Here is a 288,358-nt window from a genome sequence, read left to right as displayed (position 1 = left end):
TTCCTCTTCACAATACCTATGGGGTTAAGGTCAGGTGAGTTTGCTGGCCAATCAAGAACAGGGATACCATGGTCCTTAAACCAGGTACTGGTAGTTTTGGCAATTTGTGCAGGTGCCAGGTCCTGTTGGAAAATGAAATCTGCATCTCCATAAAGTTAGTCAGCAGCAGGAAGCATAAAGTGCTCTAAAACTTCCAGGTAGACGGCTGTGTTGACCTTGGACCTCAGAAAACACAATGGACCAACACCAGCAGATGACATGGCACCCCAAATCATCACTGACTGTGGAAACTTTACACTGGACCTCAAGCAACGTGGATTCTGTGCCTCTCCTCTCTTCCTCCAGACTCTGGGACCTTGATTTCCAAAGGAAATGCAAAATTTACTTTGATCAGAGAACATAACTTTGGACCACTCAGCAGCAGTTTTGTCTTTAGCCCAGGCGAGACGCTTCTGACGCTGTCTCTTGTTCAAGAGTGGCTTGACACAAGGAATGCGACAGCTGAAACCCATGTCTTGCATACGTCTGTGCATGGTGGTTCTTGAAGCACTGACTCCAGCTGCAGTCCACTCTTTGTGAATCTACCCCACAGTTTTAAATGAGTTTTGTTTCAGAATCCTCTCCAGGGTGCGGTTATCCCTATTGCTTGTACACTGTTATCCCTATTGCTTGTACACTTTTTTCTACCACATCTTTTCCTTCCCTTTGCCTCTCTATTAATGTGCTTGGACACAGAGCTCTGTGAACAGCCAGCCTCTTTAGCAATGACCTTTTGTGTCATGCCTTCCTTGTGCAAGTTGGCAATGGTCGTCTTTTGGACAACTGTCAAGTCAGCAGTCTTCCCCATGATCGTGTAGCCTACAGAACTAGACTGAGAGACCATTTAAAGGCTTTTGCAGGTGTTTTGAGTTAATTAGCTGATTAGAGTGTGGCACCAAGTGTCTTCAATATTGAACCTTTTCACAATATTCTAATTTTCCGAGATATGTACATAAGTATTCACGGCCTTTGCCATGAAGCTCCAAATTGAGCTCAGGTGCATCCTGTTTCCCCTGATCATCCTTGAGATGTTTCTGCAGCTTAATTGGAGTCCACCTGTGGTCAATTCAGTTGATTGGACATGATTTTGAAAGGCACACACCTGTCTATATAAGGTCCCACAGTTGACAGTTCATGTCAGAGTACAAACCAAGCATGAAGTCAACGGAATTGTCTGTAGACCTCCGAGACGGGATTGTCTCGAGGCACAAATCTAGGGAAGGTTACAGAAAAATTTCTGCTGCTTTGAAAGTCCCACTGAGCACAGTGGCCTCCATCATCTGTAAGTGAAAGAAGTTTGAAACCACCAGGACTCTTCCTAGAGCTGGCCGGCCATCTAAACTGAGCAATTGGGGGAGAAGGGCCTTAGTTAGGGAGTTGACCAAGAACCTGATGGTCACCCTGTCAGAGCTCCAGAAGTCCTCTGGAGAGAGGAGAACCTTCCAGAAAGGCAACCATCTCTGCAGCAATCCACCAATCAGGCCTGTATGGTAGAGTGGCCAGACGGAGGCCACTGCTTAGTAAAAGGCACATGGCAACCCGCCTGGAGTTTGCCAAAAGGCACCTGAAGGACTCTCAGACCACGAGAAACAAAATTCTTCAACTCCTTGGTGTTAATGCTAGGCATCACGTTTGGAAGAAACCAGGCACCGCTCATCACCAGGCCAATACCATCCCTACAGTGGAGCATGGTGGTGGCAGCATCATGCTGTGGGGATGTTTTTCATCGGCAGGAACTGGGAGACTAGTCAGAATAAAGGGAAAGATGACAGCAGCAATGTACAGAGACATCCTGGATGAAAACCTGCTCCAGAGCGTTCTTGACCTCAGACTGGGGCGACGGTTCATCTTTCAGCAGGACAGCGACCCTAAGCACACAGCCAAGATATCAAAGGAGTGGCTTCAGGTCAACTCTGTGAATGTCCTTGAGTGGCCCAGCCAGAACCCAGACTTGAATCCGATTGAACATCTCTGGAGAGATCATAAAATGGCTGTGCACCGACGCTTCCCATCCAACCTGATGGAGCTTGAGAGGTGCTGCAAAGAGGAATGGGCTGAAACTGGCCAAGGATAGGGGTGCCAAGCTTGTGGCATCATATTCAAAAAGACTTGAGGCTGTAATTGCTGCCAAAGGTGCATCGACAAAGTATTGAGCAAAGGCTCTGAATACTTATGTACATGTGATTTCTCAGTTTTTTTATTTTTAATAAATTTGCAAAAATCTCAAGTAAACTTTTTCACGTTGTCATTATGGGGTGTTGTGTGTAGAATTCTGAGAAAAAAAATTAATTTAATCCATTTTGGAAAAAGGCTGTAACATAGCAAAATGTGGAAAACGTGATGCGCTGTGAATACTTTCCGGATGCACTGTAGATTTGGGCAATTCATTTTAACTTCATATTAAAAATTACCTTTTATGAAAATTATATATTTGGACTTAATATTAGCAAGGTAGACACCAGCTGGTGCCATAGAACAAGTATAAAGACATAACAATGTTTTCTATTGATATTTACAGGCAGAAGTTGAAAAATTGAAACTAGAGCGGGAAGCACAAGTTAATATGAAACTGGAGTCTAAAACAAAAGGAATGGAAAAAGTGCTTGCTGAAAATGAGAGGCTACGTAAAGAGCTGAAAAAGGTTTAAATTTGCAACTTTTTTTAATATAACAAGTATCTTAATAAAACAGGGAAGAAAGATAACATTTCTTTCTGATGTAAAACTTGTAGCTTCAAGTAAGCAGTATTTTAAACTTATATGAAAAAGCACAATGCAGTTATTTTTAAAAAAATAATCTATATAGTTTGTAAATGTTGTATTCTTAAAATTTAAAATAGGAGACAGAAACAGCAGAAAAACTCAAGATAGAAAAAAATAATCTGGAAATTTTAAATGAAAAAATGATGACACAGCTGGAGGAAACCAATAAAAGATTATATTCTGCAGAAAACAGAGAATTATCCTTTGAAGGTGCAAACAGCAAAAGCTCAAAGTCAATTGTAGTGACAAGGTATGATTTCGAGCTACTTATTTGATGCAAATTGAAATTGTATTTTTTGTTTTAATAGTGATTATTATAGAATGCGAAAAAACTACTTGTTTATTTTACTTTTTGTCAGTGTATCTGTAATAAGATTGTTTCTGCAAGCTTACTGTAGTTTGCTTTCCCCTGTTACTGTTTTAGCATTGTTTTGTGTTATAGTTGTTTTATGTGTTTTGTTGTAATTTCAGCTTTATGATACTTATAGCTATCATATAGCACATTAGGCTTTTTAATAGAAATATGCTTATGAGAATAAACTAAATTGACTTTGTGTTTGTAGTTCTGCAAATAGTTAAATATAATATTCTTTGGTTATTTTTGTTATGAAGAATGTATGAAAATAAAATGAAACAGCTAGAGGATGATATTAGCAAGAAGAACAAGCTTATTGCAGATCTACAGCAACTTTTGCAAGAGGGGACTCGGCGAGAACAGTTAATGGAGAAAGACATCATTGAATTAAAACAACAGGTTTGTATCTCTTTTTTTATATTTAAGTTAGTCTAAATGTAGTCCTATACTTATATAAAACACGTATGAAATGCTGTCCACCAAACAGTGGAATGGGCAGATATGTGTTTTGGACAGTACATCTTCTGTCCAGGTTCAGAATGATTCTACTTAAATGGTTATTTTTATTTTCATAGGACTTCTCCCCACCATATTCTTCTGGATGAGCACTGTGCTGTCTAACTAAATGAAGACAGGGACAAAATATCATTAACACTACACTTTTAGTGATGAAACATTATGATTGCTCCTGAAAGACAAGAATAAAAACATTACATCTGTTAAGCTTTTTAAACCTTTGAATATACTAATATATTAAGCATTGAAATATAAAAATATTATTGGTAGCAGGCTTATTTATTTATTTTGGGAGGGCTTCCCTTCCATACACTGTCTGGTCAATTTACATTCATACTGGCACAGACATCACTGTGTACTTAACATTTGACTGGAGCTCTATCTAGTCCTGCTTCTGCCTTTCATTAAGCACTTACCAGGATAATCTGGAAAACACAACCCCAAGAAATGAATATGTATGAATAGGTGGATATCTGTTCAGAGATTGAGGAATCAAGGTTGCTTGATTGGTGTATTGTTACAACAGTGTTTATGCTAGAAGGCTAGATATCAATATTGAAAAACACAATAAGAACAGGTAATAATTTAACAATTAAGACATATATTATAAAGGGTTATAAAATTATATTTTGAACCATTTAAGCATTAATAATAAGCCCAGAACTCTTGAGGAGAAAATGTTTACACAGTGTACAGTACAATCAATGTACAGTACAATACAATTCATCCAGAAGTTAATGTACTGATTAGTTCAGGCTGCCAATCATATACAGTGACATATACTGCACATGTCCTGTAGGCTTTATGCTTAATCAGTTCTAACTGGGTCTGGGTATAGATTAAAAAAATAAACTATTTAAAATCACACGATTGATCACTTCTACCATTAAAACATAAAATAAATACATAAATCATTTTAGTAAATATACACTGAATCACAAAATTAATTTAGAATTAACACAAAGGAATTTTTAAAAAAATGTATTGGCATAGTTTAAACTTAAACAATGACCTGCAACCTGACCTTTTAATAAAATACTACTTGAGCAAGTACAACCTGAATTTAAATTCCTTCCTAAAATGCAAGTTGAAAAGAAGGCATTAAGAAAATAAGTCCAATGTATTGATTCTTAAATTGGTATGGCCCATGAGAAACATAGACATGTCAAAGTAAAATGAAGCAATTGAAACGACTGTTTAGAGTTTGCCTGCATTGCTAAAGACTGACTAAAATAAGCATCTCTTAAATGGGCATAAATTAAAAATCAGCAAATGACTTTATAATTATACCCGAAGCGTTTTGCACCTGGAGCACAATGAGAGCTACACTTTTGTGTTGTATAGTACCGCCTGTATAAGTGGGGAAAATGGAGGAAGCAGCTGGGAAAATGTGTTCAAAGGTCTCACTAAGTGCTGTGTCTGTAAATACCAACCTCCAAGCTGATTTTTTTTTTTTCCCCACAAACCCATGACCCCCACCCCCAATGGGTATCTATGATAGTCCTATCCCTTTGACAGTTATGCAAGTGTATAGATTTAATGCTTTTGTGGTTAGTAGAATCGTGATGAGCCATGAGATTTTTTGGGTTCCATAAAGTGTTTCATTGCAGAAAAATGGTTGGAAAGCACTGCTTTACCTACATATTTGTTCCTGGAATGCTAGAAACGTTTGCTATTGTTGGTATCTTGCTTAAAAAGTGATACCATGCATTACTTGGGTGGTTATGTTATGCTGTTTGCATAAATTGGCAAAGATACTACAAACTGCAATAATGGGTAAGGATAATCATTACACTTCTGTTTCATAGAATTTTGTCATTATATTAGGGCATTATGCACTGTAAGCTACCTGGCAAACTGGCAAGTTAAATACAGAGATACTAAAGACTTATTTTGGTTTTAGTGCCACTTAAAGAAAACATATTGTGCACATACGTGATATGACATTAATTCAATCCTTTTACAGAAATATGATATGAAAAAAAGAGAAAGCATAATTTTTACCTTCACTAGTTTCCTTTAGTATTGCTCCAGAACTAGAGTAACACCCCCTTTCTCCCACTCCCCTGTAAGTGTACATAAATCAAGGAAATGAATACCAGTACAATGTACTGACATGTAGCGAAGTGTATGTGTATGTAATTTTTTAGGATCACACTTAACTTTTTTGTATTATTGTTTCATAATGTAAAAAAAAAAATAATTTGCATGAAAATGCCACCCTGACCAAGGCACTGCCAGATGCGATCAACTCGTTGCTGGCCGGGATGCAACAGTATTTTTTAACACATTAAACAGGCCACATTAATTACAAACAATTAATACATTAACTTTCCCAGGCCTAGTTATAACATTTAGTTACCTCAGATAAATTAATTCATGGGCATCTTTAACCACATGTATACTTGGTATTTAAATTTCAAATACCACAAAAATGCTGCTGTTCAGGTTTTTAACGAAAAAACACAGGACATCCTTTCTTGTGATCAATTCTATGAGATCTAGTAACAATAGAATAATGTGGTATCTGTTAACTGTTTGTTTAAAAAATGTTTAAGAAAATAAATGCTAATTTAATTACTAGCCAATGCTTTCCCAGCCTACTTCTCGTGTTAATCATTTTTTTTAATCTGTTTATCCTTAGATTGAGCTACTGAAACATTTTCCTGAGGAAGCAAAGACAGAATCTGGTCGTTTTACCGAATTGCAAAATATCAGGTATGATTTTAGTTTTTCCTTTTTGTTTGAGTTTTGATTTATTTTTTTGTTAATTCATCTGTACCAATAAATATATATTAATGGAAAGAAAATTGGTGTACTGATAGATTAGTCTTTCCACTTTTATAATGTACTAGCTGTCCCCCGCAGCTCCACCCACATAGTAGTGAAACAGGAAAAACTTTAAAAATCAATAAACAAAGCAGAGGCAAGGTACACCCCAAAACTAGGCTAGGTATAGGTATAGAACAGTAGTTAAAAGAAACAATGTCTTGTGGGGCTTTCAATTTCTTTAACCCAGTAGAATGATATTTCTAGTGCAACTGGTTGAAATGACATTGTGATTAACTGGAATGATATGGAAGGAACTCAAAACAGAACAATAGAAAATAGGTGTTTGTGACAGACACAATGTATTAAGCTACAAGCACCAGTCAGAATAAAATGTCAGCTGAATAAAGTAAAAATAAAGCTAATATGGTGAAAATCTATCAAAATTTTGAGATGCAGTACAAACACCAAAGGACAGTATTAAAGATATCTTAACATTAAATTCTCAACACTGACAGCTAAAATTACAATGGATATTTATAAATTAATTCTAAATTGTGTTGTTACGTAAGTATTCAATGTGAATCATAATAATAATGACAACTATTCCAAAATAATTAGACACACAATTCTAAAAACTGTTAAAATTGTGTCACAAAATATTCGCCAATGGGCTGTAGCTGAAAGCCACAAGGCAGAGCTGAAACATTCAGACTATATATATGGGCAAACATGTGCAAGAATAATGCCTAGAACCTAGACAATTTGGAAACCTGCTACCAGCACCAAGTACAAAGAAAATTTCACATACTTCAAACCAAAATATTTTTAAATAGGAAATTACGTTTAACAAATCATAGAAAAATGGAAATAATTTGATTATGACAATTAAGTTATGTTGCTATAAACAGTGCATTCAATTATTGAGGCATGTTTATTCCTTATTTTGTTTTTTCAAAACAACTGGACCTGCTGTTACTAAAGTCACTTTATAAATTGACTTAAAATGGCTTTCCCTTTGTTCTTTGTAGTAATGAGTGAAAAATAATTAAAAAAAACAGCTTTTTGGGGGGATATTTTGGCACTGCATGCAGGTGAGATGCCAAAATGAAGATTGGTTTTATAGGTTTGTGGTGATAATTGACTTATGTGTCAAAAAGACACATAAAAGGCATATTTTTTTCTTTGTTGTAAATATTTTTGCTGTCAAGTACTTATGCAATAATTAAAGTATTATGAGAATGTTAGTTTCATTCTAGTGTATTGGGTGAGCAGGCATCTTGCACTGATTTGCTTGCTGAATTAACTTGTATCTATCTTGCATTAATTACATGACTGAGAGTTAGGGAGAAGATGTACATTCTTCACTGGATAAATAATCTCTGCTGACTGGAAATAATGTATAGATACATCTCATAAGGCACAGTTGGGAGGAAGTTGGGCTTTAGTCGGACTCTTCCAACTAACTTTAATTCTGGCAACAGCAATTTAAGAAGTACAAAGCATAATTGCATTTCAATCATTTTTACTTTGAAGGTATAAATGATTTTATCTACAACCTGCTGCTCATAGATAATTCAGAATGATGCTGCTTATTACATAATGGATGTTTAAAAATTATAAGCAGTTTTACAAAAATGCTTGATTACAGGAGCTTAGGAGCATTTCAGGTTTGCCATCTAGCCAATTTTGGAGGTGCTTTACTAAGTTAAAAATCATTGCTGTACACACAGTACAGTCTGGCCGTGGTAATTTGTTGTATGTGATATTATGATTTCTTTGCCATATAACCATTGAATCCTAATGAAAACCTGTAGTCTTGTTTATTACTCTTTTAATTTATTCTGCTTTTAGTAGATATCCGTGTATATAAGTGATCAAGGCTGTACATTTATTTACTAACATGATGAATATCATGCTATGCATTTATTGTGCTTAACAATGCATAGCCTAATTTTGTTCTCAATTTTAATGTAGGAAAGAATAAACTTTAATCTCGAAAAATGTCTTTGTTCCAGACTCAAAAACAGTCAACTGGAAACGGAGAACTCTCGACTCACACAGCTGGTAGAGACTTTTAAAAAACAGATGGATACAGTGTCAGATGGGAAATCCGGAACTGGTAACACATACAGAACAGTTTTTTGTTTTTTTTTGTTTTGTTTTATAAATAATGTATAACCAGATTAATCAGCAAATCTGAATTGTCCCAGTGTACGTCAGTAGGGTTTTATGAGGTTGTATGTGTTTACATTATATAATTGATGCTCAGTTCAGTGTTGGTTTGTACTTTGAATATCACATGGATGAGATTTTTTTTTTTTCCAGTGTTTTTGAAAATTTGAATCAACGTATTGTACAGTAAATCTCAAATGCAGATCTCATATAATCAAGGCAAAAGTTGTTAAAATTAAAAGATGTTAAAATTAAGCAAAGGCAAAACATTCCTTCAGATTTTTTTTTTTTTTCTTTCTAATATAGATTAGTTTCCATAATTATTTATTTTCTTACTGATGCTGTAGTTACTGTCATGGTGATTTTCATGCTTAGGAAAAGGCTAAAAGCCACATAACTACCTTCATTTCAACCCTTGAATAAGTTTGAACACTATTTCATCACTCAGTGTTAAATATACATATTATTTTGTCATTTCACAAATGTGCACTTGTTGACCAAACTCTTATAACAACTTCATAACTAAGTTTTCAGCTGTCTTATTTATCTTTAAATCTGGTGTGTGATAATGCACCTTACCTAAATGTATTATCTAAATCTTAATAAAAGCTCCTTATTGGCTGTAATTTTGCTGTATAGACTATGACGTATCGTTCACCATTGGTTCTGTAAATATATGAATTGTTTCAGAGATCTATATATATCTGAAACTATTCATATACAGTATTTACAAAACCAGTGGTGAACGGTATATAGTGCATCTGGAAATTATTCACAGCGCATCACTTTTTCCACATTTTATGTTACAACCTTATTCCAAAATGGATTAAATTAATTTTTTTCCTCAGACTTCTACACACAACACCCCATAATGACAACATGAAAAAAGTTTACTTGAGATTTTTGCAAATTTATTAAAAATAAAAAAAACTGTGAAAATCTGATGATGTTTTAGGTCATATTTATGCAGAAATACAGAAAATTCTAAAGGGTTCACAAACTTTCAAGCACAACTGTACATTGATTTAAATAGAATGGTTTTCATCTACAAGCAGGCATAGTGTGGCCACCTAAATTTAGTATTTCAGTTTCACTTCATCATTGTTTCAGCATTTCCAATAGACTTCAGCAAGTTAAAGGTTTTATTCAGTACAGAAGAGATAATTATGTGTTTCAGTAATTTATTTTTTTCAGTAAATTTAATTTCAGTAATTTAATTTGTTTTTCGGTTTTTTAGTAATTTCTTATTGATTATTACACAGTAACGTTTAATGGAAATCCTTTGTCTCTAGAGCATACTGGCTTACTTGAAAAAGGTATGAAGCATGATGAATTGTCGGCAAAACTAGTAGAACTTCAAAGCCAATTGAGAGCAACTGATCTTCAAAAAAGACAATTGGAGGTACTGCTTAATTTTTTTTCTTTATTGAGTGGGAAATATGCCATTGTTTACTTTATTCATCAGGCTAGACAGTAAAACCCTGCATTGTGTCTACAGTATAAGTACAGTATTCAAAACATATTAACCTTGTATTTTGTACAGCATAATTATGTAGGTAGGGAATGAACTATACCATTACTAACACTTATTGCTTAAATGCTACTTTACACTTGTGTGCTTGCACTGAAGTTTGTAGTTAGTTAGTTTTCTTGCTTAGTTGATCAATGCCTTTATGTGGGACTTGGGAGATGAGGATATAGATGTTTGCTTAACATATTTTATATTTGGAATAAAATGAATTTCTCTGAGTCACATAGTGAGTTGGAGGAGTACTTTAATGTGCAGAATCTTGGCCAATACAATACACTGTACTACTTGGCCGCTTTAGATAAATAAATTAAAATTTTATTTTGTTGTTCTTGGTTCCAATTTCTGTACATATTTTGATTATAATTTTGAAAATAAGGGAGTGTAGAAGACCAAAGGTGACATGAAACTAAACACATGAAATGGTGAAAGTTGCAACTAAAATATTTATCAGCTGTGTGTTACTGGTGGAATGTTAGAATTGTTTTAGAATAAATGATTTTTTTTCTTTGAGAGACATCTTTGATTAACTTTAGACAGATTAATATGTCTTCGAACAGACCTTTAATTTATGCAGTTCTCGTAATTTACCCTCAAACATTCATCTTCACCTATGGATGTTTGGCTCCTTTCCAAAAAAAAAAAATAGAAAGGGAAATAATCTCTGAATGGCCCAGTATTTGCATCTGAAGCTGTGACTGGAGAGCAAAGGAACTGATTCAAGCAAAATCTTAATATATTCATGTGCTTGTTTATAGAACTTTTGCTGCAGGTTGACCAGGACACCAACTTTGCTGTTTTTCAAGTAGACTGTTTTTATTTGTTGAAATGAAAGCGAGGACACAGTAAAACAACACACAATAGCATCTAAGTTTGTTTAGAGGTATTCTTTTTATACAGTTTGAACAATTTTGTTCTCGCTCCCAGCTTTGTATTATATAGCTGGATTGAACATTATTGTGTTACATTAGCTGTTTTGCTTTATGCTTAGGAAATTTAAATTCAAAGGCTTGTAAAAAGTAGACATACAAAACAATTTGGGCAGTAAGTTTCCCTTTATGCATTAAAGCTCTACTTTGCCTCCTTAGGGTTGCATCACTGGCTCAGAGTATGATAAGAGGCTGTTTGTGAATTCAAAGCAAAGCACTAAGTAGAACTCAATTAAGAACAGTGAGAAGGGTAGGGTGTTGCACATCTCATTTTTAAATGTATATTCTTCTGATGGAAGGTTAGAAAAACAGAGAAAATTTTTTAATAAGAACAGGCCATTTAGCTCATTAATAGTTGCCAGACCTATCCACTTTTTTTTTTTCCAAAAAAGTTAAAATTTTGAAGGTCCCTAAAGTTCTCCTCTATACCACACTTCTTGGTAATAGCATAACAGAAGCATTGAAGAATTGTGTGAAGAAAAACTTTATATTTGTGCAAAATGAACCCTTAACGACTTTGCATCTTTTTCAGAGTTTTCTTTTGATGACTTTAAAATAAATAAAGTAACATCTTGGATCCACTGTACTAATTCCTTGTACTTTTCAGGTTTTGGAACTCCCATTTTGTATTCAAATCTAATATTTTTACTTCATATATGTAATAATTTAAATATGTTTCATTTGGTACAAATATACCTAAACCTGTAGCCTAAGCCCAAGTCTCTTTATAATAATTTGCTTCATTTTAGATTATTTGCCATTCCACCTAGTTTGGCATTACCTTCAAACTTAATTGTTATTTATATTCTTATCTACAGATCATTTCTCTCTATTATAAAAAAAAATCCTCTGGGAGGGAATGTCAAGGAGACGATACGTGATCTTCACGTTCAGATCACAGAAGACAAATAAAAGCCCACGAGACAAAAGATCGCAGGGATATTGAATATGAGATTCTTGCAAGACAAACCCTAGTTACAAGCAATATCAGAGCACAGCCAGCAAAAAAATCAGTAGTGTAAAGGGAAGCAGCACACACAGATACAGGTGTCTCAGTGCATATAAAGCGTATAAAGGACAATACGTTATAAATAAAACATCAACGATTAAAAGATCGAATTTGCGCAAACAAAAGGAAATTAATCATCAGGACCAAGTGTAATTGAAAAATAGAAGGACAAAGCATGGTCAGAAATAAAAGGCAAAGAGCAGAAAACAAAGTCTTTTCACATTCGCATCATTCAATGCACAAAACGTAGATTTACTCAATAATGGAATATACGCTATGAGAATCTGTGGTCCTGCAACAGTTAAAGCAACAAGTTTAATTTCAAAGAAAACGCAATTCGGTCAGGTGTATATTTACGATCACGGAGAAGTGAGCACAACGCGAGCAGCAGAGACACAAAGTGGCAAAAAGGATAGCGGCTGTACAGGCTTTAAAATGATCGAAGGGCAGTGCAACAGCAGCTGCGCAACCCCCCCAACCAACAACGCGAGCAGCGTTATACATCCTGCAAGAAAGAGATTAAACCACGCCCGGGGCAGGAAATAAATGACAATTATTGTTTTTACAACATGACGCGAGACAAGGCAGTGAGCCATCATTTAAAACAAGCCCTCAGACATCTAACCTAGTAGTTGTTGGATTGCATTTGGCAGACAAGCATCATGTGCTCCTAGCTCCTAAAACAACGACATGCGACAAGCAGAACAGGCAGCTCGCAAGCAGCAACAAGACAGCAGATGATTCAATGGCATATCCTTAGCGTGCGTTCAGCTGCTCCAATCCCCCGCCCCCCAACACACGAGCAGCATTATACGTCTGGCGAGAAAGAGATGTAACCACGTACGGGGCCAGAAATAAAGGACAAGTATTGTTTGAATCCTTTGCTTCCTGTGTTAGAGCCAGTTTTGAATCCACCTACACACAGCACCTTGAATTCCCACTTATTTTCCTGTTTATGTGAAATTATAAACCTGACCTGTCCTAAACTCCCTGACCTCCCATTCCCTAGTTTAAACAATACTTGATTAACTTCCTGATATGTATTGCCAATACATTGGTGCCCCTCTAATTCAAATATATCTAATCAGAGCAGAAAAGACTCATCTGCTCCAAAAGTAACCCCTAAACCCAAGTCCCTGCTAATTAGTGTGATATCAGACTCTTTAAATTGGAATTGCAGAACTGATTCTTATGTATGTTGTCATTTGTTCCCACAAGGGCAGTGACTACTGGATTGATCCTCTCCCCCAACCCCCAACAAAAACCCTATCCATCCTTCTGGGCTGGACTACTACCTGCGCACCCAAGAGTTAACACACTATGTGAAACATTCTGTGTCTGGAACAGACCTGCATCTCAGTCCCCCTTGTGACTGAGTACCCCACTACGACAACTACTCCCTTTTTGGGAAAATTTTAAGGTGACATGTTGGGGCTCCTCATACCTGCCTACCACTACAAAATTGTCAGAATCACTGCCCATCTCTGCAAGTTCCAGAAATACTTCAAACGCTGGAGGTGATACCACTGGATATTGTGCACCCTTTATCTTGTGTATATGTCTGACTGTAGTAAAACTATTTCTACCTCTCTGGTCTGTTATTTGTGCCACCTTGATTATGGATGCTAGGACATTCACATCAACATGTTATTTTAATGAACAAAAAACTGAACAAAAAAAAATCATTCAAATTCAGTATTATTCAAGAATCCCAAGAATAAAAAAATGCGCTGTTTTGCCTTTTTGCAGAATTTTTTTTAATATGAATAAAATTTGAAAGTGCACATAAGTTTACTCTGTTACATGCTGGTGACGTACGTAGCACTTGATGCAGCCAACAAAACTCGACAAGGATACATTATTATATAATATTGCTATTATTAAATAATTACTAGTAGAGTGATCATTCATGAATACTTTTGAAATCTGCAATGAATCTTGGTTAAGTCTGTAATTAAATGTGCTTTGAATTTTTGTTTTCAGGATGAAGTGAAAAATCTAAGAAAGGAACTTGAGAACTTTGACCCAGCATTCTTTGAAGAGATTGAAGATCTAAAATACAATTACAATGAAGAAGTAAAAAGAAATATTCTTCTTGAAGAACAGATAAAGAACCTTTCTGAGCAAATTGGAGTTCAGGCTAACGTTCCACCTAATGATTCTATGGAATAGTTTTGTGAATTCTTTAGTTTAGACACTGTAAATATCTCATATATTTATAATTGTTGAAGTATTAATGAAGTAAGGAACTTATTGATGTTTTTTTAATTATATTTGAAATGTTTATTTTAATACATTGAATTGATACCTTTTCTATCACCTGTTATATTTTATGTAAATAAAAGAAACAATAAAAACATTTTTTTTATGTTTTTTCAACTATTTTCTTTTTTAAATCTAACAATCAGGATAGTATACATCAAACTAAAGTGTTACTCCCAGGAATTTGGTCTCGTCCGATGCGAGAGATGGACGTCTGAAGTGGAGCTCCGCTAGCAGTGGTGCCATTTTTCATATTATTTGCTTATTATTCTGAGATATCCTGTATTTATTCAACCCGAGAGGGACCGCTACAGTATATGTAAACACATATAAACATGGCCAACAAGAAGGGGGGTCCAAAGAATCGAAGACTAAAGCTACATCCAAGCTGCGATCAGCAAGCCCTAGCTCGAGATACGGCCTCTCAGAGACAGACCTGGATCAGATGGGCGAAAGTACAGACTCCTCGGGACCACGGTCCGCTACATTGTCGCCGGCTGAGAGCGAAAAGGGGAGCGAAGGTGCAATCGTGAGTGCAGATGTGGATAGCTCGCCGATTGGAGAGGATTACCTGAAACTGGAAAAGGCCGGGAGGTCCGCGGCTTCAGTTACGCAATTACGCGGGACTGGAGCAGCGGGACACCGCTTCAGCAGAGTCTGCTGCTTCATCTACGTACAAGAAGGCACATTTGAGCTATCTGAACTGAAAGTGTTGCTCGCTGAGCTCACGCAAGATATAAAGAAAAGCGAGAAGGCTAATGAGAAAGCAACGGCAAAGGCACATGAGAGACTGAAACAGGAGATGAAACAGGCCAATGAATGGCTGCGACAGGAAATCCAACAGGCAAATGAAAGGCTGCGTCAAGAGGTACAACTTGAACTTCGACAGGTGCTGGGTAAAATTGAAGAGCGCATTGAGAAAAACTCGGTTAAACTGAGCACGCTTGCTGATCAATTGGAGCATCTTAATGAGACATTCACGAATCGGATCGAAATGGCCAACATCTAGCTGCCAGTGCCGAGGAAAGAGCAGTAAATGTCAGTTCGAATGTAAAAACTCGAGAAAAACTTGGAGACAGACTGGCTGCTTTAGAAGATGGGAGTAGAAGGTATAATGTCAGAATTGAAGGCCTGCCGGAGAATCGAGAAAGTTTAAACCCTGTGAAATTCGCAACTGAACTTTTTTCTAAAATAATCGGGGGCGACTTTAAAGCAGAATCTGAGATAGCAGCGCTTACACGACGCTGATCAAACACCGCCAGACCCGACCAAGATCTTTTATAGTTCGTTTTGAACGATTATCATTTAAGTTAGAGGTGATGGAACTCCTCAGAAAAAGGAAGATATTATATATGAAAATAGCCACATTCGTGTCTTCCTGACTTCTCTCCAGCAACAGCTATTAAAGCGCAGCCTTCTATAATATTAAACAGCGCTACGGCAAGCCAATGTCAAATACGCCTCCTGTATCCGCAAAACTGAAAGTGGAATGGCAGGGTCATTTCTATGTTTTCGCTAGCAAGGAGGAAGCAGAAAATGAATTAAGAAAGCTGATCCCGGACTATTCTGATACATAATTGTGAGTCATGGCGGTAAATGATAAAGCTAGGATTAATAATCTACTGTCTGATCTATTTGTTTTAAAATACGGGTTTTTTATCAGCATATATTCTCATATTCTTATTATTACTTACTTATTATTATTACTTATTACTTATTATTACTTAGTATTACTAGGGCGCTAAATGTTTATGTTTTTATTGTGCTTAATTACGTTTTCCTCCTCTTTTTCTTTTCTAATTATTTCATGTGTACCCTAAATGAGACTGTTCAATATCATACCCTTGGTTTACTGTTATTGCTATTACTGCATTAAGACTTGTTATGCTTGTTTTGGACACATCTTTAACACCATCACCTGGGTTTATTATCTGGGGTATCATCTTAATGCACTAAAATTGCTGAAGATATATATATATATATTAAGTGCAAAATTCTTTTCTTTTTTTCTTTTTCCTCTTTTAAAGACTATATTGGTAACAGATATCTCTATCTTTTAACCTTAAAGCGCCACTGCATGGGGGCTTGATGTGCTTTGGACGTGCTCTGTCTCTGGGTATGTCAGAGGACTGGGACTGCGTGAAGTGGGTTTTAGCCTCACCTGGGGAGGCAAAAAGGAGGGTGGGGGTTAAGGGGAAGAGAAAGAGAGCAGGCTTGATCTATACCTAATCTATCATCTCAATCTTTATAATTACAACTATCAACGTAATAATAAGCTGCATGGCAACAACTCTTGGGGAATAGGAAATTAAGACCTAAACTATTTCACTTCCAGTTAAGACTATAAAATGACATCAAAAACTCAGAATCAGTGTCTCCATGATGGGACAGTTAACTTCGTAAGCTGGAATGTTAAAGGCCTGAATCACGAATTAAAGAGAAAGAAAGTACTTTCTCACCTAACAGGTCTAAATGCTAAAATAGTATTTTTACAGGAAACCCACTTACTAAGTAAGGATCAGTTCCGCTGCAAAAGACTGGACTGGCCAAATGTTCCATTCTAGTTTTACAAAGAAAACTAGAGGGTGGGAATTCTCATACATAGAACAGTACCATTTGTAGCATCAGATGTAGTATTGGATCCTGAAGGGAGATATGTGATGGTCATGGGAGACTTATCTAACTGTAAAATGATTTTGATAAATGTTTATGCACCTAATGTTGATGATAAGGAATTTATACAAAATTTATTTGCATCCATTCCCAATCTGAACACTCATAAACTTATAATGGCTGGGGACTTTAATTGTGTTCTAAATCCACTTTTAGATAAGACTTCCTCCACAGGGGAACGCAACTAACACCGCAAAGATAATTACAAAGTTTATAACTGATCACAACTTATCAGATCCCTGGAGGTTTTAAACCCAAATTCAAGAACATATTCTTTCTACTCACCAGTACATCATTGCTACTCAAGGATTGATTACTTCTTTATAGATAATAACTTCTTGCCTAAGATTAAATCTTGTAAATACGATGCTATTGTTATTTCAGACCATGCTCCATGATCTTGGAGCTGAAATTACTAAGCCCCATACACTCACCCCAGAGATGGCCTCAATCCGCTTCTATTAGCTGACGAGAATTGTACTGAATTTATATCCAAACAAATGAATTCTTTCTAGAGACAAATACATCCCCTGAGATCTCTGCAGGAATACTCTGGGAAACTCTTAAGGCCTTCTTAAGAGGACAGATTATCTCATATCTTTCCCACAGAAATAAATCCGAAGCAAGAAAGTAGCAGAGATAAAAAGCGAAATTACTAAAATAGATGAAGAACATGCCAGACTACCAAGCGAGAATCTACATAAGAGGAGGCAGGCTCTACATTCAGAATTAAACCTCTTGACAACTAAAGAAACTGAACAACTAATTTACAAATCCAGACATCATTATTATGAACATGGAGAGAAAGCTAATAAGCTTTTAGCAACAAATTCACAAGCAAGATGTGCAACGCAATCTCGTAATCACTAACACTAACGGAGATAAAATCATCGAACACAAAAATATAATGTACACTTTTAGAGACTACTATAAATCCCTATATACTACTGAGTTTAAAGAAGACAATATACAATCTAATGCATTTCTGGATACATTACAGATACCACAAATTGACGCTTTTAGTGTGGAGGAACTCGATAAACCTCTGTCATTATCAGAATTACTGGATGCTATAAAGTCACTCCAAGGTGGAAAAGCAGCAGGCCCTGACGGCTACCCTGCAGAGTTTTACAAGAAATTCTCCGCTCAGCTAGCTCCCTCCTATTAGCAACATTTACAGAAGCCAGAGATAACCAATCTCTTCCACAAACCTTTCGCCAAGCACTAATCACTGTCTTTCCAAAACAAAATAAGGACTTATTACAATGTGCATCATACAGACCAATTTCACTTCTGAATAACGACGTTAAAATACTCTCTAAAATCATAGCTAGAAGGATGGAGAAAGTGCTCCCTCAGTAATATCACAAGACCAAACTGGATTTATTAGGGGCCGACACTTATCTTCAAATCTTCGACGCCTGTTTAATGTAATATACTCACCAACTAAATCAAACACCCCAGAAATATTATTATCATTGGATGCAGAAAAAGCATTCGACATGATTGAATGGAAATACCTTTTACTATTTTGGAGAAGTTTGGGTTTGGCCCAACATTTGTGCATGGATTAAATTACTGTATACTAACCCAGAAGCTTCAGTTTGCATCAATAACATTTGCTCAGACTACTTTAAACTAGAACGTGGCACAAGACAAGGATGCCCTTTGTCACCACTGCTGTTTGCAATTGCCATTGAACCACTGGCAATACATTGTCGAAATACTGATCAGATAAAGGGGATTAGCAGAGAAGGACTGGAACAGAAAATCTCATTATATGCAGATGACATGGTACTGTATATATCGGACCCAGAAAATTCTGTGCCTGCAGTCTTAGCAGCACTCACAGAATTTCAAAAGCTCTCTGGTCTCAGAATTAATCTGAATAAAAGTGTACTCTTCCCGTGAATTCTCAAGCATATAATATTAGATTAGACACCCTACCTTTTATCATTGCAGAACAGTTTAAATACCTCGGGGTAAACATCACAAGTAAACATAAAGCTCTTATCAACAAAATTTCGTGTCTGCATGGAAAAAATTAAACAAGACTTGCATAGATGGTCAACCCTTCATCTCACACTAGCTGGAAGAATTAACACTGTTAAGATGAATATTCTTCCTAAGCTCCTTTTTATTTCAAAACATACCAATATACATTAATAAATCGTTCTTTAAGCAATTAGATTCAACAATAACCTCATTTATTTGGAATTCTAAACATCCACGCATCAAAAGAGCGACCCTACAAAGACAAAAGGCAGAAGGCGGCATGGCTCTACCTAACTTCCAGTTTTATTACTGGGCGCAAATATACAGTCGATAAGAACCTGGACACAAATAGAAGAACATACACAGGCATGGACCGCAATAGAAGTAAAATCCTGCAGTACTTCTTTGTATTCCTTGCTCTGTGCTCCAATAAACACACGCTATCGGCAATACACTAATAACCCAATTGTGCTCCACTCACTTAGAATCTGGAACCAATGTAGAAAGCATTTTAAGACGGAGAAGCTTCTTTCTGTGGCACCCTGCAAAAGAACCACCTCTTTCAACCTTCACAAACATATGCAGTTTTAATATCTGGAAAAATTTGGAATTAACTTGCTTAGAGATCTTTATATAGACAACGTCTTTGCATCCTATGAACAATTACATTCCAAATTTAACATTCCAGCTACAAATTTCTTTCACTATCTTCAAATCAGGAACTTTGTTAAACAGAACCTTCCAGATTTTCCTCATCTTGCACCCTCATCCACGCTGGAAAAATATTGCTCAATTTCAAGGAGTTAGACTCCATCTCTACAATATATAAAATCATTTTACAATCCCTTCCTTTCAAAGATCCAAGAGGACACTGGGAAAATGACCTCTCAATTAATATATCAGAAAAGGAGTGGAAAGTAGCAATGCAGAGAATTCACTCAAGCTCCATATGCAAAGCATACAATTATACAACTCAAAATTATATATCGAGCACATCTGTCTCGACTAAAACTCTCCAAAATGTTTCCAGGGCATGATCCAACCTGCGAACGTTGCAACCAAGCCCCAGCCTCACTAGGTCACATGTTCTGGGCCTGCACCAAATTAACATTATTCTGGACAAAAATTTTTAATTACCTCTCAGACAGTCTTGGACTCACAATCCCTCCTAACCCATTAACAGCTGTGTTTGGGGTTCTTCCAGAGGGTCTTAAAGTGGAGAAAGACAAACAAATTGTGATTGCATTCACTACACTGTTGGCACGCAGACTTATTCTGATAAACTGGAAGAACCCAAACTCTCCTCTTTAAGTCAGTGGGAAACTGATGTGTTATATTATTTAAAATTGGAAAAATCAAATACTCAGTTAGAGGATCTGTACAGACTTTTTCAAAACATGGCAGGATCTAATCAGTAATATTTTAAAATAAGTTTATAAAGCACAGAGAATTTGTTAATTTAGGTATTTTTACAAGCCTTAAATTTTACACCGTTTGGCTTGCTCTCTCTCTCAAGGGTGGGGATCGATCTGTTCTTAGCATAATTCTTTTTTTTTGTAAAAACTTGATTGCTATGTATTGATTGTAATAAAATTAATAAATAAAAATTAAAATAAATAAATAAATAAATAAAGTGTTACTCCCAGTATGATTTTATGTGTATGATCTATTAATGATCTATTTTTTTTTTTTTTTTAATACATCACTTTGAAAGTGTCCTTAGCATTGACTATGTACCAAAGCAGACCTGCAGTCCATTCTTGGTACACTTGTCATTTTAAGTGCAATCCTTCATTCAGGAATACTTTTCATACAGGGTTGCATAGCAGGAGACTGGTCAGAGTGCCCATGCTGACCCTTGTCCACCACTAAAATCACCAACAATAGGCACGTGAACATCAGAACAAGACCATGGAGCAATGAAAGAAGGTGGCCTGTTCTGATGTGTCATGGTTTTTTTTTCAGTCATGTGGACTGGCAGCTCCTGTGTGCATCATTTACTTCAAGAAGAGATACAGTAACAGCTGAATGCACTGAGGCCCTGGCATTCATGTGGATGTTACTTTGACATGTACCACCTACCTAAGATTTGTTGCAGATTACATATAGACATTCATGGCAAGTTCACCCCTAGACTTATCCAGGCTGGTGGTAAGGCTGTCCTGGCATTGTAAGCAATCTTTGCTTCCATTTGGGAGACAGGCGTCATCCCAACTGACTGAAAAACAGGACTTGTCCCTATCTGGAAAGGGAAGGGTGATTCCCTGGATTGCGGCAACTACGGGGTATAACACTGCTCACGGTATGGGGTAAGGTCCTTGCCATGGTCATCCTCAATAGGATCTGTGATCACTTACTCAGTCACCAGCAACAAGAGCAGTCTGTGTTTACGCCAAAGAAGTCTACTATTAACCGCATCCTGGCACAGAGGGTTCTCATGGAGTGCAAACGCAAATATCGTCAGAGTTTCTTTGCAGCCTTTGTCAATGTTCGTAAAGCATTCAACTCAATTGATCAAGCTGCCCTGTGGGACATCCTGAGACTTTGCTTGATCCCGTCAAGGTTGCTAGATATAATTTCTGGACTGTACACTGGTACTGTGAGGGCTGTGCAGGGTAGAGGCATAATCTCTGCGTTTTTCCCCAGTTGATTCTGGGTTTCGTCAGGGGTTTGGTCTTGCTCCTACTGTGTTCAATGTTTGCATGGACTGAGTGTTGGGAAGGGCCGTGGCATACATTGACTGTGGGGCATCTGGAGGTGAAGAAAAATTCACTGACCTTGATTTTGCTGACAATGCTGTGATCTTTGTGGAGTCAATGGAGGCTTGGATCTGGGCTATCAAGAGACTGAGCAATCAGGGTCTGAGTGTCTTGGCTAGCAAGTGTCCTGGATAAAAACCAAGATCCAGGCCTTTAATGACCTCTTACGCACAGCCATCAGCAGTGTATCTGTCTGTGGTGATAGTGTCAACCTTGTCGAAAGGTTTACATACCTTGGCAGCGACATTCATGTCTCTGGTGACTCTTCCTATGGGAGATTATGGGGGGTCATGAGGTTGCTGGAAAGTGGTGTGTGCCGCTTCCGATATCTATGCAAAAGGATGAAGGTCCAAGTCTTCATAGAGTCCTGGTGCTTCCTGTCTTGCTATGTGGTTGTGAGACATGGATGCTATCCAGTGACCTGAGACGAAGACTGGACCCCACCAGTACTGTGTCTCTTCAGAGAATCCTTGGGTACCGCTGGTATGACTTTGTGTCGAATGAGTGGTTGCTCATGGAGTCCCAAATGAGGCACATTACCTGCACTGTGAAGGAATTTCAGTTATGGCAGTACGGCCATGTGGCACAATTCCCCAAAGGTGATCTGGCTCACAGGATCCACATTTGTGAGGACCCAAGTGGCTGAACCAGGCCAAGGGGACACCCACGTACCACCTGGCTGTGGCAGATAGGTGGTGATTTCCAGAGGGTGGGACTTGGTGTCTGCCTGGGAGAATGCCAACCAGGATCCTGAGCTGTTTTGTTGTATGGTGTGTGCAGCAATGTGCTGTACTAGTGCATGCTCCCCATCCTGACCTGACCTGTAAATCTTCAAAATAACGCCTAATTTAATTGATAAAAAACAACACTAAAAACGTTTCAAGGATTGGGACCATTGAGAGGGGATAGCACAGTGGTAGCACTGCTGCCTCACAACAAGCAGACTGAGGTTCACGTCCCAGGTCCTCCCTGCATGGAGTTTGTATGTTCTTCCCATGTCCAAGTAGGTTTCCTCCCACAGTCCAAAGACCTGCAGGTTAGGTAGACTGGTATTGCTAAACTGGTTCTAGAGTGTGTGTGAGTGTATTGTGCTGGCCCGAAGTTCTTATGGCCCATTACTTGCTGAGCTTACCAGCTATCTCACAACCCAACCCTGAATAAGCAGGAATAGAACATGGATGAATGGACCAGTAAGGTATGAATTTCTTTCAAGTTTGTGATGAAATCTGTGCTCCCTGACTGTTTACCCACACTAGACCAGTGTTTTGAGGCCAATATTGCCATAATGTGCAAATCCCAATTAAGCCATTGTTGACTGCCCATATATGGCCAATAGTGTTGCCCAAACTGGGCCTACACTGGCCCAATCTCAGTTTGTTTGCCGAGTAGGATTATATTTTTACTAAATGGCGCTGACCTCTCACCCATTATGTTTTGTGTTGTTATTTTCCATATCTTAAAGAGCAAGAATCATCTTCTATCACATTTATTACTGCTACACCTTATAGCAGAAGTAGCTCATCTGATGGAAACAGTGAAGATTCAAATAAGTAGCTAATTTCAGCCTCGTAGATGAGTCGCACTTGGTGAGAATATGATAATAAACAAAGTTCAACTTGATTAAACTTAGTTGAATTGCCGTTGCTAAATTGATCTGAACCTGGTGGTGGACTGACATTCTGTCCAGCGATCTTTCAACTTTTGCTTGCAGCTGCCCCTCTATCCTGTCCTCATGGATGGATGGATGCCTATAACCAGGGCTTGAAGTGGGCTTACCAGCGTGTACCGCCACCTTGCGGTCTGATACACTTCAAACAAGAGTACTGCCAGCTATTTCCACTTTAAGGACTGCCTAAATGGCCATTCAGTTCTTATTAAAAGTTTTTCTTATTGAATTTCCCTGAGGGGATGAATAAAGTATCCATCCATCCATCTATCTATCACATGTATTACTGTTGCACCTTATAGCAGAAGCAGCTTATCTGAAATAAATAGCTGGTTATGACCTGATATGATTAGATGGAATAGAAAAGACAGGTAGGGAATTGGAAATGAGCATATGAGTGAGATGGATCCAGCAGCAGACCTCTGCAGCTCCTTGATTCAGTAGCTCTGCTGGACAGCCAATTGGATTGCAGGTTTTTGTCACGTGGTTTACTTGATTTGAGTCAGACAACCATTTTCAAACCCAAATCTTACCAATAGTGTAACCAGGCGTTATCACTGACGTATAATAAACAAAAGCAAAACCTCCTCAGTGGAGAGGAGCTGTGAAGGTCCATGGCAAGTATCTGTTGGAGTGAATAATGGTAAAAATGCAACTACATCACAATCTAAACTAAAATGTGTTATTCAGTCACTTGACTGAATTCATCCATGTCAGAGTCTGCATCCAGCCCTGCAAGCAGGTCCTCAGACTTGCAGAAAAAACCTCACACTGTTCGATTCCTTTTAAAATAGGGTGGTGCTGGGTTGTCACCTGTTGCACGGCTGTGATTGGGTCCTAATTTGGGATCCTGAGATGGTTTGCCATGTGGTGGGTGCAGCAATTTGCTTTATCAGTGCATGCTTCCAATTGCCTAGGCAGATAAGTTACATCATCCTGATTAACATTTAACAAATCAGGAACAAAAATGATTTACTTTGTACTAATATTCTTTCCAATGAATTAATCATTCTGGCCCTAGAATACTGGCGCCTTAACTAGGGAGCCATTGGCAATCAGCATGCTAAACCAGCTCTATTCGAATATCAACATCTTCACATATAAACCTGTAGTACAACAGAGCAGATCTGAGCATGACTTACTTTCACCATAAGACTGGGGTCGACAGCAGTAAATCTCTTATTCAACCTAAACGTTTTTTGTGTGTTTTTTACATCAATTTTTCTTTTTCTTTAACTTCTGTAACAAAGTATTCCACTTCAATTTGCACTATGTGTATAATTGTATGTGAGAAATCCATCCATCCATCCATTCATTATCCAACCCGCTATATCCTAACTACAGGGTCACGGGGGTCTGCTGGAGCCAATGTGAGAAATCAAATCTAATTTGAACAACAGTAAAAGAACTTTTTTTAAGGTCATCACCACTGGATAAGTCCACCCAGGAGGTGTACAGTCAACAGAAATGTACACTTTAAAATGAGGAAATTGGTTAGAAGAAAACTTGCATGGGTGACAAATCTCCTGGACCAGGGTTGTCTACCCTAGTATAGTCATTAGTGATGCTTTCTTAACTAGATCATACATTTTGGGGCTGAACTTGTGTTAAACCGAAAAAAATATTAGGCTATAGAATGACACTTTAACACAGAGCTACAAATCTGGGTTAAAAAATCTGGACTATGCACCATCTGTGAGAATTATGCACTTATTGTTCCTCATCCATCCATCTCTTCCACTTATCTGAGATCGGGTCACGGGGCCAGCAGCTTGAGCAGAGATGCCCAGACTTTCCTCTCCCCGGCCACCACTTCTAGCTCCTCTGGGGGAATCCCAAGGCGTTCCCAGGCCAGCCGAGAGACATAGTCCCTCCAGCGTGTACCGGGTCTTCCATGGGGCCTTGTCCCGGTTAGACATGCCCAGAACACCTCACCAGGAAGGCGTCCAGGAGGCATCTTGATCAGATGCCACCTCATCTGACTCCTCTCGATGCCAAGGAAGAGTGGCTCTACTCTGACCTCCTCCCGGATGACCGAGCTTCTCACCCTATCTTTAAGGGATATTTATTGTTCCTATCCAGAGATATTTTAAATATGCATATCTTAGTTTTATTGGCACTTTTAAACATGCCTGTTGTATTTATCCTACAACTAAAAAACTATTTCGGACTCATACACTACAGAAACTGGAAATGCATGAATTTCAAATGAACAGAGATATTATTTACTCACAGTGAAACTGTGGTCATCCATAAGTTGAGAAGCCCTACCCTGGAAAAAATTGTTCTGAAATGTTTGTAAAATGAAGCAGTACCACAGGTAGTATTTTCAGACCTGCAAGGTTAATTTTTTTCCATTTTGCTTCCTATATGGATCTCATGTCAGTTTTTTTTTTTTTCCATCTGCCTACAACATGAATGTATAGGAAATACAAAGAAGGGAAATGAGTTGCCTGACAGAAGAGCCCATTATAGTTACAGGTTGGGGTGTACCATTTCAAGCATCAACACTTATTTAACAGTTGATCATATACACAAGATAATATCAACATTATCTTAAATGCACATAACTATTAGTATTTGAGACTCTATTTAAGTATTCTAATAATAGGTTGCTATTATTTTGTTGCAGGTTAATGGATAGTCTGACACCCCTTAAAATGAAATTTTCCAGGAATTGCAGTACACCCTCCTTAACATTCTTGGTTTGGTCTCAGTGCTGGTAAGGCTAAGCGAGGTGAGTACAGTTTATGGTCAAGTGTCTTCTTTTATATTACAAAATAACAGTATGTTTGATGAATAAATTCATTTTCAGTGAATAATAATCAGGCTTGCCACCTAATCTTTGAGGTAATTAAAGCTCAATTCTAATTTGTAAATATCTTATTTAATTATTATTAGAACTTTATTTGTCCCTAGGGGGAGAATTATTATTTTTTTTTTTTTTACAGAAGCCGTTTTCAAAATGAAAAACAGTGAATTTATGAGTTATATAGATATTTATTTTGTTAAAATAACTTTTCTTTTTTTATTAAGGTATATGTTAAGATCCCATATGAAAGGATATTTCAGCCCTATAAAGACTGTTGAGCACCTCAGCTAGAATATCCTGGTTAGACCTGTGTTGGCTGGGATTGGCTCCAGTAGACCCCCTTGACCCTGTAGTTAGGATATAGCGAGTTGGATGATGGATGGATGGATGGATGGATGGATGAATACACCTTCAGTATTTATGTCTGCCTGGAAGACATGGCGTATCTGAATTATACCATTATGCTAAGGAGGGGTGGGGGGGTACAGTGTAAATGGCTGGGGTAATGATTTCACTTCAATGTTATCTTCTCTCTTAACAATATTGGATATGGAATTGAATGTAAGTGCTTTGGTTTTTTCCCATTGGAATAAGTTACTGCTTAGAGGTTGATCTTTGATGGCTCACGAGATTTAAAAGAGATTGTTATTTATCTTTCATTTAAGAATCAACTTTATCTCCTTGGGAGAAAAATGATTTTGACAGAAAAGAGACATGAGTCACAACTGAGTTAAAAGAAGTCAAAATTAGGAATGAAATGCATGTTACATTTTGTTTTCAACTCTTTCAATTATTGGACTGACACCTTTATCCAAGGCAACTTCCAATGTTTCTCACACAATCAGTTACATTTCCAATTGGAGCACAGGCAGGTGAAGTGACTTTCTTGTGGTCACACAGTGTCAGTAGCAGGACTTGAACCCACAACCTCAGGTCTGATGACCAAAGTCCTTGACCACTATGCCACACTGCCTGCCTTTTCTTTTAGAATATTGTATGATCTAACTGGAGCACAACTATATAGAACTGACAGCAACTAATAGACTTTTTCAGAAGCAAGGGCTACAGTAAAGTGTTTTAGTATCACAAACAACCATCCATACATTTCAGCATATATTACTGAGCATACAATGCAAATACTTTCAAACAGCGTAAAAATATCAACACAATGTTTGGAAAATGTGAGTCCATTCATTGTGTGACTTTACCGAGACCTCAAAAGGATTGTGAGACAAAAGAAAATGTCAGTCAGTCATTTTCTAACCCACTTAGTCTTGAACAGGGAGCCTATACCAGCTAGCATAGGGAGCAAGGCAGGAACAAACCCTGGACAGGGCACCAGTCCATCGCAGGGCAAACATAGACACAGTCCAGCTACACACCAGGGCCAATATAGCATCGCCAATACACCTAACCTGCACGTCTTTGGACTGTGGGAGGAAACCCACACAGACAAGGGGAGAACATGCAAACTCCTCGCAGGAAGGGCCAGAGACGTGAGCCCTGGTCTCATTACAGCAGCAGCACCATGGCAGTCAAAAGAAAATGTCATCGTTTTACTTCTTTCTAATCTCATTGTTGTCTAGTAGAAACCAAAAAGATATTAAGGGGATGTCTTTTATGATTTTTCATTCCTATGGGTGTCCAGCAACCACCATCTGTGTCTTGCATCCTATGAGCGAACATTAAGGGAAAATTATATTATTATTTTGCAAACCATAATATAACAGTAATCAAGAGTAGTCTGGGCATTCTTTACTGATACACAAATTAATCCAAAAAGTAAACAGTACCAGGATGTGAAGATGTGGGTTCTGCTCCATGCTCCCATTGCTGTTTGGGAGCCCTTGAACCCTACACCGTCGGTAATGTCACCGATGAGCTAGTCAGTGGAGGCAATAACAATCGAGCAAGGGGATGGTACAAAAAGTGCAGAAGTGCTTTTATTAAAGAGACAATCAAAAACAAAGTGTTCAACAAGTGCAGTGCTTTTCAAAGTTCAATAAATAAATAATCCTTAAATAAAAAAATAAATAGAAACTCTTCTTAAAACAACGAGGTTAAAACTTTCATCAGGAAACAGTATTTAAAATCGATAACAAGCCCGGTGTCTTTCACTCCAGCGTCTCTCCTGCTTCACCCATCTGGGCCCCGCAACAAGTGAGACGCTCACTCTACAGCTGACCTTCTTTATACCTGCTTCTGCTACTACTGCTACTGTCAGTCACCTTCCCGATCCTTGGCTCCGGTCGGCTACCCCTGACAGTGACTTGGGAATCCCCTAACGGCCAAGGCTCTCACGTTGGGGACACGACGTCCCAAGATCCGACCCCCGCTACTAGAGTACTGCACCTTCCGGTCACTCCTGCCCTGCAAAACAAACTCTGCGGGAGCGACCACAACTGTTGGCCAATCACCCAGGCTGCCTTCAGCTGCCTGTGAGCGTTTGCTCGCCTGCTTCCTGCTGCACCAACTTGCTCGCTCTCTTGCTCCCTGTAACCTCCATCCTTTTCATTCTTTTTTTCTCTCGTTTTTTTTTTCTCCCCCTTATCCGACTCGCACTTCTTTTTATTTAGCGAGGAGCCATACCTGCTGCAGCAAATTAGCCACAGGAACAATCACGGATGTGGGCAGTACTTCACCTCTGCACTCGGTGAGAAACGCCCGCACCGCTTGCTACAACCACTATGCCCCCTCACGAAGCCGCCTCTAGTGCTGTGATTATTTATTTAAAAACTGGCCCTTATACCACACAGGAAAAATACAAAACTGTGTACATTTACATCTTTAAACATGCCACTACCAATTTGAATGTACTTTCATAAAAACATCTCAACCAGACCCAAAGGATCAATTTAAGAAACCATTCTGAAGTAAATAACAACCAAATTAAGCTAACAGTCAAGTCAAGTTGGGGAGCAAGCAGTGCTACAGTGCGTTGCTGCACCCACTACACGACAAAACAACTCAGGATCCCTGTTGACAATCCCCCAGGCAGACATGCGGTCCAGTCCCACCCTTCGGAAATGACCTTCTATCTGCTGCAGCCAGGTGTTACGCGGGTGACCCCTTGGCCTGGTCCAGCCACTCGGGTCCCCAACAGTGACGATCTTATGAGCCGGATCGCCCTTGGGGAAACGTGCCGTAACTGACGCTCCCTCACAATGCGGGTAATGTGCCTCATTTGGGACTCAATGAGCAACCGATCATTTGACACAAAGTCAAACCAACAGTACCCAAGTATTTTCTGGAGAGACACAGTATCAAAGGAGTCCAGTCTTCGTCTCAGGTCACTGGATAGCGTCCATGTCTCGCAACCATATAGCAAGACAGGAAGCACCAGGACTCTAAAGACTTGGACCTATGTCTTTTTGCATAAATATTGGGAGCGCCACACACCCCTTTCCAGCGACCTCATGACCCCCCATGCTCTCCCATTCCATCTACTGACTTCATATAAAGAGTCACCAGAGACACAAATGTCACTGCCAAGATAAGTAAACCTCTCGACAAGGTCGACGCTCTCTCTGCAGACAGACACACTGCTGATGGCTGTGCCCAAGAGGTTATTAAAGAATATACAGTATGACTTGTCAATAACACAGAAGAGGAGAACAGTTACCCAGATTCCTTGACGGAATAACCATGTTGTCAGTAGGCCAGTCTTTCTGGCTCAGTTTGGCCACCTAGCCACCTTCACTCTACTGGCTCTCTGGTACAGGAGGAACTGATTTCAAGAAGCCTATAAAAAACTCACATTTTATTACTATACAACATTAAATCACAGTGAATTTCATTTGGCTTTCTGGACTCTGATCAGCAGAAAAAGACTCTTAGATGTCAAAATTAAAAAGGCTCTCTTCAAAGTGGGCTAAATTTATTACTAATTTTGAGCACAAAATAATTGATCACATAAGGGGGTGAATACCCGTTATGCGTAATGCATTTATACATACTGACTATTGACCAACTTCAACTTCATATCTCCTTCAAGCACCAATGGCTTCTAGCTTACAAATTAGTCTTTGTTGTGTAACAAATCACAGAAGCTTTCAAAAACTGGCGTCTTGTGAATTGTTTTTATGGACTCTCCAAACCAAAGTGAATCACTTCTCCGTTTAGGCTATGGGATCACACAGTCCTCTTCAGTAAATGTGGAGGTCCTTAACACAGAGGCGCATTCAGAGCCATTTCACATTTTCACTGAATCCAAGTAAGAGTCTGCTGCCTACCCTGGTCACTGCACTGACTGCTAAGCTGCAGCACCCACAACACGAGGGCACAATACTCGAAGCTTGCAAATGTGATTGAAAATCATTTCATTTCGCGTTTAGAACATTTCAAAAGTGTTGTGGTTTTCTGATTGATGTAGCCAACACATCCAATACATCTACTGTATAAGACGGTTTACATGAAAAATGCCAAGTACTGTGGCAAATCAAGATGGAAGTTTAACTAAATTCTGCGAGATACTTTTAATTTAATTGGGTATATCTCTCCTAATTGAAAAATGGATAGATGGATTATTGTTTAAGTAGAGTTGCGTCACTTGTTGAATTGGGGCAAATATAACACAGTAATTTGATGCCTGTTTATGTAAAGCAGTTAGTTGGTCTGGCGTGAGTTTAGATTTGTCTGTTGTTTTAGACTGGCGACCTGTCCGGAGATGGCTTCTCACTTTTTACCAGATGAAATGAAAAATATAGAGCCTCATAACAATCCCAGTACTTTCTGTGCATTTTTGGGGACTTTAATTTGTTATTACAATGGTATAGAAACATACAAATTGATACCTGCATGCATATTTTGGTTCTGATGTAATTTAGATTTAACTAATGTTCCGAATACCTCGGCATTAAATTCATCTCTGAAGCCATTCTCCATACATATTCCCAAATGACAGAAGTATGTATGCATATTTGTTCAGAATAGGGACCAGAGCAAGAACAAAACCTGAAAGATGTGACAGTATATCCCTAGATAAAGTAATACATAATTGTAACACAAGAAAATCCTAAAAAGTACTGGTAGGAATATGATTCTGTAGTATCAGGGGGGAAAATTCAACCTCTTAACCGGAAAAATGATAAAGAGGCTTCACCTTAAACCCATGCATTGTAATGTACTACATTTTTAACAAAAGCAATGTGCCATCTGGCAGGCATTTTTGTGACAGTGAACACACTTAAAAATCACATTTTGTGAACTTGGTATGTGTGGCTGTGAGGCAAGATGTGGCAAGGAGCAAATAAAATGCCACAGAAAAGCACAACAAATTCAAGAGTTGTACTGTACGTGATGTACTCCTTCTGACAATTTCACTACACCTTTTAGCCATGCTTCCCCAAACATCTTCTCTCCAAATATCTCCAGCTTGGAGAGTATGTCACACTTAATGACTGCAGACATTGGATTTTGCACTGTAGATGATGTCAGATATCATGACAAAGAATTGCTATGAAATATAAGACTCACACCACAGTTTAAGGTTTCTTATTGCAGTCCAAAATAAGAGGAAGGTTCATATATTTTGGCAGCCAATTAAAGTGGATAATCTTGCTCCTTTCTTCACTTTGTTGTGGTATTACAAAGAGAAGACGCCAAATGGACATTAATGTTGGTTACAATGTTCCACAAGCCTTTAGTCTGCTTGCACGGTCCTGACCACCCATCTTCCTTCATTTCTTGAGTGCTCTTCTTTGTTCTTCGTTTTCTTGTAGATTTCCTTTGGCTCTTCTTTATTTTTGTACATTTTATGTGTAACTAGCAGGAACTGAACTAAAGTAAATATATAGAAATCAGTTGTATATATGCATATGAATCTAGTAAACTAGGAGTGAATACACAGCAGAGAGACCAAAATATAGTTTGCAATAAAAAAAAGACATAGATAAGCAGGATTTTAACAAACCAGATTTTGAAGATATTTTTTGTTTCTTTGTTGATACAGTGATAAATATATATATATATATATAAATGGACATGTTATAATAATCTTAAGCACGGAGAGAGAAGTGGAACACTAAAAGTGACTTTTATTTTGATCCTGCAGTTTGCTTTTTTAATTATCTGGAGTGATATTGAAAGAGAAACAATTTTTTAGACACCATTTGTTTAAAATTTGGGCTTTACAGTCATATGAAAAAGTTTGGGAACCCCTCTTAATTCTTTGGATTTTTGATTATCATTGGCTGAGCTTTCAAAGTAGCAACTTTCTTTTAATATATGACATGCCTTATGGAAACAGTAGTATTTCAGTAGTGACAGAGATATTACATCAATACTTAGTTGAGCCTCCTTTTACAAATATAACAGCCTCTAGACGCCTCCTATAGCCTTTGACGAGTGTCTGGATTCTGGATGGAGGTATTTTTGACCGTTCTTTCATACAAAATCTCTCCAGTTCAGCTAAATTTGATGGCTGCCGATCATGGACAGCCTGCTTCAAACCATCCCATAGGTTTTTGATGATATTCAAGTCAGGGGACTGTGACGGCCATTCCAGAACATTGTACTTCTCCCTCTACATGAATGCCTTTGTAGATTTCGAACTGTGTTTTGGGTCATTGTGTTGTTGGAATATCCAACCCCTGCGTAACTTCAACTTTGTGACTGATGCTTGAACATTATCCTGAAGAATTTGTTTATATTGGGCTGAATTTATCTGACCCTTGACTTTAACAAGGGCCCCAGTCCCTGAACAGCCACACAGCCCCACAGCATGTAGCAGGTGTTTTTCTTGGAATGCGATGTTCTTCTTCCACCATGCAAAGTGCTTTTTGTTATGACCAAATAACTACATTTTTGTCTCATCAGTCCAAAGCACTTTGTTCCAAAATGAATCTGGCTTGTCCAAATGTGCATTTGTATACAACAAGCAACTCTGTTTGTGGCGTGAGTACAGAAAGGGCTTCTTTCTCCTCACCCTGCCATACAGATGTTGTTTGTGCAAATTGCACTGAATTGTAGAATGATGTACAGATACACCATCTGCAGCAAGATGTTCTTGCAGGTCTTTGGAGGTGATCTGTGGGTTGTCTGTAACCATTCTCATAATCCTGTGCATATGCCACTCCTGTATTTTTCTTGGCCTGCCAGACCTGGGTTTAACAGCAACTGTGCCTGTGGCCTTCCATTTTCTGATTTCATTCCTTACTGTTGAAACTGACAGTGTAAACCTCTGAGATAGCTTTTTGTAGTGTTCCCCTAATCCATGATACTGAGCAATCTTTGTTTTCAGATCTTTTGAGAGTTGCTTTGAGGATCCCATGCAGTCACTCTTCAGAGGAGAGTCAAAGGGAATTACAATTTGCAACTGACCACCTTAAATACCTTTTCTCATGATTGGACACACCTGTCTATGAAGTTCACGGCTTAACAAGCTAATCCAACCAATTTGGTGTTGCAAGTAATCAGTATTGAGCAGTTACATGCATTCAAAACGGCAAAATTACAAGGGGACCCACATTTTTGCACAGCCAGTTTTTAACATTTGATTTCATTTCATACAACTAAATACTGCTTCACTAAAACTCTTTGTTCGGAAAACACCCCAGTACTCCGATGTTCCTAGGAAATGAAAGACATAGCACTGTTCACTTTTTTGTTGAAGCAGAGTAAATTATTATGCAGGCTGAGAGGGGTTTCCAAACTTTTTCATATGACTGTATAAACATTTGTGTACATCTGTTGAATGCTTTGTGTAAATAGTATAGTATACAGTATATACATTGTTTTTTTTCTCCTATTAACAAGTTTGCAGGGAATTACAAGTCCTTGTGTGTGTTTATGTGTTATTTTACTCAAACAAAATATATTAGGGGCTTCAGAGAAAATAACAGTAACATTGGATATTTAAACGCACACCCTATAATTTAAAGGGGTGTTATATATGCATTGTATGTACTGTACTTCCAGATAAGTGCTCATTGGTTGTCAGTTTTCACACACACAGGAGCTCCTCCCCTCAAATCTGTTTGAGTTTGTCATGGCTAGACCCAAAGCTCTATGACCGACTTGCTGGGGATGTCACACTGTACGATTGTGACTCTGGAATCATAAGTCACTAGAAAAGTTGAGTAATGTGGTGAGAGTTTTTATGCTTCAAGTAATCAAGTAATAAGGAATTAAGTCAGAGTCCATACTATATGTACTAAAAAATAAAATGTTTTCTTTAAATTTTCTTCCAATACTGCAGGCTGAACCAGAATATACCATTTGTATGGTTACACAAAAACCAATATCAAAATGGCTCCTAAATTTGATTGGGATGAACTAATGCACACTGACCCAGAATTTCTACCTGGTCAAGAAGAGCTGTCGAGCAAACTGCTGGAATCTTTGTCAAAGGTAGTGTACAGATCTCTGCTCAACAATTTAGAAAGTCATAAAATTGTTCTAATATTTCCCATTATTCTCACTGTTACATACTTGGCATTTAATGATTGAGGAAAACAAGTGTTCAAGGGCAGATATTTAATGGAACTCACTACATACATGTTTCCAGTGTCTGTATTCCTTTTAAGATGTCACCTTCATATGAACCTTTTTTCGGCCATAGCTGGCTTGGGAAGTTGAAACTCAAGAGTAAGAGTAATAATGGGAATATCTCTAAAAGAAAAAGCCTATTAGGAAAACAAGCATTTGAGATGGGGAGTGGAAATTACGAAAACCCAAGACATCTAACATAAATGTTAAAGGTTTCCAGAGCTTATGAATGACTACTTTGTTCTGCATGGAGATTGCTCTCTCAGACCATTTTTAAGACCTATTGTAGCCCTAGTTGGGAGTTACCTGATATAAAGGCAAATCTAGCAAAAGCTACTATTATGCCAATGAATTGAGGAGGTGTGCAGCCACTTCAAAAACTGACTACATTTTTAGAAAGACCAGAAAACCCTATCTGCTTTTGAATAAAATATCCTAATATTTGCAGTAAAAGGATAATGACAGGTAAAAAAAATGCTTTAAAAGTTTTTGGAAATTAAAAATAAAACATGATTCTATAATACTAGATAGAACATCGCTGAGGGCATCATTAACAAGCATCTACTGTATAATAAAATCCTAAAGTCTGTGTGTCCAGTCTCCCTGAGCAATCTGATTGGTCAGTTTGGCTTTGGTGACGAGATCAAAAGAGGAACTGCAACTGTGAGACGCACATGTAGGAGTAAAGGCACAGAAGGCACACTGACAGAGTCGCCTTCAAAGATAACAAGTATAAAACCGGACAGGAGGTGAGAAAGGTGGCTCAAAAATATTAACAGAGTTTGAGAAGCAGGCTTTATGGGAACACACGAGAGAGAGAGAGAGGGAAAGTGCTGGTGATGAGATATTAGGAAAAGCGTAAGACGCACACTGACAGAATCACCTTCAAAGACTGAAAGGCTAAATCCGTATAGAGGTGAGAAAGGTGTCTTGAAAATAATCAGAGTTTGAAAACAAGTCTTTAAGGAAAGGCACTTGAAAGGAAAAGCATCGGTGAATTGACATTCACACACACAAAAAAAAAAAAAAAAAAACAAAGGAAAGGCCCTGAAAGTTCATGCAGGGCAAGAGATAGCAAATATTTTTTAACTATTCTACTGCATGTCTTCGACAGGTGCCATGTCTAGTATAGATCTAAATGAAAAGGTGTATTTCAAAAGGAATTTGTAATTAAAACTAAGTACACAAAATCCTGCAGCCCATACACTGATTTTTAAACCAGTTCAGTGTTGTTTTGGATTTGCTTTGCCTAAACATTTGAGGCCTATCCCATACAATATGTTCTGGCTTAACCTCCCTGACAAGATGGCCATAACAGGCCAGTGGTGTAACCAGGATATGTGTGTTACCAGGAATCCTGTTTTGGCGTTCCATTCAGGCAAACCTAAACAAAGCCCACCTACTCATTTATATGTTAGATTCCTTGGGCTGGCTTCGGGTTTGAAGCAGAAATATTGCCCTGGACAGGGTGCCAGCTCATTGTAGAGCATACTCATTCACACTGGTCCAATTTAGAGTCACCAACTAATGAAATCTGCTTGTACTTAGCGCTACTGTCTTACAGATCCGTAGTCCTGGTTCAGATCCCAATTTTGTCGTTATGAGGTTTGCACATTCTCCCTGTGTCTGTGTAAGTTTTCCACTCACTCCCTCAGGTTAAGTTAACTTGCATCTCTAAGATGGCTCAGGTTGAATTTAAGTGTTATTTTCTGCTTTGTGCTTCCTGGATCAGCTCCAGTCACCAAAGGTGGAGTATGTACAGTAAATGATGGAATATTATGTTAGATTTGTCTTTGGAATGCCAGAAAATATTACTACATGTCTTTATAATACCAGAAGCAGCTCACTTTAAGGTTGACTGATGAAAGTGAATGACTGTCTGGGAACAACAACTCTGATGTTGTTTCAGTAACAACCTAAAACCAGCAATGTTCAGCAACTGATCTTTACTAGGAGAGGTGTTGTGTTTTCTTTTTACATATCTTATTTATATTTGTAATTAATTTAGACCATTTTGCAAAGCTCTGCTTTCAGTTTAACATTAAAGAGTCTATTTTGGTTGATCAGTGTCAAAAGAGACCTAAAAAAATCCACTTTGAGTCAAAATTTTTCAACCATAAAATGTGAAAACTGTGTAGGCTGTATATGAGAAATGGAACCTGGAAGTTTTGAGCTCGTTAATTTGAACTTGTTATGTTCTGAGATCATTATTTTATTACATAGCTTGAAGATAATGAGCTGGCACAAGATGATCCTAATAAATTAATTCACCTTTTCAAGATCACAAGGACTCTAATGAAGGTATGTCTTTACTATTTTTCACTACTTCAAATATTCTTTTCTTGTTTTGAGCTTTTATTTCTTCATACTATGCATCTTGTACGTCTTTTGCAGTGATCTGTACTCACTCTTAAACTCAAATTACTTATTAATGCTTCCAATATTTGTGGTCCGAGTTTCACACTAACCATATATCCCTTTGCGTCTGATGTGCTTATGGAGCTGCTCTGTCCACCATCTTTTTCCATACAGGCCATCCCTTCTAAAGGGAACAACAATATGAAACTCTTTCCCAGGGCAGGCCATTGCTATCAATTAACTTATCTCTGTGCACAAAAATGTCTGATACAACAAAACACAGGATCACCACAGTAGAGATTAATGGACAAAGATGCCTGGTCCTGTGACAATTGACTTGACACTGTGTGTTTGATGGAGACCCCGAAACGCTTATGCCCAATGCACACAAATCACCCCAAATGGGTGTCAAATTACATACCAATCAATATGAAGCAACACTGATACCCATGACCCACCTTCATTTATAATTATATATATTATAAAGATGGACGACATGATGGATTCTAGTGTTTCCCCTCAGTTACATGGATATCAGTTTGATTTCTAGTCTGATCATTTGGTTGAGATTTTAGGTGACTATCTGCAGTTTCTAGGGGTACTCATAAATCTGACATTTGTATTTAAAGAGTTAACTGTGGATTCTAAATTGATCTTATTTGGGAATGATAGTGATATTCGGTTGACTAGCATTCTGTCCATATTGGCCCTGACAGAGAATTCAGAGGACAGCAACATATCATCTCAAACACATATCAGTTATTTAGTTTAAATGATCGATTCCAGCGCTTGTTTGGCGTTCTTCAAAAGTTTTAATATTGTTTTGCCAGGTGTTTTTCAAGATTTTGGAATTTCCAGAGTTCTCAAATAGGCATTTTTCAGGGAAAATAAGATTAATATAATTGATCATGATATCATTGATATCGTTTCCATTTTGTTGGTTGTGAGGTGTTGTAAAGTGATTGCTGTTTTACCAGAACAACTTCTACTATCACAGCACTGAAGAGCAGCTGTCACCAGCAATGTGAGCACAAATGTTACAATGCCTTGTGAAAGAATTCATTCCCCTTGGTGTTTGTCCTGTTTTTTCACATTACAGCCTGGAATTAAAATGGATATGGCGGGGGGTTGGGTTAGCAACAAGGTTATTATAGTTTTGCCTTTTTATATTAGGTTTTACTTCTATGTTCTTTCTATCCTTACTTGGATATTCAGTTTAGTTTTAGTTTTCCTTCATCGTGTATTTTTAGTTTTAATTTAGTTTTTATTTCACAAGGATATTTGTATTTTATTTTGATATCTATTAGTTTCAGCTTTAGTTTTAGTTAATAAAGCATGGAGCTACTATGGAGTTTAGTTTTGTGTCACAGTCAGGCAGAACAGTACACTTAAATGGGTTTGGATAGATTAGTTTAATGTTAGTGGAACCTTTCTACACTACAAGGTTTACCATCTGGTTTTGTTTTTGTCTGATAAAAACAAGGGTAATCAAAATCAGATACTGAAATATGAACAATCTTACACAACTTTATAGTTTTTAAAATATTTTCTATATCATTTGTGCTGAACAAATCTACACTGACTATTGGCACTTTTTATCTTTTCCTTTAATTGCCTAGAATGAGCCAATTTGTATTGAAATTTAGATGAATTTTATGGTTTGAATGGTTTTTACTCTAAATGTCTACAGCACACAACATATCCTACTCCAAAACAATGTGCTTATAATAAATTCCACATACAATTTTGTAGACAGAATTTTGCCACATGCAGGCCTGTAAAGATATAAAACATCAGACAACAGATTCTACTGTGTTCTGAAAGGTGTGATCATGGGGGCTTAGGAAGAACAGGGATCTTAAGCTTGAATCAGTGTGCAGACTCCACCTGGCTGTATTAAGGGAAACAAAGAAAAACAAGCACGTAGTGTAAAGGTTAGAGGTGGTGAGACTTGAATAGTTAATGCATAAGAATGGCAAACCCTTAATGAGGAAATTAAGAGCAATTAATAGGTGTTAAGAGGCAGTGCAAAATGCAATATGTACGATATGGCTGATTTTAAGAAAAAAAAGAATACGATGTTTCAAGTATCTATTTTGAGAGAGGGAGAAACATTGAAAAAAGGGGAACAAATATTTTAAAAAATAATTCTGCTGCTGGATTATTTTCACAATCATGTGACACTTTGATTTCACACAAGTGAACTCTAATCAACTAATTATGTGACTGCTGAAGTTATTTGGGTGGACCAGATCTTTTTTAGGGATTTTATAGCAAAACATATGCACTCACAACTTTTCAGTTTTTATATATATATATATATACAGTGCATCGGAAAGTATTCACATTGGATTAAATTCATTTTTTTCCTCAGAATTCTACACACAACACCCCATAATGACAACGTGAAAAAAGTTTACTTGAGGTTTTTGCAAATTTATTAAAAATTTAAAAACTGAGAAATCACATGTACATAAGTATTCACAGCCTTTGCTCAATACTTTGTCGATGCACCTTTGGCAGCAATTACAGCCTCAAGTCTTTTTGAATATGATTCCTCAAGCTTGGCACACCTATCCTTGGCCAGTTTCGCCCATTCCTCTTTGCAGCACCTCTCAAGCTCCATCAGGTTGAATGGGAAGCGTCAGTGTACAGCCATTTTAAGATCTCTCCAGAGATGTTCAATCGGATTCAAGTCCGGGCTCTGGCTGGGCCACTCAAGGACATTCACAGAGTTGTCCTGATGCTACTCCTTTGATATCTTGGCTGTGTGCTTAGGGTCGTTGTCCTGCTGAAAGATGAACCGTCACCCCAGTCTGAGGTCAGGAACGCTCTGGAGCAGGTTTTCATCCAGGATGTCTCTGTACATTGCTGCAGTCATCTTTCCCTTTATCCTGACTAGTCTCCCAGTTCCTGCCACTGAAAAACATCCCCACAGCATGATGCTGCCACCACCATGCTTCACTGTAGGGATGGTATTGACCTGGTGATGAGTGGTGCCTGGTTTCCTCCAAACGTGACGCCTGGCATTCACACCAAAGAGTTCAATCTTTGTCATCAGACCAGAGAATTTTGTTTCTCGTGGTCTGAGAGTCCTTCAGGTGCCTTTAGGCAAACTCCAGGAGGGCTGCCATGTGCCTTTTACTAAGGAGTGGCTTCCGTCTGGCCACTCTACCATACAGGCCTGATTGGTGGATTGCTGCAGAGATGATTGTCCTTCTGGAAGGTTCTCCTCTCTCCACAGAGGACCTCTGGAGCTCTGACAGATTGACCATCGGGTTCTTGGTTACCTCCCTGACTTAAGGCCCTTCTCTCCTGATCGCTCAGTTTAGATGGCCAGCCAGCTCTAGGAAGAGTCCTACTGGTTTCGAACTTCTTCCACTTATCGATGATGGAGGCCACTGTGCTCATTGGGACCTTCAAAGCAGCAGAAATTTTCTGTAACCTTCCCTAGATTTGTGCCTTGAGACAATCCTGTCTCAAGGTCTACAGACAATTCCTTTGACATGCTTGGTTTGTGCTCTGACATGAACTGCCAACTGTGGGACCTTATATAGACAGGTGTGTGCCTTTCCAAATCATGTCCAATCAACTGAATTTACCACAAGTGGACTCCAATTAAGTTGCAGAAACATCTCAAGGATGATCAGGGGAAACAGGATGCACCTGAGCTCAATTTTGAGCTTCATAGCAAAGGCTGTGAATACTTATGTACATGTGATTTCTCAGTTTCTTTATTTTTAATAAATTTGCAAAAATCTCAAGTAAACTTTTTTCACGTTGTCATTATGGGGTGTTATGTGTAGAATTCTGAGGAAAAAAATGAATTTAATCCATTTTGGAATAAGGCTGTAACATAACAAAATGTGGAAAAAGAGATGTGCTGTGAATACTTTCCGGATGCACTCTCTCTATATAAATATATATATAAACTGCTCAAAAAAATTAAAGGAACACTTTGATAACACATCAGATGTCAATGGGAAAAAGAAATCCTCCTGGATATCTATACTGATATAGACTGGGTAATGTGTTAGGAACGAAAGGATGCCACATCGTTTGATGGAAATGAAAATGATCAACCTACAGAGCCCTGAATTCAAAGACGCCCCAAAAATCAGAGTGAAAAAATTATGTGGCAGGCTAGTCAATTTTGCCAAAATTGAATTGCAGCAACTCAAAATTGTACACAGCACTTTGTATGGCCCCTGTGTTCTTGTATACATGCCTGACAACATCGGTGCATGCTTCTAATGAGATGACAGATTGTGTTGTGGGGGATCTCCTCCCAGATCTGGACCAGGGCATCACTGAGCTCCTGGACAGTCTGAGGTGCAACCTGGTGGCATTGGATGGACCAAAACATTATGTCCCAGAGGTGATCTATTGGATTTAGGTCAGGAAAGTGTGGTGGCCAGTCAATGGTATCAATTCCTTCATCCTCCAGGAACTGCCTGCATACTCTCACCACATGAGGCCAGGAATTGTCATGCACCAGGAGCCACTGTACCAGCATATGGTCTGACAATGGGTCCAAGGATTTCATCCTGATACCTAATGGCAGCCAAGGTGCCTTTGTCAAGCCTGTAGCGGTCTGTGTGACCCTCCATGGATATGCCTCCCCAGACAATCATTAACCCACCACCAAAATGCTCATGTTGAATGATGTTACAGGCAGCATAATGTTCTCCATGGCTTCTCCAGACCCTTTCACTTCTGTCACGTGCTCAGGGTGAACCTGCTCTCATCTGTAAAAAGCACAGGGCACCAGTGGTGCATATGCCAATTCTGGTATTCTATGGCGAATGCCAATCGAGCTGCATGCTGCTGGGCAGTGAGCTCAGGGCCCATTAGAGGACATGGGGCCCTTGGGTCACCCTCATGAAGTCTTTCTGGTTGTTTGGTCAGAGACATTCACACCAGTGGCCTGCTGGAGGTCATTTTGTAGGGCTCTGGCAGTGCTCATCCTGTTCCTCCTTGCCCAAAGGAGCAGATACTGGTCCTGCTGATGGGTTATAGACCTTCTATGGCCCTCTCCAGCTCTCCTAGAGTAACTGCTTGTCTCCTAGAATCTCCTCCATGCCCTTGAGACTGTGCTGGGAGACAAAGCAAACCTTCTGGCAATGACACGTATTGATGTGCCATCCTGGAGAAGTTGGACTACCTGTGCAACCTCTGTAGGGTCCAGGTATCGCCTCATGCTACCAGTAGTGACACTGACTGTAGCCAAATGCAAAACTAGTGAAGAAACAGTCAGAAAAGATGAGGAGGGAAAAATGTCAGTGGCCTCCACCTGTTAAACCATTCCTGTTTTAGGGGTCATCTCATTGTTGCCCTCTAGTGCATCTGTTGTTAATTTCATTAACACCACAGCAGCTGAAACTGATTAACAACCCCTCTGCTACTTAACTGACCAGATTAATATCCCATAAGTTTCATTGACTTTATGCTATACTCTGATTAAAAAGTGTTCCTTTAATTCTTTTGAGCAATATATATATATATATATATATATATATAATGTATATATATATATATATATATATATATATATATATATATATATATGCCTCCTGCTTGCTTTGCTTGCCAACCCCCAATGCGAGCCCTACACGCTAGTCATTTCTCGGATCTGCCGCTTGCGACGAATCGTGCTGTGCTTTTCAATAAACATGAATATCAACTCTGTCTTTGAAATCTCTGTCTTTCAAAGCTATTATCGTTGACAATTCGTCACATGTTGATGTATTTTATATGTGAGCGTGATCTTTCAGGTTCATATAAAAATCCAAGAAAACTTCTTTGTTCATGTTTTTCAGATAAATCTTGTGTAAAGTGCGATAATTTTGGAGGTATGGATTTGTATCCATTATTGGCTGTAGAATTTCGAATATGTCCGATCGTTTAACTCTTTCTATTCCATCGCTTCTATGTGATTATAAATATAAACCTGACCAAATTGTGGTTTCTTTGAAATTAAACTTGAAGTAGCTTTAACTGCTGTGGGACCACAGAGTCTCATAGTGTATGGTCCTGAATCATGTAAATCTACGTTTTAAGCATTGAATGATGTGAACACGAACAGATTATTGTAGATGTGGATATTTTGCCTGTAGTGTTTGTGGATTTCACTTTCACCAAATAACAAATCTTTTATTTCTCGTGGATACGCCTCTTTATTGGAAAGAAACACTACTTTTCCCAGATGGCAACACGAATTAGACGATCTACAAGTCTCCGACTTAAACTTTAAAGCCAAACAATATCTACATACTACGTCATGTCACCTATGTCCATATATTCAATCTGTTTTCGTTGTTCTGTTATTTCACCGAGTAATAATTTCCATTTGTTAGCACTAATGTGACCTTTACAATCAGTTTTTTGAGACTTTCAAATTTTAGTACTTTCTTAGTCTCTAACCTGCTCTGCATGTGTATTACGCCAACTTTTTTAACCTCTTTACGACGTTCTACTTTGTCTTCTACTCTTTGTCTTTTATTTCTGCCTCCACTTAGACCTGTTAGGTTTTCAGTTCCACTTGGTCCAGGCTGATTATAATTTTCCTTATTTTCCAAATTTGCACTTAGATTATTATTGTTCTTTTTTGAATTCTTTTCTCTCCAATGCTTTTGGGCCTGTTACTTCTTCACTTAGTCATTGACGTTTCATTTAGAATTATTGTCCAGAAAAGGACTACATCGAAGGAAACGAATAGATTGTATGTCTGGTATTAAAATGAGGAAAACATAAAAATTTACACGAATGAGAGGTGAGTGGACTGTGGGCATGGTTAAATTTCCTGGCACAAAGTTTCGTCCATTACATAAAATTCAAATGAAAATCCATTTTAGTTCCAGATTATAATGTGACAATATAGGACAAACACAGAGAGGGATTGAATACTTTCACAAGGCATTGAGGTTCACCCTGTTCTGCAGCAAAGGAAGCCCAGAGGACAGTTCTGGACTCTCTTTAAACTCAGCAGAATCCTAAAAAATTCCAGGATTGCACATGAGTGTCAATAAGCAGGTAAGCATGTAAGTAGTGATATGTGAACAAACAAAAAACATAATTGTGTTACTTTTCCAAAAAAAGCCTGCTGCTGTTGGTGAAACATCATGCAATTGCGTGAATTGGTCAGCTTGTAACAGCTAGTGAGGAAGTGGTTATCATGCACAATGGTAATCAACTGAAAAGTATTGAACAAACATATCCATATACATTTAATCTTGCATAGACTGAGAGATAAATTTAATTTGCCCAGTTTAGGGCCATTCAGAGGCAGTGATCATCACAGCAGCACTAGGTATATGGGAAGAGGTACACGCGGTGCACAGTGCTGGTCATTTTCAAAGCTCAATTTCACAGCCAAGCAAAAAAGAGTGGACTGTGTGCAATCTAGTAACAGAAACCTATTAATAAAGTATATGTGTAGTTTAAATCCAGTTATTTCCTAATGATATTTTTAAAACAGTTGCAATATGGCGGTGTAGCAGCTAGTGCTCATCTGGGGGCTTTGGATTGCAGATGAATGTTATTTACTATGTGATAGACTAAACACATTTTCTTAATTGAGAAGTTTCACTGACCCAAGTTTTTGGTGTCAAAACCAGATAAAAATACTAAGTTCAACACGCTCAATAATACAGATCAATCCAGAAATGCACAGGCACATGCAAATCGCATGTGGCGCTATGAGGAAGAAGTCTGCACTACCACTCTGCCAATTTTTTATACTATCAGTACTAAACTTTTAACTTGTTTAAAACTAAATGTATACCTATAACATTTGAATTCTCTTCACTTGATTGCAAGCTATGTACCTTAATCTGTCAACGACATTTTTCTTTTTTTTAGTTTCAATGAGCTGCTTCATCATCCAAGAAGAGATACTGACTTCTTGTAAAAAATACTTCCAAAACACTTGTTTTGCTAGCATTTTATGAGCATGGCAAGTGACTATTTTTAATAGAGCTAGTGTTTGGCCAAAAACTGCTTCATGTAGGAGTTTTCTGAATCACTCACTGGTAAAACGTATAACTGTGTATTATAATAATACCTTGGCAAGTTGTTTAGGAGTGCTCTGGTCTAGTGCTTAAATGCTACAAAAACACTTAAGTGAGAACTGGCCCTAAGACTTTGTTCTGTCTGATTTAGCCAAGCTGCCTGTTATGTAGTGATAACCTGTACTGTGAAATAATGAGAATTGAAAAACATGATCACAGAATTTTATTTTTATTTTTCGAAGATGAAAACTCAAGAAGTGGATCTAGCAATGGAGGAGTTAGAAAAAGCAGGTGAAGAACAAGCAAAAACAGGTAATTAGGAGAAGACCACGCACATATGCTAATGCTCTGTTATGCTCTGTTGTGTCCTCCCAAGGCTGGGAAATCTTGCCACTGGATCCTTTTTTCTGTATTAATTACTTTCTAGACAAAAGTTGTGTATAATTAGAAGGATTCATTGGGATATGTTTATAACAGGCAATGTGGAATAGTGGTTAAGGACAATGAGCAAGTCACATCCTCTGCTTGTGCTCCAATTGGAAAAACGAAAAAAGAAATGCAACTATTAAATTGCAAATGCAATAAATCATCTTAGATAAAGGGTGTCAGTCAAATGATTTTTAAAGTCTCTGTGTTTTCGTTGGGGAACGCCTTTTATAACTGTAAAAGAAAGAATTGCTATACTTACGGTATGTGACCTCCAACTTCTGGACATTTTGTTCAAAAAGATTTGGAGAAGAAGTAGCTTCTAGTTTTGCATAACAGCTTCAGTTACTTGTTTTCAGATCTCAGCTGGAAAGTGGAGAATTTGCCATAGCTGCCTCTAAGATCCAGAGTCTCAGATTTAAATCCCAGCCTGGCCATTGCCTTTGTGGGTTTATAAGCACAAAATGAGGCTGGTGACAGGATCTGGAAACTGGTTAGTTTAAGATTATGCATGGATGTAAGAAGGGTTTTCTTCACACAAAGAAACATACAAAACACACAGAAACACACAGCCAAAAGTACCAAGTAGTGTGGTAGACAGTAGAACTTTAGGAATCTTCAAATCTCGACTTGTTAGTTTGGACAGTCCAGGTGAATAGGATGGACACAAGTCTTGGGCAGAATGGCCTGTGCCCAACATAACTATTGTTCTAAAGTACTAAAACCAGATCCTTTCCTCCCTCATCCCTAGTTGCTCTTCTTCTTTGCAGAGATCTGAATTTGGTTGCTTTCACAAAATACTTTACAGTATATTAACCAAATTAAGTTAGATTGGTTAGTGGTGCTTAAACTGTCTCACTATGAATGAGTCTACCCCGTGATTTACTTACTCCCTGTCCTAGACTGGTCCTTGTCCCGCACCCAATGTTGTGTTTATTGACCATAGGCCCCCTTGATCTAGAGTGGATTAAAAAGGTCTGAAGATAAAACGTCAAGATAAAGGTCGAGTATATATCCATTTTATTACTTGCTGGAGGTGTTAGGAATGCACCAAATATGATAATTTATAATATATTCCCATTACTCAATACCTATGTGACTACAGTTTTTCTTTTTTTCAGAAAACTATTTCAAAACAAAAGTTATGAAACTTGAAAAGGATCTTGAGGTAAGTCATTACATATTTATGTTATGAATACAAATGTGTATTGTGACAGGTGTCTGGTTACACTCACAGGTAATCTAACTTAGACACCAATATCCGACTACGCCGTCCAGTTTTATTAAGGTACTGGGAACTCTTGAAATTTACCGATAATAGCACACAGGTTTCTTTAAATTGGATAGTGAGTAAACACACAATGAAAGACAACAGTAATTTCAGGAAAAGCAACACTAACTTCTATTACACCAGACAATATAAAGTGCATTAAAAAAATAAATGAACATAACAAAATCTAACAATATCAGGAACGAAATTCTGTTTTTTAAAAGGAAAACACAGTTCACACTCTAAAAGTCCGTTAAAAACAAGAATTGGAGGATACAACCTTTAGTGCTGCAGAGTCCAGTTTGTGCACTGTGTTACCCCAACAATTAATCATCCAACTGTCCACGGATGCACTCTGTTCACCGGACACTCGCTTCCCAAGAGAAGTTTTGTCAAAATCGTGGAATCCTTGTCTGCGTCTCTTCGTCGTTCTTTTGTTCCACTCTGGGCTCCTTGTGTTGCTGTGACCTAGGCACGCCTCACTTCTCATCCGCCAGCTTTGCTCTGTCCTTTCATGCGGCTTCCCTCTCTCGCTGGACCCACAACCGTCTTCTTGTGGAGCTGTCTCTTCCTCCCTGGGGGTAAGTGTTGCCATCCTTGTGCCTCACGTCTACCAGCCACGAACCCTTGTCTGCCTGCGAGCCCCTGTGGTCTGTGCGTCTCAGCAGCATTCCCCGTGGACTGTCCCTCTCACAATTACAACCACTCTGGCTGGTAACTTCACGGTAGCCACCTCAAAATCCAAGGTGGCATACCCAGTATAGGGGATATCCAACCCATTGGCAGCTTTCTGGGTTAGAAGAAATGGGGTCTGCCCAACTTCTATGTTATCTGCAAAATGCTGCTTGAAAACACTCTTTTGCATCAGGATAACCTGGGATCCTGTGTCTTAACAGTCCATTTAATGTTTTGCCTTTGATGGCGACCTGTACCACGGGACACTCACCAATAAGAGGGGATATGGCCTTTCGGGGATCACTCTCCAACCCTGCTACCCGGCCCACAGATGCAGGGCTTAAAGCAGAGGATGGACAGTTCTGTGCCAAATGACCTGCTTGTCTGCATTGATTACAAATGTGCCTACCTTGTGAATCCCAGGCATAATGGCTGTTAGTGCGAGGCCTCCTATCTGGCTGAGAGTGTACTAATGACTGGGCAGCATCAACCTGTGGAACTGCTGGCTTCAGTTCCTTCATCAGCTCTTGAGTCCATTCCTTCATCTGTGTTTTCAGGTCACCCAGAATCTCTGTGATGAATGCTAGTCTCCAGTCTGCCTGTGAATGAGAGTTAGTTGCAAAGAACTCACCAATAGCTCTGCAAGTTGCTTCCCTGTGTCCCGCATAATTACATTCCCTTTTCAGCAGCAGGGCTTCTTGATGCACTTCCCCAAAAGTTTTATCTGGGTTGTGGCGCACAAATGTCCGTAGTGCTTGTTGTAGTCCACTGTCTTGAAGGCCCAACAAGAGCTGACCTCGCAGCTGTATATCAGAGGGGGCTTTGGCTGGGCTATGCCGCTGTAACCTGCAATGAAGTTCCCTCTGTCTAAGAACAAATGCCCTAAAAGGTTTGTTAATCCTTTATGCACTACTGTAAAATTGGGACATCAGAGTAGCTAACGGGACCTGGTCACCATATAATCCATCTAGAAAAATAAAAATCTTTGTAACCCTATCTCTTTCTTCCACACTCAACACACTAACTTCCCGTTTGGCATCCTCAGTCAATGCTTTCATCACAATACTGACCTTTTGAGATTCTCCATATTCAGCTGCTTCTAATAACCCCTGCATCTGTTCTTTCCACTCGGCATATTTATATCATAAAGTTGGTAAATGCAGATACTGTTCATTATAGGAAATAGCAAAATTAGTTGTAACCATGCTACACAGAGGATGGAATAATGTGCATCCGTCTGTGGAGTCCACCTTTTAGGCCATTATAGGTTTATAGGGTCATTATTATCTCACATACAAAGTACAGTAAAATTTTTCTTTTCATGTGTTTATCAACCTGTAATGCTGTGACATTATTAATAGGTGAACCCGAAATGTAGCACCCACATATAGCCATCATGCTGCTTCACTAGCTGTGAGATCAGTTCCAACAGACCCAATTGCCGTTCTGTACTAATAACGCTGTCTATTGTGGGAATTAACTAGAAATGGTAAACTTGGAAAGATGAAATGGCCGTGCACTTCAATAAACAGTAATTTATCATCTAGTGCACATAGTTACAGGCTTGAAGAGGCAGAATACTAAAGATGAGCTGATTTGCTGTGAATGCTGCTGTAGTGTTCCCTCATGTGCTATCTGTCCCATCCTCTAAAGCTGACCATTCTGGTTTCTCTAACATATGCAGCTCTGTAGTGGCAATTAATTTGTTGTACTACAGTAGAACTAAATTAATACGGAACCCTGGATTTTTGGTTCATTTACACTGAATTGTCCATCATTAGAAATATTCTATTGAGAAAAAATGATATGGAAGGAATTATAAAGAAATGCATGGTTTCCTGCAAATTGTACGATACATTTACTAGCGTGAGCTTGCATAGATAAGTTCCTGTTGAAAACATCATTGTTAACAGGAAGAACTGGGTGAGATAAAAGGGGCTACAACTACTGCATGTATGCTAAGCAGTAACTGCCATTGCCCAGGATTAGAGCACCTGTGGTGTTGTGGTGTAGCGCATGATAGGGTGGAGGGTGAATCGTGCATTCTTGGAAAGGAGTCACTCGCTAGCCCCTATTCTCTCTTACACCTTCTTGAGTCGCTCAGCTATTGTATCCAGTTGACAGCTGCTGCTACTAGCATTGTCCCGGTGTACACCTTACCTCAGTTCTTTACCTGCTGCATTGATTTGTTTTTACTTGTGTTTTTATTTTTTATGGTTTGAGTTAATTCAAATAGATTCAATTAAGGTCATTTTATATCACTCTTCTCTGAGTGCAGCTGCAGAGCATCGAGCAAAAAATGTATAAGGTGGTCCAGATCTAATTACCGGTATGCAACTTTTAATGCAATGCAGGAAAACAATACAAGACAAAAAAATTGTTTGAAATATCTTGTAATAAATTAAAATGGACTTGCATTGAATTAATTCACTGATTTTCCAAGTAATGTCCCACTTGTCCTCCATTCAGTTGGATACGGGCTCAGAGTAATAAACTTAATAAGTTATAGCGTAATGAAAATTTCATAATTAGATCTGGACCACCCTGTATATACTACAGGCAGGGACTAATGACAGAATGAATCATGTGACCTGCAGTTGGCATAGCCCCGCCTTTTTTAGTTTGATTGTAGTACTAGTCTTATGGTTAGTGTTTTGGATTTATATTTTCATAGGTTTAAGGTTCTGTTAAGAGAGTCATTCTTTTTAATTTGCTTTTGGAGTTTATTGTTTGAATTAAGTTTTTTTAGTATTTTTGTTTTTTTGCTTAGGATTTGCTTCTTTCAAGTCCCCCTATTCCCCACTAGTTCTACATTTTTTGTTTATTACAGAAAGTGTATTTGAATTATCTGTTTAAATATAGTTTACCTCTATGTTCAACCCAAAAACAGAGAAATTGAGGACTGATTTGTGAAAACCTTTCCCAATTTATGAATTTTCTTAATAATTTGAAACATATTTCTGCACAGTTCTGGAATCTTGGCTGGAATATGAAACAGAAAGTGATAATTACTGCTGTCCTCACACTGTATATGTTTATATTGATGTTTAATTTGTATAAACATCATTAAGTACCAGTCTATTCAAAATAAAAGGGCAGGTTTCAAAAATATATTTCAAACAAACTGTATAAGACAGAAACACATTCCTCGCATCATTGGATACAGGAAAGGTGAAAGTTTTAAAGCCCACCTAAAAGTACCAGTGAGTACCACCGAGTGATGTCTCTCATTTTAGTAAAATGGCGACAACTCCACAAGAGAAATCATTTTGGAGATCCGGCGTTACCTGAACGACACTATTCCAGGACAATGGATTGGAAGAGGTAGACAAAAAGATCTTGCTCATCGTCTTTGGCCTTCCAGGTCTCCAGAACTTACCCCTGCGATTCTTATCTGTGAGGGTATATTAAAGAAAGAGTGTTTGTTCCACCTATGCCCGCTAATCTTCAAGATTTGCGACACTGAATTGTGGAAGCTGTGAATTCAGTAACTAGGGATCAGTTGACTCATTTGTGGCAAGAAATGGCCTACCATATTGATGTTTGTCACACTACACATGGTGCTCATGCTGAGTGCATGCAACCTCAAATACCATACGACCAAACTTTGAACTATCCTCTATCCAGTGATGTGCAGAATGTGTTTCTGTCTTACAAACAGTTTGTTTGAAATACATTTTTGAAATCTGCTCTTTCATTTTGAATAGCCTTGTATTTATTGAAGAGCTACATGATACCAACAAAGGTCTTTGGGCTGCAGCCATGGAAGAAACCACAATGCCATAGTAAATGCTCTATCAATTCCTATTTCCTTGCTGTGTTTGATACATCACTCAGCTGAGATTTACAGTTTTTAAGATGCGATTTTCAACTACATTGCATAGCAGTTAATTTCACGTGTCTCCAGTTTTCTACGTGAAAATATATTTTGTAACTTTTATGAAATTCAGGCCACCTCTTAATGTCTATTTGTTCAAACTAACTCTAATAAAATAAACATTGATTTTAAGATTAAGTTTATTATATTCTATTTTAATGATTAAATAAACTATGAGATTAAAATGGAAATTTTAACATTTCAATTCTAATCTCAACATAGACAAATTTTTGACTTTACGGTGTCCCTAATACTCTACCATAACACTCAGACATTCATCTTTTCATGTCGACTTTAAAATCTGACCACTTCTTTGTTATTTTGGACACTGTGCAACTTTCTGAACTTGAACTTTTGAGTGCCGCTCCATCAATTTAATTTTGTTGTCTAAGCCTCCTGTCCTCCACTTTTCTGAGAAGGACCTCCACTCTGCATTCGGTGAAATTCTTCCTTTTTACACATGCTTTTACCATTGTCTTTTAACAAAATACTAATTGAAGGGGCTATTTATATTAACTCTTTGAGGGCTGAATATTTTTTCTGAAAAACAATGGTTTCACACAGAAATCAACATAAAATGTGTGTTGCTGCATGCCAAGGGTGCCAGTTTGCCACAAATGTGCGGCAGACTTGCTGCCAGGCTGTCTTTGTGTGGCTGGGGCAGCTGCAGCAGCGGTCATGATCGCAGTGCATTGCAATCTGGTTTCTACCTCTTACCATTGTTAAATGGCAGTCCTCCCTGGCACACTTTGCCATAGGAGTGTCAGCTCAAGCTGGAACCTCACATTTGTTTTCGATCACTTGTATCAAAATCGGAGTCCGGCAAGTCATAGTCCAGTTCAGAGATAATAGGCAAAACGTTGTCCATGGAGTATTTTGCTTTACACATTTGCTTTGATCTCTCGCCATTATGTCAGTGCCATTTTTGCTCTTGTTTGCACCTTACTACTCAAGCGAGCGCAGAAAATCTCGGTCAAACTAATGAAGCTAACTTTCCTTCTAGCAACAAGAGTCCAACTAAAACAAAACGGTTTGTTTTGGCACAGTTTACAGTTGATTACCATCGTCATCTCCTCCTTTTGACAAAAGTTGACATCAGCCCTGAAAGAGTTAATCTGCATATTCACATAGTTGAAATTCTGTGAGGAGCTGGGGTGGAACTGTAGGTGCATGCATGACTATTAAAATTCACGTTGATTGGGTATTAAACAGTGGAAGTGCGTGGGGCTAAACCACAGTTTTATGCATCTGAATTTTTTTGTTTTTTTTGCACATTTCTGTTTTTGTCTGTACACCATGTTTTACTGTGAATTTGGTGCATGGCCATTATGCATGAGGCCCAAGGTCTTACAAATGCATTGTAGTAACTCTCGATGCACCATATGATCCACCATGTTATTAACGTGTTTAACTGCTTTTGTGCAGTGTTGGGTTATGGACTGTAATGGATCTACTCTATGAATTTGTTACTCTTGACCTACTATTGTATGACTCTAGCAGACACTATATATAAGTGTAAGATTCACAACTTGAAGGTAAAGCAAATTTGTGAGTTCTATATATTTGACTAAAGTAAGTTCCTAATGAATCATTGCATCAGGTCAAAAGTAATCAAATTGAAAATAAAATTGCTCATCTTCCATCCAAGAAGAGCTTTAAGAAGTTAACATTTCATAGATAAAATAAACAGGAAACATCCCAGAGTTATCTTTTTAAAAGAATACTTTGCACAAATTGCAATATGTCAGAGAAGCCAGTCCAAAAAAAAGGATTATGGGTGCAGATATGTAGCTCAGGACAGGAGTGAGGTTCTAAGGTGGATGGCCCCAGAACTTCCATAAAACAGTTGGGGTAAACGCAGTGGTGGTCATAGTCTGAGTCTAAAAAGTCACTCAATCCCACTGGTATCTGGAAGGGTTTTTGTTTGCAGAGGCTAAACTGGTGAGGGGAACAGAGGCTGGAATCTGTGGAGAAAAGGTACAGGAGGTGAGAATAGAGAATGATACTGTGGTGCGTTAACTGTGCTAGGTGTCCCCTCTAATTAGATGTGCTAGGTGTCCCCTCTAATTAGATGTGCTAGGTGTCCCCTCTAATTAGAAATGGTTCCAAAACCTGTTAGTCAGGCCATAGAAGCAGCACATTTACTGTTTTCTTCGGATTGTTACTTTAAGATTTCCCTGCATCTTTACCTTCCTTGTGCTGTTATTTAATTTTTTTTAAATAAAACACTTTTATTTGTATTACTTCTGTACTTTTGGTGCCCATTCTGTATTCGCGAGTGACCCAATAGTATTCTCTTGCTTTAGGATGGTGGTGGTGGACTACTTTTACCAAGGTCTGATAATCGGAAAATATTCGCCATGTCACCATTAAAAACTATAAATCAATTTATGTGGAACAATTTATATTTTCTCATACTGTCATAAAGGTTTAGCACACTATGTCAGTAATGAATCAATAAAATGATATGCATTCCTTAACATACTTTGTTTTATACTACTGCTCTGGTGTGATTAAGAATAATTTTATCTAAAAAACCAAACAAATAATAACGTATTTATTAATTTTCTCTACATTATTTTGTTACTGTTGATGAACTTGATATTTACATCCAAATCCTCTGCTTGGTTGAACTTTCCATCATTTATATGTAATTAACGCTTTAGATTGTATTCCTTAAACCTAATGTCAGTTTATTTATTATACAAATTATTTCACTTAATAGGCATCCAAAATGGTCGCCGGTGGACGAGACATATGCTTTCTGCGAAATGAAATTCGTCAACAAGAATACGTAATAAAATGCAAAGACAAGAAGCTAGCTGAACTGGACAAGGAGATTAACAAGGAGAAGAAGAGTATTGAAATTGTATGATTATAAGGTTTTACAACAAGTTTAACAGATTTTAACAAATAATCAGCATGTTTGTGATAGTAAAAATTACAGAAACTAACAAACAGATGTTTCTTAAGTGCTGTATAAAGGAAATGAAATATTATTTCATATTAGTACTCTTTATTCCCTTCTCATATATGCAAATATTAATTGTATTGCTTTTACATTATTAGTTATTGCTTCGAGCAGAAGAAGCAGAAGTTGAAAACAGCAAACTAAAGCGAGAGGTTTGTATAATTTGTGTTTGTACTTGGATGGTTAAATGCAATTTTCATTTTGTCTTCTTTGCGCACTGTATTTTTTTTTCGATTGACACAGAAAATAACACGAGGGGGCAGACAGCATTTTCAATTCATTTTACCTTTCTGTTCGAGATTTATAACTTGTATTATTTGCATAAGATCATCATGGCAAAAAAAATCCTTGCAGAATTTGTCATAATATGATGACTGGATGCCTCAGTTATGGGCTGCGTGTTCCAGTGTCCTCTTAAATTGCAAGAAAGTGAAATACTCTTTCAGATTTTATTCTGATTTGCCCCAAGGATCCAGCCAAGTTAGATAATGTCAGGTTGAATTACAAGTTATAACCTGTCTCAAAATAAAAGGACAAATGCACACTTGCCATGTCCTCCATAATCTCAAACCCTTTAGCATTATTTATATCCCACAATGCCATTTCAAGTTTCTGGGGCCCTCTTTCACCTGATGTTTTACATTTAATGAATATGGCACACAGCCTTCACAATGCTGTAAGCTTTGCAAAGGCAACACTTTATAAAGATGTCATAAACAGTGCCCTCCATAGTGTTTGGGACAAAAACTAATTTTTTCCCTAATTTACCCCACTGCTCCACAGGTTAAAATTACAAATCAGACAATTTAATTAAATGACAATACTTTTTCTACATGGTCCCTCATTTCAGGGCGCCATCATGTTTGGGACAGTTGGCATCACATGTGTTTGTGATTACTCAGGTGGGTTTCATTGCTTTATTAGTGCAGGCATAAGATACCTAGGCTTGTCTTCTTACCCTTGAGCCTGTAGCTGCCATTGATCAACATGAGGATATGAACTCTGCCAGTGAAAGTCAAAGAAGCATTGGGGGCATTGGGACTCCTATTGGAACAGATGGTACCTGTTCCACTGTGACGGGTTACATCTGAACTGGAGGGGCACCAATGTATGTGTAGGCCGGTCGAGGGTTATTTAAACTAGGGAATGGGGGGCAGGGAGTTTAGGACAGGCCAGGTTTAGATCTATACATGGAAGAACATACAATGGTGTAGAAATAAAAATGCATAGTAATGTAAATTCTAAGCAAACATTTAAATGTAGAAGGATTAACACATTAAAAATAGCTTGCCTTAATGCTAGAAGTATCAAAAATAAGGTAAGTGAGTTGGAGTTGTATGTAGCAGAGCATAATTATGATATTATAGCAATAACGGAAACCTGGCTAAATAACAAAGATGGGGATGAGTGTAACATAGAGGGATACACATTTTTTAGGAAGGATAGACAGAACAGAAAAGGAGGTGGGGTTGCTGTTTATGCCAAACAGGGTTTAAATGTAAGTCATCTTCAGTTGGATGATGAGCCCCATCTTAGTGAGGACATGTGGCTTCGCCTGGAAAATATTAGGGAAAGAGGCCTTATTTTAGGAGTGTGTTATAGACCACCCAATTCAGACAGTAATTTCAACACACATCTTTTTAGTAATATCAAAAAGGCAAGTTTACAGGGGATATTATAGTCATGGGGGACTTTAATTATCCAAATATTAACTGGGATAACCTTGCGGATGGAGGAGCACAAGAGCAGGAGTTGTTAGAAGTAATCAGCGACTGTTTTTTAACACAGCATGTTAAAGCACCAACAAGGGGTGAAGCCTGTCTGGATTTAGTATTCTGTAATAATCAGGATAGAATTGAGGGTGTAGAGGTGATTGAACCACTAGGGTCAAGTGACCATAATGTAATACAATTCTCAGTATTTTGTAAGAGTACAGATGCAAAGACTAAAATTGTTAAGTTGAACTTTGGTAGGGCTAATTTTGAGCAGATGCGACAAAGTCTAAGTAGGATAGACTGGGATAAGCTTTTAAATGTGGAGACAGTCGAGGAGCAGTGGAACAGGTTTAAAATGTTTTACATGTAATGCAGGACAGATACATACCAAAATTTGGAAGTAATAGGAAACTAAAAAAAACTCCACGATGGATTAATAAAGATTTAAAAAAGAAGTTGCAAAGGAAAAAACTGCTGTATAAGGCATATAAGACTAATGACTGCAAAGTGAATCATAGAGCGTATGAGAAAATGAGGGCAACCATTAAGAAGGATATCAGAGAGGCTAAAAGACAGTTGGAGAGGAATATAGCAGATAAGGCGAAAGAAGACCCCAAGAGATTCTTTCAGTATTTTAGTAGTAAAAGAACAGTTAAGGAGGAGGTCAAGTTCATCAGGAATAGTAAAGGTGAATTAAAAGATACAGACAATGAAATAGCAGATGCCCTAAACTTACATTTTTCTGAGGTGTTTACAAGTGAGCAAGTGGATAACCTGCCAGAGGTAAACACGACTACTAAGGAGGTACTGAGGGATTTGGAAATTGTAGAGGGAGAAGTGCTGCTCAGATTAAATAAGATGAAATCAAACAAATCACCAGGCCCAGATAATATTTATCCTCGTGTTCTTAAGGAGGCTAGTGAGTACATATATAAACCCTTGACACATATTTTTAGGAAGTCACTGTGCACTGGAGAGATTCCAAAGGACTGGAAAATGGCAAATATCATCCCATTATATAAAAAGGGTGACAGGGCAGATCCAAGCAACTATAGGCCAGTAAGCTTAACAAGCATCACAGGAAAATTAATGGAAGGAATTATTAAGGATAAGATTGAGCAACACATGGCAAGGACAGGAGTTATTCTGAACAGTCAGCATGGGTTCAGAAGAGGGAGGTCGTGTTTTACTAACATGTTGGAATTCTATGAGGAGGCAACAAAAGGATAAAATCAAAGTGGAGCTTATGATATTATTTATCTGGACTTCCAGAAAGCATTTGATAAGGTGCCACATGAGAGATTGGGCATCAAGTTAAAAGAAGGAAGAGTTCAGGGTGATGTTTTTAGATGGGTGCAGAATTGGCTCAGACACAGGAAGCAGAGGGTGATGGTGCGAGGAACCTCATCAGAACTGGCGATGTTAAGAGTGGTGTTCCACAGGGGTCAGTGCTAGGGCCGCTGCTATTTTTAATATATATAAATGATTTAGATAGGAATATAAGTAACAAGCTGGTTAAGTTTGCAGATGATACCAAGATAGGTGGATTAGCAGATAATTTGGAATCCGTTATATCATTACAGAAGGACTTGGATAGCATACAGGCTTGGGCAGATTTGTGGCAGATGAAATTTAATGTCAGTAAATGTAAAGTATTACACATAGGAAGTAAAAATATTAGGTTTGAATACACAACGGGTGGTCGGAAAATCGAGAGTACACCTTATGAGAAGGATTTAGGAGTCATAGTGGACTCTAAGCTATCAACTTCAAACAGTGTTCAGAAGCCATTAAGAAGGCTAACAGAATGTTAGGTTATATAGCACGATGTGTGGAGTACAAGTCCAAGGAGGCTATGCTCAACCTTTATAATGCACTGGTGAGGCCTCATCTTGAGTACTGTGTGCAGTTTTGGTCTCCAGGCTACAAAAAGGACATAGCAGCACTAGAAAAGGTCCAGAGAAGAGCGACTAGGCTGATTCCAGGTCTACAGGGGTTGAATTATGAGGAAAGATTAAAAGAGCTGAGCCTTTACAGTTTAAACAAAAGAAGATTAAGAGGTGACATGACTGAAGTGTTTAAAATTATGAAGGGAATTAGCACAGTGGATCGAGACTGTTATTTTAAAATAAGTTCATCAAGAACACGAAGACAGATCCGAAGCAGTCTTCAGGAGGAAGATGTGGACATGTGAGAGACTACTATCTGCAGAAGACTACATGAAAAGAAATACAGAGGCCCCACATCAAGATGCAAACCACCAGTTAGCCACAAAAAATACTTAAAAGAGCATGCAGAATTCTGGAAAACTGTCAAAAAGGTTGTTTGCGGATAAACAAGACAAAGATGAACCTGTGTCAGAGTGATATCTTCTTCATAATGTAAGAGGGGGTGTTAAGAGTCCGCTACTCTCCTTACCAGAATTCAGCGTTGGTTTTTCTTGGCTTGCAGGTGACCTAGGTAGTGTAGCAGACTGAGTTCTCGATGTGTGGGAAGGTACGTAGAGATGGTCAACCCAGTTTGTGCACTACTTGTCAATTGCACTTTTATTTCTTTAATAACACAATGGTGGAGATACAACACTGAGCTACCCAAAACCACTTCTTTTTTTTTTCTTCTCTACTCCACCCACCAAATTTCTTCTCCCTTAAATAATCCATCAAGAAACTTTATTAAAACATCCTGAGAAGAACTCCTGCTTACAATAACTTCTGCAATTCGCTCTGGCATGCTGGATATCAGATTCTGGGCCAAATCTTGAAGGATGGTGATCCATTCTTTATGTGTTGAAGTATACAGTGTGTTACACTCCATCAAAAGGACTGCTGTTAAAAGAACCGATAATGAAGACCCACAGCAGATGCAGATTCCAGTACTCAGAACACCCAAATAGGCAAATCTGCCAAACAACCGCAGTAGATGCACAGATGAGGCTGCACAACATCTGCCTCCAGACTGCATGTCTAAATGAGTAAGAAATGTAACATTGCTGTCTAATTGGAAATGTAAACATGCCATGATAAAATAGACACTGTGTTTTAACACGTTGTGTCACATTTGTAAAGACGGGCCAAATGTTTAAATATTAATCCTTTCAATTTTTGTAAACTGTTGTCATGTTCAAAATATGCTTGCTCTATCATATTTGTCCTTGCTGAGCTGCCTTACAGTACGGAGTTCCCAATGTAAATAGTGGATCTGAGGCAAGCACATGCAACAAAGTTCATCCCTCTTCTTTAAGAGTATGGTAGCATAGCCAGTAAGTTTATATATGTAAAATTTTACCGTTCTGTATTTCTACTTATAGATTTAAAGCTGTTACCAAACTATTTTGTTACTTGTGTGCTGCATACTTTGTTTCTTAACTCGTTGTTTCACACCTGCTCTTTGTTAATAAACTGGATATTTGTACACCTCGTGTCAAGCCAGTCTTCAAGATGTTATATTGATAAAGAGCAGAGTTTAGTTGCCTGAATATCTATTACATCGTAATAGTGAGATCAGAACACGTTGAATATCTATAGACCACAATGCACATCTAAGCTCAGTTTGCTAATTTATATAGTGATGTAATAGTTAAAATGACGGAAAGATATGATAGCAGACAGAGACACTTGTCAAATGCGTGAAGCCCAGTAGCTATGGGGGTTTAAGTGTGTGTGTCTGTCTGTTTCTACTGTCACAGTGCTCATTACAACATGCTGATTAAGTATTATTACGCTTCAGTTAACCTTGTACTACTCAGCCCCTGAGTGGATAGCAGCAATTTTAGCCTCTTCTCTCTGCAACAAATCTTTTGCTCTCTCACTGAAACCCCGGCAGTGGTTTAAAACACACGGACTGGAGAAACTGGGGGTGAATATTTTAAGAAGTAGATGCCCTGTCGGTGTAGCCTTTGAGCACACACTTTTTAATTGGTTGTCAAATCTGTGAAACTAGCATAATGGAGGCTAATGAATCCGTCTTCAAAATATAAATTTCATTTGCGGCATTATCTTACTCTGTAGTTTATGTTTATTATGTGTTCTCACCTGCAACCTACTGCTATACAAATGGAGTCACCGCCTCTTCCTTACTCTTGCTCTTCTTCAGAAATAGGCAATTTTTCCATCAGTTTAGAGTCATGTGTCTTGTTTACTTTATACAATTTAAATTTCTCTGTTGTCATTGATTTTGATGGACAGTTAACACGTTATTTTTAGAGTGCTCCTGTCCTTTTTAGACCGTTGTCCCAAAAGGGAACATGAAACAAATTAGTGTTTTAAACTATGCATTAACTGCGGTGCGCTGGCCCGGGGTTTATTTCTTGCCTGTGTTGGCTAGGATTGGCTCCAGGAGACCCCTGTGACCCAAGTAGTTAGGATATAGTGGGATGGATAATAGAATGGAAAAACTATGCATTAAAATCTTCACATTTCACAGTGTTCTTAGTTTACAATCATCATTACAATGTTCTTAGTTTATCTGTTTTTTTAGTTTTAGTCAATTTATTTATACATAGCAATTATTTTAAGTTTTTTAATGTATAAGTGTTTTACCTATAGGATTTAATGCAGACATGGCCACCATTTGTGTGAAGTTTGCCCAGATGTCGTGTCTACACTACCTTTATTCATATACTCTGGTCTTTCTCTTCCTTATAAACATGTGCAAGGTGGACAAATTGACATTATTGCTACATATATGAGGACTGGTCCCTGCCCTGTGCCTAGTGCTACTTTGAAATGTTCTAGCTCCTTGTGACACTGTAATGGTAAAGTAAGTTTCAAAAGTGATTTATTTGTTGTGTGTGTGTATTATAGTTGATCAGAATTATGTATTTCCACAGAATGAAGATCTCCGCCAAGACATTATTGACTACCAGATGCAGATAGATGCCCAGAGAGACAATTTGCTTTACAAAACAGAGGATGATTTTGATATTCGTGCAGAGCTGTCAAAAAAGAACAATGAGATATATGAGTACCTTGATGATATTCAGGTATTGTATTGCATATATCAGGTTGATAGAACTTCAATGATAAAAATTCACTATTTATGCAACCTTCTTATATTTGCCAGTTATAATCTGTCACCCAAAACATCTCCATTCATTGCTTATGGCAATGTACACCACCACTTTATTTCCCTTATAACATTTACGATTAAATTTTGAAATAAAACAAGCTTTATATGAACCTTTTTTGGTATTGGTTTGAGTGACACACTGGGTAAAACTATTGCCTCATGGGTGTCTAGCGTTTTGGATGTGAATCCCATACCTGGTTGTTGTATGTGTACAAATTTTCTCCTTGTGCGATGTGTTTTTCCTGTGACAAAATCAGTTTATCTCCCATTCCAAAATCATGCAGATTAAGTTTGCTGTGGATTCCAAACTGGATCTTGTGTGAGCGGACCTGTGATGGTCTGAAAGGCTTTTTGTCCTTCCTTGCACTCAAGTGTTGCTAGAACAGATTCCGGCCCTTCACATCCCTGAATTTTATTAAATTGGAGAACATTATTTGTTATATTTGCTACAGTATGTGTTCCATAGTAGAGAGAGTCTACCATAGGGTGATAAACTGGACGTTCTTGTAGATTATAGGTAACCTACTACCGGTGATTATGCTCATCTGCTTCGTTATTAAATAGCAGTTTTTAGTAGCACAGTGACACAGAGTGAAACTAAGAATAAACAGTTTCTGATATTCTTGGACACTACTTTTCCATCTTTTACACACAAGAATCCTTCTCACTGCTTGAATTTGCATTTTCAATACTAAAGGAATTTCCAATGAGAATTCATGTATTTACATTTATTTGCCTAACAGATGCTTTTTATCAAAAGTGAGTTATAAAAAAGGTCAACATAATTGAGTAACATCAATCTGGGGACTCTTTGGGAACAAGTGTCACAGGACAAGGGTACAAAATTGAACACCACAAGTGAAGAGCTCAGAGCAAAATACGAACAATTTACAATTCTTAGTTTACAAAACATAAAAGACAGAAATTCACCAAACCAAACAGAGTCTTCAAATGCTTCTTAAACATATTGAGGCACTAAACAGGAACAGAGTCTGGACTGGGGTTTGATACCTCACAGAAGTGTCTTCACCAGATGCCATTCAATGGCAGACCTGAGTGTTAGAAAAGGAGCAAAGGACCTCACAAGGTTGGCAAGGAGGATCTGGTGGTTGACTGTGTCAAAGGCAGAGTAGAGATCAAGCAGACCGAGCACAGATGGAATGCTGGTAGCTCTGGCCTGCCATAACATATCGACAAAGGTGAGTAGAGTAGTATCCAAATAGCAGCCGCTCTTTTTGAATATTGACTGATTAGGCTCAAGCAGTCTGTTGTTAGAAGAAAGGAAGAGACTTGGTTAGAGACGGCATGTTCCAGTGTTTTAAAGAGAAAGGACAGGAGAGGGACTAGTCTGTATTTTCCTCTTTGAGATGGGTCAAGAGTAGGTTATGCGAGACTGTTTGAACAATGCAGGAAAAGTGTCTATTCTGAGTGAGGTTATTGATGACATGTGTAATTGCAGAAATGAGTGAAGAAGTGATAGCTTGAACAAGATGTAAGGGGACGGGTCAAGTGGAGAGGTAGAGGGATGACTATAGAGGAGGATGAAAACTTCTGTGATAGATGGAGAAGACAAAGAGTAGAATGTTGTTCAGGAGGCAGTAGGCTAAATGGTGGAAGGAGGAAAAAAAGATTACCAAGTCATCAACAGTCAAGGAGATTGAGAGTACAGTAATCCCTCGCTATATCGCGCTTCGACTTTCGCGGCTTCACTCTATCGCGGATTTTAAATGTAAGCACATCTAAATATATATCACAGATTTTTTGCTGGTTCGCCGCTTTCTGCGGACAATGGGTCTTTAATTTAGGTTACATGCTTCCTCAGTTTGATTGCCCAGTTGATTTCATACAAGGGATGCTATTGGCGGTTGGCTTAGAAGCTACCCAATCAGAGCATGTATTACATATTAACTAAAACTCCTCAATGCTATAAGATATGCTTCCCGCGGGGTGCTTGTTTGCTTCTCTCTATCTTTCTCACTCTCTCTGCCTGACGGAGGGGGTGTGAGCAGAGGGGCTGTTTGCACAGAGGACACGGACGCTCCTCTACAAAATGCCGCTTTATCGCGGTGCTTCTGTATACTTAAAAGCACGTATTGATTTTTTGATTGTTTGCTTTTCTTAGCGAGCGCTCTCTCTGACATTCTCTGCTCCTGAGGGCGCTTCTTTATGACGGCGCTCCTTTGAAGATAAGATATGTTTGCTTTCTTTTAATTGTGAGAAAGAACTGTCATCTCTGTCTTGTCATGGAGCACAGTTTAAACGTTTGACTAAAGGGTGTTATTTCATGTCTAGAGGGCTCTAATAATGTTAACAGGGTGAGAGAGTTTATAAGGGCTTAAAATATATAAAAATAACCATACAAACATATGGTTTCTACTTCGCGGATTTTCACCTATCGCGGCGGGGTCTGGAACGCAACCCCCGCGATCGAGGAGGGATTACTGTAAAGGCAGTGGAATGCTCAGGAGAGAAGTGAAAGCAGAGAACAAGCCATGGGTGTCAGAAGTGTCAGTAATTCTATTTTGAAATAAACTTATCTTAGCATGGGTGGTAGCAGAAGAGAAGGAAGATAGAAGGTATTGCTATCCTAAACTCGGTCTATATACTGCGTAGAGCTTCTGAAACCCAAGGTCTTTCATGTGCATGCCTAGTAGAGAGAGGACAAACAGTATCAAGGGATGAGGGCACAGTTGAGAATAGATCATCAGTGGCAGCATTTGTGTCAAAAGAATTCTTCACTTTTTTCCCCCTCATGTTGCAGTGGATTTTGTGACCAACTTCAAGTCTAGTCAGGATTTAGGCCAATAGTAGCAGTTCATGAATTGAGCAGTGTTATTCTAGAAAATGAATGGGTTCTGGAATGGGCTGTAATTTTAAGAAGTAATGACACTCATTTGCAATCCCAAAATCAACCTGATGTCTATGTGTTTGACCTAAGATGACTGAAGGCGTCAGGGGAAGTAAGTAGAAGCGTCCATTTGATACTATAGTCTTTTAGAATTCAAATTAAATGGCTGCCTCAGGAATGACATTGTACCTGAATATAATGCTTTTCTTTTTTCTTTTAGAATCTGACAGAAGCAAATGAAAAGCTGGATGCTCAAAACCATGAAATGCAGAAGAACCTTCAAGAATCTGCACAGGAAATGGAAAGAATAACTGACAAATATAATAAAATAAAAGTAATTGTTCAAAAGAATGATGTGGTCATGGATCAGTTGCGAAAAGAAAATGAACATCTAAAACTCCAGGTGAGGATTCTTAAAAAATCCCTTTAGTTGCACTTCTTGTCTCATGGATTTCAACGGCTAAAGGAAAACAAAAGTCATAGTTTATATTGCAGATATGTTGATATTAGTCTGCTGGATTCAAAGTTTTGCCATATACCAATGTGACAGATAGGGTGCGCTATCGCTCTCTTGAACCCTTGTCCAATACGCCAGACACCAGATAAAAGTTCAAAAGTTGACTTTATTAATAATCCACAGTGCACAAAGCACTCTCCACTCCACTATACTCATTAATAAACACACAATAACTACAATAATACAATCCTCCACTCCCAGACGTGTTGCCACCCTTCCACCCAGCTCAGCTCGCTGTCTGGGAGCTGTCACAGTCCTTTTATAGTCCCTGACCCAGAAGTGTTCCAATCGCCAATTCATGTGATCCTTATCACTTCTGGGTCAGATAAAAAGTCCTTTTCTTCATCCCGGAAGTACGTCACTTCTGAAGTCGCTCTGCCTATGACGCACTTCCAGCTTATAGGGCACATATGACTCTCTATGCCTCCCTGCAGCATCCTCTGTTGGCCCTTGGGGTATCCAGCAGATTTGTAAGGGAAAACTCCATAGTCCATGATTCCCTGCTGGCATCCGGGGCACCTCCATGCTGCAGGGAGAGCTCCATCTGGCGGCCTGGGGGTATTGGCCGTGATGACAAGCCGGCCATAGACCACACCAGTTACAAACCCGTGACCCCAAACTCTGACTCTGCCCTGTCCAACGCCAAGTCACTAAACTTGATCATCATAACCATGAACCTTGAACCATGATTCAGTGACCCATGTTGAAATATCTAAATTAGTCAGATAAAAATGTTTTCAGACTGTGAGAGTTCCATAATCGTTCCAGTAAAACCAAACAGAACTGTGGGAATATGCATTGCACAACCCAGCTACTGTAGGAGGTTGGAGGTGCTGGTCACTGGTAAGGAGCAGGGCTTGCTGACTGGATGACCCACATAGTCCTCAAAAGCTCAGTCAAAAGAAGTTAAGTGTAAGCCACTAAGGGTTTCATTACTTTCAAGCTCAAGATCTGGGAAAGATGTAATACAGTGACTGATAGCCATGCATGGGACACATTGGTAATATGCACTGTCTTTTAAGAAGTGGAACAATATTTCACTAGCAAAGAAGGATATTTTTGAGATTATATGAAAAATAACTACTAGATACAAGTGCACTTAAGATTAGTTGGCTTTAGAATTGTACTTCCTTATAGAAGGAATATCTCTTGGAGTTGTCCCATAAGACAAACTGTGGAGGTGCTGAGCTCTCAGAAAATTGATAACCCAGATGTTAACTTGTCTTCAACAAGGATGAGTAAACATTGACAACACTCTGAGGATGTTCTTAATCTGGTGGTTGCATTCAGTTTCATAGGAAAAAAGTGGTGGGTGGGGTGACATTCTTACACCACCCTGGAAAAGCTCAAGCTACTCTATGTTACTGAAAAGATGACCCTAGCCAATAAATGAATCTCAGATTCATGAAAAGATGTCAGCAGATCACAGTTACTCTGAACCAGATTTAAAAATTTGTCCACTTATCTTGAGGGATGAGGGAGTATACCAGCCTTGTCCAAATATTTTTACATGTTTGAAAGCAGATAGATGACTGTTTTCTGCAGTGAGAGGCATTTTTAGCATATGGGGTTGATATTATGTGTTTTGTCCTAACCTTCTTAGTGCTGGAGTGGTGTCTTCATTAAAGATGGGTTGGTGTTGAACTCTGCTAAAAGGGCTTCTTGATCTATTTTAGGTCTTTGTGACTCTTTTGATTTGTTGGTCGATTAAGATCACCATCCTCCTCCACTGAGGACAGTGGGCATTATGATCATTCTCTGTGGAAAAGGTTGAGATGATCCAAGCCAGGAGGTTTAGCCATAATATAAAAATGCCTTCTAGTGCTGCCATGGCCCAGTTTGAGCACACCCAGAGACAGACTCCAACATACTTCAGGAATGATATGTCTCAGCTGGGCCTATTCCCAAAGAAAGACTTTGAAAATGATTAGAAGGTCTGACCAGCTTATTCTGCTGCTGCTCTTATTAACACAAATGGAGTAAGTGGATAAATCGGTTTGTGTTTTTTGCTTTCTGAATAATTATACCTGTTTTTAATTTTGTTTTTGTTAATAGTTGTATGAAATGACTGAGCAACTGCATTCGAAGTTGGACGAGGATGATACTGTAATGGAGGTTGTCAAGTCAAAAGTAGAAGAGTGGAAGGTAAAAATTGCCCCTTAAATGTGAATTAAGAATTAAAGTAATGTTGCATATAGTATATATATAAAAAAATCAATGCTTGCCTAAATAACATTAAAAAAAATCAGCAGTCAAGTTGATTGGTAACTATTTAATGGTAAATAATTAAGAAAGCACATCATAATAACAAAAGTAGATAACAGTATGCTGTCTAATGCTTACCCTATTGCACCCATGGTTCCAGTGATAAATGCAAAACTAAAAGACCGATTTGTTATTAGGAGTAACTTACCACAGGCTCACATTAGTAAATGAACAGTATCACTTAATACATATATACTGTATATACAGTATGTATATATAATACATATGTACATATAGAGCTTATAAGCTGTCTTAAAACTGAAAGACTAAAGACAAAATTTATAATTTTTATCCAAACATAAAAGCAAACCAAAAATGTCAAAGTGCCATTTGCATAAATTAATTCTAAAGTTGCAATGGCGTCTCGGCCATTCACAGCTTACTATTGGTATTTTAGTACTAGCGCCCACAAAAATATCTGCACCCCATTTTCTTTCATTCACGTATTTTCCAAATCTATCTGCCCTTGATCTGAACCAATTCTATAGAACACAATTAACAAGTTTTGTCACGGACCTTTTAAAAACATCAACAACATACAGTAGGACTTTGGACAATTTCTGGGACCATCATTACAGTGCTTCTATACTCTGTGAGATTTGAATCCTAGAAGGTTTTGGAATTCATTCTTAAAGTGTGGTTCTTCAGGAGACATCATGGGATATTTTTATTTATTTTTTAATCTATTATGCCAAGGTTAAGTTTGTGGGGCAGCTGAAGCTGGGAGTTCTGGGTACAAATGAACAGCCAACAATAAATGGCGGGGTTTCCATCTTCAGGTGCAGCTACATGTGTCCACACTGCCTGAGACCAGGAGTGGACTGGGTCTCAAAACCATCCCAGGCATCTTTCAACGAGTGAGGTGACGAGGTTGACCCACTCGGCCAATGATTCATTGTAATTTTCTTAAAATTTGTAATGAGTACGCTGCTCGCTACTTGCTATGAGCCTATGATATGAACTTTATGTAAACTTTTGCCAAGCTTAATCTGTACACTGTTGTTTAGAAACAACTTAAAATTTGATGACATGCTTAGAAATAAAATTTAATGAATGTCATGTCCAAGTGCCATTACCATCGTAGGCTAGTAGCTGCTCATTTACAATGGAATAAATTATAACCAAGGTGATAATGAAAACTTCACGTGACTGAAATGTTCCATTAACGATAAACTATAGATGTTCTGTCCTAATATGAAAAATTCCTATCCTGTGCTTTATAACTTTATTTCATCATACTAATAATCGCAGCTGAAACCCACTAATTATCACTCACGCCAACGACCAGAAAACATTAAAATGCATAATACATAATCTAAACTAATTATTAGTACCAAAGAATTTAAATACTAGATATGAGTTAAAATAAATTGCAATAATGTATATGCTAACCGAAATGTAGCAGTATCAAAACAGAAATCGTCAAAAGGTAGTTTTGACCAAATTTTTCGCTGCAACGTTGTGTACTGACAACTAAAACAATTTGATGATGTAATACAGTGTATTATATAGGACTATACTGTATAAATCGCAGTAATGCTTAGTAGTTTAGAAAATTTAATTTAATGTCAAACAGTAACCAGAGCATAAAATGTATTTCATGAAACTGCTGGCCCATGACCAGACCACCGTCCACGGCCCACCAGGCATTGCCCAAATGCCCTAATGGCCAGTCCGCCCCTGCCTGAGGTGGAATCTTGACAAATTTTGTTGACATGGTCCCAATTGTAACAATGCTATACAGTAATTAGAATATATTAGAATATTTAAATCTATTTCACAAGGTGCTTTACAAAGCACACAAGAATATATAAAACAACAATGATTAGTGCTTTAAAACTAGTAGAGAGAATATCCTAATACTCTGAAAAATTAGTTTTGTACACTCCTTAGATTTAAAATTACATTGAAAAGATACCTGTCACTTGATAAATGTTATCACTCGTATAAAATTTTATTAATTTGACATAAGTTATTTTGAATATATGACTTTTCAGAAGTGGTTAAAATTAGGTCTGCATTATAGTAACTCCAAACACCTTTAATTCTGCATTCTGGGAACAAGAACATTAACACATTTCAGGAAACAGACATAAAATGTTATATAATTTTCTATTATTCTGCTTCTGCTTAATGTAATGGGTTAGTAAAGCATACTGGTGGTTTTTAATTCAGTAAGATGATTTCTCTCTAGACTGGCTAGCTTTTATTAATTATACATAATGCTGTATATTGGCTGAAAATATTAATAATCCCTAAAACCAATGATTTGATCCAAAGTTACTATTTTATGTTAAAATGATCAGACACATTTTACAAAATCTCAGGGTTCAAAATTAATTTGGATAAAGAGTACTTTTTACAGACATGGACAAATTTGTTGCTCCCTTACAGCTCATATGCCTCCTAAAAAGTGATGTCCCCTGTATATACCTGCAAGCCTTTGATATGTCACTGAGTAAAGTCAGCGTTGACCAGAATACTCTAAAAACGCATTTAGTCACTGAATACCAAATATGTAATACTTGATGTATTCAGATTTGTATTCTGAGTGAATACTCAAAATGTGTAATTTATACTAAATACTTTTAGGAATTGATTCTTATAGCCTAGTTCATAAAAATAGTATAACAAGTTAACCTATTTAAATTAAATTGTGACCTGAAAATGCACTTCGGTCTCACAAAAAATAGAATCTCTGTTTTAACTATTCATCAAAAACAAGGTAAACTGAATTTTTCATGAAAGTTTTATTAATAAAAGTTGAATATTTGGATAAAAAATTAGCTCAGAGTGTGTTTTAACCATTTCATATTCTTTACTTATTCTTTTTTTAAGAAACAAATTTAACAAAAGTATTGACAGTTAAGCTTCAAAATATCCAAAACAGATAAATGAAAAAAATTCAAGCAAAGCTACAAAATTTTTAAGGAGGGGTTCCTGTTCTTAACACCTGAAGTCTGCACAAGTGAATTTGTCCCGCAGTCTTTACTGCCATCTATTCAAAGAATTCTTGGAATTTTTTTTCTTGATGTTTTAAACCTTCTAACTCATGACATTGACACCCATCTTGAATGGGTTAAACAGGAACAGCTTATGAACATGAGGAATTTGCAAAATTAAACTGCATTTTTTAAATTTTTGATTTATTGGCATTCTTTCATTTTTTATGGGCAACAAAAAATAATGAGTTTGATTTCGTTTTCAGAAAGTTTTTTCTGCAAAGGATGAAGAAATTCTGAAATATCAGGAAATGTTAACTGAAATTACGGAAAAACTTAAAGCAGCACAGCTTGATTGTGATAAATCTAGCATCATGGCCCTTCAGCAGGTATTATTCAGCTACATTTTATATCAAATTATGTTAAAAAAATAGAGAGCTAACCCAAAAATTAATTAATTAATTTGTGACAAACATGCCATCATTTGTTATACTGTAAGAGTCTTTCTTCATTTTTTCAAAATTATGATTAATGATTTCTAATGACCTATTTTTATATTAATATGTACAGCAGAGTTAACAGATTAGATTAAGTGTCTGTCTTAAATGTTTTGTGTGCAAATCCTAATGGCTTTTTGAAGGCGATCATGTACAGTTGTCCAGGTTAGCCTCCAGAGTCTCATGTTTTTGGTGGGGAAACACAAAAATGGAAAATGAATGGATAAACTAGGTTAAATCAGGTTGGGGAGCATGTATGGGTACAGCACATTGCTGCACCCGCCACACGACAAAACAGGCAGACACACGGTCCAGTCCCACCCTCTGGAAATGATCCTCTATCTGTCACAGCCAGGTATTACTTGTTGGCTCGGTTCAGCTACTCGGGTCCTCAACAATGAGGCTCCTTTGAGCTGGATCAACCTCAGGAAATTGCGCCACATGGTCGTAGTGCTGTAACTAATGCTCCCTCACAATGCAGGTAATCTGCCTCATTCAGAACAAAGTCAAGTCAAGTCAACACAAAGTCAAATTAGCGGTTCCTAAGGTTTCTCCGAAGAGACACAGTACCAAAGGAGTCCAGTCAGGTCACTGGATAGCGTCCATCTCTCGCAACCATATAGCAAGACAAGGAGCCCCAGGACTCTAAAGACTTGGACCTTCATCCTTTTGCATAGATATCGGGAGCGCCACACACCCCTTTCCAGTGACCTCATGAACCCCCATGCTCTCCCAATCCGTCTACTGACTTCACAGGAAGAGTCACCAGAGACATGAATGTCACTGCCGAGATAAGTAAACCCGTCAATGTGGCTGGCATTCTCTCTGTTGACAGACACACTGCTTATAGCTGTGCCCAAAAGGTCATTAAAGGCTCGGATCTTAGATTTTATCCAGAACGCTCAGTCTCTCGAGAGCCTCCATTTGACTCTGCAAACATCACAGCATCCATCAGCAAACTCAAGATCATGAATCTTTCTTCACCAATAGATGTCCCACAGCCATTGGCCCCCATGACCCTGCCCAACACCCAATCCATACAAGAACTGAACAGAGTAGAAGCAAGAACACACCGCTGACGAACCCCAGAATCAACTGGGTTAAAAACAGAGGTTCTGCCTCCATTCTGCACAACACTCGCAGTACCAGTGTACAGGCCCGCCTGGATAGAGTAGTCCAAGATAAAAAAGTAAAAGTGGAGACACGACAAAGCGTCTGGGTGAACACTGTATAATAATTTTCAGCATGTCTTTCCAGACATGAGTTCAAAACAGACTGAAGTAGGGTAGTGGCCCTCTTTGTTATATAGGTCTTCAACAGGAAGGGGAGGGTCCAGGAGGGCAGACAATGGAAGTGACGTCAGCACTGGAGTGGCGGTTAGGCTTCTGTTCTGCAGAGGGAGGAAGAGAAATGGCATTAAACCTCAGTACCAACCCCTGGTCTGGCGAGTTATTACTGTCACCCGAGCCCTTAAGCTCTCCCCCATGCAGTCATAGGTGACAACATTTATGTACATCTCTTTTTTATTTCTTATTATGTAGGGTGTGCTATCAAACATTTTATGCTCATGGTTTACATTTATTACCTTTTTTATATGCTATGCATAAACAAATTCAAACAGAGGTAGTGAAAAATGTGTTATCAAAATGTATTTTTTAAAAAGAGGACTAAATGTTGGTGTGCTTTTTATTTTGATTTTTAATACAGAAATAATGCTCATAGGTTATGCAGGACTTCATTTTTTATTTTTGGAAATCCCTCTGTTTAATTTCCTCTGATTTGCCTTTTCTGACATCCCAATTGTTGAGTTTTTATTTATCTTTTTAACACAGGAATTGCAAAAACGAGACGGCCAGATAAAGATGTTGAGCAATAAATTAGAGCAGTGCACACACGACATGGAGAAGAATACGTTAATTATTGAAGAGCTCCAAAAACAACTTCAGACAGATGCAGGTACAGTTTCCACTGCAACCAGAGGGATTCTGATTAAAGGGTGACATATTTTAGTTACACGCATTACCTAAAAATACTAGTTGGATCAAAATATTTGTGTTACTGCCTTTTTAGTTATTGTGGTTATATTTTCATTACATTGTATGAACTCTTTAATTTTAATGTGATGTTTTAACCGTTTAGTTACCAAGATTTAGTTGTTTTATTTTTCATGTGGTTGCTGCAATTTGGTGTGCTTGATTCATAGTCCTTACCTGATGCCAGTGGTACCTATTGCTTGTCTCATCAACAGAAAAATGATCTTCTTGGATTTCTCAGTGAAGGATGTGGCCTGTTTTCAAGTCCTGTGGCCAAGGTTATAGATGGTTACTGAGATATACAGTAATCCCTCCTCGATCGCGGGGGTTGCGTTCCAGAACCCCCCGCGATAGATGAAAACCCGCGAAGTAGAAACCATATGTTTTTATAGTTATTTTTATATATTTAAAGCCCTTATAAACTCTCCCACACTGTTAACGTTATTAGAGCCCTCTAGACATGAAATAACACCCTTTAGTCAAAAGTTTAAACTGTGCTCCATGACAAGACAGAGATGACAGTTCTTTCTCACAATTAAAAGAATGCAAATAGATCTTCTCTTCAGGAGCAGAGAATTTCAGAGGGAGAGAGAGAGCGAGCGCTCGCAAAGAAAAGCAAACAATCACAAAATCAATACGTGTGCTTTTAAGTATTCCAAAGCACCGCAATAAAGCAGCTTTTTTTAGAGGAGCGTCAGTATCTTCTAAGCAAACATCCTCTGTGCAAACAGCCCCTCTGCTCACATCTCCTCCGTCAGGCGCAGAGAACGTCAGAGAGAGAGAGAGAGGAGCGCGAGATTAAAGCAAACCATCAAAAAATCAATAAGTGTGCTTTTGGAAGTACCGCGATAAAGACATTTCTTAGAGGAGCGTCCATATCTACTAGGCAAACAGCTTCTGTGCAAACAGCACCTCTGCTCACAGCCCCTCCGTCAGGCGCAGAGAATGTCAGAGAGGGTGAGATAGAGGCAGAGACAAGCAAACAATCAATCACCGCGCGGGAAGCATATCTTATAGCATTGAGGAGTTTTATTTAATACGTAATACATGCTCTGATTGGGTAGCTTCTAAGCCATCCGCCAATAGCGTCCCTTGTATGAAATCAACTGGGCAATCAAACTGAGGAAGCATGTACTATAAATTAAAAGACCCATTGTCCGCAGAAATCCGTGAACCAGCGAAAAATCTGTGATATATATTTAGATATGCTTACATTTAAAATCCGCGATAGAGTGAAGCCGCGAAAGTCGAAGTGTGATATAGCGAGGGATTACTTTATATATATATGCCCACTTACAGAAACTTGCAGATTCTCATTTGGTGGAAGATGACATTATCCACCATCCATTTCATAACATAACATTCTCAAGCTTGCTTGATTCAATTCAAGGCTGTAAAGAACAGCTGACTCCTGTCCCAGTAGCACAAGGCAGGATCGAACTCTCTCTGGGTGCTTTAAAGCAGCTGCAACACTAAGGGCTCATTTATACTTCAAGCTCAGAATGCGTACGCATCATGGCTGCCTCGGCAACATTCATTTGACGCTTCCTCTGAGCAGGTCCACGCAACGCGTGTGCGAGTTGCAGTACCAGCAGAAAGTCGGGGGGCACAGTGTGATAAAAGTACGTAATGTGAGAGTCTGTTTACTGTCTACATGTGACAAAACGTTGCTACGCGGATCCTACGGGATCGATGTGCAGGTTTCGATGTTAGATTAATGGTTCAATGTGGTGAAGCAAAATGCCAACATACAGATGCATTCGTAGTGCTTTTATATTCAAGGGTCGCATATTCCTGTCGTAGTAACACAATACATTTTAAAAGTCTCACATACCATCTTTTGTGCTGTCTTTTTTTTCCTGGGGCTTCCTCCTGTCCTGACAGCAACAACAACAACAACATTTATTTATATAGCACATTTTCATACAAAAAGTAGCTCAAAGTGCTTTACATAATGAAGAATAGAAAAATAAGACACAATAAGAAAATAAAATAAGTCAACATTAATTAACATAGAATAAGAGTAAGGTCCAATGGCCAGGGTGGACAGAAAAAACAAAAAAATCCAGACGACTGGAGAAAAAAATAAAATCTGTAGGGATTCCAGACCATAAGACCACCCAGTCCCCTCTGGGCAAGCAGCAGTTGCGAACAGCAATAGATCACCACATACAGAACACATTAAATGTATAATATTCCAACTCTCTGCACATTTAGAATCCTTAGATTTATACTTGATATCACCTTCATGTTGAAATGCATTAAAGTATGTATGTTACATTTTACAGATAAATCATTAATTTCATTTAAATAATGAATACTGTTAATAATTACACACATGAGCGTGACACGGTGGCGGAGTGGCAGCACTGCTGTCTCGCAGGGAGTCACGTTTCTGGTATTCTCTGTCTGGAGTTTGCATGTTTTCCTGCTGGATTTCCACAGTGTGCTCCAAAGATATGCAAATTTGGTGACACTAAAATGACACTAGTGTATGTGAGTGCTTGTATTCACCTTGCAATGAACTGATGCCTCATCCAGGGATTGTTTCTGCCTCGTGCCCAATGCTTGCTAGAATGGACACATCCCTGGATTGATGGATTTAATCATTAAACATCCTTTACTGAGATGTTATTGGAATTTAATGGCTGTTCCAGGCAATTCACAACACAGCGAAGCCAAACCTGTTCTCACTGTGATGATATCTCGCACTGCCACCTGGTGGATTCTTCCAGATTTACATAAAGTATGCACGCAAGTATAAACAGTAAAATGCTTGCGTAGCAGGAGTGTCCGCTGGAGCATGTGTTGCGTCGCAAGAAGTATAAACCTGGCCTATCTAACCACTGCTCAGCTCAAGGTTACAACAGAATCTTTGAATTCCTGTCACTCTGAAGTTGCCATGGCATGTTTCACTGGTGACCACTAGATTCCAGTATGCTTCCTTGACATTATGATGAGCAAAGGGTTTCTCTTTATTTTGTGCTCCCCAACACACATTATGTGCAGGAATTACAGCCTAAAACACTCTTTTTTTCAAATTTACAACCAGTGAATTAGATCAGCAAATATTCTTAGTGAGGCACACTTTATTCTTTACAGGCCCTCCAACAAAAAGAAAGAAAACTGAAACATCATTACATTTTGAAGTATTCATTCTACAGGGTCAGAACGGTCTACATTTGGTTCTTGGATCAGTCTCTATAAAAATTATGGAATTATAATAGATGAAGGTTGATCAGAATTGTGTACGACAGGTATTGAATGAAGGTTGTTTGGCACCTTTGGTGGGAAGGAGTTGGAACACTTGGTAATCGGAGTGCACAGTTAGCCTAATGAAACATTGCGAAGTGTCCTGGGTGCTGGGTCACCTTGGTGATTTTATGCACACAGTTGGTTGTGTAGATCATTGAAGGGCGCCCTTGTCCCCTCTGGAGCATGCAGATAGTCCTGTGGGACTTCCAGGGTTGGAGGATACAGTCCTTCTAGTTGACAGAATCATGAGATTGGAGCACCTAGGGAGGGTTTTCCAATTGGTATTCAGAGCACATAATTAAGTTATTTTGCCCCTTAATTTATCTAAACAGTACCCCTAAAGATGACATTGCCCTAGGCGGTTGCCTGTGTTGCCAAATGGGTTGACCATCTCTGCAGGTAGTGGTGCCTGGGAGATTATTATCCAAGTAACAGAGAAGTTCTGCACATGTTATTGTGTGTAGGGAGTTATGCTACGCAAATGTGCTAGTTGCCCTGGTAAGACAAGATATAAGAGCACAAATCTGAATCTTGTGCTCAGTCATTGTTCGTGAGTTTGCATGTGTTTGTGTAGGTTTTCTCCAGGTACTCTAGTTGTCCCAGCATCCCCAAAGATGTGCTTGTTAGGTGAATAGGTGGTTTCAAATTGGTACTCTGTGGATATGTGTATGATTGGCCTTGTAACAAGCTGGTGTTCTGTGAGGGCATTTACCTGCATTTTTCTATACTGACTGCACTTGGAAGCAAAAGTTTTTAAAGAATGAAATCTGGAGATAGTGTCTGGTTGATACCAGGAAGGCAGTATTTATTTATTTTTTATTAATTTTATTACAATCCATACAAAGCAAACAAGTTTTTACAAAAAGAAAAATTGAATTAAGAACAGATCGATCCCCACCCCTGAGAGAGAGAGAGCAAGCCAATTTTAAGGCTTGTAAACATACCTAAATTAATAAATTCTCTGTGCTTTATGAACTTATTTTAAAATATTACTGATTAGATCCTGCCATGTTTTGAAAAAGTCTGTACAGATCCTCTAACTGAGTATTTGATTTTTCCAATTTCAAATAATATAACACATCAGTTTCCCACTGACTTAAAGAGGAGAGTTTGGGTTCTTCCAGTTTATCAGAATAAGTCTGCGTGCCAACAGTGTAGTGAATGCAATCACAATTTGCTTGTCCTTCTCCACTTTAAGCCCCTCTGGAAGAACCCCAAACACAGCTGTTAATGGGTTAGGAGGGATTGTGAGTCCAAGGCTGTCTGAGAGGTAATTAAAAATTTTGGTCCAGAATAATGTTAATTTGGTGCAGGACCAGAACATGTGACCCAGTGAGGCTGGGTCTTGGTTGCAACGTTCACAGGTTGGATCATGTCCTGGAAACCTTTTGGAGAGTTTTAGTCGAGACAGATGTGCTCGATATATAATTTTGAGTTGTATAATTGTATGCTTTGCATATGGAGCTGAGTGAATTCTCTGCATTGCTACTTTCCACTCCTTTTCTGATATATTAATTGAGAGATCTTTTCCCAGTGTCCTCTTGGATCTTTGAAAGGAAGGGATTGTAAAATGATTTTATATATTGTAGAGATGGAGTCTAACTCCTTGAAATTGAGCAATATTTTTCCAGCATGGATGAGGGTGCAAGATGAGGAAAATCTGGAAGGTTCTGTTTAACAAAGTTCCTGATTTGAAGATAGTGAAAGAAATGTGTAGCTGGAATGTTAAATTTGGAATGTAATTGTTCATAGGATGCAAAGACGTTGTCTATATAAAGATCTCTAAGCAAGTTAATTCCAAATTTTTCCAGATATTAAAACTGCATATGTTTGTGAAGGTTGAAAGAGGTGGTTCTCTTGCAGGGTGCCACAGATAGAAGCTTCTCCGTCTTAAAATGCTTTCTACATTGGTTCCAGATTCTAAGTGAGTGGAGCACAATTGGGTTATTAGTGTATTGCCGATAACGTGTGTTTATTGGAGCACAAGGCAAGGAATACAAAGAAGTACTGCAGGATTTTACTTGCCTGTGTATGTTCTTCTATTTGTGTCCAGGTTCTTATCGCCTGTATATTTGCTGCCCAGTAATAAAACTGGAAGTTAGGTAGAGCCATGCCGCCTTCTGCCTTTTGTCTTTGTAGGGTCGCTCTTTTGATGCGTGGATGTTTTGAATTCCAAATAAATGAGGTTATTGTTGAATCTAATTGCTTAAAGAATGATTTATTAATGTATAATGGGATGTTTTGAAATAAAAAGGAGCTTAGGAAGAATATTCATCTTAACAGTGTTAATTCTTCCAGCTAGTGTGAGATGAAGGGTTGACCATCTATGCAAGTCTTGTTTAATTTTTTCCATGCAGGCGAAATTTTGTTGATAAGAGCTTTATGTTTACTTGTGATGTTTACCCCGAGGTATTTAAACTGTTCTGCAATGATAAAAGGTAGGGTGTCTAATCTAATATTATATGCTTGAGAATTCACTGGAAAGAGTACACTTTTATTCAGATTAATTCTGAGACCAGAGATCTTTTGAAATTCTGTGAGTGCTGCTAAGACTGCAGGCACAGAATTTTCTGGGTCCGATATATACAGTACCATGTCATCTGCATATAATGAGATTTTCTGTTCCAGTCCTTCTCTGCTAATCCCCTTTATCTGATCAGTATTTCGACAATGTATTGCCAGTGGTTCAATGGCAATGCAAACAGCAGCAGTGACAAGGGCATCCTTGTCTTGTGCCACGCTCTAGTTTAAAGTAGTCTGAGCAAATGTTATTGATGCAAACTGAAGCTTCTGGGTTAGTATACAGTAATTTAATCCATGCACAAATGTTGGGCCAAACCCAAACTTCTCCAATGTAAGTAAAAAGGTATTTCCATTCAATCATGTCGAATGCTTTTTCTGCATCCAATGATAATAATATTTCTGGGGTGTTTGATTTAGTTGGTGAGTATATTACATTAAACAGGCGAAGATTTGAAGATAAGTGTCGGCCCCTAATAAATCCAGTTTGGTCTTGTGATATTACGAGGGAGCACTTTCTCCATCCTTCTAGCTATGATTTTAGAGAGTATTTTAACGTCGTTATTCAGAAGTGAAATTGGTCTGTATGATGCACATTGTAATAAGTCCTTATTTTGTTTTGGAAAGACAGTGATTAGTGCTTGGCGAAAGGTTTGTGGAAGAGATTGGTTATCTCTGGCTTCTGTAAATGTTGCTAATAGGAAGGGAGCTAGCTGAGCGGAGAATTTCTTGTAAAACTCTGCAGGGTAGCCATCAGGGCCTGCTGCTTTTCCACCTTGGAGTGACTTTATAGCATCTAGTAATTCTGATAATGACAGAGGTTTATCAAGTTCCTCCACACTAAAAGCGTCAATTTGTGGTATCTGTAATGTATCCAGAAATGCATTAGATTGTATATTGTCTTCTTTAAACTCAGTAGTATATAGGGATTTATAGTAGTCTCTGAAAGTGTGCATTATATTTTTGTGTTCGATGATTTTATCTCCGTTCGTGTTAGTGATTACGAGATTGCGTTGCACTTCTTGCTTGTGAATTTGTTGAGCTAAAAGCTTATTAGCTTTCTCTCCATGTTCATAATAATGATGTCTGGATTTGTAAATTAGTTGTTCAGTTTCTTTAGTTGTCAAGAGGTTTAATTCTGAATGTAGAGCCTGCCTCCTCCTATGTAGAGTCTCGCTTGGTAGTCTGGCATGTTCTTCATCTATTTTAGTAATTTCGCTTTTTATCTCTGCTACTTTCTTGGCTTCGGATTTATTTCTGTGGGAAAGATATGAGATAATCTGTCCTCTTAAGAAGGCCTTAAGAGTTTCCCAGAGTATTCCTGCAGAGATCTCAGGGGATGTATTTGTCTCTAGAAAGAATTTGATTTGTTTGGATATAAATTCGTACAATTCTCGTCAGCTAATAGAAGCGGTTGAGCGCCATCTGCGGGTGAGTGTATGGGGCTTAGTAATTTCAGCTCCAACATCAGGTGCATGGTCCGAAATAACAATAGCATCGTATTTACAAGATTTAATCTTAGGCAAGAAGTTATTGTCTATAAAGAAGTAATCAATCCTTGAGTAGCAATGATGTACTGGTGAGTAGAAAGAATATGTTCTTGAATTTGGGTTTAAAAACCTCCAGGGATCTGATAAGTTGTGATCAGTTATAAACTTTGTAATTATCTTTGCAGTGTTAGATGCCATTTCCCCTGTGGAGGAAGTCCTATCTAAAAGTGGATTTAAACAAAATTAAAGTCCCCAGCCATTATAACTTTATGAGTTTTCATATTGGGAATGGATGCAAATAAATTTAGCATAAATTCCTTATCATTAACATTAGGTGCATAAACATTTATCAAAATCATTTTACAGTTAGATAAGTCTCGCATATCTATTATCAATATAGTCTTAAAAAAAATTTAAAAAAAGAGTTTTGCACTTAAAATATAAAATATATATATATAGTCTACAGCAATTTTAGTGCATTAAGATGATACACCCAGATAATAAACCCGGGGGATGGTGTCTATGGAAATGTGTCTAGAATAAGCATAACAAGTCTTAATGCAGTAATAGCAATAACAATAAACCAAGGGTATGATATTGAACAGTCTCGTTTAGGGTAGAGATGAAATAATTAGAAAGGAAAAAGAGAAAAAAAAAGAGAAAAAAGAATAATTAAGCACAATAAAACATAAACAGATAGCGCCCTAGTAATACTAAGTAATAATGAGAATATATGAGAATATATGCTGATAAAAACCCATATTTTAAAACAAATTGATTAGACAGTAGATTGTTAATCCTTGCTTTATCATTAACCGCCATGACTCACTATTGTGTATCAGAATTGTCCCGGGATCAGCTTTCTTAATTCCTTTTCTGCTTCTTCCTTGCTAGCGAAGACATAGAATTGACCCTGCCATTCCACTTTCAGTTTTGCCGGATACAAGAGGCTGTATTTGATGCTGGCTTGCCGTAACCGCTGTTTAATGTTGTAGAAGGCTGCACGTTTAGTAGTTGTTGCTGGAGAGAAGTTAGGGAAGATACGAATGTGGTTATTTTCATATATAATATCTTCCTTGTTTCTGAGGAGTGCTATCACCTCTAGCTTAAATGATAATCGTTCAAAACGAACTATAAAAGATCTTGGTCGGGGTCTAACGGTGTTTGATCTGCGTACACGGTAAGCGCTGCTATCTCAGATTCTGCTTTAAAGTCCTCCCCGATTATTTTAGAAAAAGTTCAACGCCGAATTTCACAGGGTTTGAACTTTCTCGATTCTCAGGCAGACCTTCAATTCTGACATTATACCTTCTACTCCCATCTTCCAAAGCAGCCAGTCTGTCTCCAAGTTTTTCTCCGAGTTTTTTGCATTCGGAGCTGACATTTACTGCTTTTTCCTCGGCACTGGCAGCTAAATGTTCGGCCATTTCAATCCGATTCGTGAATGTCTCCTTGAGATCCTCCAATTGATCAGGAAGCGTGCTCAGTTTAACCGAGTTTTCCTGAATGCGCTCTTCAATTTTACCCAGCACCTGTCGAATCTCAAGTTGCACCTCTTGACGCAGCCATTCATTGGCCTGTTTCATCTCTCTGTTTCAATTCCTGTTTCAGTCTCTCATGTGCCTTTGCCGTTGCTTTCTCATTAGCCTTCTCGCTTTTCTTTATATCTTGCATGAGCTCAGCGAGCATCACTTCCAGTTTAGACATTTCAATTGTGCTTTCTTGTACCGTAGATGAAGCAGCAGACTCTGCTGAAGCCGGTGTCCCCACTGCTCCCAGCTTGCGTAATTGCGTAATTGAAGTCGTGGACTTCAAGGCCCTTTCCATTTTCAGTTGATCTTCTCTGCGAGCTATCCCGATCTGCACGCACGGTTGCACCTTCACTCCCCTTTTCACTCTCAGCCGGCAACGATGTAGTGGACCGTGGTCCCGAGGAGTCTGTACTTTCGCCCATCTGATCCAGGTCTGTCTCTGAAAGGCAGTATCTTGAACTTGGGCTTGCTGATCGTAGCTTGGGTGTAGCTTTAGTTTTCGATTCTTTCGGACCCCCCTTCTTGTTGGCCATGTTTATATGTGCTTACATATACTGTAGCAGTCCCTCTCGGGTTGAATAAATACAAGATATCTCAGGATAATAAGCAAATAATATGAAAAATAACACAGCTGCTAGCGGAGCTCCATTTCAAACGTCCATCTCTCTCATCGGATGAGGAAGACAGTATTTTAATAAACAAGCCTAGAATGTGAAACCAAAAAACGTGAATCAAAAAATGTAGCAGAGAAGTTGATAACTAAAAAATGTTCACCTGACCATAGCCAAATGTAAGACGAGAGTTGTACTTAATTAACAAGAGAATTAATTTACAAAAATCAGACACGGGGCAGCACGGTGGTGAAGTGGTAGTGCTGCTACCTTCCAGTAATGAGACCATGTTTTCCTTATGTTTCCATGGGTTTCCTCTGGATGGTCTGGTTTCTGCCCCATAGTCCTAACATATGCAGGTTGAGTAGATTGTCGTTACTAAATTGACCATAGAGTGTGGTTGGGGTGTGTGTGTGTTTGCCCTGTCGTTGCCTGTTGCTCTGTCCAGGGTTTGTTCCTGCCTTATGCAATGTGCTAGCTGGGATAGGCTCCAGCAACTCCTGCAACCCTGTTCAGAACTTGGTGGGTTAGACAATGGCTGAATGATTGAAACACGAGTGAGACTGCTAGTCCTTTCTTAGTTGTATCCATGAACTTGGACAAGCCAGAAAGTGCCCAACACTGACCTTACACCTGTGACCTGGTGACATCATGCATCACTCTCTGCCAACTGTGATTGCCAAACAACTGCTTAGCAACCAGACCAAACAACTCAAAAAATGGTGGTGCCCATATATCACAGACAAATGGCCCCACCACAAAAAGGAATATACTTTTTAATGTAATAAATAAACTAAATGTGTTCCTTGGCCTCCCAAACGCCCAAAACAATTCCTTGGTTATTTTGAAAGGCCAAAGAATGATTGCAGAAAAGTACAATACAATTCAGACCATGACAAGGACTGCCTAAAATATACTCCAGCCAGCATCCACCAACCTTGAATTACTTTAAGTGTGTTTGAGAATTTTATGTTACACTTATAACAGCAGCCACATTAGGGACTGAAGTGGAGAATACAACTACCCAAAGACCCATTAAATTAAAAAGGGCTGCTTTAAAGTATATAAACTCTTATTATAGTATTTCAAATGTTAAACCTTAATTAAAACTAGTCCTGACTTTTCTAAAAGAAGTGGTTAATATACAAAAATTATATGGAGAAAATAAAGTATTCAACAGATAAAACAGGAATAAGAATTATTAGTTACTGTGTATCATTAAGTCCTATGACAGGATTTCACTTGCTTTTAAGAAGCACCTTGCCTCCTAAATTTCCACTTACTGTATGTCCCACTACCTGAGGTTCTCATAGGTTGTGTGCATTAGGATGTGATTATAAGTGTTTAACATCCTAATGGGGGGTGAATTCTCATTAACAGTGAAGTATGTTCAGCTAAGCCGAATAGACACCAGAATGCTTTTGGACCATTGTAGTCAATAGAGAAAACGAGGGTGAATACCAAAAGTACGTGCCAACTACTCAAAAATAGAAACCAAACCAAACCAAAGTGATGTGAGATGGTGGCACTAACCAATGAAAAAAGTGTAAACAGTTGCAACGAATCTTGACTTTTTACTCTTTCTCTCTGATTTATTTTTGGACGTTTTCAGAATTGCTTTTCTTGTTGTTTATAATTTCAATAAGTCATTGCTTACCTGGTTTGTGTAGTAATCACCATTCTTTTGATGCCTATTATTTAATGAAGTCAGCAATGTTACTTATAATAATAGTACCCATTTCCAATCATATGACTGATGAGTCAAGAAGTGAATAGGTTGAGCTTAGTCCAATTGGCAAATGTGCAACTTTTCAGTCAAGAGAAAAAAAACATATGTTTGGGTTCTTAGTCATATTGAAGGAATAACCCCGTCCAGCGTACTTTCTGCAGGTTAAATTCATGTCTCTGGTATGGTACAAGAGAAGAAATTGCAAGGCTCTAACATAGTCCCATCAATAAATAAACCAGTGGATCGATTGTATACTAACTCACCACAGGTATGAGGGGTATCTTGTTCATTTTCAGATAGACAGTGAGCAGTAGTGACATTATAACGGGTGGTAGCATTAAAATTGAATTGTTTCAGCAGACCCATGAGTGTCTTTGGCTGTAATGGTGTTGGCTGAAAATGACTGCCATTTTTCATGGTTTGCAGAAATGCAGAGCAGACACAGCAGGGAGAGGCATGGAAAGTGTTAATGCCATGTATACATGTAAATGGTCTTTAACAGTCTATTTCTGTACTATCTATAGATGAGTAAACCTCTACTTCCATTATACAGTCATCCGCCAACTTATGGCTCCATTTGGGACCAGCCATTTGGTTGTACAGTGGAACCTCGGGTCATGACTGTAATTTGTTCCAAAACTCTGGTCGCAACCCAAAGTAATTTCCCCCATAGGATTGTATGCAAATACAATTAATCCGTTCCGGACCATACAAGCTGTATGTAAATATATTTTTATTAAAGATTTTTTAGCAAACACTTAAACAAACATTTTTAATTACCTTTCAGATAGCCTTGGACTCACAATCCCTCCTAACCCATTAACAGCTGTGTTTGGGGTTCTTCCAGAGGGGTTTAAAGTGGAGAAAGACAAACAAATTGTGATTGCATTCACTACACTTTTGACACACAGACTTATTCTGATAAACTGGAAGAACCCAAACTCTCCTCTTTTATGTCAGTAGGAAACCGATGTGTTATATTATTTGAAATTGGAAAAAATCAAATACTCAGTTAGAGGATCCGTACAGACTTTTTTCAAAACATGGCAGGATCTAATCAGTAATATTTTAAAATAAGTTCATGAAGCATAGAGAATTTATTAATTTAGGTATGTTTACAAGCCTTAAATTTAACGCCGTTTGGCTTGCTCTCTCTCTCAGGGGTGGGGATCAATCTGTTCTTAACATAATTTTTCTCTTTGTAAAAATGTGATTATTTTGTATAGAGTGTAATAAAATTAATAAAAAAAAAAAAAAGATTTTTAAGCACAAAAATAGTTAATTGTACCATAGAATGCACAGTGTAATAGTAAACTAAATGTAAAGACATTGAATAACACTAAGAAAACCTTGAACAGAGAAAACTAACATTGCAAGAGTTCACGCTGTAGCCTTACGAACCGCTCTCTGTAAACACTTTTTTAATGAGTTTTAAGCACAGGGAAAAAAATGAACATTTGAAAAGTCTATAATTTATACAAAAACTAACCATAGACAACCAAGAAAACTAACCTTACATGAGTCGAGTTCTGGCATGAAGGAAGTGAGGAGAAACTGGGTGGAGAGGAGATTACAGCTTTGAGGTAAGTCTATGAAGATGCTGGTTCGCTGCATGATCCCATCTTATTTCCAGGAGCCCTTAAACCTGTCACTGTCGGTTATGTTACTGATGAGCATGACAGTGAGGCACTACAATGGAGCAATAGGATGGTGCAAAAAGTGCCAAGTGCTTTTTATTAAAATCAACAAAACAACAATCAAAAACAAAGTCCAAATTAAATAAAGTGCAGTGCTTTCAGAATCCTTCAATAAATAAATGATCCCATAAAAACAGTAGTGAAGTGGAGGTAAAATCCAGTAGAAAAAAGTCTTCATTAAATACAACAAGATCAAAACAATGCTCGAAGTAGTCTCTTTAAAAACAAGATAGGTGCATTCTTTAACTGCCTTCTCGTGCTCTCTCTCTCGCGCGCGCGCTTTCTCTCTCTCTCTTGCTCACTCGCTCGCTCTCTCTCGCTCACTGCACAGGGAATGCACAGGGAGAGACTGAACACGTCTGGAAATCATCGGTGCGTACGAACCGGAAGGGAAAATGGCTTGTTCGTGTGTGGTCGTGAACAGATGCAAAAGTTTGGCGAACTTTTTGGTCGTAACCCGATTTGTACATAGTCCGAGACGTTCGTGACCCGAGGTTCCACCGTATGTCCAATTGGCCGTATGTCAGCTGCAAAGTGTACAGGTCATGGTAACTGAGGCTTTGTGGGTCTGTTGTGGGTCACAGGTAAACAAACTTTCACTAGTGTTTCTGAACCACTAAGAGGGTTGTTGTTGGTGGAACGCTGGTTGCCATCGTTGGTTTGTGAATAAGTCACAGTGGGGTTACTTGTTTCATTAATGGGGACTGTTGGCTACACTTGTTTCACTAAGAGAGCAGTTTGCAGTTGTTGCTAGTGCATCATCAGTAAATTTAAAAAGGCAAAACTGGGTTGTGGGACCATAAAGGTTGAGAAACGCTGGTCTCAGGGAAGAAATTGTGGCCTGAATGCATAAAAATTAGCCACATGGAGCAGTACCGATCAAAGCAAACCTTAAAATGCACTGTATAATAATAATAATAATAATAATAATAATGAAGACATCACAGAGACGGCTAACTCTGTAGCATTATAACCGCTTCTCCATCTATTCCATTGGCTTACATGTGCTGTTACCAATGGATCTTTGCCGGATCATGGAACTGGAGAAAAGTGTGGCAGATTGAGTTGCTACTGACTCCATGCGAGCATTGTGAAGTAGCACTGGAGGTAAGACCGCACAGGCAAAGGATGAAGTAGATTGCACAGATGTTACAAAGGAGCAGTAGAGGGAGAGCCTCAAAGGTGAAATCTGGGCTTGGAATACTGTTTTGCAGCATCAGTTCAGTGAAGGAACACAGCCAAGTGACCAATACATCTGCAGCTCTACACAAGGATGTTCAACTTCCCACACATGATGAAGAGAACACCACACAGAAGTTCAGCGTTTAACGTCCCTGCAGCTTCACATGCTAGCACAGCATTTAACATCCCTGCTGTGTCACCTTGACAGTGCTGCATACAGTGCCTATGGTCCACAGTCATAAACACAACTGGCCTCAAGTTAGTCGACTGTAAACCTTTGCATGACTGTATTAGCTAATACGATTATTGTGATTATGTTAAATGCCTCAAATAATTAATATTACTCTGATGCACGCTCATATTTAACAGTAGAAATCCTCTACAGTAGGATAATGGAAAAGTCACAGTACTTAAGGAGATGTGTTTAATCTCGCACACCTAGTGAATTTCTAGGTTCAATGTTTTCCCCTCCTGCAGTAGGCACTTTATAAATAAATTTTACTTACTTTTACTTTACTTAGTTATATAGCACTGTCTCCAATTAATTGCACCTTTGTGTAATTCATTATTTTGGTCATATAGACTCTTTTCTTTTATGTACTTTGGCTTGCTTGGCTTCATTTAGGTATGATGTCTTCTCATGAGTGCCCCCTACAATCCACACTGTTCTTTCATTTTATGACCCTAATTTTTCTCAAGTAAGAGTTGTGGGGAACTGAAATCTGTCCAGGAAATGCTGAGTGCAAGGGAAGAACCAATGTCAGTTGAAATGTTGTTCCACTATAGGGCACACTGATGCATACAGCCAGACACTGAACAAGTGGTTAGTGAAAAAAAAATGTGTTAAATGTTATTTATGTGAAATTTACTTTGACCAACTCCCATCATATTATTGACTCATTTTAGAGTGACAGCTGCCATGCACTGTCTGTCACCACTTACTTTACATTTCTGTGAAATGAAACTCCTTCAATCTATCCTCATAAGCTCATACCTTTCAGCCTTAGAAACAGTCTAGTAGCCCTTCTATTGACTTTTCTGACATGGACAAATTTGTTGGTACCCTTACAGCTCATTGATAAAGTCCTGCATGCCTCCTGAAAAGTGATAAATTGAAAAGCAAAAGTCCCCTTTGTACATGCATGCCTTTGATATGTCATCGAGTAGAGCAAAACAGATAAAGTATTGCTTATTCTTCGAAGACTCTCTAAAATGGATTGGACACATTTGTTGGTACCCCTGAAAAAGATCATAAGTAACTGGATTAGAGTGATTTTTCAAACTGGCTGTTTTGAATCACACAAGTCTCCAATCGCATAATCAGTCATTCAGCCTGTTTAAACTGAGAAAAGTAGTCACTCTGCCGTTTGGTGTCATTGTGTGTCCCATACAGAATATGGACCAGACAAAGTCAAGGACAGAGTTGTCTGAGGACATCAGAGAGAAAATTATAGACAAGCATGTTAAAGGCACAACCTAGAAGACAATCACTAAGCAGCTTGATTTTTCTGTGTTGCAAATAGTAAGAAGTTTAAGGTCCATGGGACTGTAGCCAACCTCACTGGATGCGGGCAAAAGAGGAAAACTGAACCCAGAATGGGCAGAAGGATAGGTAGAATGGTAAGCAAAAAATCAAGGACAACCTCAAAAGAGATATAAGCTGAACTCCAAGGTCCAGGTCCAACACTGATTGCACCATCTGTCGCTTTTTGAATGACACAAGCAAAGAATATAGAAGAAGAACAACACCCGGAAGTAGAAGTGGTTCAATAGAAGAAGACCCAGGAGGACTCCATAATTTAAAATTAAACATTAAAAAGCCAGACTGGAATTTGCTGAAAGGCATAGTGACACGGGTTCACTTCCCGGGTCCTCCCTGTGTGGAATTTGCATGTTCGCCCCGTGTTTGTGTGGGTTTCCTCCCACAGTCCAAAGACATGCAGGTTAGGTGCATTGGCGATCCTAAATTATCCCTAGAGTGTGCTTGGTGTGTGTGGTGTGTGCTGGCGCCCTGCCCGGGGTTTGTTTCCTGCCTTGCGCCCTATGTTGGCTGGGATTGGCTCCAGCAGACCCCGTGACCCTGTAGTTCAAATATATAGCGGGTTGGATAATAAATGGATGGATGCATATTGGCAAACCACAATGCTTCAGGGTAATGTCCTTTGGGCAGATAAGCCAAAACTGGACATTTTTAGCAAGTCACATCAGCACTATGTCTACTGATGACAAATGAAGCTTTCAAGGCAAAGAACACCATATGTACTGTGAAAAATGGAGGAGGCTTGGTTATGCTTTGGGGCTACTTTGCTGTGTCTGTCAAGATTGTTAAGACATTCTGGAGTGAAAAATACTGTCCAGTGTTAGAATGCTTTGTCTCTGTCGCAGGTCATGGATCCTCCCAACAGGATAACCCAAAACACACAACTAAAAATACCCAACAATGGCTAAGAACAAAGTGGCCTTCTATGGACGCGGATTTGAATCCTATCATTCATCTATGGGAAGAACTTAAACTTTCAGTCTGGTGAAGGAATCCCTCAAGTCTGAAACAGCTGGATTAGTTTGCTCAGGAAGAGTTGACCACACTACCTGTTGACAAGTGCAGAAGTCTCATTGAGTGCTACAGGAACCGCTTGTTTGCAGTGATTGCCTCTAAACATTGTGCAGCAAAAGATTAGGTTGAGGGTCCCATCATTTTTGTCCATGCTGTTTTCATTTGTGTTATTATATGAAATATTCTGTTCAATCAAACTTCTAAAGCAAAGTTTGATTTTTGTTAAATATGGAGTAAACAATGGTGGGTGCCAATTACTTTTGTCAGTTTTAGGTTATTTTAGAGACAATTGTGGGTTCTTCTTTTTTCATTTCTTTTTTCATGGTGGGATACCAACAAATTTGTCCACATCAGTTGGTTAAATAAGCCCACAGCTTTAAAAAGTATTTAAAATGTAAACTTACAAGTAATGGTATAGAACAGGGGTATTGAACTCTGGTGCTGGAGGTCACAGTGAGGGCAGGTTTTCATTCAAACCTGTCTCATAATTAGCATCCAGATCTGGCAGATCATGAAACTTGGTATTTATTTACAGTGTATGGCTTGTAAGTGCTTTCATTCTTTCAAGAGAAGTCTTTATTACATTGCAGATTTTTTATTTTCGGAGGGCATTACCCATCTGTTTTATGGTCCGGAACAGACTTGTACCTCTTAGTCCTTTCCTTCTCTCTCATTTATTTCAGAACATTGTATCAATACAGATACTTCATGATGCACACACACAGGTTTAAATGGAAGCATGTTACCCATTTGCACCTCATTATTAACCGATGGCTGGTTAAGAAAACAGGCAACAATTAAAACCTTAATGCAGCTTCTTAAAACTAAAATAGACAATAAAGAGCTCTGAATCTTAACAAATGAGTTAAATAAAACTAAGACCAAATACACAGTGCTTTAGTAGTAAATAAATGGGTTCTGATTAAAAATTTGGTTAAGGCAAAAACCTGTAGCCACCACAGACCTCCTGAACTGGAGCTGAGTACCGCGGTATAGAAATTCCCTTGTATTCCTTATACAGCAAACATTTTGTTATTTACTCAATTTGTTTCCAGAAAAAAAAAATGTTTTTTTTCATTGGAACACGCAAACCCCTCCACCACGATAAGGTGACGGTTCAAGGAGGGTGTGTTCCAACTATAGAGGGATCACACTCCTCAGCCTCCCTGGAAAAGTCTATTCGGGGGTTCTGGAGAGGAGGGTCCATCGGATAGTCGAACCTCGGATTCAGGGGGAACAGTGTGGTTTCCGTCCTGGTCGCGGAACGGTGGACCAGCTCTTCACCCTTAGCAGAGTCCTGGAGGGTGCATGGGAGTTTGCCCGACCGGTCTACATGTGTTTTGTGGACTTGGAAAAGGCATTCGACCGTGTCCCTCGGGGAATCCTGTGGGGGGTGCTCCGGGAGTATGGGGTACCGGACCCCCTGATAAGAGCTGTTCGGTCTCTGTACAACCGGTGTCAGAGCTTGGTCCGCATTGCTGGCAGTAAGTCGAGCCCGTTTCCAGTGAGAGTTGGACTCCGCCAGGGCTGCCCTTTGTCACCGATTCTGTTCATAACTTTTATGGACAGAATTTCTAGGCACAGCCAGGGTGTTGAAGGGGTCCGGTTTGGTGGACTCAGGATTGGGTCACTGCTTTTTGCAGATGATGTTGTCCTGTTTGCTTCATCAGGCCGTGATCTTCAGCTCTCTCTGGATCGGTTCGCAGCTGAATGTGAAGTGGCTGGGATGAGAATCAGCACCTCCAAATCCGAGAGCATGGTCCTCAGCCGGAAAAGGGTGGAGTGCCCTCTCAGGGTTGGGGGAGAGATCCTGCCCCAAGTGGAGGAGTTCAAGTATCTCGGGGTCTTGTTCACGAGTGAGGGAAGAATGGAGCGTGAGATCGACAGGCAGATCGGTGCGGCGTTCGCAGTGATGCGGGCTCTGCATCGGTCTGTCGTGGTGAAAAAGGAGCTGAGCCGTAAGGCAAAGCTCTCAATTTACCAGTCGATCTACGCTCCTACCCTCACCTATGGTCATGAGCTATGGGTAGTGACCGAAAGAACGAGATCGCGAATACAAGCGGCTGAAATGAGTTTCCTCCGCAGGGTGTCTGGGCTTTCCCTTAAAGATAGGGTGAGAAGCTCAGTCATCCGGGAGGGGCTCAGAGTAGAGCTGCTGCTCCTCCGCATCGAGAGGAGTCAGATGAGGTGGCTCGGGCATCTGATCAGGATGCCTCCTAGACGCCTCCCTGGTGAGGTGTTCTGGGCATGTCCAACCGGGAGGAGGCCCCGGGGAAGACCCAGGACACGCTGGAGGGACTATGTCTCCCGGCTGGCCTGGGAACGCCTTTGGGATTCTCCCGGAAGAGCTGGAAGAAGTGGCCGGGAGAGGGAAGTCTGGGCCTCTCTGCTTAAGCTGCTGCCCCGCCACCCGACCTCGGATAAGCGGAAGAGGATGGATGGATGGATGGATGGATGGATGGTTTCCAGGTACTGGATAGTGATCAGTCTACTACTGTCCTCACCATGTCTTCCTCAAAAAATGTGAAACTTTGACTTGCCATGCATAAGACAAGGCTGTGATCTTTCTCTGATCACTCCAGCCATGTAGCAAAAAATATGTAATAATCTGCTTAGTAAAAAGAATGATAGCTGGCCCTGCTCTTCATTGTTTAACAGGTTCTCTCCTTAACTCTGCTACCGTGCAGCACCGGCTGAAGTAAATGAAAGCTCCACGGCCAGCCAAGCTTAGAAGTAAACCGGTGTTCCCAGCTGTACCACCACACAAGAAAACTTAGAATGTTTAATATTTCATAAATGAGCGTTGACTGTGAAATTTCAACTTTGTTCTTTTGAGAATTTTTTTCATTTATTGTGAAATATTTTAATTGATCTATTTGGAACAATGTTTTTTGTCTTTAAAATTGCATATTCTTTCTCTTTGCTTCAAGGCGATTCTTTGATAGCCTGTCAGAACCAAATTGGGCAATTACAAGCAAAGTTGCAGGCTGAAGAACAAAAGCTACAGGAGATGGTGCAAATAGCCAGTCAAGCAGAGTCTGATGCCAAAGAAAAGGATAAAGAGCTCAGTGAAACACTTGCCAAAATGCGCGCCTATGAAGCTGTACGTACTGAATGAAGCTATTCAGCAATTAAGCTTATTTACCTGACACGTAATATTACATATTCTGTTGTATGTCAGGAGCGCTATATTTTGTATGTCCTCAAGTTCAGTCAGGTCATTTTTAATGAAATATTTTTAAAGTAAATGAACTGGTGACAATTTAGAATAGGAGCTTTAAAGAATCTTATTGCTATGTAACACAGTCTTTTTTAGGCCTTTGTAATATACCAGTCAGTTCCTAACAGACGAACTAGAGGTAGCCCCATTATATTGGCCGATTTCTAAATTACCAGAAAAATATATTTAAAATGTATTATTTTGTAATGCAGTCTATACATGCAAACTGCTGTGGATTTGAATGTAGGATCTGGGTACCAATGATTAGATCTCTATTTTGAAATAAGTATTTACAGTACAAGCAGTCCCTGGGTTAAGATCATCTGACTTACGGAAAACTCATAATTAAGAACTGACTGTTGTAAAGCCTATTATATTAAAATTCTGAGGTAAATTCAACGGTTTATAATGACAAATGCACACACACTACGGTACTTGGTGACACTCATGAAAACATTGTGCGGCTTCCGGGTTTAACAGTTCATCGGCTCTAGTAAGGAATTTGGATCATATTTCCATTGACACTGTGTTAAGTGTGTAACTTTGTATTTGGCTCAAATTTCCCACTTATTTACACTTATATTCATGCGTCTAAACGTTAACCTTATGCAAGTGCTGGTGCTGCATCACAGAAAAGGAAAAGTGGAAATAATAAAGTGGTTGGAAAGACGTGACATTAGGTTACAGTCGGTCAATGATTGGAATGATTTTAAAGGATGAAGATTCTCTATCTCACTGTTTAGTACAGTATTCTATGTACTTTTAATATTAGTGTCTTTTTATTATTACTGTACTGTATTATTATGTTTAAGATGTTTTAGTGTATTTTGAAGTGTTTAAATATTTGATATGCATAATGTGGTCACCACAGGGTACTGCAGCTCCCCAAACTCCCGACACAAAGGGTTGGACACAAGTTCAAAGTGTTTAATTGTTTAATATTCTTTACAGGTAAGTTCCTCACACTACCAACAATACTCTCACACTCAGTAATTCCCTGTTGTCACTCTTTCTTTCTCTCCTCCACTCCTCCAGGCAAGCTTTGTCTTCCTCCTCCCAACTCTGGCAGCTCCTATTATGTAACACCTGGAAACACTTCCAGAGTCCTGAAACTGCATGGCAATGCATCCAGGAGAGGCTGGAGCCCAACAATGTAGGGCTTGCCAGTCCCCCTCAGCGCCCCCTGGTGGCACACACAGAACCCAACAGGACTGTGGCAAAGAACTACAGTTCCCAATGATCCCTATGGGAATCCACTGTGGTGTATTAGCCAAGGGGGGCTGCTATCTGGTGTGTTGGGGAAGACAATGCCCAGAAGAAATTATCTTCCTATGTCCTTCCAATATATTGGTGTCCGAGCTGGGTAAGGATCCTGGTGTGGCTTCAGCTCTTTGCCAGCCCCAGCGTGATACCTCTCAAAATAGAAAAGTAAAGTATATACTAAATAACAAGACAAACATTTGTCTAACTGATGCTACAATTCTTGATGCTAATGGAACTTACCATTTAACTCAATACTCTTTCTGATGCATCTAAAAATCCTGCCATTAGGTATTTTGCTTTTCCAGGATTGGTTGGGGGCTGAAATTAAATAAAATCCCCCAATTCCAAAGTCTTTTCTCCCCAATCAGAGATAATAAATTTCACCTTGATTTTGCCATAAAATGTTGATGTTGGTTGAAATGAAAGCCTTCAATCACTGTTTTGCTTTAGGACTAGGTCTGTTTTGTATTTTCTAGACCTGACACCGCAACAAACTGGTAACTTTCATTACTGTTACATATAAATTAAACAAATTATTAAAATCAGTTAACACACTGGACAATGAAGATTTTGCTTCCTGGACACTTTTGGGTTTATTTTAAGGCTTATCACAAAAAATCACTTTTACATTTTCCAATTATGGACTGTTCTATTGCAGTCACATACTTTTGTGATTTCCTCTCATGTTATAAGTATGCGTACTGTATACAATACAGTATACAGATGACCAAGTCCTGTTATTTCATTTGAGAATTGGACAGCGATACTCAAAAGTCTCATTACATTGAGAGGACCTGACTGCTCCATATGCATTTGGTTCCAAGGCAGAAAAGTGTGGCACATAAACTATTTATTACTCCAACAAAGATACTTTTGCCATGCCATCTCTTCATATAAAACTTGGACCGATAGAAAATTTCAAGAAAGTGATGAACAAGGAAGGTAAATTATTTCAATATTTGAAGCCAATAATAATGAAGATATTTCTGTTGGTCCACAAATCAGACACAACATCAAAAAGTTTGAAGATCTCCTAGTGAGGCCAGAGGAAATCGCATGGAAGGGATTCAAGGATGTTGTTGAGAATCTTCTTGGCAACTATGAGCACCAAACTACACCTATAGTTGGTTGACAACATGTTTTGAGCATAAAAAAAATCATGAAGTGCAACATGTCACCAGTTATTCATTTTCTTACACATGACTTCTTCACTGTTAATCTTAGTGTGGTCAGTGACGAACATGAAAAGTTCCACCAGGACATTGTATCGATGGAAAACTAGTAACAGAGCAAGGGAAATCCATCAATCCTGGCTGACTATTGTGGACATTGACATGAGAAGCATCAGATACTGCGTACAAATGAACATCAACAGCAAAAGATTTTTAGCTCAGCTGAACTAACACAATGTGTCAACAATTAAATACGCTAAATTTAACAAAAGTTACATTTTAGGTTTCTCCAAATTCCTACAGTCAATCTGAAATGACATTTGTTCAACTTGAAAGCTATCCATCGTAATAACCAAAAATATTTCAGGAAGTATTGTCCAGTGTTATTGACTTCTTGAGTTTTAAAAAACTGATAATTAGAAACAAATCAAACATAATAAAAACTGTTTGTATCAGTGCTTTGTACCAACCTCTCTCTCTTTGTGTGTTAAAAAAGTGATAATTGGTAAATAACTAAATCAACACAGTTTTGTCCTAGATATTAATATTTTCATTTTATTTGTAATTGCTCTGGCAGGGTGAATATGGGTTGGAAAGTGCTGTTGCAGAAATTAACAAGTATAAGAATCAAGTGAAACTAAGAGATAAAGAAATTGAGTCTCTTATAAAAGAGATTAACAATCTTGATGGAAAGATCAGCGACTTGTTGTATGAAAATGAAGATTTTAGAGAGCGTTTAGGTAAGATATTTGTTTTCCATTGGATGTTAACTTTTTATTTTACTTATGCTTTATTGAATAAAGTAATCCTATTGAGATTTTCAGTTCTGTTATGAAGGGACACCTGACCTCGAGACAGCAATGCATTTGCACTATATACTGTAATACAATGGTAAAATAATATCAACAAAGTAACAATTTAAAACTATAGTCTGGTTAATTTAATTTCTTTGAAATGCTTTTCTCATATTCAACGAGTGCTTAAGTGACTTTCAATATTCACAAAAAAGTGAATGAAATAATGAACAGAATTTTTACACAATTTCTGTAACACCTGCAGTTCTCACCAAAGCATTCAGCATGTAAAACCGGAGCAGCGTTGTCTTTTCTCGCGTCTCTCATTGCTATGTTTTTCAATCAGGCTGATTTATACAGATAGTCATATTAAATTCTTGTCTTTCGGCTTCGTGCTCCATTAATTCTGTGCTTAGTGTCTCACTAATGCACTCAGAAACTACAAGCAAGTGGTGTTTAGGTTTCACAGTTTTTAATTATTGCAAACTGTATTTACAACAATTTGCTAAAATCACCAATACAATAATATTTAATCATGCACAATAGAAAGGCAAACAAACACTACATACTGTAGTATGCTGGTTATCAACAGATACCAAAAAATTAAAAATAATGAAGGTGTTTAATGTGTGTTTTGCTAGCTTTGGTGGGTGTTCTATAAATATACAGTATGATCACTTCACTGTAATGTTTCATTTAAGTTACATAGTTTGGATTTTGAATTGCTTTGTTCAATCTTAACATTTGTGGTGTCCCTATTAACAATTAGAAACAAGAAAGCAGATAGGATGCATACAGAATCTTACCGATGACTTGGGCCTGTAAGCACGGCCATTAATTTTTTTAGATGGTGGACAGAGGCAAACTAATTAATTGCATTTTTGTTTAATACTATTTCAATTTTCTATGCACCATATTGATGTATATAATTCATTTGAATCTGTTTCATGTGTTTTATTTTTAAAAAACATACAATTTTGCTGAAATTTCCAGTCCATTTATGTGCATCTGAAGTAACAGAAATTTAATCAGCCGTGCTCACGTGTTTTGAAGCATCCTGGCCAAAATGGAATTGTGCTGGTCCATCTGATTCAAGAGTTATTAAAAATACCTACCAACAGGCAGAGATATGGACATGAATTAAATTTTTTTTTTTTGAAAAAGCGTAATCCAAATGTTCTAAAACATCAAGGCAGTAATAAAATGGATTGTACACTTTAATGTCACACAAAAACTTGTTCCTGTCATTGTTATTTTATAGAGTAGCTGCAGTAGTTAATGTGTAATTTTCCTCATGTTAAGTTTTAATGGCCCCTTTATGTTATTTTATAAAGAGCTAGGAATTTCACGGCATGATATTAGACACACTAGTTTCGCACATTGGCTTAATTAAATTACACAATCAGTCTGATATTCAGTGCAGTGTTAGGTACACATTTTAGAAGTTCTTTTCATTATATTATGTAAATAATTTCCTAGTATTTCATGAAGCAATGGATTACACACTTTAATTGTAACTTAATCTGTTTTTCCAACTTCAGGACTATGGAGACTGTTTAGTTATGTTATATAATGTGTCTATCCTGGAGCTCTGCACAAAATGAGTAGAATATTGAAAATATGTTGTGGAGCCGACCCGGACACAGACAGGCGGACATGTTGTTAAATACCACCACACGTTTATTTACAATTCTATTTACAAATATAAAGGTCACACAGACCCAAATAATGGTCACTCAGACCCAGTTAGTGCACAATACCCCAATACAAAGTCCTGGCCACAAATGCCTTTCTTCGGGCTGCCTCCACACCTCCTCTGTGCTTCGTCCTTCCTCCTCCCGACTCCAGCCCTGAATGAATGGAGACGGCCCCTTTTATATGGTTCCCGGATGAGCACCAGGTGTTCCCGGCATTCCTCCCTTGGCCACGCCCCAGCGTGGCAGAAGTGTCGGCTGTCCTCCCGGCAGCTCCCCGGGTGTCTCCCAAAGTCTTCCCCCCAGCACTTCCTGGTGTGGCCGAAGTGCTGGGGCAACAGGTCCCCAAGGCATTGGGGCGCCTCCTGGCGGTGACCACAGGCCCCTACAGGGTGGAGCTTCCATGCCCTGTACCCGTGGCCCACAAAGCAACCAGGAAGGCAGCCCCCACGTGGTCCCAGATGGGCGCACGCCCACTTCCGGTCTTCCAAGGCATCCCGGCCGGGTCATCGCTCCTGGCATTTACGACAATGTATACTTTCTTTCTGTTCATTTTCCCCATTTGGTTTCAGTCTTTGTTGTTTCTTAATTTCATGAGGCAGTTTGTGCTTGTTAATTTGCCTGCATTCACACAAATTAATAACGGTTCACCATTAACTTACCTTGCAGAGTAAAATGTAAAGAAAACTCAGCAGTGTATTTTTATTTTGTGTGGTCTATTTAAGGATGTGCTTAGCCAAGCCACATTGCAGTCAAATACCAGTGCCCATATTTATCAAGTGTCTCAGAATTACTCCAAGGAATTGCACTAATAGTCTGACTAGGATAAGAACTTGTCCTAACCCCAGAATGGGGCATCAGAAGTATTTATGAAGTGTCCTACACCCACTACCAGTGAGGATTAGGAGTTCACATTTGAAAATGATTGATGTGATGATTGTATGGCACACCAAGCCACAAAATGGCACTCATGAAGGCATTTTGTAGTTTTCTTGGAAATCATGATGATGTTTTGTAATTTTCTAATGCTAACGCTGAAGCTTCACTTCAAAGATGATAACAATACAAATTCTACTAATAATAGCAATAATATGCAAAGTGACTATGATTATGTTCAAGTAAAAGGTTTATTCCCCCCTCATGGAGTACCTTAGAGTCATGCATTGAAATGGGCCCCCTGGTAACAACATCCAGAAAAATATTGTAAGAAGCACTGAGATGGAAAGACTGAGACACATGCCGAATGAAAGTTAAGCCCAATAACATGCGAGTTTATTGAACAATAAATGATTCACAGCCATACTCCCAGAAGAATCAACTTCACGCTCTTTAGACCGTGGGAAATGCCTTGTAAAATAACAGTTACTAAAATTAGTGATGGCTATTCTTGTACTGTTTCTGAGGTTGCATTTACGCTTCTGGTGTTCCTGATCGTCTTCCTGAATTTGGTGCTGTGTTTCTTTCCATGATCCTCCTCCCCCATCATCTGCAAGACTGTCTTTATTGAGTGGCCCACCTGCCTTCTTGAACCATCCTAGGCTTGCAAAGTGCGACATGAATATTCCAGGGGTTTATGCCATCTAGCCCTACTTATCGTCAGTGTAACATGCTGGCTATTACAAAACAGTTTGCATCCATGACCACCTGTGTGTTGATATTGTGATATCGCTTCAGGTTCACCAATGCTTGCTCATCCACACTTGGAGGAATGATCTTTATGTGCGTGCCATCAAACACACCAGCAGTGCTGGGAAAATGATCACTTCTCATGAATGTAGCATGCTTTAACATTACCTCACTTGGAGAGGTAGGGAAATGTAATGTATAGCTCTGTGTATTACTGCAAGCATTGTAAGGGCCTTCAAAGTTTGGTGCATTATTTGAGAAATACCCAAATGTGGGTTGTGACATACCCAAAAATCACCATTACAAAGCTGCATTTTCCCTTAAAATAACATTACTAACATTTTAACTGACAACACATGGCTTTCGTGTAGACAAAGCACCCATGTGAAGTCCTCTTCTTTCGACTGCTCCTGTTAGGGGTTGCCACAACGGATCATCTTCTTCCATATCGTCCTGTCCTCTACATCTTGCTCTGTCACACCCATCACCTGCATGTCCTCTCTCACCACATCCATAAACCTTCTCTTAGGCCTTCCTCTTTTTCTCTTGCCTGGCAGCTCTATCTTTAACATCCTTCTCCCAATATACTCAGCATCTCTCCTCTGCACATGTCCAAACGCAAACTTGCCTCTCTGACTTTGTCTCCCAACTGTTCAACCTGAGCCGATCCTCTAATGTACTCATTTCTAATCCTGTCCATCCTCGTCACACCCAACACAAATCTTAGCATCTTTAACTCTGCCACCTCCAGCTCTGTCTCCTGCTGTCTGGTCAGTGCCACCATCTCCAACCCATATAACATAGTTGGTCTCACTACTGTCCTGTAGATCTTCCCTTTCACTCCTGCTGATACCCATCTGTCACAAATCACTCCTGACACTCTTCTCCAGCCATTCCACCCTGCCTGCATTCTCTTTTTCATCTCTCTTCCACAATCCCAGTTACTCTGAATTGCAAAGTACAAATCAATCTCTTTACAAGTCCCCTGTTGACTAGCATTTCCAAACCACCCCACCGTTCCCAAATTGTATGTGTCAGTCTCTGCCAGAACATCGTCTACTGATGGCTCATGATCTCTCTTAAATCTTAGTAAAGTTAGGAGTAGTTTCCTAAATTAGGAAAACTGTTAAAATTCTATTACTCTCACTTCTAAGAGTAGGGCCAAATTTGTGTCACTCTTGAGATTTTTGAGCCGGTGAGGAACATTTTCCTGCTCTTAAATGCTTGATAAATATGAGCACTGGCCACTATGTAGAGATTGCACATCTTCCTCATATCCACTAGGATTTTCCCTGTTTACAATGGTTTTGTCTCACAACCTATTGTTTTATTTTCATGTAATGTTTGGTTTAGGCCTAGATATCAAACAAGTTGATTTAACTGCATTTCGAAGAAGCAAGGTTGTGAGGCAACAGCAATACCGAGCAGAAAACCAAGTTCTACTGAAAGAGGTAATTTTTTCTTTTAATAATCAATATTAACTGCATTTGAACTCTTCTCACTTGTAAAACATTAAATCTGATACTGTGATAGCACTCATTGGTTCCTGTATATGAAACAGAGTGGCGGTTGAGTGGCTGCAACGTCAGTGGTTGTATTCCTATGGATTCTTCTCCAGTCTAAGGGCAGAAGAGAAAAATGGGCCAGTAATGCATAACATCCATTCCTTTCTCTTGAACATTTATAAAATTTTTCACCATAAGAAACTGTCCAAGCTTGTGAATGTGACTATACAGTGTATATATAAAATATATATATATGCACTACCAGTCAAAAGTTTTAAAACTCCCTTTTTTTCCAGTTTTAGTGAAATTTAAGCAGTTCAAGTCTAATAAATAAATTAAAATGTACAAATGTGAGTATATATGTATGTATATACTGTATATCTTGTGAAAGAAACAGCCAGACACACAATTAAGGTTTGGGGCAGCCACCCGTATAGTTTCCCTGGCTGCAAAAGGCTTTAAAGTAGCGTACAATGTGTACAGGTTAAGAGTCCAAAATAGAAATATTTAAGTATGAAGGATGAGGGGTTTTTGGCCGGGACAGGAAGGATTTCTCGTGTTTGGTCTGCAGAGAGAAAAGAGTGGGGTTCAGTGCACCCCACCGCCCCCTGTCCTGCATGGAGTTGTAATTTCCTGGTCCCTTTGGTTGACTCCCAAGCGCACGTGTGTTACAATCTATATAAGGTTAATTTTTTTTTTTCAATTCTGTAAGTAAAAGTATTTACATTTGGAGAGATCATGTCTAAAAACTGACCCATTGTACAGGGGGTCCTCAGGTTACGACACAGTTCCATTCCTACAACAGTGATGTAACCTGAATTTTGGTGTAAGTTGAAACATACCCTACCATAAGTCACTTACCTATCCTAACACATTTGCAAAATCATAATCTAGAACAGAAAAACACAACTAAGCCACAGAAAAAGGAAAAGGACATAAATATACTGTACTGTACATTGTACTGTAGTATCAGAAAAAATGAGTGTAAAAAAAATTCTTGCCTTTATTCCTTCTCACGTCTAAATTTTAAAAATGTTTTTATGGGAGTGAGCGTTGTAAACTTGAAACGTTGTATGTCGAGATGTTGTAACCTGAGGACCCCCTGTATATGAAAACTTGAATGCTACCATCGAGAAAATGGCCAAACTTTAGTTATGGAAAACAAAAAAATTACTACAGTTAATAAAAAAAGCATTATATGGGAGCCATATAAAAACAACACTGTAATTATTTGAGGGATTCCTTTGAAAAATATTTAAGAGCAAATGATTTATATGATTTTTATGACAGTGAGTAGCAGATGAAAGTAGTCAGATATAGCATTATTATCCATAATGAGAAAGAAAAATGAACATTTTTGAAGAAACTAGCTTTCTCTGTTTGAACCAAGCATAGACATTTTCTTGCCAAATGGCTCATACTTTTAAAACTGCTGCCTTGACTATTTAACAACAGCTCTGTGATGTCGCCTGCATACGCACACATAGTTTAAGACCCCAAAGAACATGACATGATAGCAACCCATTCCAAAATGATTGAATTACGACAATGACAATCTCAAATAAGGTGCTCTGATAAATAATATGCACAGTGAAATGTCTGCATAAGTTACTGCTATGGGAAGTTAGTCCATCTAAAATATGGGGCAAATAAATATTTTTTATAATACGTTGCAACACCTACATTTGGATTAAAACACAGGGTTATCCCAGAAACCACAAGACACCTGGTTATAGCCTGCCAGTTCAGCACTTTCACCTTCCTTTAGTGTATGGGTTATTTTCTTACTAAAGATCTCAATATGTCTTTCTTCTGTAGTATGAATTAAGTGCTGTCTCCACTTTTCAAGATTGAAAGGTTAGAAGATGAAAGGCTTGAACTGAAGAAATACATTAGACTGCTTGCAAAAGAGAAAGGGAAGCGACCTTCTGAAAAGGGTAAGATATTTAATTTCATAGTCTGGAAATTGGACCATCTCCTCCATTTGGATAAATAGGTTATAAAACTTATAAATGGTTAAGCATTATTGAAGAAATTACAGTTGCTCTAATTCATTTTAAACCGTCTGAAAAATATCAGTCAAGCCAAAAAACAAAAGCAAGAATTGAACAAATGTAAAGGTTAAATTCATTCATGCAACAAAATGCATGCAGATGAGCTATAACTGATCATATACTGTATTATTTTAAAAATTCTTGTTTTTCTTTTTTTACTGAGAAACAATAAGGCATGTCATGTTAAGAAATGAAATGGTTATTTGTAAAAGTATTTTAAGCGATCAAATGTACAAAGCAGATTTTTGTTATGAGGTACATGATTCTATTAGCTCTTGTTTATGAAGAACTGTTATGGATATTGTGCCCCATTTTTATCTAAATGGACAACATCTTTTATTTGATTTATACAACATATTAAAAATTCTGTCTCCTTTAGATCTAAAATTTGATGATCTGCTGCCTGCTGAGAAGTTTATGAACAGTCTGAAGGGTCACTCTAAGAAAATGTTCCTACTTTCAAATTCTGCAGATCTTGAGGAGATGGTCCAGAAGGTAGGAGGAATAGAAATTAAATGCTTTGACATACAAAGGATTACCTGTGTAATTTATAGTAGATGTACTGTAAGTCTGTGAGGCAGTGTGCAGCTGTTAAATTCTGAACTCCCCCATGGTAGTCTGGAGTTTATTGATTGACATTTTACATCTTTCATGTTTTTACCAAGGGTTCCTTCTAGATCGACATGCAGAGATGATGTAGGCACATCATGTGCTGGCACAATTTTACACATAAGTGACTCAGAATAACATGAAAGATATTTGGATAATACTGGGCATAATTAAGTCAAGCAGTCTAGGGCTCGGGTTCGAGAAGGCCAACACCCTGAATACATTTTTTTATAGATTTTTGTCCTTCTTACTGTCACCTTTTTCTGATGGCTTGCCTCCTAACACCTTCTCTATTACATCAACAACACTGTGTACCTATTCTACTCCTATCATTTCAACTGGTATGGGCAGTGATGAGTCCAATTCTGACTATCAGTATGGGCAGTCCATAACAGATGAGCAAATGAGGAGACAACTGAAGAGGTTACGCATAGGAAAAGCCATGGGGCCTGATGAAACATAGTCTTGTGCTGACCAACTTTGCAGTATCCTCTGCTACTTGTTCAGTTTGTTCGTAAGGTTCCAGAAAGTTCCACTGCAAACTGTGGAAAATTATATTGTTCCCATTCTAAAGACTGCAGGCACCTCTTCACTCAATAACAGCAGACCAGTGGTCCTTATGTCCGACATCATGAAGACCTTCGAGAGGATCGTCTTGAACTATATGAGTCCTCTTGTGAAAGGCAACTGGACTCACTGCAGTTTGGAATTTGGAGTGGAGGTTGCAAGCATTTGTCTTCTCCATGAAGTTTATTCCTACCTGGACAAGCCTGGCAGCACTGTGAGGCTATTGTTTTTTGATTTTTTCCAATGTCTTCAATACCATTCAAAGTTATTGTCTGTTTTTACATGCATTTTTATTACTCTATAATTTAATATTGTTTTTTGTATCAGTATACTGCTGCTGGATTATGTGAATTTCCCTTTGGGATTAATAAAGTATCTATCTATCTATCTATCTATCTATCTATCTATCTATCTATCTATCTATCTATCTATCTATCTATCTATCTATCTATCTATCTATCTATCTATCTATCTATCACTGTTAAGGGGTAAGCTCAGAGATATGTAAATTGGATAAGCTTATGCCATCCTGGAGAATGGACTATCTGCCCGGGAGACCACAGTGTGTATATTTTTGTATAATTCAACACCTATTTAACCACTTAACGATGAATGACCATATACATCTCAGGGGGTACATGTTATCTTGCGATACTAGAATATAGTGAAATTATGAAATGTTTGGTAACTTTGATAAATTATTGCATTTTATGAGCTAAATATAACATTACTGTTATGACTTTTTTCCTTCAGTCATTACTATATTTCTTTTGGGCATTGGAAAGAAGTCTTAATTATGGCTCCTCTCTAATCCTTGTTTTCTTTTTTGTTCATTTGCTGCAGCAATTCTCACTTCCAGTCCTCTGTACCCACTATCACTTCACAGTCAGTCAGTCATTTTTCTTTTAATTGATCTCATCCTTTAATTAGCTGCTCTTTTTTTCTTCTGTCTTTCAGCATTCAAATGCCATTATGTTAAATGTTGAATTTCTAATTTTCCTTTTAATTCACCTATTTCTGTGAAATTAACTTCCTTAATTGTATTCTAATAATGACACTTAATGGTGAGCAGAGTAAATTTGGGGCAAATGACTCTGAAAGGTGACAGTGTACACTTACTAAACTGACATTTCACCAATCAAAATTGTTCTCATTTACACAAATGCACTAAGACTTTCACTGTACTCTGTATGTGAAATATTTATGACCCTATGACCCTTTCAAACTTTTTACGTTAATTTCCTTTGGAGTATGTATTAGTATTTTCCAATGTGTGGACAGAAATATTAAGGCAGTGCGCTTGAAAACTCCACTGTCACAAATCTGCAGCCCAGTCTGGAATGCTATTGAACCATGAAGGCCCTGGCTGATTGGACTGGATTACAAAACAATATTATTTAACTCTGTGATAAGAGAGGTCTGTGGCAATATGCTATTTTAGAGAAACAATTAAAAACAGTGCAGCTCAGGCTCCGTGGGTGTGTGTTTATTAATGGAGTGATTGCACTAGTAGGTGGTTGTGTAATTGGTTCCAATTGCCTCATTTATTTTCTGCAGGTCATAATTGCACAAGGAGGGATAAAAGAGTAGTCTGAGAAGGATAGGGGAGGTCAGAGAGAGAGAAAAAAGAATAAACAAGCAAACAAACAACAACCCACACAAACCACCACACTCAACAACAACAAACCAACTTTCAAAGGAAAATAGAGAAGAACGAAGGCACAGTCAAGGAGTACGAGCCATCTCGTAGATGCGAAGCAGGCAGTTGGCGTCCTGTGGAGGACTGATTGATCGACGCTCCAGAGGGGATTGCCCTGTGCTGAGCCCTGGAAGGAGCAAAGGACATAAGAGGAACCCTCTTAGGGATCCAGTAGGTGCCAGTATGTCATAAGGAAGAAAGAGGGCCTGGCTCGGAGTGTCTTTGCAGACGCCGACAGAGGCAGTCATGGTGGCTGCTGGGGTCTCTGCTGGCTAAAAGACTTTGGTAGGGTGAACTTGTGAGATGGATAGTGGGAGATTCACTGTGCTCGGAAAGGACAAGAAAAAGAGAACCAGAAGATGGCACGGTTTTATTTTGGATTTATTCATGGATATTTCTGATTGACTTAATTTTCACGGAAGAGCTCCTGTTTTAATGGCTTATTTATTAATGATTTTTTTCAGACGACTTATAGCACTTCACTTTAATTTAGAGCACACTTTGTTTTAATAAAAGTATAAATGCACTATATTTTAATGGTTTGTCTTTTGGTCAAATAGCCTGGCTCAGTTCCCAGCTCTCACAGGAATGGGTATTGGGTCCAAAAGGGTTCAAGAAATAGGATGAGGAGATAGGGTTTTCCCCACTTTGAGTGACACTGTAGAAAAAAGTGCACCACCAGTGAGTGGTTAGCTCCGTAAATGTATTTGGTGGTCCAGAGCTGCTGCTCTTTTTGACAGTACAGAGAAAACGTTGTGCCTGACAGGAAAATGTCAGTATTCCCAGGGTGTTAAGGTGCAGGAAAAATCAAATCAAATTTTATTTGTCACATACAAATTATGTACATAGTACAATATGTGCTTAGTTGCTCAATACCAATGACTGTTCCTTTAAGAAAACTACAAAAGAACAATAACAATAATACACGACTTTATAAATATCAAAAATCATTAATTGAATTTTAAATATGTGATAAATAAATAATACACAAATAAATCACTTAATAACAATGTAAGAGAGTTAACAATAGGGCATCTTCTAGTTCTAGACACTTTCTTTATTCAAGATGTGCATGGACTGCGTAAAAACACTCCTTCGCATTCTCTCTGAGCTGGACTTCGGCAGCGGAAGTAAACCTGCTGTAAAGATTAGAGACCCCCTAGGTTGTAAGAGGTAGCACATGGTCTCAGGCTGATAGAATAGTGACTTGATTGTCCATTTTAGAAAATAGAAGATGATTCACTTTGAAGACTGGGAACTGCTAGAGGGAATTCTAATCCGGTGTTTCTGTAGCAAAAGCATCTGTGACACTGTGATGGAGGGTTTTTAAAGCCACCTAATAAAAGAAGAGTATTTGAGTCTTGGGTCAGCAGAAATGTTGGGATAAAGACTTACTGGTGAGAGAAAGAGGCCAGTTTTCAGAGAGAGTGGCTGCAGGGGTTTATTTCTCTTCTGCATTCATTCTCCCTGTTTGATGCAGCCCTTGAGTAATTTCCATTTACAAACAGCTAGCTAACCAGCTAAAAAAACTACAAACTTTTGAGCCTGTTAGTTTAGTAATAAATGTAAATGTATAGGATACCTCTCATTTCTGTTGCACCCATATTAATTGCTTTTATTCTTCACTGTTTTATTAAAATCATTTTAAACCAAAATGTCTTTAAACTAAATTAACTTATGGTTTGGGTAAAACAAATATCAAGGTTAACTTTGATGTATGAGTATATTTAATAATGAGTTTAAAAAAAAAAAAAAAGGGTAACATTTTGAGGTGCAGTGTCTGTTATAAAGCAGCTATGCTATTAAACATACTAAAAGCCATTTTAACCTGATATAAAATAATGAAAAATGACAGCAGCATATTTAAAGAGTGTTGTGATTTTCATGGCCTATCAATAGCTGCTTTTAACCAAAGTAAGCAGTTAAAGACTTTTTTCAAAATGTTCTTTTATGTTTTAACAGAATGAACAACTTTTAAAAGAATTACAGCACAAAAAAGCCCACTCTGCTCAAACTGAAGCAAAGTGTAAGTACTATACCATATACTATTTTTAAAGCCCTTTTAATTCTGATCAGGGACGTTGGGAGCTGGTGCCTATCCAAGTAAGCACAGGGCACAAGACAGGAACAACCCATGGACATGGCACCAGTCCATCACGGGGTTAACACCTACACATGTAGACTGATCTAGTGTCTCCAATCCTCCTAACCTGCAGGTCTGTTGGGAGACATGGGGAGAACATGCAAACACCACACAGAGAAGGCCCAGGTAGTTAACTCTGGTCTACTTACAGCAGTGTTTCCACTGCACCACCATGCTGCCATAATTAGCTCTGTGTTGTCACACCTCCCTTTCTAACCACTTGTTATACTGGCCTCCCAGCCAAGTAAGAAAATGGAGTCCATCCAGGTCGGTATGCCAGTCCATCCATAATAATATATACAGTACATCACAAATGAAATTTATACAGATGCACAAGGTAAGTTAAGCAGTCTTTTAAAATAATTAACAGGTCTTTTAAAATAAAGTAACTTGTTAAAAAAGGTGTGTACTGATAAGAAAGTCTCCTGATACACCCAATGAAAATAAATGCCACAAAAACACAAAGCACGCGAAGCAGATTCACTAGCAGTAGGTGATCCCAGTAAGCAATAACTTGCCCAGGAGCACTTTGGTGTGCAAGTTACTTTAAACAGAAAATCACAGACACCATAAGGCACTATACTATGCTTTCCATGTAGGTGTTTGGACATTTTTGACCCAAAATAATCTTGTAGTCACCCTAGAAATTAACCTTGAGCATAAATGACTACTTGAATCCAGAGACTAAGAACCAATTAGGTTTAAAGCTCTCTATTAAGAACTGTGTGTACTATAAAATGGCGAAAAGGAATTTATTGGTGGAATCTAAGTTAACAGGGTTCAGGAAATGAATGCATGGATGAATAAGATGATAAGCACTTTGAGCTACATTATTTGTATGAAAATGTGCTATATAAATAAATGTTGTTGATGAAGGGAACTCTTCTTCAAAGTAATTAGGTTAGTTTTTTGGCCTACTCATTCAGAGTAGCCCACTTCCTTGTTGTGTTACAAAACACTTTATTGGTATACTATTTGTTTGTCAACCAACTGCTTACATATGGTATTCCCGTCTGTTACTGCTGTACTTTAAATTTGTACCTGTAATTTTAATTTGAATACTTCAGATTACAACTGCTTTTTTAAAATTCTGCCAGACACCTGGTGTAGATGTTACTCTTTTAAATATAAAATAACAGGTAACAGAAATCTCTTACTTTTGTTTTATGCTTATCTCTCTATTATATAAAAAATCCTGTGACGCGATAAGAGTTTTTGGAAGATTTTTTCAGGTCCCGCGAGATGAGACTTTGGCCAAGAGATTTTTTCAAGTCATGCCCACCTCTCAACCATTTTCAACCACGCACACGGTAATCTCACCTCTCATTCGTGTGAATGCTTTTGACAGACACAGTTTCTGCTCCCTCAGCTCTTATACATTTTAATGTTTTCCTCACTTTAAGTTCTCAAGTAAAGAAGCCGTATTATGTCCAAATCTTATTGAAGAATTTCATCACAAAGGATTATCAACAGAAAAAATGAGTACACGGGCAATCCTAGCATAGAGAAAAGATGAAGAGAAGCGAATTAACACCAAAAATGACGATGAGTTACATGGCAAATTGGTTGTGTATCAGTAGACTACAGTGATCCTTCCTTTATCAATCAATCAATCAACATTTATTTATATAGCACATATTCATACAAAAAAATGTAGCTCAAAGTGCTTTACAAAATGAATAGAAAAATAGAAGACACAATAAAAGATAAATATAAGTCAACATTAATTAACATAGAATAAGAGTAAGGTCCGATGGCCAGGGTGGACAGAAAAAACAAAAAAAAACTCCAAAGGCTGGAGAAAAAAATAAAATCTGTAGGGGTTCCAGACCAAGAGACCGCCCAGTCCCCTCTGGGCAATCTACCTAACATAAGTCAAACAGTCCTCTTTGTATTTAGGGTTTTCATGGAAGGACCTGATGATGATGGTCACGTAGACTTCTGGCTTTCAGTCCATCAATGTTGGTGCACCATGATGCTTTGAGTAGGTGGTGGTGGCGCAGGCCGACACCACAAAGAAACCGGAAAAAGAAACAGAAGAGAGAGTAGGGGTCAGTATGGATTTTGGAGCCACTGTGAATAGTTATTATGATGAATTGAACATACAGAGTATCAGTATTAAGTTTAAGTGAAGTTTTTAAGAAGGCCATGTTAAAGTAATGTGTTTTCAGCAGTGTTTTAAAGTGCTCTACTGTATTTGCCTGGCGAATTCCTATTAGCAGGCTATTCCAGATTTTAGCTGCATAACAGCAGAAGGCCACCTCACCACTTCTTTTAAGTTTAGCTTTTGGAATTATAAGGAGACACTCATTTGAAGATCTAAGGTTACGATTTGGAATATAACGTGCCAGGCATTCCGATATAGGAAGATGGAGCGAGATTATTTAAGGCTTTATAAACCATAAGCAGTATTTTAAAGTCAATCCTGAATGACACAGGCAACCAGTGTAGTGACATCAAAACTGGAGAAATGTGTTCGGATTTTCTTTTCCCAGTTAGGATTCTAGCAGCTGCATTCTGCACTCGTTGCAAGTGATTTATGTCTTTTTTGGGTAGTCCTGAGAGGAGTGCGTTACAGTAATCTAGTCTACTGAAAACAAAAGTGTGAATTAATTTCTCAGCATCTTTCAATGATATAAGAGGTCTAACTTTTGCTATGTTTCTTAAGTGAAAAAATGCTGTCCTAGTGGTCTGATGAATATGCGATTTAAAATTCAGATTACAGTCAACAGTTACCCCTGTTTTTTACTTCCGTCTTAACTTTTAATCCTAATGCATCAAGTTTATTTCTGATAACCTCATTGAATCCATTATTGCCAATTACTAAGATTTCAGTTTTCTCTTTATTTAGTTTGAGAAAATTACTATTCATCCATTCAGAAATACCAGTAAGACATTGTGTTAGTGTATCGAAAGAGTCGGAGTCATCAGGTGCTATTGATAAGTACAGCTGTGTATCATCAGCATAGCTGTGGTAGCTCACGTTGTGCCCTGAGATAATCTGACCTAACGGGAGCATGTAGATTGAGAAAAGCAGCGGACCCAGGAGAGAGCCTTGTGGAACACCATATCGGATATCATGCGTCTTTGAGATGTGATTACCACAACTCACAAAGAATTTTCTACCTGCCAGGTAGGATTCAAACCTATCCTACCAATTTATCACGGGAGTTGCGTTCCAGAACCCCCCGCGAAAGGTGAAAATCCGCGAAGTAAAAACCATATGTTCATATGGTTATTTTTATATATTTTAAGCCCTTATAAACTCTCCCACACTCTTATAAACATTTCCCGCACAGTTATACAGCATAAACCCTTTGTATTCTCTTTGATATTAGGTAAGATTTGTTGAAGCTATGTATGTAAACACACTGCTTATATACAGTAAAACCTAAATATTATTTTAAAGATATCGAGCGTCTCCAATATCACATATGTTACAGCCATTACGATAGACAGATCGTTTTGGAGCCATAATGAAGGGCTTGACTATGCACAAAGATAAACACAAAAGAGCACAAAAGTAAACTCTTTACACAGCGAAACACGTTGATGCTGAATGAGCGAGACAAGACTTTCTGGTTGACGCAGCGCAATCGAATTCGGCGCTTCGTCACTGAGCCAGTCAGCACACAGGAACTTAACTGCGTGCTCTGATTGGGTAGCTTCTCAGCCATCCACCAATAGCGTCCCTTGTATGAAATCAACTGGGCTAACCAACTGAGGAAGCATGTACCAGAAGTAAAAAGACCAATTGTCCACAGAAACCCGCAAAGCAACGAAAAATCCACGTTATATATTTAGATATGCTTACATATAAAATCCGTGATAGAGTGAAGCCGCGAAAGTCGAAACACAATATAGTGAGGGATTACTGTATACTGAAACAGTTGGTGGTGATCTTGTGGAAGATGAAAACATCAACTTTCAATATCTGAAAGAATATCTACAACCGTTAACACCGTCTAGTCTTCCACCACACGAATTACTGTAGAAAGAAGGATGTATCCAAGAAAGGTAATGTAGTACATCTTCCACTGAAAACATTACAGAACAAAGGAGATCTTGATGTGCCATTTGTATTAAAACAGTAACAGTTTCCGGTTAGAATAGCTTTTACAAAGACAATTCACAAATCTCAGAGCCAAACATTTGATAAAGTTATTGTATTTAATAGAGGGAAAGAAACAAAATTAAATCATGGGCAGTTATAAGTTGCATTGTCACGATGAAAGTCCAAACACAGAATCAAATTCAATGTGATATTGATGAAAATGTAATTCATCAAGTATGTGCATGTTCATTTCAAAGCCAAACAGAAAAAAAATCATATTACTCAACGAATAACTCTAACGCAAAATGAAACATAATTTACTTTCAAATTATAAAGTTTTACTCTTTTTTAATATGGTTAATTACTCGCTGTAATGTAAAATAGTTCTATTATGTATATGTAAAAATTCCTATTAAAATAAAAATCTGTTTAAATTGTACAACCGCATCCACATACGTGAGAGACTAACTCTAACGCAAAATGAAACACAATTTACTTTCAAATTATAAAGTTTTACTCTTTTTTAATATGGTTAATTACTCGCTGTAATGTAAAATAGTTCTATTATGTATATGTAAAAATTCCCATTAAAATAAATATCTGTTTAAATTGTACAACCGCATCCGCATACGTGAGAGACAGAACGGCAAAGAGGCCAGCGTGTAGTGCAAACCCAGGGGTTGGTGAGCAAAGCCCCCTAGTATTTATATATTTTATACAGATGCACTCTAGCCAAAAAAGGGTAAATTGTTTATATAGCTTAATGTAAAGCTATTTTTTTAGACCTGAGGGCAAGATACACAAAATACAGTTACAAAGGTTTTCATCCTAAGACATGTATCTAAGACTAGATGATTTTGTAGTGTCATTTATTTCTATAATTTATATGATAAATGTTTGTAAATTAATTTACAGTAAGTGAAAAAATGGAAGAAAATAGCCAGCTGGAACAAGGAATGCGAGAAATAATGCAAGCAATAAAAGATGCACAAAAAGGCTCTGGCAAAGAAGTGGAGATTCATATTCCTGTATTAGAAAGGCTGTTAAATGTAAGTTTTTACTTCAAATAACATTAATATTTTTGTTTCACGTTTACAAAGGCTGCTGAAGAATAAGCATCACGTTTGTTCTTAATGTCTGTTTCTGTGAATCCTAGAATAAAACTAATTTCTGCCAGCAGGCTAATGATGGATTGCTGGATGAATGGATGGAGAGATAGACTGAGCATTGTTTGTCTCCAGGAGGAAATTCGGCTTTTTACAGAAGCACTTAAAATAAATTAATTCATGAATAGATAGATAAATAAATATATACACATGCTCTATGATCTGAACACACACCAGAATGACTAAAAACAAAGAAAATTTATAAAAACAGAAAGCTTTTGACTTGTCAGTCCTAGTCACAATGAGACATTATGCATACATATTGTTGTTGGTATAAAGGAGCCCCAGTAATGTTTCTTGACATACGTCTGCTGAATGATTTTTGGCTGAAAGTCCTCAGTGTTAGTGTGTCAGAGATAGGATGAGCAGCATTGTTCATAATGGCACTCAGGTTTGTTTTCATTTTCTCCTTTGCTAGGGGTCCAGAGTGTGTCCCATATCTGAGCCTGTCCTTTTAATTATCTTTTGATTTGGTGGACCTCTCTTGAAGTAATGTTACCAGCACAGCACATCACAGTGTAGAAAATTTTACTGGCCACCACAGAGTTATAGAAGATAACTAGGGGAGATCTAGCCATCTTTGGTAAAACATGATTATAATGTTTGTTAGCATCTTTCATATTGGGACCATCCCATTTGCCTATGTTATGGCCATATTAACCTGCAGCACTTCAGACTGCGCTTGTTTACTCTAATTATTCAACTGAGCATTATTTTACTTGTTTCATTTTATCTCTTTTTTGACTTCTGTTTGCTTTGCCTTATTTGGTATAGTTTTTGATCAACCCATTTACTGATCTGCATTTGCATGATTGTTGGTCTTGATGATTCATCACACTCGACTCTCTTTAACAATTAGATAAGCTAAAAGTAAAAAACTGCATCGCTTCAGTTATACAATCAATAGTTGCAAAAGAGTGCCTTTGGTAGAAGACATCTCCGGTCATGATTACAATGGCTATTCCTAATCCAGAATAACACCAAGGAGCCTAAAAATAAACAAAAAATAACACATTTGTTAACAAAGTGAGGGATAATCAAAGAGAGTTCATCAAAGTATAGTATTTAAAACTCTATTACAAATATGTTCTGAGATGTTTCAGGTAAGGAAGACAAAAGTTTCACGGTAAGGTATTTATGGTCACTAATCATGATGCCAGAATGTGGAGATGATTTGTACATGCAAGGAAGAATTTCACTGTACTCTGTCCATGTGATGATAATGTAAAACAAGCCATGGTACCAATACTACACTAGCTGCAATACTAGTTAGGAACTTTATCCATGATTAAAGCCAGAAACAAGTTTGATGCTCCATTTTGATGTCAGTCTCTTCAATCCATGATCACATTTCATTCGTAAGGGCTGGTAGCATAAAATTTAAACATGTTAGTCAAAGACAACATACATTACTTGGGAACATTAACGCAGGATGCAGCTAAGAAACTCCCTTTGACCATGACTCTCCTACCTCTCAGTTTTTGGGACAAACCACTCCATTCAGCACCTTCCCAAATGTGGTAGATTACTGAATTAAGATACCTTGCAGGTGAGCACTTATTCTTGACCGGCTAAACTTGTGTGAGAAGCAGAATAGGAAAGAGCTTTAAAGACGGAAGAACTTTCAATTAAACACTGTACACGGTGGTAAAATCTTTCACTTAGAAAATAGTGTACCTAATACGGTATCATCACTTCAATGATGGCCTCAGTTGGGAAACATTTTTTACCTCTGTTTTTGCAGCTTGTAAACACAAATTTACACAAATGTGTTTCATAATACAGCATACAATATATGAACGATAGTTCATCTATGCAAGCTCATCTAAAGCGTTGTTAGCATCAGATAACAGAAAAATCTCTCAATGGTGCAAATTGCTTTTCCACAGTGATATATTGATAGTAAACTCAACATGTATACCTTCGTAGATCAGAAGACATGAATCCTTTTGAAATATGCCTCAAAGGAAAGAAAAAACAAAAATGACCTTCACATTGTAAATGCAGACCATAAAATACCATAAAAAACTAAGCTGCATTGTTTAAACAGACAAAGGACTGATACGATACATCAGATTGTTTGGCAATAGCAGAAACAGCTTATAAATTTAACTCATAATGGCATCCGGTTATTCCTTCCTTTTAAATTTATAACATTTAACATTTTCTGTACAATGTAGCAATTTTCTTTTTGAAGTATTGTCATATTTCATAATTACACAAAATATTCAATTTGTATATGAATTGTATAGATTGACTTTACAAATGATAAGATATCTTTCAGCCTTTTCAAAATAAAATGTATGGTCAAGTTAAAAGAATATCATTCTCCTTTTATTTACTTTTTGAAATCTATATAAAAATGCAATATCTAAGAAAGTGTCTATATGAAGATAACTCAGAAACAGTTTGACAAGTAAAAAGATACTTCTCCGCCAGGTCTGTTTGATTAGATGAAATTTAAGTTATTCCTATCCACATACTTCAGAAAGATGCTTCAAAGCTAATAGCTTAGGTGTCAATAACAGACTTCAAATGGCATGTCAGAATCATATAAATAAGACATTTTAAAGAAAGTAACTGGCAGCTACAAACTGGGTGATGGAGAAAAGTGTGTGTCAGTGTGCCCTGCAATGGACTGCTGTTCTGTTTCAGATTTTACTCCTCCCTTGCACTTAATTTGGCGGTGATAGGTTCTGGATCCCAAGATGCTATAATGGAAAAAGTAGGTTCAGAAAATAAGTAAACATATTCATATATGATTATTCCTGTTTTATTGTGTCTGTAATTAGGACATTTTTCAAAAAAACAATACAAAATACATTGCAATAGATTGCCATTAGTTTTAAAAATCATTTTAAAAAAGGCAAACTAGTCAGTTTCTCTTAAGGATGTAGAGTGACACTGACTACACTGGATGCAGGTTTTGCTGCTGAATATTATTATTGATTAATGTATATATTGGCCCTTTTGCCAGAAATATTGGATTCCAAATATAACTAACAAATGTTAATTATTGTTTGTTTAATATTTAGTTTCCCTTTGGGGACATAAAAAGTCTATCTGTCTGTATGATAAATTAAAAATTAAAAAGTCCTAAAATATGACACATTTCTACTGTATATGGCTATGTAATAAAAATACACTTTTTGTTTAGGCAATGAATATTAAGAATTCAGAACGAACAATTCATGCCAATATGTCTCTGAAAGCTCAAGTCGACCAGCTTACAGGGCGTAATGAAGAACTACGGAGGGAAATAAGAGACTCTCGGAAGGAGACGGTACATGCCATTAACCAGATGGAGAAGGCATTAGAAAAAGTAGGTTCATTCGACGAGTATCAAAGGCATATCTGCCTCACACATTTTGGTACTGCAGCACCATCCACTGCTACCACCATATTTTCCACCAGGTAATCCACCCATCCACCCATTCATTTTCTAACCCGCTTAATCCGAATAGGGTCACGGGGGTCCTCTGGAGCCAATCCCAGCCAACACAGGGCACAAGGCAGGAACCAATCCTGGGCAGGGTGCCAAACACACCGCAGGACACACACAAACACACCCACACACCAAGCACACACTAGGGCCAATTTAGAATCGCCAATCCACCTGACCTGCATGTCTTTGGATTGTGGGAGGAAACCGGAGCCCCCGGAGGAAACCCACGCAGACACGCGGAGAACAGGCAAACTCCACACAGGGAGGACCCGGGAAGCGAACCCGGGTCTCCCAACTGCGAGGCAGCCGCCCACCCACCAGGTAATACCAAGTATAAATCAATGAAAAAAAAGAAACTATACTGAGTAAATACTCTCCTTCTGACCACTACAACTGCACTCATTTCAAAAGTTGTCATACTTTTTTACTTTAAAATTAACTCAAATTAATTTTTCCTTTTCAATATATTATGTACAACTGGTATATTACCTTTTGGAAAAGCAAAAAGGTTGAATCCAATTTAGTGTTACCAGATCATTTAGAATTGTTACCCATGCAAGTTGGGGGTATTGCTAGTAGTAGCTCCAGTACAAAAATAGGGCATGGTTATCAAAACTGACAAAACGATACCCTAGACACTCCTTGGTCTGCCTCATATAGACTGGGTGGCCACTGAGCCTTTCCCTTACTCACCTGATTATACATGAGGAGAAATCGGACTTTACAGACCTAATGAGATTTACTTCTGGATGAACTGAGTACATCCTAGGAAATCTTTCCAGACCTTCTAGCATGTTTTTTTTTCATGTTTTCGTCAGTATTTGGTTCTCTGGGAAACTATTTTCAATAATATACCACCTCCTTCCAGCCGAGTCAGTTTACAGTGGTATTCAAAGGAGTGTTTTATTTCCCAGTGTGATCTTTATATACTCAGAGTTCAGTCTGTCTACTTAATGCCCTTTCTATCCTGTCAGACTCTAACCAGGTGAGCAGTGTGACTCAAACGATTTGCAAAATATACTACTTTTGAGATCTTTAATAAACACTTTAATAATAAGTACTTCTCATTTTTTTTCTTTTTTAATGTCAAGGCTGCACTCTTGGAAAATGAAGTGAAATTGATGCAACAGACGAGAAAAAACAGCATTGTCTTTCAAACTCACCACCTCCCTGAAGAAATGTCACCTTCTAGTGCTGAAATAATCAACACATTAAATGAGCACGCAATAAGACTTCTACAGGTAAGCCAGGATGGCAAGACGTGCCAATCAGGTTTGTCAAGCTGTCTTTGAAAGCATCCTCCTTTTCTGCATAACTGCCTGGTATGATAAGCATCTGGGGCCTCATGCATAATCCTGTGCATAGAATTCACACTAAAACATGGCGTACGAACAAAAAAATCCAGATGCATAAATCTGTGCGTTCGCCAACTTCCATGTTCTTCCGCTCCCTAAATCCTGGTTAGTGTGAAAAGTAACGCATGTGCACACGCCAGCTGCCCCACCCCAACTCCTCCCAGAATTACGCCTCTTTGAATTTACAAATCAATAATAAATAGCCCTTAAGCTCGGCCTTCTGTGAAAAGGCAATGGCAAAATCACAGTGGAAAATAGAAACATTTCAGCGAATACCAAGTGGAGGCAAGGAAAAACGTACTATTTGTTGGTTTAAACAGTGGTATAAACAACAAAAGGAAGTTGATCGAGTGACACAGGGTGTCGGAGAAACTTGAAAGCATAAGTTCACAAAGTTGCACAGTGCCCGAAATAAAAAAAGAAGTCAGATATCAAAGTCGCCGTGAAAGGGCAAGTCATAGCACACCGTCTGAGTGTCATATGAAAGCTTATTAGGGTACAGAGAAAAGAAAAAAAAATAGGGACACAGTGAGAAAAAAGATCAAAATGTCAACTTTAATCTCAAAATTTCCACTTTAATCGCGTAGTTTATTTTGTCATTAAAGTAGAATATCATAAACTTTATCATTAAATCATTTAATTTAATAGATTCTCAAATACCATCGTAACTAAAGTAGCACGTTAGCTTTGTTTTGTATGTGTTCTTCTATGTGCTCTAAGTGTGTGAATCACATCAGCTACTGTAGAGCTGTGATTCCACACTCTGATACAGTGGAATAAATACTCTGTTTGGTGCATTTAGAGGAACAACGCTAAAGCAGCTATGATATTTGGAATAGTTTGGCCATTCCGTGGACCATTATATTGTTACAGGTTAATTACAATCAGATGCCTTAAACTAATAAACAATATGAGGTTAATTTCAGTGTATTTGATAAAGTCGCATCAGTGATGTGGATCTAAAAAAGAAAGGGAAACCACACTTGAACAAAAGCACTGCTTTGACGCTATGTGCCGCCAGTTTGCAAAACTGAGTCAAGAACTTGCGTACGCTTAGCATTTAGCTGGCGTGGCTTTACGCCAAGTTTAGGTTTTATACATCACGATTTGAGCGTGAAAAAGGGCTTACACAGCATTTTTGTGCATACACGCCATTTATACATGTGCCCCCTGGTCATTCAAAACATAAAAATGCAGCATGTCATTTGGGTAGAAGAAAGGATTGTGGGCCTGGAATTGCACTTGGTTGAGGACTTGTGTCCATTCAGGTCAGAAAATGTGCGAGATACTGTATATATTTAAAGTTAAATTAAATTTGAAAACTACACCCACCTGGGTAACCATCTCTATCAGTTTCTGATCAACAGTTACTTTCCTACTACAGTTACTCATATTAAACCCGGTCTCTGATTCTCGTATGTCTCTTCCTGATCTCAATCTTCTGCTTACTAAATTTGAGCCTCAGAGCAATTCTGCACTGTCAAATTCTTTTATATTTTTGTGTTTTTAATCAGTGCATTAGTACTCTCGACAACTACAGTATATATAATATTGGGATGGTGTCATGTATCGTATAATGTTCTAGAAACTGTTTACTTTTGTTATTTGTTTCGCCTTATACAATTTCTTGTATTAGGAATTTGTTAGTTTTCGCATACCCCTTGGGATCAGAGCGCAGGGTCAGCCATTGTACAGTGCCCCTAGAGCAATTACAGGTTAAGGGTCTCATGGGCCCAGCAGAGTAGGATCTCTTTTTGGCAGTGATGGGGACTCGAACCAGCAACCTTCGGGATACCTGCACAGATCCTTAGCCTCAGAGCCATCACTCCACCCGTTATGTGGAGTGCAACACCAAGGGAAATAGCAAATGCACTGCTTTTCAATAAAGTTGAATTTCAAATTTAAAAGGTATAATGATTAAAAAGGGTGACTCAAAAAGTATTGAACACTTTTAAAGATGTACTCCCCAGTAATTACAGTGAGTATCGTTTGAACATAAAGCGTTCACCAAATTGTAGAGCTACCTTTTACTTTGTTTCGAGATCTTGGTGCTTGAAAATGTATATATTGTTGTGACAACCATCAGCTGGGGGTCTGAAAATGTATTAAACTGTGGAAGTGACACAAGGGACAGAAATTGTGCATTTGTCAGACTATGAGAGCAGCTTTACAATTTGGTTTGGCCTACATGTTCATGTACTACTTAGTAACTGGGTAATCCATTTTTAAAGTGTTCCAATTCTTTTTAAATTGCCCTGTAAAATTAGAAACATGACAAATGTAAGGTTAGGGTGTTGGAAAGATACCAGCCAAGTCTGTTATAATGGATGCAATTCAGAAAAGCAGTTTTGACTGAACTATGGGTATTTCGTTGTTCACACACAAACTAGTTAACACTAGCTCACTTTGTTAGGTGATACACAATTTGCTATGCTATTAGACCAACTCAAAGAGAAAATATATTTGAAGACTTTCAAATTGCAACATTATTGAAAATGCAAATAATGTCATCATTTTATTATTTACAACTTTTTTAAATATCAGCAAAAAATAGTCTCACTCACGGCAGGCTATGTTAACACTAAGCAGCTATGTAGCATTACCCAATTCAAGCCATGTATTGGGAGTAAAATTTCATCCATCCATCTATTATCCAACCCGCTATATCCTAACTGCAGGGTCACGGGGGGTCTGCTGGAGCCAAACCCATGCTCCAGCAGACCGCCAGCCCACTTTCAGGCATACAAACTATGGACAATTTAGGATCGCCAGTACACTTAACCTGCATGTCTTTGGGAGGAAACCCACGCACAAACGGGGAGAACATGCAAACTCTATGCAGGGAGGACCTGGGAAGCGAACCCAGGTCTCCTAACTGTGAGGCAGCAGCGCTACCACTGCGCCACCCAGGAGTAAAATTTCCAGGACTGAATTTTATTTTATTTTTTTAAGAATCATCACACCCAAGTGACACAGTGGTTAGTGATGCTGCCTTACAGCTTCATGTACCTGTTTCACTTTCCTGCCTGTTCACTGTCTGTGAAGTTGACCATTTGTCTCTGTATTGCTTTGGCTTTCTCCTGTTGTTACACTTTCCTTCAGCATTGTAAAGATGTATGCAATATGTTAATTGATGATGAATTGACTTATGAGGCGAGAGAGATTGTGTGACCTACGGCAGACTGACATGTCAACCAGGGCTGGCCATCCCGTTATGCTTATACTGCCAAGATTTAGTATGCTCACACTCCCAACCACTATAACATGGAATAAATGTGTTTATAAAGTGGATGGATTCATTTGCATAACTTAGCCTTTGTGTAAATATCACCCAAGATATCTAAGAAAACAGAAGGAATGAACACAAATTGATTACTTTAAAACCTATTTTCTTAAAATATGAGTAATGACCCAAAGTGGGTCGTGGGGTGCTGCCTTTTGGGTCATGCAGGTCATGACTAACCGCTGCATGCAATGAGAAGGGGTCGAAGAGTCTCACGATGAGTTGCCACTGACAGCTTTAGGAGTCTTGTATCTCTGCAGCCCATAGCCTCTAACCTGGAGCCTCAAGTAGGTACGGCTAACTTACTTAGCACGACTTGCCATTATTTGAGTCATATAACCCTCCCACAAGCCTAATCTTAACTATAGTATAAAGAGGCAGAGCTCTGGAGGTCTACAGCCAGACTGTAATGGTACCCTTTGGAATCAACTCTACCTACTCGGACTGCCCACTGCAGTCAATTCCACTTACTTGGAGCTACAGGGCAGAGTCTCTGTTCAGAAGAGATCCATACTTGAGTTTAAGCAATCGACATTGCTCTGATTTGACTGTCGCTGGTAATTCTCCAAGGGTGAAGGGACCCTGCAGATCTGACAGTCGTCATGGACTCACTAAGACAGGCAACATGGGGTAGCGCATTTAAAGTTTAAGGAACACTGCTTTAAAATATATGTTTGTAAGCAGCTTATTTTCATTGTATTCACCATATGCAATTTATTCTATTAGGAATTTGACATATCCCAACTTACTCTACAGAGAGTTTTGGGGTCCATACACAGGATCAGCTATTTGTCCACTGCCCCTGGAACAATTGCATGTTAATGGTCTTGCTCAAGGCCCCAATGGGGTAGCACTCCTTCTGTCACTGCTGGGATTCAAACCAGCAACCTTTGAGTTACCAGCCCAGAGCCTTTAGCCACAGAACCGCCACTCTGCCCTTTTAATTGTAGTGCGGACATAGAAAGTTTTCTACACTGTTTTTAAGTTTTTTAATATTCCTTTGTTACATATTGTTTAAAAGAATGACTTTATTACCACTTGGTGTATCAGTAATCCTGAAAATCCACAGCACCTAACCACCCAGGCCACAAAATAAGGCCCATTTCCATTCTAAGGTCTAATGTATACTATACTGTACACTCTGTATTATATCAACTGAGATCAAGTTCACCCTTCGTAGCTGGAATTCAATATCACCCTCGTGCTTATAACCCAGGTGCAAACCAAATATGGAAAAGGCCTAACTGGCTGAGCTATAGAAAGTTAGGACTTGTGTAAGCATTGCTCTCACTGTACTGAACACAACTTATATATAAAATATAATATAAACATTTCACATGATGTTACCATTAATTCATTCGACAGATGGGCAGATGCTAAAAATGTTTCCTGAAAATTTTACTTTGTCTGTTATGATTGGTATCAGGAACTGCACAATAAAGAGGAAACGGCAACAAAATTGGGAGAAGCTTTAGAAGAATACAAAAGGAAATTTGCAGTTATTCGTCATCAACAAGGACTACTTTACAAAGAATATCAAAGGTATGACCATAGTACTGAGACATGAGCTGGAATCCTTCCTGTAGTCAGCACAAGGTTGTAAAATCACAGTATTTTATCATTATAGACTGAACATTCGTATAAATAATGAGTTTTTTTTAGTGAAAAGGAATTATGGGAAAAGGAACTCAAACAAAGTTGTGAACTTCAAGATAAACTTCAGGAACAAAAGGCACATGATGCTATTAAAATAGCCGAGTTTAACGTAAGTACCTGAATAATAAATGTTGATAAAATATTATACCTATCATATTTTTTCCATTTCTCAGTAAATAATGTTAAAATGTTTTAGTCCATATAGCTTGCCATTACAACTAAACTTTCATGTGAACATGAAAGTGTCATCTTTCATTTTATAAAAGGTTCATAATATTTGATTTCAACTTCAGATATCATCATCATTGTTACTTACTTAGTGACTTATCTGGATGCATCCAATGTTTCTTATCTCTCTACATTATTTGGCTTAACAGCATTGGGTGAACATACTGCAAATGGACTCTGAAGAAATAAGGAGGCAGGTGGCAGAAGCTGCCAGGAAAATGATTGTTCTAAAGGTCAATGAAAAAACCCTCACACGAAGATACACAATTGAACTGGAAATGGAGCAACATCTCAGAAAGGAGAACAGCAAATTGAAAAACGAAATAACTGCAATGGAATCGGCAGTGACAAAAAAAATTGGTTACTTGCAGAGATATAAGGCAAGATGATCCTTTCTGCATAAGCCAGTTTAAGCTTTGTTCATTTGTAATTCTATGTCACCAATATAATTTCACCAACCGAGCATACATTGTTTGTGTACTCTTCCAGCACAGTTTGATTTCACTATCTATGTCACTGCTTTTTTCTAAGCCAGTGTATTCAAATGGTGGTGACAAAGGTTAAGTTTTAAAGGAATAACATGTTCTAAAATATTCAAGAAAAGCGGAACACTATAGACCTTATTTACACTGTGTAGTCACTGTAGTGTATTTAAAAATGACTTAGCAATTTTTGTTGTACTTGAATTACCTAACATAGATATTAATGTTCACTGACTTATAAAACTCAAAATGTGTGTACAGCCTGAATCTCACCACTGACCAGTGTCTGACCATGAACAGTAGTCAAGTTTTGTTAAAGCCTCCTTGTTGAACTATTTAAAAAATGTGTCATGTTGAATGGGTGGCGCAGTGGGTAGCGCTGCTGCCTCGCAGATAGGAGACCTGGGTTAGCTTCCCAGAGTCTCCCTGCGTGGAGTTTGCATGTTCTCACCATGTCTGCTTGGGTTTCCTCCCACAGTCCAAAGACATACACAGGTTAGGTGCATTGGCAATCCTAAATTGTCCCTAGTGTGTGTCCTGTGGTGGGCTGGCACCCTGCCCAGGGTTTGTTTCCTGCCTTTGGCTGGGATTGGCTCCAGCAGACCCCTGTGACCTGTAGTTAGGATATAGCAGGTTGGATGATGGATGTAAGAAGACAAATAATCTCTATAACCTAGAAGACAAATAACATTGCTTATGTTATGTTGTAACATTTAATATCCTCCAAAAATCCATATTAATGGTTAAATTAAGAAAAAATAATATACTGTGAGAATTACTGTAGGGTGGCACAGTGGTAGTGCTGCTGCCTCGCAGTTAGGAGACCTGGGTTCGCTTCCAAGGTTCTCCCTGCGTGGAGTTTGCATGTTCTCCCCGTGTCTAAGTGGATTTCCTCTGGGTGCTCTGGTTTCCGTCCAAAGACATGCAGAGTAGGTGTATTGGTGATCCTAAATTGTCCCTAGAGTGTGTGTGTGTGCCCTGTGGTGGGCTGGTGCCCTGCCCAGGGTTTGTTTCCTGCCCTGTGTTGGCTGGGATTGACACCCGTAACCCTGTAGTTAGGATATAACGGTTAGGATAATGGAGGGTGTCATGTTGATATATTACTGATTTTTCAGCTAACATATGAAAATGAATGAGGACTGGGCATGGCTAATTTGCAATGAAGAATCTTTATTCCCCATGCAATCATGTCTTAATTTAACACATATTTATTTTTGTCCTCAGGACATGGCAGCATTTAAAATTGCATCTTTACAGAAAGCCTTGGATGGTAGTGTCCCAGCTGTGGAACTTGAGCGAGTCAATAATCAATACAGCGATTTAACAATCAGATACAGAGATCTTCTACAGAAAGATAATTTGCTTGTCCAGAAGGCCGTCAGCTTGGAACATTCAGAGGTATTTTTACGTTTATTTGCTTAAAAAAATGAAGGATGAAATTTTGGTTTAAAAAGTGCCAATAAAAGTACTCCTTGTATAAGCAAGGTACGGTAAGGTTTACAATGGTGAATCCTAATTTTAACTTTTTAAATTTGAAGGTTTTTTTGTATAAAATTTAACAGCCTCTGTTTTCATCATCATGTCTCTCTGTCTACATGAAGCCACTCGCCTTTGATTAGAACAATGTCGTTAAAATGTGATACATATATTCCTCAAGGAAATTTGGTGGGAAATATCAAGCCTTGTTGAGATATCTTGAAAAGATAGATAGATAGATAGATAGATAGATAGATAGATAGATAGATAGATAGATAGATAGATAGATAGATAGATAGAACAAACTTCTGTCCTTCCTTCCTTCCTTTAGTTGTTATGTTATTAATAAATATGTAGTGAAACTCAGCATACATGGCTTATAAAGATTTTGTAACATTTTAATGACCAGTTGGAAAAATTCTCAAGTTATGAATTCATTTCAGACGTTATTGGAACAACAGGTGCGACACATAAATATTCCTATTATTATTATACTGAAATGACAGCTGACCAACTGCAGCGGTTGTTACGCTAAAAATAATGTAAAAAAAAAAAAGGGTCAAAAATGTATGTATAATGTGCAGAATCATTATCTTAAGTTCTTATGTATTTGAAATTTGCTTATTTTTTATTTAAATATTCTAATTCTAATTTTACAATATTTGCCTACTCTTTTTTCTAATTTGGATACAAGTGTATATAAGAGTTTTAAATTCAAAATCCACTAAAAAAATGCGCAACACAATAACAGTATATGAAAATCAGCCTAATTTTCTTTTTTTTTTAAGAGTGAAAATGCCGTTCTCAGGAAACATATTGATCGTTTGAATAAAGAACTGGAAATTACAAAGGAAAAACTGCATACACTAGAACAAGCTTGGGAAGAAATTAATTCACTGGGTTAGTATGTCATACCCTGTTTTCCACCTTTTTCTACTGCACTTTGTTATGTTTTAACAACTTAAAAGTTTTAAACTGATTGCTGTGTTTGACATCCATTCTTGCAGGTGTTGACTCAATGAATAAAGCAGCTAATGCAATCACAAGGGGTGATTTGTCTGTGTCCAAAAAAATGACCATGTTGGAAATGAAAGAACTCAATGAAAGACAGAGAGCAGATCATGCTCATGAAATGTATGACTGCCTAAGAAATACTCTAAAAAAGGTGGAAGAGAGGAATTGTGAACTGGAGAACAAATTTGTTAATGTAAGTAGGTGACATATTTTAATGCTGCTGGTGGCTGTAATATGCCATCTGAACAAACTCTCAGCTTTCCCGACTGTATGTAATCATCTTGTACCAACTTCAGTAGTATGTACTGCTTAGGCCTTGATGGTCCATTAGTCTTAACTTTCCATTGAATTACTTATTTACCACTAATTAAGTGTGATCCATTTTCTTCTTTTCTGTACCCCATTTGTTAGTAGTATTAGTTTAGCTTACGTAATATGATTGTAATTGTGGTTTAAACTGAGATCTGGATTGTAGTGTAACTGCTGAATCTATTATGGAAACTTTCCTGGCATGAGAAATTCCATCCTAGCATTTTATCAGTGACTGCTTGCTATTGTGCTCTTCCTTCCTGAATCTGGCTGTCAAAATCAATGGTTTAATCATGGTGTAGTGTTGATTCCTGAGGTTTGCCAGTGTTTTTCCCAGTGACTATGCTATATTCACTGGTGACCTTATTTGCTGAATATTTTCCTGTAAGTTTGCTATTGCAGTCAGCTCAGATGAAGATTTTTTTCCCAGAGCCCCATGATGTTTTGCAAAGTCAGCATGACATCATAGAGTTGTAGCAGCCATGCACAGAACATTTATGCATGCGTACTGTACTAACGTTGCCAATCAGCTTTGGGCCACCGTGATATCATTATTCACTTGGTACTCCAGCTTTCCACCCTACATGCATTAAATAAAAAAAAAAAAAAAAAAACTTGCAGTATTTTTATTTGAGGGGTACATTAACTGACTATAGTGAAAATATTAAGAGTAGATAGATAGATAGATAGATAGATAGATAGATAGATAGATAGATAGATAGATAGATAGATAGATAGATAGATAGATAGATAGATAGATAGATACTTTATTAATCCCAAGGGGAAATTCACATACTCCAGAAGCAGCATACTGATAAAGAACAATATTAAATTAAAGAGTGATAAAAATGCAGGTATAACAGACAATAATTTTGTATAATATTAACGTTTACCAAGGGTGGAATTGAAGAGTTGCATAGTGTGGGGGAGGAACGATCTCCTCAGTCTGTCAGTGGAGTAGGACAGTGACAGCAGTCTGTAGCTGAAGCTGCTCCTCTGTCTGGAGATGATCCTGTTCAGTGGATGCAGTGGATTCTTCATGACTGACAGGTGCCTGCTCAGCGCCCATCGCTCTGCCACAGATGTCAAACTGTCCAGCTCCATGTCTACAATAGAGCCTGCCTTCCTCACTAGTTTGTCCAGGCGTGAGGCGTCCCTCTTTTTTATGCTGCCTCCCCAGTGCCACAGGACATAAAACTCTGATCTCTGTGTGCTGGCAGTGCAGTTCTGGATGGTTAATTTGTGTCCATAATTATCAAAGTGCTGCCAAAACAAGCCATTCTTAAACACATTGAATTCCTAACTGTAGCTGGCTTAAAATTAGAAAAGTTGATAGTCGATTAATATGAATGATTTTATCAAATATGCTTGTACTCATATATGATATATATGATACACATTTTGATAAACCATGTTTTACTTCCATTTTATAGGAATTCAGGATTATGTACAGGATGGCTTGGCTGCATTATATTCTTCCTTTTGTTTTGTTTTTTTTTTTAATTTTGTGATTGGGTGGCCTGTTGGCACAGGGGTTAGTGCTGCTGCTACACACCTCCAGGGGCTTTGGTTGGAACACCATGGTGTTTAGGCCTTCTCCCCTTGTCAGTATATTTTTTACTCCTGGGAACTTTAGTTTACTCTCGCTTCTTAGAGATTGATTGGTGATGTTAAGTAGACTGAAAACAAGTGAGTGTGGGTATGTACAGTATCTGGTGCATGTGGGTATGTATGTAAATGTCCCCTCCCTGGATTTGTTTCTTGCCACATCCCCGAAGCTACTGGCACTAAACTATAATGTTCCATGATCCTTTAAAGGAATGAAATGGGTCCACAAAATAAATGGAGGTATAGATATTTCTGATATTCTGAGGTGCCATTTAACTGACATCTATAAAATACAGGTCTCACTTTGTTTCTGCTACATCTGTTAACAGTCTTTACAAATTTTATTAACTGCTATTAGTAATAATTAATGATTTCTAAGAAGAAGGCTCTTGAAATATGTTATTGTCATTTTTCTTTGCTTTCTATCATATTAAGAAGGTTTATAGCATGTTTTATTAAATGCAGACTGTTAATGGCCATTTATAAATGATACCTAAGCTGCAGTATCACCAGATGATATGTGTAACGATTCTATGTTGTTATTCCATTTCTTAGCTCACTAAACAATACCTAGAAGCCCAAAAAGTAGAACAAGAGCTTCGGGATGCCCTTGCACAGAGTGTAAGTAAGGCTGTCAGTGATGCAGACAGGACAAGAATACTAGAGTTGGAAAAAACTGAAGCAGAGCTCAAAAATGAAGTTTCAAAGTAAGTCTCAATGGACTACAGTTTAGTATAAATAATGCATGACATCAGCTTACTTTCATGGTTAGGCTTGGTTTAAGCTTTTTGGCTGCATGTGAAATTATTCTTTCTGGGAGTTTTATTTGTTACACTGGTAATGTAGAACTCTTAGCATGTGTTTCGATACTACAGACATTTTGGTTTCATATATTCAAAAGAATCTTGTATCTTACAGGTTAAGAGAAGTGTCAGATGTTGCCATGATGCAAATAATTACCCTGGAAGCTCGTCAGCAATCTAGAGATAAAGAAATCGAATCTCTGCGTAAACAGCACTTGGATTATCAGGTAAGACTGGCATGGCCACTACATATTCTGAGATTCTAGTAGTATGTGGAAAGACAAACTAACTGGTTTACAGGTAATGTTTTCTATATGTGTATACATTGGTGCAAAATAAGGTGGCTAAAATGGTAAAAGTAGTATGGTTAGTTTACTGGATAGTTTTATTTTTTCATCATGTAAAAAAAAAAAAAAAACTATTTCTAAATATTCCATTAAAGTTTCAGTTTTGTGATATTATGACCATAAAATGATAAATGACATACATACAAATGAATGATTAATTCATGTTTCCATTTTCTTTATAGCCAAAATGATCAATTGGCAGCCATGTGTTAGTTTTCTCTGGCCCCATATCATCCTCCTCTAACCCATTTTTTTCAATAATATTAAAACTATATAAAATTTGTAAATGGTATGCATCTATACAATCAAACACATACAGAGACCTTAAAGAGGGACGGTACTCAGTTCAAGTTAACAAGACCTGGCAGAGAATTTATAATGAAATGAAATGATTAATTCTAGATTTACCTCTTTGATTAAAGAGCACTTGAATTTAAATGTGGGCTTGAAGGTATCACACCTTTTATTTAAAATCCCTGCTTGGTTTAACACAATACTGCTAAAGCCACACTTTTCTTTCAAGACAAAAAAGCTTTAGTTATTGCTACATTTCTTGCCCCGTCAGGCTTGCTAAAGAAAGTTGTTTGGTACTATCAGCTCTGTGTGGCATCAAATCTCAATCCAGACTCTTTTTATGTGTCAGTCCTAGCTTATGAAATGAGCTACCGCCTCCATTTTAAAGCAGAACTGACTTGTTTGGTGAATTTGTATCTAATTCATAATGGCTTAGATAGGTTCTTGAAAACAAGAAGGTATAACTTGCTTGCATTTTGTTCTGAGCGCTTCACTTACGATAATCAATTTTGTAACCTTGTCTTGTAACATTTTTTCCAAAACAGTCCCCAGACTGATGTTTGCTTGATTATGTTAACCTCTTTTGTAAGTTTTGTAAACATCTGCTAATCAAATAAAGGCAAACGTACATTTATCCCATTCTGAATTCATAAATACAAATACATGATTTGTGTTTGCTTTGAGAGGATGAAGATATGACTAAACAGCTGTGAGTTGTAATCGCTTTAAAATGCATCATGCATAAGTCAGTAAGAAATCAGCCAAGTCTTTAAATGGAGTACCACGCAGAGGAAGGAACTGATTATTTTCATTCATGTAGCAGTAGGTTTATCTGAACCTGTGGCTGTTCTACAAAAGGTACCAAATAGTCTGCACAATATGTTCATTCAAAAATAAAATGGATTTTATTTTACTTTTTGATGTTTCAAAATGTCCACATTGATCAGCCATTCATGTGGCTTAGCTCATAATGCTTTATAGCACAAAGTACGTACAACTCTCAAGCTACTCTGAAATGAGTTAATGGAAGTATTTAATCACTCAGACACATAGTTAGCAGGGCTGTTAAAAAAGCATACTCTACTTGGCAAACACTAAATTTGTGTTGTTTGTTGGGTTTTTCAATCCAGAGTTTTTTACATTGGTATAACAAGGAAAATGTTGTGTGGCCACTAGGGGGCACCCAGAACTCAAAAATGAGACACAACTCAGTTGCATACCAGTTCAAGATAAAATAAAAGTGTCACTTATTGGGTACCAGTAAATTAGCACAATAACAAATTAGTCATGTAAAGCACCTTCTTCTCCGTTTATGTCTCCTCTGTGAGCGTCGTCCAGCTTCCTTCCAACTCTGACTCTCTGCACGTTTTAAGTCGGACCTGGGAGCATTTCCAGTGTCATGGCACTATATGCTGTATATGGACACTCCCCAAAATAGGGAGGTCCTTTCCTCTCAGAGCTCCCCTGCCCGCTACCCCTAAGGACCCCAACATGGTAGCCCTTCCATACTGCAATTCCCAGGCAACCCAGCGGGTGTCCAAACTGAGCTCCAGCGGGGGGAGTACTGCCACCTCTCATGCTGGGGAGGAACTGTTCAAAATATCCATTTGTCCCTTGTCCATCCATTATCTGGGCATCCCAACTGGGACAGAAACCAAGGATAATCTCAGTGCCAGTTACACCTCCATTCTGGAACATTACAGCCTTCTGGCCAGGTAGGAAGTCATCCTAGACCCCAGTCAGAATGCCCAGCCATCCAGTCAGGGCACTTGCAGTTGCAGTTGTAGTAGTTATAATATTAATATTGTCAAATATGTGAAATACAGTGAAATTTTTATTTGCTTGTCCAACTATTACGCAAATGTGTCAAATATATTTTAATAGTAAGGCAGAGCATGAGATGCCGACCTCAGTCAGGAGTAATCACTGTATGCATGATCAGTCCAGTTCAGTGGTTCAGTTCTGGTAAAGACCTAGCAGTTGTGTGCAATACCTTGAAAGCAAAGCAAAAAGGGCTTGTTACAGGAATTCTGAAATAACACAGTAATCTTCAACTGGTAAGTTTGATTCAACTGATGAAGTTGATATATGAATATATGAAACATTAAAGCATCAGGAGCAATATGACTTGTCCATTAAATTTTACAGTTAACTAAGTGTTATTATGCATCTAATGTTTCCTCCATATATGATGCAAACATAAATCTCACAAGAGTGAATGTCAGGAACTGAGAAAAAGTGTATTACTGAAAAACTAATTTGAAACATACTATAATGATTGAATTGTTATTTTTAGCATTGATTTTAAGCAATATTTATGTTTCGGTTACTGAATAGAAAAATGCAGTGAATAAATTTTATATACTGTATGCATATGGTAATATAAATAAGAGTCAATAAATATAAATGCTATACTGAAATCTCCAATTCCTTTTCTTAACATGTATTGATGTAAGTGAGTGGGTGAGTTCAGGAGTGAATAAGGCATTGTGGGACTTGTGTGAGTGTGTGTATATTTGTGTCTAAAGGTGGACTTTGTTACAATGGGGACTGGGATGAAGACTAGTTGTTCTGCAAGTGTTTGGCACTTGGTCAAATCTTTTTGATGACCTCTGAATTATAGTAATAATTTTTGACTCCTTGTGATGTCTGGGTGCCAGCAGCTTGGCATCTTCTTGTACGTGGGACATCAGTACTTGTGGAGATTGACTAGTGCAGTGAAGACACATAAGCAAAAAGAGTGGTGCATATGAAAGTGCATTGTGCAGTTTTATTCCACATTAAACAAGGGAGTGTTCAACAAATCAGTGCAGTTCAAGTTCTCTTCAAAATATAAATAAATAATCCCTTTAAAACCATTTAATGTTGAAAATGAAATATGTTCTTTCTATACTGTTTCACACTTGAGATTAGAGCCTCTCTCTTTCTTGCCTCTCCTCGCTCTGCCATCAAGTTTCCGCAGAGGGTCCGCATCACTAGCGAACGTGATTATCCATTAAATGGTTCGCATCCTACCCACCTCAGCTGGTTGCTTCTGGGGACTCCCAAAGCCTGACTCTTATCATCTTACTATCATTGATAGATGCCCATAACCTGGCCATGGAGCGCCGTTCTTTCTTTCTTTCTTTCTTTCTTTCTTTCTTTCTTTCTTTCTTTCTTTCTTTCTTATCTACTCTCTATCCTACTCAGGCTCCTTATGTCGTCAGTAAGGTTAGATGTTCCAGGAGATCCACGAGGGACTGATGCACTAACTGCCTTAATACAAATTCCCTCATCAGACCCTCTGCAGCTGCATAGCTTTTGCAGTGTCATGCAGCCACACTCACCTAGCCTGAGACACACTGTTTTTATTTAAAATCTGTGCACTGCCATATACTGTAATTTATTCATGGCCTTAGATACTTACTTAATTAAAAGACCTATTTGATGTCCTTATTAACAGATGCTGTGCATTCCAAAGAGAACATTCTTAACAGAGTGTATAGATAATATCATGGGTTTTTGTTTAGCATTGATTTAAGTAGATTTTTATTATATTTCCATTGCAATGTGGAAAAAACTTTGCAATGCACTGTCCCAGAGACCTCTCTCATACAAAGTTTAGGAAGAAAATGGATGTGATGTTAAGTTTTATGCAAATGGGAAAAGGCTTAGAGGTCTATTCCTGATTGAATCGTGCTTTGAGAAGTAAGGTTAGCTGTGCCATCAGTCCATAAATGACCTCTTTGGGTTGGTGAGTATGAGAACCTGTCAGGCTATTCTCATTCACTGCTCATCCATCAAAATCAGTACTTGATAGATGAAGATAGAAAGGGAAAGATTATTACAGTGTAGTGTATGTCAGGAGCAATGTCTAAGAACCCAAAAAGTGAAAAAAGTGGTTTGCATCTCCTTATTCATTTGTATTAAAGTAGAAAATAAGAATATTCTCAAACGCTCCTAAATCCAAATCAGGGTGGGTGGTTCTACAGTATATACTTTACATCATTGTTGCAACCTGGTGTAGTACATACACATGGGGCAGAAGAGCTTTGGTTTAATTGGGTGAAAATGGTAACAAAATTTCATAATTAGTGTTACTTAATATCTGACGAGCTTGTGAGATAAAAACAAAAACAAACTCTAGGATGAGACCTCACATCCTGTTCATTGTGTGCCACTAGTGAAATCTGTGAATCTGCCTTTAGAACTTTAGTTTCTGTACCTTAGATGTATTTCAGTTTGGCCTGGACACTCAGAATAAACAAGATAGTACTATCTGGCCAGCATCAGATTGTGAAACTACTGCATTCAAAGTCTATGCACATCTTAGGGGAAACGATGGACACTATAGCCAACATGCCCCTCATTCCATTTGTCATTTAATTATTACCATTAAGAAAACATTACAAGTCAGTCAGAACAAGAACTGCTAAATATATTTTTTTTGTTGCTGTAGCAGTCAAAACATTTGACATGTCTCTACCACCCCACAGATCAAAACCACTGAGTCCTCAACTTAAATTCTTGAGAACTGATGAAGCATACATGGAGTTCAAGTGACCACAGTATTGGTTTAGATATGTGCTTACTGTGTCATGTGTACTTTACTACTGTTGCATATAATGTGGTGGAGTATTATGTATTATACTGTGTGAGAATGGTTTTGTTATATTTAAGGCTGTGACTTAACGTTTCTAGTAATACAGTTTTTGTTAAACATTTATTATAAAGACTGACTTATACCAATAATGCAAATAATACTGCTTTGGGAATATAAAAAGATAATATAAAAATATGAACGGTGCCACATTTGAATATATCTGCTTGTTTTGTACAAATGTCTAACATTGATCAATATACCACTTTTTAAATGTTTGCTTGTGTTCTGCTTGAACATCCTTGGGGTTAATGAGTGTGAATCTCAACTTTCCACTACATTTTCTCCCCTAGGCTGAATCAGATGAAAGTGCTTTGATCGCTAAGCTTCATCAGCATATTGTAGCATTAAAAGTGAGCGAAGCTGCTGCTGTCAGCAAGCTAGAAGTAACAGTGACTAAGCTTCAGAAGCTGGAGGCCTACAACCTGAGACTAGAGCAGAAGATTGATGACAAGGAGCAAGCTTTGTATTATGCTAGACAGGAAGGACGTAATCGAGCTAAGCACTTACAGCAAACTGTGCAATCACTTCGGAGACAGTTTAGTGGTGCTTTACCCTTGCCACAGCAAGAAAAGTTCTCAAAGACTATGATACAGTTGCAAAATGACAAAGTGAAGATCCATATGGAGAAGCAAAGAGCTGAAGAGGAGAGAAGAAAAGCTGAAGAGAAAATGCTTGAGCTGGAATTGAAATTCAAGGGGTTAGAGGAGTTGATCAGCACCCTGAAGGATGCCAGAGGAGCACAAAAGGTAAACTACCCATTCAGCTTTTTATATACTTCATTCACTGTATGGTTGTGGGTAGCCCAAATGTCAATCATCTAAAATGGGTAAAATATAAGAAAAAAACCTGGACATTAAGTCACAGTACGTCACTACATATTTGGGAACACTAATGTTCACCCATGGCAAGTCGATTTACTGTCAATGTATCTAGAATGCATATGTTGGGGATATGGCAAGAAAATGGGAATAAAATCAGCAGTTCTACCTCCACTTTGCCACTACGACATTGACTATAAAAGATAAATGATTTGCAAATAAAGGCAATTATGAATACTGTATATAGTCTTAACATGCTGACAACCAAAGTCTAGTCACTTCTCAAAATATACAAGATCCATTAACATATAATACAACAGTGACTTGCGACCTTGTGTGACATAAAAGTGCCAAAACGCGGCGCAGTTTAGTTTGCAAACTATAGTTTAAGAAACTCTGCACTATAATGTTTACTGTATCTCTTGTATATTTTTTTCTAAATAAAACAGTAAAGATATTTACCCTTTTATTAACCCACGCATTCATTTTTCAAGCCTATTTATTTATTTACTATAGCATATAGATAATGCTTTAGACCTAAGGTGGGAATGAGTAAAGATTCTATTGACTTGCCTGTTTTAAAATCATCAGTAAATGATTTTTTTTTTCTGTAACAATCCATCCGTTTTCGAACTCCTTTATCTCACTATGGGGTTACAAAGAGCAAGAGCTTATCCCAGCAGCATCAATCATAAGCAGTCCATCATACAGTATATTCATGCATGCTCACATCCCATATCATACTGTGTTATACAGAAATAAAAAGAGGTACCTGACAAAAGTTCTTTTGATCATGTCATTTGTACCCTAACAATCCCTGTTTACAACCCCTGCCTCTAGAAAGAAATATTTGTACTATACAAGGTTACACTAGCAGACTCGAAAAGATTTGTAACTTGACTGTTAAAATAGTCATCTGCTTGAATCTGTCATAAAAACTCCCATCGTGTAAGCATGTGCTGTACCAATCACTTGGTCACTTTTATTGTTTGTTTCTTACATGCATTGTCTGTGGTTGTGTTTGCTGCACTCCATCACTGTACATTTGCTGTATTGTTGCTACTTTTCTGATATTTCTGGGCCAGTGGAACTAGCAACAAATATTATTTTACTTGAAAGTTCTAATAACTATAAATTGAATCCAGCTTAATTCAGAAGTATAGAAGAGCAATTTATAGTCACAAAATACCATGTAGGAGGTGGGAAGAAACAGAAGTAACTGGAAACAAAATGAAATGAACAGAGAGAAATCGTGTAAAACAGTGGCCAGGCTAGGAATCAAACCAAAGTATTTCAAGATATGAGACATCAACACTACCCAATGGTCATTTGTCATATATGTGAATATTCAAGTGGAGAATCAAGTAATGTAGGAATTAACTTAAGTAAATTTCCCTACATGCATAGTCAATTCAGTGATACAAGAGCCAAAATCACCACAACATCACTCAATATAGTTTTACACCCCCTTTCCTAATTTGTACTGTCATTAGCTGAAGGAAGATTCACGTAATGTAACTGCTTTCCACTCTATAGTGGACCTCAAATGCAAACTCTTGAGTAATCAAGCACGGTATTGTATTAGCACTGCTGCTCTGCCGTCATCTAATTTACACATCTTTCCAATTCCACCTATTCATCCATCCATCGATTTTCTAACCCTTACTGAGTTTAGGACTAATGGCAGTCCGAGATTTTAAGAGTGACAAGTACCTGGAATGAACCTGTTCAGAATGGGAATTCTATTCTTTTAACGGGTACATGCAGAAATAAAAATAGTCACACTAGACCACTATTTTTCAAAAGTTTTGCCTCCTGAAAAATGTTTTGTGATTATGATAGATTCAAAGTGAACACATTAGAATTTAAGATTGACTCTACATAGGAATTTAGAGAAAGATAAAATTAACTTTCATTGATTTTAGTGTGTTTATCCACTTAATTATGCTGAGACATTGTATGAGTTCAATTAAATTAACAAATGCCTTTTTGCTGATTTTATTTTGTACATAGCATCTGATGCTACTCCTTTCAGTGTCCAACAGTAGTCAGCCAATATCAACGGATTCCATTGGCCCTAATACAGCCTTTTCATCCTTGAAATGTCCCAGGGAAACATTTTATCATGCTTGTCATTGACTGCGCCTGCAGAACCAGAAAGGATGAAGTCCAAGTGTGAATGCAGATATTAATCTTTAGTGATATTTTTCACTTCTGGTTTCCTAGGCTTTATGCACGATGCCAAGCAGCTTTATATAGTTTGGTGCTCTGTAGTTGCCAAGACAATTTTCAACAGTGCCTTCAATGCATTTTACTCTGGGCTCCACCTTTATTTATGACATTTCTGATTTGTTGACCAACAAAAATTTCTTCCTTAATTTTAGTATCAGTCATTTGTGGAGCCATCTGTCTCAAATATCGAAATTCTTCACCTTCTTTCTTTGCTTCCTTAATTTTTATGTTCAAATTTAATAAGAAGAGGAGGAAAAATATCTTTGTTGTGTCAACAAGTTGTTTATCTGCCACACTTACTTGTCCTCCCTGGAACCAAATGCTTTTGGAGTATCCAGTTCTTTGCAATATAATAAGACTCTTTGGCTTGGCTGTCCCATTCACAAATGAAACAACAGTACCTGGTATATCCGAGCTGCAACCCTGGTATAGCAGGAGTGCCACTTCTTTTAGATCAGCATGGATGTTCCAGATGTTATTTGTTGTAATGTATATAGTGGGAAAATTTAATTCCCAGGAACGGCTATGTAGTGTTGTCTATGTGCCTAGAATCTTGACAGATGAACTGAAACAGTTTTGGCTTGAAATGAACATGTTTAACAAGATTATTACAGGTGACAAAACATGGCATTTCAAGTATGACCCAGAAAGAAAATGGCAAAGCATGCAGTGGAAAACACGGAGTTCACACCACAGCTGAAAAAAAAAAACACATTCAACCATAGTCTTGAACTGCAAGTGTGACGTGTGTGGTTTTTAAGGGCCCTGAGTAAGTTCATGTTTTCCACTGCGTGCTTTGCTGTTTTGTTTTTGGGTCTTACAGGAAACACCATGCTGCATCACCTATACCAACCCTGTTAAACATGTGTTCATATGCAGAATGGGAAATGGCAACTGCTTCTGTTCATCTGTCAAGATTTGAGGCACAAGGAGATACTACAACACCAATTTCCATGTTAAGGATGTAAAATCTTTGTTATGAACACCAAGTGCATAGTCATTGGGTAAGCTGGCCAAATGAATTAAAGGTGAAGGAAATCCACAAGAACATGAGGAGTGCATGCAAAAATATACAATGGGCACTCCACCTGATAACAGAATCTGTTATTGTGAGGGCAAAACTCTCACAGATGTGCCTTCTCTTATTTTATTTAATTTACTCTTTTTATTTTTAATTGAAATGTATTTTTTTTCCATAATCTTAACATTTTGTGGAGTAATATGCAAAATTGTGTAGCAAAAATATCAAAATGGTGAGCTACTGTACGTTATGCTTCATTGGGCTGACGAATGTTTGTTTAATGTCTATGAAGAGATACAAACATATTATCTACCTCACATGTTTCATCATAAGCCTGATAACATGCATGCAACTAGAAGACCCAGCTGAAAATCTATACAAACACCAGAAAACGCATACAGAAACACAAAGAGGTTCAGACTTTCTCAGTGTACCACAATACTTCACCCTCCAATTCATTTTTTTCTGTTTAAACTGTATATTGTTCCCAACAGTACTCAAAAGTGATTTACAGTATGTCAGAAACTTTCCTAGCCAACATTAATGATAAACCAAAATATAGTTTATAAGGTTCACATACAGCAATTGATGTCGAATGTCTAGGTCGAGGAACAAAAATATTAACACCTTAAATGTTATAATTTGTCATCAGGTCAGTGAATGGCATAAAAGAATGGAAGAGCTACGTCTTCAGGATCTGAAACAAAGCCGAGAATTGGGAACTCATAAAGAAGAAATCAAATATTTAAAGAAAGTAATTTCTGACCAGGAGCGGACAATCTGTCATCTGGAAGAAGAAATTGTACAACAGAATAATGTAAGACTTTAGAAGCAGGAATTAATCATATTTGTTGATATTCTTCCTGCCAGTTTTGAAGCCCTTGTATCGAAACACTCTGTTGCATTGAGGCAGTTGTATCTGTCCTGGCAAAATTGGGCACAGGACAGAATCCAACCCTACTGTATATGAGGCACCATTCTATTGTAGAGCACACTAAAAAATAAACTAAAAATATTTTATTAGATCCAGTAAATTTTATTGTACATTTGTGCCTTTGTGCAAACGAGACTAGTCTCACTAAGAGCAGTACCTTGGCACAAAAGCAATTACAAATTATTTTTTAAACTGTTCCTTAAACATATCCCTTTTTATTTTATGGTATTAATTTAAGTTTCATGAGGAATGTCAGCTGTCCTGGGAACAGAGAGAAGTTGAATTGGAACGACAGCTGGATAAATACGAACAGCAGCATAATGAGGTGCTCATGACTGCCAAAAAGGTACCCTTCATTCTACACAAATGACTGCATAATGTCAACTCTATTGTCGTGTTCAGTTATTTCTTAGAAAAAACCTCCTCAGGGTATACACTTCTGTCTTGAAGTTTTACACTATGTAGAAAAAATTAACAAATATGCAAAAAAAAAAATATATGAGCCTATGTATAGAATAAAAGTTGCACTGCCACTGAAAGTTTGACACTGAGTATGACTATTAAATTTCAAAAACAATCTTCAACTACTCAACAAGAGATCTGGATCTGATGTTTCAAAAAATGACACACATATTTGCAAAAATGTAAGAAAAGAAGATCCATAATTGCAGTTTAACACAGATGGTTTATTACATTAAAGAATATGGTGTAGTTTTGATGAATGAAATATCTGGAGCAAAATGTTAAGTGGATCATATTGGGATAATACTGGGAAATAATGCCCAGCTTGCAAGAGAATACTAGGTGAACAGCCACCTCCAGGTTGGCACAGGGTAAAGTAAAGACCTTCCTAAGCAGAGGTAGCCACCCTGACAGCTGGCAGGTTCTTCAAATGCTACTGTAGGAATGCAGTGGTTGCCTGGGGTAGCATGTCCTGTGTATGTGCTTGGTACCTATGAAGTTTTATAGACCAGGACCCCCACATACTGTAGGTGAGAGATGAGAGATATGACCAAAGGATGCCAGTTCAGCTGACCCAACAGAGTTCATTCCTTAGATAGGCAAACTGAGGTAGATATACCAATGTGGGGGCAGAGCATGGTCAAGGATAAGGAGAGATTGTAAGTGTTTTAAAGGTGGTGATTAGCTGGTGGGAGGTGCTCAACAGCACACATACATTTTCTTAAACATACTTATCATGGAGGCAGCTTGAGAGACCTGGATCTGAGAGGCAACTAAAGGCTTTAGAGTGTGGTGACACCAGAGACCGATAGGTTCAGTTTTAATTGGAACAGAAGAAGGGAATTTAAAATTACATTAAGAATACTGGCTCTGGGTCTGTACTTAGCAGAAGAGTTTGGGGTGAAGGCTCTGTGGGTGGAGGAAAGGGCAAAGCAGAGAAATTTTGGAAGTGAGAGGTGACTATTTTTTTGCAAATTGAATTTTAGTTGAAGAAGTGTGCATTTTGTCTAACAGTTTGAAGAAGCTACAGGAGCAGTCCCAGATCCCAGCTTGCCTCTTACACAACAACTTGAAATGGCACTTAGAAAAATTAAAGAGCATGTCCGAACCATTGTGGAAACACAGGCAACGTGCAAGAACCTAGAGGAGGTAATGCAGTTATTCCGTATTTATACCCTTTCAAATTTTTTTTTTCTTACATTGAATTTGTGGGGGGAATTTTCTAGGTGTGATTTCCATCCATGTCAATAAATGTGTGGGTGGCCAAAAGATTACTGATTGTGTCTGACTTTGTATGTAATTTTGCCTTCTGTAACTGACTGTGGCTCGCCAGAGGTCTATTTGTGTTCCAGGATTCCTTCTGACTGGAGTGTTTGTTTTCCTCTCTTCCATTGCCAACTGGCCATATTTCAATTATAACATTATTAGACTTATATTGTCATATTTTGCTTACATTCATTCATTTGAAATTCCTATATTTTAACTGTTTAAAGTAATTTGCACTTTAGCTGTGGGCTCTGAGCCTGTACTCAGGCCTAATGTGCAGTGTTAGCCAATAGTGCTTTATCCAAATTATGTTAGATCACTTAGTGACTGACTCTAAACTGTAATAGTGCAAATGAGTCTATCCTTTGATGGACTTGCTATCCATCCTCAGATGGTTTCCACCTTGCACCCAGTGTTGTTTGAATAGGTACCAGCCCTCAATGATCCAGGATTCTATTAAAAAGTTCTGAATGTAGAGGGAGGGATGTGTATACACTCACCTAAAGAATTATTAGGAACACCATACTAATATGGTGTTTGACCCCCTTTCTCCTTCAGAACTGCCTTAATTCTACGTAGCATTGATTCAACAAGGTGCTGAAAGCATTCTTTAGAAATGTTGGCCCATATTGATAGGATAGCATCTTGCAGTTGATGGAGATTTGTGGGATGCACATCCAGGGCACGAAGCTCCCGTTCCACCACATCCCAAAGTCTGGTGACTGTGGGGGCCATTTTAGTACAGTGAACTCATTGTCATGTTCAAGAAACCAATTTGAAATGATTCGAGCTTTGTGACATGGTGCATTATCCTGCTGGAAGTAGCCATCAGAGGATGGGTACATGGTGGTCATGAAGGGATGGACATAGTCAAAAACAATGCTCAGGTAGCCCGTGGCATTTAAACGATGCCCAATTGGCACTAAGGGGCCTAAAGTGTGCCAAGAAAACATCCCCCACACTATTACACCACCACCACCAGCCTGCACAGTGGTAACAAGGCATGATGGATCCATGTTCTCATTCTGTTTACGCCAAATTCTGACTCTACCATTTGAATGTCTCAACAGAAATCGAGACTCATCAGACCAGGCAACATTTTTCCAGTCTTCAACTGTCCAATTTTGGTGAGCTCATGCAAATTGTAGCCTCTTTTTCCTATTTGTAGTGGAGATGAGTGGTACCCGGTGGAGTCTTCTGCTGTTGTAGCCCATCCGCCTCAAGGTTGTGCGTGTTGTGGCTTCACAAATGCTTTGCTGCATACCTCGGTTGTAACGAGTGGTTATTTCAGTCAAAGTTGCTCTTCTATCAGCTTGAATCAGTCGGCCCATTCTCCTCTGACCTCTAGCATCAACAAGGTATTTTCGCCCACAGGACTGCTGCATACTGGATGTTTTTCCCTTTTTACACCATTCTTTGTAAACCCTAGAAATGGTTGTGCGTGAAAATCCCAGTAACTGAGCAGATTGTGAAATACTCAGACCGGCCCGTCTGGCACCAACAACCATGCCACACTCAAAATTGCTTAAATCACCTTTCTTGGCCATTCTGACATTCAGTTTGGAGTTCAGGAGATTGTCTTGACCAGGACCACACCCCTAAATGCATTGAAGCAACTGCCATGTGATTGGTTGATTAGATAATTACATTAATGAGAAATTGAACAGGTGTTCCTAATAATCCTTTAGGTGAGTGTATGTAACCATTTTATTCACTAATCATAGTGCCGGAGAGTTTTAACTTTTTCCATATAGATTAGCACATGTGTGACCAGCCTCAGGCCTAGGGGAATCTGGGACAGGCACAAGCCATTGTTACTACTGGAGGTAGCCACAACGGTAAGGTAACAAAAGTATAAAATAAGCAGGCAGCAAATCAGAACCTCTGATCATACTTGATTTTTTTCTGATTTGCCCATAGGTATATAAATGCTCTGCGGTGGGCTGACGCTCTGCCCAGGGTTTGTTTCCTGCCTTGAGCCCTGTGTTGGCTGGGATTGGCTCCAGTAGACCCCCGTGGCCCTGTAGTTAGGATATAGCGGGTTGAATAATGGATAGATGGATATAGAAATGCTTCAGTCCCTGCCAAGATCAACATGTCAATTGGCTAATCAATAGAACATGCCAATTTCATTTGGTTAACAATAGTATATTGTTTAATACAGTATTCATTGTTAAAACGATGGTACTGTCACTCACTGTCAAGAGGTACATATACCACTGTATGTTGATTAGAGACCAATGTCCCAGAACACGTTCATTTTCAAGCCAAATAAATACAAACATTTTCAAAGGGAGCATGCAGTTCTGTTGTCACAGTGCTGTATGTTGATGAGATAACAATCAAAAAGTACGATCTTCAAAACAAGTGACTCTTTTGAGAGACAGGTGATTTATCTATGTACTGTAGACAGCCATCAATGATAACGTGTAACAGAATTATTCATGAAATTTGCCTCTTCACTTATCATCCCAGTCTCAATCATTAACCCCCTCCACATAGTGGCTATTACATTTGCAACTCCTTTTTATAAACATTAATTTTAGTGCATTAAACACGCAAGAAAGAATTTCACCGTACTTTTAAAGCTATATATGGTAAAGGACCCTTAAACTCAAACATAAATAAAGTTGACTTGACTGCTCCATAAAATAAATTTACTTTATTTGTGATTGGCAGTGATCTTGGTAAAAGCTGTCTTCTTCATAAAAAAAATTCTATCCCTTTTCAATTGAATGTCCATCCATCCATCCATATATCATCCAACCCGCTGTATCCTAACTACAGGGTCACGGGGGTCTGCTGGAGCCAATCCCAGCCAACACAGGGTGCAAGGCAGGAAACAAACCCCGGGAAGGGCGCCAGCCCACCGCAGTCATTTGAATGTTTCACAGTTAAAGCTTAAAAGTAGGCAAAGTAATGTAGGCGCTAAAGTGTTAGACAGTTGACTAGAGGAGAACTTTCAGTCCTCTCTACTTACTCATTGTCTAACCCCAAGTGGACCTGGGCGATTTGTTCAATATTCTGATGTCAGTCACCCCCTTTAACATTTTTAATAGGCAATTTTTGTCATTTATGGAGAGTGGAACGTCACAATTTTGAGTGAGTAAGCCGAATTTGATTTTGTCCAATTCTGCCCCGTGGTGTCCTGATTGTTAGTATTCATGCACTGTTAATAAGGTACTAAAATATCTCATTTAATAAAAAAAATCACAGATGGTTGGACATGTGGCTGAGTAGAAATCAAGCTTGCCTCTTTAGTAGGTTCAAAGTAAATAAGCATGGCAAACCAAGCCATTTAACCAGTTTTTTGTTGACTAAGCAGGAAGGTTGCTGGAGCAAAAGATTCACAAATGACTAGACTCACACAGTCATTTGTGTGTATACTTTCCAGCAGACTATTCAAGTTTAGCCAGTGCTGCTCCCAGAAGCAATAAGAGCTCATCTCAGCACCCATTACTTATTGGTGTTTCTGGATTTAGAAAAACTACAAACTATGCACAGGGCAGTGTGAGATGGACACAATGGTACCACAACCATTTCATGTTATTTTCATAAATACTTCATGTTTGTTTTATGCATTCTCTCTAATGTGCCATTTTAAAGCCACATACATCAGCTTTCAACTCCTCCAAAGCACTCCAACTGTATAAAAAATGATCAGTTATGCTCTGGATTTTAATAAAATGGCATCTTTTTCAATTGTAATAGTCCTTGTCAGATTCTTTTTGGGGTAGTGATAGAGATACACGACCCATTGATTGCACTGCTACATTGAGTCACTTCCTTTGTGGAAGCACATCAGTTTTTCCAAATGCACTGGCTTACTGATGGCTTATTTATTCCAAAAAGAATGGATAAGGTCTGACCGCCAGTGCCAGCTGCAATATCCCATAATTCAGGCCATGACATAAATTTTTAATGGGTTGTGGAAAGCATACCACCAGACACAGACAGACCGACACCAGAATGTCCAAAACACACTTCTTTATTCTTTATTGCACCACAATGTCTACAACCACCAACTCTCTTCCTTTCTCTTTTCTTGTTCTCTTCTTCTTTCTCTTCCTTTCGTGACCTCCTCTCCCCTCCTCACAAGCTTTGTCTCCTTCCTCCCAACTCTGGCTCCTCTACTGGAGGGAGGTGGCCCCTTTTATTATGACCCGGATGAGCCCCAGTTGCTCCCCCTGATGTCACTTCCTGGTGTGGTGGAAGTGTCAGAAGAACACCTGGAAGCACTCCAGGTGCCCTTGGAATTACTTCCGGCAGCACTTCTGTGTGGCGGAAGTGCTGCCATCCAGGATTCCCGAACTGTCCGGGCACCCCCTGACGGTGGCCATGTCCTGTCATGCCCTCTCGTGGCTGAGGAGAGGAATCGTCCAACTCGGGGACTGTCCAGACATCCCGGCCGGGCAAGGTCCCCGCTCATCTGTGACAGTTTGTATATTTTTGAAATCTCTTTTCTTTGCAGCAGCCAGAGACACTGTAGTCTCGAAAGAAGGATTTGAATGTGCTGTTAATTTGCTTTCCTTTGTGTCCCAATGAAATAATGATTTTTAAAATAACATCAGTAGTATAACTCCTTTCATAGACCACAGACCTGGAATAAGTCAGGTAGCTATCTTATGGCCCTTTGTTTACTGTTGATCTGTCCCAGATCATCACACACTTGTCTCTTAAGTATGTTATGCAGCTTAAGCATAACTTGGCATAATTTGCATCCCACACAATACAGTATATACAGTATATATAAAACCCAATATCCCATCTGTATACTATATGCTTGTGGACGGTAACATTTCCACTTCAACTTCCCACTCTTTCTCATTAGTTGTTCTTTATAGCCACAAACCCCTCATTATGAAAGATTTTACTTAATCCCCATCTGCCACAGTCTTACCCTTTCTTCCTCCTAGCCATCCATAGTGCAACAGTTGGACATTTTTCACACGCCAAGGAAACCTTCTTTCTGGTTTCCATTCAATCTTCACTGAACTCTGGTAGTCAGTCATCCTTTAAATCTAAACCAGAATTGAAGTCCCAGGCTGATTCAACCCTAAGGCCACAATACTAGGGTTCTTAGACATATGTAATACTGGAGTGTACCTCTTGGGAATAGATCGTGCTTAATGTCATGGAAGCAAAGCAAGATCCCAAGTAACTAGTCTGTAGTGCCTGTGAAGACTGGTCCTATTGATATGGTCTCTGAAGGAGGGCACATTTCTTTATTTTTCACCAAACATACCATTTAGGTTCTGTTCTATAATTCTGAAAGCATGTCAAGCAAGGAGCATAATTAATTTGTATTTCATGCCAGCCCTCTTGTGGTTTGAAGTGACAATTTAACTCTTTATGTAATGTTTCTTTATTACAGAATCTAAAGAAAAAGGAATTAGATCTTTGGAAGGCTGAGCAGAATATTTTTTCAAGAGACAAAGTAATTAATGAGCTCAGGATACTTCTCCCTGCCTCAGCTAAACGGGATAAACTCATTGAAGAACTAGAAAGAAAGGATGGAGAACCTGAATATCAAGTTGCCTTAAAAGTAGCCCAGCAAACTATTGCAAACCTGCAAGCTAGATTAAACCAGAAGGAAGATGTCATCAAGAAATATCTTCATATGTTAACCAGAAGTAGGCAGGTAATTTAACGTTTATTGTGGGTAGTTTTAAATAAACTTAAAAAAAACTTAAAGGAACACTTTGAAAACACATCAGATCTCAATGGGAAAAAAATCATGCTGGATATCCATACTGATATGGATTGGATAATGTGTTAGGAACAAAAGAATGCCACATCATTTAATGGAAATGAAAATTATCAACTTACAGAGGTCTAAATTCAAAGACAAAATGATGTGGCAGGCTAGTCCATTTTGACAAAATTTCATTGCAGCAACTCAAAACCATACTCATTAGTTTGTATGGCCTGCACATGCTTGTATGCATGCCTGACAACATTGAGGCCTGAGGTATGGTGTCCTCCTCCCAGATCTGGACCAGGGCATCACTGACCTCCTGGATATTCTGAGGTGCAACCTGGTGGTGTCAGATGGACCGAAACATAATGTCCCAGAGGTGTTCTATTCGATTTAGGTTAGGTGAGCATTGGGGTCAATCAATGGTATCGTATCAATTCCTTCATCCTCCAAGAACTGCCTGCATACTCTCGCCACATGAGGCCAGGCATTGTTGTGTGCCAGAAGGAACCCAGGACCCACTGCACCAGCACAGGGTCTGACAATGGGTCCAAGGATATCATCCCGATACCTAATGGCAGTTAAGGTCTAGCCTTTAGAGGTCTCTGCATCCCTCCATGGATATGCCTCCTCAGACCATCCCTGACCCACCACCAAACCAGTCATGCTGAACAATGTTACAGGCAGCATAACCTTCTCCATGGCTTCTCCAGACCCTTTCACGTCTGTCACATGTGCTCAGGGTGAACCTGCTCTCGTCTGTGAAAAGCACAGGGTACCAGTGACAGACCTGCCAATTCTGGTATTCTATGGCAAATGCCAATCGAGCTCCACAGTGCTGGGCAGTGAGCACAGGGTCCACTAGAGGATGTCGGGCCCTCAGGCCTCCCTCATGAAGTCTATTTCTGATTGTTTGGTCAGAGACATTCACACCAGTGGCCTGCTGGAGGTAATTTTGTATGGCTCTGGCAGTGCTCATCCTGTTCCTCCTTGACCAAAGGAGCAGATACTGGTCCTGCTGATGGGTTAAGGACCTTCTACGGCCCTGTTCAGCTCTCCTAGAGTAACTGCCTGTCTCCTGGAATCTCCTCCATGTCCTTGAGACTGTGCTGGGGGACACAGCAAACCTTCTGACAGTGGCACATATTGATGTGCTATCCTGGAGAAATTGGACTACCTGTGCAACCTCTGTAGGGTCCAGGTATCGCCTCATGCTACCAGTAATGACACTGACCGAAGCCAAATGCAAAACTAGTGAAAAAACAGTCAGAAAAGATGAAGAGGGAAAAATGTCAGTGGCCTCCACTTGTTAAACGATTTCTGTTTTGAGGGTCGTCTCATTGTTGCCCCTCTAGTGCACCTGTTGTTAATTTCATTAACACCAAAGCAACTGAAACTGATTAACAACCCCCTCTGCTACTTAACTGACCAGATCAATAGCCCAGAATTTTCATTGACTTGATGCTATACTCTGATTAAAGTGTTCCTTTAATTTTTTTGAGCAGTATACAGTATGTGAAAAAACCTATCTTTAGACTCGAAAGCCAAGCTGTGCCAATCTTTGTTACTTTTTGATTAATATGCTATATTCTTATTGATGCAATAGATGTTGGCAGGTTAAGTGGCTTTTTGTAAGGTCATATATGGAATTGCATTAGACCTCACTGCCTTTTTTAGTGTCAGCAAAATGTAGACTTACTAAAATTTATTGCGGAGGAATTGAATACATTTGTGTGTATTTCACTGGACTATCTTATGGAAAAGTATAAAAAAAATCAAGGCATAACAATTTAAAACATTCTAAAATAGACAACAAACAGTACAGATTGCTGTGGAGTTACCTGGGGAATGGTGAGCTTAATCAATGACCATCAGAGAATGAAAAAAAAATAAAATCCTGTAACATCATCATGGGCAGGCCGCTGCCTTTACTCTTTAGGTTTATGCACACAGGTGGCCACCTTGAATTGAGTCTATTAGTTTGCATATTAGTTAGAGTTAAAGAAGCATAAGAAGCACATAAAAAGTTTTAATAATTTTTATTTTATATTCAGAAAGCAGCAACAGCATACTACTCGATCAAACAAATAATCTAATACATAAGTGCTAATGCCTGTGTGTGGATGTGGACCCAGCCACAGGGATGCACAAACCAGTGTCTATCTTTGTGCCAGTCCCAAGCCCAGATAAATGGGGCGGGTTACATCAGGAAGGGCATCTGGGGTAAAATTTTGCCAGATCAATATGCAGACAACAATACAAATTTCTATAGCAGATCGGTCGAGGCCTGGGTTAACAATGTCCGCCACCAGTATTGTTAGCCAACAGGGTGCTGGTGGAAATTGGGCCACTGTTGGCCAAAGAAGAAGAAGAGGGGGGAAACATGTCCAGAGGCAGGAGGAGAGGAAGAAGGTAAATGGAGTGGAACTGAGGGTAGGAACTTTGAATGTTGACTGTATGACCGGTAAGTGGAAAGAGTTAGCCGATATGATGGAGAGAAGGAAAGCTGATATATTGTGCATGAAAGAGACTAAATGGAAGGAGAATAAGGCCAGGTGGGTCGGAGGTGGATTCAAATTGTTTTATCATGGTGTGGATAGGAGGAAAAATAGAGTAGGGGTTATTCTGAAGGAACAGTATGCCGAGAGTGTTTTGGAGGTGAAAGGAGTGTCAGACAGAGTAATGATTATGAAGCTGGAAAGTGGAGGTGTGATGATGATTGTTGTTAGTGCATATGCCCCGCAAGTTGGATGTGCAATGGATGAGAAAGAAAATTTTTGAAGTGAGTTGGATGAAGTGATGGACAGTATACCCAAGGGACAGTGGTGATTGGAGCGAATTTCAGTCGACATGTTGATGAAGGGAACAGAGGAGATGAGGAGGTGATGGGTAGGTACAGTGTCAAGGAGAGGAATGAGGAAGGTCAGATGATAGTGGATTTTGTGAAAAGGATGGGTATGGCTGTGGTGAATATGTATTTTAAGAAGAGGGAGGAACATAGGATGACGTACAAGAATGGAGGAGGATGCAAACAGGTAGATTATATCCTATGCAGATGAGTCAATCTGAAGGAGATTGAAGACTATGTAGTGGTGGCAGGGGAAAGTGTAGTTAGGCAACATAGGATGGGATCAAATGGTGGAAGTTGAAAAAGGAAGACTGCAAGGTTGAGTTCAGGGAGGAGGTAGACAGGCACTGGGTGGCAATGAAGAATTACCAGACATCTGGGCAACTACACCAGAAATAGTAAGGGTGACAGCAAGAAGGGTGCTTGGCGTGACATCTGGACAGAGGAAGGAGGAAAAGGAAACCTGGTGGTGGAATGGGGAAGTATAGGAGAGCATACAGAGGATGGTGAAGAAGTGGGATAGTCAGAGAGATGCAGAAAGTACACAAGTGTACAAGGAAATAAGGCATAAGGTGAAGAGAGAGATGGAGAAGGCTAAAGAAAATGCATATGATGAGTTGTATGACAGGTTGAACACTAAGGAGGGAGAAAAGGCCCTGTAGCGATTGGCTAGACAGAGGGACCGAGCTGGGAAAGATGTGCAACAGGTTAGAGTGATAAAGGATAAAGATGGAAACGTATTCACAAGTGAGGAGGGTGTGTTGAACAGATGAAAAGAGTACTTTAAGAGGCTGATGAATGAGAGAGAGAGAAGGTTGGATGATGTGGAAATAGTGAATCAGAAAGTGTAACGGATTAGCAATGTGGAAGTAAGGACAGCTATGAAGAGGATGAAGAATGGAAAGGTCGTTAATCCAGATGACATACCTGTGGAAACATGGAGGTGTTTAGGAGAGATGGCAGTGGAGTTTTTAACCAGATTGATTGTTTAATAGAGCCTTGGAAAGTGAGAGGATTCCTGAGGACTGTAGAAGAAGTGTACTGGTGCCGATATTTAAGAATAAGGGGGATGTGCGGAGCTGTAGTAACTACAGTGGGATACAATTGATGAGCCACATCATAAAGTTAATGGAAGGAGTAGTGGAAACTAGGAGATGGTGATTAGTGAACAGCAGTATGGCTTCTTGCCAAGAAAGAGCACCACAGATGCAATGTTTGCTCTGAGGATGTTGATAGAGAAGTTTAGAGAAGGCCAGAAGGAGTTGCATTGTGTCTTTGTGGACCTGGAGAAAGCATATGACAGGGTGCCTCGAGAGGAGTTGTGGTATTGTATGAGGAAGTCGGGAGTGGCACAGAAGTATGTTAGAGTTGTTTAGGATATATATGAGGGAAGTGTGACAGTGATGAGGACGGCAGTAGGAGTGACAGATGCATTCAAGGGCGGAGATGTGATTACATTAGGGATTGGCTCTGAGCCCTTTCTTATTTGCAATGTTGATGGACAGGTTGACAGATGAGAATTGACAGGAGTCCCCATGGACTATAATGTTTGCTGATGACGTTTTGATCTGTGGTGATAGTAGGGAGTAGGTTGAGGAGACACTGGAGAGGTGGAGATATGATCTAGAGAGGAGAGGAATGAAGGTCAGTAGGAACAAGACAGAATACATGTGTGTAAATGAGAGGGAGGTCAGTGGAATGGTGAGGATGCAGGGAGTAGAGCTAGTGAATTTTAAATACTTGGGGTACAGAGATAATGGGATTGTAGAAGAGAGGTGAAAAAGAGAGTGTGGGCAGGGTGGAATGGATGGAGAAGAGTGTCAGGAGTGAATTGTGACAGACGGGTATCAGCAAGAGTGAAAGGGAAGGTCTACAGGACAGTAGTGAGACCAGCTATGGGTTGGAGATGGTGGTACTGAACAGAAAGCAGGAGACAGAGCCTGATGTAATGGAGTTAAAGATGCTAAGATTTGCATTGGGTGTGACGAGGATGGACAGGATTAGAAATGAGGACATTAGATGGTCAGCTCAAGTTGGACAGTTGGGATACAAAGTCAGAGAGGCGAGATTGAGTTGGTTTGGACATGTGCAGAGGAGAGATGCTGGGTATATTGGGAAAAGAATGTTAAAGAAAGAGCTGTCAGGAAAGAAGAAGGCCTAAGAGAAGGTTTATGGATGTAGAAAGAGAGGACATAAAAGTGATGGGTGTAACAGAGCAAGATGCAGAGGACAGGAAGATATGGAAAAAGATCATCCGCTGTGGCAACCCCTAACGGGAGCAGCCGAAAGAAGAAGAAGTCTGTGTGTGGATGTGTCTGGTCCCTCAGAGTATGATTGCGATCAAAATAGGAAGTGTGAGTGTTGAGACACACGAGGTGAAGTAAGGGCGTAGGAGGCACTCGGAGAAGTAGAAAACCGGATAGGAGACAAGCAAGGTGTCCTCAAATAAGAGTCTGAGAAGCATGCTTTATGGGAATGCATTTGAGAGGGAGCACCAGTCAAGAAAGGTTCAGGCTGGAGATTTCAAATATAAATGTATTCTTTTACTTGTCTTTGACAGGTAAAATGGCTGGTAATAACATATATACCTTAAAAATGATCCAGAGAAAAAATACACAGATATAAAAAATAAAATAAGATTTTTTTATATACCAGAACAATTAATAACATGAGAGAGTTTTTCACAGACCTGGCAAGTTTATTATAAAATTATATAAAGAAATTTTTGCCATGCTTTTAAAATTTTTTTGGACAGTTCTGATTTTTGTCTAATTTGATATAATGTCACTTTGTTACTGAGTTATACGAGGTTCCAGTTAAGCAAAATGAGTCTAAGTGCTAACAGTGCGGTATTGGACATAAGGATCGATTTCTGCCTCAGCACTTTAATCCCATCTGGGAATATACCAAACACTGCCATTAATGGATTAGAATTGATTGAGACATCAAACTTAACTGAGAAGTATGTAAAGATTTTTGTTCAAAATTGTTTTAATGCAGTGCCTACTGAAATATTGTCTAGTGGTGCTGGAGCAAGATGACAACACATACAAGCAGAATGTGTCCCTTTGTACATTTTAGATAACTTTTAACAAGGTATTTGTAATCAATGAAAGATTCTTAATTGAATTATGGAATGTGTGACACACATAGAGCTAGAAGGCGTTCCACTCCTTTCCTGAGATGCCAATTGAAAAAGTAGATTCTGAGTCTTCATCAAGACCAACCAGTATTGCCTCTGGGAAAGATTTTTGGATGAGATGTAGAAAACTGTGGAAATTTGTTTTAATTAAATTGCTGCATATAGAAAAAAATCTGTATAGCTAGGAAAATAAATTTGGAGTGTAATTGTCCATAAAATGCACATATGTTGTCTATAAACAGATCCCTACATATCTTTATCCTTAGCATTTTGCACAGGTTGAGTAGGATTGCGAAGGGTGAAAAGGTGATTATTGTGTAAAGAAAGTCTTAAGTTAAAATGTTTTCTACAAATACGAGAACTGGCCCTTCTTTCCATCATTCCTGATCAGTTGTGATTTGCCTACAGTTCCCGTAATATTACTGAATCCAAATTTTTCAAGGTGCAGCTTTTTTCTACCCTACTTGATAGCTTAGTTTATGGATCAACAGTTTTTCAAATGATGAAGTAACTTCTTGACATCTTAAGACATCTTTGTTAAAGTACTCTTAGGTAGCTTCCATCTCTTCCAAGGCCATGAAGAATACTAAATCTTTCTCATAAGGTGCTCTTTCATGTTTTTAACTTCCCATTCGGTATTAATATCTGCCATTTTTCCTTCCTACATGTACTAATTTATGTTTATTTACTTTACATTTTAGTTACTTACATTTGAACATTATTATATGTATCAGTGCTGTAACCATGGCTTGATATTCATGTTCTTTCTCATTGTCTCATTTAAGCAATTCCCTGTGTACATTTTGCTGTGGTCTGCATCTTAAAGATTTATTGGGCACACTTGTTATTTTTCAGACATATGAAAATGAAGACATCTTTAACTCATTGAATGTGACCTTTGTAAATCTTGCAAGTGCGCTGTACTGCTAAGCCAATGTACCTCTGGCCATTTTACCCCAGTGTTTCTTTACAACAAAATGATTTTATCCATGAAGACAAATCTTCTATTCAATGTTTAATGTGCTCATAAATGTAATTGTAAATATACTATTGATAGTTGATGTGCATATCATATGATTGCACTATAGTTCAGAAGTCACAGAAACTGTGCTTATAGGTAAATTATGACTGACAATTTACCCTGAGATATTTCTTAGTATTTTGATCATTTTACCAATAGAAGATGGCATGCTTTTCGTTACATTTCTTTAACAACTTGGTGTCTCATTTTGTTTGCCTTGTCTGCATGCCAGTGGATTCTTCCCATGCCCCTTTCATGCAGCTCACCTTCTGTCCTGGCTCTGATTTTGAGTTGCCTGGTAACCCGGACTGCAGAAAAGTCATGTGATACTTGGGGGCGTAGCATATAAGCCATCATACCACAATGCCCTACCATCTGTCAGACTTGAGCTTTTATTCATTTTTTAATTCTCTTGTATTTTATTCTCTACCTGTCCGATTTCAACTAGTTTAGTTGTCTTTTTTTAGCCTTTTTATGGTAATTATTTGACTCTTACCTACTTTCTGATGGCTTTTCCACTCATTTTGTTCATTATAGTTTTAACATAGTCCCACATCCTCCATTTATTCATCATTTACTTACTATCTTAAATTCTCAAATTAAAAATGCCCCAATCTCACCTTGTTTAATATTCCTGTTTTGTTTCACTAAGCCATCATCTGGGCTGCCATCTGACACAAATTATTTAAACAATTCTAAAAGGGAAATCCTATCTTTCTCTTAATTAGATCTGACCTGTCACACAGAAAACTAACATCATCACCAGACAGAGCCCCTGAATTGACCATTCAGTGTGGTGCTTACTGGTACCCACCTTACAACTGATACAGGTGCAACATTCTTGTGTCTAATGGAGATCGTTTGACTTTCCTTGAAGAAGTACAATTTTACAGTAGCTCTTACCAGTTGAGAATGCATTATTATCTGCAGCATGCGCTAAATTGTGAAAAAAGCAAAAGCTGGTTTAATAGCTGCTGTCAATGTTTAGCATTATTGGCCAATTGTACCCCTTTTTTCTCTCTCATGTTTCGTTTGTCTTGGTCATCCTAAGGAGTGGGAGCCATTCTTTTCATGTCTTCCCTTCTATCCCAGTGTACATTTTCTTGTATTCAAACTCATCACATTACCTGTCATCAAAAAAGCATTGCAGCACAGTATTTCCATTCTCACTGGCAGAAATATAAGTTCATTCTTTTAGTGATTTCTCAAGTCTGCATGGTCCAGTATAAGAGCTCATCCTGGCAGCACGAGATGCAAGGTCTTAACCAACCCTGGACATACTCCACTTAAACGGAACCAATTTTGAGTCACTGATCACCCTTACCTGTGTGTCTTTGTTCTGAAGGAAGAATGTTCATATGCCAAACAGTTACTGCCCGGGCTTGGGTTTGAACTCAGAATTCAGGAGACATAAAGCAGTAGAACCACTCTTCAGCCTTTTATTTTTTTATGATTTAATATTTCACATAGACAGAATGACTGATCCAATTGTCACAAACCTTTATTTAAAAAAATGTTTTTATATAAAATAGTTATTATATACCTATTATATACAAGCAAGATAACAAGGGACTAACTAAATAGGGAATGTTTACACAAGACTAGCTGTGTTGTATTATCTATACTAATAAAAGGCAAAGCCCTCACTGACTGACTGACTGACTCATCACTATTTCTCCAACTTCCCGTGTAGGTAGAAGGCTGAAATTTGGCAGGCTCATTCCTTAAAGCTTACTTACAAAAATTAAGCAGGTTTCATTTCGAAATTCTACACGTAACGATCATAACGGTCGATAACGGTCAACAACGTCCGCCATGTTGAACTTTCTTATTTATGGCCCCATCTTTACGAAAATTGGTAGGCGGCTTCCCTGCGCTAACTGAAGCCGATGTACATACTTCTTTCGATGGTATGACGCCACTGTCGGCTGCCATACTGAACTTTCCAACGTCACTAATTCTCCCACTTCCCGTGTAGGTAGAAGGATGAAATTTGGCAGGCTCATTCATTACAGCTTACTTACAAAAGTTAAGCAGGTTTCATTTTGAAATTCTACGCACAACGGTCATAACTGAATCCTACTTATGTACATATATACGGCCATAGCCTGCAGCTCGGTCGCCGTGAGAGGCGGAGATGCATCCCCCATCACCACGCCTCCCACGTAATTGAGTGCCTGCCCATATAAGGCCGTCCATCAGCAGCAATCCAAAAGACGCGCTGCCAGGAGTTAAAATTGCTGGTGAAGGAGCGTGCTTATGCAAATGAAGATGAGATGGTCAGGGATAGAATAGTGTTTGGCACAAACTCAGCAAAAGTGCGAGAGAAACTTTTAAGTGCCGGGTCTGAACTAACATTAAATAAAGCCTTGGACATCGCAAGATCGCACGAGATAGCACAAGCACAGCTGAGAACCTTCGATGCATGTACAGTGATCCCTCGGTATATCGTGCTTCGACTTTCGCGGCCTCACTCCATCGCGGATTTTGAATGTAAGCATATCTAAATATATATCACAAATTTTTTGCTGCTTCGCGGATTTCTGCGGACAGTGAGTCTTTCAATTTATGTTACATGCTTCCTCAGTTTGTTTGCCCAGTTGATTTGATACAAGGGACGCTATTGGCGGATGGCTGAGAAGCTACCCAATCAGAGCACGTATTACATATTAAATAAAACTCTGTATTGATTTTTCATTGTTTTTCTCTGTCTCTCTCACTCTCTCTGAAAAATACAGGCAGATACTTATCCATCATGCAATACCATCAGGGAGGAGTATGATTGGCTCCATTATCTGCTCCTGACGGAGGGGATGTGAGCAGAGGGGCTGTTTGCACAGTGGCTGTTTGCTTAGAAGATACGGACGCACCTGTAAAAAATGCTGAAAGGCTACCTTCACATTGATCCCTTCATTGCGCTTTATCGCGGTGCTTGCATACTTAATAGCGCAACAACCCTATTGATTTTTGATTGTTTACTTTACTCTCTCTCTCTGACATTCTCTGCTCCTGACGCGCACCTTGAAGAGGAAGATATGTTTGCATTCTTTTAATTGTGAGAAAGAACTGTCATCTCTGTCTTGTCATGGAGCACAGTTTAAACTTTTGACTAAAGGGTGTTATTTCATGTCTAGAGGGCTCTAATAATGTTAAAAAACATATCTAGAAGGTCGTAAACAGGTTTTCAATGCTCTAACTGTGAAAGTATTAGATTTATAAATAAAGAATCCTACTTTTTGGAAATTCATTTATCTGTCTGGAGTGGATCAACAGCTATAAACGAGGGTTTACTGTATAACTGTGCGGAGAATATTTATAAACAGTGTGGGAGAGTTTCAAAGAGCTTAAAATATATAAAAATAACCATACAAATATATGGTTTCTACTTCGCGGATTTTCACCTATCGCGGGGGGTTCTGGAACGCAACCCCCACGATCGAGGAGGGATTACTGTACTCCGAGCGGCTCACGTGAACTGACTGTGAACGCAGATGCATGAACAACAAGCAAGACCTCCAAAGAGTGCTGAACAAAAAATGCATTACACAATTGACATGGCAGCAAAAGAATATGAAGCGAGTGACGCATACAAGCAGATTCATAAGTGCAGCCACTGCGGAAACAAAGCACATGGTGGAAAAAGTCAATGTCCAGCTAAAAAAAGACAGTGTAAAAAATGTGGTAAATTGAACAACTTCGCTATAGTTTGCAGGACTGGGAAAGGTAAACCTGTGCATGCAGTGTGTGATGTCTCAGATAAAGAGGAAGACGAGCTGTTTATTGATGCAGTAAGAGAGGAACAACCCTTTGAAGCTGAACAAGCCTTTGAGGACATATCAATAGACAGATAGATAGATAGATAGATAGATAGACAGATAGATACTTTATTAATCCCAAGGGGAAATTCACTAGGAAAGCAAGGTGTAAAGTTTAAGTTTAAATTAAGTTCATAGACACGCTGACGCCGGCGTTTATCATGCCTAAGACGAATATGATATTCGCGAGATACAAGTTTAATGAGAGGACGCAGGGTATAAACAAGACTTTCGATCACTTTATAACTGAGTTAAAATTGCTGGTGAAGGACTGTGCTTATGCAAACAAAGATGAGATGGTCAGAGATAGAATAGTGTTTGGCACAAACTCAGCAAAAGTGCAAGAAAAACTTTTAAGTGCCAGGTAGGAAAGCAAGGTGTAAAGCTAAAGTTTAAATTAAGTTCATAGACATACTGCCACTAAATATTCGCAGGTAAATCCACAACTTAATACCGGAAATGCCTGATAAACATCTTAGATTCACAAGTACCGATTTGGGTAGTGAACACTTCGATGAATGAAACCTGTTATCTTTACAACGGCTGACAAACACGGAATGTAACTTGAACACAACACATCTGCCAAATCCGAACCTGATTGAAAGAAATAATGATAATCAAAGCCTTGATGACAGAAACACTTATAACAGTCACAAAACAATTACATTGACAATCATGTTACGTTATTTTTAAAATATTTCCTTTTCTTTTTCATAACTTCTTTAACACACTACTTCTCCACTGCGAAGCGCAGGTATTTTGGTAGTACTATTATATATGTCATATACTGTATTACATTATGTTTAGTTATGAACAGTATATTGTGTAGAGAGTTTTCAAATTACACCCTTTTGGTTACAGTCTAGGCTACACTGCAAAAAGGAATATATTATAACTGTAATCATATAAAAACTAAGTTTCCAGATGCCACATCAGAAAATATGAGGTAATCAGAAATGTTTTAAATTTCTGTTATGATTTACAGCACATACAATAGTGAAAAGGAGTAAAACAGACTTCAAAAGAAATAAAAAACTGACCAGAATTTTACTGGTCAGCCTCAGAAATAGGCCTCATTCCTGGCAGCCAGACCCCAGACTCCACAGGTAGGCTTTCCAAAATGGGGAATCTGCTTTAAAAGTTCAAAGTACTTTAAATGTTTAAAACTATACATAAACGCCCTTCTAGGGAGAGGAAGACTATAAAACCTCCAATACAGAATCTTTAAAAATGATAAGAATTTATTTAAATAAAGACAATCAGAAAGATGATCAAAAAGGTATACCTAAAAAGGCAACCCAAGGTAAGCTAGTTCAGTTCGTAATCCAGGAAGCAGAATCCAAGAAACCAAAAAAATCCAATAAACAATAGGAATCCAAGCATATCTGCACTCTACAACACTTAATGATACTCTGAGAAAATCCACCTCTTTCATCAGAAAATAAAGATGGATGGTAGTCCTTCAGAAGAGATGTCACAGAGGGCCCTGTCTTGTAGAGTTTCCATCCACAAAATACAAGGAACATAGCCAGGAGACAAATATACACAATGCAAAATTTTAACTAATAAAACAATGCCAACAAAAACTCAATAAAGACATGAAAAATAATAATTTAAAAGTAACAATAAAAAGGAACACATACATAAGTCAGGGAACAAACTGTAGCTGTTAGTGTGATGTGCAGGTGCCCACAACTGGCATGTCTCGCTTGAACTCAGGTCATTGAGAATCATGTACTGGGGATGAGCTGGCGCAATGAGGACTCAAACCATTAAAGGGTGCTATATAAAAATGATTAGTGCTTTTTATTAAAACAAATCAAAAACAAAACCAAACAGTGCTCAAAGTATGGTGCAGTTAATCAATAAATAATCCATAGAAACAGAGTGCACATGGAGGTTATATATAATACAATCAATAAATAATCAAAAAAGACATTAAAACTCTCAGATTAAAACACAGTCACGATCCATCAGTCCATGTTAAAAAATACACTTCAGTGCATCTTTCTGATTCTGCTCCTCTTTAGCTCACCTTTCGGAGGTCATCTCAGTGCAATCATGCCTTTAACATGGTCGTGCCTCACTGCCATCCCTCAGCGTCCATGGGTAGCTCTAGATTCCTGCTCTCTTCTCCCATTGAAGCCCCTTGGTTTCCATTGGACCTCACAGAGCTCAACAGGGAATGACTGTACCCCGGTGCATCACTGCTACACTCACGACCTTACAGTCAGCTCACCTCCTCCATCATACGCCTTGTTAATAATAAAAATACAACTCCATGGACCCCATAATGTGTTGCATCACAGTCACATTACAGTATGTACAAGCTCAATGTCAACTATTATGTATGCAAGAATTCACACTCTCTCAGGTGTAAGTGGCCACTTCTAATGTATTCCACATAACATATTTTATAGTAGTTTTTCTTTAAAGTGCCTGTTGAAGAATAATGGTTAGAATATCAGAATTTTAATGGAGATTTTTTTAATGCTCTTATTACTGTTCAATGGCCTGGTGGTTCAGTGTTTGCATTTGGTTAGTTCTGCTACTTCACAGCCTTTGAGTTACATCCCTGGCCTGGGCGCTGTCCTTATGGAGTTTGCACATTTTCCTTGTTTTTTCAAGGTGGCCAGGTTTTCTTCTTACTGTCACACGGTGACTTTTTGGTTATCTGTTGAAATTAACCCTATGTGAGTGTCTTTGTGTGTATGGAATGATGACCCATCCAGGGCTTGTTGCTTCCTTGTCATCGATTTTTCTGGAGTACGATCCTGTGAGCCTGACCTTGATTATGAGGCTTGTATACTGGATGGATGGATATTTATGCTCAATTGTTATCTAATTTCCGCATGTTATACGAATCTACATCAAAGCATTTGGATTTTCTCACTATGAGGGGTACTGTGTTCATCCCATGCTCATTTTGTCTACTCCTGAGGTTTCGGTTTTCTCCCACACAATGCCAGTGCTAGGTTTTTTTGCGCCCCTACCAAGCTTACTAGTGTGGCAACCAACAGATCGGTAGCTAACCCATGCAGCTGGGTGTCAAATCCCCCCCATGGTCTGTGCCCTAGGTGAATGCCTGATTCACCTTAATGGTGGCGCTGGCCCTGCTCCCACATTACAAAGCTATTTGCCTCGTTAATTGTTGACTCTAAATTGACCCATTCTAAGAGAGGGGTGGGTTTATATATGAATGTGCCCTGTGTTACCTTCAGCATTACAGAATTAGAAAAAAACATGCTCAAAAATAAACAATGGGCAAGGTTCTACATGTTGTTATTTTAATTTTATATAGTGATCAAAGACAGGGAGTCTTTAATCTTTTTAAAGCCTGACACCTAATGAACCCGGAATGGCAAGGCCATGGGTCATTAGGGTTGATGTAAGACAATGACTTGCATATAGAGACATATAGAGTATATTCACGTCCAATGTAGATACTGAAGTGAAAGAACTCTTGCTGCTCTGAGTTTCGAACACTTGTCTGCCTTCCCTTCCTTCCAGGTTTGTGACTGTAACAAATGAATTTGAGGGACGAAGAACTACAAGAACTCAACAAACGGACAATCACAGCTAAAGTATGCAACTTACATTGTACTGGTTTGTTGACCAGGCATGGCTGCAACCAGTGAACCTGACTTCAACATAACTAAACTCAGTGCTACATAATTTGAGATGAAAAGCACACCAGATGAGGTACCTGTAAAAGTACATGTATGCAGCAGTGCTGATTACTGACATGGGAGATCTTTGACCAAAACAAGCAATTTCAAAGGTTGTACTCTAATGTCCCTGCAGGTTTCTTGTAAGGGTATCTAAGGCAGTGTTATCACCTCCAATATAGATGTGAGGACTAGAGAGAGCTCTTTGGAAAGTTGGTGGAGTAATCCCAGCATCAGAAAGCACAAAGGAACTCAGTTAGGAATCCCAAAAGGAAATTTATTAGATAGACTTTATTATCATAAAAAAGGAAATTTGTTTATGTGAAGTAATAAAATTATGTTGTACTTTCTTAACAATGAGAGGTAATGTTTGAAATGCTTTTGTTGGTTATGTGGCACTGTGAAGAGAGAATGCAAAAGTTTGTTTACCTTTTTCAACAAGTTAACAGCTGAGATTTAGACAACATTATAAAGAAAGCATGGGAAATGGGAAAGCACTGGGTGATCACAGGGTTGTGCTAATGTACAGTATGTTACCACTAGAAGGATGCACAAATAATTGTAAACCTTAAAATGCACTTATAATAATAGACAGAAGACAATTTCTTTATACATGTAATGAGTTTGCTGTCTGGATATGTGATATATAAAGGATAACAGATTTATGGAATTTGGTTAGACCTCAGGATGGAGAGGAAAATATATTTAAACATGTTACCAATCTCATGTGTTCTATTAAGTGTTATCAGTATAGACCAGGGGTGGGCAATGCCGGTCCTGCAGAGCTGTAGTGGCTACGGGTTTTCATTCCAAGCCAGTTGCTGAATTAGAAACCAATCCTTGCCAATCTCAGACCTGGTTTGTTAGTCTGTGCAATGTAAGGCTCTTATATCGTAGATTTTATTCTTTCCAAGGATATCATCCAAAACAGAAAATTAGCCTACAACGGATAATTTTCAATCTGTCACATTTTTCTATTAAGCGTTTTATTAAATCAAACAGTGCATGATGAACACATACAGATGTAATTGAAAAAAAGCTAGATGAAGAACTGCTGGCTGCTTTGTCATTTACATCTTATTTCTAATAAGGAGCCATTGAACAGTGAATGCTGCAGTTTAACATTGAAATAAGCAATTAAGGGTGGAGAAACTTAACAAACAAGTCCACTAAAATGAACCATCAAAATGTCACTTAAGCAATAAGTGTGTCATCAGCAATAATTGACTTCTCATAAAGAAACTGGGTTGGAAAAAAAACTTGCAGCCACTGTGGCTTTCCAGGACCGACATTGTCCACCCCTGGTATAGACTGTGGTTTGTCATAAGATTTGTTACCCTTCATCACTTTATTGTTTCAGGTCTCCTATCACATTTTTCAAATAAAAACAAGTCTTACTGTTTAGTCCAAAATTATTTTATTGACAAAGCTAGAATTAGCTTTCCTGATTGTCAAATATGACATGGTATTGGCTTTCAGAGATCTCAATAATGTGCTCAATACACATTAAAAAAAAATAAATTAAATCAGACTCGGAGAACCCTCACAAGGATATTTACACAGAAGGAATGTGGCTTGGAATGAATGTGGAAAAGCCCCAGAATAGTACGAGGGATAGAAGGCACAGGGAGAGAGAGAAAGAGAGACAGGATGGTACAGGCAGAAAGTGAGGAGAGGGCAGGCAAGAATAGGGCACAGATATTCTTTTGTTTGTGGTTGTGGTCTCATCTCGAGTCAGCCACGCTATGGAGGAAATCTTCGGAAGGGCATCCGGTGTAAAACTTTGCCAAATCAATATGCGGACAAAATTACAAATTTCCATACTGGATCAGTCAAGCCCCAGTTTAACAACGACCGCCACCAGTACTGTTAGCCAACAGGGTGCCGGTGGAAATTGGGCTACTGTTGGCTAAAGAAGAAGAAGGAGAAGAAGACGGGGGAGACGTGTCCGGAGGCAGGAGGAGAGGAAGAAAGTAAAGAGAGTGGAACTGAGGGTAGGAACTTTGAATGTTGGCTGTATGACTGGTAAGGGGAGAGAGTTAACAGATATGATGGAGAGAAGGAAGGTTGATATATTGTGCATTCAAGAGACTAAATGGAAGGGGGGAGTAAGGCCAGGTGGATTGGAGGTGGATTCAAATTGTTCTATCATGGTGTGGATGGGAGGAGAAATGAGGTAGGGGTTATTCTGAAGGAACAGTATGTCAAGAGTGTTTTGGATGTGAAAAGAGTGTCAGGCAGAGTAATGATTATGAAGCTGGAAATTGGAGGTGTGATGATGAATGTTGTTAGTGCATATGCACCACAAGTTGGGTGTGCAATGGGTGAGAAAAAAGATTTTTGAAGTGAGTTGGATGAAGTGATGAACAGTGTACCCAAGGGACAGAAAGTGGTGATTGGAGCGGATTTCAATGGGCATGTTGGTGAAGGGAACAGAGGAGATGAGGAGGTGATGGGTAGGTATGGTGTCAAGGAGAGGAATGAAGAAGGTCAGAGGATAGTGGATTTTACCAAAGGATGGACATGGCTGTGGTAAATACTTATTTTATGAAGAGGGAGGAACATAGGGTTACGTACAAGAGTGGAGGAAGATGCACACAGGTAGATTACATCCTATGCAGAAGAGTTGATCTGAAGGAGTTTGAAGACTTCAAAGTGGTGGCAGGGGAAAGTGTAGTTAAGCAGCATAGGGTGGTGGTCTGTAGGATGATATTGGAGATCAAGAAGGGAAAGAGAGTGAGGGTAGAGCTAAGGATAGAGCTGCCAGGGAAGAGAAAAAGAGGAAGGCCTAAGCGAGGGTTTATGGATGTGGTGAGAGAGGACATGCAGGTGATGGGTGTAACAGAGCAAGATGCAGAGGACAGAAAGATATGGAAGAAGATTATCTGCTTTGGCAACCCCTAATGGGAGCAGCCGAAAGAAGAAGAAGACTGAGCACTTCTGGTCGTGGTCCACACTTTAATTAGGCATTCATTACAAATGCTGTCCAACATCTGACAAGATTTTGGTATTACTTGAATTATTGTTATTGGAATAAGCTGTGATTAATAGTTGACAAACTTCAAAATTATCAGGGACTTGGCAACTGGTTATCTCAGAAGCTTTTCTTTATCTATAAAACGGGAAAAAGTGTCAAACAAAGTGGGAATAAACTTTTAAGATGTGATTCTAATAGTGTGTATTTAACTATACAGTTTCCTATTGAAGTTATTACTCTCCATTTTCTTTTTCATTTCTTTAAATTCTGCACTTATTAAAGACAGGATTCTCTGACAATGGTGCCTCAGTTAATGAAGCAGCAAAACATAATTTAGAGTTTTCATCTACTATTTAATGTTACTCAACATAAAGGAGAAATGAATTAATATGACATTAAAGTCCTGATTTGACGTTTTCCAAGTGATGTTTTACAGTTAGTGGTACTGATATCAGAATTTCAAGAACCCTTTCATAAGCCCAGAAGTAAATAATGTTTAAGACAATCCTACAGTCTGCTCCATAGCAGCAGTAATTTTGATATGATTTAATGTAGTGTTTTCAAAAATGTATGATGAGGAAGGTAGATTTAATTTACCATTATCAAGTATTTTTATGTGGTTGAAATAGTTATTGCTCTCTTTTTTCCCCTGTGCTATAGAGAATGCAAAGCAACACATTATTAAATACCAATGCCCTGCTTTTAAAGAGCAACCAGACAATTAGCTGACAGCGCAGACAGTAAACACCAGACCACAATAGGACTAGCTGAAGATTAGCTACATTTAGTAGTCCTGATGTCCTTCTGTTATTCACTGCAGCAACACTTTGACTTCTTAAAGTATCATACTACGTAGCCTGGCCTTGATACAGTACTAATATGGTATTATCTAAGACAGACTTAAACTGACTCATTGTTTTATTTTTAAACCTATAGAATAACTTCATTAATCTCTTCCAAAACATTTGGTCCATATAATGTTTCTATGCCATTTAAAAAATGTTTAATTTTTTAATTTCTGTAGTTGACATGACCTCTTCATCATTGGTATGGAGTATCCACATAGGTAGCCCTTCAGATTGGTGAGATGCTTGTGAAATATATCCCATTCCAAATTGATTAGCTTGATGTTCTCCTTGGATCAATGAATATGGTGATCCTTAATTTCCACATTACACATTCTGGGTACGCAATGTCCAAAGGCCTTGCTCAAGTTTAATAGCTCACAATGAGTGGATTTAATTAACCCATAGGTACTCCCCATTTATGTGCACAGCCACAGTTTGATTCCTCTCATTACAGTTTGCTTAAGTGGGGGAAAATTCTTATTCTGTCATCAGTTATATGCTACAACTGAAATCTGCAGGCCACCCGTTTGACAAGACAAGACAAGACAAGACAAGAAAGAAACAGGTCATCGACATAAGCAAGAATTAAACTATAACAACTTCAAAGATTATCAGTGAGATAAACCTAGAAAAATAACGGAGGTGACCAGTAGAGAAATGCCAGAAAAGAGTGATTTTAGAGTCAGGCTGCCTGGGGTGAGGCCTGTTCCTGCATTTGGCCAATGATGTACCTGTCTATTTATTGTGTATTTGAGGACTGTTTGCTCATTCTCATCTTTACTTTTGCTGGAAATCACAACACTAGCTCAAAATATTTTGGTCACCCTAATATATTTTGGTCTGGTTTCTGGAACATATAGGTTAAATATAATTACTAGCTGTGTAAGCCCGTGCTGTAAAAAGCCCGGGGTCCTAGAAACTATTGAAATTGTCAGAAAAAAAACTGAAATGTATAGATGTCAGGTAATTGAAAAGAACTACTCTGGGCATCTCTCTCCTATGATGTTTCATTTTGCCAACATACTCACATCGCTTGTGCATTAGCGGCTAAGCGACTTTGTCTTTCTTCTGAGGTTTTGTTCTGCTGATGTCCTCGCCTCTCTTGTTTATTAGCGGTGGGAGGAAAAATAAAAGAGATACAATTTTGCCAATGTGCTTGCCTTGCTTGTGTATTAGCTGCAAAGCAAGTTTCTCTTACCTCGGAGGTGCAGCCCTTACCCCGACTCCACCTCTCACTTCCAGGCCAGACAGAAACAAACACTTCCACGTGTAGATGTTTATACTGTATATAGGATGGTATCTAGCAGTCCAGACTAGAGGTTACAGGATGAAGCTTTAAGCATAGAGGTGTAATTGTAATACTGTACTTGTAGTCACACAGGAAAGTCAGTGGAGGTCACTTAACCTGCCAGTGCACCCACTGTAACGGCTGTACCCTTGTTAATTGCATACTTCTTTTTTTTAAAGTTTGTACAGTTAAAACATACCTTAGTTGTATACATTACAAAGACAATATTTACTTCAAGCAATCCATTCTTAACTTTGTTAAGAGTTCAACAATGGTTTAAAAAATGGCCTTAAGCCTATAAGGGGAAACAAAAAGCATGTTGTATATATTAAAATGGATTCTTTTTAAAAGGCTATTGAGCAAACAGAATAGACACTATTATGTTAACATTGCATCTTTTCCTGCCAGTAGCTAAACTAGATCTAAAATTGCAAACTTGGATCAAGGCCTATCTCTACCTGAAAGAATTTTAAGTGTCACTCTTGGGTTTAAAACCAGCCAATTAAGATTAGTTTTGGCAATATGAATGAACAGTACGTCTGCTCCTCCTAAATGTTGCTTTGCCTTACTTATATCAGTGAAACTCTAAGTCTTATTGCCAAGTTTTCACTTTTGAAAAGGTTCATTGCTAAGTGCATTTCTCTGATCTAATGAAGAATGTGGGCAGTATGGTTTCCTGGTGACAGAATGCAGTTAACTAATTGTTTCCTTTCCCAGAACACAAACTTTTACTGAAATAAGCTGTCATACATAGAAATTCTGGGTTCTCTATCTGTGAATATGTATTAATTCTTCTGAATTAATAATTAATAATCTACAATACTTCCTTAGAAGGCTGGTGTCCTTCAACATCTGCAATAAGATGCTGCAGATATTCTATCAGACGGTTGTGGCGAGTGCCCTCTTCTACGCGGTGATGTGCTGGGGAGGCAGCATAAAGAAGAGGGACGCCTCACACCTGGACAAACTGGTGAGGAAGGCAGGCTCTATTGTAGGAATAAACAGTTTAATATCTGTAGCAGAGCGACGGGCACTAAGCAAACTCCTGTCAATCATGAAGAATCCACTGCATCCACTTAACAGTGTCATCTCCAGGCAGAGTAGTAGCTTCAGTGACAGACTGCTGTCACTGTCCTGCTCCACTGACAGACTGAGGAGATCATTCCTCCCCCACACTATGCGACTCTTCCTTTCCACCCAGGGGAGTAAACGTTAACACTACACAAGATTATAGACTTTTATACCTGCCTCACACTCTCTCCTTGCATTTTTAAATTTGCATTGTGTTTTTTTTCACTCTTTAATTAATATTGTTTTAATCAGTATGCTGCTGCTGAAGTATGTGAATTTTCCCTTGGGGATTAATAAAGTATCTATCTATCTATCTATCTATCTATCTATCTGAAGCATTTTTCAGCATTTTTCTTCTAGATCTGTATGTGTCATATTGATATACTGTATCAAGAAAGGCTCCTTGATCATGGCAGGTCATTTTACAAATACTGTATATCATTCGTTTCATTCTTTGGGTATGTAGCCTCCTTAGTGTTACTTTTACCCCATGAAAAACAAGCCAAAAATGTTGAATTTGTTTCAACAAGAAAAAATGTTATTGTGTGTAACAAAAAATATAAATACTAAAATATGAACATAAATACAGTGCAAAACTGCACTAGAACTGTCTTTACGACCTTTCTTTTACCTTTTTGTTTTTAGTTGGAGGCTCCATCCCACTCATGAATATTGCTGAGTTACTTTAGAGTTGCATAGAAACAGAAATAATGGAGTAGCCATTTTTTGCAGCATGATGTTGTTTCATCCAATAGATGGCAGCAGAATTCATTCCCAAGCATTTTTCAGGCTTAAAAACATAAAGTGGACTCATCACCCTGAATGTGACTCGTGCAAAGAATTCCAAGTTATGCTCAGGGTTAATGTCAAACAGGTTAACCAACCTAGTAAGTTAACATCCTATAACTAAGCAATGAATGTAAAAGCCTTGTCTTTACCTGCTTACAGTCCCTAAATGCAACAGTTGAAATGTATTTTTCATTTTAATCTGCTGGACTGTAAAAGTTTAAATATGACATTAGAATATCTGGGCTGTAGACTTATTTACTGTGGGTGAGTATTTGGTTTGTTTTGATTCTGTATTACTTGATTTTTTTTTCTAAATCCACATCCCAGCTAATTACATTTTTTTTTCTTTTCTTCGTGTGTTTTCAACAGCAACTTGTTAGTTACATGTTTTCTGGTTGCAGGAGCAAGAAGATATTGCAAAGAAGCATTCAGAAGAGCTTTCGCTTTTACTTCAGAAACTGAATTTGCAGTCGGACACTTCTCTCCACATGCTTAAGCAATCGGCAATGGTTTGAATTGTTATTAAGTGCTACTTTATAAAATCGCTTATATATCCCAGTAAAGTGGAACCTTGGTTTGCGAGTAACTTGGTTTATGAGTGTTTTGCAAGATGAGCTAAAATTTTTAATAAATTTTGACTTGAGAAATGAGCAAGGTCTTGCAATACGAGTAGTACATATACGCTTTGTCTACTGAGCGTCACGTGATCACAACTGAGCTGATACTTCTTCTCTCACGCATGCACGCGTGTCTGTGTGTGTCTCTCTCTCTCTCTCTCCCCCGCACGTGCTTGTGTGTGTGTGTCTCTCTCTCTCTCATGGGCAATCGTCTCCTATTCTCTGTCTGAGTCGGTGTGCCTCACTCATATAGTCAACATCCGTACGAGCGCATACTGTTTACTACAGCATTGTGACTGTGTGTGTGTGTGCATGCGCGTGTGTGTGTGCTGTGACGTGCGAGTCCCCGTCTTGCGCACACAAAACACGAAGCTGAGTCTCAGTACTTTAACAACACCAGCTTTATTCAGCTTGAAAGAGCAACAGCGCAGTTATTTATTGTAGTAGGATCTGCCACTCTCCTATACACTGACACAGCAGTCAGGCAGGGTCGTTGCCAAGTAGTACTGTGCCCTGTGCATTTATAATGTTCCTTGTTCCTTGTATCATCCATCGACGGCAGGCGCTTATAGCATGTCTGTGATCTTTTTGGATACGCTTTTACGGTGAACTGCTACAGCGCTGGGAGACTGCTATTGCTTTGGGTCTCTCTTCGGCGTGTCGTCCCGTTGGGTGGAATCCCACAAGAGTTTAGAAACTCACTCACACCAGCCATGATTCTTTTCAAAGGTAAAGTGCAGGTTAATTTGTTTTATGTAATTTTACTTTATATTTTGTATTAATCATTTTTATATGAATAGTTTTAGGTTGTGGAACGAATCATCTGAGTTTCCATTATTTCTTATTGGGAAATTCGCTTTGATATACGAGTGCTTTGGACCGTGAGCATGTTTCTGGAACAAATTATGCTCGCAAACCGAGGTTCCACTCTATAAATTTAGATAGTCAAGTACTATTATAAGGCGAAAGCTTACATCCCTGATATGAATGGAAAAAATTACTGAGTTCATTTAAATACTTGTGTTTTTAAAATGACTTTGATAATTGGAGATCTTTTAAAAATAATGTTAACTTTTAACTAAATCATACAGTAATTTTGTTGTCCTTTTTCTCTAAAGGAATTAATAAAGACACGAACCATTTCACTTCCCACATCCAGAAATTTGGCTCGATTTGCAGAAATGGAGCTAATTTTAGCGGAGCAGGAGAATTCACTTTCTGTATTTGCAGAAAAGCTAAAAAGAACAACAGCAGAACTGGATAAGCAGAAGCAAATCACTTTTGAAAAAATAAAAGAGCATGAGAAACAGAAATCCAAGTAATTATTTTGGCATTACCATTTTCAAAAATCCATACATTCTTTAAAAGTTTTTGAGGCATTAATTCATTTGGTAAAATGTCTAAGAGTGACGCAGATACTGCTTAATAGTTTCATGTGATAATAATTGCTGGAAGTTGCCATTGAGTTTGTGACTTCATTAGCGGTGCCAATTCTCAATTCTTCAAATAATATTTTTTAATTTATTCCCTACCCACTATACAAATGCAACACAACTTATGTTGTTTGAACATTTGGGTCATAATCCCAAGACAGACTAATTTGTAATTATCTTTAATATTCTAACAGTGGATTTAATATTATTGTCATCTATATAAAGTTATAATATTGAATAAGGGGGTAAATGAATACATTTTCTCTTATTTCATATTTCCACTAGAACAGCATCAGATCGAAGTGAGGTATATTTCTGTAACTGCGAACAATTCAGAAAAGGATAAAATTACTATGGTGCTAAATATTCTTTTGTTTCTTTATTATATTCCAGGGATGTCCAACTCCAATCCTGGTGAGCAGCAGTGGATGCAGGTTTTCATTCTACCCCTTTTTCCTAATCACTGACCAGTTTTCACTGCTAATTAACTTCTTTTCCTTCACTTTATAGCCTGTTTTTAGGGATTCAGCCCTCTGAATTAATTATTTTCTTCATTAAATGGCAGCAAAACAGAAATGAGAAGCAAGCTAACAGCTGACCGGCTAAACTGAGGATTTAAACTCCAACCAATTTCATTCCAAACAATGAATGAGAAGTCGATTCTTGCTGTTAATTAAACCCATTATTTAATTCCATGGCTTGTTGCTGCTCCCATTCTGCCACAGCAGACATTTCCAAAACTGTTGATTTTCTGTTTTTTCTAAGACCACCGTCAAAATGTCATAGTGACCTGAGAAATCAACCTTATTGAGACCTTCATCTTTCTTTATTTTCAGATATTGGGTGATGGACAAAGGTGAGCTGGTCAGGTGATGGCTTGTTTTATGTCTCATTATTGTTTAGCTGCTAATTTAAGCAAAAGTAGCTAATTAGCAGCAAAAAGTGGTCACTAATTAAGAAGATGGTTAGAATGAAAACCTGCAGCCATTGTGGCCCTCCAGGCCTGGAGCTGGACACATCTGTACTCTGCTTGTTAACTTTTATATTGTTGTGAGTACTGTTTTATGCAATTCACACCACTAGCTCCTGTGAGCTTCTTTCATTTTTAGTTCATTTTTAAAAGTTTCCACGCAAGCTCCCTTGGACAATTTTAAAAGTAAACGTGGCAGAGATCTTGGTTTTTCTTGAGGGACAGAAAAATGGCCACCTCATTGCAGCAGATGGTACACAGCATATTAGGATTATTCACCAAAATTCAAAAGACTACTTGAAACATGACATTTAAGGATAGTCAAAACCAGATTCCACACTTTAATTTATTAGTTGCTTTAGCACAATGCTCTGCTGAAGCCTTCACTAGGTTTTCACAAAGTCTAGACACTGTGTGGTGATCACAGCAATCTTTTATAGAATGACTATGATGGCGTCACGATGTGCAGACACCACATACATAGCAATGTTTACATTTTCTTCTTTGGCTGATGCCTTTATCCAAGGCAACTTACATAATTTATGGAACAATTGTTTACACTGGAGCACAGACATGTCATGTGACTTGCTGATGGACAGACATGTCAACAACAACATTTATTTATATAGCACATTTTCATACAAACAGTAGCTCAAAGTGCTTTACATATTAAAGAATAGAAAAATGAAAGACATAATTATAAAAAATAAATCAACATTAACATCGAATAAGAGTAAGGTTCAATGGCCAGGGGACAGAAAAACAAAAACTCCAGACGGCTGGAGAAAAATAAAATCTGTAGGGATTCCAGACCATGATACCGCCCAGTCCCCTCTGGGCATTCTACCTAACATAAATGAAACAGTCCTCTTTGGATTTAGGATTCTCACGGAAAGGCTTGATGATGATGATGGTCACGTAGACTTCTTCCTTTTAATCCGTCCATCATTGTTGGAGCATCATGAAGCTTTGAGTAGGTGGAGGTGGCGCAGGCCACCACCACAAAGAAACCGGAAAAAGAAACAGAAAAGAGAGTAGGGGTCAGTAACGATTTTAGAGCCACCATGAATAGTTATTATGATGAATTGAGCATACAGAGTATCAGGATTAAGTTAAATTACGATTAAAATGAAGTTATAAAAAGGCCATGTTAAAGTAATGTGTTTTCAGCAGTGTTTTAAAGTGCTCTACTGTATCAGCCTGGCGAATTCCTATTGGCAGGCTATTCCAGATTTTAGGTGCATAGCAGCAGAAGGCCGCCTCACCACTTCTTTTAAGTTTTGTTCTTGGAATTCTAAGGAGACACTCATTTGAGGATCTGAGGTTACGATTTGGAATATAAGGTGTCAGACATTCCGATATATAAGATGGGGCGAGATTATTTAAGGCTTTATAAACCATAAGCAGAATTTTAAAGTCAATTCTGAATGACACAGGTAACCAGTGTAGTGACTAAGACTGGTGTGATGTGTTCTGATTTTCTTTTCCTAGTTAGGATTCTAGCAGCTGCATTCTGCACTAGTTGCAAACGATTTATTTCTTTTTTGGGTAGTCCTGAGAGGAGTGCATTACAGTAATCTAGTCGACTGAAAACAAACGCGTGAACTAATTTCTCAGCATCTTTCAGTGATATAAGAGGTCTAACTTTACTTATGTTTCTTAAGTGAAAAATGCTGTCCTAATGATCTGATTAATATGTGATTTAAAATTCAGATTACAGTCAACAATCACCCCTAAGCTTTTTACCTCCGTCTTGACTTTTAATCCTAATGTATCCAGTTTATTTCTAATAGCCTCATTGTATCCATTATTGCTGATCACTAAAATTTCAGTTTTCTCTTTATTTAACTTGAGAAAATTACTATTCATCCATTCTGAGATACTAGTCAGACATTGTGTTAGTGAATCAATAGAATCGGGGTCATCAGGTGCTATTGATAAGTACAGCTGTGTGTCATCAGCATAGCTGTGGTAGCTCACGTTGTGCCCTGAGATAATCTGACCTAACGGAAGCATGTAGATTGAGAATAACAGCGGACCCAGGATAGAGCCTTGTGGAACACCATATTGGATATCATGTGTCTTCGAGTTGTAATTCCCACAACTAACAAAATATTTTCTCCCTGTCAGGTAGGATTCAAACCAATTTAAGACACTGCCAGAGAGGCCCACCCATTGACTAAGGCGATTTCTAAGAATGTTGTGATCAATGGTGTCAAATGCAGCACTCAGATCTAAGAGGATGAGAACAGATAAATGGCCTCTGTCTGCATTTACCCGCAAGTCATTTACTACTTTAACGAGTGCAGTTTCTGTGCTGTGATTTGTTCTAAAACCTGACTGAAATTTATCAAGAATAGCATGTTTATTTAGGTGGTCATTTAACTGCATAATGACTGCCTTCTCTAGAACTTTACTTAAGAAGGGCAGGTTAGAGATGGGTCTAAAATTTTCAAGAGCCGAGGGGTCAAGATTATGTTTCTTAAGTAGGGGTTTAACTACAGCAGTCTTAAGACAGTCTGGGAAGACCCCAGTATCTAGTGACGAATTTACTATGTCAAGAACATTATCAATTAGCACGCCTGATACTTCTTTGACTTGCTGATGGTCACACAGTGTCAGCAGTGCGGTTTGAAGTCCAAAGCCCTAACCACTACACCACACTGCCTGCATTGTACAGCAGACTACCTACCCGAAGCTCCCAAATGACGGCACTCGTGAAACCAACACACATACAATGGAGACAAAAATGCCCAAATCATCAAAGCACCAATAAAATAAAAACAAGCAACTAATAATATATAATAATCTGTAATAACAATAAAAAAAACATAAATAATGCATACATGACATCTGTAAAGTGCATGTATTGTATCTACAATCTAGGGCAAATTTGAGTTACTTTTGCATAAATGGCCTTAATTGCATAAATAAAAACATCCAAACAGTATTAAAAACAGTGTTCAAAGAAATAAAATGTATAATCTGCAAGATGATGTAGTCTGTAGCCATAACATCGATACAACTTCATTACCAGGCCGCTACAGGGTCCACTAATACTCAAAAGGAGTTTTTTTTTTAATCAGCTCTATAATTAAATAGAAAGTGATCAGATCTATGAGCTAGAGCTAGTGATGAGCCTTGCTGCAGCATTATAAAGAAAATGTGTTTTAGTAATACAGCAGTTTTAACAGCCTAATACTGAAGAATTTTAGAGTCAGTTTTCCTCTTCATATTACTTAGCATAGTGCTTCCCAAACTCGGTCCTGGGGACCCACTGTGGCAGCAGATTTTTGTTCCAACCAAATTCTTCTTCTTCTGACAACACCTGATAACACTCAGCTCATTTAATTACCTCATATTTTTTTCTCTTATTCTACATTTAGAAAAGAATAGCAGCATGAGTTTTACATTTATAAGACATTTAGAAATATTTCTGCTTTTCTATAGATTTAAATGATTAACTGTCTTTTGTTAATGTCATTATATTTTGCCCTTTCTCTGTGCAGTTCTACTCCGTTGTGTCTTATTAATGACAATTAAAAACGAGCAGAGCAGACACGCTGGCAAACAACACTGAATCATGAAAGGCTGCAACTACTTTAGCGTCAGACCCACTAATTAGTAAATAATGGATTAATTAAACAATTAGAACACCTGGAAATGTAGAATGAAAACCAAGATGAAAATACTGTTAAAAAGAAAAAAAATACATTATTCTCATATAACAGTTTGGTACATTTTAATATATATATATATATGTATACATATGTGTATATATATATATATATACTAGGGGGCTTTGCCTCCTGCTCGCTTCCCTCGCCAACAGGCCAGCCACTTTGCGTCTCTGCCGCTTGTGTATGTTTATTTCACTTTCACCAAATAAAAAATCTTTTAATTCTCGTAGATACGCCTCTTCATTGGGAAGAAAACACTACTTTTCCCTGATGAACACGAATTAGATGATCTACATGTCTCCGACTTAAAGTTTACAGCCAAACAATATCTACATACTTTTGTCTTTGTCCATATATTTGATCTCTTCGTTGTTCTGTTATTTCACTGAGTAATAATTTCCATTTGTTTCAATCTTTACTATCATTTTTTGAGACTTTTGAATTTTAGTACTTTCATTATCTCTAACCTGCTCTGCATGTTTATTGTGCCAACGTTTTGGAATTCTTTACGACGTTCTACTTTGTCATCTACTCTTTGTCTTTTATTTCTGACCCTGGGTGCTGTTAAATCTCTTGGCATAAAGTCTCTCTGAAAAAGTCACGTTTTGTCCCAGGCTAAAAAGTCTCGTCCCAGGATTTTTTTATTATAATATCCAATTAAATAGTCCAATTAAAAACAAGCTGGTTGGAACAAAAACCTACAGCCACAGTGGGTCCCCAGCACCGAGTTTGGGAAACACTGACTTATTATTTTAAAATTATAAGACTTTGGTAATAGGTAAGTGTTGTTTGTGAGCTGCTGTACATTAGCCCAATAATGTTACGTCTACTTTTTCTCAGAATATATGTAAGCTTTGTTGTACTGTTAGTTTTATAGGTGCCTTATTCATTTGATAACACCTATTTAAACTGAGATCTGAAATGGTCCTATTAACAAGGGGATAATTACATTTTGAATGCTAGAAGCAAAAGTTATAAATATCATTGATGAGTGTTAGAGTAAGACCTTTCACAGTCAGGAAAACCAGAAGCTTCTCACTTTTTGGTGATATTTAAACTTCATCATTGAAAATAACTTTCTCCCTATACTTCATGATGTGTCTAAAAGGATCTTTCTCTACCTAAAGCAATAAATTGGTAATGTTGATGCCCTGGTAATACTTAAATAAACTGTACATATCAGTGCTGCATGTATTTATCTCAGTAAAGCAAAATCTGCAGGGGGAATTTTAGCTTGTAGCATATCGATTGCTAATAATCATGCCAAATGTCATTTAAACTGAATAATTCATTTGAGACCCTGACTAAAGGAATGGCACATGTATTTTTTAAAGCAAAGTGTAAGTCAGAAAATCAATATCAGACCCTTTACTTTAAATTATTTAATTATACAGAGCTACTTTATTTGCTAATCAGTTTACATTTAACAGACAACATTTTCAAAGCCTTTGACATGAAGGGACTGGCTTTGCTAAATGTTATGCTCAACAAAAAATTAAATAGGAAAATTTGAAATATCCCTTTTAGGTAAAATACTGAGTAAACTAATTTTGGCATTGTATGTGTGTGTTATTTGTATGTATAAAAATGATTTCAGATTTAATTATTTCATCAACAAATTAACATTTTAAGATATTTCTATTTAATAAATTCCTTTGAAAATAGTACAATTCTGAAAATCTGGGCTACTCTGTAACATAACAGCGGGTGTGTTACAAAGGTTGTAGATTATCTGAATAATGTTTCCAATTCTTTGAATGATTTCCTTTATTCTGTATGTTACCTAATATAGACATATAAACAATTTATTTGTATTTAGGCTTGAAATAAGTCATAGGAATGAAGTAACAAAACTGAAAGAAGCAGCAGCGGAACTTCGTAATTTACTCTCAAAGGTGGACAAAGAGATGCGCTATTTAAAAGATGAACTGGAGGCACAAAAAGAAATAAATGCCAGGACACCCCCTATTTCATTTCAGTCTTTGGTGGAAAGGCTTAAAAGTCAGTTAGCTGTTAAAGAAAAACAGCAAAAGGTAAGGTAGGTTTTCAATCACAACAAAGAACAAAAGATAAGGTTCCATATCTTTTCTGATGTTTACTTTTTATTGTTAAGGAGCTAAGTAAAGCATTGCAACAACTGAGATCGGAAATGACAGAAATTGCAGAACAACAAATAATTGCAAATGAAGCTCAAAAAAAAGAAAACCTTAACATTCAGCAACTGGTTGATAAGCAGACTATGAGGATGAAGGTAGAGTACACTTACAAATTTGTCAATATTATATGGTGTTTGTGGTGATGTCAGTCCAAGTCAGTATGAGTAATTAAAACTACAGGTATCTGTGTTTCCTATTCTAGTGTCACAGGTTCTCCGGCCTTGTCACTTCCCTGACATGGCTGATAGTAGAGGAAGCATATGCACTTGCTCCCTTAGGGGTCACCATTTTGATGGAATGCTTGTGATTCTTATACTTAATATTATTGGTGGATCTACTATGAAACTAATGAAGCTTTAGCTTTAGAGTCCCTAATCCTGGAGGGGGCCCAGAAGCGACTTTAGTCCATATTGCTTAAATTAAATTAAATAAAAACAAAACTGTGTTGATCTGTCGTGGAACAATCCCACTGAAGTTACCCCTAGTTACCCAAACCTTCTTGCAGGTTGTGACGGAGCCCCAATAACAATTCAAAAATGTAGGTCTGCCACTGCTTGATGCACAGTATTGTAGGCAGCCATCTTGTACAGTGGCTATCGCCTCATAGCCCCGAGTACCTGCTGTCTGGTCAGTGTATGTCTGGAGTTTCTATGTACGCCAAATGTTAGTGTGAGTTTTTATTGAGTAATCTCCTCAATAAATCTCCTGCAGCATAACTAAAACCTAAAATATATATGATGTAATGTGTTTAAAAATAAACCACACCCATCACTTAGATGCAAACTGGCACACAACGATATAATAGATAGATGCTAGAAAAAGTGACTAGCGACAAATTTTTAAAAAATGAACAAGGTGGCGATCGTCTGTTTTGTGTTCTTAAGTGAAAGTGTTTCCACGTTACATTTTGTAAAAAACAGATTTCATTCACAGTTTTTTCTGTAACTTTTGGATCAATGTCATACCGTGTTTCATGTTTTGTTTCGTATTACAACACCTTCACATTGGTGTCCTGTCACTGCACATGTGTCAATTGAAAACTTATCAGACACAGTCATATTTAAGAGTGAAGGAGTTAAACAATCTGTATTTTAACCCAACCAACCATTGACAGTAATCTTTTTACTGGAGTGAACTCTAAAGGCTTCATTTTAAAGTACCAAAAAAGTTGTCCTGTACAGTAAAAGGCTTAATCTAAACAGAAACATCTTCTTCTGGACTACTACTGGGTTGTGATAATCGTGTTTCACATCAAGAGTGGTAGGTACCTAGATAAGCAATATATTTTTCATTTGTTAAGGAATGAAAGGGAAAACAACTGTTATTGACAGATTATTTTTAATTAAGTCACATACAGTAGTGCTTGAAAGTTTGTGAACCCTTTAGAATTTTCTATATTTCTGCATAACTATGACCTAAAGCATCATCAGATTTTCACTCAAGTCCTAAAAGTAGATAAAGAGAAACCAGTTAAACAAATGAGACAAAAATATTATACTTGGTCATATATTTATTAAGGAAAATGATTGAATATTACATATTTGTGAGTGTCAAAAGTATGTGAACCTTTGCTTTCAGTATCTGGTGTGACCCCACTTTGCAGCAATAACTGCAACTAAACATTTCTGGTAACTTTTGATCATTCCTGCACACCGGCTTGGAGGAATTTTAGCCCATTCCTCCGTACAGAACAGCTTCAACTCTGGGATGTTGGTGGGTTTCCTCACATTAACTGCTCGCTTCAGGTCCTTCCACAACTTTTCGATTGGATTAAGGTCAGGACTTTGACTTGGCCATTACAAAACATTAACTTTATTCTTCTTTAAGTATTCTTTGGTAGAATGACTTGTGTGCTTAGGGTCGTTGTCTTGCTGCATGACCCACCTTCTCTTGAGATTCAGTTCATGGACAGATGTCCTGACGTTTTCCTTTAGAATTCTCTGATATAATTCAGAATTCATTGTTCCATCAATGAAGGCAAGCCGTCCTGGCCCAGATGCAGCAAAACAGGCCCAAACCAAGATACTACCACCACCATGTTTCACAGATGGGATAAGGTTCTTATGCTGGAATGCAGTGTTTTCCTTTCTCCAGACATAGCGCTTTTCATTTAAAACATAAAGTTCTATTTTAGTCTCATCCGTCCACAAAACATTCTTCCAATAACCTTCTGGTTTGTCCATGTGATCTTTAGCAAACTGCAGACAAGCAGCAATGTTTTTTTTGCAACCCTGCCGTGCACACCATTGCTGTTCAGTGTTCTTCTGATGGTGGACTCATGAACATGAACATGAGCCAATGTGAGAGAGACCTTCAGTTGCTTTGAAGTTACCCTGGGGTCCTTTGTGACCTCGCCGACTATTACACGCCTTGCTCTTGGAGTGATCTTTGTTGGTCGACCACTCCTGGGGAGGGTAACAATGGTCTTAAATTTCCTCCATTTGTACACAATCTGTCTGACTATGGATTGGTGGAGTCCAAACTCTAGAGACGGTTTTGTAACCTTTTCTAGCCTGATGAGCATCAACAACTCTTTTTCTGAGGTCCTCAAAAAATCTCCTTTGTTCATGCCATGATACACTTCCACAAACATGTGTTGTGAAGAGCAGACTTTGATAGATCCCTGTTCTTTAAATAACACAGGGTGCCCACTCACCTGATTGTCATCCCATTGATTGAAAACACCTGACTTGAATTTCACCTTCAAACTAACTACTAATCCTAGAGGTTCACATACTTTTGCCACTCACAAATATGTAATATTCGATCATTTTCCTCAATAAATGACCAAGTATAATATTTTTGTCTCATTTGTTTAACTGGTTTCTCTTTATCTACTTTTAGGACTTGAGTGAAAATCTGATGATGCTTTAGGTCATAGTTATGCAGAAATATAGAAAATTCTAAAGGGTTCACAAACTTTCAAGCACCACTGTAATCTCTCTCTATGTAAAATCCAGCATCTGTCTGTCTGTCTGTATGTCGGTCCGCTTTTCACGAGAAAACTACTTAATGGATTTAGATTGGGTTTTTTTCTATCATTTTTTTCTATAATTTGCTTGAATGTTCCCAGTTGATTTTGTGCTTGTGGTACCAATTTATTTGAGCAAATACAAGAAACACGCAGTGGGCCAAGGGGAGTGGGTTAGGACCCTCCACACTCACATGCCAGCCTCTGCATAGCTAGGAAACAAGAGGACTATTTAACGGATTTAGATCAAGTTTTTTTCTAGAATTTGCTTGAATATTCAGGTTGATTTTGCAACTTCTGTTATCACGCTAAGAATCATAGCTCACTTGCAGGGGAGATATATTCACACTAATCCGAGATAGAGGCTGCGGGCCGAAGGGAAGGGGGAAGCGTGACATCAGGAATAGGGAGCAGGACAGGGCCCTCCTCACTGTCCTGTTTCACTACTACACAGGCTTATTAATCATCTTTTTTTCTACCATATGTCTTCCTGAACACATCAGTCAGAGAGAGCCTAGACTTTTTCTGTCTGTTGTCAATCCACACCCGTTGAAACTTTAGTTATTTACCAAGGTACTCATATGAATGAGGCATGCCAAACTTGGTTGAAATCAGATAATACCTTTGTTATGTCACAGTTTCCATTTTCACCAATTTCAAATTTAAATATACTGTATAAAGTATATACACATATGAAGACAAAAGAGCTCTGAAGCTCACACAATTTAAAGAAAAAAACTCTTCAATATATAACACTGATGTTATAATGCTAAACTTTAAATATGTTTATGTCTGTTATTTATCTAATTTTATATTACTAGTTATGCATGGATAACCTACAAGAACAGCTACATACTGAGAGAGAGAACCTGCAAATAAGTAAAAATGAAGAAATCACATTAAAATCACAGATGGAGGACATAAACATAGAGCTGCAGAAAACTCAGATGTGTTTAAGAAAAGTGGACGCTGAAAGAACAGATTTACTCAGACAAAATCAAGAGTTAAAGGAGAAGATTAAGAAGCTCAGTTACAACACACAGGTGAAAATTGCACTTTAGAGTTTTTACTATGTGTATTCAGAATTAGGAATAGATTGCTGTAGTAATGCGTTGTAAATGATGTTATTTATTGTAACTCTCACTTTGCTTTATTGTAATGTTCGCTGTTCTTTTAACACTACTGTACCTAAGGTTTTGGTACTATACCTAGGCAAGGAATTAATAAACTAAAAATAATATCCTTTTTATTTAAAGAACACAATATATAATCCATAAAGCAAAATACAGCAGTCAACCTCCAGCCAACTCAGAGTGCTCTGTATGGCTAGAGACATCTACAGTATTTAACATGGTTCTTCATAGTAAATAAAAAAGAAAATTTCTGCAGAGGCTTGACATGCTTACGCTGCAATTACAATAATGAGATTTTGCCAATTTCTGAAAAAAATCTGAACACATCCCCATAAAAAATGTGATATTTTCCAATTTGAGGTAATATAGAACATCATTATCCCACTGAGCTAAAGCTTATATGACCTTCATATAAGAGCACAGCATTGATCTGTTATTTATCTGGATAGTCCTACATGGCATCTTTAGCTCTGTTTTGATATATGATATATTAATATACATATACTCATACATATATATACTGTACATGCAATTGTCTTCCCAAAACAGGTGAAGTATGAGAAGAAGAAAACATTATATTAATCAAAATAAATATTACAAGAAACACTCAGACTACTGGTTTTTTCCTTGCATTCCCTTTTTGGAGTTTACTGTCTAACGCAGACATGAAACATCCCACTTGCAGTTTGTTCTAATTCAAGATTTGATATACCAAACTAATTTTAAAAATTGTAGAGTTATTCTTTTTAATTTTACTAGTTTCCTCTGGGCAGTTGTAGATGTGGTAGTGACCATCCACAATAACTTTGAGGCTTTCCAGGATCAAAAACCATTTATTTAATGTTCACATTTCACAGGCAACTGTTTAAAGTCAAAATGCTATCCTCTTTCTAGCCAAGGAATATGAAATTACATGGAGCTGATTTTGTAAAACAAAATCTCCCTATTCTCTCTAATGTGAAGTAGCATGTTTCTTTATTCAGGAGTTTGTCAAATCTAAGCATAAAGAATCTTGGGAGCAAAGTTCTAGGAAGGCAAATATATACTTATAACTTCTGTGGTTTACTTTGATGTAATTTCCAAGGATTTTATATTGAATTTTGAAAAGAATTTCACTGGATTACTGGATTCTGTTGTTTCCAATAGACCCACAAGTCCACAAATATTTTCCTTCTTTATTTATCATCAGACTTAAAAAAATTGTATGGAGTGTTTTGCACTTCTGAAGTAGTTACTTTTTCACTAGCAGTGTTTATATTTGATCCAATTAATCTATGTGGGTCATAAGTATATATTTTAAATACTCAAGTTGAGCTTCTAATACTTTCATTTTATTCTGTATTTTGTTGATTTTGTTGCTTGTTTTACTATTTACATTACCTCCCATTTCTTAAGTTTTTTCTTGGCTTTACCTTGACACAATCATATAAGCATTCCCACATTCTATATCTCCTTGCACAGATCATTCACATCTTCTGCAGTCTTCTGTTACTTTTGTTGATTACTTTCATATCTGGTCACAATTGTCAGATTCATCATGTCATGAGCATTCACCCTATGACGTTCCACTAGCTCCTCTGGTGCCATGACATGGCCAGTTGGCATCAGTGCAAGCATGACATTTGTGTCTGAGATTCACACTAAGATGACAAACAACACCCTGGTTTTGCTTTGTGGTGTGAATGTGATGGGCCCTCATTTCTAACCATGCTTGCTGATTTGCTGAGGACTGGGATAAGCATCTGCTGACCTGGAACCCTGTGCTGTGGAGGAGCTTGGCTGATCAGGCCCGATCCTCTTGATTGACCTGCGACAGGCCATGTCACATCACTAATTTTCACTTAGACCTCAGCATCTCTTTGGAGGTATTTAACTTTTCTTTAATATAGTATTCTATACAAGATTTCGGAATTTCCACCAGGATTCATGAAATCTCAAATATAAAAGACAATAGGAAAATAACAACATTCTTCGTGAATGAATCCTTCCTGAAATGCTTACATTTTCAGTCAATTTATATTACTTGTATAAGGAGATAAGACATACTAAACTACAATCACAAATTCTGATAGATACTTTTAATTTTAAATTGTCATGTTCTGTCTAGAAATGTATGTAAATGTCACATTTTACCTTGCTTGCTTTCATAATGCATCTTTGTCTATCCCAGAGTTAAACCAAGAACAAACTGGTTGTCCTGGACTTAATGAAATGTATTCTATTTCATGTCATTGGTTTTTTCAGGTACAGTCCGATGCCAGAAGAAAACTGCATGCCTTGGAGCAGCTGCAGAAGAAAGTGAGGACATTAGAAGCTGAACTGGCAAGCAAAGGCACATCGGTGCATGTGGTTAAAAAAGCAGTGAAAGAAGATCCGGTGAGTAAGTGAGCAGCTATGAGCTGCAAACTTTAAAACAATCTTGACCAAAAATCGCCATTCAGCCCAGCAAAACTTGTCAGTCCCATCCGCTTAATTCTGCCAAAATAATATCAAGTCTAGTAAGGGTCCGTAAAGTTTGTACGGGACTAATGGTTGATATTGTGTTTATAGTTTAAGCAGATGATAACCAAAACAGAAAGTAGTATTTTTTAACTAACATTAACTCTTTAATGTAAAATTAAAAATAAATTAGAGGTGAAATCAAACAAGGGGACACTGCTCAGTTCATCAATCTGATTTGTTTAACAAATGCCAAGTTATCCCATTATTTAATTCAGCTAGTCTTTAAAAGCCACCCTCCTTATGTGTTCCTGTACACTATTTTCACTACTTATCATTTCCTTATGCTCGATAGTGTGTCCTTTGATCTAGGGATGTGTCTTGTTGCCATTCTCTGCAGCTACTCGTGTCTTTTTTGAGGTCTAATGACCAGGACTACACACAGTGCAGTTTCTACAGTTTCTTTTAATGCCCTTAGTACTAGGGTGTTGTACCATGTTAGCCATTATGGATGTAATGAGAAGTCAAACAATATGATGCCTTTTATTGGCTAACGAGAAAGATGACAATATGCAAGCTTTCGAGGCAACTCAGGCCCCTTCTTCAGGCAAGATGTAATAATGCCCTTTAAATTGATTTGGGGAGATTACGTAAGTTAAGATTTCATTACAGTGTTTTCATTTATTGTGCACCTTTCTTCAATATAAGGCCTTCATAATTTTCACTTCTATCTTCCTATAGGGTACATTTTTGTTTCTTTTAATTTCTCTCTATTATAAAAAAAATCTTGGAGAGGCAAACTAGGGAGACGAGACATGATCTTCTCAGAAGACAATTTGAAGTCCCACGAGAGACACTTTAACTTGCTCCCAGCTCTTAAAACAATGACAAGCGACACATGCAGCTTGCAGCAGATGATCCGACCACTTCTCCTTGCGTGTGTTCAGCCACCCTAACCCCCCCTCTTCACAACGTGAGCAGCAGAGACACGAAGTGGCAAAAAGGACAGCGGCTGTACAGGATTTAAAATGACCGACGGACAGCGTGACGACAGCTGCTCCCCCTTCACAACACGAGCAGCGTTATACATCCTGCAAGAAAGAGATTTAACCACGCCCGGGGCTGGAAATAAAGGACAAATATTGTTTTTACAACGTCATGCGAGACAAGGCAGTGAGCCATCATTTAAAACAAGTCCTCGGACATCTAACCTAGCAGTTGTTGGATTGCTTTTGGAAGACACACATCATGTGCTCCCAGCTCTTAAAACAATGACATACGACAAGCAGAACAGGCAGCTCGCCAGCAGCAGAAAGATAGCAGATGATCCGATGGCATCTCCTTAGCATGCGTTCAGCCACCCCCTCCCACCTTCACAATGTGAGGAGCGTTATACGTTCTGTGAGAAACAGATGCAACCATGCCCAGGGCTGGAAATAAAGGACAAGTATTTTTTTTACAATAGTTTTTAAAGTAAAAGTGAAAATAATGCATATGTAACAATTCCCATGAAAATAACAATCTCTTTAAATTGTATATCTGGTAAACCAAAGACAGGGGTGGGCGAGCAAAGCAAACAGTTGGCAGAGCCCCCTAGTCAAATAAAACTTTGTACATCTCTATGTTAAAAGTCTCTTTTTAGGCATCTGTCCAGTCTTAGACCTTATCCAGGTACATTTGAACTCTTTTTGCTGCATCTTCAATATTTCCTCTCCTGCTAATATTGATTGTGTCAATAGGTCTGCAATTCAGTCTTCTCCCAGTTGGATGTGTTTTTGTACACCCACTAATGCGAGGCAACCTTGACTACATGCCAAAACCATCTTATCTGTCTCCTGTTAATGAAGGGAAGCCATGAAGTGCAACCTACTGTTTGTACTGACGGAACTGATTCATTAACTGATTTGTGCAGCACAGCATATGGGTGCATAACAGAATGGCATTGCACCCACCAGCCCTATACCATCTCCTTCTATATGCATATAGACAACACAGTCCATCAGAAGACAGGCTTCAGTCTCGAAAGGGGGTAAGGATGTGAAGGACCTGAAAGTGCCTCTCTGCAGGTGAATGTGTTTTTAATTTATCTAGAAAAAGTAATGAAAACAGTAAGTATTAACTAGTCTAACTAGGAAAACGAGAGTTACTTGCAGCAGGTGATACCTTCAGTAAATGTAAAATACAACCTTGTGCCTAATTCTGTGGGAATACAAATAAACTGGAGTCTTGCCTAGGCTTTTGTTGCTGCTCCTTCTTTGTAGATTTATGAAATTCTTATTTGATCACTTTTGAAAATGAAAGTTAATGTCTAATTTTTGAAGCAAAGATTTCACTTCTGCAATGACAAATTAATGCTAATATGAAATATGTGGACCTGTTCTTGGAAATTTTGACTTGTGTGTTGCATAAATAAATCCTAAATCTTTAAACAATCACATCAGGTACTATCAGGAGAATTACTGAAGTAAATGTACAACGGCTTCCACGTCCCAGAATAACCAGGGATCGCATACTGATAAAAAACTGTTAATGTTAGATATTGTTAAACAAAATGAACCCCCTCCTTCAAACTAAAATGAAAAATCATAAATCTTGAGTGCCTAGGAACTTCTTCTGGTGATTCTGGTATTTTAATCTTCTTCCTGACATATTCAATTGATCTCCTAAAAGAATTTAGAATAATCACTTGGCCATAAGTTTATCACTCCCAATAACACAAGGAAGAAAAAGGAGCCTTCTGTACTCTCTGTGGATGGACTTCTTCATAAAACCAATACTTAAAACGTCACTTCTGTGCCTTTCTGAATTCTGTCTGTCTGCTGGTAATGAGTGTTTAATGTTCTTCCAGTGAAACCCCTTGATCTAAGATGGTATTCGCTTAGACTCCAAGAAAAATAATTTTAAAATAAAAGAAGACAAATAATAGAGCGGCATGGTGGCACAGTGGGTAGTGCTGCTGCCTCGCAGTTAGGAGACCCGGGTTCGTTTCCTGGGTCCTCCCTGCATGGAGTTTGCATGTTCTCCTCATGTCTGCGTGGGTTTCCTCCCACAGTCCAAAGACATGCAGGTTAGGTGCATTGGCAATCCTAAATTGTCCCGTGTGAGTGTGTGTGTGTCCTGCGGTGGGCTGGCACCCTGCCCAGGGTTTGTCTCCTGCCTTTGGCTGGGATTGGATCCAGCAGACCCCCGTGACCCTGTGTTCGGATTCAGCGGGTTAGAAAATGGATGGATGGATAAATGGATGATGGATGGAAGAAGACAAATAACCTCTAACTGCTCTTTTTCCTTAAAAATTCTTATAAAAATCATCAAAGTCCCAACATTAAGTTATAACAATTTGCATCAATGTTGATATCTTTTCTCTAATTTCTAATCAGTGTAATGCTACCTTGATAAAAGTATTAATTTCTATACTGATTGCGTGCTAATAAAAATCATGATTTTTATAGTCTCACAAAAAGTGTGGAGGCCTTTAGAACAATCGCAATCAAGATTAAGGGTGGGTCTCACAATACCTGCACATTTTGAAAGTGTGAAAAATGATGTGATATTTCACTGTATCTCTGTTTTGGAAAGCATGCTAACAGCAGCTAATCTCATCAGTATTCACTGGTTAGCCTGTATTTTTATGAGCAATGGGACTACATTACAGATGCTAGTTTGTTAAAAGTACAAACACGCAATGCAATTCATTATAGAAACAGGACATGTGAATTTCTGGGAAAACTGAATTTTTTAGTAACTAGGGGGCTCCATCCCCGGGTTTGGTTTACCATATATACAACTTAAAGAGATTATTATTTTCATGGGAATTATTACATATGCATTATTTTCACTTTAAAACTTTTGAAAAAACAATACTTGTCCTTTATTCCTGGCCCTGAGCGTGTTTAAATCTCTTTCTTGCAGGATGTATAATGCTGCTCGCGTTTGGAGGCAGTTGAACGCACGCTAAGCAGATGCCGTTGGATCAGCTGCTGTCTTTTTGCTGCTGCTGCTGGCGAGCTGTGTGTTCTATTTGTCACACTGCGCATCGATCATTTAAAAGCCTGTGCGGCAGCTGTCCTTTTGCCACTTCGTGCCTCTGTCACTCGCATTGTGAAGTTGGGGGTTTTGGGGGTATTTGAACGCATGCTAAGGAGAAGCTTTCAGATTATCTGCTGGCTTGTTGCTGCTGGCAAGCTGCGTGTTCTGTTTGTCGCACTGCGCATCGATCATTTAAAAGCCTGTGCAGCAGCTGTCCTTTTGCCACTTCGTGTCTCTGTCACTCGCATTGTGAAGGGGGGAGGTGGGGTTGGCTTAACACATGGTAAGGAGGAGCTGCATGTTCTGCTTATTGCTTGTCATTGTTTTCAGAGCTGGGAGCACATAAAGTGTGTCTACCAAAAGCATTCTAACAACTACTAGGTTAGATGTCCATGAACTTGTCTAAATGTTGTCTCCCTGCCTTGTCTCACGTTACATTAAAGTGTCTCTCGCAGGACGTCAAAATGTCTTCAGAGAAGATCATGTCTCGTCTCCCTAGTTTCCCTCCCAAGATTTTTTTTATAATAGAGAGATATGTTGATTTGAATTCAATCTGAAATCAGTTATTTTCAGATATTGTGCCGTTATTAATTTAGTGCTCATCTAATCTCATTCAGCATTTGAATGGTTGTTATTTATAAGTGTTACACTGTTGCACAAAAATAGTTTATTACAGATATTGTGTGTCTTGTTTGTTTACGAGAGTTAATTCTAATAAACTGTCTTTCAGGAACCAAAAGAGGAAGTAATTCGATGGGAAGAGGGCAAAAAATGGCAAGCTAAAATTGAAATTATGAGAAACAAGCTGCGAAGCAAAGAGAAGCAGGTGGAATGTCTAAAAAAGCAGCTTTGTACTACGAAAGATGAATGTTCAAGGTGAAGTTAACAATGAGTATTCAGAAGTGTTTCATTTTTAAAATGAAATTTCTTAAATGGAAAATCTGTCTGATCCCAGCTTGTTTTTAGGTTTAGTTTTCTGGTTTGCAACTTAGCAGAGCCCCAACACAAGGGATGACCATACTATTTGGAGACCGACATATTAAAATAAACACCAGTAAATTCAGTCAATTTTAAATTTTGAACATATTGTATATACACTTGTTTTAACATGTACAACACTTTTCTGTCCCACTTAGATAAAATATATTAATTTGCTTTTTTTAACCATTCTTTTGCAGCTTTGATGTAACCCCTCCTATGGATGTAGCTTTTTATATTGGGGAACAAGGGATAGTCACTCAGTGCAGGTCTGAAGAATTGAATGGGTATGGCGTCCCTTTGAATCCACAGTTTCACTGAAACCCTTTGCAACCCATGACTGACTGGTGTAAAACAGCAAAGCCAACCTCTTGATCAGTTTCGTATGCCTTTCCAGGCATATAATTAATATTGATTACACCAACATCAGAAAATTTGCAGTGATCTTATTTGCACTAGATTTGAACTTGAGTTTCTTTGGTGTATTAGAATTACCATGCCTCCTTTGTTTCATTCCATCTGAACTAGTGTGGTGCTGAGATGTCACCCATTGCATGGCTGCACTCGGGCTCTAATCTGGGAACCTGAGTTGGTTTGTCATGTGGTGGGTGTGGCAATGCGCTGAATCAGTGTGTGCTCCTAACCTCCTTCTCCTCCTCCATTGTTTCAGTTGTTGTTTGGGCTCAATAGTAATGTATCCATGTTTCATCCTCTGTGATGAAACACTCCTTAAATTTCTTCTAGTCCAAATGAATTGGCTTCCCTTTGGACCATTGGATGCAATAATGATATATTTCAACAGTCAACATTCTGGAAAGCCAATACTGTATTCCCAAACTTTGCTCTTATTTTACTCCTCATATACTGTAGTGCCCATAGCTAATTAGTGTCAGCTATTCTTTGATACTCCATTATGATTCTCTCCATTTTCCTGACATGATGTTAAACACAGCCCAGATCTTGATCATCATGGTGAGATGACATACCAAGGCAAAGATCTACTGATACTTGATTTTGGGTTTTTCAGCCTTTATGTTGTTTAAGAATCCATAAATGCTAGAAACTTGTAATTCACAAATGTGAACAGTAGCTGACTTTTGGCAAAATTCATAACCAGCATTATGCAATACAACGTCCAGGTTCTGGCTCAGAACATCTTGATTTATTCCCTCTTTATGTCTATTGCTATTATGATATCCTCCTGGTTTCCTGAAACCCTGTATTACCGTATTAGAATAATCAGGTTAAAAAGTGAAAGAGTGAATAGATGAAATAAAGATATGAAATAAAGTCTAATGCAGCAATTTTCAACCTTTTTTGTCTCATGGCACACTTAAATAATTGCTAAAATTCTGTGGCACACCAAAAAATATACAGTTTGCCGATCTGAAAAAATAACAATAGTAATTACCTACCCTGTTTCCTCCAAAGAGGTTCTTTATAAAACTATTTATTTATGATACTTTTTTAATAAAAAAAATAATACTCAAAATTATCAGGTGTCTTTATTTGTATTATGAGCAGGTGGCACAATGGTAGCTCTGCTGCTTCTCAGTAAGGCAATCACGGATTTGTCCTCCCTGCCTGCTTTTTGCAAAGCGCCTTGAGTAGTGAGAAAAGCGCTATATAAATGTAAAGAATTATTACTTTTATACGTGTATAAGTGTGCTCAAATTCAGCTGCGGTGTAGTGGGGAATAAATAGTGATACTAGATGTGCTTGACAATAAGACATGTTCATTGAAATAATTACACAGAACGATGCGCAGGCAACATACACATAATGTGTATATTACTGAAGTAAATGTTCATATTAATTCATTCTACAAAATAATTTTTTGTATACACATTTTTAATAAGTTGAGACATGTAAACTGGTTATAAATGCCTGAAATGATACATTTATTGCTTATACTTCACATATATATATTGTGAACTTGGACCCGGACACAGACAGACGGACATCATATTGTCACCACATACTGTTTATTTACAATATTTACACAAATAAGTCACGTGCACAAACCCCGGTGCCTCTTGCACCGATGCCCCAATTGTCCAGGCCTCACAATCCTTTGTGCCTTCCTTTCCAGGCCGCCTCCAGTCCTCTCTCCAGCTCTGTCCACTTCCACCCGACATCCACCAATGACCGGAGGGAGGCGGCCCCTTTTATAGGAACCCGGATGGGATCCAGCTGCTTCCCGGCAATCTCCCGCGGACACACCCCCGTGTGGCGTAAGTGCCGGCTGCGCACCCGGAAGCCGTCCGGGTGTCCCCTGTCGTCTTCCCCCCAGCACTTCAGTGTGGCGGAAGTGCCGGGCTCCCGGGATAATAAGGCACTGGGGCGCCGCCTGGCGGTGGCCACGGGCCGCTACAGGGCTGGGCTTCCAAGCCCTCTACCCGAGGCCTCCAGCATAACCAGGACAGACGCCCCCTCTCGGTCTGGAGGAGGCACAAGCCCTCCTCTGGTCCTCCTGGGCGTCCCGGCCGGGCTCCAGCCCCAGCCGGGGACCACAATATATAATATATATATATATTATTAAACAGATATACTGTATAAATCATATAAAATGGTATAAAGTTTGTGTCATAGACTTTTTTCATTGTATTTCTTTATAGGTGTCATTAATTAAGGTGTGAAAATCGCTGATCTAGTACGACAGAACTGCACTATTATTTTTACAATTCCATTTGCTAAGTGTTTAAAGGCAAGGGGGTTTGTTCTATAAATTGTTTTAATTTAAAGCAAACAATTAACTAATGCTCCTAATGTTAATGGCATATGTGGATAGTCCACCAAATAATTGACTTCAGGCGTTTCCGCTGCACTCATTGTTAACGGCTCCATACGATCAAGTATATAGTCATTCAGTCTCCTTTGACAAACGTTGGCCGTAAAATTGGTCATACTGAAGAGCTTGGCCATGGATGCCACCTTTGCTACAAAGTATGCGCTCTTCTAGATCTGCTCTAGTCAACTGTATGTTCTATTATTGTGAAAAGGAAGTGTCTAGGAGCCACAACAGCTCAACCACAAAGTGGTAGACCACACAAACTCTGAGACTGGCTGCTGAAAGCTGAAGCACATAGCATTTAAAATGTTTCTGTCATCTGTTGGATCACACAGCACCCACCCAAAACCTAATGTAAAGTGTCACCTAGAGTGGAGTATTGGATACTGGAACAGTGGAAACGTTCTCTGGATTAATGAATCGCATTTCACTAAACTGGATGTCTGATGGATGAATCTTAGTTTGTCTAATACCTGGAGAACTCATCTGTACTGCATAGTACCTATTATATATTTTAACGGAGGAGGGATAATGGTCTGGGGCTGTTTTTCAGGGTTTGGGCTAGGCCCCTTGGTTCCAGTGAAGGGTACTGTTAATGTTACAACTTTGCAAGAAATATTTAGACAATCGTGTGCTTTCAACTTTATAAAAACAGTTTCGGGAAGGCCCTTTTCTGTTCCAACATGACTGTGCCCATGTTCACAAAGCCAGGTCCATAAAAACGTGGTTGTGATGTAGAAGAACTGAAGTAACCTGCACAGAGCCTATTTAACAACTTTGAGATGAACTGGAATATCGATTGTGTGTCAGGTCTTCTTGTCCAACATCAGGGCCTGCCAGACCACATATATGATCTTTTGGCTGAAAGGGCTGAAATTCTCACATACACACTCCAAAATATTATTGAAAGTCTTCCCCAAAAAGTTGAGGCAGCTGTAGCTGCTGAGTCGGGACAAATCCATGTTAATGGCCATTGTGAATAACATGTCCAACAGGCTCATATAGGTGTGACGGGCAGGTGTCTACAAACTTTTGACTATATAGTGTAAGTAAGGTTATTTGTACCAACTAACAGTAATATATAGAGAAAATTTCAACATTATGGTACTGAATCTTTGGGAACCCCTTATATAATAAGACAAATGTTTCCTCTGTAGTATCTGGTCTTATCTGCAATGTTGTGACGATGATTTCTAAGTACATGATTCACATTTGTATTGTTCATTTAATTAATTTTATTACATTTTGGACTTACCTAAAGTCAGTTTTTTTCAACTATTTCACTACTTTTGTCACTATTCTCTTTTATTGGTCAGCTGTTCTGAGGATACATTCAAGAAAGAGTCCATCCTGACTTAGTTACAATTTGGTGAGGATGTGATGATAATCAGTCATTGCCACCCATTGATTTCAGCCCATGTTTTCATGAAGAGCACAAGCTTCTGTAATCAGTTTTTAAACATATGCATTAGCTATTTTTCAGGCAAGTGTAAAGAACCATGTGCAAAGTGCGCACTTATTTAATTGTAAAGATCTGTCTGTAATGTGTAAATATAAGTACTTCAAAAAAATGAAACCCATAATTTACAGTAGATAATAATGCACCTACATGCAGTCCTCCTTCTTTCAGACCATGAAAAGTTGAGCTCAGTATACCGTATATTTAGATGAAATGCAATTTTTTCACTACCCACTTCTGTGATGCAAATCACATGCCTTATTTTTTCTCCCATGGTATTCCTGCAATAATTTTTCCCATGCTTTCCATTACAGCAAAAGTGTGGTTATTGCCTAACACACACTATTGAGAATCCATAAAACCTTGCCAATTACTACTCCTTCCAAGTTGTTAATTATTGCCAGGTGGCACTGAATGTAATTTTAAAGTGCATTCCTATTATTCTTACAAGTCTACATTGGAGGTATATAAAGTGAAAGTTATTTTTGTGGTGTGAAGAACGGGCATGCCTGCCTCCACATCTTATAAAGATTTGTGATTAACAGGTGTTACAAGAGAAGATGTTTCCCATTTAATGAAAAAATACAGTTTGAAGTACTTACTTTTAACAGGTGTCTTATTTATGTGATTTACTTGTCTAGGCTGGAAAAGGAAAAGACAGGTTTGCAGAAGAAAGTTCATGCACGGGAAGCAGCTGTCTTTCAAGTAACAGACACCTGTCCTACAGAACATGAAAAGAAGACAGAAGAGCTAAAAGAGAGAATTTCTGAACTGGAGAATGAAATCATTAATATGAAGTAAACAGAAATTTATCTCGGCATTTATTGTAAAATATTAGTACAAACAGTACAATAAATCTTAAGGTACTGCATGGGACTTTGATGAACTCCTTAGTATCATATCAAAATGTTGACTCTTGATTCATAGTGAATTGCTGGACATATTATATGCTGGATATATTATAATATATGCAGTATATTGTATCATCTCAGTGTCAGTAAAATCATATTAGAAATTAGAATGCCAAATCTAATGTGGAGTCAGCAAACATATCTAATTTTGTTAACTGTTACATTGTCATCAATAAGTCCAAGCTATTCTTGGGGGATCAGTCCAATAGAGGTTATGACCATTTGATATTTTTGTCACTTGTTTATACTTTATTGAATGTGATGATTTGTGAAAACAGCCAGCAGTTGTAGTCTATTTGCTTTTTGGAATTTTCTTACCAAGTTGTGTAAAAATTGGAAATTAAAAACCTACAAGGATAATACTTCTTCATCTATATCTTATCACGTTCATTCTAATTTGTAAGTCTATGGTTTTTGGCCATGTACAGTATTGAAGCATCTCTCAATTGTTTATGTTCAGCACTACAAAATAAGTAAGTTACTTTCTTCCAATGCACACAGCCTGCTAGTGTTTTATTAACTTTTATGGGGGATCTGTTTGTCATCAGTAGTGGCTATAAAGGTGAGAAAGAGGGAAATATGCAAAATATACACTTTAGTTTAACCACGATCAAATTGAACCACTAAACTAATTTTTAGTTTAAGCGACAAAGAATGTTTCTCTTTTTATGACTGCCAAGTTTGCATACTCACCAATGCTTTTTAGTGGGAGATTTTAAAATTTCAAATCTTTGTACAGGGCAATCTGTTTGAGAATTTATTTGGAAACAGTCCACCATAAGGTCTTGTAAAATGTTCTTCACATCATATTTATTAAATAAATAAATACATAAATAACGGTCAGCTCACTAAAGTACTTATGCAGTAACTGTGACCAGCAACATCACCAACGAGGCTTGGCAATTAAAATTATCCATGTTTGTGAAAATATTGTTTGTTGTTAGTTCTTTTTTTGATTTATTTTTCTGTCATTTCATTTTCTGTTTTTTTATTTAGGGAAACATGCGATCTCACTAGAGATTCTGCTCTGGAACATTTAAAAATTAAAAGTAGGTTTTTGGAAAACAAGATGCAGGCCTTAGAAAGGCAACTTGAAAAAGAAAATCTTCCCTTGGCTACAGTAAGTAGTTATAGTGTAATAAATGGACTTTATTGTGTGTTTCTGTGTATATGTATATTCAGCATGTGTATATATATATATATATATATATATATATATATATATATATATATATATATATATATATATATATATATATATATATATATATATATATATATATATATATATATATATATATATATATATATACAGTGCATCCGAAAGTATTCACAGCGCATCACTTTTTCCACATTTTGTTATGTTACAGCCTTATTCCAAAATGGATTAAATTCATTTTTCTCCTCAGAAATCTACACACAGCACCCCATAATGACCTCATAATTGAGGTTTTTGCAAATTGATTAAAAATAAAACAAATTGAGAAAGCACATGTACATAAGTATTCACAGCCTTTGCCATGAAGCTCAAAATTGAGTTCAGGTGCATCCTGTTTCCCCTGATCATCCTTGAGGTGTTTCTGCTGCTTAATTGAAGTCCACCTGTGGTAAATTCAGTTGATTGGACATGATTTGGAAAGGCACACACCTGTCTATATAAGGTCCCACAGTTGACAGTTCATGTCAGAGCACAAACCAAGCATGAAGTCAAAGGAATTGTCTGGAAGCACAAATCTGGGGAAGGTTACAGAAACATTTCTGCTGCTTTGAAGGTCCCAATGAGCACAGTGGCCTCCATCATCTGTAAGTGGAAGAAGTTCGAAATCACCAGGACTCTTCCTAGAGCTGGTCGGCCATCTAAACTGAGCGATCGGGGGAGAAGGACCTTAGTCAGGGAGGTGGCCAAGAACCCGATGGTCACTCTGTCAGAGGTCCTCTGTGGAGAGAGGAGAACCTTCAAGAAGGACAACCATCTCTGCAGTAATCCACCAATCAGGCCTGTATGGTAGAGTGGCCAGATGGAAGCCACTCCTTAGTAAAAGGCACATGGCAGCCTGCCTGGAGTTTGCCAAAAGGCACCTGAAGGACTCTCAGACCATGAGAAACAAAATTCTCTGGTCTGACAAGACAAAGATTAAACTCTTTGGTGTGAATGCCAGGCGTCACGTTTGGAGGAAACCAGGCACCGCTCATCACTAGGCCAATACCATCCCTCCAGTGAAGCTTGGTGGTGGCAGCATCATGCTGTGGGGATGTTTTTCAGCGGCAGGAACTGGGAGACTAGTCAGGATAAAGGGAAAGATGACTGCAGCAATGTACAGAGACATCCTGGATGATGAAAACCTGCTCCAGAGCGCTCTTGACCTCAGACTTGGGCAACAGTTCATCTTTCAGCAGGACAACAACCCTAAGCACACAGCCAAGATATCAAAGGAGTGGCTTCAGGACAACTCTGTGAATGTCCTTGAGTGGCCCAGCCAGAGCCCAGACTTGAATCCAATTGAACATCTCTGGAGAGATCTTAAAATGGCTGTGCACTGACGCTTCCCATCCAACCTGATGGAGCTTGAGAGGTGCTGCAAAGAGGAATGGGCGAAACTGGCCAAGGATAGGTGTGCCAAGCTTGTGGCATCATATTCAAAAAGACTTAAGGCTGTAAATGCTGCCAAAGGTGAATCGACAAAGTATTGAGCAAAGGCTGTGAATAAATACGTACATGTAATTTCTCCGTTTTTTTTGTTTTTAATAAATTTGCAAAAACCTGAAGTAAACTTTTTTCATGTTGTAATTATGGGGTGTTGTGTGTAGAATTCTGAGGAAAAAAATGTATTTAATCCATTTTGGAATAAGGCTGTAACATAACAAAATGTGGAAAAAGTGATGAGCTGTGAATACTTTTCAGATGCACTGTGTATATATATATATATATATATACATAGTACATTTGACTAGTGACAGCCAGTGTGACTGATATTAAGCACCTGGATAGCGTGCAATCAAGTCACAAGAAATGAACAGACATTATAGATATACATTTAATCCTGTATATAGGGTTATACCATCATACAATATTAATATATACTGTATATATTTGTGTGTATATATTGTGGGGTACAGCCCGGACACAGACAGGAAGACATGATGGTTTCACCACACACATGTTTATTTACAGTATATATATACAAGAAGTACACACTGCGCACAACCCAGTGCTGTAGCACCAATCACCCCTTTAAGTCCAGGCCTTCACACTATGCCTCTCAGTCTCTGGTCCGCCTCCACTCCTCTCCTCCAAGCTCTGTCCTCTTCCACCCATCTCCACCCATCGAATGGAGGGAGGCGGCCCCTTATATCCACACCCGGACGAGCTCCAGGTGCTTCCCGACACTTCTCCGCCAACACTCCCCTGTGTGGCGGAAGTGCCAGCTGTGCACCCAGAAGCACTCTGGGTGTCCCCGTTCCTCTTCCCCCCAGCACTTCCGGTTGTGGCAGAAGTGCTGAGGTCCAGGGCTCCGAAGGCAGCGGGGCACCCCCTGGCGGCGACCACGTGCCCCAACAGGGTTGAGCTTCTAAGCTCCCTACCCGTGGTCCCCAAAGCAACCAGGGCGGTCGCCCCCCCATGGTCTGGGGAAGGCGAAAGCCCTCCTCCGGTCCTCTTGGGCGTCCCAGCTGGGTTGCCTCCCAAGCCGTCTCTGACAATAAATATATATATATATATATATAGAGCGTGCGTGACAATATATATATATATATATATATATATATATATATATATATTGTCACGCACGCGAGTAGGAGACCGCAGACGGACCTTAAGACGCTTGGGAAGACATTCACCAGCAGGGAGTGGCAGGGTACTAACCTTTCTCCCTTTTCTTTCTTACAAAAAAAAGACGCTTCACCGCCATAAGCCTCATTCTTCCCGTAGCACGTTACTTCCGCCCTTCCTTCTCCATTGTTCCTGACGTCATCGATCCCATCTTTCCCCACGGTTCCTTCCCAGCATTCCTCCACTTCTGGCTCCTCCTCCATAAAATGTCCGCCGACGCCATCTTTGGCGTCGTGCATATGTGAACTTTTTGTTTATGTATTTGACCCTGGGTTTTTTTTGATTGATACTGTGGATAATTTTTCAGTACATGGGGCCGGAAACCCCAAACCTTTATGTTGTCTGTTGCTTCGTTTGTTACTATATATATATATATATATATATATATATATATATATATATATATATATTTATATATTGTGAACCCGGCCCGCACACAGACAGGCGGACATGTTGTTCTTCAACCACCACACGTTTATTTACACTATATACAATAATAATAATGGTCACTAAGACCCCAGTTCATTGGTCACACAGACCCAGTCACGTGCACAAACCCCAATTCACACACAGTCCTGGCCACAATGCCTTTCTTCGGGCCGCCTCCACAGCTCCTCTTGCCTCGTCCTCCTTCCACCCGACTCTAGCCTCGAATGAATGGAGACGGCCCCTTTTATATGGTACCCGGATGAGCACCAGGTGTTCCCGGCATTCCTTCTCTGGCCATGCCCCAGCGTGGCGGAAGTGCCGGCTGTCCTCCCGGCTGCTCTTTGGGCGCCGTCATAAATCTTCCCCCCAGCACTTCCTGGTGTGGCGGAAGTGCTGGGGTAACAGGTCCCAAGGCATTGGGGCGCCTCCTGGTGGTGACCACGGGCCCCTACAGGGTGGAGCTTCCATGCCCTGTACCCGTGGCCCCCAAAGCAACCCGGAAGGCAACCCCCACGTGATCCAGGGTGGGTGCAGTCCCACATCCGGTCCTTCATGTCGTCCCGGCCGGGTCATGGCCCCTGGCATCCCTGACAATATATATATACATACATGCATATACATATGTGTGTGATAGTGATGAGCAAAATGCTGCTGTAGAGGCATAAAAATTGGAAGTCAAAAGCCTGCAAAGCCCTTCCAAAGTGTGAACAGTTGTGAGATTTTGAATTGAGGAGCTAGTTTTATTTATGTCCACTCAGAATAATTTCAGTTAATGTCAGCTGAAGGCATAGTATCTTTTTTCATGACTAAGAATGTGATTAATCAAATCAGATTAATCAACTCTCAAATACAAAAGCTGTATAAACGTATCCAAAGTTTTTTATTATTATTATTTTTATTATTACTTTTAAACGTATTTTTCCAAAAAATTAGCATGTTTTTCACTCCTTTATCATTAGGTTCATGATCTGATTAAAAGTCGAACACGTCTGACATGATTTATGTTAATTTCAGCCTTTCAGGAATAAAAGATGAAATTTCAAGAGTCAGCATCTGTAGATTGTTACTATACATACAGTATATTAAAACAAAATTTTGTGATGCATGAGATACATCTGACTTTTAACCCCCAATCATGTTTTAAGTCCCCAAATGCTTGTCACCAGCCCGATTTAGTGTCTCCTGTGACCATAAGAGGACATCAGTGTGGCATAGAAGAAAACCCCAAAAGTATTTGATTACCTCAGTGACAACGAGTGGGTCGGCTGGGAGTTTTCTCATTCACACAAACTCCACATTGGCCAAGAGTCATTAAGGCACTTTATTGCACTTTATTGCAGCACTGGCCAGCAGTGATTATTTTATATTTCCTCACTAAGGATGAGCACCATTTGAGGGTACAGTATCTATATGGTTTAATTAATTATAGGATTATAGAAATAATCCTGTACAGCTTCAAACCTTCCTTATCAAGTGGCTTGCACAATATCGCAGTTACTGAATACAGAGAACTGTTAAGTTTAGAAAAGATTGTGGATGATTGAAATACACCAAACTTTTATTAAATGGACATGTTTTGCGCACAGGTTTCCAGCCCATTCTATTGATGCAATTTTCCTGATGACTTAACTTAAATGTTTAACTGTAATACCCTGATCTATTACAGGATTACACTAGCATATTTTTGTGTGAAATTTAAAAATACCTGTACTCTGTTTGGTGGTAGGGAGATTTTTAATGGTATTTCTGAACTAACATGTGGTATGGTTGCTGACTTACTAAACTTTACCTCCACTGAAGTTAAATGTATGCCTACAATTCTTGAAGTTGTCATTTGATTGCAAGCTACACTTGTGCTTAGCTGCTCCCTGAAACAGCTGTCACTAGATGACCAGAGCAAGTGTTTGCATGATGTTACAGCAGCAGTAAATATCTGAAAAAATGCATTTGTTTTGCAATATAACATAATATGAAATAAGACAATCATTATTTTTGAGTGGTGGGAATAGTCTTTCATAATAAGTTGTGTTCACACTGAGGTTCCTTTAAGACAACTGATCCCAGGCAACAAGGTAGTCTCATGGCTCCTCTTCCTAATTCCCGGTGCCTTTTCTTTTTCTCCAGATTAGAGAATATGTCTGTATGGGTTTGGGCACCTTTTTTGAAAGTGGTGCCAGTAACTGTCTGTGGTGCAGTTTAAACTCCAGTCCTTGCCAGTGATTCACTGAGCTTAAAATTAGGAAGTGAGTTGGCCAAAGGCTCAGACTAGCAGAGAGGTAGTGAATCCAGAGAAATGTCAAAAAGAAATTGAGTTTGTGAGTGACTGGAGGAGACTGGAAGAACTATTCGTTACTTCTGGTACAGCATTTGCATGGAGGGTAAATGGAGCTGCCACTCAACTAATTCAACAGGGGGTTGAACCTGTTTAGTTAGGCCCAAAGAGGCAGTTATGTTTTCAGATTATTTTCTTACTTGATATTCTTCCATTTTTATGTCTACCCAGAGTTTAGTTTATATATTAAACCTAATAATAATAATTGATGAAGGTATTTTTTTATTTTGGATGTCTTTATTCTGGATAAGATTGGCACACAGATGTCCTATTACACTATGGGGGAGTAAACCCAGTAGCAGCATTTCTCTTTAAAGGTCCCACCATCTATTGTATGCTACTAGTATTGTATGTCAGTCCATTATGAAAGTCTGAGACTATACATTACTAAGGCAGTCATCCCAGTTCAATGTGTTCATGAATCATTTAATTGTATTTTCTTTCATCTAATATTATAGGAGTAAACATTATTTGGTTTAATTAGATTCTCCCCACCTCAGAAACCTTTTTGTCATTTCATTCCAGGAATCTGGCAAAGCATATCATGAACTACAAAGGGAAAATCTTAAACTCTGTTCAGAAAATGTCGAGTTACATTTTAAACTAGAGCAGGCAAAAAGGGATTTGCCTAGAATAAAGGTAAGTCTGAGTATAAAACATGTAAATCGTCGATAGTCGTAGACCAAAATGAACTGGGCAAAATTAGGACACATTCATTCAGCAAGGACTTGGTGTAAAAGTTTCCAGCGCCTTTACTAAAATGAGACAAAAATAAAATATCCAATGGTGCAGTGCTCCATCCATTAAACAAAAAGTCAATAAATAAATAATCCATGAAGTGAGTAAATGTGGAGGTTAAAACTCAAAAAAATATATTCCAAAAAAAAGGAGGTTAAAAATAAGGTAAACATATTCTCTTTTAAAACCATGAGCCTTGGTGCTTCTTTCTTAAAACCCTCATCTTCGCAGCTTACCCTTTACAGATTCCTCAGCACGAGGAGATGTCCACCAGCAGGTGCAGAAACCTTTAATCTAGCTTAGGCCCTTGTTGCCAGTCCATTGACATTCACAGGGACTGCACCAAGCTTTGCTCATTGCTCTCCACATGCCACAGTCCATTGGCCTTTTGTAGGAGCCTCCCAGGGGAGCTCTTGGCCATTCCTCTCCATTAATGCTCAGCAGAAGCAGCCCCTCTAACTCTCAAGCACTGGCCAAGCGCTGCTCTTGAGCTCTCTTTCCCATCCACCTGCATCCCCTCACAATTGCACCAGCCACTGTCCTGTTTCTGCCTTTCTCTCTATTTTCGTTAAACTCCATTGTTCCCTTTTCTGCCATGCAGGCTCCTCTCATATCTTTGTTGATTGGGTGCAGGTGTAATACTCTACTTCCTCCGAGGTGTGAATGAGACACCTGACTGATCTTCTTGCATTTGCATGTGAGCGCGTGATCAGCCAATCACTCCAATCAACCCCATAGTGACGTGTGCTAGTGCACACCCACACGCTCCAGGAGGTGATCTCTCTATTATGAAAACAATCTTGGAAGGCTTGGAAGGAGACGATACGTGATTTTCTCGGAGACAATTTAACGTCCCACGAGACAAGGCAGCGAGACAAAAGGACAGTTGCTATACAGGCTTTTAAATGGCCAACGCGCAGCACAACAAGCAGAACACACAGCTTGGCAGCAGCATGACAGCAGCTGATCCGACCGCATCTCCTTAGCATGCGTTCACCAAACACCTTCACAACGCGAGTGGCAGGGATGCGAAGTGGCTGGTGTGTAGCACGCCGCCTGGGGGGGTGGGTGAGTGAAGTGCCCTAGTTATTTAAAAACATTCACTTCGCTACACACCTCTCATCATAATGCACCCCTTAAAGTCTGAGGTAATATACACAAAGCACCATTTATTATTTAAGCTACTGAATTGAAGGGGCGTCTGCGCTGATCACCAAGAGACCCCCCTGTCCACCCCATCCCTTTGGGTTTGGAAGTCTAATAATACCAACTACCCACTATAGACAACAAGGGGCAACATCCTTCCACCCCACCTAGGGCTCCAAATGGGCTTTGACTGGCACTGTATTGAATGCTTTATGTGATAATATTGCATTGTATTGTTCTGCTTTTAAAACTGAAAAAGGGATATAAAAACTGAAGTTCAAAAGTAGCCATTTTCAGGAATGAAGAATATAAAAACCTGCTGGAAATCCAAAGTGTTATAGGCTGACACTTACCTCGCTATTACCATTGCACAAGCCATCAGATCATTTATATTCATGAGGTCTTAATTTATCAGTTCATCAACTAGACACAGCTTCTATTTTGAAACTTTGCTCACCTCCATTCAAAACAATAAATGTTTCAGTTTTTCACTCTATATGATCTAGTTTTTAATGAATCGATAGCAGCTCTTAGAGTACCTCCTCAACCAGAAGTCTTTTTATGCTGCTGTATGTTCATGGGTCAGTCACAGGGAAGATAATGAAATGCCAATGTCCAAGATAGCCATTCAGCAGAAAAATAGTATCCTCCTGGGCTGGTTGTGTTCTATAAAGTTTGTCAATCAATAATTGTCATTTCAGTGTCCCGCACTCATAACTTTGTCACTGCTTATTTTGTTTTTTGTTTCTCAATCATCCCTGCCCATATTGATGTACTATACTGTTCCCTTTACTGCATATACAGTATATGCATATATATATATATTTTTTTTTTGTTCTTTATTTTGCCTTATACAATTTCTTGCATTAGGAATTTGTTAGTTTTCGCATGCCCCTTGGGGTCAGAGCACAGGGTCAGCCATTGTACAGTGCCCCTGGAGCAATTACAGGTTAAGGGTCTTGCTCAATTGCCCAGCAGAGTTGGATCTCTTTTGCAGTGATGGGGATTTGAACCAGCAACCTTCGGGACACCAGCACAGATCCTTAGCCGCAGAGCCACCACTCCGCCCCCTATATTCATGGTATCTCATTAAATCTCTTGAGTGGTATGGTATTGTTACATTAACTTTTATATCACTTTAAATGGTGCCATATAAAATGTAAAATAAGATGCATATTCACATTTAGCTGGCTTTCCTTGTGATGTACTGTAATTTGATAATATATATTTTCAACATGAGGAATATAAAAACCTGTTAGGAAGCCAAAGTGTTAGGCTGACACTTAATTTGCTTTTACCAATGCACAAGCCATCAGATCATTTTTTATGTAGACTCATCAGGTCCTTATATATAAGTATATAGAGTATTTGGCCTCTATTCCTTCAATGAATTGTAACAAGTCCATCCTAGGTTGATAGGCACTTCTAAATTAGCCATGAGTTTTTGAATGTGAGTGAATGTGCTTTCTGCTAGGACAGTCTCTAGCCATTTGTGACCCTATAATTGGATTTGGTATTATTTCTTTATTTAACCCACATCTTTATCTAAGGAAACATAGAAAAGCAAGGCATATTTAATACAACTTCAGTGATGTGAAAATGCAAAGTTTATAAGCAATAGGAAGCAAAATTCTTTGTCTTTTGGCTGCTCCTGTTAGGGGTTACCACAGTGGATCATCTTATTCCATATCCTCCTGTCCTCTTTATCTTGCTCTGTCACACCCACCACTAGCATGTCCTCTCTCACCACATCCTTAAACCTTCTCCTAGGCCTTCTTCATTTCCGGTTGCCTGGCAGCTCCATCCCTAGCATCCTTCTCCCAATAAACCCAGCATGTCTGCTCTGCACATGTCCAAACCAACGCAATCTCACCTCTGTTTGGTGACAGTTGCATATAGCTTGGAGATTAAGAAAGAGATAGAGAGCCTAGGAATTCCCGTGATGATTTTCATAAAGAGCTACAGTATGTTTTCAAGATGATTCTGAATATCAGGTTTTTTTTTTTGCTCTGGATGTGTCCATTGTGTTAATAATGTGCATTTTATCAGAAACATGGAATCAGAGAGTTGCAAAATGGTGAAATGTTCAGATAAGAATTTCACTGTACTGCACATCTGGTAGTACTATTACCGCTAATTCTGCTACTACTGTTTTACTGTATATTCATCCTGAATGAGTGACTTAAGCTACAGTGGTATTTATAATTTAAATGTGATCATCTTGTTTTCTGAAGCCACTTTACCTGGTGAAGGCTGCTGTTAATTGTGATAAGCAAATCATTTTATAATAATAATACATTGTATTTATTTAGCACCTTTCCCCAATTATTCAGCTGATTAGTAATTTATTATTTTAGTTGTTACAGTCATTTTAAGATCTTGTTGAAACTAACATTCATTCATTCATTTATTTTTAAACACTTATCTGAAGCCAGGTTGCGGAGGCAACAGTCATAGCAGTGAGGCCCAACCATCCTTTCCCCAGCCGCACTTGCCATCTCATACTGTGGGATCTAAAGGTGTTGTGATATAGTCCTCCCAGCAAGCCTTGGGTCTCCTCCCAGCTGCTATAAATAACCTGATGAACAAACTTGTTATTGTAACGAAGAGATCAGGAAGAGTGTCAGGGTGTTGTTTTGCCATGGCTGAAGCCCCGTTTAAAAAAATGAAAAATGGTTTCAGGGCGCAGTGGGTAGTGCTGCTGCCTCTCAGTTAGGAGACCCAGGTTCGCTTCCTGGGTCCTCCCTGTGTGGAGTTTGCATGTTCTCCCCATGTCTGCGTGGGTTTCCTCCCACAGTCCAAAGACATGCAGGTTAGGAGCATTGGCAATACTAAATTGTCCCTAGTGTGTGTGTGTGTGTGTGTGTGTGTGCCCTGCGGTGGGCTGGCACCCTGCCCGAGGTTTGTTTCCTGCCTTGTTCCCTGTGTTGGCTGGGATTGGCTCCAGCAGACCCCCGTGACCCTGAAGTTAGGATATAGCGGGTTGGATAATGGATGAATGAAAGGAAAAAAGGTTTCTAGATAGGAAAGTATAAACAAAAGTGCGTGGGCTTATGGTCCATCAATCAACTTGACTTTAATTAGTCAAGGGGATCAGGGTCCAAAATGCATGCTGACTTCCAGTGGCTCCTTGGTTTTTATAGGGGCTGGGGTGGAAGGGACAGAGATTTCATCTAAGGGTTGGAAGTGTCATCATTGTTCCTACTATCTAGGGGGGGGGGTACAACATAGAAGCAGCTAGTGACTTTGTTTCATCATCATCCTTCTTCATCTTTGTCACCTGCTCAAAGCCAAGAAGCTTCTTCCTCAGCTTATGTGTGCAATAGTGCGACTTTTGTAACTACTAAGTTTATTTTAGTTTCACCAAAAATATTATACTTTTTTTTTTTAATATTTATATCCAGGACCAGGCCGAATCTTTAAAAATCATGTGTGTACATCTTAAAAAGGAGAAAAACAACCTTCAAAGGAAAACTGGAAATGTTGCAAAAGTGAGTATAGCATATGTCCTGCTTATATAAAAATATATAATCTATATAAGGCAAAAACTGTGCCAATAACCCTTCCCGAAAATACTTTATTAGCATATGATCAGCATGAAATTTATCTTGCTTTCTTTCTAGTCTGGACGCTATGACAAAAGTGTCCCTGAACTTGAGAAAACAATTGCCTTAATGAAGAAGGTGGTTGAGAAGTTACAAAAAGAAAATGAAGAACTGAAGGAAACTCTTTCTAGGAGGAAACTCATCACATTAGAAAATGAGAATGAAAAACTTAAGGTCAGTTTTATGTGGATTTGTCAGATTCATTAATGTTCCCGTTGGCTGTTGCTTTCATCAAACACAAGAATTAGAGAAACTTATTTTCTTTGAATGGAAGCACAACTGGTGTTACAGCTAGTAAAAGTTGCTGTGTGACGTTCAATTAATTATATAGCATTGCTACTCCAGATCGTGGTATAATAAAATCTTGTTGTTTTACGTGAATACACAGGGGACATGGTGTATAAGGAGTGTAACAGGAGTGGGTGCCTTTGCAGTGACTTTCCAACGAATAATGCCAGCTAGGCTATATGGATCAAAAATGGTGAATTTATTTGTTCAGTACACAAGGACGGGAACACAAAATGAAATTCAAAAGATAATAGAACCCTGCTGTTACTCTGGACTTACCTGCGTATATTTTAACCCCTGTCTGCCCACTAGCAGGGCATGTCCACTTGTCCACCTGAGATGTACCACCTCCTGTCTTTCTCTCTTTCTTACTCTCTGTCTCACAAAGTTTAGGCCTACTTAGGCCTAAATGGGCTTTTCCCCTAAATTCTTTACCCTTTATCCACACTACACTTAAAAAGCAGTCCTACCAGGAACAAGCACATTCTGACAAACTTTGGAACGATATCCAGAGTCAAAACAAGCTCCATGTTTTCTGCAAGGACATTCTGTAGGACTCACCAAGACCCTAAAAGTGTGATGTAACAACTCTAACCACTGCCCCTCTATACCATCCTTTAAAACAATCCTGTCATACCAAAAACCATTAAAATCATGTAAAACTATTACTCCCAGTAATATTTAAAAACAGGCTTAAGTGTGTTAGAGCCTCATCTCATCAGAGTTAAGCTGATGTCACAATTAGCGACTTCCAGTCATGGAGTATGTCAGACTTCTGACTGCGGTTGCTGGTCTTGTTGCTGGACCAGGTCAATTTACATGACTCAAAAGCACTGTCACATTTAGAGAGCTTGTGCTGACCTTTCAGGGCAGTATTGCTCATCACTTTTTCTGAAAGTCAGCAGTATGCTGTTGACAGAACCAGTGCTGTATGAAGTTCTAACGGGTACGGCAAGTTCGGCTGCAATCTCTTCCCCTTTTCTTCTATTTTATAATGGAACTCATTGTTTGTCAGCTGATTTTGTTAGAGCAAGTCCTGGACTAGTTGGAGTGACTTCCTGGGCATGTCATATTAGGTGACTGGATCATGGGAGTGCACCGCCAACTGTCTCCGACTAGCTAAGATTATGGAAATGAAGAGACCAAGCACAATTTCCATGCATAGCCACTAAGCAACCATCCATTCATCCTTGTATCCTCTAAACTGCTTAAAACAGGTCAAGGCCACTGCTGTAATAATTAAAAATGATAAAAGAGAACTGTAAAGATCAAATTCAAAAATGAAACCACTGAAAAAAACGCTAGTGGTAAAGAATGTAATTGTAAGACTTAAAGAAAGTAACCAGGAATAAAAGGGAGCAATAAACAGTGTCAGGGCACCAAAAGAAACCAACAAAACCAAATGCCAATGTCAAAATGCTAAATGTAAGTCTTACTCAGAATATCTAATGCAAAAAGACTTCACACTAATCTTTTTTTCTTTCCACCAACTATTGCTAGTGTTTGTATTGAAATTAATGCAACGTTTGGATAAGTGTTGTTGCGTGTCACCATCTTTTATATGATATTCCCCAGCAGCACAGTCAAGGCATTCTGAAAACTCCACAAAATAGTAAAAAAAAAAACATTCAGGCTGATGGTGAGATTATATCACTCTTAAAAACAATGAAATAAACAATGTAAGGAAAACTCGTACAAAAATTCTAAAACATTAACTGAATTAATTCTCACCAACAAAACAGATACTCGTCACACTAATTTACACAAATGGTCCCATTATTTGGAGCAATGTGATGTTCAGTTCAGACGCTGACAACAATTCAGTGAGTAACAACTATTAACTATTTTTTTTTAGTCAGATTTTGAAAACCTGAAGCTGCACATGGAAAAACAGCTAAATGCAAAAAATGAGCCCATAACAAAGGAAATGCATAAAATCATCAATGAAAATGAGGAGCTTTGTGAAGAGCTGAAAAGGGTATGCAGCATTTTAGAATCTGAAATTTATTTATTTGCATTATTGCTTTTTTTTTCTTTGATGCACTTTCTTAGTTTGAGTTAATTTTTTTAGACCAATAATATGGTGGCAAATCCATCCATCCATTATCCAACCCGCTACATCCTAACTACAGGGTCACGGGGGTCTGCTGGAGCCAATCCCAGCCAACATAGGGCACAAGGCAGGAAACAAACCCCGGGCAGGATGCCAGCCCACTGCTGGGCACGCACAAACACACACACCAAGCACATACTAGGGACAATTTCGGATCGCCAATACACCTAACCTGCATGTCTTTGGACTGTGGGAGGAAACTGGAGCACCCAGAGGAAACCCACACAGACACGGGGAGAACATATAAACTCCACGCAGGGAGGACCCAGGAAGCAAACCCAGGTCTCCTAACTGCGAGGCAGCAGCACTACCACTGTGCCACTGTGCCGCCTTGTGGCAAATCCAAATCCAAAAATCTTTTTTTTTTGTTTTGTTTATATATTTGGTGTTGGAAACCACTGATATATAGATATAGATATATACCATGCATATCCTTTAGACAATAACAGGATTTTCACTCACCACCAAAGCAAATGCATACCCGTGACTCTCACTCTTTGTCTTTCAATAGTAAAATCTCTCTCTATATATATATAATCCAGCGTCTGTCTGCATGTCTGTTTGCTTTTCACAAGAGAACTACTCAACGGATTTAGATGGGTTTTTTTCTGTAATTTGCTTGAACATTCCAGTTGATTTTGCGACTTCTCTCATTGTTCGCTTGCAGTACTGATTTATTTGCGTGAATCCGAGAGACACACAGCGGGCCGAGGGAAGGGTGGCGGTGCTCTCCGTACTCACGTGCCAGCCTCGGGGCATATCCTACCTTCGCTTAGCTAGCAAATGAGAGAAATACTGCATTTAGATCTGCTTTTTTTATATAATTTGCTTGAACATTCCAGTTGATTTTGCAAATTCTTTCATTGCGCTATGTATCATAGTTTGCTTGTGGTACTGATTTATTTGCGTGGATCCAAGAGAGACACAGCGGGCCAAGGTGGAGGAGGGTGGGGCCAAGGGGAGGAGGGTGGGGCCAAGTTGGAGGTGGGTGGGACCAAATGGGGAGGTGGGTGGGGCCAAGGGGAGGAGGGCGGGGCCAAGGGGAGTAGGGCAGGGCCCTCCTCACTCGCATGCCAGCCTTGGGGCAATTCTTAGATCCGCTTAGCTAGTGAACGAGACAACCACTTAAAGGATTTAGATCTGTTTTTTTCTATAATTTTCTTGAACATTCTGGTTGATTTTACAACTTCTCTCATCGCGCTAAGAATCATAGTTTGCTTGGAGGAGCGATAAATTCACGCTAATCCGAGACGGAGGCTGCAGGCCGAGGGGACAGGGAAGCATGACATCAGGAGTAGGGAGCAGGGCCCTCCTCACTGTCCTGTTTCACTACTGCGGGCAAAGCTGCGGGGGACGACTAGTTAAAAATGCAAAGGAAACAGCAGTCTTCTGATCTACTGCTTCCTAAAACAAGTTAGAAAATGAATGTGATTCAATTAAAAATTTGTAAGCCTTTTTGGTTGGCATGACTTTTATGAATGAGATGTAATTAAAAGTTGTATACAGTATATGGATTTTTTGTGAGTATGGTTTAATTCTACTGCAATTAAAAATTTGTATGTATTTGTTTTTTGATCTAAAATAATTTTTTCTTATTATTGATTTCAATATTTTTAACAGGCAGAAGAAAGAGCACAAAAACTTACAGTAGAAAATAATGTCTTGGAAGTCAAGAATGAAGAGTTAAAAAAGAAATTAGGAGAAATAAATAAAGGGGCAACCTGTAGTGATGAAAGAAAGACCTGTCCACCCAAAAAGGGTGGTAAAAGCTGGAATTCAACTGTGGTAACAAGGTGTCATTTCAAAAATCAGATGCATAATGTACAGTATACAGTACTGTACCTTTTTGTCATTATAGGCATAATGGCGTAGAGGGTGCTGAAATACTTTTTTTTTCTTGGGGTCTCCTTGTTTTTCCACGTGTTTGAATGGGTTTGGATGGAGGTTTCACTTAAGCTGATTGAATAATGGCAGCCTGGTGTTTTCAGCTTTAGGTTGATTATTTTCAATATTTATTCTAGAGATTCTAAAAATAATAAAGAAGTTACAGCAATTCTCCATCCATCCACTATCCAACCCGCTATATCCTAACTACAGGGTCACGGGGGTCTGCTGGAGCCAATCCCAGCCAACACAGGGCGCAAGGCAGGAAACAAACCCTGGGCAGGGCGCCAGCCCACCGCAGGGCACACACACACACACACACCAAGCACACACTAGGGGCAATTTAGAATCGCCAATGCACCTAACCTGCATGTCTTTGGACTGTGGGAGGAAACCCACGCCGACACGGGGAGAAAATGCAAACTCCACACAGGGAGGACTCGGAAAGCGAACCCAGGACTCCTTACTGCGAGGCAGCAGCACTACCACTGTGCCACCGTGCCGCCCTACACTAATTTTCACAGTATATTATTTTTTCTTAATTTAACCACTAATGTGGATTTTTGGGGGATATAAAATGTTGCAACATAACATAAGCAAGGTTATTATAGAATTCTGACATCAACTTTGTAAAACTATAAATTCTGAATTTTTTTTTTTCGATTTTAAAGAATGTATGAAACAAAACTGAAGGATCTAGAGACCATCATTAGCAGAAAAAATAAAAACCTTAAAGATCTGAGACAACTGCTACAAGACAGCACTGAGAGGGAAGAGAAGTTGGAGCAGCGTATTGCTGAAATGAGAAAGCAGGTTCGAATATGACGGTTTGATTAAGCATGTTTTTCATACAATACGTCACAGACAAAAGTGGTGCCTGTGTATGGCGCTTCTCCTGTTTTGTGTCAGATGATTGCTGGGTTTGACTCTGGCAAAAGAAGGCCAGCTAAGAAACTCCTTGCACTATATGTAATAAAGTGAGCAAATGTAATTTGTTAAAGAAAACACATCTTCCTTAAAAGAAAGATAAGTGTCAGCCCAAAATTAAAAATTGAGACCACTATTGAGCAAATCACTATGGGTAAAATAGGCATGTGTAGCATATTGATCTTGCTTTGAGTGATCTGTAAATGTTTAAGCATCACACTTTCAGAACTATGGCACAGAAAATCATTTATCAGTAAAGGATCCCAGTTATTTGGAACCACTGTACAGCTACACTGAGAAAACAAAAAGGACATGATGTAAAAATAATAAAAAAAACAGGAAAATTACTATTTAACACCTGTTCAGGAAAGAGCTTGAAACAAGAGTGAATCTGAAGGCACCAAACATGTCTTATGAAAAAGACTTGGGAGTCCTTTTAGACTTACACACTGTCAACAATCACACAACGCACAAAATCAGTAGAAGAGGCTAACACAGCAGTACAGAATGGCACTGGTTAGGGGAAACGTTTCCCACGAGTGTTAGGAATTATTTCTTTATTCAAAGGAAATTGATGTATAAAACATTTCACCATGTAGAACAATTGAGTATAGCACTTTTGGGACCTGCATATTTTAACTTGAAATCTATACTAATAAAAGGCAAAGCCCTCACTCACTCACTCACTCACTCACTCACTCACTGACTCATCACTAATTCTCCAACTTCCCGTGTGGGTGGAAGGCTGAAATTTGGCAGGTTCATTCCTTACAGCTTCCTTACAAAAGTTGGGCAGTTTTATATCGAAATTCTACGTGTAATGGTCATAACTGGAAGCAGTTTTTCTCCATTTACTGTAATGGAGATGAGCTTCAACGCCGTGGGGGCGGAGTTTCGTGTGACATCATCACGCCTCCCACGTAATCACGCAGTACATAGAAAACCAGGAAGACCTGAAAAAAGCGCTTAAGAAAACATGCATTATATAATTGAGAAGGCAGCGAAACAATAAGAAGCGAGCGAGTGACATATACAACCATATTCATGACTTCTGCTACTTCGGAAACAAAGCACGATGTAAACCTACACTTTAAATTAAGTTCATAGACAGGCTGCCGCTCAGTGTTGCCAACTCGTCAGTAAGGAAAGTAGCTATTAGCTGTCGTAGAAGTCGCTAGAAGTCGCTAGATGACGTCATCACGTAATTTGCATAATTCACGCTGCACATGCAAGTTATTTGCAAATTCAGAAACCGAAAGTAAGAAACAATTCTGTCATATGGCTTTCATAAAGTTACGTGACACTTATTTGAAGCTTGAAATATGGTAAGAATGTGTATTTGTATCTGACAAACCCATTTGTAAGATTTCGACTTTTATCTCATAACATTGAGTTTATTCTTGTAGATTTACATATTTTTTTATTTTTAACGTGGCACTAAAGCTCCGTCGTACCGTCGTAGTTTTTATACACAGATATATAAATATATATTACTATATATATTTTACTATTTATATATATATATTTTTTAATTTACATTCCGCTTACAAGCCAGGGCGGGATCACTTAACGGCGGATTTGCGCATGGGCAATTCATTTGCAGTCGAGACTCGTAGGAGGGAGCATCTCCTGCTGTAACTGCAGCTGGGGGACTCCTGCGAGAGGACGGGCCTGTCTGTGAGTGCTTTGGGACGAGGGAAGGGACGTCAGCGGCAGCTGCTGTGGCAAGTTGAGAAGAGTCAGTACAGACACATTAGAGTCTCCAAAAGTCTCCAGTAACACAAGAAAAAGTCGCCAGATTTGTCGCTAGTCGCTTTTTTAAAAAAATTGTCGCTAGAGGGATTTGAAAAGTCGCTAAATATAGCGACAAAGTCGCTAAGTTGGCAACACTGCTGCCGCTGGCGTTTGTAATTTAGTGCCTGCCCATATAAGGCCGTCCGTCAGCGGCAATCCAATAGCAAACTGCCACGGGTAAATATTCACGGGTGAAGGACTGTGCTTATGGAGAGGAAGATGAGATGGTCAGGGTGGTGTTTGGTACAAACTCAGCGAAACTGCGAGAGAAAGTTTTAAGTGCCAGGACTAAGGTAACATTAAATACAGCCATGGACATAGCACGAGATGGCACCAGCACAGCTGGGAAACTTCGATGCATGTACACCGAGCGGCTCACGTGAACAGACGCAGTGCACAGATAAAAAGCAACAGTTCCAAACAGCGCTGAACAAAAACCGAATTACACAATTGAAAAGGCAGCAAAAAATATGAAGCGTCTCATACATACAAGCATATTCATAAATCCAAAACAAAGCACACGTTGGAAAAAGTCAATGTCCCGCTAAAGGAAGACAGTGTAAAAACCGTGCATGCAGTGTGTCAGGTCTCAGATAAAGAAGAAGACGAGCTGTTTATTGATGCAGTAAGAAACGAATCGATGAATGAAACCTGTCATCTTTACAACGATTGACAAACACGGAATGTAACTTGAACACAACACATCCTACAAATACGAACCTGATTGAAAGAAATAATGATAATCAAATCCTTGATGACAGCAACACTCAGTAACACTCACAAAACAAATACTGTATATTGACAGTCATGTTACGTTATTTTTAAAATGTTCCCTTTTCTTTTCATAGCTTTTTAACACACTACTTCTGCGCTGCGATACGCGGGTATATATATATATGTATATATATATAACCCGATCTACATACTCGAATAATGGATACTTTATTCGCCATCAATGATTGTTTTGGTAAAGCCATACTCAGTGTATTCATTAGATGAACGGTAAAAAAGTAAGAGCGAGGGGAGGATGACTCATTGAGGCATGCAGGCTGTAGTGCGCGTCAACTCTATCTGAATTGCGCGATCACATTTGAAAAAATATATCTTTTCAAGTTCTATTTAGTCCATATGTGTCAAACTCAAGGGCCGCGGGCCACATCCGGCCCGGCGTGTAATTATATCCGGCCCGCGAGATCATTTTATATACTGTATTATTGTTATTAAAGCCCGGGTATATGAAGCGCTGGTAACACAATAAACTACAGATCCCATAATGCAGCGCTTCAGCTGCCTTGCCGAACACTTACCGAGTTAATCAAGTTATTGCGAAGCTAGCTCACACGATGCTGAAGAGAAAAGTTGATTCTGAAAATAGAGCCTTTAAAAACCGATGGGAGGCTGAGTATATGTTTACTAAACCCGTGTGTCTCATTTGTGGAGCTAATGTGGCTGTAATTACAGAATTTAATCTAAGACGGCACTATGAGACAAAACATCAGGTTAACCTGAATGCAATGCTGAAGATACAGAAAGCAGCATAATTAAATAATCTGACACTTCAGCGGACGTTTTAACCCGTGCACAATCACAAAGTGATTTCAAGTGAAGCTGCTTTTATGGGAGACACAAATGCACCAGTGCACCTTGCCTCACTTTCCCTGTTGCCAAGTAATGTTGAACCAAGTCGTCACTACGGTGTTCCCAAATACGCACTTTGCTGATAAACTGAGCGCACTGAGTTTGCACGGAGCTTTGGTGACTGCGAAGAACAAAAAAAGTCCGTCTACATGCGGCTCGAACCTTGTGCATGCATTATGTTCATAATATCCACGCAGACTTGCACGTAAGAGCGGGAGTTATCCGTTTTAACAAGCAGCGTATTGCACTGATACGAAATAGCTGTGTGTGTATATATCTAGATTTGTACTGTATGTATATGTATATATATGTTTATATATGTGTGTGTGTATGTATGTATATATATATATGTATTTGTGTGTGTATGTATGTATGTATATATGTATTTGTGTGTGTATGTATTTATGTGTGTGTGTATATGTATGTGTATATATGTAGATATATATGTGTATATGTATAGATATGTATATATATATGTTTATGTATGTGTGTGTAAATATATATATATATATATATATATATATATATGACAACAACACTCATCACTCACAACAGTGACAAAACAATTACATTGACAATCATGTTACGTTATTTTCAAAATGTTTCCTTTTCTTTTTCATTGCTTCTTTAACACACTACTTGTCCGCTGCGAAGCGCGGGTATTTTGCTAGTTATGTAATAAAAAATAACAGCTCTTTTTGTAAGTAATCTATGTGCCCTCCGTTTCACCATTAACAGAGTGTTGAGTTTTAAATTACACCATCTTGTGCATATTTATAAACTGGTTCCTACTGAAATTTCATCATCCAGATTTAAAAGTCCAGTATTTAATTGTAATTCAAAAATAAAAATAACCTGCAATTCTAAATGTTTGTTATAAAAATAACCCATTTTTTTCAAATTTGTATTTACTTTAAACTATACTATAGCTATACCATTGAAAACAGAGGCTCTCTCCTACTGTCAAGTTAAATGTTTATTACCTGTTCATTTCTATTTAGATTGAGAGACTGCAACATTATCATGAAGAACCAAGGAACAAACTGGACCTTGCTGATGAGTTGCAGAACGTCCGGTATGAATATTTTGGTTCAAAATCAAAAATCTTAATATGTTCTTAAAAGTTGAAATGAAATGTCTCTGCTGAATGGCAGTTTTCTTTGCAGGAATTTGTTATGGAGAGTAGCATCCATGTAATGTATCACCACCATTTTGGTGACAAACGATAGCAGCAGTGTTGCTTTTGTTGGGATGAGCGTCACAACCACAGGCCTTGACTGCCGGCATCTACAGACTCAGTTGAGCTCATTGTAAGGTGTGGAGTAGTTCAACAACTTTGTGTGAGTGGCAATAGTGTCAAAGTACAGAGTAGAAGGAGGCATGGCTGCAAATAGCTGTGAAAATGTTACTAGCTTCACCCTTGGCTTGATCCTGTGAGATTGTCCTAACTTGTACTCATTAATTTTATTTTTAATAATTTATTAATTAATTGGCTGTATTTTTTGTCCTGTGAGTCTGGATTCCTGTTTGTAATGTTTCTGCTGCTGTATGCATCTGAATTTCACCTTGGGAGTAGTAAAGTTAATCTAATCTAATCTAATCAAAATCCATTAAGTAAAATATGAAAAACAATCGTCAACATACAGCCTACTAAGTAAGTCATTAGACTGAAATAAATTGATTTTTGTTATGGTCTAAATTTCTGAGGTACAGTCTACACTAACACAGATACTTTTGAAAACACATCCTTTTTTATTTATTTTTGGCCTCTTATCCACACTGAAAGCAGTGTTTACAACCACCAATAATGAATCTACTTGAAAATGCTCCCTAAAGTGTATAAATTGGAAAACATTGGGGCTTGCATGGTAGTATGGATGGAGAAAAATGAGCTTTTCAGAAACGCTGACATCAGTTTTCTTGTAGTAATTACCGTATTTTTCGCTCCATAAGACGCACCTAGGTTTAGAGGAGAAAAACAAGAAAAAAAATTCTGAACCAAATGGTGTACTAATATATTTAATAAGATATAACAGCATAATATTTCAACCATGTAAAGTGAACAGTGTATTAAGAACCATCATCACTGTCATTAACAAATGAGGAAAGACTTTTAAGGTTCAAGCACTCTTCTAGTTTTCTGTAAACCCCAAGAACTCCTAATCGTTAGTGTCAGAATTTATAAAGCTCAGTTGCTCACAATCATTTTCCAGGAGCACGTACCTATCACATGGCATAACCTGTCCAAAGCCACCAGGGGACAAAGCACATTTGGACCAATCCTGAAGTTATATCGCCAGTCTAGTCCCATCTCTATTTGTAATGCCACAAAGCCCCTTATCTCGTCTTTTGTTGTGGGTTTCCACTTCGAAAAACAGCCATGTGGTGCAAGTGCAGCCTGTGATTCAAAAAATTGCTCTGCATACCTGTTTGTCTCATCTGATAGTAGCTGAAAGGCAGCCTCAGGAAAGAACAGCCTGAAGTAGTCCAACGGCTGGTAATCCGTCGTGTCCAACAGCAAGCCATGCTGTCTTGTGAAGCCCAGTAGCCAGTTTGGCTGCCACAGATTAATGTCTGGGTATTCCTCCCACATGAACCTTAGGTAGGTGTATTGGCTGTGTGAATGCACTCAGCTGACAGCCAATCAGCTGGGGTGGCATCGGCTGGTGTCCAATCAGCTGATGCCAGCTCCTCATTCTCTTGCTCGATCTCCTGATCACTCCCAACAAAATCAGATTCTAAAAAATCAGAGTCCGATTCAGCGATAATGTGCAAAACATCGTCTGCTGAGTAGTTTTCTGCACTCGCTTCGCTCCCTCGTGAGATGTCGATGCCATCTTACCTTTGTTTACATTTCATAACTCACGCACACGCAAGGATTAGATACCGAGTCAATGAGTCTAACATTCCTACAAGCAGAGTGGGAATGCCCGTAACGTAATGGTGAGTTTTGTCGCCATTAACAGCTGATTGTCACCCTCTACCCCTGGATGTCGGCTTTTGTCAGGTAATATATATCACGGTTTGTGACACAATATTCGCTCCATAGGACACACACTTTGGGGAAAAAAGTGCGCCTTATGGAGCGAAAAATACGGTAATTCCTTTTGTGATCTCATTTCTACTGTAGCTTTGTGTTTTCAGTATCAGCTGATGGGTTCTTCTACGTGACACACTCAAATATTTCTCTGTTTTTATGTTGGCTGAACCCCCATTTATATTACCCATGACTTTGTTACTTTATTACAATCAGTAACCATTAAAAGCATAGTCCAGCTTGGTGTTTCTGCATCTCGATAAAAGTTCGAGCCTTTTGGCTAACAAAATGTGTGTGCATAATAGGAAAGATATGCAATGAAAAACTTTTAGAAAATAATCTGAAAATTTTAGAGTATATATATTATAACTAAAATATTTTCAAATTGAGCTTTATTAGTGTGGACTAAGTCTTGGTACCCTATTTTTTCTATCCACGGGCCTTTTCTACCATTTAAACCCATGTTATTATTAAACATCCTTGTTCCCCTGTCTTCACCCCTTCTTAATAATAACATTTTTCTGTCTAAATTGGGTGCTTTTCTTTCCACCTCCTTGGGCTTGAGTTGCTTTTAGAATGTTTTTCCTTCTAAAACCAAGTAATTTATATAAATTAGTGTATATAATGTCATGTGGTAGCACTTGTCTGCATACACATACTTAGCAGGCTTGCGACATAACAACAGGCATTGAGCTTAAGTGGACAACAGCATGATCACCAAAATGTCAACAAAACAAAGAGAAAAGACTAAATACATTCCAAAATACATGTAAAAAAGGCAGTGCACAGATTGCTCAAAACTTCTACATCTTGACAAAAGTGATCTCTATACATGTCTACCATGACCAAGGTAAGGTACTTTCGGAGGATCTAGTGCACACAACAGGTATAGTCCAGTCCCATTCAGTGCCCCCTAAGCTATCCCCAAAACATTGTACCAAATGTTCTAATCTATGTAAGTCCAGGACTGCTTAGAGCTCAAGAATGTGACACTTGCTCTAGGATCAAGACTAGGACTCTGTAACCATTCCAGTCTTTGTGTGTCACACTGTCACATCATCTGATATAATCGAGTACACCAGGGACACTGTGTCCCAGATAGTTCAATGAACTGTCGATTAATCTACCTGTCCCTGCCAAACTTTGAAAAGATAATCACCATAATGTTTGAAGTTGCTAGTTGCCAAATGATAGATTAATGAACTTTTCTTATCTCTGTCAAGTTCTGAAGAGACTCTGTATAAAAATTTAGCTGTCTTTCCAAACCTTGAAGAAACTGAATAAATGTCAAAAACTAACATATAAATACATATACAGGATGAGCCAAAATGACGTGCCACATTTCTCAAGGTCATTGCACGAGGTAGAGGCAGCCGAGTGGGTTGGGGTGGAGGTCCTTTGATAGGCGACCCCTTGTAGTTTTCAGTTGGCAACATGCCTTCGTCCAGTGCACACCTTGCTTTCACTGTCGAAGCGTTCTTCAAAAACAACAAATCCATCATCACTATGCAAAGCACCTTCCGAATGCACTTCAGCATTCCTCCTAACGGTGAAATTCCAAATCAGAAAACAATTCTTCAGTGGGTGGCTAAATTTAGACAGATGGGTACAACACTGAACAGAATATCTCCAGACCTTCCTTGGACTGTACGAACAGCTGAAAACTTGCAAGCTGTAAGGGTATCAGTTTTGCAGTCTCCTAGACGTTCAGCGCACAAGCATGCTTCTGCCTTGAGCATTTCCAACACATCTTTGAGGAGGATTTTGCATGAGGACCTTAATTTCCATCCATACAAAATGATGGTAGTGCAGGAACTCAATGAGAGAGATTGGGAGAGCCATAGAGAGTTGTGCACGAAAATTCTGCAAACTGTTCATTGAGATGCCATCATCAGATGCAGGGACGAGGTACATTTCCATTTGAATGGTTCAATAAATAAGCAAAACTTTTGCTATTTGACTGAAACCAACCATGAACTTCATCAGAGACCCCTGTACAGTGAGCATGTTACAGTTTGGTGCACCATTGCAGAATTTGGCATTGTAGGCCCTTACTTTTTTGAGGAGGGGGGAGCAACAGTCACCATCACTTCAGAATGTTACATTGAAATGCTAGAGAACTTTTTGCAGCCCCAACTGGGAGAAATGAGTGTGGTGGATGCCTGGTTTCGACAGGATGGAGCAACAGCTCATACAGCACAGAGATCCATGCAAATTTTGCAGGAGATGTTTCCGGGGCAGCTGATCTCCCTGCGCGGAGGACACCCATATCGACATAGGGAGAACATGCAAACTATCAAGCTTTCAAGCAGCACAATGTAAACAAAGCCAGACTGCCTGTGATGTGGAGGGCAAACACGAAGGGGTGGGTCACAAGGACCTTGTTTTTGGAATGGCTGCACAAGGCCGCCGTGAAGCGATATCTCGAAGAGAATAACCTGCCTAAAAAATACCTTCTTCTGATGGACAATGCACCGGCACACCTCCAAATTTGGTTGACGATATGGTCGACGAGTACGACTTTATTAAGGTTGTGTTCCTCCCCCCCAACACGACTCCTCTTCTGCAGCCCATGGACCAGCAGGTCATTTCAAATTTCAAGAAACTGTACACCAAAAGACTATTCACCAGGTGTTTTAATGTGACCGAGAAGACATCTTTGACCCTGAAAGAGTTCTGGAAAAACCATTTTAATATCGTTCATTGCATCGGCATTGATAAAGCCTGGGAAGACGTCACACACCGCACATTTATCTCGGCCAGGAAGAAACTTTGGCCTGAATGCGTTCCTGAACAGGTTTTAGAAAGCTTTGAGCCTCCTGTTGTGGATGAGATTGTGTCCATGGGCAAGAGCATGGGTCTTGAAGTGGACAATGAGGACATCGAGGAGCTGGTTCTGGATCACAAGGAGGAGCTGATGACGGAGGAATTCGCTGAACTCCAACAGGAGCAGCTTAGGTTGCTCACCGAGGAGCAGTCCTCCGGGGAAGAAGAGGAAAGGACGGTTATAAAAAGTGATGCAATAAACGCCATCATGGAAAAATGGAACGAGTGCCAGGATTTTTTCGAAAAGAACCACCCTGACAAAGCGGTTATGAACAGATTGATAAACATGATGAACAACAATGTCATCTCGCATTTCCGAAAAATTTTAATGCGTAGGAAAAGGCAAGTCACATTAGACCGCTATTTCACTAAGTCTGATCCACCAGCTAAACAGCTAAAAACACCAGAAACCCAAGAAATCACAACAAAGAAAACACCTGAAGGAAAACATCCCTCCATCGCGGAGCCGGACTCTCCCTCAAAACTGTAACCTTCTCTCCACCCAGTTCCCCCTCACTTCATGCCAGAACTCAACTCATGCAAGGTTAGTTTTCTTGGTGGTTTATGGTTTTTGTATTACGGATTTTTCAAAAGTTAATTTTTCAGTTTGTAGCGTGAATTGTTGCAATGTTACTTTTCTCTTTTTTCAAATGTTCGTTTTTTCCCTGTGCTTAAAACTCATTAAAAAAAAAGTGTTTACATGGAGTGGTTCGTAGCGTGATTTGTTGCAATGTTACTTTTCTTGGTGGTTTATTAAATTACAGATTTGTCAAATGTTCCTTTTTTTTCCCTGTGCTTAAAACTCATTTTAAAAAAAGTGTTTACTGTACTGTACAGTACAGCGATTGGGTTGTAAGGCTATTAGCGTGAACTCCTGCAATGTTACTTTCTTAGTTGCTTGTGGTTGGTTTTTAAATAAATTTTGGATTTGTTCTAATGTTCCTTTTTTCCCCCTGTGCTTAAAACTCATTAAAAAAAAGTGTTTACAGCGATCGGGTCATAAGGCTATAGCGCAAACTATTGCAATGTTAGTTTTCTCTGTTGTTCAAGGTTTTCTCGGTGTTATTCAATGTTTTTACATTTAGTTTGCTATTAGATGTGCATTCTATCGTATAATTAACTATATTTGTGCTTAAAAATCTTTTAAAAAAATCTATTTACGTACAGTTCGTGCGGTCTGGAATGGATCAATTGTATTTACATACAATCCTATGGGGGAAATTGCTTCGGTTCACGACCAACTCGGTTTACGACCAGAGTTTTGGAACAAATTATGGTCGTGAACCGAGGTTCCACTGTATATATATATATATATATATATATATATATATATATATATATATATATATATATATATAAGTTATCATTTGTAATAGGTTTGTTAACTTACTACTCACTTTAATAATAGCTTCTACATAAATTGGTTATCAAAGTTCTAAGAATTGGTTTCACGCATAGAAGTCAGGCAAAATTTAGGAAGTGTTGTCACGTAAATAGTACTTGGTTTCCTTGAAATTTACTTGCGTATGGCAAAGACAACATGGTGGTTGACAATCTGCTTGGTTCTTTCTAGATTAGTAAACAGTTGTCTTGAAAAGGAAAAGGCTGAGCTCCTGTGTCAACTAGAGAACTACAGGAAACTGAGTGGGACAACGTCAGAACAGCTCTCAGAACCTGGTGGCATATGCGACATTGATATTTCAGGTAGGAAATAGAAAACTTGTATATAGTTGCATTTTTTAAATCACTACTGAGCTGGTTTCATTGTGCATATTTTTCTCAAAAAAATTAAAAATGATCATGCATCAGTTTGTGATTTTTGTCATAGTCACTGACTGCATTAGGGTTAATTTTCAAATCTACACAGGTTTCAAATGAGTGCTAGATTGTGTGCATCTGTACCATGATGGACTGTGCCCTATCTAGTGTTGGCTCTTGCCTTGTAGCCAGTGCTGCCAAGTTAGGTTTTGGTCTCTGTAAGACAGAACTGAAAAATGTAAATATGCAGATATTTATACAGTATAATCAATTTGTTAAACAACTCTATATGTATTCTTCTAAGACACAAAACTGTTTTAATATATTTTATCCTATTTTATTCACATTTAATACCCCAAACCCCTCACCCTGTGTGGTTATAGGTTATATACAAGTTATATGATTATAAACAAGTGATATATTATTTCTGTGCAGCTGATCGAATTGTTGCAACAGAGTTCTTTGTTACAAAACAGGTACCTGTGAGGAAATATTTTGGTACTGTAAATGAATTTGGCAAAAGAAGAGCATGTAGCTCATGCTGACTTCTCCAACATTGTCTTTGCACCTTCTGGACTGATAATTACTGCATTATAACAGGTGATATTGACCCAAGAAATTTTGTATTTTAAATTAAGCAAAGAACTAAATATGTTTTAGAGTCAAAAATGACAAAATAGTTGAAACTGTTACTAAATTTATGAATTCAACCAAACCAATGGGGCTGAATGAAAAAGCAATACACTCTCTACTTCATTCGTTTTCTTAACCTGCTAACTTAAGTGCAGGATCACGGGAAATCTGAGTTAGTTAATGTTATGTCAAAAAGTACATCCACCCTCTTTAAATTCTGTGGTTTAACACAGCTGGTCATAACTAACAAGCATCTTATTCTAATAAAGTCATAAATTTAAAAATCTGCCAGGTGTTGTTTGTCACTTGAGGCTGGATTTATCATATTTTTGGTCTTGATGAGGACTAGAAGACTGATAGATATGTTCTGAAATATAAAAGCATGCAATTTAAAAAGGATGTACTTACTTTTTCACAGCACTACATTTCTGCAACATTGGGCACAAGTTATTAACCATCCCTGGGCACATTCACGGCCACACTTCCATACTTGCCCGTACTGAGCCGATTTAGAGTCATTAGTCCATCAAACATGCATGTTGTGACATGGAGAGTAAATTGAAGAATACAGAAGAATGGAGGTACACACAAGGAGAACATGCAAACTCCACACGGGCCGTGATTCAAACCTTTAAGCCCTCTGAAGGTGTGATGGAGCACCATTAACCTTTGCTCCACCATGCAGTACAACATAAATCATTCTCCCTTAACAGCATCTGTGTATTCTTAAAAGAACATATTCAGTTACCTTTAGTACACCTGAACGGAATAACCTAAATGGCTTTGGAGCACTAAGTCCATTCATACTGACTGGTATGTGGTAAGGATTTCCTTAATTGTTCTGCCACTGGCTAATATTCTACCAGTCAGTGAATATTTATTTTATGCAGTGTCTTAGATAAAGAATGGTTATTAGTAGAAGACATGCTACACATTGTTAAACACAGTTAAGTATATGTGGTTTATTTAATTAGTATTGCTTGAAAGGGAAATGACTTAATACAACATACCCTAAATTCAAACATTTTATTCAGGATCTGATGAACTACTTCAAGGGGTACAAGGAAGCCAGAAGCGAGAAGAATTAATGAAAGTTCTGTCAAAACTTCAAAGTCAGCTTAGAACAAGTGAACTAGAGAGAAGCCGTTTAAAGGTAATGTTCATTTTTCTATTTATATGGTATCACGTCATGGCGTCTCATTCAAATGCCCAAAGAATGATGTTAACATAGCAATACTATACTACTTACTAATTGTGTAGTATATGAACATATATGTATGTATACAGTGCCTATGACAAGTAGTCACCCCTTGGACATTTTCACATTTTCTTGTTATACAACATTGAATCTCACTGGATTTAATTTTTCTTTTTTGTTCACACTGATTGACAGAAAGACAGATATAATATATGTATCGAGGGTGCCTTAGTTACAGCCTACAGTTACTGCACAGTTTTCTGACACACATGCATGCTGTGAACCTTTCATTCTACCTTATCTCAATGGTGCTCTTTTGGATTGAAATTAGAGCTAAGTGAAGTAACCGTCACTGTCATGTTCACGGAACTATCTTCAGATGATTTACAGTTTGTCACAAAGTTCAATTGTCCTGTTCGAAGCATCCTATTTAAAATAGGTACAGTGTGATTCTGCATTTGACAGCACAAACCAAGACTCATCAGACCAGGTGACATTTTAATTCTCCACTATCAGTGTGGTGGAGAAATGATTCTAAAAATGTAAACTCTTTGCACTGGTTTGGGGGCCACTCTTATTAATATATATATATATATATATATATATATATATATATATATATATATATATATATATATATATATATATATACTGTATATATAAAAGAAAGTCTTGAGATGAGACTATTGCCAAAAGATTTTTTCAAGACCCGCCCTCCTCTCAACCAGTTCAGGTTAACGGCCCACCCCCACAGTCCTCTCACTTTTCATTTGTGTGAATGCTTTTGTCAGACACAGTTCCTGCGCACTCAGCTCTTATAAATTTTTATGTTTTCCTCACTTTAAATTCCCAATAAAAGAAGACTTATTATGTCCAAATCTTATTGAAGACTTTCATCCTGAAGGGTTATCAACAGAAGAAATAAGTACTCGGGCAATCCTAGCACTGAGAAATGATGAAGTCAAACGAATTAACGCATATATTGTCGTTCAGTTACACGGCAGATTGGTTAAATGTGCATCAATAGACTATGCTGAAACAGCTGGTGGCAATGGTGTGGAAGATGAAAGCGTCAACTTACAATATTCCGTAGAATAACTACAACCGTTAACACCGTCCGGTCTTCCACTGGCTGAATTACTGTTGAAAGAAGGATGTATCGTAATGTTATTGCATGATTTATGTATGAGTGATGGGCTATGCAATAGGACAAGATTAGTTGTATTTAAAATAGGTCAAACAATTCTGACATGTAAAATTTTAATAAGAAACAAGAAAGGTAATGTAGTACATCTTCCGCGGATAACATTAGACACCAAGGGAGATCTTGATATGCCATTCGTTTTAAAACGTTTACAGTTTCCAGTTAGAATAGCTTTTGCTATGACAATTAACTAATCACAGGGACAAACATTTGAAAAAGTTGGTTTAATTATTAGAGAGAAAGAAACGATATTCATTCATGGGCAGTTATATGTTGCATTGTCACAGTGTAACTCCAAACACAGACTCAAAATTTAATGCGATAAGTTAATTGCAAATATTATTTTTACTGAAGTTTTACAGTAAACGTGTAAGTTTAAAAAGTATTTGCGTGTTAATTTCAAAGCCAAACAGAACAAACATTTATAATGCAACACGAAACATAATTTTCTTTCAACTTATTATGTTTTACTATTTTTTACTAAGCTTAATAACTCGCTGTAATGTAAAATAGTTAGGTCTATTATGCATACTGTATGTAACAATTCCCATCAAAATAACAATCTGTTTAAATTGTACATCCGCATCCCTATACGCAAGCGGCAGAGCCACGAAGTGGATAGTGTGTAGTGTCCGCCCGGGGGTTGGCAAGCGAAGTGAACAGGGGGCGGAGCCCCCTAGTATACATATATTGGAAATCTTGTATATTTAATGTATATTTATTGGAAGATTTTAGTAACTAATAATTAAGCCTTAGTTAATTATTTTAACATTTGGGAATATACACAAATTACTCAATGATGACCTGTGACTGTCATGTTTTGCAAACAAATACACATGTGGTGAGTTATTATATTTTTAGAAACATAAGAGAAGGCTCGACATACTCTTATTTAAGGACTAAATCCCTGCTGGGTGTGTATTTTTCAACAGGATGAAGTGAAAAAGCTGAAAATGGAGCTGAGGAACTTTGACCCTTCATTTTTTGATGAGATTGAGGATTTAAAGTACACTTACAAGAAAGAAGTGGAAAAGAACATTGCACTTGAGGAAAAAGTAAAGGAACTTTCGAAGCAACTGGGCATTCCGCCCAATACATTTAGCAGAGAGTCAATGGATTAAAGTAAAGCAGATTTTTTAATATAATTATTATGTAAATAGATTTTCCAAATGCTACAATCTCTGCTGTAAATTAATAAATTATGAAAGAAGCTTCTGGTGTGGTTGCCTGGAAAATGCAGTTAATTTATTTTATCATTTATTTAATTGTTTTGTTCAACTTGATGGAAAAGCATATTTTACTTCTAGGTTATTATATTTTATAATAAAGTATAGTATTTTTAGAAGCTGCAGCAGCATGGCAGTTTGGGCTGCCACCTCCTGGATTTAGTGGGTTTGAATCCCTCCACTGCTCATTGTGTCTGAATGAGTTTCCTTCCATTTTTCTGAAGGTACTGTATGCATGTTCGGTGTTGCCTGCATGGGGGGCACTCCTGAGCCAGACTCCCAACCCAGAATGATGCCCACACAAACCAAAGTTCAAGCAAAACAGGAGTTCATAAACAGAAGGTGATTGTTCCAGGGAGGATATAATGGAAGGACAACACATAAGGTAACTAAATAAACACAACGCAACCAAGCTCTGCCCCTGTCTGACAATATCACCTTCCTACCTATTCACCTCTGAACACTCCTTCTTTCTTCCTCTTTGCCAAATCCAAGCTCACATGGCTGATAAATTGGAGCTCCTTTTAAACAGGGGCCCAGGAAGACTTTGACGACATTGGCAGGCCAGCCAGGAAGTACCTTTCTGGGTAAAGTGTTTTGAAGGCATTAAGGAGTTCTCCTATTGCCGGAGTACAGAAGCAGCCTCGTGCTTCTTCTGACAGGGCCAGTGGACTAAGCCCTGACATGATTATCTTCACTAGTTTTTAATGTCCCCTTTTGGCATTCCATCCTGGTAGTGGTCTTGATCAAGTCCAGGATGGCAGTAGTGATGTATGTCAACTTCCAGATGGGAGGGAAAAATCCTTGTAGTTCATCTCACTACCCTGGTGTCCTCCACATAGATTAATGGCCTAGTGTGTGTGTGTGACCATATGAATGGTGGACCCAGTGAAGTTCTGATAGGTTCCCACCCTCATGACCGTGAACTGGATGAAGTGAGTTTGAGAACTTGTTAGCCACTGCATGGCTCTCAGACAGGTTGTTACTGCTGCCTTATAGCTCCGGTAACCAGGGATCAGTTTACGGCCTGGTTAAAATGTTTTCTTCCTGTCTGCATGTGTTTTTGCCAGATGCTTTGGTTTCCTCCTTCATCCCATCTAAAAAACATCCCTTTTATTTAAGGTGAATTGGCACCTCTGCCTGAGCGTGTTACTAATATGGTGTGAGTGAGTCTGCCCTACGATGTGCTGATGGTGTGAGTGAGTGTGCCCTAAGATGCACTGGTTTTCCATCCAGGATTTATTCCTTCATGGCACACAACATGCTGACTATATGGTCTGATTTCTTGCAAACCTTTAATAAAAGTAAAAACTGACCCAGAAAATGGATGGTCAAAACACCTGCCACCAAAACACATTAAAGCATAATCTTTTGCTTAAGTGTAGGCATAAAATCCTGCGATCTGCAACTAAAGTGTCCCAGGATTGGACTCTGTGACCCCCATATCACATAAAGGAACATCCAGAGCATACAGTATCACTGCTGAGACTCTGCTTGCTATTGGACTGAATAAAACCTTCATGGTGGCACACCAGTTAGCACTGTGGTCTCGCTATCAGCATGACCACTTTAGTTTGCTTTTTATGGACAAGCCACATTTGGGAATAGAGCACAGAGAGATGATGGCAAGTTTTTCTTCACATAGAGAACTGCAGAATAATTAAATTGCCAAAGAGTGGAGAAGACAACAGGTTCTTTACATCTCAGCTTATCATGGATAAATCAGGTGGATAGGATTGAGGATCTTGTTGGGCTGAATGGCTTGTTCTTGTTGCATGTGTTCTGTTAATAAAATGTACCCTTTGCTTTAATTTGTTGGTACTTAAAAAAAAAAAACATGGCTATGAAAACTCAACACGTAAAGTGAATGTTATTCCCAGACGTGTCACCTACAATGACACCTTTGAAACAAAGACATGGTAATATTGATGCTTACTACAAAGTTAACTTTGGGGCAAATAATGGCTTTATGCTAATCACTTAAAACCTAACAAGTCATTCTTTCCAATATGTGAATCAGAAAAGTAAAAACAGCATTTTGGAAAACCATACAGTACGTTATTCTGAAAGAAGGATGCCTACAATTCTCTTAACACTTTTTCCTCACACAAACACCATGCAGCTCTGTGCACTGGAGTTTGAAGCACCCCACTGAGAAGCTGTATATTAAGTAATATTAAGTAATTTTTCATCTGGAAATGAATCACAAACCCCACCAACCCTTGTGCTGTGATATTGATTAGCTCATATATATATCAGTTGCTACTCGAGGTACTGAAGGGTACCAGAGGCCTAATGTGCCCACACAGCACTTGCTGCCAAATTCTAAGGAAGGTTTGGAAAGCTTAGGGTGGAAGATATGTTCTCATTTTCAACAGGTTCCAGTCTTTTCTGACAGGCAGGCAAAGATTTTATTTCCTGCACGGTTCAAGTTCAAGTTTTACATCACGACTAAGCAAGTAAAGTGTCGGATGACATCAGTTTCCTTTTAACAAAATGCCTGACTCATATATAATAGAAGTAATGGGATGAAGGAATACTGAATTTAATAATTTTAACATATCACTATAGAAATCTCTATAAGTCCCAATGCTAAGAATCTTGTTTTAAATACATTTTAAGTTGAAGACTTCACATCTAAAGAAAGTGTTTTCAACACCAGAGTCCTCCTTAACTGATGGTACTGAATAGGAGAAGATGCACAGGGTTGAGCCTGGAGAGACGTTTCTACTTCTTAGCTATTCAGGCTTTTACTGCTTCATTTCTTTTTGCTTTCCTCCAATGTCTCAGTGCACTTCATATTTATGACCCGGACAGTAGTAGAACGAGAAGTAAAGTACCTGTCTAACTTCTTCAAATCTTTGCAAAAGCAACTTTTTAATCCATAGACTATTTACATTTCAAATTAATATACTCATAATTGTGTACAATTTTTGAAAGGGCGTATTATATAAAGAAATACTCAGAAAACTGTACCCAAAAAATACTTTGCAAGGATGCTCATTTTAGCAATATCTACCATATAATAAAACACTAAACGTCTGTGTATCCAGTCCCCCTGAGCAATAGGATTGGTCAGTTTGGCTTTGGTAATGCGACAAGAAGGAAGTGCAAGTGTGACATCCACAAGTAGGAGTAAAGACATATGAGACATACTGAGAGAGTTGTCTTCAAAGACTGCACGTATAAAACCGGACAAGAAGTGAGAAAGGTGGCTTAAAGGTAACATGCTCAAGAAAGGGAGTGCCGCTGAGGAGACGTTCAGATACATGTAGGGCAAAAGATAAATTCTTTTAAATTATCCTATTACTTGTCTTTGACAGGTACCATGAGTAGTTTATTTATAAAGTTCCATAAAATCTGCTTTAAGAGATAACGTCTTGTCATGTCCATTATTTGCTTATTTACGAATGAACGGCAGTTCACTAACAATGGCCCAGGTGACAAAGGACAGATTATTTAAAAAGCAGATACTACTTGGCTACAGCACAACAGTTTGCACCAAACACAAGTTTAGTCAGTACAGTAAATATCTCCATTTGACTCGAAGGTCTTTTTTGCATTCCAAACTAGTAAAGCCTCAGGAAGCTAGTTAACAATTCATTTCCCCAAAGGAGAGATTTACCACACTCTCAAACATGCACAAGAACTACAAAAAAAATAAAAGAATAACTTCAGACTTGGCTGAAGATAGGGCGTTATGCAGACATTTTTCTGTTAGTATAAAGGAGCCCCAGATGCATTTCTTGACATACTTCGACTGAATGATTTGCTGGCTGAAAGGCTTCAGTGTTAGTGTATCACTAGGAAGATGTGCAGCATTGTTCACAATGGCACTCAGGTTTGTATTTATTCTCCCCTCTGGTGGATTGAGAGCGCATCCCATAGCTGAGTCACACTTTTTAATCAGCATCTTGATTCGGCAGGCCTTTCTTAAAATGATGTTACCAGCCCAACACACCACAGGATAGAAAATTCAACTGGCCATTGAACAGTTGTAGAAAATGTAAAGGATGGCCACAGATGTAAATATTAAACTGAACATTTCAAGAATCATCAGTAATCACCTTAATAATTCCCATTTGATCTTATTAAATTTTAGCTGGCAGCTAGGCCTTATTTTTCAATCTTGTATTTAACTCTGTGAATGAATAATTTTAGCATTCATCTTAAAGAAATAGATTAAAGGGTTAATAAATATCAGAAACCTGTTTAAGTGTATCAGGAAACCAGATAAAGGTCAAGTGAATAACAAAATGTACTGAAAGATGACTAAGAGATGATTAAGAAGTCAGCAGATTTCCTGCAAACAACCAGAATAAGACAGTTGTTACATACACAGAAATTTCAACGGTGGTGGCTCAACCTAAAGGGGTGTAAGGAGAACCAGAATATAATATAATAAGACTTTTATACAAGTCATTTGGGTGTAAACCAACCAAACTAAAACATATGCACTGATTGACACTGTATGTAAACTCAAAAGTTTATAAAATGAACCTCTGTTCTTTGTTTCTCTAACCATTCTATAACAGGATGTCTTTAAAGAATGCTCCATCCAAGGCATTTTGCTGAGGAGTAATTAAAAGATACAATGAACAGCTTTTCTGCTGCCTGATTACTGATTTGTCCTGTTGAGGATAAATTTCTTTCTTTAATTACAATGTTGATGTCCACCACGATTCCACATCAGCTAGTTTTCCAAGCTCTAGGAAAGGGGACCCTAATATTTGTTGTTTGTAATGCTCATGTTTTATTAAATGATGCAATAAAATAAAAAAAAATCTGTGCAGAATAAGTTTATTATTTACAATGATATATATACTGTAGGGTATAAGAAGGTTGTCCAAAGTCTGAAGATTCATATTGAATGTCAAATACATTTTCTGGAGTATATTAAATTAGGTTGAGTTTTAGAATTTGAGTCCTTACCCACTAAAACAAATGCCTTTTAAGTGGTCAAATTTTTTTTTGTTTACCTTTGAAAATAATAAAAATAAGGATTTTGGTGCAAATTCAGAATTAAACTGTGTCAGATCAACAGTGATGACAACGGGTCTTGAACTCAGGAATGTGTTCACAAGAGGCCACTGCAGATTTAAGTGGTGGCGATGAAGCTGCAAGAAAAAAAAAAAGAAAGGTATGAACCCAGAATTATCATAGATTTTAATCAAATTCTGAAGCTTTACAAGTATATAGAAAAGTACCTTGAACAGGCTTCCATCAGAGCAGTGCCAAACAATACCTTCTACCTTTGCCATTTCACATTCTTCAAACCACTGCACTAAATTATGATAACTGAAAGAGGGGGTATTTTTTATTTGTAGGACTCCATGAGGAACAAGAAGATGAATTGGTTGCATTTTGTTGCCCAAACCTAAAAATAACAATTTAGTATTACAGACACCAAAGAACAGAACATCCATTATTGTTGAAACCTTTAAAAAGCTATAACTCCTAAGACTTAAACATGAAGTATGACCAACAGCAGTAAACACACATAATTACATGCTGCATTTACCATGGTTTACATAAGATAACTGTGTTCAACTATTCAGTCTTTCACAAAAACAATACAATTTGTTTATTGAATTTCAATAAATTTGCTTTCTTACAGAAAAATTAGGAACAATAAGTGTCACTCATTATAGTGTACATCTGAAACCACAGTGTGCCTATGTAACCACTGTATAATTAGGCACAAACTTTCAATATGAATGCAATTAAAGTTAATTACACTGTAATTATACTGTAAATAGTGACTTTATGCAAAGGGTGGCAGAAAAAAGCAATACTGATCATGCAGGGTGAGTTGAACGCTGATGACACATGAGAGCTTTGCATAAAAAATCTGACACAAATACAGCTGCTCACTTAAAATAAAAATATTAGGACAACAGCAAGCTAACAAAAAACAGAAACTGAACCATGTAATAGAACATAAATGTGTTGAAATGTTAACTAGGCATGCTAAATAGCATCATCTAATTAATAAGAACTTATAAACAAAGTGAGGTAACATTTATACTGCCATTTCTATGACTAGAAGACACTGGAGAAGAAACGAAAAACCCAATCTGCCCCTTATTTTTGAATCCATGTCTAAAGACCAACTGTTAACAGTACGTTTAGTTACTTATGAGCTTTAGTGGTGCAGGATCAAAATGGGCTCCTGACAGACTGTGACCTGTGGCTTAGTCTACCTAAATTTCCCACCTAGCTGCAGGATTTCCATATTTCTAGCATATCAGAACAGAACTTCACTGCTATTATAACTAAGTATGGAATCCAAATTCTCACACTCCAAAAAAGAAAAAAAAAATGTCAGGGGGCTGCACCTTTACGATTCAGTGAAGTCACCTGAATATAAACATTAAAATTGTACATCACATTTGTGAAGAATAGATTTGAGAGTCCACACAAAGCATTCATTTTGATTGGACTCTTTATGTTTTCTATAGTAAGGTGTGACACTGCTTTCAAAAGAAGCTTAAAAACACAATTTCCAATATTACACACAAGTACCTTCAACACCTTTAGCACATTTTCATAAGATAACTTGTCTTGTCCCTATAACTCTCTGACAGTTCATGTTCTACCCTTCTACTAACAAGTAATTGCTATGAATAAAAAGATATATTGCAAAAATAGTATTATAAAAAACTGGAAATAAAATCCCTGAATTCTATTTAAGAGTAGTCGCCCAATGCCACCAGTTCTCACCCACCCTTCTGAATATTTAATGTTATGCAGCACAGCAAAGGCATATTCACCACAAAGTGCATTAAAATGTAAGGGGATAACGGTAAATATCTATCTAAAGGCTGTCTTCTGCTCTTTTAAGTGAAGGAGTACATACATTAAGTACATACACAAATTTTTGTTTTGGGCTTTCCTTACAATGTGCTTTTCCACCTTCTTTGTTTTTTTATATACTTCAGATCAAGGGGAAAAAAGAATTTGACTGATGCTTACTGGGCTATTCTTCTGAAGTGAAGAATAAAATTCAATATGTTAAGATCTAATCTTATTTAGAAGTGAGCAACACAATAAGCAGAATAAGCTTATTAAGAAAATTTGTAAAAAGACCCAAAGTTAAAGTTTTAAAAGTAAAGCTTCCATTTATAGACTTTTAAAGAAAAAATGTGAAAGATTTTTTGTAACAAGCTCGAGTTAGCCTTGAAACTGGTGAAAAAAAATTTCTTCTAAGTGCTCACACTACCTCTATAATAAATATGAAAAAGTTTGGGAACCCCCCTCAGCCTGCATAATAATTTACTTTCAACAAAAAAAGAGAACAGTGGTATGTCTTTCATTTCCTAGGAACATCCGAGTACTGGGGTGTTTTCCGAACAAAGATTTTTACTGAAGCAGTATTGAGTTGTATGAAATTAAATCAAATGTGAAAACCTGGCTATGCAAAAATTTGGGTACCCTTGTAATTTGCTGATTTGAATGCATGTAACTGCTCAATACTGATTACTTGCAACACCAAATTGGTTGGATTAGCTCGTTAAGCCTTGAACTTCATAGACAGGTGTGTCCAATCATGAGAAATTGTATTTAAGGTGTTCAATTGCAAGTTGTGCTTCCCTTTGACTCTCCTCTGAAGAGTGACAGCATGGGAAACTTAAAGCAACTCTCAAAAGATCTGAAAACAAAGACTGTTCAGTATCATGGTGTAGGGGAAGGCTACAAAAAGCTATCTCAGAGGTGTAAACGGTCAGTTTCAACTGTAAGGAATGAAATCAGAAAATGGAAGGCCACAGGCACAGTTGCTGTTAAACCCAGGTCTGGCAGGCCAAGAAAAATACAGGAGTGACATATGCACAGGATTATGAGAATGGTTACAGACAACCCACAGATCACCTCCAAAGATCTGCAAGAACATCTTGCTGCAGATGGTGTATCTGTACATCGTTCTACAATACAGTGCAATTTGCACAAAGAACATCTGTATGGCAGGGTGATAAGAAAGATGCTTTTTCCACACTCACGCCACAAACAGAGTCACTTGTTGTATGCAAATGTTCATTTAGACAAGCCAGATTCATTTTGGAACAAAGTGCTTTGGACTGACGAGACAAAAATTGAGTTATTTGGTCATAACAAAAAGCGTTTTGCATGGCGGAAGAAGAACACCTGCTACTTACTGTCAAATTTGGTGGAGGTTCCATCATGCTGTGGGGTTAGTTCAGGAACTGGGGCCCACGTTAAAGTCGACAAGGTTGGATGAATTCAACCCAATATCAACAAATTCTTCACAATAATGTTCAAGCATCAGTCACAAAGTTGAAGTTACACAGGGGTTGGATATTCCAACAAAACAATGATCCACAACACAGTTCAAAATCTACAAAGGCATTCATGCAGAGGAAGAAGTACAATGTTCTGGAATGGCTGGCACAGTCCCTTGTGGGCTTAAACCACCTACAATACTTTCACTTTTATAACTATCTGCCAGTCCTCTGCATTCCAAACAGACCTTTGCTCTTTTATTAAAAATGTAACATATAAAGCACATTCTTGTCTGACATTGTTACTAATAACTGCAGTCTGTATTAGGAAACAAGCAGCAAATTAATTCATTTAGTATTTCTATAACAATAATAAATAAAAATACAAAGACCTAGCTGTGCTTCCCGTCTAAGACAGGCTGAAATCTGTCCTAACATTCACAGTGCAGTGTGTCCATCTGGTTTATATGTTTGTTACCCATTTGATACAGGTTTTGTTTTGTGATGCGCCATCTGTTGGATAGTAGAGAGACAACAACTGGACAGACACTTGTCCTTTTTTTAAGGTGGATTGGTATTTTTTCTTGAATAGCACTTACCATATGGATTAGCGTTGACATTTGTGCCAATCAATTCTAAAGTATGACCAACAAGCTCAGACAGTAGAACTGCTGCAATTTCTAATACATCGTGATCATCCATACATGGTCTTAAAATGAGTGCAGCTCCAATTTCATAATTCACAACAGACGTATGCCAACAGTATTGCTTGTTGTTTTCTTCTACTGGAACCCAGCCTTAAAAGAAAAACAGTGATTACCATATTACCTAAAACAACTTCAACCTATACACTACTCTATACCTACAAAACTATTTATTACTCATTCAATACTTATACATTCAAAAGAAATAAGCACTAGTAAAGATACACCCAAGACAATTTTATACATGTTAGAATATATTCCATATATAAACAATTATTTAAATGTACATGAGGAATCAACATGTCAATTTCAGTTTGCTGTCAGTTGGGGATCATCTAGTGCTGATCTGGTCTTAGTACATATTTACAGTAACAAGTCAAACTTTCAGATTTGGCACTGTTACATTGTGCCTCAGAGCTGTGGATAAGCAGTAGATCAAGACTAAAACGAAGCGCAGTTACAGTGTGCTTCTTGGAGTTGAAGAAGGGGAACAAAGTTGAGTCCCAACTTCGATCACCTTGTAAGCAGGTGTACTGGACTTAGTACAGGTTTATGAAGCAAAATAAATTCCACACATATCAGAAAGACTTCCATGTACAGACATGATTTTATGAAAAACCCCAAATAAGACATTAAAAAATATGGAAACTACTGTATATTTCATATATATATATATATATATATATATATATATATATATATATACACTAATAAAAGGCAAAGCCCTCACTCACTCACTCACTCACTCACTCACTCACTCACTCACTCACTCACTGACTCATCACTAATTCTCCAACTTCCCGTGTGGGTGGAAGGCTGAAATTTGGCAGGTTCATTCCTTACAGCTTCCTTACAAAAGTTGGGCAGGTTTTATGTCGAAATTCTACGCGTAATGGTCATAACTGGAAGCAGTTTTTCTCCATTTACTGTAATGGAGATGAGCTTCAACGCTGTGGGGGCGGAGTTTCGTGTGACATCATCACGCCTCCCACGTAATCACGCAGTACATAGAAAACCAGGAAGACCTGAAAAAAGCGCTTAAGAAAACATGCATTATATAATTGAGAAGGCAGCGAAACAAGAAGAAGCGAGCTAGTGACATATACAACCATATTCATGAGTTCTGCTACTTCGGAAACAAAGCACGATGTAAACCTACACTTTAAAGTAAGTTCATAGACAGGCTGCCGCTGGCGTTTGTAATTTAGTGCCTGCCCATATAAGGCCGTCCGTCAGCGGCAATCCAAAAGCAAACTGCCACGGGTAAATATTCACGGGTGAAGGACTGTGCTTATGGAGAGGAAGATGAGATGGTCAGGGTAGTGTTTGACACAAACTCAGCGAAACTGCGAGAGAAAGTTTTAAGTGCCAGGACTAAGTTAACATTAAATACAGCCATGGACATAGCACGAGATGGCACCAGCACAGCTGGGAACCTTCGATGCATGTACACCGAGTGGCTCACGTGAACTGGCGCAGTGCACAGATAAAGGCAACAGTTCCAAAGAGCTGAACAAAACCGAATTACACAATTGAAAAGGCAGCAAAAAATATGAAGCGTCTCATACATACAAGCATATTCATAAATCCAACTACTGCGGAAACAAAGCACACGTTGGAAAAAGTAAATGTCCCGCTAAAGGAAGACAGTGTAAAAAAAACCCGTGCATGCAGTGTGTCAGGTCTCAGATAAAGAAGAAGACGAGCTGTTTATTGATGCAGTAAGAAACGAATCGATGAATGAAACCTGTTATCTTTACAACGATTGACAAACACGGAATGTAACTTGAACACAACACATCCTACAAATACGAACCTGATTGAAAGAAATAATGATAATCAAATCCTTGATGACAGCAACACTCAGTAACACTCATAAAACAAATACTGTATATTGACAGTCATGTTACGTTATTTTTAAAATGTTCCCTTTTCTTTTTCTAGCTTTTTTAACACACTACTTCTCCGCTGCGATACGTGGGCACCACCTTAGTTTGAGAAGAAGTCTGAAAAAATATGAGGTTAACACAGAAAAACATCACCAATTCAAGCTTTATGAATAATCGATTAAGCCATCAATAATTGTTTTGGTAAAGCCATCCTCCTTCCATTTTATAATTTTTCCGCCAATAGCCATGATTAAATGAGCGGTAAATAAAGTAAGAGCAAAGCGAGGGTGACTTATTTAGGCAGGCATATATATGACAGCAACACTCATGACAATGTCAATCATGTTACGTTATTATTAAAATGTTTCCTTTTCTTTTTCATTACTTCTTTAACACACTACTTCTCCGCTGCGAGGCGCGGGTATTTTGCTATATATATAATATATGAATGACCTCCAAAGAGCGCTGAGACTTTTGATATCATGAACGTGTCTGCAAACTGGGTCTCCTGCCCAGCAAAACTCGAGCAGCCAGCGCGCATAGCTGTGCCGGCCTTTGAGGCGCTGACTGCGCTTCTGCCTTAAGTCAAAGTGAGCACTTTTAATTTTTTTCATCCTCCCCCTGCGCTATAGCCCAGACAAGTGCAAACACGGGACCCCTTTTCTACACCACGGCAAAATAATATTAAGGCGATTCACACTTTCTTTTGCGTATACGATTATGAGATCCTCACCTCGGATTATGAAGACACGCACGAGTGGGGACTCACAGTGCCATCACAGCCGATTAATGGCGGGGCGTCTCACCAGTCTACACAAGACCCACGCAACTGTCCCCAAAAGGCGATCATAACGTCAGCGAACACATCTCTCTATACTATATAAAAGAAAAAGGCAACTTTCCTTTCTTTACACCTTTTATCCCAAACCAAAGCCTTTCTCTCTTAACAGTGCAGAGGACACAAAAATAAATTTCTTTAAATGCCGGTAAGGCACATTACCAGAGGCACAAATTTGAGCGTTCACATAGAAAATGTAATTTCTATACCACAGCCGTCGTGTAGCGCCTTTCAAAAGGGATCTACTACCGAGAGATGATCCATATACATTTTAGCTGCTGTTAGTTACTTACCTGTTGTGTTACACAGTCTTTAAAATGTAGTTTACCTAACCACTCCAGTAGTGCTCAATGTACCTGTACTTCTTAAAAGCGTTAATGTTTTACTGTTTAATAACTTAGACTATATTTTATTATTTTTCCCTTGCACTCAGTGACCAAAGCTATACACACACATATAGACACATACAAACATACACACAAGTATATGTATGTGTATATATATTATGTATGTCTATATATATATATATATATATATATATATATATATATATATATATACACACACACACCCCATCTACATATATATATATATATATATATATATATATATATACACACACACACACATACATACATACATATATACATATATAATTTGTGTGTGTGTGTATATATGTGTGTGTATATATGATGTAGAAGGGTATGTGTATATGTAGATATGTATATAGATATGTAGATATGAAGATATGTATGTGTATATATATGTATGTATGTGTGTGTGTGTGTGTGTGTGTGTGTGTGTGTGTATATATATGACAGCAGCAATCCAAGCTGTGAGAAAACACTAAAAAGGAGGCGTGTCAGGCGTTGTGGTACATTTTCTGATGCAGCTAGGCGAAAAAACTTTGTGGCGCTGCCGCCAAATACACAAAACAATTACTTTGACAATCATGTTACATTATTTTTAAAATGTTTCCTTTTCTTTTCATAACTTCTTTAACACATGACATCTGAAGCTTGGTATTTTACTATATATATATATATATATATATATATATATCACAGCGACACTCATAACAGTGACAAAACAATTACATTGACAATCATGTTACGTTATTTTCAAAATGTTTCCTTTTCTTTCTCTTTCCTTCTTTAACACACTACTTTTCCGCTGCCAAGCGCGGGTATATATATATATATATAAATAGATATATATAAATAGATATATATATATATATATATAAATAGATATATAATATATATATATATATATATATATATATAAATAGATATATATATATATATATATATATATATAGATAGATAGATAGATATGAGAACAACACTCATATCAATGACAAAACAATTACATTAACAATCAAGTTACGTTATTTTTCAAATTTTTCCTTTTCTTTTTCGTACCTTCTTTAACACACTACTTCTCCGCTGCGAAGCGCGGGTATTCTGCTAGTATATATATATAAATGACAAGTGATGTTTGGGAATATTCATAGTGTGCAGTATAAGAAATAGGAAAATATGGATTAACATGCATTAAACCATCAATCTTCAGTAGAATGTCTATGTCTCTAATTAGGCAACTGCTCAGCTGGTTTGGAAAACATACATTGAAAGATGCTGTCAGTTTACATGTGGTAATTCCTTCGTAAACTTGTGGAGGTAACTCTGCAAGTGTTTTCCAGATCTGATATTTGATCTCAGAATATGCATTATATAGAGCTTGTGCTCTTCTGTAAAGTTTTTGCTGCAATAAGATATTCTTTCCAAATATTGTCCAGTCTCGCACTAGGTATTTTATATATATTTGTGACTGTTGGATTAATTCACTTATTAGGAAAAGCTGAGCACATAATGAATGTTAAGTACCTCTTCTAGATTATCTGCATATTTGGGAAATGAGTTACAGCAAAAAATCAGATTAAGACCCCCCAAAGCCCCAAGGGTGTCATAAGCATACAGTACAGGCCAAAGGTTTGGACACAACTCCTCATTCAATGTGTTTTCTTTATTTTCATGACCATTTACAGCACTCCATCACTCTCCTTCTTGGTCAAATAGCCCTTACACAGCCTGGAGGTGTGTTTGGGGTCATTGTCCTGTTGAAAAATAAATGATCGTCCAACTAACCTGACTTCTGCACAACACAACTGCTGGTCCCAACCCCATTGATAAAGCAAGAAATTCCACTAAATAACCCTGATAAGGGACACCTGTGAAGTGAAAACCATTTCAGGTGACTACCTGTTGAAGCTCATCGAGAGAATGCCAAGAGTGTGCAAAGCAGCAATCAGAGCAAAGGGTGGCTATTTTGAAGAAACTAGAATATAAAACATGTTTTCAGTTATTTCACCTTTTTTTGTTAAGTACATAACTCCACATGTGTTCATTCATAGTTTTGATGCCTTCAGTGAGAATCTACCAAATTAAATGGTCATGAAAATAAAGAAAACACATTGAATGAGAAGGTGTGTCCAAACTTTTGGCCTGTACTGTATATATATTTACACTCTATGAAAAATAAAACAAGGCAGGGGGTGGTCTCCCATGGTGAGTTAAGGTGGTTACTTGCACATTAGGTTAAGGGGCGGTGATATAATGTAAAAGTACCCACTTATGTGTGCACTGTGGAAGAGCATGAGGTACCGCTGAAACAGAAAAATGCTGGCATTACTTTTTTCTCATATATTCCAAGACCACAGAGTGTGCACCCTGGTCACCCTTACTGTATCCCTGTCTAGGAGTTACAGAGAGAGACTCTTATGCTTCATATACAGTTCTACTAATGTTTACCTTTTGTTGTCATTATTTTCCATATAGGGATTGATTTAAGGAAATTTTATTCTGCTCAAAGTGAATAACAATAATGTCACACTCATTTCAAGTCTAATGCAGCTTAACAATTGCAGTCTTTCTTTTTTTTTTTTTGTAAGATTACATAAGGACATTCATTTTTTCTCTGCTCTATCCCTTTAAATTGAGAGGAATGTATAGCAGCACATCATCAATTAAGACAGGGTAAGATTTAACTGCAGACATGCCATTGTAAATGTTCAACTTTATGTCTGATTGGTTGAACCAAGGAAAAGCACAAAGCCAAAACAAGACTAGCTGCAAATTAGTTAAACTTGGTACTGATCTTGTTCACTGCAGCAGCACTTAGATCTGAGGATCATCTCCTCTTAGTACTGCAATACGTAATCTGGTATTGATCCGCAGCCAGTACTACTGTATCTCTCGTACACTGCAACTGATACAACATGAAAATCTAAATCAAATGCATTCATTTAAACCTGCTATATTTGTACCTTACATAGTGACAGTTTAACATTTTTATGGTCAAATTTTTATTAGCCAAACAAGAATTTTAGTAAAAACATTTCATGTCTCCATTCTTGGCTAAGCTTTACTGTGAAAACTTTTCAACAATTCATGCAATACTGGATGTAGAATACACAATGAAGTTTTTTATTCTAATTTTCACATTTAAGTTAAACTAAAAAATATTGTTACAAAATATGTGGATAAATTTAAAAACTATATATATATATATTGCTCACCTAGAATATGGCCATTGTCATCAGGCTGCAGTTGCCCATTGTCATTCTGAACACCATGAGCAGCGACCCAGGATTCTGGGACACTTTTAAAATCTTCTTGCAGGTTCCACACAAACGCTATGTATTAAAAAAATAACTGAAACATATTCACACTACAGCATGTATTTTTATTTTAACAATAAAGACAATATTGTCATTTCTTTAATTATAGTTAAAAGAAAATTATTACCTTTGTCTTCAAATTAAAACAGCCATCAGTAAAATGGTTAAATTAGAAACAAATCACTTAATAGGTATAGGTGCAGTAATAATACAACCTGTAAACTGAGCACACAAGCACTGTGCTGGACCAGGGAAGACCAGTGGTTGAGTGCTCATAGTCAGGGTGGTGTTGATGGTGCGGGCTTATTGTAATGGCCATTTCTACCTGGTCATTAATGTGCTCTAGATCACATCAAGACAAGCTCAAATTTTTATCAAATATAGGAAAATTAATTGGCAAATATATTATGTTTCAGCAGAAAACTGAAACAAAATGAAAAACCCATTTCAACTGAAAATTACAACAAAACACTGTCAGTTCTCATTTTCAGTCACCAATTTACCAATTTACATGATTGCACACTTTTCTTATTGAAATTTCTTTTTTAAATAGAAAAATGTAACATAGAAAACTATTGTTTTTTTCAATGCTTTGAGACAAAAAATATCACAAACAACTAAATTTTACTATAGGACTTGTTGTCTATTAACATTAGAAAACTGCATATAATACTTGGGTATTGCATTTTTTTAATACTAATGATTGTTAAGCCTGCTATACAGCGGGCCAACAGTAAAAGACCAGTCCTTTTTGTTATTCACTGTTACAGAGGGTAAAGATTGTCGTTTCCTTACAAACAACTGATGATGAAATCAGGAAATGACAATCGTGCATGGCTTTAGTTGTAACAGCCATTTTTATGAGTACTTTTTTTTTTCTTTGCACAAGACTAAATATGACCTAAATAAGTCAGCATAGTATATAAGGGAAGCAGATAACATATGATCTTGTATTTCGGGTACAAAGAGATAAACTCATGTACTGTAAAACCACATTATCTTAAATGGATTTAGTAGATGGAAGAGAAAAAAAATGAGCTGACTGAAAATCAATGGATCAAAAATAACTTTCTAACAAAAAGACAGCTCTTGTTATCTTTAAAAACTGTCATAATTAAAAACATCTGCAGATATACCGTATATTTAAAAAAAACACACAGATTTATCTATAATTGTGAAAAAGAATACCATTGAATATGCTTTTTGCAATAATTCTAAAAATTAATCACTACGGATAAAGGCATACCTGTAGTGTCTTTTTTAGAAAGTAAAAATTTTTTGAATTTTCGGTCAGCTGCTTTATTTGGTTTTCTATCCAGTCTGGCCCAAAGGTAAGGCTTTCCTATTAATTAGAAAAATTTATAAAAAAACAAAAGCAAAGATTAAATCTTGGACTAGACAAGTAAAGCTGCCTTAGTCTCATCAGTTAAAATCAAACCAAGGATTGGTCACTAGTACACTGTTTAACATACTTTTTTTTACCTTTAATTAATAAAAGTTATTTTAAGTTTAGTTTTTCCCAGCCAAAATCTACCCTTAGTTACACAATTAACTCATTGATGTAAATGTCCGCTATTTGAAAACAATTTTAGTTTCCAGAATATATGGACTGATATGTCAGAACCTTATGTCTCCAAGGCCAAACCAGATGATATTTTGTATAAAACAAATTCATTGTTATAAAACATCAAATATAATAATTTTTATACAACAAAACAAACTCTGTTGTGATTTTGTCTCCCCCACACCATGTAACCAGTCAGGCTGCCCTTTTGATCGTCAACACAATTATTTGTTGTAATTTACTTCACGGGTCAATAAGGCCAAAGACGTGTAACCTCTGTTAAAACATTTCACAATTCATACATGGAAACATGTGCATCTGCAATCATTTACATTTATTTTATTGAAAATGCTGAATAAACTTTTAATGATGGAAACAGAATAAAGAGATAAAACAAACTGTACTTGGCCACCAAAAGCAACTGGCATTCAGTCCATATTATGGTGACATCAGATCAATGTACTATTTAGCCTGCAAACCACTAACTAACTGTATAACTCTGATCTAGTTATCTAACCTGACAGATACTAATTGTAGAAATATACACATAATTATAACAGTATGACCTGTAATTTGGTCTGGAATAAAACATCACTTATCATAAAAGTTCTGTGCAACATACAAACTACTATTACTTTCAGACAAATCACTTACCTTTGTACATGGATACATAACAGCATGTCCCATCTAGTTTTTCAGTGGGAATTGCACTTTCGATGTCTAATTCCAGGAACTTTGGGTTAAGTTTTTCACTTGCCAAAACTCTGAATTGCTGTTTAAAATAAAAACAAAACTAATGTTTGTAAAAAGAAGGTGTACACTAGTCCAGTGTAAGACAGTGAGGGCATATGAGTGGCTTGTGTGCATGCCCTGTGTTAAAGTGCTGGCCTGTCCACTGCTGGTTCCTGCACTACACTCAATGATGCCGACAAAGGCTATGGATTGGTATACGCACTTTAGCTTCCTTGTTCAAATGCATGACATACATTAAAACACTTCCAAGTAGCAGGTGGTTGGCTGCATCACCATTTTAAAAAATGGAGAAATTAGGTATTTTTTTCATAACGAGATAAAATTGGTAGTAACAGTTTTCAAATAACTGGTGTGATTCTCACAATCATACACTGATATTCAAGCCCTAGCATGTTACATGTCATACTATGTTAAATCAGATAGCAAGAATGATAATGTCAAGTTGGTATAGAAAGTTTACAATCAGATGTACACTGTTTATAAAATCCAAAATTTTACAACACTCAAGAGTTTTGGCATATTTTTAAATAATTTGTAATAGCCTCTATGCTTCCCAATGTATATTTACTGGCATGTACATCACAACTCCCAGTCTATACTGTGAATAACTTTTCCCAGTCAACTCACTTGAATGTCATAATTAAATACAATTAATAGAAAAAGGTGGTATCACAAGAATTCAGATATCTGGTAGATAAAGTCCAAAGAAAATTCAGATACTTAACGTTTATCTTTTGCAATATGATGGAAAGCATAAAACCAGATGTTATTAACTGGTCAACTATTCAGCTCTTTTTAGCTGAAAAATTAATATTAATATATTGTTAAAATCAACATCCTCCTAATACTCTGTTTCACAGCCTCTCCATACTGTATATATTAACAAATCATTTTTAAAATGTTACTCAACTGTAATACAGTTAATCTCAAATCCAAAAAGGCCATATAATAAAAGAATTACTTGCAGCGCGTGGCATGGCATTATCTAAATGCATACTCTGAGACAGAAGGTAATGGAATTGCACCTGTTTGGTTAGCATTTTTAGTTCCTCTCTATATCCATTGCTTGTACTCTAGTCCTTAATAACTACTACCACTCCAATTGTACATTATTTGCTCAAAATCTGGAATCAATTTAGGAATCACTTTTCTGCTACTGAAATGCACAATAATTATATATTCCAGTCCTCTTTGATCATTGCAGTAATAATTAATGGAAGTCATTCATACAGTGGTGTGAAAAACTATTTGCCCCCTTCCTGATTTCTTATTCTTTTGCATGTTTGTCACACAAAATGTTTCTGATCATCAAACACATTTAACCATTAGTCAAATATAACACAAGTAAACACAAAATGCAGTTTTTAAATGATGGTTTTTATTATTTAGGGAGAAAAAAATCCAAACCTACATTGCCCTGTGTGAAAAAGTAATTGCCCCTTGTTAAAAAATAGCCTAACTGTGGTGTATCACACCTGAGTTCAATTTCCGTAGCCACCCCCAGGCCTGATCTCTGCCACACCTGTTTCAATCAAGAAATCACTTAAATAGGAGCTGCCTGACACAGAGAAGTAGATCAAAAGCACCTCAAAAGCTAGACATCATGCCAAGATCCAAAGAAATTCAGGAACAAATGAGAACAGAAGTAATTGAGACCTATCAGTCTGGTAAAGGTTATAAAGGCATTTCTAAAGCTTTGGGACTCCAGCGAACCACAGTGAAAGCCATTATCCACAAATGGCAAAAACATGGAACAGTGGTGAACCTTCCCAGGAGTGGCCGGCCGACCAAAATTACCCCAAGAGCGCAGAGATAACTCATCCGAGAGGTCACAAAAGACCCCAGGACAACGTCTAAAGAATTGCTGGCCTCACTTGCCTCAATTAAGGTCAGTGTTCACGACTCCACCATAAGAAAGAGACTGGGCAAAAACGGCCTGCATGACAGATTTCCAATACGCAAACCACTGTTAAGCAAAAAGAACATTAGGGCTCGTCTCAATTTTGCTAAGAAACATCTCAATGATTGCCAAGACTTTTGGGAAAATACCTTGTGGACTGATGAGACAAAAGTTGAACTTTTTGGAAGGCAAATGTCCCGTTACATCTGGCGTAAAAGGAACACAGCATTTCAGAAAAAGAACATCATACCAACAGTAAAATATGGTGGTGGTAGTGTGATGGTCTGGGGTTGTTTTGCTGCTTCAGGACCTGGAAGGCTTGCTGTGATAGATGGAACCATGAATTCTACTGTCTACCAAAAATCCTGAAGGAGAATGTCCGGCCATCTGTTCGTCAACTCAAGCTGAAGCGATCTTGGGTGCTGCAACAGGACAATGACCCAAAACACACCAGCAAATCCACCTCTGAATGGCTGAAGAAAAACAAAATAAAGACTTTGGAGTGGCCTAGTCAAAGTCCTGACCTGAATCCAATTGAGATGCTATGGCATGACCTTAAAAAGGCGGTTCATGCTAGAAAACCCTCAAATAAAGCTGAATTACAACAATTCTGCAAAGATGAGTGGGCCAAAATTCCTCCAGAGCGCTGTAAAAGACTCATTGCAAGTTATCGCAAACGTTTGATTGCAGTTATTGCTGCTAAGGGTGGCCCAACCAGTTATTAGGTTCAGGGAGCAATTACTTTTTCACACAAGGCCATGTAGGTTTGGATTTTTTTTTTCTCCCTAAATAATAAAAAACATCATTTTAAAAACTGCATTTTGTGTTTACTTGTGTTATATTTGACTAATGATTAAATGTGTTTGATGATCAGAAACATTTTGTGTGACAAACATGCAAAAGAATAAGAAATCAGGAAGGGGGCAAATAGTTTTTCACACCACTGTATATCAGTACTGACAATAACTGTGCACATTTTGATCAACTACATCTTAAATCTGGAATTCTTTTGAAGGAGTTAAGACATGTTTTCAAAATAAGCGTGCCTAACTTCCTAAAATTCTTTCAATAATTAAGTGATTTCACAGCATACACCACTAGAGGATCTTAGCCAATGATGGGAAAGAGGTCTCTTAATCAAGATCTCTCACAAGGAATGAAATTCAGTCATTCAAAGTACATTCTCTTCATCATTTTGGGCAAGATACAGTGTAAATTAAATTAAAACTGTGTATCAATGCCTTTTCCAAGATTATAATTATTCACATGGAGCACAGAAATTACTTAGAATATATTAAGCACTGGACTCTTAAATGTGAACAATGCCATCAAGCATCAGTCTCACTAGGTCATATATTTTGGTATTATCCTAAATTAAGACCATTCTGAAGGAACAAACATTCTTTAATGAGATTATTTGGAGTGATACTGTATGGGATAAGATTATGTAACAATAACTACTATGATTTCCCATGATACACTGTGTATGCATCGAATTATGTAGATCATGTGGAAGGATCCTCACCACCTTCAACAAAACTAAAGGAAAAATTTCTTTGAGAAGCAAAAAACAGAAAAAAGCTTTTCAGAATATTAAAATACTAGGATTCATATCACCTTTGTATTTTCAGTATGTTCATGCTAAATTGATTCTTCATTACACAAGAACATATCTTAAAACAAATTACAGTTGTCGGTCTTAGTCAAAAGAATGCCTCACAATAAGAACTGCAGTTTTAGCAGGGGTTAAGTTATGAGTTTATCTCCCAATGATTTCCATACAACTGCAGAGTGCTTGATTATTTATAAAACTAATGCACAAACAACCCCTACAAGAGTGCATTCCTTACAATTCAATCTTTCTTCTAGATATAGCTTTGGTTGCTAACTAGTTTGGGGGTGGAGCGAGGTGTCTGGGTAATAAATTAATAATGTGAAAAAACTATTTACAGCAAAACAAAAGGCCATTAATACAAATTCCAAACTGAATCACCTTTTACAAATTATGATAATAGCAGATCAGAACACTGTTGTAGGCTTTGCATTAGAAGTTACATTTTTGAAATGAGGTGAGAATTGTGATAATGCATTTAATTTGGGAGTGAAGGGGGGGGATCAGATTATTGCCTAAAAGCAGTGTCAGATTTACAACTGAAAACAACTCAAGGCGTTTTATATAGAAGTCACATCATATTTAATAAGTGCAGTATAATCTCACTTCTCAGTCACAAGAGGTAATGCCTTAAGTAAATCATAATAAGTGATTAATAACAAGATTGTTTCCAAGTTTTCAAACTGATTCAATTGTGGCACTCTCTTAGTGCAAGCAGGGGGGTGATTTTGGTGGACAACATAAAGATTATAAGAATAAGAACAGCAGAGCTGCACAAATACAAGCAGTATACGCAACATGGCTGCAGTGGTCCCCTTTAAAAAATTTACAGTCATTTTAATTAAATTCTGCAAAGATCTTTTTGTTAGGGTAAAAACTGTCTGTAAATCAGTCCAACATGAGAAAGTGCATACAAGACTGTTATCTATGAGGTGTCAATTTTGTAACACTTGGGAAAGAGAGCAGTCTTTGAACTCCCTCACTGAGAGCAATCACTTTAAAATGTTTCCAGGGAATCTTGTATTTTATATACCATGTGACTGGAGAATAATATTAACAGAGAAGAACATTCATTAGTAATTAATGCCATTTTACCAAACATTGAGGGGCAACGGCAGATATAAAAACTATTATGACACTGTGGAGGAATGGGCTTACATGTACAGTATATAGAGAAATTTAGAAACTCCCCCAACTCCAGTCATACAATGTTCTTGGACATATCACATGTTGTTAAGCACATGCTGTAAATTAGCAGAACAATAAACAGGATGTGTCTTGCACACTTTATCTCATTTTAGCTGCAGCACCAAGGGGTCTTTTTTAGATAAAACTGCAAGGCACGACTGATAGGTAACTAAGCTGCTAGGGTAGTTAGCGCATGGAATATAGGAAAGAGAATGGCATTATGTAATCCCTGTCTGCAAATTAATAAATAAAAATCAAATATATTTAGATTCTTCCTTTAATAATGTTTTTCACTGCAGGCTAAACACATCTTTCTTGTTTTCCTCATAAAATTTACTCGACAGAAAATGTAAATGTAGTTATTTTTAATCTCCAAACTAAAGGAGAAAGTCTAGATCTCTTTTAAATTGTTGTTTGTATATTCATATTGTTGATCTCATCTGTTCTGTAATGCGCCTTGAGACAGTGTTTGCCACAAACAGTATTCAAACAAAACAAACATGTAGTACTCAACATAAACCACAAGCAGGTACAAGGGGGTCCTCGGGTTACGACACAGTTCCGTTCTTACAACAGTGATGTAACCCGAATTTTGGTGTAAGTCGAAGCACACCCTATCCTAAGTCACTTACCTATCCTAACGCATTTGCAAAATCATAATCTAGAACATAAAAACACAACTAAGCCACAGAAAAAGGAAAAGGGCATAAATATACTGTACTGTAGGAACAAAAAAAAGAGTGTAAAAAAAAATCCTTACCTTTATTCCTTCTTACATCTCAATTTTTTAAAGTTTTTATGGGAGTGAGTGTTGTAAACGTATGCCAAGATGTTGTAACCCGAGGACCCCCTGTATATTCTACCTCCACTCCAATAGGTTTGTCTTAATTGTTCAACTGTTGAATGAATTTTGAAATACTGATCAAATAATAATGGCTAAATAACTATAATGGGGTTGTCAAAAAATGACAGAAACATATGGAAAACTAGCTTCATCATGAAGTAATTACAATTAAAAATGTACCTGTAAAGGTTATCCTTATTAGTTTGATTGGCAGTGTTACGTGTTGGCTACTAAACCAGCCTGATAAATAGAAAGGATGCAAATAACAGAGTTCTAAAGTAGTCAAACAGTTGAGCCCAAAGTGAATTTACATTCATTTAAAAAACTGTAAAATGATTTTATGTGCTGAAGGGAAAAGACTCAAAACTTATGAGCATCAGCATAGACAGAGAAACAGCTAACCAAAAGGAGCAGAAGGACACTTCATAGGATAGTTGCTAAATGTCACAAAAGTGACCACTGACCTGAAAATCTCTTAGATCCAGTCTCTACAAAAATTGTACATTGTGAGCTTTACAAAGTTGGCATTTATGGCATAGTTGCCATTCTTGAATCTGATGTACCTAAATTCAACACTCAAAGATGCATAACCAGCATCAATTATTGTATTTCTCTGCTGGCAGGTGCCCCTTCTAATCTTATATCACAGCTCCACCTTATTCAAAACTCGGCTGCAAGAGTCCTTACTGGAACCAGCAGCAGCGAGCACATCACACCCATTTTGCTTTGCCTTCACTGGCTCCCTGTGGCTTACAGAATTGAATATAAAATTCTACTAATAACCTACAAAGCCTTAAACGACCTTGCGCCAAACTACATAAGTGACCTTCTCCATCACTATGTGCCTGCCTGCCCACTAAGGTCCTCTGATTCGAGCCATCTTGTTGTGCCCCACACTAATCTACACTCCATGCGTGACAGGGCCTTCAGCTGTATAGCGCCCAGACTCTGGAATGACCAACTGAAATTAATTAGGTCAGCTGACTCCATGCATTCTTTTAAAAAACAACTCAAAACGCATCTGTTCAGGAAGTCGTTTAGCTCTACCTGACTTTATTACCCTTCTTTCATTTTATGTCAAGATGCTCATGTAGCCTGTATGTGTGTGCTAGACCATCAATTATGTTGTCTGTTAGGCTTTTTCTCTGAATTTGCTATCTTACTCTTCTTTATTTATTTGGTTTAGTACAATACTATATATTGTATACCCTGCTGTTCTTTCTTAAACTCTGGGAAGTGCCTTGAGCATGAGAAAGGCACTATTTAAATAAAATGTATTATTATTACTATTAGTGAAAAGGGCACAAAATCTAAAGCCCCAGTAGCTATAATAATAATAATGATGATGATGAAGAACACGGTCCATTTAGCAATCCTTCTCTCCCTATTTCCTACATACAAATGGGCTTACATTTGAAAGATGCCTTCAACCTACAATGTCCGTTGTCAACTACTGAAAATGGTAGAGAATCTGGAATGGATTGGGCAGCCACCTTGTGGGAGTCATTAAGATCTGAAGACCTGCATTGTCCTGTAACGTCTGAAGAATAGGAGACCATTTTACAGGATGCACCCTGCAGTGCAAACACTGTTCCCTCTTGGTGTCCCCCTACTCCAGAGTAATAACCCTGTACAAACTGCTTATTATCTGAGATACAACTGGTTACATTTCTTTTGTGTTTTTTTTTTCCATTTTGAGAGTGAAGTGACTTGCTCATAGGCTCACAGTGTCAGTAGCTGGATTTGAACTCACGGCCGCAGGGTTTGAAGTACAAAGCCTTAAGCACTAAACCAGACTGACTACAATTGCGATCATTGAACCTTTATGAGAAATTACAGGAGCTAAGCAGATTTCCACGCCCTTTATCACAGGAATATCTGGAGGGTTACTTCATGATGAACTACACACAATTTAGGACTTGTATGAAAGCCTGAAGGATGTCACATTAATATAATATTAGGTGATTCGGTTACTATGTCCACTCCCTATATATAATTAGTCACAGTGGTGCTACATTTAATTTTTTTTTTACATCTGAAGAGTCGTGCAGGCTACCCTAACTGTACACTGCAGTCCACTCCAAAGATTGCCTCACTTGCTGCCCGTGACCATGTAATGGATAAAAACGCGTGAGCAAAAAATGATGACTTTGCAGCCTATATTTACAATGACGGGTAATATAATAACGTCCTGGATCTAGGGCAGTGTATTTCCCTGTTTGTGAAGAAATGCCCAGCGTGCATCCGACAGCCACGAATTAACAAACTACTCCACGCAGGCCTCCTGAAGTTGCATAAGAATCAATTAGTCACTTGTTTTAGTCGCCACGTTTTCTAAGCAAATACCTGGTTACCGCGTTTCGTTGCTGGTTCATCCTTGACTTCGGTTAAAAATGCACAGGGGATTTTCTGCTGCACAGAACCCAGTCGTCGCATCTCTACCCTCAATCACAATCTGCATCAAAATCCATTCACTTGACGAGTGTCCACACGTTTGACGTAAACAATGCGGCTCGGCACGCCGCTCAGAAAGCGGTGCAGTTTGGGAGTTGTAGTTCTTTAGTGAGTTCTAGGCACGGACTCGTGAGAGCCCGCGTAACCAATCGATTAAAAAAATTCAGTATTTCACAAGGTTTTAAACATAATTTATAGAGTTATGAATGTATAATCTATCAACGAAATAATCGATCGTATGTGTCGTAAAATTACTTAACATAAGTGTGTCTTTACTTTATTATTTCCTTCTTGTAATTTCTTTCCAGCTCGGACCGTTTTAATTCACCCAGTTGCGTTCATCAGACAAAACCATATTCAGTTTCAGTTTAGTCTTTTATCAACATATATTTGGCAAAGAGAATACAGATAGATACACTGAAGTAGAAGCAGCCTTCCAGAAATATAAAGGACACCCTCTGCTGGCCGTGGCTTGTAATTTGTCTTTAGTGCCACAAATGTTAAAATGCCTGTACAAGCCTCTAAAGATATGCGATTATGAAGTTTTAAATGTTGAAAAAGAAAGTCATTAAAATTATATTGATGTATTCATGGATGTATTCATTCATCCTTGAGAAGGATCATTTTCTGTATATACCACCATGAGAATCAGAGAATCCATCCATTTTTTTCCACTGGGATCCTAGGACAGCAAAGTTGATCTGGTGGTAGTGGACACAATACTTCAATCTCTTTAACAGATAAACTGTAATGTGACTTCACAAAATAAATAAAGAGCCAATCTATACTTAAAATACAGAAATCCAAACAAATGTAGTTATATACTGTATTTCTTAACTATATATTCATATTATACAATGATTTCAAAACTTTGAATGTAAATATACACAACTTGCACTGTATATTACCTAATTTTTATAACTTAATTCTGACAAACTTAATTTAGTGTTTGATATTATAAATATGCTACAAGGGCTGCTAGCGAAACACTTACACTGATTGGCCACAACATTAAATCTACGTGCCTAATATTGTGTAGCTCTGACTCATTGAGTTATGGACTCCACAAGCCCTCTGAAGGTGTCTTGTGGTATCTGGCACCAACATGTTAACAGCAGATCCTTTAGGTCCTATAAGTTGTGAGGTGGGATCTCCATGGAACGACTCTTGTTTTTCCAGCACATCCCTCAGATGTTTGATCAGATTGAGATCTGGGGAATTTGGAGGCCAAGTCAATGCCTTGAACTCTTTGTCATGTTCCTCAAACCATTTTTGTAGTGTGGCCATCAGGGCATACCATTGCAGTGAAGGGGTGTTTATGATCTGCAACAATCTTTAGTGTGTGGTATGCTATGACCCCAGGCTTCCCAGCAAAACATTGCCCACAACATTACATTACCCACACCAGCTTGCTTTCTTGCCATAGTGCACCTGCTGCCAGCTTTTCCCTAGGTTAAGAACGCACATACACTTGGCCATCCAGATGATGTAAAAGAAAACATGATTCAACAAACCAGCACACCTTCTTCTATTCCTCCATGGTCCAATTCTGATGCTGACATGTCCATTGTGGGCTCTTTAAATAGTGGATAGAGGTCAGCATAAGCACTCTGACTAGTTTGTGGCTAAGCAGCCCCTCACATAGCAAGATGCGATGCTCTGTGTGTCCTGACACCTTTCTGTCATGGCTAGCATTAAGTTTTTCAGCAAATTGTGTTACAGTAGCTCTTCTGTGGGATTGGACAAGATGGTCTGGCTTTCCTTCCCACATATGCATCAGTGAGCCTGGGGTGCCCATGACTCTGCAAGACCTGCAGTTCTGGAGATACTCTAACCATTACAATTTGGCCAAAGTCACTCAGAAAAATGGAGTACGAGTATAACAGATTTTTTCATTCCTATTAACAATATGTTTATCTAATTTTATTTGACTGAAAAAAATTCTATAATAATATATACAGTATTATAAAAAAGTTAATTTTAAATACATATTGAGATATGCAGCCACACCTTTTCCCTAAGCGTTCATGTCTCCGTAACCTGCTCAGAATGTGGCTTTGCTTTGTCTAGTTAAAAAATGCAAAGGTATCCACTGAAGAGAAAAAGGCAACAGACGAAAAACCTTTACTTTTCAACATTAATGGTGTCTTCACAGAAGTGCAAGTTACCCTTGCCCATGGCAGTGACACAACACCATACCATAACAGACACTGGCTTCTGGACTTGCAGCTAGTAAAGTCTGGATGGTCCTTTTCTTCTTTGTTTCGGAGGACACAATATGCATTTCTTCCAAAAAAGGCCTGAAATGTTGAATCGTTGGACAACAATACAAGTTTCCACTGTGTGATGGTCCATCCCAGATGCCTCCAGGCTCAAAGAAGTTGATGGCACTTCTTGTCATTTTTAACATATGGCTTTTTTGGCACAGTGCAGTGATATTTGATAAAAGTTTGCCAAAGTACTCCTGAACCCATATGGTTATATCACATATTGAATGATGGTTCTTGATGCAGTGCAATCTGAGGTATTGGGAATCACAGACAGTCATCTTAGACCTGCACCCTTACCATTTATGCACCAAAATTTCTTGAAATTTCTTAAATTTATAAATTATTCTATGGACCATTGATGATGAAATTTCCAAATCCCTTCCAATCTGTCTTTGAGAAACATTGTTTTTAAACTTCAATGATTTTGTTACGCGTTGGTAGGAAAATATGCAATCTTCAGCCCATCTTTGATCCTAAAGAACTAGGCCTTATCCCGGATGCAGTTTTTATACCAAAGTCGGAGTACAATCACCTGTTGAACAACATCTGTTTTTACTCACATCATTATTATGTTTTTTAAAATTGCCCATCCCAACTATTTTTTAGAATGTGTTGCAGGCCTCAATAGTAAAAAAGTGTGTATATTTATGAATAAATTCAGCTTACCAAACTAAACATTAAATATCTTGTCTTTATACTGTTTGTGATGGATTACAGGTGATGGTCATTTTTTAAATCACTGCTTTCTAAATTTATTTGTATTTTCCATATTGTCCCAATGTTATCAGCACTGGAGTTGTAAACCACTTATCCCATTCACAGTTGAAGAAATGTGATGCCTGTTTCAGAGGCACTGAGTGCAAGACAGGAATCAACCTTGGACAGGATCTCAGTCTTTTAAAATTCACACACACGGCCATACTCATTCAAACTGTGCCAGTTTACAGTCACAAATCAGCTTAACCTTTACATGTTGCATGTATGGGGGTGAAATTGGAGCACCCAGAGAAAAACCTACACAGACTTGAGGAGAACATGCAAACTCTATGCAATATGGTGAAATATAGTTATAAAGTTACATATCACATTCTGTCTATTGCAGCATGTCTACTTTTTATCTACAGATATGGTTCACTTGTTGAACCTCATTTGTGACGAGGGACAGGAACTGTGCTTATTTCCAATTAATAAGGAGTTTCAACATTTGAGGATGTCCCAGTGTAGGGTAAATGACGAACAAATCATAGCATCTTATGAATTTGAAGCAGGCAGCCAAGTTGTCATGTTTTATTCCAGCTTCTTAAAAATTATAATGATATTGTCTTATTCACTTTCTGTTCTCTAGGAACATTAGGCACATTACTTATGATAAAGTTTATCTTTTGGTACTTCTTTCTCTCTTTAGTTACCCTGTTTCCTTAACTTTTCAAAGTTTTTCACTGTTATTTTTGTCTCCCTGCCAATATGTCTTATGCACGAGGCCCTATATAAAGAAGGCAGCCTAAATACCTGCTAACTACTTTAATTCTGCAATTCTGAGTCCTATTACACTTAACTCCAAAATATGACAGAAAGCCTGAGCTGATCATGTCACTCCACAGGATAACACCTCATTGGTTACGCAATGCATATTCTGAAATACTCCTCTGTGCAACTATATGATTTAATGGAGTATTGACAAGAAATTGTAGTACTACTAACCAAAGTTCCCTAATAGAGGTGATGGGAGATGTTGGCACACATCACACGTTTAGACTCCATTTTAATTCATTATTACATCTAAATAGCCACCAACCTACTTTGTTTAGATTACCCATATTTCCCTATCATGGAGTACTTTGCACCAGCTCTGTGTAGTGAATTTTTGTCTACATGAACACTCCACCCATGTTAGTCGTTGCAATTACAAAATGCAGTAAGAAATTTCCATATTCTTTTTAACATGATGTATGAAATGATTATAATAAAGCATGTAAAAGGCACACTTTCAAGCATGTTCCCCCAGTCTGGAAAACTTCTCATGAAAGATGAAAGCACATAAAAAGTATTATAAATGAATGAAAGATATCTGACTGACATCGGAAAACCATATCTGGTAGTAGCACAGACTCTGTGAGTAGAGTCAGGCTTCCTTTCACTCCACATGTCTATTGTATTATGTACGAGGGGGTACCCAAAAGTTCCTGAAATCGGTCAATAGCATGGGACTATGGCAGGGGTCCCCAACCCCTGGTGGGCCGCGGCCGCCTGACAGCCGGGCCACGAGAGAACTGCCGGCAACGGAGACTCACTCAGTGAAGGGCTGCAGCAAGAAGGCTGCCCCCTTCATTAAGGACACTTTTCAGAATGCTAGGTGGGTGGGGCTTTGCAGCGGCACAGAGAGAGGTGAGAGACAGAGGTGAGAGTATTACATCAAAGTATTTTTATGGTCCCGACAGTTTCCCCATATGACATGAGTCTATAGAAATCTTGTTACTACAAAGTACATTTCAGCAGATACTTTCATTACAATGAAGTGACATTGAAATGCTTGAATGAATCATCCACAGAGCAGTTAGTTCTGTGGTTGCAGCTCAGTTATGCGTATTTGCACAACAACCCCCAAACAGAAACATTGAAAAAAAATGTCTTTCTTTAAAATTTCCTTGTACCGTTTTTTTGCTGTTTTTGTTTTCTGTGGTTTTCAGTGATACATTTTGCTTATTGCTTGTCAACATTTGAAAAACATCCATTGGAATTTAACTCATTGTCACCCATCTATAGAAACGGCAGACACGAAAATACGATAACAGTGTTAATGTTTGTGATGTGCAATCTGTTGGAATGACAAATGCAATGCATATATCTTTGTTATATGCAAAAAAAGAAGAAAAATCTCGGGTTGCAAACGTATGTGAACTGCTGCATTTGAAATGGCGAAAAAGCAGTTTTTATGTGGTTCAGTGATGCTTGTTCAAGAAACATTCCATTCAAGAAAATGTGAGGTTTTTAAACTCTCTTGGGACCTCTGTCAATGGGACAACACGCTGTGAGCCTGCTGTTGCCCTGCCCCGGCAACGGACAATCAATCTTACAAAGACGCGGCAATCGCGCTTCAGGACGCACTTCAGCATGATGTTCCCGTTGGGTGGGGGGATCCCAAAACAGTTCAGAAACCTCACAATCACTGATTGATAACTGTGCTGCCCACAACATGCTTCCACATTCCTCCCACCCAATTGCACGGCAGTGCTTCAGCCATTGGATTTGAGCATCATTCACACCATGAAAGTGTATTATTGCAAGGAAATGCTAAGAAAAATTCTCGTCAGCATAACTTTTAGACAGGAGAAGATTAAAATAACACAAAAGAAGCTATTGAAGCTGCTTCCATTTTCAATATCCTATCTTTGTGAGGCAGCATTTTCTGCAGTGACAGCAACCAAAATGAGATTACGGACCAGACTGAACATAAACAACACACTTCACATGTCACTGTCTTCCATCATCCCCAGATGGGATCGTCTGGTTGCAGAAAAACAAGTTCAGGGCTCCCACTGATTCTGCATTAACGTAAGCTGTATATTTTCTATTACGATATTAAAACTTAATAATAATTGAAATGTAATTTAAATTGTGCTTAAAACTGCCCTATGAACCTGCCCATATTCCAAGCCTCCCAGGTCCCTGGAAACATTTGCTTCTAGTAAAGCGGTCTTTGGTGTCAAAAAGGTTGGGGACCACTGGACCAGGGTATAGTTCCCAAATATGCCTTTAGGTACCTTGCCTACAATCTAGTTAATCAGGCCACCGAGTAGCAGCATGCTGACCTGATCAAATGTATATTTATGGTGTTTGCTGCTCAATTGTGCATGGGTGTCATATTTGTTAAGATGGGCAAAATGCTTATGTATTAATCATTTCAATTTTTGTAAATTGTTGTTATGTTTTATTATGCTTACTTTGTGATATTTGTCCTTCCTGAGCTGCCTTGAAGTAGGGCGTTCTCAAAGTAAGTAGTGTATCTGCCACAAATACATGCAGTGAAGTTCATCCCTCTTGTTTAGGCCTATGCCAACAAAGCTTGAATATGTAAACCTTTTTGTTCTGTACTGCTACTTGTAGTTTTAAAGCTGTTACCAAATTATTTTGTTATTTGTGTGCTGAATATTATGTTTCTTTACTTGTAGTTTCACACCTGCCCTCTGTTGATAAACTGGAGGTTGTACACCTCGTGTCATGCCAGTCTCCAAGTTGTTATATTGATGAAGGGAGGGGTTTAGCTGCCTGAATGTCTATTACATAATAATAGTGACATCAGAACAATGGGGACTTTGGCAATTTGTTTCACCAAGTCAACATGGCAGATTTTCAAGAGACAGTTATCATTGTGTCTTTCGACAGTAACAGACTTAAAGAGTTTGTTATCCACAACATTACAGTGAACTGCTGAAGTGTCTACAGAAAAGCATCAGTAAAAAATGTCCAGAGAAGTGGTGCACCCAAAACTGCATTTTACCCATGACAAGACACCTGCACATACCACATCATCAGTGAAAGAGTTTTTGATCAAAAACATTGTGTTTGTTACTTCACACCATGACATGTTCACCATATTTCACTCCCTATGAATTCTTTTTGTTTTTGAAATTAAAATTAAGACTGAAGGGAAGATTTTTTATCATGGAAAAAATCCAGGGAAAATACTCAGAAAGCTCTAGACATGGTAACACAAGATAATAATAATGATAACTCATTACATTTATATTGTGTTTTCTATGTACTTAAAGTGCTTTACACAGTAAGTAGGGTGCCGCTTCATCCACCACTAATGTGCAGCATTCAACTGGATGATGCAATGGCAGCCATTTTGCACTAGTACACTCATCACACTGTAACTGCTTGGTGGTGAAGAGGTGAGAGATAATTAGGCAATCAAAGACAGGGCATGCTTAGAGGGCCAGAATGATCACACTGTGTTGGACAATTTAGCCAGGATGTCGGGATCCGCCATACACTTTATGAAGGGATCTTTAATGACCACAGAGAGTCACGGTGTCCCCATCACTCCACTGGGGCATTTGGATCCACATTCAGACCACAGGGTAGGTGCCCCTTGCTGGCCTCGCCAATAGCTCTTCCAGCAGCAACCCAAGCTTTTTCCTATTTGGCTTCCCATCCAAGTACTGGCTTGGTCCAAACATGCTTAACTTCAGGTGGATGACCTCTTTTCTGGTGCATGTGGTATTGCCACTGGCTGAAGATGAGTATAGGACTGGGAGAAGTGCTGAAGCATGTGAATTGCATCTCAAAGAGAGTAAGTAGTTTGAAGGCAACTGAAAGGGAATTGTAAATTTTATAATAAAGGTGTTTTTTTCAACAACTCCAGGAATGTTTGGGTTCCCCCTCATGTAATACATCCATCCATCTATTATCCAACCCGCTATATCCTAACTACAGGGTCATGGGGTCTGCTGTAGCCAATCCCAGCCAACACAGGGCACAAGGCAGGAAACAAACCCCAGGCAGGCACCAGCCCACCGCAGCATGTACTGTAATACATAATATAGAATAATATTTTCATACCTGCTTAATCCAGTGTAGACACATATAGGCCAGAGCTTCTCCCACTGGAAAGGAAACAGTTTCATGCAGTCAAATAATAATGAGAAATATTTAGCAATCAAGGTCCTGTGATGCCTCTCATCTGAAATATACATTCAAAAATATTTGCTAATAGACAGAAACTCTAGAGCTTTGTAACATTAAAAAAAGAATATAGCAATTTACTCTCAACCACATTGTTAACAAGGGGATTCTTTTAGTTTTAGCTAGCTTGCATCAGCCAGATCTATTAGTAAAAAGTGAACAAGCATGATAAAAGTATTGCTTCACTGCTGTTTCACAACGTTGACTGATTAGAGGAAGTAAAATTTGTAACAAGGCCTCCACGGGTGAGCCTGCAGAAGCGTCATTAACACACCAGGCAGTCAGGTTGGGTTAGACTCATTCTGAAGCTCTATGAGTTTAAGTGAAACAAGAACAATTCTCACCTCTGTCCTGCATATTTGTTAAAGAACAGTTTAAGATACAGCTGGAGTTCATGATAATTTATACATTTTTTTTTTATTTACAGGCTTCTTATAATTTAATATAATATAGTGTGATGAGTCAGCTCTCATGCCTTTAGGAGATGTGCAGTTGTTGTGGAATTTAGATGTTTAGAAATACTTGGACAAGAGTGCTCAAGACAGCCATCAACATTGTTCCTGATAAGAAACACAAAATAGTTAAAGCCTTCATTCCAACTGACAGCAGATTAACAACTGAGGAAATTGCATTCCAGCTAAGCATCTGTCAAGCTTCAGCCTACTGCTGGTCTTGACAAGGTGCAAGAAGCAGTGCATAACTGTACACTAAGCTCCAAAGTTCTTTATTTTTGTTTTTTTCTGAAGGCATTCAGGAGCTTGTAGACTTTTTATAAAAAGTATACTGTGAAATGGGCAGAAGTAATGAATTTCTGAGGTATCTAATATTAAAAAAAACATTTTTGATATAAACTGCAAGACTTGCTAAACCTGGTATTTTATTATTTTATCGTAATTAATTGGTAAGTAAACAAATATTTTGATTAAAGTGGTAGAAGGAAGTATGTTACTTATTAAATGTTCATTTTATGTTTGCTCATGTTAAAAAAGTGGGCCATTATGACAAAGAAACTGACAATGTTGCACTTAAGATGCACAATCAGTTGGAGGTGCCAAACTAGCAAATGTCAGAATGGGTCGGGGTGCTATAAACTAGTTCCATATATACAGTATACCAATAATCATTTAATAATATATCTTCTGTAAATCAGTAAAGGCTTCAAAAATATTTTTATTGGAATACATAAAAACTAAACTTTACTGAATGTTGGTAATATTACTGTTTGTCTTGCTTGTATGGACATTGAGGAACAACCATGAAGAACACATGATATTATTTTTTTGTGACTGGCAAGAAGTTAATAAATATTCCAAAAAATTAGTTGGGTAGAACAGATTGGAAACACTAAATTCAACACATTAATCAAAACCAAAGAGAATTACTGGGATTCATGAAGAGCAAAGATCCAATGTTATGAGCAGACAGTGCAAAGGAAGAGAATAGTGAATCAGGAAAAAGAACTACTTACAAAGGGTTAAGGCATTAGACAGCCTATTAATCGTGCAAAACAGTCAGCACGAGGAGAACTTAATGACTTGTAAAATAAACTGTGAACTGAAATCAAAACTCGTAGTCAAAGTGTAGTATGTTACAAGTTTGATAAACTGAAAATTCTAATCACTAGAATACACAAACGTTTTTACAGAATTATCAAATTTGGGAAACAAGAGGTCTGCGATACTAACTTAAATATTTTCTGGGTGAATTATTTCACAGGTTGAGACTTTCTAACATCAAAAGGTAGGAACCGAGGGGAACTACTAACAACCGAAAGCCTTCTGAAGCACAAAATGGAAGTAAACACTAGAAGCAAGATACCAAAGGACAGAATATACTGTATGCGCTGATGAAAGCCGTTCTCACAGAGCATTAAATAATCAAAGAAACACATATGATATGACGTCTACTCAAACCTAAAATATAAGCTGGACTGACTCTAAAAGTATGAGCATTCTAAAAAAAAATTAATATAACTGGTAGGTCTACACTATTTTATTAGCAGTTAACATGCAGTTACTTTAAACCATACACTATATAACACACATAAAATAATACATTATTCCACACTTACCAGTTGTCTCTTGTGTGTGTGTGTCCTGTGAACACAGCAAACTAATAGCCATTTTATACAATTTAATCTATTCTTAGAGCACTTACATATTTATATAACACTAAAGTACAATATTTTACAACATTTAAATGTATAAACATTTCAGGATAAATAAATCAATTTAGGTATATTCTTCTCCCTCATCTTCATCTTTTCAAAATTCTGTGTGGGGCTTATGTGCCTGATCAATTTTCTATATACAGCTCAGTTTTGCACAGTCTTCTCTCACACCCTTTTCTTTCAGATCTTCTTTTACTTTATCCATCCACCTCTGCTTTGGTGTCCCTCCCTTTCTTTTCCCCTGTACTTCCATTCTCATCACTCTTCTGCCCACATATGCATGGTCGCTCCTCATCACATATCAATATGCATTCAACCTACTTTGTTGTACCCCTAAATGTCTAATTTCTTTGTCTGTCTTTTTTTGTAACTCCACACATCCATCTCAACATAAATTCCTATTTACATAAGAATTGAGGTATTGTCAGTTGACAATGAAAAAGTTAAACACAAGCTCTAACTAGAAAAGTCTCCGTTTTTGTGACCTATGCCAACTGGTCTAGGTTGTGCATTGTGTAATTTCATAAGTACATGATCAAATCCTCAACTGTACACTGCATGTAGAAGTAGAGAAAGATGGCTTGCTGTTTTAAGGGTAACCGTGAATCTTGAGGTTTCCCATCTCTCTGATTTCATATATGATGGGCAGCAGACAGATAAAGACTGAAAGTGCTTATACACAGCTTGGAGAAGATGGTAAACATATAAAATGTATTATTATTATTATTATTACTATTATTATTATTAGAAACAGAATAGAAGGGGTTCGGTAACAATTCATACTGATTATCAAGCTATTTCATAGCAAATAAGAAACACAAATACATACTAATTATATGAACAACTCTAATCAAGTTATCCCAGACTTGAGTAGTGAGTCATCAGTCCATTTTTATGACTTAAAAATTGATTATAAAAGTTAAACATCGTGCACTATATAACTATCATGTTCCTCCTTATAGACATTATACTTGGTATACATTTGACTGCATCTGTGTGTGTTTTTGTTAACCTGAAAATACTTACGCTCTTTTCCATTAGGCGCTTTATCTTTCAACAGTTTACTTTTTCTCAGACAGAATTTTCTTATTCACATGAGCCTTAAGCTCTCCACAAGCACTACTCTGCCCCTCCTTCTCTGTTACCTCTCAAAGATGTTAACTGTCTTGTTTCTTTTAACAAATCTCACTCTGTTGCCCTAACCCTAACCTGTCTTTCTTTCTTCTGACAATGCACAGTGCGCCTTTCAGATCACTTACTTCAGGTCTTTTGTATTCATTCCGGTTCCTGCTGGTTTCTAGATGTCGCTTTGAAAACCCCAGCTGTGCATCTGTTATATCTGACTTCCTCGCTGTTTCACAGCTGACATTTCTGTATAACAGAATTGGACTCACAGCTGTTAATAATCTACCACAAAACCCAAGTCATGTTGATAAATGCATTCTGTCTAATTCTGAACTTTACTTCTTCCTAGATGCATTCAGAGAATAAAAATTGGTGAGTAGAGATGAACTGAATGTCCTGTTCTAGTCAGGAGATTCTGTTTTCATAAAAGCTTTGTCTCTGTTGCTCACAGACGTATATACAGGTACAGTATATACTATGCAGTTGACTATAAGGAATGCTCCAATTAATATCCTTTACATGACATGGTGGCACAATAGTTAATTCTTCTTGGTGTGTGTTCCAGGAGACTTGCATCAACTCCTAGGCTTGTTACTTATTGTTTGTGTGCAGTTTATAAATTCTTCCCATCTTTACATGAGATTCTCTCAGGGCTCTTATGTTGTCCTTCCACATGCAAAAATATACAGGTTAGATCAATTGGTAACTTTAAACTGGCCCAGTATGGATAAGTGTGGGTGTGTGTGCTATGACATACTGGTAGTCCACTAAGTATTGGTTAGTGCCTTCTTCTTAGTATTGCCATGCCAGGCACCGTATAGTGACAAAAGTGAAAAAGAACAATATATCCCAAATAGGATAGTTGTAAAAAAAAAGAAAACAGTCCAGGAATGGGCCCAAGGGCACAGTTCAAATGAATAGTCAAAAAATAAAGCAAAGCTGGTAGTGAGAAGTCAAATAACCAAAAAAAATACCATAACACAATTCAAAACAGAAGTCAAAAGACAAAATGTTAACTGAAAAAGCCAAAGTATCAAATTCAAAGCTTGCAAAGTAATATGAGGTTCAGATTTTTGACATTAACTCAACCCTAGGACAAAGGCCCAGCAGAATCTCCTTGTGTTATAAGCAAAACATGATGACACAACATGTCACATTCACAGATCATGTTATAACAGCCAGTATAGCAACTAGTAAGCCAAAAGGCTCTGCCCATGAAAATTTTAAATAACATAGTAGTGAACCAAAATGAAATTAAATTAAACACACATTCACATAAACGTTTATTTTTGTGTATCTTGAGTCCGAAATTTTAATTTTTAAGATTAGTGTGACTGTCATTAGTGTGACCTTTAATATTTTTGTTGTACAATAAATCAGTTGCCTTTCGTGTTCTTGGTTATTTGAATAATTTTAATAAACAATTGAATTTTAACAAATATGAATAGCTACACTGGGAACTTAGTGTATCTTTTGTTCTCCTTTAATGAAGTAATATTGATTACGATTTTATACTAGTATTCTTCATTGTGCATTTATAGTTTTATTTATTTTGGCACTTCTTTATTGATGATATGTTGACATTATGTTGTTTTACTATGTATTGGGTGCTTATTTTAAAAATGTTAAATTTAAGTAATTTGAACAGTAGTTAGTCTCAGATCCTCTAAAACTAACAATAGCACATCAGTAGGTGCCATTGGTGTAATTAGTATTACACCACATGTACATTTTTTAACTTACTCCTTTTTGTCACTTCTGTTTTCTTCTCAAACCTGGAGAAAAGATAACTAGCAAAAAAAAAAAACAAAAAACAAGAATCAAAATCATAGGCAAAAATTTCACAACTAAAGATCTAAACCAGAATGACTTCAAAAAGGATTTTTTTTTAAAAGGATGAAAGTCATAAATTGTTTTGTACCCGCAAACTGGGATAAAATATTGCCAGTCAAGTTGACCTTTAAACATTTGACCTAACGAGGTCATAGTAATAATAAATAATAATACATTTTATTTATTTTTAGGCACCTTTCTAAACACTCAAGGACACAGAACAATAGACAAAACACAGATTATAAACAAAAGTAAAATACAGAAGTTAAAATCAGACAGAGCAATTGTAATCAAGAGAAAAAGCAGTCTTAAACAAATGAGTTTTAAGTTTAGATTTGAAAAGTGAAAATGATTCAATATTTCTAAGCTCAGATGGTAGTGAGTTCTAGTGGTAAGACGGACGAAGGGGATAGTCAAGTGGATGGAGGAAGAGGATCTGAGGGTGCGAGAAGGAATGGCAACATGGAGGAGGTCAGAGAGATATGGAGGGGCAAGGTTGTGGATAGCCTTAAAAGCTAGTAGAAGAATGTTGATTTGAATTCAGAACTGAATTGGAAGCCAATGAAGCTGCTGCAAAATGGCAGTGATATGGTGAATAGAGGGGGTTCTAGTAATGATGCAGGCAGCTGAATTCTAGACCAGTTGAAGCTTATAAAGAGATTTGCGAGAAAGACCAAAGAAAAAGGAATTGCAATAATCCAGACGAGAAGTGACAAGGCTATGAACAAGGATAGCAGTGGTGTGGGAAGTGAGGGAGGGTTAATACGATTAATGTTACACAAATGGAGATATGCAGACCGGGAGATGTTATTGATGTGGGACTGAAAGGATAAAGTACTATCAAGGATGACACCCAGACTCTTAACCTGTGGGGAAGGGGAGACAGAGGAATTATCAATAACAAATGAAAAATGATCAGTTTTGGATAATGTTGATTTTGTGTCACTGAGGAACACCTCAGTTTTGTCACTATTTAATTTAAGAAAGTTTGAAGAAAACCAGGATTTGATATCTGCTATGCAATCAGTAAGGGAGGAGGGTGAAAAGGAAGCAGTAGGTTTGCTAGTGAGATAGAGCTGGGTGTCATCAGCATAACAGTGGAAGCTAATGTTATATTTACGAAAGATATTGCCAAGGGGAAGGAGGTAAATAATGAAAGGAGGGGCCCAGGACAGAGCCCTGGGGCACACCTGAAGTAACAGTGGTGGGTTGGGATGTGAAAGTTTTAAGCTGAACAAACTGAGTGAGACCTGAGAGGTAGGATCTAAACCAAACTAGTGGAGTGTGGGTAATACCAATCGAAGATAATCTATTGAGAAGAGTAGTGTGACAAATAGTGTCAAAGGCTGCACTCAGATCAAGAAGGATGAGAATAGTAATTAAACCAGAATCAGCTGCCATAAGGAGGTCATTAGTAATTATTATAAGTGCCATTTCTGTACTGTGGAGGGGATGAAAACCAGACTGGAACTGTTCATACAGATTATTTTGAGATAAATGAGAATGAAGTTGAATAGCCACTATTTTTTCAAGAATTTTGGAAATGGAGGGTAGATTAGAAATAGGACGAAAATTACTGAAATTAGTCAGATCAGCACCAGGTTTTTTCAGTATTGGGGTTATTGCAGCAGTTTTAAACAGTGAAGGAACAGCACCTGTAGTGAGAGAAGAGTGGATTATAGCAGAAATAAGAGGGACCAGAGAGGGGAGGCAGGCTTTGACCAGAACTGTAGGGAGTGGGTCCAGTTGACAGGTGGATGGCTTCAACTTACAGACAAGATCTGAGATTTCTGAGAAGGTAGGAAGCTGAAAAGAGGAAAATGAGTGAGTTGGTGGATGAAATTCAAATGCAGTACTGGGGGAATCCGTACAGAGAGACTTGTGAATCTTCTGGATTTTTTCATTAAAAAAGGACATAAGGGAATTACAAAATTCAGTTGAGTAAAGGTGAGAAGGTAAAGAATCTGGAGGTTGTGTGATATTGTTAAGTAGTGAAAACAATGACTTGGTGTTTTTCTTTCATTGGAAGAAACAATGAGAGTATAATAGTTGAATTTAGTTTGGGCAATACAGTCCTTGTAGTAAAGTATATGGTTTTTGTAAATCTCTTTGTGAACAAAGAGTCCAGTTTTTTTATATAGCCGTTCAAGTTAACGGCCTTTGGCTTTCAAAAGCCGAAGTTCAGGCGTGAACCAGGGAGCAGAAAAGGAGAAAGAAACAGATCTAGTTTTTAATGGAGCGACAGAGTTAAGAATTACATTAAGTCCAGTGTTATAATGTGAGATCAGTTCTTCAGGAGTGGATAAATTATCAATGTCTATAAGGGAATCAATAGTAGAGGAGAGTCTAAGTTAATATTCTTATTATATTACGGAAAGACATGAGACAGGAAAGCTTAGTGTTGGAAAGTGCAAGTTTAACATTGAATGAAACAAGAAAGTGATCAGTTATGGGGAGTTCATCTGCAGTACAATCAAGCGGGGTAACTCCAGAACAGCAAATCAAGTCCAAGATATGTCCTTTGGAATGAGTGGGAACATCAGTGTGCTGCTGGAATCCAAAACTCTCAAGGCAGGATGTAAAGTCTCTAGTAATAGGGAAACTGATATTATCCAAACAGCAAAGTCGTTCAGAAAGTCATTATTTGGTTTAGGGAGCCGGTAAACAGTTGCAATGATAGTAGGAATACGTCCATTTAATTGACATACAAGAGATTCAAAAGAACTGAAGGCAGGAACAGACAACGGTAAGACTTTCCAATTCTCACGATATGTTAATGCAAGACCTCCACTGTGGCCAGAGCCACATGGTTGAGAGTTGTAAACAAACCCTGGGGGAGTGGATTCATTAAGTCATAGTCATGACCTCTGTGAACACGGCAACAGCAGCAATACAGTAGATTGTGTCATAGCAATGAGATCCAGAAATTGTCAAACCTGAGAGAAACAAATGTGGTGAAAATAGTCCAAAATTACTTATACAAAGAAAAGGAAGGAAAGGCTTGGAGCAGCATTGGGGGAAAAGAGTGGATTAGCCAGCCAGCTGAATGAGAGAGGTCAGCGCGCTCAGGGGTCCATTGATAGTGCCAGTGATCGGCGCTTGAGGAAATGGATTGCGCTCACTGATTTTGTAGAAGAGTGGATTCAATTGTAAAGGAGTCCACCCTAGGGATCCAAGGGATGACTGCGTGTGTGAGAAGGAGGACAGGAGGACAACTAACCTGACTGACTGCTGCATGTTTTAATCTCATTTTAGCCTTGTTTTAACAATTTGGAATTTTTATCTTTATTTTTGGATTATTTATTAAAACACTGTTGTGCTGCACTATTTATTTGGACACTGTTTTGCCAGATTTTAAGTAAAAGCACTTTTGCACTTTGCACCTTCCCCCTGCTTAATTTTGGTGTCCTCATTGTCCAGCTCATCCAGTTTCAGGTTCAAGAGGCTCCCAAAGGAGAGATGGGAGCATGGAGGAAGACCTGCATTGTCACAATATCTAAGAAGAAATACTAAATCTTAATAAAAAGTCCTAATTAATAACAATGTCCCTGTTCTCATTGCCATTAAATTCAGTCAAAAGCCATATGGTGCAGGGCTTCCAACTGGTCTCTTGCCCACAGGTGTTGCAGCTTTTAGAAATGACTTTTACTAGAGGGTCAATGGCTTTCTGTGTCTCCCTGAAACATCACTAGAACATGTTGTAGAAGAATTTTCTAGAGAATAGAAGAGTAACTTCCTAGCAGAATAATTCCTAGTGATGTCCAAACCCAGGTCGCCTCCTTTTCTTAACCTGATATCACCACTCACAACCGCTTCAACACTCTCAGCTCCCTTGCTGTATCTGCAGACCTTGATGATGTGGTTGTTATGGGAGACTTGATCATGCACCACCTGAGCTTTCAGTTATCTAACTGTAAAACTTCTATGTCTTGTTTACCAGGTGCACAAGTCAAATATCCTCAACAGTCCTTGACAAGTACAAGGACAGGAATAGTGGGATAACTGTAATACATGCTGCTGTCAACAACATTCAACATTGATAATCAGAATTACAGAAGACTTCGCATTCATCATTCTGGCCACAAAGGAGAGGACCTGAGGTACGAAAAGCATTGTATCAGGTTCACTTTCCATGCTGCATAGATTGGGGAAAACCTACATTCAACTCCTGTAGCCTCATGTATAAATGGTGCGTATGCACAAAAATGTTGTGTATGTCCATTTCCACGCTCACATCGCAATGTATAAAAAATAAACTTGGTGTAAAGCCACACATATTTGCATACCAGCTGAATCCCAGGTGTACGCAAGTTCTCCGCTCGATTTTGAAAATTGGAGGCACCCAGCGTCAAAGCACTGCTATTGTTCCAGTGTGGTTTCCTTTTCTTTTTCAGATCCACATCCCTGATCGCATATCGTTTATTAGTTTAAGGTATCTGATCGTAAATAACCTATAACAATAAACTATTCCAAATACTATAGCTGCTTTAGTGTTGTTACTCTCACTGCACCACTCAGAGTAGTTATCCCACTGTATCTGAGTGTGGAATCACAGCTCTACAGCAGCTGATCTGAAAGAGAATTATCGATATACAGCATCTAACACACACTGTCTTAGCCATGTGTACAGTCTATATGAACATTCCCATAAAGTACGGTAAACGCTTTCCCTTTCCTGTACTCTGACCTAACCTTTAAATAATGCATTAACCAGATTACTAGCACTGCATATTTTCACTTAAGGAACGTTGAAAAAGTTAGACCACTTATAACAATGCAAAATCCTGAGAAATTAATTAATCTTGATTACTTTAATGCACTCCTAACAGGGACTACCAAAGATTAAGAAAGACATCAATTGATTGCAGTTAGTTCAAATGCAGCAAAAAATAAATCTGAACACATCTCACCAGTTTTGCCGTTGTTACATTGATTTTTCTTGCTCTTTTTGAACTGATATTAAAATACTGCTATTGATACATAAAGCTCTAATTAATCTTACTCCTTCCTATATTTTGGAGTGCCTGTCCCCCTACATTCCAAGTCATAGCCTTAGATCTTCTAATAGTGGTCTGCCTAGTATGCCAAGAGCTACACATAAAAGAAGTTGTGAGCAGGCCTTTTGCTATTATGTACCAAATATCTGGAATACTTTACCAACAGAAGTATACCAGGCTAATACTGTGGAACATTTTTAAGAAGTTCCTCAAAAACCCACTTTTGTAATTTGTTTTTTTCACAGTTGCATTTTAGTTATATTCCAAATATATTCCAATTCAGGCATAGAATTATCATTATTATTATTCTTTAGAGATTTGCAATTTTTACTAATCTCTACTATTCCTTTCCTGTCTTTCTATTGTGGTGTTTTGCACCACTACCATCTGATTGAGGCACTATGCAGACACCTGTGATGTTCGAATACAGGTGAGTACGTCAGTTGCCCACAACACCGACAGCAACAAATCCCCTGGGTCAATGCCTGGAACCCCTGCACATTTTGTTTTTTTTCTCCAGGTTAACTGGAATTTTGTTTTCTTTTTTTTTGTCCTGCAGGTCATCTCACCTTATCATAGTACTAGCCTTTAGATACTTACAATACAATACTTTATATAAGGACTCTACTATCTATATATCTATGCCATGTAACCTTGTATCAATTTATTTTTTATGACTTACTCATTATTATTCTTGCCTAATTTAACTTGGTTTTCTTGTCTTGTAACAATTTAATTGACAGCACTTTTAACTACATTCTGTGTAAGAAAATATGCTATAGAAATAAATGTAGTTGATTTTGTTAAGGGTGAAATAAAAACACTCTCAGTGGCATTTCATCTTACAGGCCCTGTCTCCCAGTGAACTTTCAGTTAGTCTCTTTATTCTTTAACATGAAAATGTAATATTCTTAGTTTCATATTTCTGATTTTTGCTTTTCTTTGGTAGTTTCTTTCGAGTTATTTAGAATCTTATAATTATGCTTTTTTGAACCTTTGAAAATCTTTAAAGCAGTACCATCCTGTTTCTCTGGTTTTGACTTCCTGAGTTCCCGTTTGATTTTGATTAAGAAGTAATGTTGTACGGGCGGCACAGTGGCACAGTGGTAGCGCTGCTGCCTCGCAGTTAGGAGACCCGGGTTCACTTCCCGGGTCCTCCCTGCGTGGAGTTTGCATGTTCTCCCGTGTCTGCGTGGGTTTCCTCCGGGCGCTCCGGTTTCCTCCCACAATCCAAAGACATGCAGGTTAGGTGGATTGGTGATTCTAAGTTGGCCCTAGTGTGAGCTTGGTGTGTGGGTGTGTTTGTGTGTGTCCTGTGGTGGGTTGGCACCCTGCCCAGGATTGGTTCCTGCCTTGTGCCCTGTGTAGGCTGGGATTGGCTCCATCAGACCCCCGTGACCCTGTATTCGGATTCAGCGGGTTAGAAAATGGATGGATGGATGGTTGAGTAATGTTGTGCTTTGTTAATGAAGAGGTTTATTCATTTTGGGTTTTGCTTTCTTTTCTCTGCTGTTTTCTTTCGTAAATGTGTTAAGGTTTCTTTATTGACCTGGTTTTCCTTAGAGTTCTTAATTGCTTGTAAGCTTGCTATTTAGTACTTTGTATTTTATTTGGTGTAAAATATTCATTTGGACTTGTTTTGTTACATTTAATAATTCTTCAGTAAAATAAAAACATTAAAAAAGTACCTTCCCCTTAGGCAGAATCTGACACCTGGGACCCTAAACTGTATTAAGTGGTTTGAGTAAATGAGTGGATAATATACATTATGGGACATGCTGATAACTTTAGCCAGTGGGTATTTGGCTTTTATTCTAATTAATGTTCTAATCTACGAATGAGGCAAAACTTTATATAGATGATTTTATGTTTCCTGAATCTTTATTTTTTCAAATCCAGTACAGTTTATTTGATTTTTCAAGGATTACTCATTTCCATCATCAATTGCTTTATTTATTTATTTATTTATTTATTTTTTGCAAAACAATAAAAACAATCCTAATTTTATTTCTGCAGATGTCATTCTATGAAGAGGTGCTCTAAATCAGTTACAAATATTCTTTATTCTGTTTAAGGTGAATAACTAAAACTAACTGCCACCGGGTCATTTTGGCTTCTACAGAGACCAGGAAACTTTACAATAAACAGCACATGGTGTAATTTCCTAGCTTTCTATTAAAACTAGTCTGAAAAAGTAGTAGATATCTCATTTTACAACTCACAAGGGTTTCATTCCCAAGGCTAATCTTATTGGGTCAGGCACAAGTTCTGGATACAGTATGCCATGTAAATGTTATAGTTATTATTTTGGCTTACTTTTATTATGTAGCCCTGACAGTAAAAATCCTAGTAATGTCTATACAGTAAAATGTTTTTGAATTTATTTGTCCACAAGATTTTGTGAACTAGGAGCACACGTGAACATCATGTAAGCTAATTCATGCTTACTATTGAATAAAATAAACTATATCATGGCTCTAGGCGGGTAGGCATTATAACCACAAGGGGGTGGCAATGAACCCCTAATCACAGACACAATAATGTCCAACACAATTCCCAGATTCAAATAAAAGGTTTTTATTTGTCTTCAACACCTTCCTTATACAAACACCATCCACTATACACAAATATAAATTCTCTCCTTCCAACTTCTGTTAAGTTAGGCTGTGGAGTTTTTTTTTAATCTGACCCAGGAACTGCTTCCGGTGTCATGCCCAGATCATTCTGAGCACGTCTGGTTCATGTGGAAACCAGGGAAGTCATCCATCAGCAGTGCCCTCTGGCAGTATCCAAAGACCCTGAGAGGGCTGTGTTTCTGGATTTCTATTCCCATGCCACCCTGTGGGTGTCCTAATCAGGTTCAGCCCTGAGGAACACTGATTCCTGTTGTGTAGGAGAATGATCTCCTGGTATGGACCCAGTCCATCCATTATGGCCTCCTGGCCAGATAAGAATGCACCTTCCATCTCGGCCAGCATGTCTGTTCTTCCTTCATGGCACTTGCACGGTATATTGCATATTGAGTAAACATGCTGTCACTTAGTTACTTCTGTGCTCCATCTTGTAACAAAGGTGTAAATCAGAGTTGAGCTGACACCTCTGAAGAGAATCCTTCAGACAAGAAGGTCCCAAAATGGATACTCCTTTTATGCCTGTAACCGAAATCTGAGCTCTGATCATATGATGGAAAAAATAAGAAACCTTTAAGCAGACACTTGATATATCACTGGAAGTGACTTTGATCCAATGACCAGAGGGTACACATTCCTTCAAAACTAGCTACATTCATCTCTTCTGTCTCTTTGGGGATCTGAAAGCTAATGATCAAATATTTTTAGAGGAGCTGAACCCTGACAATCTGTTTTCTTTGTGAGCTGAAAGCTAACGAGCCATTCTCTTTGGGATGTGAAGCCATCCACTCTCTGTGAAGCAAAGTGATTACAATTTTTCTTTGGCCTGGAAGATACTTTCCATGGTGGGCACCCTGAATTAACAGTAATATCCACACTGCCAAGCCAAGTTCTGTGCCAGTGACTACGCCCTCTCTGAGAAGACTGAAGAGGAGCATTACTGCAAGAAGGGAAGGTCAGCGTCTATACCCTTGTGTTAGAATGAATAATACTTTTCCCTATGAAGTTTCAGAGGGCACTGCAAAAAGTGTAATGGTAGCATCACACCACACCATGGACATAGGAACATGTGACACAAACCAAGAGTGCACTCCAGTGCTCACAGTATTCTCATTGTTGGGGACACCCACATAGCACCTGGCTGCAGCAGATAGATGGTCATTTTCAGGGAATGAGACTGAGCCACGTGTCTGCCTGGGGGGGTTGCCAATCAGGATCCTGAGATGTTTTGTCATGTGGTGGGTGCTGCAACACACTGTACCAGTGCAAGCTCCCCAACCTGACCGGACCTGACCTGACCTATATATATTTCAGTACTTTATATTAAGTTGCTTAAGTGATGTCCCCTATTAGAGTAATAGGCTAATATGAGTTTTGTCAATAACAGTAACTATTGATTTTAAATTGCAATTAGTATAGTGTGCATGAAGTAATAAAAATAAGTTGACTTGTATTCCTAAATTAAATTTAATTCCATGGAGGGAGAGTATAAGGCACTTTGCATTGTTGATGAAGGACCCGTTTCTCTAGAAATAGACAATAATAAATGCAATGCCCGGGGTTTGTTTCCTGCCTTGCACCCTGTGTTGGCTGGGATTGTCTCCAGCAGACCCCCGTGACCCTGTAGTTGGGATATAGTGGGTTGGATAATGGATGGATATTTCATAGACACATACAGGCTATATTTGCTTGAAATTTAATTGGCATATAAAGTGTAGTACACCATTTGCTATACACTATCTATCTACTACTACTCCTACTTGAGTCCATTTTTTAGTAATTTTTCCACCTCTGTCGCGATCAGGGGATCCAGAGCCTATCCCTGTGTCATTCAGCAAGATCAATTTATAGTCACTAATTAACATAAACTGAATGCTTTGGGGAGCTGAGAAGAAAACCAGCGTACTCTTTGTGAAACACACATGAACAATGGGGTAATGGGCAAACTCCAAACAAATAATAAGCAGGCACCGGAATCAGCACAGGACTCTGGATCTGTGCAGCATCAGTTCTAATTACTCCACCACCATTGGCTTAGTAAATGGCATTTCTAGTGTTAATGTCCTATCTACTGTACTATGCTAGCTTACATTACATTGCATTCTGCTTAAAATCTATTACAACTGGAATGATACTAACCAACTTAACATTACATGATAGGAAAGTGATGTTCTGCTTTACTTGAAATTAAATCAAATAGTTCATTTCAAATACAAGTACTGTACTATACCAATTGCCACATAATTGAGGCAACAGAAAAACAGTACACTTTAATAAAGGAAAATCTGATGGCAGGCTTTTCATTGGCAAAATGAAATCCTGAAGAATTGGAAAGGACCAATTATAAAACATTTATTTATTATGTCCATGTGTGTCACAGTTTTCATATGTACATCATGTCAATCACTGTGGGATTAGTTATTTTAAATTAACATTATGTTTGTATTACCATCATGTGTGATGCCATTTTGTTTAACAGTTGTTAAGACAAACTATTGCTTTTTCAAATACCTGACTGGTCACTGTGTAGATATGATGTCATCCATTGCCTGAAGTGGTAACAAATAAGAGCTGTTTTCTTAGTTTTTGACGTCTTCTTGGTTCTCCTCTTGATGCAATTCTACTTGATCGAATTTCTTACTTGATTGTCAGGGTTTGTCCCAATTGGAGTTTTTGAGTACAATGTTATATACAGTTACATGGATTACACTGAAGCATATGAGGGAATGGGGTTTGCGATCGTGATAAAATTCAGACATTACATCATACATTAAGAAAGGGTTTCTTTTAAGGTCAGAGAAAGAGGCGCTGATCTGCAACTATTTATTGCCAGTATGCTGCGCTGAAAATGGAATAATACCAGCAAGCCCACTTCAAGCCCTGATGTAATCGACCTCCGGTAGAAAATGGTGACATCTGGCATGCTCACTTATCACTCTGTTACACTGAAAACACTGAAAGTAATTTAGCAGTAGTCAGATATTGAAGAAGAAAAATGTACAGTATACTAGTTTAGTTTGGATTCGACTTCACATTAGTTCTTTGTTTACGATTCTTTATGTTCTTTGGCGCTGACATTTGTATTTGTTTTGCCAGGCTTTGAGCTATCCTTTTTTCTGACTATTCTTTTCTCTCAACCTTTTTAAATCTTCTTCTCGTGAGCTTTCCTCACCCTCACAGTAACATTTGAGATTTCATCATGTTTCCCAGAACACATATGACGGGCAATCACCATAACAAAATCAAATCGATATGGCCAGTACTATGACGAACAAAAATCACAAAATGGCAACGGAATGGGAGAAATCCAAAAAGACTTTTGGGAAAAAACAAAACAAAGCAAAATATAATATCCAAACAATGTGAAAATCATTACAAAGCAAAGGTATCAAAAACAACAAATCCAAAAGACAGGACGAAAAGAACTAAACAGGGAAAGACTAGAAAAAAGGCAAAAAGCAAAGATAATCAAAGAAAATTTAAAAAGATAGAAAAACACATTAGAAATAGTAAATTTGGAAGCAAACATGATTAGAGGCATTCACACAGGAAAAATTAACAATGACGGACATAATGCTCTAGTCAGGTTCATTTTTTTTTTTTATCTTCCTTGCTCATATCATCACATGGCTACAGCATGACTGGTGTTGCCCAGCACTAGATTAAGAAGCAATGGGCGAGAAGCAATCTACACACAAAAGTAGCCCAAGGTTTATCATGACAGCACCCAAGTGAACTGAAGAGTCGCATAGTGTGGGGGAGGAACGATCTCCTCAGTCTGTCAGTGGAGCAGGACAGTGACAGCAGTCTGACTCTGAAGCTGCTCCTCTGTCTTGAGATGATACTGTTTCAGTGGATGCAGTGGATTCTCCATAATTGACAGGAGCCTGCTCAGCGCCCGTCTCTCTGCCATGGATTTCAAACTGTCCAACACCATGCCTACAATAGAGTCTGTCTTCCACACCAGTTTGTCCAGGCATGAGACGTCCTTCTTCTTTATGCCTCTCCAGCACACCACCGCGTAGGAGAGGACACTCGCCACAACCATCTGATAGAACATCTGCAGCAACTTATTGCAGATGTTGAAGGACGCCAGTCTTCTAAGGAAGTATAGTCGACTCTGTCCTTTCTTACACAGAGCATCAGTATTAGCAGTCCAGTCCAATTTATCATCCAGCTGCACTCCCAGGTATTTATAAGTTTGTACCCTCTGCACACAATCACCTCTGATGATCACGGGGTCCAGGAGGGGCCTGGGTCTCCTGAAATCCACCACCAGCTCCTTGGTTTTGCTGGTGTTCCGTTGTAGGTGGTTTGAGTTGCACGATTTTACAAAGTCCTTGCTTAGGTTTCTATACTCCTCCTCCTGCCCACCCCTGATGCATCCCACGATAGCAGTGTCATCAGGAAACTTTTGCACGTGGCAAGTTTCAGCACATTCTGACAACATTCTGTTCTTAAACATTTTAACCTCTTTTTCTAATGTACAAATTACTGTATATATTTTACTAATTCTCTTTATTTTGCTGCCTTTACTGTTTTATTTCCTTCAACCTGTCCTTTAATTCCAGGTCTTTTAGAGTCCTTATAGGAGGCAGTAAAATACACTTACCATCAAACTTTTGCTTTATTTTCTTAAAAAAGAAATACAAATGTATTTTATTTCTCCTTTTTAAATTAAAAAAAAAAATTTTTGTCATTTACTACTAAAATATGAAAAACGTTTCTAAACAAAAAATGTGTTTACTCAGATTACTTTAGAAATGGAACACACATGAAATGTGTGTGTTCCAAGTAACAATCTATTATTTCCACTCTAAAACTCCACTTCACTCCCAGATAATCAATCAAGGCATGAACCGGGAGTAGTTCGTGCATGTTCTAAGTCAGTGGGGGGATGGAATAGCTGACTGCTTGCTGCTTGTCTTTATCAGCACATTTAAAGGACAAAAGACTCTTGTGGAGAGGTGCAAATGGATTTAAGGTGGGCTGGATCTACGAGTTTTTTCGTAGGCCCTGGTAATTCTAGTGTTAAATGCAGATTTCTCTTTCACATTTCTTAATGTTTTCCATGTCATTTTTAAATTCCTCATCTAAATATCTCACTTGTCTCCTTTTAATTGTCGCAGTTGTGTTGCCTTGTTTATTAGTTTCCGCTAATACCTTACACTTCACTTATCACAGTGTTTGGCAACTTTCTTCTAACACTCTAAGATAATAAACGGGATAAAGCAAATATAATGGACAAATGAATAAAATCAAAAAACCTGCCCCCTCTTTAGCCTTTATGGAGGCCCATGTGCATTTATTGAAGTCACATTTTCCAGACATCAGGTAACCTTAGCTCCTCTGTTTTTTCAGTTCTGAATTCCTGGCTGCTTATTTGTACCCTTACCCATTAATTTTTTTACCATCTATTAAAAAAACTGATGCCCCTTTTCATGTTTATCATAAGATTTCGAGGCTACACCATATAATATTAAATTGAATATTTTAAGTTAATACCTTCACTGCCATGGCTACATACATTGTGCAAACATCACTCCTTAACCATTTACTGTACATGTGCACATGTCATGGGTTGAAGCGCTCATTGTATGCTGGCACCACTTGCAGACTTAACATAAGAAAATACCATATGTATAATTACTTATTTTTAATATATTATAATTTAAAATTGTTTTTCACCCTTTAAGATGATATTTGAGAATAAGCTGAAAATAGACTATGAAAATAAAAATAAACCCTGCAGATAACACATTTTCTATTTTAGCTAACCTTTTTGTAAACTTAGCGTGCAGAATAAAAAGCAGTTTTGAACTTGTGTGTGCTTTTGTTAGACAAAACAATGCATGTGCTAGTTATTTCCTCATTATTTTTAATGTACATTTTTTTAGAGCTCTTTAACAGACCTATTGTATAAAGTCCCAGGTGTCAACTAACTATCAATGATTAAAAATATTAAGATATTAAGCTCTGAGTTTCAGTTCTGTGTCAGCATGTTGGCTTCTATATCATTTCAAATTTTGCCTTAATTCAGATGTTATGTCAGTCAGTCAGCCAGCCAGTCATTTTCCAACCCGCTATATCCTAACACAGGGTCACGGGGGTCTGCTGGAGCCAATCCCAGCCAACACAGGCTGCAAGGCAGGAACAAATCCCGGGCATGGTGCCAGCCCACCTCAGACTAAATATTGTACTAGGCATTAATTAAACAAAGCTACAGAACCCTAATGTTGTGGAAAGAACTGCATGCTTGCATAAGAGATGCCCATCAATCTCTGCTTTTAAATCCAGGATGAAGGATCATTACTTTAAATTAGTATACCCTGAGTAGAGCTGCTGATTAAGTGTTCATATTGCAGTCTCTGGTAGTCATTTGCACAAACGTACAGGCTTTAATTTTGGACTGTCATTTTCCTTGCTGGCACTTGGTGCATGTACTGTATTTCCAAGCTTCTACTCTTACCCTTGAAAAATGACAGAAGCGATTTTGGATGGCTTCAAATCAAAGGATAGTAGTGTCAGTAGAAATTCATTAAAGCACCTGAATGCTGCAATGTGGATATTTACTGAGAGCCATTTTTACCAAGCCATTTGGATGGTTCTTTTGCCTTTGTTCATTGCTTTCCCAATACATTACACTAGCAACAGTGTCACCCACCAGGGGTTCTGATTACATTTTTAGAATACTCTACAAAGTTTTTAAGCAGTATCTTTCAGTTGTTCAGCAATTATTATTATTACTAGCAAAATACCCGCGCTTCACAGCGGCGAAGTACTGCCTTAAAATTTTTATTAAGAAGAAAATTAAACCTTTTTAAACTGATAGAAAATATACTAATAATTATTTGTTAAGGATCTCTTTGTATACCACATTGTGAGTTCGGCCCTCCGGTTGTAATATGACCAAGCTGTGCGCTGAGCTTACTCTTGAGCATGCAACGTACAGTTGGCCATGTGAACAGTAATCTTGTTTCAAATCTCACAGCTTGGATTGCTGCTGTCATAATCGGTTTGAGTTTCATGGTTTGTTTCAATTAGAACAGTATTTGTAGGACTTGTGTTGAAGAGACATTCGTCATCTGTCAAGCGTTGTAAGTATACAACCGGTTTCATCGATAACTTTACATCCAGCTTTTGAGAGTTTAAACATTCATAAACATCAAAGTGTCCACTACTGAAATCGACACCTGTCAATCTAAGATGTTTAAGAAGCATTGGCGGTTGTCGAAAGGTGTAAAATATTTGGCCATTTCGGTACACTTGAAAGCGACAAACGAACAATTCAGCGGCAGCCATCAACTCACATGCAGATGTATAGGTGAAGGGCTTAAGCATTTCACTCTTATAGTGCTCCTGTGTACAGTAGTATAATTATCTCCTGTACCATCATCAGTCCACACCTTGAACCTGTTCCAGTCATTCAATACATAAGACACAATCTTCATCCGGATATCAAGAGCGAGCCTGATATGGCCGTGAAGTATGTAACAAAGAGAATGGAAAAGGTAGGTGCCATCTCCGGGCATGGAAACCACTCGGTAAGTGACAGTTCGTTGATCGATGGTGATCACCTCGATAGACATGTTAATGGGGGTACGGTTGGAATGATAAAGGAAATGGGTACCTGAACAATGTAAAGTAAGTCTAAAATACCTACACAATAACTATAATCATAATAAATGAACAATAAAACAGCGGAGAAGCCGTGGATGAAATAAAAAGGCTGTAGTTATCAGCAGGGAGACGTGAATCCCGTGACGAAGCAAGGAAGGGAATGTAGAGACTGGAGCGACGGACGGCCTTATATAGGCAGGCAGCCAACAACGTGGGAGGCGTTGGGATGTGGGACCCAACGCCGCCTCACACGGTGACCAAGCTGCAGGCTATGAAGGTATATATGTATGTAAGTAGGATTCAGTTAGCGTTGGGAACCCGCGTACCAAATTTCTTGAAGATGGGCCCATAAGTAACAAAGACCATTGAAAAGTTTAATATGGCGGCTGACAGTGGCATCATACCACCAAAATAAGTACCAAATTTCAGCCTTCTACCTACACGGGAAGTTAGAGAATTAGTGACGTTGGAAAGTTCAATATGGCGGCTGATAGTGGCGTTATACCACCGAAATGAGTACGTGCGTTGTTTTTGGTTAGCGCAGGGAAGCCGTCTACCAAATTTCGTGAAGATGGGGCCATGAATAAGAAAGTTCAACATGGCGGATGTTGTTGACCGTTATGACCGTTACGTGTAGAATTTCGAAATGAAACCTGCTTAACTTTTGTGAGGAAGCTGTAAGGAATAAGCCTGCCAAATTTCAGCCTTCTACCTACACGGGAAGTTGGAGAATTAGTGATGAGTGAGTGAGTGAGTGCTTTGCCTTTTATTAGTATAGATTATTATTATTATTAATTAACTCCACCACCCTCTTAATTTCCTAACTGCATTATCAGGGTATTTACCAGTATTACATTTGCTTAAGTTTGCTTTTTCTTTTTATGTTTTTGTGGGAGTTTTATGTTATTAAATGCTTTATATATGAACTATAATTTGAATCATTTTTAAAAAAGATTCTTGTATTAATGTCCCATTTTCTTTCTATTTCAAACCACATCCTTTCTTTCACTCACCTGTCAGTCTTTTATCCTTGGAGCTACCTTAACCATTGCTGCATTCAGCCTGTGCAAACCCAGCTATTTACTGTACTGTACTAACACTCTTTACCCGAGGCTCAAATGGCAGCATCTGGTAGTTGGTTTAGGTACACCAAGAGCCTTATTGTGATTTGTTGTGACGGTGACAATTGTTTATTTCGGATTTTAACAATTCTTTTTTATCTTTACCTGATTGTATTGATGTATAATTACCATCATCATCATCAGGTGTAAGCACCCTCCAAGGAATTCTATAGTAACTGCAGAGTTTTTGTTCTAGTAATGTGATTCATTTGAAGTTAGTTCTTTATGCTCATAGAAACTATAATTAACCTCCTTGGCGTTAACCCCAAGCATGAAATCGGGCTCAGAATTCTATGTAAAAATAGTTAAGCCAAAGTCAGACTTGGGGTGATGAGTAACCATCCGCTTTACAGTGTTAATTCTGAATAACTCTCAGAACAGTATTCTCCTGCAATCTTGGGGATGAAATAACATTATGCTGCAAAAAATTAATATTTTTAATTGTTCAGCCACTTCATCATAACTCATTAAGTCCGTAAGTGGGGTAGAACATTCAACCAAAACACAATTGCAAATGAAAAGCCGTAAAACCAGTTTAAGAACAAATGGAAACTAAACCAATAAATTTGACATGGAGAGTGAAGCTGACATCTGTTTAGTGACTCCAACCTGCCAAAGTTTTAGTTTTGTATCAGCATCATACTATACTGCTGTCAATCCTGCACCTCCCTGTTGCCCATTTACAGGTAACCCTGACCAAAAGATATCTGTTTAGCATAATTATTATTTTAAAAACATCATATAAAGAAACTGCTTGTAATCATCATGGCAGTCAAAGATTGAGGTGCTGTCGATATTCGCTGTCATGCTGTACATTTAAGCAGCACTATTGTATCGATGAAGAAACTTCTTTTGGATAAAATGGTAAAAAATTTTAAAATAGTGCAGCTTTCACTGCTTGCGTACTGATCCAAAGGTAGTCCTGTTGGAGACTTGTGGACATTGATATTTGAGATATTTGGATGCGAGAAGTCTGTTCTTCCCTCTCCTTAGGGAAAACGCAAGAACAAACTGACCAGGAAGACTTCCTGGTGGTCAACTAGAGCATTAAAAGGGGTTACCTTACTACTGAAGCATCCCCCCATTAATGGCTTATAAAAGCAGATCAGGAGGATCTATAGACATAAGGAGATTTATTTTTGATGAAGAGTCCAGAATGGCTGGATTTAAAAGATGTATTCAGATTCAAGCTCAGATTTATTGTCATGTGTGCACTGACATTTTGGGTGGCAGATTAATTAGTCCTGGTGCCTTGCAGTCTCAATGACACGACTTATTATACGTTTGGAGTATGTATGTTTTCCCAACGCTTGACAATTGATGTACAGCTTATGTTATTTTGTGATTTTTGTTTCTGCCCAGTGCTCACTTCTACCACAACAGGCTATGCTCCACCCCTCTGTGACCTTGAATTGGACCGAGCAGGTCTGAGAATTCAATCTTACATGACATTTGGTGCTCCTCTCATCTTATATTTATTTGAAATACTTTGTGCATCATCACAGCTTAATAATATCACGCAGCCCCCAGATTCTTTACCTTCTCACTTTTACTCAACTGATTTTTGCCCTTTTTTTAATGAAAAAAATCCAGAAGATACACCAGTCTCTCGTTATGGATTCCTCCATTAGTTCATTTGATTTTCACCTACCATCTTACTCATTGTCCTCTTTTCAGCTTCCTACTTTCTCAGAAATCCCAGATCTTGTCTGTAAGTCTAAGCCATCCACCTGTCAACTGGACCCTTTCTCTACAGTTCTAGTTAAAGCCTGCCTCCCCTCTCTGGTCCCCCTTATCTCTGCTATAATCCACTCTTCTCTCACTACTGGTACTGTTCCTTCATCTTTTAAAACTGCTGCAATAACCCCAATACTGAAAAAACCTGGTGCCGATCCGACTAATTTCAGTAATTTTCATTCTACTTCTAATCTACCCTCCATTTCCAAAATTCTTGAAAAAATAGTGGCTATTCAAATTCATTCTCATTTATCTCAAAATAATCTGTATGAACAGTTCCAGTCTGGTTTTTGTCCCCTCAATAGTACAGAAACGCCACTTATAAAAATTACTAACAACCTCCTTATGGCAGCTAATTGTGGTTTAATCACTATTCTCATCCTTCTTGATCTGAGTGCGGCATTTGACACTATTTGTCACACTACTCTTCTCAATAGATTATCTTCAATTGGCATTACCCACACACCACTAGATTGGTTCAGATCCTACCTCTCAGGCCGCGCTCAGTTTGTTCAGCTTAAAACTTTCACATCCCAACCCACCGCTGTTACTTCAGGTGTGCCCCAGGGCTCTGTCCTGGGGCCCCTCCTTTTCATTATTTACCTCCTTCCCCTTGGAAGTATCTTTCGTAAATATGACATTAGCTTCCACTGTTATGCTGATGACACCCAGCTCTACCTCACCAGCAAACCTACTTTTTCCTTTTCACCCTCCTCACTTATTGACTGCATAGCAGAAACCAAATCCTGGTTTTCTTCAAATTTTCTTAAATTAAATAGTGACAAAACTGAGGTTCTCCTCATTGGTACAAAATCAACATTATCTAAAACTGATCATTTTTCCTTTGTTATTGATAATTCCTTTGTCTCCCCTTCCCCACAGGTTAAGAGTCTGGGTGTCATCCTTGAGGGTACTTTATCTTTTCAGTCCCACATCAATAACTTTTCCCGGTCTGCATATTTCCGCACGTGTAACATTAATCGTATTCACCCCTCACTCACTCCCCACAACACTGCTATCCTTGTTCAAAGTCTTGTCACTTCTCGTCTGAATTATTGCAATTCCCTTTTCTTTGGTCTTTCTCGTAAATCTCTTTATAAGCTTCAACTGGTCCAGAATTCAGCTGCTAGCATCATTACTAGAACCCCCTCTATTCACATCACTCCCGTCTTGCAACAGCTTCACTGGCTTCCAGTTAAATTCTGCATTCAATTCAAAATTCTTCTGTTAACTTTTAAGGCTATCCACAACCTTGCCCCTCCATATCTGTCTGACCTCCTCCATGTTGTCATTCCCTCCCTCACCCTCAGATCCTCTTCCTCCATCCACTTGACTGTCCCCTTCATCCGTCTTACCACTATGGGGTGCAGAGCATTCAGTTGATCTGCTCCCCAGCTCTGGAACTCACTACCGTCTGAGCTTAGAAATACTGAATCATTTTCATTTTTCAAATCTAAACTTAAAACTTATTTGTTTAAGACTGCTTTTTCTCTTTAATTACAATTGCTCTGTCTGGTTTTAATTTTTGTATTTTAGTTTTGTTTAGAATATGTGTTTTATCTATTGTTTGGTGTCCTTGAGTGTTTAGAAAGGCGCCTACAAATGAATAAAATGTATTATTATTATTAAAATATACTCCTTTTTATATTATTTGGTATATTAATATAAAATGAGGAATTACAAATACTTTTCATATGTGCAGTAGCACTTGAGAAACTATAATATTTGCTTCTTCTCTCATGAAGAAGCTCTTAAGCTCTTTATATCTTGCATAATTTGGGTTAAATCCCTAACACTGTCATTTAACGAAACTCAGAGAAACACTAGGTGTCAGTATTACCCAAGAATTCAAAGAAAAAGAGACAATTCAGTGAAGTAACCACCCTGAAAAGAGTTTTCATGGTGGAACTAGGAAAAATTGCCCAAAAATAATTTTATATCATTCAGAAGAACGCTATGCTTCTATTTTAAATTTTCAGGAAAACGTTTTGTGCTTACTTCAGTTGGTCTCCAAATCACTTGTGCTACAGTTCAGCCTGGCACGATTTTTAGAAACTAATATTCAATGTAGCACTGTAAATGTAGGGGATGGGTGAATGAGAAACTGATTCAGGGCTAAATTATTTAGCTGCTCTTAAATTAGTTAATTTATACATGAAAGAAATATAAGCCTCAAAAATGCTTGCTATATTTTAGTTCATCAACGGTAGAGTTGTGAGGCATCATTTCTTTTATCTTTATTTAAATGTTATAGATGATATTAGCAGGAACAAGAGCTAGTACTGCTACCACACAACTCCAGATACCTGAGTTCATATTTTGGCCAGTTCACTGTCTCAGAGGAGTTGGCACTCTCCCCATGTTGCATGTTCTTTTTTTTACCTACCACATTTGAAGACATGCATGTTAGTATAATGTGCCATTGTATAGTCAATGTCTATTTCACATTTATCCATTTTCTATGCAACCTCAAAGATGTGCCATTTGGCCAAACATCAAACACAATTCAACAGCAACATTTATTTCTATGGGACATTTTGATACATATTATGTTGTTCAAAACACTTTATAAGATGTCAGTGAAAAAGTTGCAAGAAAAGAAAAACAAAATTATAAACAGATAACAATAGGAATGAATAAATACCAAAAATAAATACATTCAGGGCAACTATAAATAGAGTCACCATGAGTCGCACTTGTACATACATAAGTAGTGATTTCTGTTACCTCTAACCATGGCCGTCTTATCAGCAAAGCAGTGCACTGGGGCCTAACCTACACAACCACTCATAAAGTCACAACATACATAGATTAGTATGGGGCCCCTGTGCTTGCGTGGCACCAGGTCAAATGCACAGCATTGCCCATGTGTTAAGACAATCCTGCCTCTAACATCCCATAGTTTTGGTTCACTGTTGACTCTAAATTGTCTGTGTAGATTGGTGTTCTGTTTAGGATTGGTTCCAACCTTATAGGAGTAGATTCAAAAAATGAATAGTTAGATGTACAGCCTAAACATCCAGTGTTGTTTTCTAGAAATACTTATTTAAATATCATTTGCATTGGTCTGATAAACAGGAAGGGCAAAATAATGTATGCACATAAGAAAATAAATACAACATAATTAGAAATGGTTCAACCATGTTGTGGATAGAACTTGCATTTATCATAAAATTGTTTTGTCTTATCGGTAATTTTGAAGAAAAAACAGAACATTAGAAACCAATAATTTACAGCTTGTACTTAACACATTATTTATTAAATTAAAAAATCAATATTTAGTTTGATACTATAAAACCAAAATATTCATATGGTATCTACATAAATTCAAACTAATCATACATAAACATACATTCTCTTAGTCACTTAATCCAATTCAAGGTCAAAGGGGTTATCCTGGTAACATTTGGGTACAAAGAAGGGAACAGTCTTGCTCTCTTTCCACACACACACACACATACCACAGCGGGGCTAATTTAGAAGCACCACTTTACCTAATGCACACCATTTTGGGTATGTGGTAGGAAAACCAGAGCAGCCGGAGGAAAGCCCACATAGACTCCTACAACATGCATAATAATCCACTCAGTAATTTGAAAGGAGGATGTTTGATCCATGAGGCAGCTGTGCCACTAGCCTTCAAATGAATTAGTGCTCTTCTGAGAAGAGTGTAAATTTCTCAAAATAAATTTAACAATAAGTCCCATCCAGACAAGTGATGGAAAAGTGATACAAAGGTTTAATACAAGATAAATTAATATATTTTTAGTGAAGAATTTATTGTATGATGTACTTTTAGGATGAATAAAATAAGAAAGTCCACAAATGCATTATTTTTTAACCTGCACCTTGCTGCCAGGACATATTTCTTTTCTGTCATCTCTAGCAGCTTTGTAAAGAAGAAAAAAGAAAAGAATGCCATCCATAAAGTATTTCAAGGTTTAATTTACTGGCTGTGACCCAGTTTCTGTTAGAAAAAAACCCCATCCTGTTCTGGATGAGTTCCTGCATTACACTTATTGCTGATTGAAATTAGTTATGGCACCATTGTTCATGTTTAGGATCAAAAATGTATAGAAATCAATGACGGATTCAAAGTCATGGAAAAAACGTCAAACTCTGCCTAGGATTTTGTATGGCAGTACTCCATCTTGTTACAGTAACTGCTATTTTTGTTTACTATTCTGATTTGGCTCTAGATGAGGTTAACTTATGGTTAAAGACTTTCAAAATGGTGTCCACAAATATCTTGCCAGCAACTGTAAAACCCGTATTTATTCTGCCTACTTGCTTTCTGATGATAACAATGTATGCCAATGTAAATGTTAAAATCCAGCATGGTACACATATTCTGTTCATCCTTACCATATTCAATGTCCTTTACCCATATTTACTGTTCTTTATTTCTATTATTATAAAGCTGTTTATTATAGTGCTCATATAATAATTAGTAAAGATAAACCATTTTCCTGAAATAATAATTACCATTTGTTACAAATATTATTCTGTTTTTTTGACTAATCCCCCTTGAATGCTCCGGCCATGCTTTGGTTTGCACATCTACTGCACATACTAAACAGACATTTATGTCAATCTAGTGCACTACAGTATAGGAACTGAATGTAGCACCTAAATTTTCTGGAATGTAAAAGTTCTCAGTCCTTATGTATCATCTTTATCAAAATATCTGTAACCCCCTTGCACCACCAATCCTTTATCGGTAGGCAAAGGCCTGAGCTCTTTATAACGGTGTCGCCACCTATATTGTTGGCAGGTTCACTATAGTCCACTTTAACTCGGTAATGCCCAATCCAAGCACTGTTACTCAGATATGTTATAAAACCAAACTCTTTACTTAATTTGAACATAAACAGTTTTCCCAAAACTTAAAGTATTTACAAATATATATATATACATACAATACATAAAACAAACGCTAAATTATTTACATCTATACAATACATATATTATGTGTCCGAAACTACTGGTGAGCTCACCCAGGACTTATTTACGCAGTCAGTAAATGTTACTCGCTCCGTTGGGGGCCCCAGCCGTAGCTCGGGTGCGTAGTGGCCACACAAACAAAACAAAAACTGGCCCCTTCACTTGAACGTTTATTCAAGCAGCTTTACACAAACAAAATAAAATAAAGACCAACCTTGTTTGATATCTTCCTCCTTATACTCTGGTACCTCCTTTATGCTTCCGTCTCCCTCTTTCTCAAACACCCTCTTTACTCACTGATCGACATTTCTGCATTTTCATCCGGCCTCCTTGTTTTCCCTTTGATGTTTTAGCCGTGTGCTTACGTTAGTTCCTCTGTCTTTCCGTCTTTCTTCGGCGTTTTGCCTCAAACAGCGCCTCTCTTTTCTCTTTCTTTCTGGTTTCAGCGTTTTACCTCAACAGCGCCCCTCTTTTCTCTTTCTGCCGTTTTAGCGTTTTGCCTCAACAGCGCCTCTCTTTTCTCTTCTTTACGTCTAGTTTCGGCGGGCTGCCTCAACTGCGACGCTTTCTGCAACTCTTCTTTACGTCTGGTTTCGCTCTTGTATCGGCGTGCTGCCTCAACTGCGACTCTCGTTTCTCTTTCGTCCTTTCCGTCTGGCTTCGGCGTCTTGCCTCAACAGCGCATCTGTCTTGTTTCAGCGTTTTGCTTCAACTACGACTTCTTTCTGCAACTCTTTACGTCTTGTTTCGGCGTGCTGCCTCAAACTACGACTCTTTCTGGCAACGAACTCTTTTCTTTCTTTCTTCTTGTTTCGGCGGTTTGCCTGAAACTATACTTTTCTTTTTTTTCTGGTTTCAGCTCTCCGAACTATATCACATCTGCTGTTTATGGCGGTCTCCTCCTTCCATCATGCCACCCATATATATATATATATATATATATATATACACTCAACGTTACCCCAACCCCCACAACTGGTGTCCCAATTCTTTCAATAAACTTTATTCACAACAAAAAAACAGTTATATTTTCATTTTGAAACCTGACCAGGTTACACCCTCCCCCATCTAAAATCTAGATGTCCCCATCGACGTTCACCACTTTCACTACGAGGGTAAGGTACAAACCTAACACAGCAACTAGGACATAAATTTGCATGGGGAACTGAACTATTGGTTTTCCCAAACTCCTGAACTTCTGGTTCACC

At 38.2% G+C, this 288,358-nt stretch overlaps 3 protein-coding genes across 5 annotated transcripts in view; 2 read left to right on the top strand and 1 right to left on the bottom strand.

Annotated features, from left to right (window-relative positions):
• Positions 1 to 14,449, top strand: part of LOC120534295 (centrosomal protein of 290 kDa-like) — a 134,495-nt gene extending 120,046 nt beyond the window's left edge. For both annotated transcript variants that reach the window (XM_039761783.1, XM_039761782.1), the window contains 7 exons: positions 2,558 to 2,680; positions 2,878 to 3,050; positions 3,413 to 3,554; positions 6,316 to 6,389; positions 8,459 to 8,562; positions 9,908 to 10,017; positions 14,065 to 14,449. In XM_039761783.1, coding sequence (XP_039617717.1) covers positions 2,558 to 2,680; positions 2,878 to 3,050; positions 3,413 to 3,554; positions 6,316 to 6,389; positions 8,459 to 8,562; positions 9,908 to 10,017; positions 14,065 to 14,253 — 915 coding nt within the window. In that variant the 3' untranslated portion in view covers positions 14,254 to 14,449. The remainder of the gene's footprint in view (positions 1 to 2,557; positions 2,681 to 2,877; positions 3,051 to 3,412; positions 3,555 to 6,315; positions 6,390 to 8,458; positions 8,563 to 9,907; positions 10,018 to 14,064) is intronic.
• A 39,635-nt stretch (positions 14,450 to 54,084) lies between these two features.
• LOC120534593 (centrosomal protein of 290 kDa-like) lies at positions 54,085 to 209,934 on the top strand. The gene is made up of 45 exons (XM_039762182.1): positions 54,085 to 54,219; positions 54,420 to 54,477; positions 55,768 to 55,784; positions 60,865 to 61,017; positions 64,172 to 64,354; positions 66,524 to 66,613; positions 69,942 to 70,064; positions 72,005 to 72,128; positions 91,706 to 91,878; positions 95,008 to 95,170; positions 99,898 to 99,995; positions 101,899 to 101,986; positions 102,483 to 102,598; positions 103,316 to 103,395; positions 112,095 to 112,224; positions 115,499 to 115,663; positions 116,878 to 117,027; positions 121,851 to 121,966; positions 122,087 to 122,189; positions 122,458 to 122,688; positions 124,015 to 124,188; positions 125,055 to 125,166; positions 125,274 to 125,473; positions 127,753 to 127,904; positions 128,116 to 128,227; positions 133,574 to 134,029; positions 138,007 to 138,171; positions 138,527 to 138,634; positions 139,765 to 139,899; positions 145,391 to 145,657; positions 167,583 to 167,690; positions 168,917 to 169,116; positions 175,701 to 175,914; positions 175,995 to 176,132; positions 179,830 to 180,051; positions 182,386 to 182,517; positions 187,337 to 187,482; positions 192,476 to 192,631; positions 193,742 to 193,865; positions 199,861 to 199,974; positions 204,624 to 204,710; positions 204,843 to 204,998; positions 206,968 to 207,090; positions 208,846 to 209,018; positions 209,781 to 209,934. Exons 1-45 carry the CDS (start codon positions 54,085 to 54,087, stop codon positions 209,932 to 209,934), a joined length of 6,624 nt encoding a protein of 2,207 aa, XP_039618116.1.
• Positions 209,935 to 230,134: 20,200 nt separating this feature from the next.
• On the bottom strand, positions 230,135 to 251,070 carry c8h12orf29 (chromosome 8 C12orf29 homolog). 2 transcript variants are annotated; one of them, XM_039761780.1, is made up of 7 exons: positions 250,908 to 251,070; positions 242,919 to 243,036; positions 241,947 to 242,042; positions 240,599 to 240,715; positions 234,187 to 234,384; positions 230,558 to 230,727; positions 230,135 to 230,467 (listed from the first exon to the last, which is right to left on the bottom strand). In XM_039761780.1, the coding sequence occupies exons 1-7, from the start codon at positions 250,995 to 250,997 to the stop codon at positions 230,279 to 230,281; spliced, it is 978 nt and encodes a 325-aa protein (XP_039617714.1). In that variant the 5' UTR covers positions 250,998 to 251,070; the 3' UTR covers positions 230,135 to 230,278. The 2 variants fall into 2 exon arrangements, with proteins under 2 accessions (XP_039617714.1, XP_039617715.1); XM_039761781.1 differs by having other exon boundaries at positions 250,916 to 251,033.
• Positions 251,071 to 288,358: the final 37,288 nt, after the last annotated feature.

Source organism: Polypterus senegalus, chromosome 8 (assembly GCF_016835505.1).
Source record: "Polypterus senegalus isolate Bchr_013 chromosome 8, ASM1683550v1, whole genome shotgun sequence".
Taxonomy (NCBI): Eukaryota; Metazoa; Chordata; class Cladistia; order Polypteriformes; family Polypteridae; genus Polypterus; species Polypterus senegalus.
This window is presented reverse-complemented; position numbering and strand designations above follow the sequence as displayed.

Coding starts and splice junctions, on each gene's coding strand:
- LOC120534593 (XM_039762182.1), top strand. CDS start 54,085: ATGGTCGCCGGTGGACGAGACATATGCTTTCTGCGAAATGAAATTCGT. Junction 193,866..199,860: donor AAAATCTTCCCTTGGCTACA/GTAAGTAGTTAT, acceptor ATTTCATTCCAG/GAATCTGGCAAAGCATATCA. Junction 207,091..208,845: donor TTTGTGAAGAGCTGAAAAGG/GTATGCAGCATT, acceptor TATTTTTAACAG/GCAGAAGAAAGAGCACAAAA.
- c8h12orf29 (XM_039761780.1), bottom strand. CDS start 250,997: ATGCGACGACTGGGTTCTGTGCAGCAGAAAATCCCCTGTGCATTTTTA. Junction 242,043..242,918: donor TTATGTATCCATGTACAAAG/GTAAGTGATTTG, acceptor TCTAATTAATAG/GAAAGCCTTACCTTTGGGCC. Junction 240,716..241,946: donor TTCTAAAAAAGACACTACAG/GTATGCCTTTAT, acceptor TTTAATACATAG/CGTTTGTGTGGAACCTGCAA.